General features: G+C 41.4%; 2 protein-coding genes across 4 annotated transcripts; one reads left to right on the top strand and one right to left on the bottom strand.

The window, feature by feature from the left end:
* The first annotated feature begins 47025 nt into the window (after positions 1-47025).
* RBM33 (RNA binding motif protein 33) lies at positions 47026-192498 on the top strand. Of its 3 annotated transcripts, none has more exons than XM_048837598.2 (19): positions 47027-47280; positions 57035-57113; positions 64831-64879; positions 70375-70451; positions 73829-74141; positions 75579-75692; positions 88199-88370; positions 95387-95595; positions 98336-98585; positions 106556-106614; positions 126517-126685; positions 127497-127828; positions 128846-129112; positions 130076-130363; positions 137988-138632; positions 156187-156390; positions 161501-161689; positions 185128-185216; positions 185435-192498. In XM_048837598.2, exons 1-19 carry the CDS (start codon positions 47256-47258, stop codon positions 185481-185483), a joined length of 3579 nt encoding a protein of 1192 aa, XP_048693555.2. In that variant the 5' UTR covers positions 47027-47255; the 3' UTR covers positions 185484-192498. The 3 variants fall into 3 exon arrangements, with proteins under 3 accessions (XP_048693556.2, XP_048693555.2, XP_048693554.2); XM_048837597.2 differs by having other exon boundaries at positions 156184-156390; XM_048837599.2 differs by lacking the exons at positions 185128-185216; positions 185435-192498 and adding an exon at positions 175987-177207 and having other exon boundaries at positions 47026-47280; positions 156184-156390.
* A 30617-nt stretch (positions 192499-223115) lies between these two features.
* Positions 223116-238281, bottom strand: SHH (sonic hedgehog signaling molecule). Its single transcript, XM_048837602.2, has 3 exons — positions 237447-238281; positions 232222-232483; positions 223116-224962 (listed from the first exon to the last, which is right to left on the bottom strand). Exons 1-3 carry the CDS (start codon positions 237753-237755, stop codon positions 224238-224240), a joined length of 1296 nt encoding a protein of 431 aa, XP_048693559.1. The 5' UTR covers positions 237756-238281; the 3' UTR covers positions 223116-224237.
* Positions 238282-288358: the final 50077 nt, after the last annotated feature.

Genomic DNA, 288358 nt, shown 5'->3' with positions numbered 1-288358 from the left:
TGAGCACATCTGCTAGGCAGCCTAAGGCAGGGCTACCTGGCTTGATTGTAAGGCTGCCTTCCTTAACAGAATGCCTGGGAGAGAGAGGCAGCTGTATTTCTCCTTGACCTTTTCTAAGATGAATCCTCCCTTTGTCACAACTGCTCCTATGGACACAGTAGAGGTGCAGTGTGTAGCCACTGCAGAGAATCTAGCCCACTGTATAGATAAAAGCTTTCATGTGTTAGATGCAGCATTGTTGTAGCCGTGTCAGCCCCAGGATATTAGAGAGAGAAAGTGGGTGAGGTCATCTCTTTTATTGAACCAACTTCTGTTGGTGAAAGAGACAAGCTTTCGAGCTTACACAGAGCTCTCCTGCAAGTCACCTGTGTAACCAGAGGACCAAGGCTGGAGAGGGCCGAATGTTGAAAGCAGCAGAGGATGATGCCTGCTGGCTCTCAAAGCCAGAGAAATAAAGTCAAAGGGCAAGAGAGGGCTGAAAGCTGGAGCATGGCAAGAGACACCAGGGGTCCTTTTGATGTACTGTTGGGGCTATGGTTGTGTAACCCACACATCTCCTGGGCGTGGCGTCTTGTCCCCTCCAGTGGTACTGAGACCACTTAGTGATTAATGAATGGGCTACAGCCTTAGCTAAGGGTCATGTGGCTTTTAGCTCATGCAGTAGAGGCTCATGTATTTAGCTCCCAGGTTCGATCCCACCCACCGACGACTGGGCTCTGTCAGCCTTACAAGTGGGGGCTCATCCAGGATCTCAGCTGGGAAGTCTCTGAAGCTCAGGACACATTTCCTCAGCTAGGGGAAGTCTGTAACCCACACACCTCCTGGGTGTGGTGTTCTGTCCCCTCTAGTGGAAAGGAGACCACTTAGAGATTAATGAGTCTGCCACAGCCTTAGCTAAGGCATGTGGCTTTTAGCTCATGCAGTAGATGGTCATGCATTTAGCTCCAGAAGTCCCAGGTTCTATCCCACCTGCCGGTGATGGGAGTCTGCTGGCGTTACAGTTATAGGAAGGACTTGGTGTTTGGACTTGTTCTCTTATGGTTTATGTGCATGGAAGTGTTGTAGTAAATTAACCCCCCAAGGACCATAGTACTCAGAAAGATTGTTTGAACTATTTCTGGGGTCTCTGAAGGAGGCAAACTGAGGCGGGTCCACTTGAGATGCGGCCTGCCACAGGAGGAGGCTCCAGTCAGGGCCTCCCTTTGACACCAACCTCCCCCCCTTTTTCCATCTCCCTCACGTTCTGGCCTTTCCCCTTATTTTTCCATTTTGAAAAAGGAGGCAGGGGAGGGAGAAGAAGAGGAGGGGCAAGTAATGACTGAAAAATAAAAAAAAACTTTCCTTATTTTCAATACAAGAAAGGAAAAGTTTGAAAAAAATGAACATTTTCCACACGTTTGGATTAACGACAAAACATTTCTTTTTTCATGGGAGAACAAAGTCCTGGCTGTAAATTTGCAATCTGCTCTATGTACCACGCTAAGGAGCAGCAATAAGGCAACTTCTGTACAGCAGCCCTCAGGAAGCAGCACTCTCCCTGAATTCACCACAGGACAGTGGGTGTGAATCAGAGCACGTGCCCAGGCTCCTGCGCAGGTAAACACTGCTGCTAACAGATGCCTTACAGTGTATGACTAAGGTTTGGAAAGCATCGCATGCAACCAAAGCCATAAGCTGGATACTGTAATGAAGATGTACAGTAGAGATACAATGCTATGAGGCCTCGTGATCACTAAGGCCCGAATCCTGCAAATTGAACTCGGTGGAGTTGCTCATATGCATAAGTATTTGCAGCATCAGCGTTTTTTCTTCCACAGCCAAGCTAAATTCAAAAAGGCTTGGTTAAAATTACATGAAGATACTAGCATCATCAGTTCTTACTTTATCAGAACTAGTTTATCCATCCCCAGTATACGGTGTGGAATAACATGCCTAGCATGGTCACTGATGCATAAACTTGATGGGAGGGGGTGGGGGGAGAGATTCCCTTTGCATTCTATTCACAGCCAAGTTTCAAAACAACTCAGGCTGCTGCCTCAGAAACCAAATAGGCAATTTTCCAAACCTAAAAGTCAGCAACAAACCAAAGTGTAAATGGAGATTTAAAAACAACAACAAAATATTACCTATGGTTAGAACACTCCTTAGAATCCAAAAGTACAGATCTCTTTCCCTGACATTTCCTTGACCTGAAAAATAAAATTTGTGATACTGTAATTACAACGGATCAGTGCAGAAATAAGAAGAAAAACCTCATGACAATTCCAGGACCACCAGCAAGTAGTTTAGTTTACTTTAAATCTTTCAGGCAGAACCAATGCAAATTTGTAATGAAATAAAGAGATGCAAATGAGGGAACAGATGAAAACCCATGATGTGATATTGCCTGTTTTTTCCATATACATATATATATACATATACATATAAACATATCTATGGCAGCATGCAAATATTTAATAATCATTACACAATACAGTTTGCAGGTGCATTATTGAAAGGACATTCTAGGTATATTAATGTATTATATGGTGGGATGTTCCTAAGGCTTACATAAACTTGATGCAGAATTAAATACAATTCTTCATCAGTTCAAAGAAGCAATTCACCCTCATACTCAAAGACCATGCAGAAATTATCTCATCAGTACAATGCCTTGTTCAATGACAAAGAAAAGCTTCAAAAGATAAAAAAGGGGATAAGACTGCAGAATTCTCACATCATGAGCAGGAGGCAGTGATGATATATATTGGTCAGTTCTCAGAAGTCCATGAGACATGACTATCCTTTCAGCACATTGATCATTGTGTGACAGGGTGTACCAACCCCGCACTGGACCAATCACTGTGGGCCCAGGAGGCCACACCCCCTTTCCCCTGCTGCGCATGCTCCAGTTGGTAAAGCCAGATAAAATGGGCAGCCCAGCTCAGTCGGCGATGGCTGCAGAGGAGGAAGGATGTGGACTGCAGATTCCTGTAGCAGTGCAGGCGACGCTCCAGGTGGCAGAGCCCGTGGACCCAGACTTCGCTGCAGACGAGTCGCTGACCGTGGAGACTGAAGGGGAAGCTAAGTCGCACCAGCTGAGGAAGTGTCCAGGACACAACTTGTGGCAGGAATTGGCTCAGGGAAGGTAGCAGAAGCCGATGCCTGAACCCCTAACGGGGAGTTCCCTGGCTTCATAGGGCCCTGGATTGGAACCCGGTGGAGAGGGTGGGGCTGGGTTTCCCTCCCATGGGCTAACAGGTGTGGCTGCTGTCTGCTTTATGTCCCAGCCCAGAACCTTATAGATAGGCCCAATGGCCTGTGATGGGATGTTAGATGGGGTGGGATCTGAGTTACTACAGAGAATTCTTTCCTGGGTGTCTGGCTGGTGAGTCTTGCCCACATGCTCAGGGTTTAGCTGATTGCCATATTTGGGGTCGGGAAGGAATTTTCCTCCAGGGCAGATTGGCAGAAGCCCTGGGATTTTTTTGCCTTCCTCTGCAGCAATGGGCACGGGTCATTTGCTGGAGGATTCTCTGCTCCTTGAAGTCTTTAAACCACCATTTGAGGACTTCAATAGCTCAGACATAAGTTAGGGGTTTGTCCCAAGGTACAAACTATTTTACCTTTTGCCCTTGGACTTTATCGCTGCCACCACCAAATGTCTAACCGGTATATTACTGGGAAAGAGTCCATTTGGAAACATCTTTCCCCCCAAAAAATCCTCCCAACCCTTACACCCCCTTTCCTGTGGAAGGCTTGATAAAAATCCTCACCAATTTGCATAGGTGAACACAGACCCAAACACTTGGATCTTGAGATTCTGTGGCCTGCGTTGTGCCGGAGGTCAGACTAGATGATCATAATGGTCCCTTCTGACCTTAAAATCTATGATTCTATGACATGGGCTGTTTGTTTGTTTTGCCCCACCCAGGGGCCATAGACTGATTGCTGTATTGCTCTGCCCAGGTGGCCGATTCCCCAGTTGCTCCTGCCTGCCCCAGCCAGGAGGCTTAGGGGCCATAGACTGCTTGTTTGTTTTGCCCCGCCCAGGGGCTGCAGACTGATAGTTGTTCTGCCCCATCCAGGGGGCCAGAACTCCATTTGTGGTTGTTGGTCCCAGCCTGGAGGCTGAGGGGCTACAGATTGTTTGTTTACGTGGCCCTGCCAGGGGACCAGAGCCCACCTTGGTGCAACTCCCTGAACTAGCAAGAAATCCTGACAATTGCGTGACAGGGTGTTTCAACCCTGAACTGGGCCAACGGGGTGGCCCGGTTCAGCACTTGGAGCCCTCATCACAAGCTGAATAATAATATTTTTGCACATTGATCAGCTCAATGATACGTTTGCACGTGTAGCACATTTCCTCAGAAGATAACAGTACTTTATGAACCATAACTAACGCAGTGGTCTACACTGGGAACGTACATCAGCCTAGCTACGTTGCTCAAGAGTGTGAAAAATTCACACCCCTGAGCAATGTAGTTAGGCCAACCTAACCCCCAGTATAGACAGTGCCAGCTACCCCCCCTCAGGCGGGTGGATTGCCTGTGCCGGTGGGAGAACCTCTCCCATTGGCGTAAGGTAGTGTTTACACAGGAGTGCGAAGTGGCGCAGCTGCAGCTGTGCTGTTGTAGCATTTCAAGTGTTGACCAGTCCTAAGCCACACAGCAACCTTGTGAGGTAAGAGTTAGGTCAGGATCACTCCTCCAGCCAGTGAAGTGCAACCACCTATGGGACGGAATGTTAAAAATATTTCAAGACTACAGCAGTGATGCGGGATAAAAAAAAACGAACAAAGGTATCATATGAAAGTTATTTAGAAAGAATGTTATTACCTGAGTTGGGATGTGATCAGGACACCAGAACAATTTTACTTTTACAAAAAACATAGGAACGATGGAATTTCCAGATTGGATCAGACTCCTAGTCCATCTAGTACAAAACCCCCGCTCTGACAGTTCAGAGAAAAGTGCAAAATATTTTCACTTTTGATAAGCATTTTCATGTTCAATGATAATATTCAAAAATAAAATATTTCAAATTCTAGGCAAAAAGGGGAGGAGTAAAAAAGGTGGATTTTTACCCATCAAAACTATTCTCTTTAATTTTTAAAAAAATCAAAGAATTTTGTGCACTTTTTTGAACAAAGTGAAATTGTTTTCATTTATTTCTAGTTCTTTTGAGACATATGCTTTTCTTTTTTGACAGCCTTTATTTCTGTCCCATTCACTGGCTTGATTTCTGACCCACATTACAGCCATGCATCTTGGCTGCTTTTCCGACCACTGCTGTGTAATGATCTTGGATTCATTAAACAACAAACCAGTGAATGCGAAAGGAACAAACTTTTATTTTAAAAAACCCCTAGAGAATGTCCATGGTAAACTGCTGTAGCCAACTATGCTTTGTTTTCAGCCTCCTGCTTCCAGGGCATGTCTCAAAATTCCTATACTCAAATACTGTCCCTTATGAGAGAAGCTCTCTAAATGATCATCTTTTGCAAATCTAGCTCTACGTCTTCCCCCCTTGAAAAAGAGTCAGCTTTTATATAAACAACTATCTAATAACACATACATTAAATTCTCTACCCATCTAGCACATTGCCGTAAACTACACTCCATATATCCAACGTGTCAACTACCTAGATATGAGATGTTACCACCGCATCACTCTGGAGTGAGCCTTTACCACTCACTTCTCCAGGCAGTTTAGCACATCTGAGGCCATGTCTACACTAGTGAGCTTACAGCGGCACAGCTGTACGGATGCAGCTTTGCCACGGAATGATTGCTCCTGTAGCTGCTCCATGCCGATGAGAAGGCTCTCCCACTGACAAAATTAAACCACCTCCAATGAGCGGCGCGAGCTATGTAGGTGGAGGAGCGTTTCTCACTGACATAAGTGCTGTCCGCACTGGTGCTTCTCTCAGAGTAACTTATGTCACTCAGAGGGGGTTGTTTTTTTCCCCCACACCCCTGAGAGACCTAACTTTTACTGACAAAAGTGCTAGTGTAGACATAGCCTGAGCCTTTCAGGACATTTGATCTTCCTCTTTGATTTTCACAGTATCAGCTTTTCATTAGAGTCTGCGTTATTGCTTGCCAGTTTCTCCTTTGTCTCTCGATGATAAACGATCCGTCCGTTGGTAAATGCCAGAGTTCACATTTATTGTGTCAGCATTTTGGGACTTTCTGGAATTATTCTTAGATCCCTTCAATTACACTGAAATGTGTCCCCTTGTCCTGGACTACATAAGATTTTGAATGCAGCTGTTCTTTATTGGTACCTCTTTGTTCCCAAGCATCAGCAATGTGATTCCTCAGGCACACTCTGTCACCTGGTAAAGAGAAGGGAGGTCATGGGCCCTTTTGGCAAAATAATTTCTGCTTCCACTTCTGATTTTCTTTCATCTTCCATACGGTTTCATAGTCATGAGATTTCAGCAAGTTATCAGTGATTGATAAATTAGATCTGATCCTTCTTCCCATCAACAGCTGAGCTGTAACACCATTCTCCAGAGGTGTACTGCAGTAAACTAATAAAAATTTATGAAAATCACCCCCACTGTCAAAAGTCTTTTTCATAAGGTTCTTTACTGTCTGTATAGACCTGTCCACAAGTCTATTCGAGGAGGTAATTTGGACTTGATGTTTTACATCAAAAATCCCAATCTTAATTGCCTAAAATCTGTGCTGGAAAATTGTGGCTCACTATCACTAAAGACTTCATCTGGAATTCCATGTCTGGAAAATATTCCCTTCATGATGGTTGTCACTGACTCACTACTAGCACTGTGCAATGTACACATTTCTGAACACAGAGAATACTCGTCTGTGTCTATTAAATAATCCTTTGATTGCCAGATGAATAACTCAGTACCTACCACCTCATAAGGCCTTTGTGGAACTGGATGAGGTCTCAGCAGCTCTGCCTGTTGACATGACTTGTATTTCAAGCATGAAAAGTAGTTTTCTATAGTATAATTAATGTTGTGATTGATCCATGGCCAATACATCACCTCTCGTGCTCGTTGTTTGCATTTCTCAATTCCTAAATGACCATTGTGTATCTTCTATAGCATTTCTTTCTGAAGGCTGCTTGGAATTACAACATTTCTGCCCTTGAAAATCACCCCATCTATCACAGCAAGTTCAGGTCTTCAGTTCCAATAGTTTCTTATACTTGGATAGTAACTGCTTATTTTTTCATGACACCCTTTAACTATCACTTTTTTAAGGATCGCCAATGATTTGTCTTTCTCTATGTCCCTTCCTATTTGTTGCAGTTTTTTGTTCTCCACAGGAATTGACTTTACAATCAAAGCTACATCAGCTTACATCTCTATCTCTGAGGTCTTCTCTGGTTTCATAGTGGGAGTCACCACTCTGGAACATGCATCTGCAGTAAATATGAATTTACTGGGCATGTAGGTCACAACCAAATAATATTTTTTCAGCTTTAATCATCATTCTTTGAATCCTTAAGATACAGCCATTCAGAGGTTGGCCAGATAATGCTATCAAACATTTGTGGTCCGTTTCAACATCTACTATCTGGCTGTAAATATTATTCATTGAATTATTCACAGGCAAGCAATATTCCTAAAAGCTACTTCTCATTCTGTGTGTATCCAGTTTCCTCAAGAGTCAGTGATTTGGATGCGTACACTACTGGTTGCCAATGATTATTGTGTTTCTGTAAAATCACTGCACCTAACCCAGACTGTGAAGCATCTGCTGAAATTTTAATAGGCCTGGCTGGTGTGTAAAACTTCAACACTGGCTCTTGCATTTGTTGTTTCAAACCCTGATTCCTCCTGTTCTGCACCCCAGTACTTTCCCTTTTTTATTTTCCAGGAGTTTCCTCAAAGCTGCTGCTTTTGTAGATAGATTAGGTATGAATTTTCCAAGATAATTAACCATTCCCAGGAATTGTTGGACATCTTTCTTTAACTGGGGACGTGGCATCATTTCAATGGCTGAAACCTTCCTCTTATCAGGTTTGATGCATTCATTGGAAGTAAAATCTCCAGCAAAAGTCAGTTCGGTAACCTCTGAAACACATTTCTCTCCCTGTTTAGTTTCAGGTTTGCAGCTCTCATTGCATCCAAGACATCTTGAAGTCTACAATCATGTTCCTGTTTAGTTGAGCCCCAGATGATGATGTCATACATTGAGGTGTCAACACCATTAATATGTTCATAGATCACATGTGTGGGTTTGTGTTACACTTCTGGTCTGGAAGCTATGCTAAATGGTAGGCATAAGAATATGTATCTTCCAAATTGGGTATTAAATGTACATGGGTTTGTGCTTTCTTCAATTAATTTTAGCTGCCAAAATCCTGAGGAGGCATCCAATTTTCTGAAATACTGTGCATTCCCAAATGGAGCCATAATCTCTTCTCTGGTTGGCAGTTTGAAATGGTCTGTTTATAGCTTTGTTGAGGTCTCTTGGATCTAAGCATATGTGTAGCTAGCCATTATTTTTCTCCACAATGACTAGGGAGCTCGCCCATTCTGTTGGCTCCTCAATTTTTCATATTAGTTGCACTGTTTCCATCCTCGCAAGCTCAGCCGTGAAGTCATCACTGAGTGCAAATGGCACCTTTCTACATGGTTGGTAACTGGTCAGACCTGCTTGTTTATCTGGATTGTATGTTCACCCCAACAGCAACCCAAGCCTTGAAACAGGTCATGATATTCCCAAAGAAATGCCTCATAGCCAGGTTCAGTATGATCTGGGAATGAGAGCACCCATTTTACCAGACTGAGTTTTTCATGGGTGGGTAGGCCTAAAATGGGTGCCACCTGCTTTGGTACTATAACGAACTGGAGTCTGCACATGGTGTTTTTATATTTGATGCTAGCAATGCATCCCCCCTTCAATGGTATAGTTGTGCATCCGATGAAGTGAGCTGTAGCTCATGAAAGCTTATGCTCAAATAAATTTGTTAGTCTCTAAGGTGCCACAAGTACTCCTTTTCTTTTTCCAGAATAACCAGTTACTTTTATTTTTGTTGGCCACAGTTTTGGACTTAGTTTCAGTCTCTCATAATCTTGTTCAGATGTTGGATCATATTAAAGAAGTTCTGTATTAAAATCACAAATGAGTTTGATTCCCCATAGTTTAAATTCCAGGGTATTACTAATTAAGAGGTCTCTTGGGTTTTGGTACTGTTTCTCTCCTTCTCTGTGTGAAACTTGCAAGCTGCTAATTGTGTTAGTACATCCTAAGACAGAGTCTGTTCTCAAAGCAATTCTTTGTAACAACAGAAACAGCACATAGACTCCTCGGCCTTTTGTTGTATTTATCTCGCTTTGTTAACAATTGTGATTAAAATAGAGATAGAGGATATATGTGGATGGATGCTTGGTGTGGATAATAACTGAATGATCAGGGAGGTGCCAGCCTAAGAATCCAGTGTTCATCGGCTGAAGAAGGCGTCAATTGGAAACAACCAGAGGACCCCCAGAGGGCAGACTGGAATCCACCCAACAGTCTCAAGGATGGGAGAATCGAAGAACAAGATGACATCTGGCAGCACGGAGCCATCAGGAATGTGCCATCTGCTGATTGATTCAGCAACAGCATGATGAAGCAATTCCCATAGACTGGCATAGGAAGAAATTCCTATAAAAATGAACTCTAGAAACTGAGAACTTTGGCGTCTGATTCTGCAAACCAACTTCCAGGAGCATCAGATGAGCATCTGAAAAGGCCCTGTTCCCTCCTCGTGTCCAGGCCACCTGGCCAGTGGCTTGGCACGAGCAACTCTAAGGCTGGTAACTATGATAACAACCTAGCAGAACCTGTGCGTGTGTATGTGTGAATGAATGTGTGAATAAATATGAAATTGAATGGAATGTCATAGCTATAACTAACTGCTTACTATGATTCTTTCTGTATTCACAATAAATGTGGCATTGTGCCTTTTCCCCTTTAATAAGATCCTGCTAGTTTTTATTTTATTGGTGTAACATTTTGGTGGAGAATGCGGGTAAGGGGGAATATTGGTAAAAAACCTCAGTTTTTGTAAATACTGGTGTGCACACCGCCAGTTCTATTGAGCTCGGCATTTCTATTTGGTTAACCAGCCTTCTGGCCTCTAGGAGGCAGAGGTAAAATATACAGAGCTCATATTACTAAGCTACGATTACAGAATCCAAGTCCTATTGTCCACTGAAGTATCAGGGGCAACAAGAAGGCCTAAGGGCCAGGCAGTGCTGCTCGCTGGAAGAAGGAGTAGCAGGATCAGAGAATCTAGGCTGTGTCACTCGCTGACCTGTGCCAGGTGTGATGAGCCTTTCGACTAGCAGTTGCTTTCATAGCAAGTGGTTCCACTTTTTGATTTGATCTTTTCTGGCTATGTTCTTTTGTACTTAGTACATGGATAACCGCTTCCGGTGAATTCAGCTCTCTGACTTGTGCGTTGATAGCTTTTTCCAAAGTTAAATCTCCTTCATGGAGAAGTCTCTCTCGTAACACCTTGTCTTTAATGCAGATGATTCTATCTCTGACCAGAGACTGTTAACTCACCACAGTCACAAGTCCTACTGAGTCCCCTTAATTTTGTGACACATTGCCCTATAGTGTCATCAGCTTTTTGCATGCATGTAAAAATATTGTGTCTCTCACAGGCCTCATTTCTTTTTGGCATGCAATGTTCCTCTGATGTGGTCAGTATTTTACTTAACTTCATGTTTTCACCTTCTTCAAACTTAAAATTGTTATAAATATCCAATGCGTTCTCCCCAAGAACAGGCAAATAGATTGATGATTTCACTTGCTTCCCTTTCCTCTGTTTTCAGTTTCAAACACAGGAGTTACCCTCACAATTACTGCAGCCTCTTTCTCATTCGGTACCTCTGACACCATGTAATGACCTGGGGGTTTATTAAACAACAAACCAGTGAATGAGGACGGAATAAGTTTTTATTAAAAACAACAAAACCTAGAAAGCATCCATGATAAACTGTAATGCCCTCTGTTCTCCACACACACCTGCTGCTTCCAGGAAGCGTTTCGAACTTCTTATATTCATAATACTGTCCCATATGAGGGAGCCTCTCTAAATTGTAATCTTTCACAAACTACACACTGCACATTAAGCAGAGATTTCCATTAAGCTGTCCACAGTGATGCCTAGGTCTTTTTCCTGAGTTGTTTCAGGTGATTTAGAATCCAGCAATATATATGAGTAGTTCAGATTATGTCTTCCAATGTACATGACCTTGTGTTTGTCAATGGTGAATGTTATAGGAATACCAAGTGATCTTTAATGGCCACCTGTGGCCAGAACATCAGTTTGGCACCTTACCCAAACAACAAGACATCCAACATAACCGTGCCTTCTAACATCATGGTGGAACATTGGCTCAGTATTAACCCAGAAGGACAGTTGTGATTACAAGATTCAAATAATCAGTTAACTTAAACGGGGTAACTCTTTATATGAAGCCATTTTCTATGAACAAGAGCTTATGAAATGCACAATGGCAGAGTAAGGGCACCTTTGAATCTAGATCTATGAATCTGAGGTCCAGAGATGGCAGTGGATCCACTGGCAAAACTTCTCTTCTCTCATTACTACAGGTTACAGAAGGGGGCTGACACATTTCAAAGGTGGAAGGCAAGGGCTCCCTTGAAATCAAAGAGCTGTCCTTTACCTGACACTGGACCAGGATCCAAGATGGTCCAATCCAGATCTGAACTTCCTTCAAGTCTGGGGTGGGAGGTTGTTTGGATTGGGTTCTGCTTTGATACTATCAGCTGGTGGAATAATTCAGTAGGAAAACAAAACAATTCAACATTTTCATTAATGACTTAGATAATGGCATAGAGGGTATGCCTATACAATTTGTAGAACACAAGCTGAGAGGGGTTGCAAGCACTTGGGAAGATAGGCTTAGAATTCAAACGGACCTTGACAAATTGAAAAACTGGTCTGAAATGAACACAATGAAATTTAATAAAGACAAGTATACTTACCTTTCTGAGTGGCTTGGTTACAGGCAGAGGATGACTGTATATTTACATATAAGGTAAACAAAGCCATCAGGCTAACCAAGCAGGGGAGAAGACCATTCAACAACCAGTGACAAAACCTATACCCCAGGAAGCCCTCCTGGCTCTTGAGGCACAGACAATTTACTTTGAGAAATATAAGGGGAGCAAAAAGACTGTTTAGTTATCCATTAGTGATAGAGTACAGCACCCTTTGAACCTATGAAAGTTGGATCCCCTAGTCTGGAGGGGCTAGGGATGCTGGTAACTTCATGTGAATAAGAAAACAGCTTAGGCAAAGATTGTAACTTGCTAAAATTAAGTTTTCGTAACTAGAAAGCATGTTTTGTTTTGTTTGTAACCATACTTATCTCTTTTATTCTTGCTTAGGATCACTTACGTCTCTATTCTTTGTTAATACACTTATTCTTACTTTATTACAAAACCATCTCAGTTTGGTGTATTAAAGTGAAGTGTAAATCTTCAGCCAACCTAACAAGCTGATATGTGCTCTGTCTCTTTGGAGGCAGCTATCTTAATAATTTCTATGAGTGCTCAGAGAGAAAAACTGGACTGTGCAGGGAGATGTCTCTGGTGAACTTAGGAACATAGTTCACTGATTGTTACCTGCAAGGCCAGGGTTAGACTGGCAGAATCTTGAAGAGTTGCTGGCCAGGCAGGCAGGCTGGTATGTCAATTTTCTGAGACACAGCTTAGCAGCTGCAGAGCTCTCACTCTTGCTAAGGCAGAGGGGTAACACAGTTCTGGGTGTCCTGAGCTCAACGTCACAGGCAGTTAACATCTTCTCCTCAATGCATAATACTTTTATAACTCTTGTTTGCTGGGGACCAAATACAGTCCCACCTCTAGAAGAACCCCCACGGTTGTCATGACAGCCTTTGCTGTAGCTTCTCCCAGGTTGCTCTGCATGAGCTGAGAACATGGAATACTGGGGCCCCAATTCCAAACTCCGAGGGAAGCAGAGCTGGTCACAACTTTTTGACCAAAAAGTTTTCTTGAAAACTGAGGTTTTGTAGAAACCAATATCTTTTCATAGGGAAATATTTTTAATTCTATTTGAAATAAAAATGTTCATATAACTGGGAAAGAGCCCGCTTGGAAACATCTTCCCCCCAAAAATCCCCCCAAACCCTACACCACCTTTCCTGGGGAAGGCTTGATAAAAATCCTCACCAATTTGCATAGGTGAGCACAGACCCAAACCCTTGGATCTTAAGAACAATGAAAAAGCAATCAGGTTCTTAACAGAAGAATTTTAATTGAAGAAAAAAAGTAAAAGAATCACCTCTGTAAAATCAGGATGGTAAATAACTTACAGGATAATCAGATTCAAAACATAGAGAATCCCTCTAGGCAAAACCTTAAGTTACAAAAAGACACAAAAACAGGAATATACATTCCATTCAGCACAGCTTATTTTCTCAGCCATTTAAACAAAACAGAATCTAACGCATATCTAGCTAGATTACTTACTAAGTTCTAAGACTCCATTCCTGCTCTGGTCCCGGCAAAAGACAACACAGACAGACAGACCCTTTGTTCTCCCCCGCCCACCTCCAGATTTGAAAGTATCTTGTCTCCTCATTGGTCATTTTGGTCAGGTGCCAGCGAGGTTGTCTTAGCTACTTAACCCTTTACAGGTGAAAGGGTTTTTCCTCTGTCCAGGAGGGATTTAAAGGTGCTTACCCTTCCCTTTATATTTATGACAACCTGCTTAACTTTACTCTCATGAGCTGATTTCTCCCAGTAGTAAAGTTAAGCATGTGCCTACATGTTTGCAGAGTTGGGACTTAAACTTTCCAAATCGTCTCCTATTTTGGAAGAAGAAGAGGCAAAAGAAAAAAAATGCAGTGCTGCAATTTTTGAAAACTTCCCCAACGTTTGAAAAGTTGCCGAGGGACAAAGGTCCAGCCTTTCATTTTCCCCCCTTTTGCCACTTTTCCCAAAGCTGGAAGCACTTTGAACCATTACGGAACAGGGAAAAAATGATGAGCCGATAAACATTCATTTTGTTGCAATTCAGTTGCAAAAAGAGGGAAGGGGGGATTAACGTACATATTGCAAATAAATAAAGAAGAGATGAGAAAATATGGTTCCATTTCAAACCCCGCAAAACAGAAACAATTTCAAAATTTTCAACCAGCACTAAAGACAACCCATATATGCCGGCTTAACCACCTGCACTGTATAGGACTGGAGTCGGGGACGGTGGGGTGGGAGAGGAAGTGTGCTGAAGTGATTTGGTGCTCAGGCTGTTCTGAGCCGCACAGTAGCTCCTGGATAGCTGTGTGCAGCAGCCATTAGCTACTCTTGGGGGATGATCTGTTTTGTGTTGGAGGCTGCACCAACCCTTGGACCAGCCCAGCATCCCAGAAATGCAAAGGTGGCATAAAGCCATCTTTGCCCCCTCCTCCTATGCTGAGCCTCCTGTGAGATGCAACACAGAATCTGGCCCTGGAGCTCTGTTCTCCCTCTGTACCACACAAGTAACTGACTTCAAAACCAAGTTTACAGAATTCTACATCACGCATACAGTTTGAATCTCGCATGTAACATACCCATGCACTTCAGAGACCACGCTTTTCTTAGAGTCAGAAACTTAACATCAGCCTCATAGCCAGTAGCTTTTCATAACAGCTGGAACAAGTTTTGATTTAAAACATTACAACTTGATATTTTATTTCAACAAAACCCAGCTTGCAAACCCAGAAAGGCTTTATAACAGAGCCATGTTAGCTTGCTAAGGAAGATCCTTCATTAGTAAATTAAACTGATTGAATCAGTTTCTTTTACAAAATCTGTTACAGTTACTGAAACAGGGTGGATTACCATAGGTATCATGTGACATATCCAGCAGGGTCAGATCAAAGGAAATGAACTGAGCTAGCTGCAGCACTGTGATGTAACCACTTTCCGAAAGGGTCTGTTTAACACAACTTCACAGCCCACGGAGGACTATGAAGGCATTTGGAAATGGTGGGGCAGATGCTCAGCTGGTGTAAATACCAGTTTACACCAGATGAAGCTCTGCTCCTGCAGGTTTAGTTTATTAGACATTTACAGTGTGAAAAGCCCTGCGGTATCTATGCTTTATTGGGTTCCCACAAAAGACAATGAAACCAAAGTCAGTGCAGAAGAGATGCAAGAACATGTATTTCAGTATAGATCTTAACCATGCATAGGAGGGTGGAGTGGCAGCAGCTGTGTTCTGTAGTGAATATGATTGAATACAAAGATACTTGCTCAGCAAGAAAACAAAGTTAAGCTAATCAGTGTAAGTGGCTGCTAAACCCAAACAGAGACAAAAAACATCAGCCAAGGAAGAGATGTCAACACAAATCTCCAGTTTAGACAGCATTCAGTTATTGCTCTCCCCCAGATTAAGAGAAGGCCAGTAACATCCTATTCCCCCCCCCCAAAAAATATTTTTTTCCATAGAGAGAACTCAACACCTGCCAGCTTCATCACCTGGGATTTTAAACCTTACCTAATGTGTAAAGTCTCAGACTGAGCAGGCAACCCAAATTGTGTTATGTATGGCTGGGTGGGCTTCCAGGTTGGACTGAGTCAAAAACGGATGCTGACGAAGAGAGGATCCTTCTTCCTCCTGCTCTTGTCAGTCTGGCTGCAGTGCCAGGGAGAAACACGCCCTGCTGCAAGTGTCACTGCCTGTTTGGATGGGCTCTCCCAGCCCTGTTACAGTCAGCAGGTGAAGCAGCCAGTCAGCTGATTGTCAGGGACCTTCACCAACGAGGGAGCCGCAGGTGGAGAAACAGAAAGCCGAACAGCCAGCAGCAACAAGCAGGTAGATCTTCTTGCCTTGCCCGTGAGAAAGCTCCAACGAGGGGCCAGAAGCAAGAGGCTGGATCCCAAGGCACCATGGGGAATAACTGCAGGAGACACCCTCCTGGGACATTTGCTTCTTCTCGGGTTTCTGGAGAACCAAGCAAGGCTCATCTTAATGCGAATTGTCCGACGGGGCTGCAGCATCCGGAGACCAGCTCATTGCATGCCCTTCCCGCCCCCAGTGCCCGTTTCGCCTGACTGAGAATCCGGATTGAAGTCACGAGTGGAAATGGCGTTTCACTAGTCCCCATCTGGTTGCATCACAAAACCATTACACATCCAGAAGTCCCTGCTCCAGCGAGATCCAGGGTGCAGGGGCGGGGAGGAGTGAGGGGGCGCTCAGGGCTGAAGTTTGTTGGCAGTACTCTGTGGACACCTGGCACTGTACCAGTGCTGGCTCAAGCAACTACTTGCATGTTGGTTTTTACTGGTGCTAAAGACAGTTACTTGTAAACCTACCTTACAAAGAGACCCAAATGGTTTCTACTTGGCAGATCTGATTAAATAGTGTTGGAGGGAAGGTTGGGGGAAAATCTCTAACAAATCCAAAATACAGGAAGGATCCGCCTTCCTTTTAAACTTCAGCAGGGACTTCAGAATCTCTGAGGGTCTGGAACTCATGGGAATACCATAATGCTTGCTGTTACAAACACAATGGTTTGGAGTTAGGGTACAAGACTGACTGAAATATAGATCAGGAGGACTTGTGGCACCTTAAAGACTAACAATTTTATTTGAACGTAAGCTTTCGTGGGCTGCTCAAATAAATTTGTTAGTCTCTAAGGTGCCACAAGTCCTTCTGTTCTTTTTGCGGATACAGACTAACACGGCTGCTACTCTAAAACCTGAAATATAGATGCGGGGGGTGGGGGAGAGCTGAAATCCCACCAGAATAGCAAGACTGAACTAAAGACCTGGAGGGACTGTGTGGTTAGAGTACTGGACAAGGGCTCTGGTTACATGGGTACTAGTCTTGCTGCTATTTACCTGCTGTGTGAATTTAGGCAAACCCCTTCACCCTGTTGCTACCCTCCCATCAGCGCTGGCCTCAGGGAAAATCACACCCTGGGCAAACTTGTATTTTGACACCCCTGGCCCCTGCTGTCACTCCATCCATCCTCCCATCGCCCCTGGCCCCTGCAGCTTCCCTGGGGTCCCCACCTCCCCCAGCACCTCTGGGCCCCGTTGCCTCTCCTCCCATTGCCCTGAGCTCCCTTCCGTGGCCTCGCACCCCAGGCCTGCCCCCCTCCTTGCTTCTTGACCATGGCAGCTGGAGAGCGCCAGCTGCTGGCCAGGTGCCCAGCTGTGAAGGCAGCACCAGCAGCAGCCCGGAAGGAAGGGTGGCCTGATATGGTATTGCCACTTTCACTTCTGCGCTGCTGCTGGCAGCGGCGCTGCCTTCAGAGCTGAATGCCCAGTCAGCAGCAGCTGCTATCCAGCTGCCCAGGCCAGGTTGCACAGGGAGGAGTTTCTGATCCCCAGGGCTCCCCTGGCCATACACCCCCTTATCACCAGGCGTGCAGGAAGTGCAGGCTCAGGGACTGGCCTGCTGGTTCTTCAGGGGTGAGCCCTACTGCCTGCACCTGGCTGGCCAGGGGCTCCAGCCCTGGGCTCACCTGTACTCAACCCCACTCCAGCAGCCCTGGCCTGCCAGCTTGCAGCCCTAGGATGGTACCTCCCTGACCATGTTGCCCTGGTCAATTGCCCATGTTGCCCACCCCTAAGTGCGGCCTTGCCTCCCATTGTTTGTCTGTATTAGATTGTAAGCTCTTCAGGGTACGTAGTGACTGTCTCTCACTATGTGTTTGTACAGTGCATGGCCCAAAGGGCCAGGTCTCAGTTGGGGCCTTTAGGCACTGCCATAATACAGATGGGGGTTGGGTTGACGCTCTTATTACATAGGGGAGGGGTCAGAATATCACTAAGGGGACAGAGGTTGCATTTAGAATACTTGTGATTGAATGGTGTCCAATTCATGACCTTTCCTCACTTCATTCCTGATCACCTACCCCTGGTCTGACGTCCAGTGTCCTCCATGCTGCTTTAAAATATGATCTTGAGGCCCAGCTACATCTCCACGTTGAACTTGACTGCTTCATATCCTGGTCTCATGTAATCTGTCAGGCTCCTCCAGAAGACATGACCATTCACTAGAGAAGCACCACCCTACCACAGAATCTTTGGAAAGTTGTGGTGTATGGAAATGTGCAGTCAGAGATGAAGCATCTGTTCCCTGCATTTGCAGATGATTTCCAGATGCTTACACATCCATGAAATGTGTTTCTATTCTAACACATCAAAATATGATGTTTTTCTGAAATAGTCAGTGCTCCACCTCGGAGCATTCATTGGTTCCAAGTTCCCTATAGCAATATATCTTGGTTCCCAGGATAGCATACATCTTACTTTGGCTTTGCCCCAACTCTACTCTTCATGGATTCATAGATTTTTAAAGCCAAAAGGAACCATTATGATCATCTAGTCTGACCTTCTGGATAACACAGTCTCATGGATACACAGGATCGGTACTTTGCCCCCAGCTTTGGAGTAGTCTCTGGAGGAACCCCTTTCAATGTGCCAGCCCCCAAAGGATCTCATTCTTCCTTCAGGATAGGCCAGGCAGCCTCACCACTTCCTGAGACTGAACCTTTGGGCTCCAGCACCTGCTTCACACCATGAGCTCTACTCAGCAAGTCCAACTGAGATGGACTCCTGGTAGAGTGGTACACTCTTCCAGGATTAATGCACCTCCCCAAGCATTTACAGTGATAGGCAGCATTTTCAAAAGGGAATTTATTAATCAACTGGATCACAACATAGCAAGTCCTTAGGTTAGCGCAGAGAAATGAAGGTTAAAGCATAATCCATTCTGGTCAACCCAGAGTCCTGCCAAGCTGTAGTGAACTCCATTTTCAGCCTCTGTCTCTGTCTGACCTCTTTATTCAGTTTCCAGGTGAGCAAGCACCCAGCTTCCTCCAGAAGAGAACACTTAATCTCAGACCTCTCCATCTTTTGTTCTTGAGCTGGAGTCTTTGCTCAGTTTACCTGCTCAGAGGTGGAGAATTCCATCAATCATTGGAGCCTACATTGTTTCCCTGGCCCCCTTGTTGATTTGGGTTGGTTTCAACTGGTTCCTTAACAACTCTTCATTCCATCCAGACAGGGAGGTGACACTCACCTAGGTATCTTAGTCTGCCCTGACAGAAAACTTAATCCCTTTTCCCCCACACTGGGTAACAATCCAGCATATAGGGGAAACTGAGGCATGGGTAGGGGTCATAAAAATATTACAGAAAATTCCCATTTCATCACACACACACCCTGTAGATTTTCCTCCAAGTGATTCTTGCCTCAAGCCCATAATTTCTGGGTGAGTTAAGGGATATCTTTTAGAAAGACACCCAATCTTGATGTAAAGATTTCCACTGATGAGGAATTCATCATATCCCTAAAAATAGTCAGACACACACACTTCTGTGCATCCACCCCCCGCACACACACATCCTTTTTTAGTTTGCAAATTTGAAGATCATCTAAATGGACTTATTTGTGAATTGTACCCTGGATGAGTAACCAAACAAAGAGGAGTATTTTAGCTTGGGGACAGAATTTGAAGGCAGGTTTTGTTGCCAGCTGATACATTTTTGAAAGCACATGTCATTCTATGCCCACTCCTGCTCCTATTCAGCTCAATGGTAAAACACCCACTGATTTCAACAGGAGCAGGACTGGGCCTAAAATCTGCTAGTGATTTAAATAGGTGGTTTGGTTTCTAGAGCTGGACAGGAATTTTCAATGAAATGTTTTTCTTGGAAAACACCAATTAATTAAAACCTGTTGTTTTTTTTTTTCATGAAAATGTGTCAGCTGAGGAAGGTTGGGAAGGTTTCTCTAGTCCAGAAAGGAACCTCTGATCAAAGTGAGACCCCAGGACAGCCAACTGTTTAGGGTAATCATCTGGCCTGCAGGGCTGAAGAAACAGCTTCAAATCCCTCCCTCAAATGAGGCAAGAAGTAATTTGAAGCTGAGTCTCCCACAGCCAAGGTGAGTGACCTAATCACAGGCTGTAGACTCAATCTCTACTTCTATCTATGGCCCAATTAATTTTAATTAGTTATACAAAGCAGAACAGCTCCTAAAGGAAAGATTGGCTCTACAGCCCAGTGGTTAGGGCACTCATCTAGGATATAGAGGATAGATGTGCAAGTCCCTCTTGAATCAGGCAAAGTAAGGATTTAAATCTAGGGCACTGACATTCCAGGTGGGGGCTCTAACCATGAAGCTACTGGTTATTCTAGGATAGGGTCTCATTTTTCACAAAAATCAGAAAAAAGTCTTGGCTGCATTCCAATACAGAAAGAAAACAAATTCTGAAATCTTGAAAAACAGAATTCTTGTTTTCCAGCCAATCTTAATCAGCAACACGCATGGCACCAACACTCTCCTTTACATTCTGATACAGTGCAATTGCTCCCTGTCAAGAAAAGTGGGGCATAAATCAGCAATACAGTTTAGATCACTTGCTCTTCCCTGTACAGTGGATGCCCAAAACAATTTTTAGAGCTGCAAGGGAAACTGGAGAGCTTTCATCTATCTAATCTACTAGGCCTAAGTGTTTCTACAGCACCAATCACAATGGTATCTAAGAGCTATGCATAGGAGTCAAAGCTAATTTTTTACTCCAAATTGACTAAAGAAGAGGAAGTCATATACATTTATGGAGACTAAATGACAACTCAGAGATGTGGCTATGTTCTGTTTTTTTCCAGTGGTGCTTAGGATCAGGTATAAAGCCAGATCTACAGTTTGTTTTCTTTTTCAGGGTGCCAGTTGTTTCCTGAAGCACAGATGATTAGGGAGACTGAAGATTCTTCTGAAGGGATCTGAATAGTTCAACTTGTTTGTTCTAGGTTCTAAGAGAGCTAAATTAAGGTATTTCTGCTTCTGATACTGTTGGCTACAGACTTTATAATGCCTACGGCCAAGTCTACATTAAAAACTTTTGCCAGCAAATATTGTTGTTTAGATGTGTGTGGGTTTTTTTTTGTTTGTTTGTTTTTGCAACATTGCTATCCTGAGAAAAGCCCTGGTGTAGATGCAGTTATACTGGCATAAAGTACTTTTGCCAGTATCATTTATTTAGCTCACTTTTTTGCTGGTATAAACTGCATCTATACTATGAGGATTTTGCCAGTATAAAACTTTTAAGTGTAGACTAGGCAACTTTTAAGCGTAAGCTGAGTATTTAAATTACCAGTATTTTCCATTCTGACTTTTCCCAAATTCTTGTGGCTGTTTCATTGGATGTGGGATCTTTCCTCATCCCCATACAGTACATAAAATGTAGGGTTAGTATGGTCTGATTTTTTGGCTTACAGAGGAGTGGCTTCTTGGGCAAGTGCTGGCCATGCAATGTGGCCAATGACTGCTAACATTGTTACTTGGATTCATGTTAAATCCATGATCATGTTTATATGTGGATATGTTTATTTTGCAGTGTTTTTCAGGACTGATACATAGCAGTGGGGACCTTGTATTAGAGTATTTGCTAAGTTCCTGCTGCCACCCTTACCTCATAATCATCTTCTGAAGCCAATTCCCATGGTGGGGCTCAGATGCCTGAAATTTGTTTTTGTGTCACTATTGTGTATTGTCAGGTGAAAACTGGCAATTATTTCCTCTGGTGTTCAAGGAGATTTAACAAACACGTGGGTGTGCTACTCTTACTACGCTTGGGTCTGTAACTACTAACCCTCTCCATGGCTTATTAACTGAAAACCAACAAACTGTAAATTAAAGCAAAAAGAATTTAAAATTAAGACAATGCATCATAATGCAACTCAGGAGTAGAGCTGGTTCTTTAATGTATTTCTCCATAGAATATTTCAGAACAAAACAATTTTTTTAAACCAAAAATGAAAATTTGTGATTAAAGACATGCCTCAAAGGAGTTGTAGTTAAATTGCCTGACTCCCTAGGTTCCTCTGTGGGCCTAGCTGGACTACATTTCCCATGGTGCACCATAGTAGCCCACTCTTGCTGAGCCACTACAGTACATCACTGCAGTTTTGTGGCTACACTGTACCCCAACAATGTCATATGGCTGCGTAGCCCTCCCCACGGAAAAGAATGAGAGCATGAGGCATCCCTACTACAACTCCCAGGAAGCAATTCAGCAGCATTTCCGAGTTGGCAAGCTTTCATTTTTTGGACAAAAATACTTTTTGGGGTATTTGACTTTTTGACAAAAAGATGAACGTTTCCATGGCAAGCAGACAGTTCATAAACAATTTAGATAATGGCACAGAGAGTACATTTATAAAGTTTGTGGATGTTACCAAGCTGGGAAGGGTTGCAAGTGCTTTGGAGGATAGGATTAAAATTCAAAATGATATGGACAAACTGGAGAAACGGTCTGAAATAAATAGGATGAAATTCCAAAAGGACAAATGAAAAATACGCCACTTAGGAAAGAACAAACAGTTGCACACATACAAAATGGGAAATGACTGCCTAGGAAGGAGTACCGCAGAAAGGGATCTGGGAGTCATAGTGAATCACAAGCTGAACATCAGTCTACACACACACACACCACCCCCAAACATCATTCTGGGATGTATTAGCAGAAGTGTTGTAAGCAAGACGCAACAAGTAATTCTTCTGCTCTACTCCATGCTGTTAAGACCTCAGCCAGAGTATTGTGTCCAGTTCTGGAGGGCCACATTTCAGGAAAGATGTGGACAAATTGGAGAAAGTCCAGAGAAGAGTAACAAAAATGTTTAAATGTCTAGAAAATGTGACCTATGAGAAAAGATTGAAAAAATTGGATTTTTTTTAGTCTGAAGAAGAGAAGACTGAGAGGGGACATGATAACAGTTTTCAAGTACGTAAAGGGTTGTTACAAGGAAGAGGCTGAAAAATTGTTCTCCTTAACCTCTGAGAATAGGACAAGAAGCAAGGGGTTTAAATTGAAGCAAAGGAGGTTTAAGTTGGACATTAGGAAAAACTCCCTGTCAGGGTAGTTAAGCATTGGACCAAATTGCCTAGGGAGGTTGTAGAATCTCTGTCATTGGAGGTTTTTAAGAAAAGGTTAGAAAAGCACCTGTCAGGAATGGTCTAGTTCATTGTTTCTCAGCGACCAGTCCATGGACATCTCCCTGACACAGTTTAAGAAGGCAGCAAGCCAGTCCCTGGTATCGAAAAGGTTGAGAAACACTGGTCTATTTATTACTTAGTCCTGCCTTGAGCATAGGTGCTGGAACTAAGGTTGCTTCTGCACTCCTGGCTTGAAGTGTTTTCCATCGTATACGGGGTTTACAGTTTGGTTCAATGGCTCTCAGCACCCCCACTATACAAATTGTTCCAGCACCCTGCCTTTGAGTGCAGGGGACTGGACTAGGTGACCTGTTAAGCTTGCTTCCAGACAGTCCTACACTTCTATGAGTCTACGATTCTCGTGAAAAGGAAAATGGTTGTATTGAGAACCCAAGTTCCTGTTTAAAAAAAACAAAAACAAAAACCGGTTTGGATGGAAAATTTTCAACCAGCCCTACTAGGGCCCCTTCTTTTGAAAACAAAATCTCCTCTCAGCTCATGGCAACTGCAGCCTTCAGTTCTTAAGTGTAGAGTGAATTTCAATACAGGGGCCCTATCAGACCCCAGCATCAAAGGCCCAGATGGCAGAAAATCTGCAGGTGGAAGAGGCTGTGGTGTTAGAATGCAACTGTAATGGCAACAAGGTGCCTTAGGCAGTTTGCGTAGCCCATAAATGGTATGTCACGGGGTGGGAAGGGGTTTGGCTAAGACAAGCATGGAATGCATTGATTCAGCACATTCCCTGAGCAGCCTCTGCTGGTGGGGCTACTGTAGCTTCCATTGCAAATGAAAGCTGTCATTCAATGCTGGCAGAAACCCATTCTAAACCCATGGTGGAAGACAGGCAATGGTAACCCAGCTTGCCCTTTCTTGGGGTGAATTGCCTCCAGAGAGCAGCCTATCTGATGCAGGAAGATGTGCTGGTAATGGTGAATCTGGCATGCATTTTGTTAGTCGGCTAGATATGGCAATTGCTATGATCTTGTCTTCCAAATACTTCACCACTAAATTTCTTGGAGTCTGCTGTCTACAAAACAGCTGCCACTTTGTGAGGCAGAATGGATGCAACATCTCAAAGAGGAGACACTGTGCTCTCTCTCATTCATGACCTTGGGGAAGTTATTTTCCCTCCTCTTGCTTCTTTTCCCCCTCCTACTCTCTGTCTGTCTTATTTGATTAGGTTGTAAGCTCTTTGGAGCAAGATCTGTCTCTTACCATGAGTTTATACAGCTCCTAGGACAATGGGACCCCAATCTCAGCTGGATTGTTCAAGAGCTACTATAATGCAATAAATAAATAATAATAATGGAGAAATTACTTTAGTTCTTTTTTGCTTTGCTGTTTCCCCTCAATATAGAGTAAGGCTGTGATCCCGCACAGTGAATCATAGAAATGTGAAGGGACCTTAAGGGTTTATCTCTAGTCCATACCTCTGTGCTGAGGCAGGACCAAGTAAACCCAGACCACCCTGACAGGTGTTTGTCCAACCTGTTCTTAAAAACCTCCAATGATGGGGATTCCACAACCTCCCTTGGTAGCCAATTCCAGTGCTTGACTTATTAAAAACTTTCTAACTATGAGTATCCCACTGAATTGAAGTCAAGTCATCCCATGTCACTAGGGCCTTGATCCTGCAATCAGATCCATGAGGGCAGGCCCCCACACCTGTGTAGAGTCCCACTGAAGTCAGTGGGGCTCCACACATGTGCAAGGGTCCAGCCTTGCAGATCCACCAGCTGGAAGCATGGTTGCTCTCTGTGTATGGAAAACCATGAAGTCAGCACTATGGAGGGTTTGTTTTCATGGACAATGAGATGCCAAAACCTCTTGATGAGATTACAGCCTTATTAGGCATATTTGAAGTTGCAGGGGTATCAGGGGTTTAAAGTGACAATTGCTTTTATTTTTACATTTAGCCTAATTGTAGGGACCATTACCAAGCACAAGAGCAGCAATGCTCCCACCCCTTTTAATTTTTGCATCTTAGTCATTTCCCCACTCATTTCTGCTCTCATTCTGAGATATGACATTTATAACCCTCCATTTCCTCTTATGAAACACGATAATTTTTTCTCACTTAAACCTACAAGAAAAAGCTCACTTTGTCTCCCTCAAGTGTAAAAAAAAATCAAGCTAGTTTAATTATGTCAATGAATGTTTTAGCTGTCTCAAAACTATTTAGTAGGACTTTCAAGATGCTTTACTATTTGAGGCTGAAAAGTATGCTTGTCTGGGTAAATTTTGTCTATGCTTTGTTCCTTTGTCTAACCAAATAAATAACCTGGTGTGTGACCCAAGGATAATGACTGTATTTCATATCAGTGAGATCTTCAAAGACAACATGTAAATTGTAGACTACAAAACTATTCTAAAATATTCACAGACATATTCTACTTCAGGAAACATATACATATTCATTGACAGTCTTTATTTGTCTTCAAAACACTGAAATAATTTGATTCTGAAAGAATAAATCACATGGAATTCTAAAAATAAATCCATTTGTTTCCAGCCAAGACTCCAGTATAGTTTCTCATTAAGTGATTAACATTTCTGCAATCATATTGAGCAGGCAAGAGTACTAATTAAGACATATTGGTTTGCTATGGTGCTTTCTATCCTCAACAGGAGATTTTCAAATTATTGTAGTTTACATGGAAGTTTCCCATGAATACCAATTCTCCTATTTCTAAAATTAAAGGTTGCTTAAGATTTATAGCAATTTTTTTTACTCTGATGCTTGGCTCTTGAAGTGAATGTGTCATACCTTTCTTTGTATTTTGAATCTTTGTATCATTGAAATCAATTGCAAAATCCCCAATGACTAGAATGTGAGCAGCATCAGGCCCAAAGTGTGTTTTCTATGGGGCTCAATGTAATTTATTGTGCTTTTTCAATGTGTAGCTGCATAATTTATGCATAGGGGTTTCCGGTCTGCATACACTTATCTACAATACCAAGTTCCAGTGATTACAGGAAAAGGAGACCCATGTTCTAGTCCAGGCTGTGTTACAGCCTTGCTGTTTAATTGTGGCCCTGCCATATAGCGCAAGGAAAGATGGGCAAGTGTTTAGGATGCTAGTCTGGGATTCGGGACATCTGTGTTCAATTCCATACAGCCTTCCCATGGGACCTTGGGAAAGTCACTAAATCTCTTTGTGCCTTGGTCTCCCATCTGTAAAATGGGGATAATAGCACTCCTGGGATGTTGTGAGGATAATTACAGTAAAGAGTGTGAGGTGCTCAGAAACTATGGTAATGAGGCCATAGTATTGTAGAGAGATTAGACCCCCCAAATGCTCTCTTTCATGCCCACATTAGAAGGCTAGGGTCTCATTTACAATGACATTGTGGGTGCTAAACACCCATTGAAGGCACCCAAAAATTGAGGCATGTAAAATTAGAAGCTACTTTTGACAAACTGGCCTTCTATCTCCCATGTGACTCAATTTCACTCTCTGTAAATACAGAATAACACTTGCCCTTGTAAAGTGCTTTGAGATCTTTGAATGAAGAGAGTTTATTTTACTTCCCAAGCCAGAATGAGCTACACTGGTATGAGCACCTATATATTGGTATAACTGCCACACTAGTTTTCCCCCCACAAACACACTTTAACTATACCAGTATGGTTAAAGGAGCAAAACTTTCTAGTGCAGACAAGCCCTAAGCCACTCAAAACAGCTCTCACTCTGCCCTCTGTAAAACTGCACCAGAGGTGAGGGGGAAATTCGAACAGTGAGCACGCTGGGAAGCCAAGAGAGATTCCCTTAGGCAACCACTTTAAAGGTTGATGCCTCTGGTCCATAAAAAAGGAGTGTAATGTAGGTTCTGTCAGCGCTTAGCAAGTGTGCTGTTACTACATAATGCATATAGATCTTGGTAGCAAAATCCTGCCTCTAGCAGGCTGGGAGGGCCCTCAAAGAAGAAGTAAAACCACTGCATGGTGGGGGACAAGCTGGGAAAAAGCCATGCAGGGCATCTGTGTCCCTACCATAGTGCAGAGCAGTGCCCCCTCTTCAATAGCAGGCAGGGGGCATTGGATGGTGGGGAGGTGATAGGCTGAGGGAAAGCAGAGAAGTGGCTGCCACCCACCCATCTTGCGTGCAGGTAAGGAAAGATCTCAGTGTGGGAATCCTGGGGCTACAATCTGCCCACACATGGTGCACAGCATTGTTTTAATGATTTATTATTAAAGTACAAGACTAAACCTTGTGCATAGTCTGCACTTATGAACATGAACAGTGACCTTATGTAAATGGTATGAGATGGGACAAATGGCACCTAAGAGTGAGGTGACGGGGAAAGGCTGGGTTTGGCAGGCTCCCCTTCAAGCTGCTCAGGATCTGCACCTTTAGGCACATTTTTATTTTTTCAAAAGTACCCACTAATTCAGGGGAAAACCTCTGGCTTCTGCTTTGGAGCTAGCTGACAGTGAGGTTATGAGGTTTCATCACTTAAATTACACAAAATCCTGAGGTTGGCAGGAAGTGGGGTTGCTAGCCTTAATGGTGATATTTTGGGAACACACTTAATTATGAAAAATCTCTTTGGTAAGATCAAAGTTTGTAAAGCAAACAAAACCACCCCAGTGCTATACGCCATTAGCCCTGTGCTCTCCTAGCATATCACCTTGGCTGAAACAGAGGGATGAATACTCAGTTATAATTAAACAGCAAAAGCTCAGTGAAAGGCTGGCTTTGTTTTCCTTTTGAGAGAGGGGGCACGTTGATTAGGATGCTGAGGTTGCTTTCCTACTCATTTGGAAGAGTCCCTTGATAGCTTTAACTTCCACTTGGACAGTCAATAGACATGAGCAGAACTCCCTGCTCTCTCAGTGGCACTTCCCTTGGTAGGAGGCTATCCTTCCATTTCTGCCATGGTACATTGGAAAGGCAGAGCAATGGAACATTTTACTTACCAGCCAACTGCACTATAACCAGTGCAATCACCTACCATGCTGATGAACACAGTATAAATTACTCAACAGACAGGTTTTTCTATTTCCACATTACAATGCACTGAAACAAGCTAAGTCGTTTTCTTTATGACTGAAGCAAATTTAATCCAGACTGCAAAGAGACAACAGCTATGAAACCTTTCCCTCCCCAGTACCAGTTTACTGAGTCACAGCTCAGAGTAGAACTACATTTCAAGCTGACTCATATTCTTCATCTAGTTCTCGTCCCAGCATGTGAAGCATGTAGCAATTGTTGTTGTTTAATAATCGTATTGCAGCAGCACCTAGTGGCCTTAATCAAAGATTGAGACCCATGGTGCTAGGCACTGTACAATGTTCGGCAAAAAAGACAGTCCTTTCCCTCAATTGCTTACAGTCTGAAACACAAGAGATAGATGCAACAGTCACTGGGAGCACATGGTTACAGTGAGTCAGTTAGCATAAGTGTAATAAGTAGTGGTCACAGCTGCATGAAAACCAAGTCTATTTCTTTCCTAAAAAGGAGTCTAGCCATTTAAACATTATCACAAGATACTGTGTACGTTAACCTCAAGAGGTTGGATTCACGGAGGGTGGTGTGAATTACACCCCCATCTTCCCAAAGGGGCAGCCTTACCTGAGATGGGATGTATTCAGGGGAGGCCAGGTAGCAGTTCCAATGTCCTCCTCCCCTAAGGGAGCAGCTTTAAGTTCTGGTCAGGTGCCACAGGAGCCCGAGAGAGGTGGCGTGCCAAATTCTATCATCAGGTGTCACCACTAGAGGTGTAAGGTAGAACAACAACATGGAGAGGAGCTGGATCAATATGTATTAAACAATAACAGGTGCTTCCATATTTGAAATCTTTGAAGGGGGGGAGGCCAACAGTTGCCCTGCAGCCCGTCAGTCAGTTGTATCATTAACTCACCAACTGTACTTCACAAGCACTAGTGGCCAGATTGTGGCTTTTAAACCATAGCCTGGAGAGAGTGCAGAGCAGCCACGCTGAAGGATGGAAGCCCCAGGAGAAACTGTCAGACTCAGAAAGGCTCCCAAGGAGCACATGACAAAAATGGCATCTCTTTCACCCTTACATGTGCGCCTCTCCACACCCAGGCAGCACTGTTGACCACAGAGTAAAGAGGCCATGGTCTCACCTTTACTTTATTCCTTCCTGTTCTGGTTCCAGTACCTGTACGTGGGTTGTCCAGAAAACCATCAAAGAGTGGGGACTTCACTCCCCAACAGGATTGTACTCTGTGGGGAATGCTGCCTGCTGCCACTCCTCCTTACTCCCTTGCACACCTGCCCAGGACAGGGTACAATTGGTCCTAACCATTTGTACATGTCAGAGGGAGCCCTGTCCCTTTGTAATGTCATCACCCGCTTGGGAGTTGTACCTTTTTTATAGGGATGTAAATGAAAAATGAGGAGAGGAAGTGAACTGATTCAGAATTCATTGCCTACACAGGTAAGCCATGCTTTGCACTTGGGAACTTTTTTCCTTCCAAACGTCAAGTAAAATAACATAACATTTGATCTACTCATTTCCCTCTCTCCCCGCAGCATAAATGCAGTGCCAGTCCAACAACACTGGAGATTACAATTCACTCCATCTAGAGCAAGTAATTTATAGCACAGCCTTTCCTGTACCATGCCAGTCTCTACACCAGGCAACTGTCCATCCTTGGTCTCTCTGAAGAGACTGTGAACAAGGGCAACAGTTGTGATGTAGACATCTGTCTACTAGAAATGTGTCTGAGACTTTACACTAATTTCCTACAGGCCATCAAACAACTGTCATTGGCAGCTTGCGCCAGAATTTAACCAGTGACCTAGAGATAAAGGGTCCTTTGGTCAATTCTTTTTATAGCTGTGTTGGTGACTCACAAGTGGAAGGAACCTCACACCACCAGAGGCAGAACAGGGGTGTCTCAGAACTGCCATGGTTTGTTTCTTCAAGAAGTCTGAGAGCTGCTGTTTCAACCTCCGCGAGACATCCCAAATAGAGTAGGATTGACAGTGTCCTTTAGATACTCCCTCATAAGGGAAAGAACTTGATATCGGGATGAGAAGGGGCAGGGGGAGGAAAGGGACAGCTGTAGCCTCCCCAGTTGCAGCCTTAGCTATATATGAACTGCAGAGTCTCATTCTTTGCCACATACATGCTCTCGCTCCCCTGACCTGCCATCCAGCCACAGTCCTGCCGGATTCTGGCACCAGAGGCAGGAATCCCTAACCACTCTCCTCTGCTCTGAGGGTTGCTTTTCAGCTTCATTTCTGATCCATGTACTAGGAGGCCAGTGGGAGACTGAACCTCACACATGGTTGAGGAGGTTGCCAGAGACTGAGGTTGTGGCAGGGATGGAGATAGGGGGAGAAGAGAGGGCTTTACTATAGGTGGCAGTGGGGAGCTGGATTAAGCCTCAGAAAATCAAGGCCCCGCTTTGAGAGGGTGGTACAGGGAAGTCCACAGACAAGTTGCTTAATTACAGTTGAGTATGAGTGACTGCATGTGTGTGTTATTTAACGATCACACCATCTAAAACAAAGCAATGAACCAGGCTTGTTCTTTGTTAACCTGACAGTTACCCTCTCCTAAAGCGGATCATTAGGAGCCTGATCCTGCACCCACTGAACCAATGGCAACATTCCCTTTGGCACCAGTCAATGCAGGATTGAGCTCTAGAAAAAAAAAATGTCCTCACCATCCTAGGGCTCAGTCCTAGCAATGACTTGGCACCCACTTCTCACAAGCATCCCTTCTCATCAGGTGTGCCTGTGGTTGTTAAATAATCCCAGTCCTGGTATCAGACGATACCCCCAAGGCTTCCTGCTTGGGTGCAATGGTTTCACCCTCTTGGTCTATCCTGGCCCCAGCTGGGCTACTGAGTAGTTCAGATCCCCTTCTGAAGGTTTATTATTGTCCAGTTGTAGGCCAGTTCCCCACTGGCCTATGGGAAGACCCAGGCCCACCCACTACTCCTGGTCCCAGCCCAGGGACCCTAAGAATAGCAGCCACATGCCACTATGTCCCTTTAACTACACTGCTTTCAGTTCCCTGGGCCACTTCCCCACAGCCCCAGCCTTTGCCAAAGCTTCACCCTTACCTTAGAGCCCATCTAAACTCAGGCCCAGCAGCCAGCCAAAGCGCTTCCTCATTGCCTCAGTCCCTACCAGCACTGAGCTGTCCATGGTGCTACAGTTCCCTTTAGCCAGCCAGGAGCACCATTTACACTCCTCTAGCTCCAGGAAGGAACTGACCAGCTCTACAGCTCCTTTTATACAGCCCTCCTGGGCCTGGATTGGCTGCTTCCCCTGCAGTCACTCTAGGCTGCTTGATGGACTCCTCTGCTGCTCCTTTCCTGGGACAGGTGTTGCAGGATACTGAGGCCTCCAGCAAGGGACCTCTGGGCCTAGTCCACCCCGTCATAGTCCTACAAATACAAACAGGCACAGAGTGTACTGTTGTGAGTAGTCCCATTGGCTTCCACAGGACTATGTTTAGTAATATGCTGTCTGGCAATACGTATTTGCAGGAGCAGGCCCCAGAGCTTGTTAAAATGGAAAGAATTAAACAAAAAAAAATAGTGTTATAATCCCTATCGCTGCTCAACCAGTTAGTGGAATGACAACAGACTAGTTAATTCCACTTCTATTATTATTTACAGTATGATGGCACCTAGAGGTCCCAACTGAGATCTGGACTTCATTGCATTAGGCACTGGCCAGAGGCAGAGAACAAGACAGTCTCTGCTCTGAAGAGTTTACAGTCTAGATTGACAAAGGTGGGAAGAGAAACAGAGACACCAGAAGTTGTCTTGCCTAAGATCTCAGAACAGGTCAGTGGCAACCCACATCTCCTGTCTTCCAAGCCAGTGCCCAGTGAACACACTGCCTCTCTTCTAACCACTCTCCCTTCTCTTGCACTCTGTTAATAATACTGCAGTGCTCTGGTTGCAGGGAGATGTTTAAATCCAAACAATAGGCAGTTTTCATTATTTGGTATTTATTAAATTCCTAAAAAACCCTTTGCATTAATATTCATTTTTGTAAAATATTCTTCTTCCCAGAAAACTGCACCCAAATTTGGCAATAAAATATGCATATTTATGGTACTGTATTAATAATACCTGACAGTGTCCTTTGAAAATCTGTGGCCTTTGATGAATGGCTGTAATACATTGCACATTTGGATGCACAAAACTTTTAAAACTGCAATAACAAAATTTAACCACAGTGTAATAGAACATAATAGGATTGTTATTTCCTGCAAAATTATTACACTTGCAGCAGCTGTCTTCCTTGAATTTTTGCTTTAAGACTAAACAACTTATTCCTCATTATTTTCTCATATTATACAAAGTATTCTAACAGGGCCTGGAAGCTGAATACCATGTTAACAATACATATTTTAGTAAATGTATGTCCATATTGATGCTGAAGGCATACCTGAGATTGCATAACCATACTGTATATTTCTATTATGCTGTAAGTACAGTCTCAGACATAATAGAATTTATTCATAGTATATTTACTCCACGGATGCAAGCATAAATATGGAAATGTCTGAAGCTTAGACTGGGAATTGCCTACTGCTGCTTTCAAGTCATGCAGCATTCTCTGCACTCTAAATGAAGGTTGACAGCAGAAAAGGCAGAGCCGTACTTCCAAGGAAAAGCATTACAGAAGGATCAAGCTTGCATATCATTAGGTTGCCATTGAATTATAATACAGAATGACAGTGGACACACAGTTGGAGCTTCCACCACTATTTTCTTGAATTGAGCAACTGTGTACTGTGAGAGTGAACATTTTAGATTTGGGAAGGTCCCGTCACAGAGTGGTCTGACTGAAGAAAGCCCACTTTTTATATCAAATTCATGTACCAAGTAACTCTGTGTTGAAACTAATCTAATTAAAGGGTTCTCATCTGGTTTACAAGTCGTTAAGAATGAACAGATCAGCAGAATGCACTACAGACTACAGAAGCAGTTAGACAATATGTTTTTCCTGGAATAAAAATTGGAACTCCAGACACCTGTTGGGTCAGATCGTCATCTAGAGTAAATCGACATAGCTCAATTGACTTTCGTGGAACTGTGCCAGTTTTCACCAGCAGAGATCTGTCCCATTGTCTCCTCATCAGCAGGAGTTACAGAATGGGATGTAATAAGAAAAGGTGAGTTTGTGATTAGAACTTCCTCTGAAGCAACAAACTCAAGTCACACAATCATTTTTCGAAGTGGCAAAAAAAACACAAAACAATAAAAATTGCTCACAAGGCGGTTGCTGAAGGGTAGCTGGACCAAGAGAGAATAATCCAAGCTCAGCTCCTGCAGCTCCAGGTCTAAACAGATATGTGAGTCATCGTCTTTAGCTGTATATACATTTTAATTCACACCTTTCCAGCCACTCATTGCGTCTGTGTGCATATTTTTTTAAAAAACGAATCAATTGCCCAGAAAAGGTGTCAACACTGGAAATAAGATCCTTTGGTTACTGAGCAGACACCAAACAGCATGGGCAAGCTTACCAGACAATTTGACCCTAGTGTAACCTGGAGGTGCATACCTCATGGAGAGAAGGTGTCAGGAATAATTCCTCCGGCGGCTTCCATTGCAGTGTGACCCCTCCACGCCCCGTGACTTCAACCACAAACTAGCCCTTAGTCTCTTTTCTTTGCTTATGGCTTTGTGGCATTTGTCATGCTGCCCCCTATGCTGTCTGGATTGTCATTTACCAAGTGTCCTCTCCTTCAGGTTCCTCCTTAAAACCTCACTCCTCCCTCAGCATTAATATGCCTTCAACCTCCATCTGAAGTGTGATCTTGTGTTTTTCTCATTTAGACTGTGAGCTCGTCAGGGCAGGGATAACGTCTTTGCATTTGTGAAGTGAAGGGTAAATTCAGGATACTACAGAAATGTTGTGTAATACTAACATTAATGGGCCAGATGCTCAACTAGCATAAATTGTCTTACCTTCATTGACTTCAGTGAAATTCAGCTCACACAAACTGAGGATCATACCCAATAATTTTACACAATTGCCTTCAAAGTAAAGGGCTCTGCAAGAACTATCTAATACTACTTCTTCTGAACTTCCTGACACAGTGGGACAAATTCATTCCAGGAATAACCACTACACCCCAAGATAAGCAATGAATTTGGCTCACTTAAGGGCCTAGCCCAGGGGTGGGCAAACTATGGCCCTTGGGCCGGGTCCAGCCCATCAGGCCTTTTAATCTGGCCCTCGAGCTCCCGCTGGGGACTGGGATCAGGGGCTTGTCCCACTCCAGCGCTCCAGCTAGGGAGCGGGCCGAGGGCTTGCTGCATGGCTCCTGGAAGCAGCAGCATGTCCCCGCTCCAGCTCCTATGCTTAGGGGCAGCCAGGGGGCTCTCTGCACACTGCCCCCACCCCAAGCGCCACCTCCCACAGCTCCCATTGGCCAGGAACTGTGGCCAATGGAAGCAGCAGGGGTGGCTCTTGCAGATGGGGCAGTGCGCAGAGCCACATGGCTAGCACCGCGCCTCTGCATAGGAGCCATAGCTGGGTATGCTGCTGCTTCTGGGAGCTGCGGGGATGGCGCCTGTGGACGGGGCAGTGCGCAGAGCCACCTGGCCATGCCTCCACGTAGGAGCCAGAGGGGGGACATGCTGCTGCTTCCTGGAGCTGCTTGAGGTAAGCACTGCCCAGAGCCTGCACCCCTGAGCCACCCCCCACACCCCAACTCCCTGCCCCAGTCCTGATCCCTATCCTGCCCTCTGAACCCCTCGGTCCCAGCCCGGAGCACCCTCCTGCACTCTAAACCCCTCATCCCCAACTCCACCACAGAGCCCACACCTCCAGCCAGAGCCCTCACCCCCCCCCTGCACCCCACTCCCCTGCCCCATCCCGGAGCCCCCTCCCACACCCTGAACTCCTCATTTCTGAGCCCACCCCAGAGCCTGCACCCCCAGCCCAGAGCACCCTCCTGCACCCCAACCTCCAATTTTGTGAGCATTCATGGCCCACTGTACAATTTTTACACCCAGATGTGGCCCTCAGTCCAAAAAGTTTGCCCACCCCTGCCCTAACCCCTTGAAGATAATGGGAAGATTCTTTTTGAACTCAAACTTCAGACCAGGTCCTCAATCTCCACCTGAATGGATGTCTTGATACATTGGAAATAAAATCTACAGGCCCTGTCACTTTCACTTAATGAAGGACAATGGCAACATTCCTTCTCATTATAATCTTCCGATAAAAACCCATCACAATCTTTACTGAACACTAAACTATCAAGTGTTGCAAGAAAAGGCAACAACATAGAACTTAAAAATATAAAGGTCCTTTTAATTAAAGATTTAAAGCAGCAAGAAGGCACCAACGCCTTTGTCTTATCTCTCAGATAAAGACCTCTTGGGCTAAGCTTGGCAAATCCTTATCTGACAGATAAAGGACCACTATGATGGGCCTTATCGCTTAATTGAATCGTAATACTATGAACAATGAAGTCAATAATTTGTTATACAAGAGAGCACTTCAGATTGTGTCTGTATTGGACAAAGCATGTCCATTGGCTCTCTGTATTGTGGATGGTGTAATGGGTCATGTTTTGTAACCTGTTCCTGGGCAGGAAGGAACTGATTATAAACAAAGCTTAATGTGGATAGCCTGTGATAAATAAATCTGCTGGATTGACCAGATAAATTAAAGACCGCCAGGAAGAAACTGATTTGACATATTAAGGGCCTGATCCTGCCAGCCCTTCATGTGTGGACGGATGTCAAAGGGGGCTCTGCATATAGAACATTTGTAGGATCTGGCCCAGCCAAAATGCAGAGCCAGCTCACCAGCACAATGTAAAAGTGAATATATCCCTAAATAATTTTTAAAACATTGTGAAATCAATTAAACAAACATAGTCAATGAGAACAGACACCCAGGGGTGAGTCCTGATAGTAAGTAATAGGAGTACAGTTCACATCAGTGTAATATTGATGTCTACGTACACCAGTGTGAGAGGAGAATTAAGCCAATAACATACATCAGTAGTGTTTACACAATAACAAATACCATACTACAGTGGTTTTCAACCTGTGGTCTGCAGATGCCGGGCAGTCCACAGACTATGTCTAAGTATTCCATAGGGGTCCGCATCTCCGTTTGATATTTTCTAGGGGTCAGCAAACAAAAAAGGGTTGAAAACTACTGCCCTAGTATCAAGATTCCTTTTTTAAAAATCAACCTTCCATGAACATCAAAGCCAACCCAAAGTTATCTTGTTTGCTACACAGACAAGTGTATTTTCAGAAAACTGTTTAATACTTGCAGTTCTTTACAAATAAACCCATTATTAAAATAAAGCACTGGCAAGATCTTTTCATTTATTTTTCATAGTATCAAATGCTCCTGTCAGCAGTGGAACCTCTAAGTGCATGTGCAAAATATCAAATAACATCCATTGTAAGGGACCAGGGCTTACACAGTCTGGCCCAGTGGTCACAGGTGTGCTTGTGTCCAAATGCTGACGACGGCCATAAGGCAGTAGTCCGTGAGCAAGGGTCGGAAGAATCACTAGAGCCGGGTTCAATAAGCAAGAGTCAGGGTTAGAGTCAGGCCTGGAACAGAAACCAGAAGTAGTACCAGGTTGGAATCAGAAGGCAAGAGTCAGAGATCAGAAGACAAGATGTGCTCAGGAGTCACAACAGGCCAGAAGGCCGTGTGGATGCCAACACAACCTCCTGGGGCACCCTCCAGGGTTAAATAGTGTACTTGACCAATCAGAGGGCTACAGGCTGTAGTAGAAAGACCCTGAGACATGAGGCCTGGCATAAGGGGCCTGGTATGAACCTGAGGCCTGAACTAAAGTAGTAGTCAGGCCCTGCTAATAAAACCAAAGTTAGCAAAAATTAGGCTGAGAGTAGAAGTCAGACCCTGCTATAAAACGTGCTTGCTTGCAAGTTCACAGAAATGTGCAAGACAGGCCTGGCATTGCAAAAACACACACATTCCTAAGAAGTGCTAGGCACAGGACACTCGTGCAAACACATTCCATAAGGGCATGGGCGGGGGGCATAATAGGCCAGGGGAGACTAAGCTTCCGCTAACCCAGGCCACCCATGCAGAAGAGTGGTACCAGAACACCCTGCTACAGGGTTATGGTGTAAACACATTCCTCGAAGATGATACAAGGACACACTGACCCTCTCGTAAAGATAAGGTTAAGATGACAGGGTGATGAATAGAGATGTTTTGATCGAACCAACATGTACAAGGTAAAGGGTTGTAACTAGCTATGTTAGAGGGGCAATATGTAACTTGCTTGTATCAGTGTATAAAAGGGAGGCTCAGAGGGTGTCTCTTTGGCCAGCCGAGAGCGGAATGGAAGTCCTGCCATTCACTGAGCTGAGTCCATTGTCACTGGCATACATCCCTTAGTATCCCTTGAGAGTCTGTCGGGTGCTATTAACGTGCTTCATTGACAATAAATCTGGCCAGGGTGCCTTCGCTTCTAAACCACGTCTTGTGGTCTTATTGGGCAGTTCAGTTGGAGCCTGCTGTATGGGCTCTCTGGCCAGAGCCAGTGCAGCACAGAGAGAAAACACAGGCTACTGTCTAAGTACACAGGCTACTGTCATTCTGGACCCTTTGGGCAGTACTTCCTGCAGCACCCAACTTCTACAGTGTTGCCTGGATATGGGTCTGCCTGCTGTCCTAGTAGGAATGTCAGCTGTCCCAGGCTCTACAGACCTGGGTTCTAGTCACACAGATCCTTACATTACCCTTCTTCAGGGGTGCCCCACTGGTGGGCCTGGTTTGTCCAGGTGGTCTTGATGAAAACTTTTGACCAGGTCAGAGACATGGACATGGACAGCAGGTTCCCAGGTGTGCTCTTCAGGACCTTAGCCCTCCCAATCAACTAGGTAGTACAGCTTCCCCCTCTGCAGTTTAGAGTTGAGCTAGCATGGACTATATATTGCTCATGCCTTTGGACTTCGACTGGTGGGGGTGGCTGTTGGGACCGGTCAGGAGAGAGGCTCTCTGTGTAAGGCTTCAGGAGAGATACATGGAAAACAGGGTGCATTTTAAAGGATCAAGGGACCTGCAATTTGAAAGGGATGGGGTTGATTTGCTGACAAAGCTGGAACAGTCCAGAGTCTGGCTTGTGGGATGTCCTGTTTGTACGGAGATATTTTGCTGCAAGCCAGACCTTCTGACCCATGGTGAGAGCTGGGCCTTCCTGGTGTTGATGGTCTGTATAATGCTTGTAGTCCCTTTTCGTATCTTTGAGGTGGTCCTTGAGCTCCTCCTGGATTTGATGAATTCACTGGATCCAGCCGGCAGTTGCTGGATTCAGGAACGCTGTTGGAAAGGCCGGATGGAAGTGAGGATGGAACCGTAATTTGCAAAAAAGGTGATCTACCCCATGGAGGCATAATTGGTAGCTTTGTGTGAGAACTCGGCATGAGGATGGAGGGAGAACCAGTTATCTTGATGGTAGTTGAGAAAGCACCTTAGGTATTGTGTTAATTCTTGGTTCACCCCCTCTGTCTGCCCATCTGGCTGGGGATGTGATGCAGAAGACGTAAAAGGCTGAATGTCCATTAACCAGAACATTTCATGCCAAAAGCATGCGACAAACTGTGGGCCCCAGTCTGAGTTGATATGGTCCAGAAGCCCATGAAGATGGATCACATGCACCACTAGGAGCTGAGACATTGTTTCAGCAGAGGCAGGCGGTCACAGGGATGAAGTGTGCCATTTTGGTCAGTTGGTCTATAACAGTCAAGACTACTGTGTAGCTGAACAAAAGTGGGATGGGGCATAGGTGGTCTGGCCTAGTGGTCACAGCTGGCTAGTGCCCACACATCAAGGACAGCCATAAGACAGTAGTCCATGAGCAGTGGTCATAAGAATGGCTAGAGTCAGGTTCAGTAAACAAGAGACAGGGTCACAGTCAGGCCGAAATTGGAGACCACAGATCAGAGGTAGTACCAGGCTGGAATCAGAAGGCAAGAGTCAGGGTCAGAGCCAGGCTGGAGTCAGAGACCAGAGATTGGAAAACAGGATGTGGTTGGGAGTTGCAGGAGGTCTGAAGTCTATGTGGATTGCCCAGGGTTAAATAGTGCGCTTGACCAATCAGAGGGCTGCTGGGTTCAGTGTCACAGTCTGGAGCAGCACGCAACTGTGAGTGCCTTCTTCAGGGCAGACTGTCAAAAACAGAGCAGTCACCCCAAACTGGTGGCATGTTCTATAATTAGATTTCACCAAGCCAGGAACAAATGTCAACTCTGGATCACTATACCAGTCTTACCATAGAGTCACAGACAGTCAGTCCCCTTAGACTCTCCAGTCTATCTTGCCACGTTGGCAAGCTGGACTTAGTGATAAATGGTCAGTCACACCAAAAATCACAAAACATTCAGGTTGCTTCCAGTCCCAAGAGACCAGTCACTTACCCCAAATCAACTGGTACTCGAGATCTTACAAAGACAATCCCTGTAGCCAATCTTGTAATAAACTATCTAAAGGTTCATTAACTAGGAAAAAGAAATAGAAGAATTATTTACAGGTTAAAGCCAGCAAACATGTACACACAAATGAGTTACCATCTAGGATTCCTAAAGATGACAGAGATGTGGTAATCTGTCATTTCAGAATGTCTTTCAAGGTGCACCCAGGGGGCGCCCGTAGTGAGCTCTGCCTTTGTTTAATGTCTCTGGCCCTGTGACAGTTCAAATAGCAATGAGATGATCAATTTTCTGGTGACTCTGTTTTATCTTTTACTTTTGGCCTTCCAGCCCATGAGACGAGTTCCCTTGCACATAGCATTTCCAAGGTGTGACAGGGCCATTCACCAATCCTTTGTATTGTGACAAAGTGGAAAAGAAAAGGCACAAACAAGAAAGGTCACAACAGTCCAGCCAACAACTATGTCTCCTCCAAGATTACATCAGTCACTTCTGTGAGAAAATCTGCAGGGCACAAAATGGGCTCCCCAGCCACTTAAAAATGAGCCAATGAACCCCCTTACCAGACATCATCCTCGCATCGAGAGATAGCGGAAGATTTTTAACAAGTCCGGTCTCCTCACTACCGTATACAAGCCCTGATTGATTTCAGTTGGCATTGGATCAGACCAATAGTCACGTGTAAATTGATTTCAGTAGGCATTGGATCAGACCAATAGACACCTGTAAAAAGAACAACCTTGCACCCCTTATCAGGTGTGTATTGAATCCAGAATTTCTCATCAGGTACACATCGGTACAGTGTGAATATTGTGGGCTTATCTGCAGCAGGTGCAACAGAATGTTTACTTGGTCACGTGGCATTGTCATGACAGCCAGGGATGCACATACAGAATGCATCTTGTGGTTTACTTTCTGCATTGGAAGAATTGCAGGCTGGGGCTGGAATTAACCTTGTTTAGAAGAAGGTTGCCAAGAGCTCAGACGCCATTTTGAAAGGAAATGACATGTCCAGGCTTATGATTTAAGGGCTGACAAGCTGGGTCTAAGGATGGGGCATTCATCTATCTCAGCCTGGAGAGATAAGAGACCAAAAGCCATATGTATTTGTTCTGGTAGACAAATGGGTACTTGAATACAAGTTCCTAAGGAGGGAAGCTGTGGTAAGAATATATCTTAGCATAATATATTAGTTAGAGAATTGGCATTCATTTACTGTTGATAAGATTGAAATTAAACTAAGAAAAATAAAACAACAAAGTGTTGTTTTATGGTAATTATTTTTGAAAGCCTGATTCATCTGCACTTTTTTTATGGATGTAGGTGCTTACTGCACAAACACTGTCAGACTTGAAAACAAATGTGTATATATCTTCCCCTTCTTTCCCTCTTTACCTTGTGCTTATTGTTGTTAACCTCCACAAAGTAATTTGAACAAAAAGGGAAGGAAAAAATAATGTGACTGCTCCAAAACAGTCTACTAATCACCTTAGACAGATCTCTTAGAGAAAACCCTTAACCCCAAAACTATGCCACCAGAAAAACAATAAAGGTTATTGTTGGGGTAGTGACTTTATTACCTCCCTAGCTCTTATATAGCACTCTTCATCACTAGGTCTAAATTTCTTTACAAAAAGAGGTCAGTATGATTATCCCCATTTTACAAAATGGGAAACTGAGGCACAGAGAGGCAAAGTAACTTGCCAAAGGTCACCCAGCAGGCCAGTGGGAGAGCCAAGAGTAGAACCCAGATTCCCAGTCCAGTGCTCTGTCCACTAGGCCACATAATTTTCCATAGCTATGATTAATCCACCTAAAAGATGATCTGCCATATTCCCAGGTCACGGTCAGCTAAAAACTCTAGAAGCCATGGCAACAACACATGATTTTCATTAAACTCTCAGTGATATTTAAGAATTCGCTCTTCTATACTGGTTTTCATCTATAGATCTCAAACTGTGTTGAGAAGTATCTTTAACCCCATTTTACAAATGGGGAAACTGAAGCTCAGGGTCTTCATACAATGTAAGTACCATACACAGTTAAGTACTACAACTACAATCCTAAATAACAGCAGAGGTAGAGAGAAAAACTGAGAGATGTACAGTAGGAAAGAGAAAAAAGATAGAGACTGTCAAGGTTCCTCCCCCACTCTGAACTCTAGGGTACAGATGTGGGGACCTGCATGAAAAACCTCCTAAGCTTATCTTTACCAGCTTAGGTCAAAACTTCCCCAAGGTACAAAATATTACACCCATTATCCTTGGACTGGCCACTACCAAACTAATACTGGTTACTGGGGAAGAGCTGTTTGGACGCGTCTTTCCCCCCAAAATACTTCCCAAAACCTTGCACCCCACTTCCTGGACAAGGTTTGGTAAAAAGCCTCACCAATTTGCCTAGGTGACTACAGACCCAGACCCTTGGATCTTAAGAACAATGAACAATCCTCCCAACACTTGCACCCCCCCTTTTCTGGGAAATGTTGGATAAAAAGCCTCACCAATTTGCATAGGTGACCACAGACCCAAACCCTTGGATCTGAGAACAATGAAAAAGCATTCAGTTTTTTACAAGAAGACTTTTAATAAAAAATAGAAGTAAATAGAAATAAAGAAATCCCCCCTGTAAAATCAGGATGGTAGATATCTTACAGGGTAATTAGATTCAAAAACATAGAGAACCCCTCTAGGCAAAACCTTAAGTTACAAAAAAGATACACAGACAGAAATAGTTATTCTATTCAGCACAATTCTTTTCTCAGCCATTTAAAGAAATCATAATCTAACACATACCTAGCTAGATTACTTACTAAAAGTTCTAAGACTCCATTCCTGTTCTGTCCCTGGCAAGAACCAGCATACAGACAGACACAGACCCTTTGTTTCTCTCCCTCCTCCCAGCTTTTGAAAGTATCTTGTCTCCTCATTGGTCATTTTGGTCAGGTGCCAGCGAGGTTACCTTTAGCTTCTTAACCCTTTACAGGTGAGAGGAGCTTTCCCCTGGCCAGGAGGGATTTCAAAGGGGTTTACCCTTCCCTTTATATTTATGACAGAGACGAAATGTGCTGGAGAGTCAGTGAGTTCTATAGATACAGGGAAGCTGTGTTGGATAATGACAGACATGGAGGAAAAAACTCCTTCCACCAGCAGTGATAAGGAGGGATGGAGAGGGGATTGGATATTTTTCTTAAAAAAATATGCTCTGATTCAAACAGGAATTAATTAATTCAGGGAAGTTCTCTGGCCTATGTTATACAGGAGGTAAAACTAGATTACCACAGTGGTCCCTTCTTGGCCTTTATAATCTATGAGATCAGCACTAGATAAGCATAAAGCAAAGGAAACGGGGCAGAGGCAGTCAAGGTTCAGGCAATTCAGGAGATGCGTCTGAAAGAATCATGGTAATTCAGAAGAAAGTCTTAAGGACTTTGAGCCTGGAGAGTCCTGATGAAAAATAAAGAGCATTTACAGTAGCTTGATATCAAAGATGAAGGACCACAACCTCACTTAAGGGAAAGTCTCAAGGAAAGAGAATGGTACTAGTAGAGCAGCGCCTGCAGCCACAGTTTTATTAAATGCAAATTCTATGCTAAGGCACAGTAAAAATCATAAGTCAGGAGGAGATACAGGCACCTGTCTGGACAAGGCTCAAGACAAAGATCTGAGAGATCATCATGGCCTGAATCATCAAAAGCTTTAAAAATCAACAGCACAAACTTGAGGTCAATGTAAAGAGCACAGGGTGAATATCGTAGGATAATGGCTGTTCAAAACAATCAGCAAACATGTTGCTGCATTCTGACCAAGTTGTGAATGATACAAGTGTGCCGCCAAAAGCCAGAGGCAGTGGGAATGATGGTAATTAAACCTTGCAGTATGAGGGCATGCATTACTTTTGCAAAGTTGTCACAAGGTAAATAGGGGAGGAGCCTGCACAAAATATGCAACTGGAAAACACCATTGTAGAATAGCTGACACATGGCTTTCCACGAAAAAGGTCATGCTTAATAGTGTTACCAGGATTCTTAATCTTCCTTTGCATATCATCAGCAAAAAGATGATGCTCTACCTTATGTTCTGAAATGATCTCAAGAACCAATGATACAAATCTCTCATTGATGAGCCATAGTGCCCCATTGCCACAGATTGTCTTTTGTTTTTGTTGCCTATGCACTGTCCCACTTGCGGGATGCATGCACTAGTGCAACTGGGGTTCAGAAACCTTCAAGAGATGGCCTCTTTGTGCCATCAGTGTCAAGTGCCCAAAGCAGGATGAAAAACTTAGACCCAAGTGTGATATCAGTTTAATATAAATGTTTGTTTAGCCCTCTATATGTCTGGTGTAGTATAACTCAATGAAAACATTTAATATACAGTGCTGTTCATTAAAAGCAATCAAACTGGTAGAAAAAGACTGAAAACAATCATGAAAATACTATAAATGCCAATTTATACATTGATGCTATGTCCTCACTTTGAATACTGTTTTCACTGAACACAATTTTCCATCTCAGAAATAGAAGAGGTTCAGAGAAAGCCTGCAAAAATTATTAGAAGCATGAGCAGACTTGCATCTTGTAATAGCTTTTCATTGGATTTAACTTGGAGAGTGGTCAGTTTAGATGAGCTATTACCAGCAGGAGAGTGAGTTTGTGTGTGTATGGGGGTGGGGGGGGATGTGAGAAAACCTGGATCTATGCAGGAAATAGCCCGACTTGATTATGTAAAGAGTTGTCACTTTGGATGGGCTAGCACCAGCAGGAGAGTGAATTTGTGGGGGGTGGGGGGGGTGGAGGGTGAGAAAACCTGGATTTGTGCTGGAAATGGCCCACCTGTTGATCACTTTAGATAAGCTATTACCAGCAGGACAGTGGGGTGGGAGGAGGTATTGTTTCATATTCTCTGTGTGTATATAAAGTCTGCTGCAGTTTCCACGGTATGCATCTGATGAAGTGAGCTGTAGCTCACGAAAGCTCATGCTCAAATAAATTGGTTAGTCTCTAAGGTGCCACAAGTACTCCTTTTCTTTTTTCATTAGGGGTCACTGATGCAATCATAAAACCTTTCCTTAAGGAGAGTAGGCAGGTTTAATTCACTTTCTTGTTTGGAGGGAAACTTCAATGAGTTTCCTTTTGTGTTGCAAAGCATCTACACAAAAAGAAGGTTGACACCAAGATGTACTGACCCCATTGAAGTCAATAGGAGTTTTGCCATTGATTTCAGTGGGGCCAGGATTTTACCTTCTGACTCCATACAATTCAATCTGAAGGACTGCGTTAAAGTACCAGCAAGCAGTTCCTGCAGAAGGACTGTGTGTTAAAATGCAGTGAATTTTTGGCTGCAAGTCTGGGTGTGTCCCTGGAAAGAGACAAAAAGTCAGTCTCTAATCATTATGATTGAGACAAAAATCTCAAAAACGAGATTGAATTTACAAATTTACATTGGCATAACTACATTGCTCAGGGGTGTGAAAAATCCACACTCCTGATTCATCCTAAATAAGAGTTGCACCGACCTAATCCCCAGTGTAGACAACACAGTCTATGTTGATGGGAGAGCTTCTCTCGTTGACACAGCTACTGCCTCTTGCAGAAGTGGATTAATTAAACTGCCAGGAGAAGCTTTCCCATTGGCATTGCAGTGTCTTTACTAAGGTGCTACAGCCTTTTAGTGTAGACTTGCCCTCAGTGTAACTGATGCAGAGATGAGACTTGCACAGTAGCTCTCAGAGGTGTGAACTGTCCATTCATCTCAGTGGCAGCTTAGTCAGAAACCCTGTAGTGACCAACATAAGTGACCCCTCTTTGGTGTCACCAGTGGGTGGCATTTGGGAAATACAACTTTTTTCCCCCTCCAGCTAGGGAGCTGAGCCCAAGAATTCTGGCTGGGCCCATAGGCATATTCAAGCCCCAGAGTGAAGGAGCTAAACTCCAGAAGCCCATCTGCACAATCTACTGTGTAAATAGCATCTCATTTTGGTGACTTAATGGGTGGGATTTATTTTGTGGGTGGAGCTTACAGGAGTACTGCCACCTTTTTTTCACCCAATCTGAGCCCTAGGCAGGGGGGATGCATGATCTAGTTCAGGGGTTCTCAGACTTTTGTACTGGTGACCCCTTTCACATAGCAAGCCTCTGAGTGCAACCCCCCTTATACATTAAAAACACTTTTTAATATATTTAACATCATTATAAATGCTGGAGGCAGACAGCTCGCGACACCCCATGTAATAACCTCACGACCCCCTGAGGGGTCCTGACCCCCATTTTGAGAACCCCTGACCTAGTTGGTCTTTTCCATTTCTAAGTACTAGCACAGCTGCTAGAAAAGATTTGTGGAAGCATTATAAAATTATCAGCTCAGACACAAAATCTGTTTTCAAATCTCAGTGCAGGCACTCTACTTGGCACCGGTCAGGCCTCAGTTTGGAGTACCGTGTCCAATACTGGGTTACACACTTTAGAAAAGATATGGATAAACTGGAGCAAGTCCAAAAAACAACAAAAATGATAAAAGGTTTAGAAAATCTGACTTATGAGGAAAGCCAAAACAACTGAGCAAGTTTAGTCTTGAGAAAACAAGACTGAAGGGGAACTAATAATAGTCTTTAAATGACAAGGGCTGTTATAAAGAGGATGGTGATCAATTGTTCTCCATGTCCACTGAAGGTAGGACAAGAAGTAATCTGCAGCAAGTGACATTTAGGCAGGTTAGCTATTAGGAAAAACTTTCTAATTATAAGGATAGTTAAGCACTGGAACAAGCTTCCAAGGGAGCTTGTGTAATCTCCACCACTGAAGACTTTTAAGACCAGGCTGGACAAACATCTGTCAGGGATGATCTTGATTTAGTCCTGCCTCAGCACAGGGGGTGAGAGCTGATCTCTCGAGGTCCCTTGCAGCCACTGTTCCCTCTAAGCTGTGCGCGTGCACACAGATCCTAAACCCCGTGCACACGGTGAAACACTGCGCACACAAAAATTTGCACAGAAGCACAATTTGCAGAGAAGCAATTTTTTGCACACACGGCCTGTCAAAAATGAGAGGGCACATTGCTTGCAGCCCTACATTGCTATGATTCCCTGGTCGGATTTCTGCACAGGATCCCTGACGTGCCACCAGGGCCCATCGGCTGCCTGGGCAGGTGGGTGCAGCATCTTGCCACCAGCTTGCAGCACTCCCTGCTCTCTATCAGGCAGCGCAGGTGTGCCTGTCCTAGGCCCTGCACCTGCTAGGGTCTAGGTTTGCCTCCACTCTGAGCAGCGCCGCGCACCGCCGCGCCGCGCCGCGCCACTCCACTCCAGCGAAGCCAGTGCGCACGCCCCAAGGAAGGATGCCTTTGGCCCACCACGCACCCTAAGGCAGCTCTCCTCCAGCCCACAGCGAGCAGCCCTTTGCGCATGCGCACTGAAGCCCGCAGCTTTGCCTCCAGCATCCCCAGCCGCAGATACACGCCTGTCCAGTAGACTGCGGCGTACGTCACCAAGATCGGTACCGTCACTTTTGGCGCATGCGCTTTGCGTCTCAGTCAGTCTGTTTTTGTATTTCCGGCCGAGGCAAGTGCGGCGCATGCGCCCATCGTGACAGCCTCGGCGCGGTCTTCCTCAGCCAGCCAACCAGTGGCCTTTCTTCGCCTTCCACTCTCAGAGGGAAGGGTTGGCCCTCCACTATCCCATGATGCGCTGCGGCCGCGACCCCCAGCCGTCAGTGGCGGCCGCCATGTTGTGTTAGTTTGTTGTTCTCTTGCGGCTGGTGGTACAGAGCAGGCGGCGGGAGGGCGGAGTACCCTCGCCCCCTGCAGCCGGGCGCCGAGCGGGGCTTGCGTCCGAGGCCTTTCCCCCACTCCGAGCCCTCATTGCAGCTGCGGGAGGCACCGCCAGGAGCGGCCGCCGCCCGGGCAGGAGGAGGCGCCATGGCTGCTGCCTTGGGAGGAGCAGGTAGCTGAGACCTGCGGTGCGACTGCCTGGCGAGAGGGCGTGGGCAGCAGGGGCGCTAGGAGTTATGGTGGAGGCCAGCGGCCTAGGGGGACTGCAGGGGAGCTGACGAGAGCTCTGGCCGCGGGGGCTGGGGGGCTTACGGCGCTGAAGGGGGCCTGCAGGTGGCGTCGATGGGGGCTTATCTATCCCTTCCCTGTGGGGTGTCTCCTGTCGTTTCCCCAATCAGAAGCGCTGGGGAGTGAAATTGACTCGGTTCTGGTCAGTTTCGCGGCTGCTCCTCAGGCTTCGAATAACTGACCAGGCCCCTCAGTGGCTCTTCTGATGCCTGGGAAAATTGTGGGCAGCAGCCAAGGGGCTGGTGTGGGAAGCCTCCTGAAGGCCTCACTGCTTCACGTTTAGAAAGATCTTTTTCCATTCGTAAGGGCTGCACACTTTTACAAAATGAAAGTTTCTATAGTTTGTGTTTTTAGCACTCTCTTGCCAGGAAAGAGCAGTAAATCTCATTGGCACAGCAGATTTACCAAACTCTGGACTAGATGGGACCTAATGGGTCATAGAATCATAGAATACCAGGGTTGGAAGGGACTTCAGGAGATCATCTAGTCCAACCCCTGCTCAAAGCAGGACCAATCCCCAATTTTTGCCCCAGATCCCAAATGGCCCCCACAAGGATTGAACTCACAACCCTGGGTTTAGCAGGCCAATGCTCAAACCACTGAGCTATCCCTGCCCCCATTTTCATCCATTTTCATCTCATATTTTTATTCAGAGGCTTTTATTCCAGTGGCATTCGTATGTGACCACTTCCCCAGTAATAACTTATCCTAAAAACCACCTTGTGAGGTAGTTATCCCTATTATACAAATGGAGAACTGAAGCACAGGCAGATTAATTAACTTGCTCATAGTCACATCGAAAATGTGTGACACAGCCAAGATTTCAACTCCAGAACTCTTACCACTTGGCCATTCTTCCTTGAGTTGTATGAATCTATAAAATTAAAATAGCGTATTGGTTTGTCTTGTCCTATTCTAAATGTCTCAAGCAATATTTTGCATATCTACAAAATGCAATTTTTTAAGAGTTAAAGATGGAAAAGATATGCTGGGTCACATCTAATCAGTTCTTCAGAAAAGTATAATGTAAAAAACGTATTCAACTTTTCCCTGCTCTGTAGCTCTTGGGAATCAGTTTCATTAAGAAATGTACTTGTATTTAAATACTTTTTTTTACAGTTGGGTTAGCTGATAGGATGCTGCCTCTTTGGCAGAAACAATGGCAAGTTATGATTATCATTAGCACTAATTATGAGCAAACCCAGTTGGGAGCAAGATTTACTCACAAGTAACTGTCATAGTGCTGAACATGACTTATCCTTGTTTACACAGATAAGTCAGGTAACATCATGTTGACCAATTGTTAAAAAGGATGTAAACATAATTAAAGTTCCTAGTGAAGATAAGCCCTTAAAAGAAAATGATTGTCAATGTTTAATTGTTAAAAATTGAAAAAGTGGGGAGGATTTAGGGGTAGGATCAGAATGCGAGCAACACTGGTACAAGTATACATGATTGTAAATACCTTTGAGGGCGTCAAGTTTTAATGGTGTCAAATATTGTTTTGGATGTTTTTTTTTTTTAAATCTACTTGAGGTGACTAGATGAAAGAAACTAGTGCATTTGTTATGTGAAAGTGAACTCTGAAAACTTGGGTTCTGTTACTGAGGTTTTTAAAATTCACACTGTAAAAACACTTGATATTTTGTGGAAAGGAAAAATATGTCGTCTTTAGGTGTATTTAAAAACTCTCACAAGCTTCATGGGCATCCTTTTGTGTGAAAACGTGTCCATGACAGTCAAGATCAGGGAGCTGGAGTTGATCGAAATGTTGTTTGAAGCTACAGGTATATTATTATTTGTCTTACTGTAGTGCCTAGGAGCCCTAGTCATGGACCGGGACCCCATTGTGCTAAGTGTGGTTCAAAAAAATGTTTGTTCAGCGTCAGCATTGTGTTCAGCAATGAACAGAGGTTGGGAAGATGTGGTCCTTGTTCCTGTGAGCTTACAATATAGACTATGTATTACTTTAAAAAAAAAAAAAAAGTGTTGCTCGTTGAAATAGTTCTCCTGATGTAATATTCTAGTGTAGACAAAAGTGCACATAAAGACTATCTCAATGTAGCTAGTAGAGGTGAACCCCTGGTTAGGGGGGTTGTTAAATATATTATTCAATATTCCAAACTGCTAGATGCTTTAATGTACAAATAAAAACACGTAGTCCCTTTCTGAAGAGTTTACGATGTAATTTTAAACATATTTCACAGTAGTAAACTGTAGGCCAGAGGATGTGGTGAGGAAAAACAAGGAACTCAACAATGATATATGGTTACTCAACTTAGGTATGTGCACATCTTAGTTGGTCAGTTTTAAAAAAAATATGCATTAATGTTGTAGATTCAATTCTTGTTCCCATCGCAGAATTGAGTTTAAGGAATGAGGAGAGGTGATCTAGAATAGGGTGGCCACTTCCTGTGTTGGGGGTGATACAATAATTAGACAGAGATGGTTGTGGGAGAAATGAATAGGTTGTGGCATCAAGGATGGTGATATTAGCTGGGTAGACAATAAAGGACAATGTTGGTTGCTGTGACTTTGAAAGTAAAGATAAAAGTTGAAACTTGATGTGGGGAAGAAATGGGGAGCCAGTGAAGGGGTGCAAAGAGGGAGTATCAAATGGTCAGAACTGGTGAGGCAGATAACTTTAGCCAAGTGTATTTTATGTGGACTGTAAGGGAGGTGATGTCTCAAGGAAACTCTGGAGGAAGAGGTTATAGTAGACAGGTTGGGTTTGGATGAGAGTCGGAGCTCTTTGGATAGAGAAGGGTTGGACCTATGAGAGAGAGAACATAATTTCTTCCACTAGCACTCTAGCATCCTTCCCTTCATCTTTGTATGTTGTTAGCCATTGCACAATTCAGAGGTGTACTACAAATTCTCCTGAACCCTGCACAGGTCCAGTTAAAATTGTTTGTCTCACTTCACTGTAACTTAATTTCTCTTGACAATAAAAGGCAAAACCTAGAGAGAGATTTGTTTTTTGTGCAGTCAAATGGGCTGAGTCCTGGATATTGTTGTGTACATAAGATGCATGCTACTTTGTCATGCTGTCTGACAGTTTGCCACTACTGTGTGTGTTCCATTTTGGCTATATTGAAACTATATTGACAAGGCCCTACAGAAGTTAGGGTTTTGAAAATTACACTGACCTGAGGCCAGGACGAATAAGGCATTACCACTTTGAGGGGCTAGTGGCAGATAGTTTTCAAATTTTCATGGCTAAAACCAACTCTTTTCATACCTTTAGAAAGCTGTCCTTTGAAAGTCATACCATTCTGATTAGTATTCATAAAGTGCCAATGACTTCAGAGGGAGTATCTCAATGAGTAAGTGCTCACACAAGCATAAGGATTGCACAATTTGCCCCTGAATGAGTGTACTGCAGATATTTTTGTCTCTTTAGTTCATACAAACCATAATTTTATGTAATAGTCATTTGACAAAATAAAGCTATGTTAAATTATGCACAGTTCTGCATGTGATATTTATTGACATTCTTTTCTGTTTTTTTGTTTTGTTTTTTAAAGTCTTAGAGATCTGTTATCAATCGACTTAATGATTTGCTACAGAAGACATTGTTTATGGCAAATAACTAGCAAAGAATATTAATAATGGTACATTGTCAGGGATTATGCACTGCTCTCTTGCTGATCATTGATCTAGGACCAGTGTTTGGAAAAACTGCTAATTCACAACAATTTTTCTAAGCCCTGCCAGGTAAAAGAGAATGGAACTTAAAGAAAAATATATTCATGTAATTCTGATAAGCTGAGATGGGAGAAGAAACAGCTAAACAGTTTTAACAGCCCTTGTCTCACAAAGACTAGACACTAAAGTTCTACATGATCTGAAAACAGGTTCCAGATTTTGAAAAAGTAGCAGCACTGGTTAGACTCTAGCAGTTGTCAAAATAGCTGATGCAAGGTCATATTGAATTAGCCTGGAAAGATCGTACAATAATTGAGTTTTTCAGCTTTCTCTCCACGTTAACAAAAACTTCCTGCCAGAAACAGTGCCAGCTTGGTTAGTTTGTTAAAATACCCGTTGAGGAAGCAGTTAACTAAACATAGAAGCAATTAAGAAAATACTTCTTGCCTACTGAACATTGGATCATATTGTAGGATATAATTTTTCTCCTGACTTTTACTTACGATTTTTGGACAAGGGGGAAATTTACAAGGTTTTTTGATTTAATGAAATAATGGGATGTTATATGGTATCAAATTCTTGTACTTTGACCAGCAGTAATGAGAAGCATTGAAATGAAATGAAACATACAGGGTGGATTGATTTAAATGAAAATGATTTAAATCATGGTTTTAAATTTAGTTTAGCATTTGTACTTTTTAGTTATTTTCCTAACGAAGGGTTGATTCTAATTGGTTGGTAAGGATTAAAACGTTCAATTGCAATTGAATGTAGCATCTGCATTAAATTTGGTGCTTTTTTCTGCTAACCAAGAAGATCTTTTATAGCTACACACATTTATTTAAGCAGTTGTATAGCTTAACTTACATTTTATTCAGATGATTAATTTTTACATTTTTATTATGTTAGAAAATGTTTCTTATTTACTAGGTGATTTTTTTTTTACTTATGATTTGTCAAGGTCTATTTGGATGGAAATTTAAAATTTAATTAAAATACACAAAAGCAGCATTTTAAAATTGTTTATTAGTTAAATAAAACTAGCTGAAATGTGCTGGGTATGTAAGAAAAAAAGATTTATCAAATTTATTAAAACATGTTTAAAACTAACTGATATATTAAACAAAGTATTATCTTGTAGTTAGTGAATTGAACTGCTTGTTTCTAGGTCAACATTTTCTTCAAGATTTTAGAACTAGTAAAACTCATCCTTTCGCACCTAATTTTTATTCATAGGTTGGAGAGGAAAACAAGGTTTCCTGCTTTTTCACCTCCCAGTTGGTTTCTTAACTCTAATTGAAATGAACAGTTGATTCAACCTAAATGAAAACATAGTGTCTGCATCTGCAGAAGAGCTACTATTGTCAAAAACTGGTTTAGCACTTCAACCAGTGTTGGTTCCAGGTGCTTAGTGACTTCCACCAGTTTAGTGGTCTGACTTTCTTTAAACTGGGCAGCAAACATGTACGGTTACTATTTTTTAAATTAATTTAAATGATTTTAGTAAATTTAGACCTTAAGGTAGATTGTCGTAGTTTCAAATTTAATTTTAATTAGGTTTATTTGAAACAATGTATTTCATTTAAATTTAAGAAGTCCAGTTGAAATAAAAAATGATTGATTTTTATCCCATATTGAAAACATACAACTTTCTTACTGTTGGAGGCTTGCAGTCTTTTTCTGTCTGGTATTGTGTGTGAGAGTGAGGGAGAATGGTGTGGTCAAATGTTTTGCTTGGATGAGAGGTTTTAGCCAAAGCTGATTGATCTACCATTCAATCCAAGCTGATTCATCTACCACCCTAATGGGGTCTTTAAAGAGCAATTTTTAATTTTAGCCTAGTACACAAGGCCTTATGTATTTTACTGAAGTTTTTTTAAAAAGGAGCTAGTAGATATGGAAAGAAAAATGAGATCTCCTTGCTCTGTGGAAGCTTGTCCTCAGAAAATCCTTATGATTTTGTGTCCCTTTTAAGCAGGATAATACGTGTAAACATTACCTGCCATACAACACTCAGAATCAGAAAATAATCAATCTACCAAATTATGGAAATATGACTGTCAAACACATGCGACAGTGCTCCCATGTAATAGGAAAATATAATGCAAGAAAAAATATTGCCAGCAAAGTGAGCCTACTTTGTTAAAAAGAAAAGGAGTACTTGTGGCACCTTAGAGACTAACCAATTTATTTGAGCATAAGCTTTCGTGAGCTACAGCTCACTTCATCGGAGCTGTAGCTCACGAAAGCTTATGCTCAAATAAATTGGTTAGTCTCTAAGGTGCCACAAGTACTCCTTTTCTTTTTGCGAATACAGACTAACACGGCTGTTACTCTGAAACCTGTCAGCTACTATGTTAAGAAACCTTAGTGCGTGTTAAGGAATTGATGTTGGCCAATTCCAGAGGGAGGCCAAACTTGTCTAACAAAATGCTGACTTTCAGCCAGTGTGTGTGCAATTTTGCACTGACTTCTTTCTTTGATAGCAGGGTTTCTTTTGTTGTAGCAATACAGAGTCAAACAATGGACCACTTTTTTCGCTGATGTCCTTTTAAGTCTACCCTTCAATTGGGAAATCCTGGTATGTTTTAGCCCACAAATGTTCTTGTTTTCTTCCTGTGCCACCTGTGAAAATTAATGTAGAGTGTCGATGCCCTCAGTGAGTATCTTTCAGCCTTGCATCAAGTACCTGATATTATCCAGGGTGGTGAGGTGGGAAGAAGGAGAGAGTCATTTTGTTGACTCACTACCTACTGTAGGAGAGCTTCAGGCATGCATGTGGGCTGGTAGGAGCCACTTTTGCAGCAAGTCTTGTGGTTTCCTGTCAGACTGGGGTTTATTTTTTGTGCCTGATTTCTTCCTGCTGCTGTCTGAGAGTTGTGGAAAATGTTTGGCTGTCAGTCTTACACTACCTTGAATGATCTCTTACAGTATGTACTAATTAGTTATGCTAAACAAAAAAGTTTACTTTTGGTTGTATTGTGAGTTCCTGATATTCTAGTATTTTTTTCCTTTTTAGGCCTTTATATTTGTAGCTTCAGAAATGAAAAATTTATACTTGATTGTGACTTGCTGTTCTCCAAATAACACTGGTCATGCAATGAATCAAAAACCACTTTAATGTTTAATATCTTGCAAACCATAAATGTTAGAAATGAATGCTGTTCACAAGGGGTTCCTAAATTCTTTCTATCATGACTCCGTTCTTGAGTACAGAAATACTTGTAACCCTCTTATTGGGCTCTTGTAACAATACATTTCAAAGAATTGAGTCAAATTTTGATAGTACCATGGTAATTTGTAACTCTCACTTTTGGTCTGTAGATTAATTTGTATTATGCTAGGCAAAGTACAAAAATGAAAGAATGGTCCCTTTTCCCCGAAGTGCTTATGGTCTAAATACATGAGACAACGAGAGACTATGACAGACAGACATGGGAGGCTCAAGATAAAAGTATGACAGTCATGATTCTTGTATTAAGCAGTGTCTAGCCATTGTTGAGTCTTTGGTAAGAATCATAGCAGAGGCAACTTTAATGAGAGATTTGAAAGAGGATAATGTAGCTTTGTGGCTCTTTACAAGGAGTTCCTCTCATGGATAAGGGATGGCATGGGAGAAAGTGCAAAGATATTTAGAGGACACTGATGAGTGATAAAGGGACTAATGGATAATAAAGGCTGGTAGTGTTGGTAGAATGGAGGGAAAGGTCTTCAGTAGAAACTCTTGCTGGAATAGTAATATTAATTATGGATGTGATTTTTTTTTTTGGTTTTTTTTTTGGGGCGGGGGGGGGGGGGCACTTCTATGCCGGGAAAAGCCCTGGTATAGATTGTTATACCACAAAAGCACTTTTAAAATGGTATAATTTATTTTGCTCAGTATAAACTATACTGTCAAAAGCACCTTTTTTTGCTTATTAGAGCTGCATCTATAGTAGGAGAGGATTTGTCAGTGTAGTTGCCCCTTTTCTAGTGTAGACCAGGCTGAAGTAAAGGTTGATGGCAGAATACATACCATTATAAGAAATAAGTAGGATGAAGTTAAGCCCCAAAGAGCCATAGGGCTTATCTACACACAAAAGTTGGTTTTATTGCTTTAACTATACCGATATAGTTAAAGTGGTATAACTCCCCCATGATGGGCATGGTTATAGCAGTATAACCTATTCCCCTTTTTGTACGGAATAAGCTGTACTGGTATAAGGTACCTTTTTACTAGTATAACGTGCCCATGCTACGGGCTGTACCTGTAGAACTATTGGTAAAAAATCACACCAAACTGACATGTTATATTAGTATAAAAACTGTGTAGAGTAGACCATGCCTATGAGTGGGAAAATGGAGAGAGTGGTACGTAATCGGAGGTATAATTCAGGAAAATGGTCTCTGTAGCAATATTTGATTATATGGGGATCAAGATAGTATTTGTAAAGCTGGAAAGGAGGAGGTTTTAATGGTCAAGAAGCAAGATGATGTGAAGTCCTGGACAAGCAGAGGGCAGAGAAAAAGCTGGATCTTGGATGCTATGGAGGAAAAAATATTAAAATGTAGATACTGCTTGGATGTGGAGTGCTGCACTAATATGCTAAGTAGTTGAGTTTGCTTGGTTAGGACCTTAAAAAGGGGTGTTTTGTTCCTTTGCCAGAAGAAATCTAGAAAAATTCCTCTTGCCTTTTATACCTCATCAACAATTTTAATGGCATGGGGAAGTATAGTGACTACCATTTTAGTTTGAAAACTGTTGTATTAGTGATGACTGCCCTAGCTGAGTTTTCATTATTTTTTATGCTCACCTTGGGTTTTCCGTGAGTACCATCAATGAAACCTGCATTTAAATTAGACAAAAGGAAGATAACTAAGGTTGGCCACTGGGTGAGGGAATTGTCACAGCAGGATGCCCAGTTGAACTGGAGGTCCTGAACACACAAAAAATCCTAAGTGGAAATTGAAAAGGTGTGGGTTTTTAAAGGCTTATTTCAAACCAAACCATCAAAAAATCATTCTGAGATTGGCCCTAATTTGGTACCCGTTGGTCGTAAGAGATAAATAATTGTACTTATTCTATTCAGGAAAGTGATTATGTAAAAATGGCACCTGTCTTATAGAAGCCATTAAAACAAAAAAAAAATGTTAATCCAAAATTCTAGTGATAACCTTTTTTCATACTGACAGGTTTCAGAGTAACAGCCGTGTTAGTCTGTATTCGCAAAAAGAAAAAGAGTACTTGTGGCACCTTAGAGACTAACCAATTTATTTGAGCATGAGCTTTGAGTTGTAGCTCATGAAAGCTCATGCTCAAATAAATTGGTTAGTCTCTAAGGTGCCACAAGTACTCTTTTTCTTTTTTCATACTATTGCCATATTCCAGTTGGGGGTGGGGAATGGATTATTCTGTCCTCACAAGAGATGATCCCTCTGGGTTACAGGTCAGACGTATTAGCTGGGCAATATGGGGAAGATTGTTTGAACGCTGCATGCTGCACCTATTTTGTGGATAAATTTAGGACTTCAGTTTCTGAGGCTGCCAAATTGTCGCCACTTACAAACAAATTCACTTAAAAAACAAAGTATTTCCAGATGATCAGTCAGCCACAACTTGGCTTTTTTAGATAGTGTTTAAATACTTTTTACCATCTGAAATTTGGTTTCACTGCAGACGTAGCTTATTTTCTGCTTGTGGGCTGACCCTTTGATTGTAAACTTTTCAACAATATGCTGACATCCTTTCCTACATTCGATTTACCCCATTGCAGCGTCACCTCCATTAGCAATAAGACCTCTACATCTTACTGTTACTACTTGCTTACTAAATAAGACCAAACTACATCTTAACTTTTTGAATTAAACAAATACTAGAGAAAAATTGTAAAACCACAAAGGGTAGGACAGTAATTCCTAAAGAGAACAAGTCGTTGCTTCAGGATTAGAAAACTTCTGTGTTTCCTTTATATTCCAGTAAGAACTATCTAATGTAGTCTTCTACTTTACAGATGATGACTTTGATCAGTTTGATAAGCCTGGTGCGGAAAGGTCTTGGAGAAGAAGAACTGGAGACGATGACTGGGACAGGTAGTTAACATTTTTTCATGTTCAGACATTGAATTACATTGCTTTAGTTTAGTGGAGTGGCATTTTGTATTCTAATCCTTAAAACAGTGCAAATTCAGATACTAATGAAGCTGTTGGCAGCTGTGTGTCAGCGGATGCTAAATGTTGCCAAACATATACCTGCCTTGACAAGTCTGAAGGCATGAACAGATACAATACAGCATAGAATAGATTTTTAAATGTTGGATGTATGTAACTGTTTTTACAGTCAGCTTTCTGACTACACTCACCTTCTGAACCACTGAATATTTAAAGCTATTTTAGCCAGTCTTTGGAGGAACATGCCGTAAACAGCTGATAACTCCTGTTAAAACTTGTGATCTTTGGCTACTGCTTTTAAAAAAAATAAATTCATGTCTTTAGTCTGATTCATTCTTTTTTTTGGCAATGGGGGTCAGGATGGGTGGATTTCTTTTAGATTTTCTGTTGAAAAATATAAAGCTATTGAAAAGATCTGAAAGTGTAACGAAACTTAGGGCTTGTCTATACTGGCAAGTTTCTGCGCAGTAAAGCAGCTTTTTGCACTTAAACTGCAGATGTATACACACTGCCAAGCCACTTTGTGCGCAGAAACTCCTCAATTGCAGTGCTGCAAAAAAGCCACCTCAAGAGTTGTAAGGCTATTTGCACAGAGGCTCCAGCATTCTATTGCCAGTGTAGATACTTGATTGCTTTCTGCGCTGTAATTGGCCTCCGGAGCTGTCCCATAATGTCTCAAGTGACCGCTCTGCTCATTGTTTTGAACTCGGCTGCCCTGGAGATGTGCGCTCCTCGCTTTTCAAAGCACTATTTCTGACAGCAGTTGTGAGCAGTTGCATGCTGTGCTGATCTGCTCCAGGACACAAAGCAAACCATTAATGTGGAATGCTGGTGCTGTTGAACACAGAGGTGGGTGTGTGTGTGTGTGTGTGTGTAAGAGATTGCTGTGCAGAGCGCCCCGGGAGAGAGGCGGGGGCTGATGTCTGGGTTCCCCCTGCCTCAGGACTGGTTGTTTCCTGCCACTGTCTGAACTTCCAAGACAGCATGCTGACACACTCTGTCCCCCAAAACACAGTCTCTCTCTCTTCCTCCCTCCATATGTGCACACACTCCCTGTCTCACGCTTCCCCTGCCCCCACTTCAGTTGAAAAGCAGCTGGCAATGTAGTAGGATGCCCATGGAACAATGGGATTGGGAAACTGAATCATGTGATGCTGTTCCTGCCCCATGAAGGATTGCAAACCCTTCCCAAAGCACCCTGCGGCCAGTTACACAGTTGGATAGCTACCACAGTGCACTGCTGTCTTTGCCTTTGCAAGAGCTGCTAATGTGGATGCACTCCAGTGTCACAAGGCACACAATGTGGACATGCAACAGAGATTTAATTCCAGCCTTTTAATAAAAGTGGTATAACTTGCAGTGCTGAAACTTTCCAGTGTAGATATACCCGTAGTTGGAAGGCAAAGGTATGTTCTTTTGTATTGAGTCCTACAATCCAACGACACTTGTCAAGCTATTTGCCAAAAAGGTTAACACTTTCTTTTGCAGACATTTAGTATAGTGAAACCGATGTAGAGTCTAATCAAAGTCCCTAATTGATTTAATGCTTTTGTCTGATCTTTCACTCAGTTTACAGTACAATTTTTATCAACTCTAAGGGTATGTCTAGGCTACAAACTTCAACAGAGCCACAGTAATGGGTTGTGGTGTACTGTGCTCTATCTGGCCCTGCAGTTTGGGGGCCTGTTACAAATTATGTGGTGCTTACTGCACATCTATCAGTATAACACTGACAATGCACCTATTAATTTTATGGTGCTTTCTGTACATTTATGATTTAGGCTGTTTGTGACAACTCATAGGATCAGTGACAGTGTACAATACCAGCTGTGGGGTTGCTTTCACTACTTTAGGCATTCTGCAGCATGTGTTGGGAACTAATAAAGATGAATTATTTTCCAAACAATTCAGTTTTATTTACTAATGAAAATACCTAAAAATAACTCTGTGTAAGTTAAAAGCAGATACATTAAAACCTTAATACATTTATGGAACAGAGCTTAAAGAATAGAAAGGAACATTCATTTCCATTTTAGCTACACATGCATCAAGCGTGACACTCACAGGTCACTGTATGTATATTGTCCTTAATGTCTGCCAGTGTGGAGCGGTAGGGGAAGGGGAGACGGCCCTGGTGCCATGTGGAATGTTGTGGGAGGGGGGTGCAGGGAGGTGCTATATTGGAGTTCTCTATGGACTGAACAGGCAGGTGAACCTGGGATTGTTGAATCTGTAGGTCTGCAAGGGTCTGCAGTATCCGTGTTTTCTCCTGGAGAAGTCCCATTACTTCCTGGTGCATCTCCCTCTCCTTTTCCTGCTGGGACTCTTGAGCTTTTCTTCTGTCCACTCTTTCCCTCTCTGTACAATCTGCAGTATTCATCTTCCAGGCCCTCTGTTCACTGTCTGATGCAGCATTGGCTCGCAGAACATGTCATCCCAAGTCCTTTTCTTTTTCCTCCTTATCTGGCTCAGGTGTTCTTTGGGTGTGGAAGGGGAATCACCCAACAGCAGCAGCCACAGATAAAACGCACAGAGGTACTTTATCATTATAGTCACAAATGGAAAGCAAAAGATAAGATTTGGAACCACCTTCCCTAAAATTTTAAACAAGACATGTTTATTGGACAGTTCTGCTTCAGAGTACTTGTGCTCAGCAGCTGTAGTGAGTATGGCCTTTCAGGGATGAGAGAAATGAGGAGGGAGTTGCTCCGTGGCATGAATTTGAGTACAGGGCAATGGCATTGAATAGTGGCAGCATTTTCCATAGGTGGTGGTAATTTTAGCTGATATCTCACTCATGAGGGTAACAAAGGCACAGAGAGCACAGTTGCTGCAGGCATCCCGAAGCCACCCAGGCTCGTATGCTGTTAGTCTGTTTACTGCATTGGTGCGATCTATAGATATTGTTGATTGGCGTGGGAAAGTGTCCTACTGCAGAGGAAGAAATAAGGCAGCTCTCCCTAGAAACCTCTGGGAGAGGATTGCTGTGTACCTCCATGGAAGCTTCATCGAGATCTCTCAGAAGGATTCAAAGGACATTCTCCTGAAAGATAAACAAAGTGTTTCTCATGCCCTCCACCACTGGCCTAACTTTACAGGGACATAAAAAGCAGATAAATGTCTAGCTCTTCGTTGTACCACTACCTTGTCTCGTACAACTAGATTAAAGAAAAGTCGATAGCTGTGTCTTTCTAAGTTGGGGGTGCCATCACTGTGATGGGAAACAAATTTACACATTTAACCAAGGTTTCTTCCTCTGCATCAGGCTTGCCTATGCTTGACTGGACTGCAGTGGAGTCTCAAACAGGTCCTGGCCTGTGGTTGCATGTCCCCCTCCTCTTCCTCCTCCACTTTCTCCCTATTCATGTCGGGGGCCTGTGACTTGGGCTCTTCAGAGGTATCCACGGTGGTGGTGGGGTCTCCCCCCAGGTATTGCATGCATCTCTTTGTAAAAGTGGCAGTTCATGACTCGGCACTGAACCAACTCTTTGCCTCCCTGTCCTTCTCATGTGCCTGCCGCAGTTCCTTCACTTCCATACGGGACTGCTGCTGCTCTCTGTCAGACCCTTTCTCCTGCACTTCCTGTGCAATCTGCTCATAGATGTCCATGTTTCTACTGCTAATCCATAGCTGTGCTTTCACAGCCTCGTCTCCCCACAGACCCAGGAGATCCAGTATCTCCTGTGTACTCCAGTCTGGAACGTGGAGCCAGCTGGGCAGTTTCACACAATGATGGAAAGTTGCTCGGTGTGCTTGCCAAGATGGACAATCGGGGAAAAGGCATTTCAAAATTTGCGGGGTTTTAAAGGGATGGGGTGTGTGGCTTCCGGCCACCGTAACCAGTGGGCAGTGGAATTAGCAATTGTGACCAGTGCGGTTAGTGTTGAGCATTGTGAGAGAGCTCCTGGAGAACTGTTAGGTTGACATAGGTAATTCAGTGTCTACACTTGTGCTACATTGACCCCAGTACATTGACCATGGCTCAGCGCTGCTCAGGCAGATGGTGTTACTATGTCAGTGTAATGGAAAGTTTACATTGGTGGTAGACATTTAAGTGTAGACACATGCACAACTAGGTTGACGCAAGACAGCTTATGTTGACCTAACTTTGTAGTGTAGACCAGGCTAAGCAGTTTCATCGGATCTATTGCCCTGTAAGTGCAGCAGTTATCACCTACTAACTTTTTACTTGCCTTCCAAAGTAATTGTTTCCCCTTCTGCTGTTGCTCAAGAGAGGAAGGAGGGGAGTTGTACTCCCTTGTGAGAGAAAAGGCAAGTAGGAATCCAAGGTTTCCCATTTTGCTGCCTTTGCTTTTAATAGATAGTGAAAAGGAAAGGAGTACTTGTGACACCTTAGAGACTAACAAATTTAGTAGAGCATAAGCTTTCGTGAGCTACAGCTCACTTCATCGGATGTAGTTCACGAAAGCTTATGCTCCAATAAATTTGTTAGTCTCTAAGGTGCCACGAGTACTCCTTTCCTTTTTACGGATACAGACTAACATGGCTGCTACTCTGAAACCAGTAGATAGTGAGATCTGATTTTTCACTACAGTTTACTTCCATTGAGAGTGATTAGGTGACCTTCTAGAGGTTGGCCAGTACTCCTTCCTGTCCCACCCCACAACTGCCACTGTAACTGCAGGGTTTTAAGAAGCACTGTGCTGCTATTGTGATGAAATGAGGGCATTGTTTGCCATGAGCTTCTTGTTACGGTAAAACTCCACTTATAATGAAGCTTTTTTTTTTTTTTGGTTAGAAATGCGGAAACACTAATTTTTTTAGTAAGGAGTTAAGGCATATGAAAATTCAGGTTTTGAGGCGAGCTAGTCCATTTCTTTAAATGTAAATAGCTTCTTCATTGTGCTTCATGAATTTATTTTACTTCACTTTATAATTTAATTTCTGAAGCAGTAACTTACCAGTATTAATTGAACAATACAGTTGTGATCGGCTTTGTTCGTACAAATTGGACATTTTTAAAATTGTAGTTACTACCAGGTGTTTATAATTTTAAGATTAACGATACTATTTAGTCATGAAGGCAGTCACAGATTCTTCCCTGACTTCTTTGGCTTCAGCTCTCAGAGGCTGAAGTTTGGGCTGGGGCCATATGCTCCTGCCCTCCACCCATCCCGCAGTGGTGGTGGGTCTTGTGCTGTCAGTCCCCACCACCACCACTCCAGAGCCTGCACCCCCAGCCGGAACCCTCACTCCCCTTCTGTACCCCAACCCCCTGCCCCAGCCTGGTGCAAGTGAGGGAGGGAGGGGAGATGGAGTGAACGGGGGTGGGGCCTCAGAGAAGGGGCAGGGTGGGAGCAGGGCCTCGGGGTGTGGGTTTTTCGTTTTGTGCGATTAGAAAGTTGGCAACCCTAACCCCCCTACGCGTCGTCATCTGGTAGTTTTGATCATCTCCCATGGCTTCTACCTTTTTGGGTCGCTACTTGGCTGAACCCCATCCCCCCACCGTGAAACCCTTTTAAATTCTTAGATCACCTTATCCTTCCTTGGATATTGGAGCATGGTAGCCAGGAGCTGGAGCACCTCTGTTACTTTGGAAGAGATCTAGGGAGCAATCCAGAATGCAAAACAAGACCAGGTTCTGGAAAATTGTTTCCCATTAGAATTTTAACAATGCTTTTTTTTTTTTTTTTTTTAAACACTTGCCTCCTTGATGCGGTTTGGCTTTAAATTCTACTGGATCCATTTCCTTTACAGAGGTCTGTGCCTCTGTACAGAAAGGGGCCTAATTTCTGGTCACTTTACTAGGGGTGCACAAGACAGGTGCCTCCTAAACCCACTCTTGTTTGATATTGCTACTGAACCTTTAGCAATCAGTTTGTTAATATACGGGTATTCATGGGATGAAGTTTGAGAACAGCAAGCATAAATGAATGTTGTATGCTGATAATCCCTTCTTATTTATTGCTGAACTGAAATCTCTTCCTCATCTTTTGACATTCTAAGAATATTTTTTGAACATTGTCAGGCAGTAAAACTACCTTATCCTTTTCTAAGGGCTGCTTTTGGTACCAGCTTTAGTCCTGGAATTTTCATTGGGTTTCAGCTGTGTTGAAATACCTATTCCATATTCCCAATCAACTCTCAGATCTAGCAAGTGTAAATTGGATCTGCAGCTAGACTTACTGGCAAATAATTTGGAAAAATGTCAAGTGCTTAACCATTTCACTATGGGCTTGATTAAATATTAAGATGAATGTTCTACTTTGGTTGTTACCTCCCTGTTTATATATCCCAAACTTACTTTACTGTAATTTATGGGCTGTTACTGATTTCCGTTGAGGGAGAAGGTAAGAAAGCCAAGTTTTCTTTTCAAGCTCTGCCTGCCAGACATCTAAGGGTAGATTCTTATTTCTTAACACTAAGGCATATTCTGAATCCTTTATGCAAACTTTCAGAATCAGGGCTTGGAGAGCCTAATGTTGACGCTTACGGAATGGGAACTTCATTTCCTTCCTATTGTTGTGTTTTGGGATCTACATGCTACTGTCTCTTCCCCTTGTTCTTTATGCCACTGGAAAGATCTGGGCAGATCTAGCAAGGCCCTAAAGTTTCTCACCACATGCAAAAGTGGTTCTTTGGGGCAACCCAGAACTTAGTTATGGGAGAGAGGTTATGGGCAAGTCTACGCAACAAAATTAAGTCAACTTAAGTTACCTCAACTTACAGCCACTGCAGTATTTAAGTCTGTTTTTCATGTCCACACTATAATCTCTCTGTCGGCGGTGTGCATCCTCACCAGGAGTGTGTCCGCTGATTTAACTGTCAGCATGGGGCATTGTGGGGTGCTGAAAGCCGGAGTCCTGCTGCCTGGAGCGCTGACAGCTGTCAGGCAGCAACAGGCAACGTAAGCAACACAATGTCTACACGGACACTGTGTCAAGCTAACTACATCGACCTAAGCACTACTCCTCTCGCAAAGGTGGAGTAAAGTCAGTGTAGTGGGCGACTTACATTGGTGGGAGCTACATTTTAGTGTAGACGCTTAAAGAGAGGTTGATGTAAGCTGCCTTATGTCGACCTAACTCTGTAGCGTAGGCAAGGCTTATAATGAGAAAGGAGTGGCATGAACAAAAGCATTCAAACTCTCCCAGCTATGAACACATCTCTTCAAAGGGGAGGAGTCTTTTTTTCCCCCAGGATTTCTCTTACCCTCCAAATGCAAGTTCTCACTCTTCAGCTGTTCGTACTGGGTCTAATGGACTACCAGGAATGTTAGCTTCTTTGTGCCTCCTTAGTTGCTTAATCAAGAAGAATTACAGAGGTGAAAGGCATGAAGATCTCCACATGTAGGGAATTGGATTTGAGTATTTCGATTTGACTGTCTTTGGAAGAATGGCTTATAAAAGACTCCAACATCTTGAAAACATCCACCCTTCCTTAATATAGAAGTTTAGTGCTTGTCCCTTGCATAATGTAAACCTCTTTCCTGAGTAGTCATATTAATGTGCTGTATATTTTAAATAAATAAAATAAAATAAAAAGCGTTGTGGATTCAGTAACAATTCTGCTCTGACCATTATTGAAATTACTGTATACAATAATTATTCCAGAAAAAAATATATTTTTCTTCATGTGTGTGATATGGGTACTCTTAATATTCACTTATATTTTCCAGTGAACTTGAAGATGATTTGCTTGGAGAGGATTTGCTTACTGGTAAAAAGGTAAGAAATAAGCATGTTTAATGTATGCCTAATAATTCATTACAATTTTAAATGTGAACCTATATTTTACTCACAACTCATGCTGTCATGTTATATAACCATTTATAAATCATCAAGGATCTCCTATTTATTTGGGTAAAATCAACTTAAATACAGAAATCTGAAACAAGCTCAAAACAATTCTTGCAGTCCACTATGAAAGACAGCACAAACAATAGCAGACCTTTTAAACATATACGTATATCACAATCACCTAGATCATCTAAACAGTAAACGTGGTTGGAGAAATTCCAACAGCAACTTTCAGTGAAAAAAAAACCTCATTTGTCAAAATTGAAACGTTTCGCAGAGATGATTCAATTTCAACTAAGTTTCTCTGGACCCCAGGGCTTTCAGTGTCTGTGACTCTGGGGCACCCTGCCTTGCAGATTGCTTCATTCCCTTTTGCAGAGAATTTCTAAATGTTTTGGTTTTGTTCCACATCAGAACCAATCCTTTGTGAAATGGAATTACTGTTCTCCACCGAGTTCTACTCACCAGTCCAGAGAGAACGAGGAGTACTTGTGGCACCTTAGAGACTAACACATTTATTTTGCCCACAAAAGCTTATGCCAAAATAAATCTGTTAGTCTCTAAGGTGCCACAAGTACTCCTTGTTCTTTTTGCTGATACAGACTAACAGGGCTACCGCTCTGAGTCCAGAGAGGTGGTTCTTAACACCAGTTTCTGCTTGGCTTATTCTGTCACTTAAGCAGTGCAAAAACAACACTTCCCTGATGCTACCCAACATTCCTCTCTTCCCTTCCTGTGGGCTGGCCTACGCTAAAGCTGTAAGTCGACCAAAGTTACGTCAACTTCAGTTACGTAAGTTACATAACTGAATGGGACAGAACTCCCACACCGCGCTGTATCCACAGGAGACGCTGTCCCTCTGACCTACCTTCTTCCTCTCAGAGAGGTGGAGTACACATGTCGACGGGAGAGCGCTCTGCCATTGCAGTAGTGCTGATTTAGCTGTAAGTATAGACAAGCCCTGAGACCCATTCCAACAGTTCTTTCTTTCTTGATTCCTCCCAATCTGAGATACCAGTGCAGCTTCTACAACCAATGAACTGCAGCTCTTCTCTATCAAGCATGCACGCACAGGGTAGGGGGAAGGTAGGCAGCAGCCAGGGCTAATAGCCACTCCCACTTCTTTCTGTGCATGGGGTAACTACTAGGCAATGGCTTTGTCCTTCTCCCAGTAGGAAAATCCCTAATGTCAGTTACTGGGGGATAGATGGTACTGAAAGGTCAGATCCAGATGGAGGACTGCAAGAAGAACTGGACATCTAGGGATCCCTGCATCACAGACTTCTGACTCCTGGAGAGAGAGAGAGGGAGACCCATTCCCAAAACCAAACTTCCTGTGATGGGCCAAAAACAGATTTTACTTGCTTCAGCAGGCTTACTCTGTCTGCTGGAGAGAGTGGGGCTTCTCTTCATTAACGATCTGGAGGATGGCATGGATTGCACCCTCAGCAAGTTTGCAGAGGACACTAAACTGGGAGGAGTGGTAGATAGCTGGAGGGTAGGGATAGGGTTCAGAGTGACCTAGACAAATTGGAGGTTTGGTCCAAAAGAAATCTGATGAGGTTTAACAAGGACAAGTGCAGAGTCCTGAACTTAGGACGAAAGAATCCCATGCACTGCTACAGACTAGGGACCAAGCGGCTAGGCAGCAGTTCTACAGAAAAGGACCTAGTGGTTACAGTGGACGAGAAGCTGGATATGAGTCAACTGTGTGCCCTTGTTGCCAAGAAGGCTAATGGCATTTTGGGCTGTATAAGTAGGAGCATTGCCAGCAGAACGAGGGACGTGATCGTTCTCCTCTATTCGACATTGGTGAGGCCTCATCTGGAATACTTTGTCCAGTTTTGGGCCCCACACCACAAGAAAGATGTGGAAAAATTGGAAAGAGTCTAGCAGAGGGCAACAAAAATGATTAGGGGGCTGGAGCACATGATTTATGAGGAGAGGCTGAGGGAACTGGGATTATTAAGTCTGCAGAAGAGAAGAATGAGGGGGGATTTGATAGCTGCTTTCAACTACCTAAAAGGGGGTTCCAAAGAGGATGGATCTAGACTGTTCTCTGTGGTAGCAGATGACAGAACAAGGAGTAATGGTCTCACGTTGCAGTGGGGGAGGTTAGGTTGGATATTAGGAAAAACTTTTTCACTGGGAGGGTGGTGAAGTACTGAAATGGGTTACCTAGGGAGGTGGTGGAATCACCTTCCTTAGAGGTTTTCAGGGTCAGGCTTGACAAAGCCCTGGCTGGGATGATTTAGTTGAGGATTGGTCCTGCTTTTGAGCAGGGGGTTGGACTCCTGAGGTCCCTTCCAACCCTGATATCCTATGGTTCTATGAATAGGAAGAGAAAATAGAAAAAGAGGAGGCTACTCTGTTAAATACTAAGAAAACAAAATTAAAAAGAGAAATTGTTTTCTGAACATTTTCCTCACAGCTGGAGAATAGATTTTATGATATAACTTCATGTTAAACAGACCTCAAGTACCACAGGCAAATCTGGCTCTCTTTGGGTGCATTTTTAGTGGTTTTCACCATAAATATTAGTTTAATTCCATTCATGATGGCATTTGTGGTTAGTTCTTTTAAGACTGTAGGAATAATACCTAGATAGGAAATCCTTCCTATAATAAATTGGTGAAAAAACATCTCTCAGAATGGTCAGAGTTAGACAAATATGTTAATCCAAATATGAATAAATTCTAATCCATCATACAGGCAATGCAGGATTTCTTTTCAAAGTTACCTACTTACTCCTGGGGGAATTCTGCACCACTGCGCAGTGCAGAATTTTGCAGAAATTAAGTGCGTGCAGAATTTCCTTTTCCCCACAGAAATGGGCTGCAGTGCGGTTAACTGCCACTAGGGGCTGCTGGACCCTGCAGACCCCATCTCGCACATAGAAGAGACTGCCAAGGGGAGGGGGAGGGAGCTAGAGAGTTCTTGGTAGCTGCAGTTCTCAGCATGCCCTGAGGAAAGGAGAAGGCAGAGTGCAAGAAACTCCATGCAAGCCTGGGACTGAGCATCAGGTTTCTCTCCCTCTGGATCCCTGGACTCGCGGTGTGTGTCTGGGCTGGGGGCAGGAGCCCCACAGCTGGGCTGTGGGGGAGGGAAGGGGACAAAGAAACAGGAACTGGGTTGTCATAGGGGTTTCTTTAACTCTCTACTCCTGGGGGAGTTTTTGTGTGTGTCTGTATTGTTACAGACATACTTGCTGACAGGTATTTTGAAAAAAGAATTACCAAAAAAATTGAAACTGGTGTGATTGTGCAGTGTTGTTTCGACAAATAACATTTGCAGAGGTTTAAAATATTGTGCGCAGAATTTTTAATTTTTTGGCACAGAATGCCCCCAGGAGTACCTATTGTTGTGCTTTGTGCAGTCTTATTTTAAATTTTTCAAGTGGCAGGACTCCCACCACTCTGTGAGATACTGTTCAAGAGCCTAATAACAAATCTTTTGGGAAGTTATTTCACTGATATTAAACCTAAATTGGTTTCTTCTTAATCTCAACCCATTACTTATAGCTAAACCCACCTTTGTATAATTTTTAATGCTTTTACTACTTTGAGAGGATGGGAATACTGTCACTTAGCCAAGCTATGTGTAGTTAGCTCTTTTTAGTTACAGAGTAACAGCCGTGTTAGTCTGTATTCGCAAAAAGAAAAGGAGTACTTGTGGCACCTTAGAGACTAACCAATTTATTTGAGCATGAGCTTTCGTGAGCTACAGCTCACTTTGTTCTGGTTTTACTTGGATTTAAACTTTGAGAGTGGTCAGTTTGGATGAGCTATTGCCAGCAGGAAAGTGAGTTTGTGTGTGTATGGAGGTGGGGGGGGGGGTGAGAAGGCCTGGATTTGTGCTGGGGGTGGCCCACCTTGATTATCATGTGCATTGTGGGGAGAGTGGTCGCTTTGGATGAGCTATTGCCAGCGGGATAGTGAGTTTGTGTGTGTGGTTTTTGGGAGGGGGGTGGGGGGGTGAGAGAACCTGGATTTGTGCAGGAAATGGCCCAACTTGATTGTCATGCACATTGTGTGGAGAGTTGTCACTTTGGATGGGCTATCACCAGCAGGAGAGTGAATTTGTGTGGGGGGGTGGAGGGTGAGAAAACCTGGATTTGTGCTGGAAATGGCCCAACTTGATGATCACTTTAGATAAGCTATTACCAGCAGGACAGTGGGGTGGGAGGAGATATTGTTTCATATTCTCTGTATGTATATAAAGTCTGCTGCAGTTTCCACGGTATACATCCGATGAAGTGAGCTGTAGCTCACGAAAGCTCATGCTCAGATAAATTGGTTAGTCTCTAAGGTGCCACAAGTACTCCTTTTCTTTTTAGTTAGTCACTCATTGTTACAGATAAATAGAACAGTTGATAGCACGGCTAGCAAACTGGAAGCAGTTCAGAGAACGGCAGCAAAAATTACAGGTTTCAGAGTAGCAGCCGTGTTAGTCTGTATTCGCAAAAAGAAAAGGAGTACTTGTGGCACCTTAGAGACTAACCAATTTATTTGAGCATACGCTGTAGCTCACGAAAGCTTATGCTCAAATAAATTGGTTAGTCTCTAAGGTGCCACAAGTACTCCTTTTCTTTTAGCAAAAATTACATAATTCTGAGTAACTTTTTTATCTTCTTTGAACTCCTTCCTATTTGTCCATATTTCTAACCTCTCTAGATCCTTTCCAATTATTTGTCTCTCCCTAGTTAGTATCCTCGAGAAATGGCAGTAACATGATGTTCACTCCCACCTTGGGGCATGCTACTAGATTATTTAAGTTGTTTATAAGAAGGCACTTAATACCAACTCTTCTGATACTCCTCTAAACACCTCCCCCACCTCATTACATTGCTGGTTGATCATTACCTTTAGTTTGTCCTTCAGCCAGTTTTCAGTCCCGGTGGCAGTGTTGAAATCTAAGCCAATTGGAATGAATTTTCCAATTTTCATGAGAGACTATATCGAATGCTTCACTGAAATTTAGGTTTCAGAGTAGCAGCCGCGTGAGTCTGTGTTCGCAAAAAGAAAAGGAGTATTTGTGGCACCTTGGAGACTAAAAAATTTATTTGAGCATAAGCTTTTGTGAGCTACAGCTCACTTCATCAATGCATCCGATGAAGTGAGCTGTAGCTCACGAAAGCTTATGCTCAGATAAATTTGTTAGTCTCTAAGGTGCCACAAGTACTCCTTTTCTTTTTACTGAAATTTAGATATGTTGTCTTCTACATCATTCCTTTCATCAGCTGATTATAGAATTCTTTCAAAAAGCAATCAAATTTGACCAGGCTTTTTCATTGTCAACATGTTGCTTATTGCCAGTATTCTTTTATTGTAGTGTTTAGAGAACCTTTTGCTTTGCTTTTGTTTCAGAAATACTGTGTTTTAAAAAAAGTCATGAACATTTGTTCTTGTTTTATTATAATATAGAATCAGTCAGACTTGTCAGATGAAGAGCTGAATGATGATCTTCTACAGAGTGACAATGAAGATGAACAAAATTTCAGGTATGTGTTCTTTGTTTTCTAAATGTTATGGATTAATTAATGTTTCACTAAGTTGCTGCTAAATGACATAGGTAAGTTATTAGGGAGACAAGGTGGGTGAGGTAATATCTTTTGTTGGACCAACTTCTGTTGGTGAATGTGTAAGCTTGAAAGCTTGTCTCTGAGCTCTCCTTCAGGTCAGGGAAGTTACTCGGGCCATGTCTACGCTACAAAATTTTGTTGACGTAACTTATGTCAGCATGGAGCCATCATAATTATTAAATCGCTTGTGTGTGTGCACACTTGGCTCCTTATGTTGGTGGTGCATGTCCTTACCAGGAGCACTTGTATCGTTTGTATTGTCAATGTGGAGCATTATGGGATGGCTCCTGAAGGCTAGTAACAGTCAACATGAGCAGTGCTGTTTCTACACTGACACTGCATCAATCTAATCACGTTGACCCTGACTCTACGCCGCTCAGGGAGGTGGTGTTACTAAATGGGCATAGAGAGACGCTTCCATTGCCAGGAGCCAAATTTAAGTGAAGAAGCTTCCACAGCTAGGTTGATGCAAGGCTAGGTTGACCTAACCTTGTAGTGTAGACCAGGCTCTGAGGTGTCATAGCTAAATACAAGATGAAACAAATTGTTAGGCATAAAGAGTTAGCACATGCTGCAAGAGACAATTGAAGGTGAAGTGGGCAGTTAATACCTTTGCATTCCTAGGACAAATAGGAGTCCATGATTTCTAATGTCTAGAAAAGTTATAGATTTAAGCTCCCAGGCTCACTTTTTGGTGGTGTTATGTAGGTTTCCTGTAACCTACTAGCCCTCCTTTGTCCCATGACTGCAAAAGTGTTAACTGTCCGCTTCACCTTGAATGGTCTCTTGCAACATGTATTAACTCATATGCTAAACAATCTGTTCAACCTTGTATTTAGCTGTTGACCCTCTGAGTACCTTTCTTGGACTGGAAGAAGAGTTCTGCAAACTCAGGCTGTCTCTACACTGCCACTTTCAGCGCTAAAACTTTAGTCGTTCAGGGGTGTGAAAAAACACCCCCCTAGCAACAAAAGTTTGAGTGCTGAAAAGCGCCAGTATAGACAGCGCTTTATCGCTGGGAGCAGTGCTGCTGGCAATAAAGCTACAACCCTCTTTCGGGGTGGTGATTTTTTTATCGCCGGGAGAGCTCTGACCCGGCAATAAAGCGTGACTACACTGCTCACATCACAGCGCGGCCAGTATAGACATACCCTCCGAAGCTTGTCTCTTTCCCAACAGAAGTTGGTCTAATAAAAGATGTTCTCTCACCCACCTTGTCTCTCCAATATCCGGGGAGCAGCACAGCTACAATTACACTGCAACCAGTAGGTATTCTCACTGACTTTTAATGGAGTGCTAGGAATCAGGAATGCCAGATATTCAGGTAATCATTGCACGAGTAATTCTATATAGTAAAACCTGTTCATCAAAATCAATCCTTGCAAAAATTTCCATGTGCCAGAATAAGATAGTATCTGAATTATTTGCTTTGAAATGCTTTCCCTTGTATATGGATATATCCATGGCATTTTTTTTGTATAAATCAAACATGTTTCTACTGTATTTATGGCTGAGAAAGCAATTATAATCTTATAATTGCAGTGGTTTGTAAAACTATCCCTAAAATTATTGCTTGACCTAAAATTGCTTATTATTTGTTTTCAGCCCATCATTTAAGCATATAATTTATGAGCTATAAGACATTTCAGCTATTGAATCTTAACTTTCAGTTAACGGGTTTTTGTTTTTAAATCATTGATATCAGCACAAGTCCTGTTTCTCCATCCCCCCTCCATCACCATTGTAAGCCATGTCTCCTGCAGAACCCCAGGAATGCCCCCTTAACTTCAAGAAGTTATCTGACATCCTCTGAGTCTGTGGAGGGTGGCTCCAAATGCATGAAATTTGAATTGAGGACTGTGTTGTTGCATCCCTTCTTGCACCATGCAGTACTGAAACTTGTACAAAGGCTTTAGAGCTGAACAGTCACTCCCTGCCATATGAATGTTCTGTGGTGGTGTGTGTCCCTAACTCACTATAGCTGTTTGAGGGTACAGGCTAAAGGGGTCATATAGTCCAATACAATATATCTGACAGCTTGGAAAGCTCAGTCTAGAAGACAAAATGGTGTCTGTCCTAAGATTGAGTAAAATCAGATCCAACCGCTGGTGTAGGCAGTGTATGAGTACCTGCACCAATGGGAGAACCCTTCCTGTCTGTATACGTGGTGTCTTCACTGAAGCGCGCCACGGTAGCATTTTAGCTGTGCATAAGCCTTGATTTATATGAACTCTTACTTTTCTATCTCTGGCAGCTGTATTACTGTTACCCATGGGGTGAATGCTTTTGCTGCTTTTCCCTCCAACTTCCACTCAAAAGACCTCCAGTCTGGGGCCAATTTGGTGTGCAAACAACTTACAAATCTGTTTAGATCGTGTGGGCCCAAATTTTGAGGAAGTAGGTCCCTTTTAAGGTAACTTGTAGAATTGTAACATGAGAAAGGAAAACGTTTTTAAAAGTACAACACCCTTCCAAAAACATTTTTCAATCAAAATGTTCAGCAGATCAGTAATGGTGCATTTCAAGTAAATGCAATTTAAAACATCATACTTGTGAATCAACTTGTTTTCCTACTTTCTCACCAAATCTCGAGTTGGAGATTGATTGTTTTTTAGGTGGTTTTGTTATCAATCGTTGCAAATTAAACATCAAAACTTAAATTCTAACCTTAGCTCATAAGAAGGATCGGAGTTTTCAAATAATTTCTTTAATACTGTTTTTAGGTTCACACAAATTCTGTTATTGACATAAGAGAATTTTTTTTAAACCTCCACAGGTCACCTTTAAAAGACAGTTCTTGACTGTATAAATTGTATTTTTTTTTCTCCGAATAAAAACTTAAATCTAGCACAATAAATACAACAATCTAAATTCAAATTGATTGTTTCCTGTCTATATTAATGTAGTATTAAAAAATGATTTAGTAGCTTACTTGGAGGCATTAGAAAGCAGATGCAGTTGAAATCATTTTGTTTGTTTTTGTTAGTCTGGGAATTAAAATTGAATCCAGTCTGCTTGGTTACCGTGCAGGACTTCTGCCAGCCTGACCTGTTAGACCATCTGGTTGGTTTGATTCCCCATGTCAAATAATCTGCAGCTGGTGATAAGCTGTGGTACAGTATGCATTATGAGTTTATGGCATGCAGTCAAGTTGATGTGCAAGCTATATTTTTGCTCAATAAGTTAGAATACAAGTATTTGTCTGCTCCATTGTACTAAATCCTCACAAATGTACTCAATTGGTATATTTTCAACTTTGGTCTGAATCTTATCTTTTTCCCCCCCTTCCACTGCAGTTCTCAAGGTGTCACAGTTAGTCTTAATGCTACATCTGGCATGGTTACATCATATGACTTCTCTGAGAATGCTAATGATCATTCAATAGAACATGAGTCGGAATATGACCAAGGGGAGGACGAAATAGCTTATGACAAATCGGATGAACCTGAAGTATACTCTCAAGAGTACACAGGGGAAGGACAGTATGAAGGCAATGATGCTGAGCTGACAGAAGACCAAATAGAATATGCGGAAGAACAGGGAGAGGAAGAAATTTACAATGATGAAGTGCTAGACCTTGAAATCAATGAACCTCTAGATGAATTTCCAGTGAGTTTCTTTCTATTGTATCTCCAAAGATCACATTGCTTCACGTGCATCGTTTTTTAGACTGATTTGAAATCTGTTTACTTCCCTAGGGAGGGGGAGAAATTAGACCTATTATCACTGTCTGCCAGTTTCTTTATCTAGGCTGTGACAAAGTTTGTGTTGACAGCTTGTTTGGCGGTAGGTAATGCTCCTTTGTCATGCTGGAAGGCAGTTGAGAACCATGACCTTGAGGGTTGTATCCTTAAGGAAGAAAACAGCTTTGTGTGGTGGAGATACACTGCCAATTGTTAGAAGTACTTAATGCAAAAGCTTTTATCCAGGCTTTAGACAAGATCTGATAAAGTCCTTCCAAGGTGAAAAGATTATTGACCTGCTAAAGACATCTTTAAGGTGCTAATATTCCAAAGTGATTGATGTCCTGCTCATTCATCCTTTTTGTAACTGAGAACTGTCTAAATCTGAATAAAGAGATTGGAGGTTAGTTCAGAAAATGTCACAAGCATAATTTGATATCTTTTAAGCAGCATACAGAAAAGCATGTACTGATTTTAATTGCAAGTGAGTATATTACATAATCACAGTTTAAACTTCATTCATTTAGTAAGGAAAAAATCTGCTTAAAATATCGGCTGACATATTCTGAAAGTCCTTTGCTCTCTTTTTTTATTCATGTTTGTACAGCATCTAGCATAATAGGTGCTTGATCCTTGTTTGGGCCTTTTAGACAACACTTACATACAAATGAATAATAGCTATATACAATTAGTAGAACAACTTTTTAAAGAATAATGTAATATTTTATTTTTTCATTTTTAAAATAAAGATGGATATTGTCAATATAGTGCCATGGGGCAGATGGCACTTCAGACAAGCAAATATTCCAGATTTCCCTCCAAAGAATTTTTAAAATCTAAGGGCGTGATCCTCATCCCACTGAAATTAATGGGTTATTTGTTGTGGCAACAGCGGGATCACACCATATTAGTTATCTGTGTTGCTGTACAATGTTGTTAATATAATATTGTCAGTAGCATTAAAGGCCCTACAACTCTCCTAACAACGAGGAGTCCTTGTGGCACCTTAGAGACTAACAAATTTATTTGGGCATAAGCTTTCGTGGGCTAGAACCCACTCCATGCATCTGATGAAGTGGGTTCTAGTCCACAAAAGCTTATGCCCAAATAAATGTGTTAGTCTCTAAGGTGCCACAAGGACTCCTTGTTGTTTTTGCTGATACAGACTAACACGGCTACCACTCTGAAACCTACAACTGTCCTAAAAACCCTGCTAGATTAACTGCCATGTGTAATAGAAAATCACAGTAATAGCCTGGATTTTGATGAAGCCTGTTTTCAATTGCTATAATCTGTATATGTGTAGTTCTGAACTTTTACACATGTGGCTCTTCCTTGTAACTTGCTTTTATAATTGTTTTAGGATGAAGATTATATACAGTCATATAATGAACAACAAGAACAGGAAGAATATGTAGCTGAAGAGGAATTGGGGGAGGTCGCTGATTCCCAAACACCTACAAATGAATCGGAAGAGGTATGTAGTGCATCTTACAGAAATCTTGAAACAGCTGCTTATTGCAGAATTTATAATAATTTAGAATTGTTCAAATTGCTGGCTAAGAATTAATGCCAATTGGCTGCAAGCTGGCTAAATGCCAACAATTAATTCGTGATATCATCACTTTGTTTTTAGGATGGATGGTATGTTGCAGAAATGTTTTACTGTCCTTTGCTAGTTTTGCTAGCATCTGTGTTCACTTTTTTCTAATGACACTATTGGATTTAATTTTTTTTTTCTGAAAACCCGAAGGCAACAGATAAGTGTGAAGGCCGTATTTTCTTTAATGTTTACACAATTGGAGTTTTTAGGTGGGAGAATGATGATAATTCAACACGGTATCAGTGATCTTATACATACAGTAGAATCTCAGAGTTACGAACATCAGAGTTATGAACTGAGCAGTCAACCCCACACCTCATTTGGAACCTGAAGTATACAATCAGGCAGCAGAGATTTAAAAAAGCCAGTACTGTTAGATGTAAACTAGCTTAAAAAAAATTTTAAAAAAGGGGGCGGGGGTTAAAAAATGATTTGACAAAGTAAGGAAACTTTCTGTGCTCGTTTCGTTTAAATTAAGATGGTTAAAAGCAGCATTTTTCTTCTGCATAGTAAAGTTTCAAAGCTGTATTAAATCAATGTTCAGTTGTAACCTTTTGAAAGAACAACCATAATGTTTTTTCAGAGTTACGAACCACCTCCATTCCTGAGGTGTTTGTAACGCTGAGGTTCTACTGTATATCCCTAGTAACTATAATGTGACACCTCCCTGCCCACGTAAATATATTGGGGTCAAGATGGTAAAATTTTCAAAAGTCCCTAAGTCCCATATTCAAAGGAAATTTAAGCATTTAGAAGCCTGTGTGTCATTGAAAGTCAAAGACAAAGACCCATCTGGTGCCTTATGTGGGAGCATCTTGTGCATAGGTATGAAAACTCTATAAGCTTCTCCTTGCAGTTTTTTCTTAATTCTTCCATCAGGAAAGAAGGTGTTCCCCTCTTGCAGAATTAGACAGAGGCTTGATGCCAAAAATCCACAGGTATTTGCTCACTAGCTAAAGTAGGAAGGGATTGTACAGACTCTACAACATTAACTTGCAACAGATTCCTGGTGGGGGTAGTAAGGAGATTTGTCTTCTGCCACCTCCCCAGGAATCTGCTGCAGTATTACTGTTATCCCAAAGTTTAATTTATAGGATCTATTGGAATACTCATTGAGGTGAAATCTCTGAATTTTGGGTCTAGTGTATGCTAAAATGCTTGATTGACCCAGCCATGTTGCTTAGGAGTGTGGAAAATCCACACCTCTGAGGGATATAGTTAAGCCAGCCTGACCTGGTGCAGATGGTGCTAATTCGGAAGAATTCTTTGGTCGATCTAGCCTCTTGGGAAAGTGGAATACCTACGCTGACGGGAGAACCTCTCCCGTTGGTGTCGGTAGTGTCTACATTGAAGTGCTACAATGGCGCAGCTGTGCCTCTGGAGCAATTTGTGTAGATGAGCCCTTGGTTCCCTCTTCAGAGTACTAATCCATCAGCAAGTTCAACCCCAAGAGGCTCAAAAAGTGGCATTTTTGTTTGTATTCTCACTCAATTTTAGAACTTTTCAGTCTCTAGTTGTATCAAATAAACAAACTACATTCGAATAATCATCTTTGGTAGATTAATATTTAATAAACATTAAGTCTTAGTAATGTTTTATAGATCCATTTAGTAATACTTCATTTTGTGCATTTGTTGGCCTATAAACACCCTCCTTCTGGTACTCTGCTGTACTTTGACTATCCAGAGCCAAGGTCTGTGTATTAACTGATGAAAGCACAGTCCATCATGTTATTACTTAAATCAGACCATTGTGTGTAATTAACACCTTGACAAGTATTAAAAAAAAAAAAAATTGTTGTGGAGCAGAAACCCAAAATGTATTGCGTAATTTGACCTCAGCAGGACAATGAAAATGCCAGTCTCCAAACTCGCATAACATCCAGTCGTCATACAGTTTGAAACTAGATCTTTCAGCACGTGAAACTCTTGAATTCTTCAGCTTTCTTTCTTACTGTTAAATATTCTGGAGGTCAGAACAGAAATTGTCCTTTGCACCCTGGTGAAGCACAACCTTTCTCTTTAGGACCACCAGGGTGTAGCTGTGGGTAAATACTTTGATGCTAACAGATTCCATCTTATGTGCAATATGAGCCTACTTCAACATTTGTTGCAAAGTTATAAATTCATAGAGGGGAAATGATCTCAGTAGTAATTCTTTCAGAGATTCTTCTGGACAGCTAAAGAAGAATCAGAGGCTAAGCAAAAATCAGATCAGTCATCATGAGTGTACAGTTTGAGACCTTAGAGGAGTTGGTTTGCTGTTAGGCATAATATGTCGTAGACTCCTTTCCAGGAACAGCAGAAAAATTTAACCAGCTTGAATCCACTGGGAAAATTAGACAAATTGTATAACTAGAAAAGACATAATTAGTGAGCTTGCATATATGCACCCTGTATATACTTTATTATCTACTTTTTCCATCAGCTCAAATCCTTGGAGATTCTTTTTAGTCATTGATTTAAAGCAGATGTCAACCTGTGTACGCCCAAATTTTGACCTACCTTAAAACTGACTAAAAATGTACTTGCTCTGTAGCCTATATTTTGAAAGAGAAACTTCAGACTGCTTCCGATTTATAATTTGAGGACTTGCCTGCCTGCAGTTTTTCAGTAAAAGCAATTTACTAATGAGCTCTGTTCCTTTATTCAAAAGAGAATCAATACATTCATGGTGTGTGGTGTTATATGGCTGTGATCTTAGCTGTTTATGTTCTCGCTATTGACAAAAATGTCAACAGTATTTGATCTTCATTATCAGTTTGAAAATGCAATGTGACCAAAAGTGTTGGTAACTGAGATCCACCTCTTAGGTAAAGAAAACATTGTTTTATTTGTCCTGCCCATTACTATCCTTCCTCTCCCTGGGAATGGAGATCCTCCCCATTCCTGAACAAAGCTGGAGTATTCATTTCTGCTACATTTCCCCTGCCTTTCCTCTCCCACAATCATTGCCCCACTTTCTGGTTGTAATCTGCTGAGTAGAACTTGCTTGTGCTCATCAGTGTGGCTCCTATAGCATCTGGAGATTCTGCTGTTTAGCAGAATGCCAATATCCGAGTGACAAAGCAGAAGTTAAATTTGGCTCTCCAGCATGGCATGGAGTATTAATGCTAAGCCTTCCACATTTTTAGTGGTTTAATGTATGTGCTTGAATAATAGATGTATTGTGTTTTGACCTCTGTTGGTCTGATACCTGAACCCCCAGCTTCAAGCTCTCATTCACTGAAGCAACTGAATGCTTCATGTTGATGAAGACATCTCCATTATGTTGATGGAGAATAAGTTTTGGATTATAGTTATTTATTTTTCTCTGCATAATCCTTCCACCTCCATTTGGGGATGCATATAATTCTGTCCATGGTAATTAGTTAGTGATTTGGGACAGAAATACTGTTGAGTCATGAAGTGTAGCCCACCCCAGACAAAATGTTACTCTCATTGTGCTTGTGGCCAGTCCTCACAAAACTAGAGGTTTCTTTGCTTTTTGAATTGGAGTTTTGTTATCTTTTGGAAACACTTAGGGGTCAGCAACCTTTCAGAAGTGGTCATTTATTCACTCTAATTTAAGGTTTCGTGTGCCAGTAATACATTTGAACATTTTTAGAAGGTCTCTTCCTATAAGTCTATAATATATAACTAAACTATTGTTGTATGTAAAGTAAATAAGGTTTTTAAAGTGTTTAAGAAGCTTCATTTAAAATTAAATTAAAATGCAGAGCAGCCAGGACCCGGGGACTGTGAGTGCCACTGAAAATCAGCTCGCATGCCACCTTTGGCACCTGTGCCATAGGTTGGCTATCCCTGACTTAGATTATCACTATATTGTAATATGCTTTTGTTATTGTGTGCCTAACGGCACTATTCATAGACTAGGACCCCCACAGTGCTAGGTGCTGTACAAACACAGAACAAAAAGATGATCCCTGCCCCAAGGACGATATAAAATACCCCTGCCAGTAAGATAGAATCCGTTTACATGAAGTTCCTTATCACAAAATAAATTTGAATGAAATCTAATGCTCTCTTGTAAGAATAAAATCAGAATATATATATTAACTTTTATCTTGAAATACATATTACCCGTAAACTCTGTATGTAAATACTCTATGAACATTCATTTTGTTTTAAAAAATAATTTCACTGCACATGCCATTATATATTTGGTATAAAAGATAAGAGAGACTGCTAAAAACAAACTGCAACTGTATTTCTCTGGAAGTAATCCCTACAGATTCCCACTCCTGGGTTTCTAGCCACAGATGTGAGATTCAACACATGACTAGAATTCAAAAAGTTAGAACTTTTGGAGGAGTCACTATCATAAGACCCTAGTGTACACCCAGAATATTATGTCTCTTGTCAGTTACTTTTCAGACTTAAAAAAGCTAATACAATTCCAGCTCTCACAGGGAGTTTTTTTGTTTTTTGGTGTCTCAAAGTTCTGCATTTACTGAGTTTTAATTACAGGGAAGTATATTTCCTTTTGCTAAAGTGGGTTTTCCTTTTTGTCCTAGCATTCTTTCCTAATTTAAAATGGGAGGAGGGTTGGCACAAGGAACTTAATTTGGGAATAAGAGGTCATATTTTGGAAATGTATTTTAAACATGCCTAGGGATATCCTATTTATATTTGCTTGTGGGGTTATGTTTGCTGCTCTAAGCAAATGAGGAATCACTGAATATATGACATCAAATATACAAAACTGGACTCCGGCTTTTACAAGTTGTCCATGAATAGTGAATCTCATTAATTTTCACTGGATAGATGCCACTCAGAGAGACTGCTCTGTGGTGAAGGATTTATAGATCCAACTCTTCTATATTATAGAGCTAGAAGTACATTCACATTTTTAATGGGCTAGCAAATTCCCCGCCCCAAACCTAGACCTTTCCTGGGCAAACTTTGTGCCCCTTGCTTACACGGAGTAAATATTGCTATAGTTTATTTGTACTGTAGTGCCCAGGGGCCAGCCAAGAACCATTTTATTAGGCAATATGTAAATATAGAGTAAGAAGTCCCTACACCGAAGAGCTTGCAATCTAAATAGACAAGATTGACTCAGGAAAGGTTGAGGAAAGGTTGTAACATACAGAGGGAACACAGTGATTGCTTGCAAATCTCATGCAATTTCCTTAATTTTAAAAAAAAAATTCTGTGGGGTTTTGTTAAGAGTTAGCTAAATGGAGAGCAAGGAAGGGAGAGGGGAAGTAGAAGGAAGGGGAGTAAGCCAGATAAGATGAGAGAAGAGGGAAGGAAGGGAAGAGGGGAAGCATGGAGGACAGCTACAGAGAAGATTGTGAGAGTGTTGTGAGGGGGTTTGAAGCCAATAGCTAACTGACACAGGAGAGAGAGTACAGTAGAACCTCAGAGTTACAAACTGACCAATCAACCACACACCTCATTTGAATCCGGAAGTATGCAATCAGCCAGCAGCAGAGAGACAGACGTACAAAAAAGCAAATACAGTACAGTACTGTGTTAAACGTAAACTACTAAAAAAAAAAAAAAAAAAAAGGAAAGCAGCATTTTCCTTCTGCATAGTCAAGTTTCAAAGCTGTATTAAGTCAATGTTCAGTTGTAAACTTTTAGAAGAACCATAATGTTTTGTTCAGAGTTACGAACGTTTCAGAGTTATGAACAACCTCCATTTCCAGGGTGTTCGTAACGCTGAAGTTCTACTTTATCCGGAGTGATATGCTGGTATAATTTGGCTTGTAATTTTTAAACTTCCTTTACGGTCTAACAAAAAACAATTTCTTCCGAGCGTTCCACTGAGACAAGCTACAAATATTGCTTCAGAGAATGTTTGTTTTCCATTAAAGCAGTCATATTCAGATCTCAGTGATTCGGGAGCCTGATTAGCCATCAGCGTTACCCAAAAAAGCCACAGTATTGTGAATTCAATGTTTCGTTTATTATAGTACTATATTTTTGAATTTAAACCATATGACAGGAAATATTTAGTTTCTCTCTCTAATAACTTAGACTGGCTGATAATTAAATCAGTGTTTTAATATCACATCACGTGCTGCAAGGAGCCAGAGGAGGCACATTAAAGAGCCACTTGCGGCTCACAAGCCTTAGTCTGCGTATCATTGTCTTAAAGTATGCACAGTCCAATATCCGGATGTCATGACATCAAGCAGCCAAATAATGTTGACAGTTACTTTGAGTGTAATCTCTTACATGTTAACTGTATTTCTGTAGAAGTAATATTATTGACTGCTTTTACCATATTATTCAGAATGTGACCTTCCTTCCCAAATTAGAACTCATAAGTCACCTTTTACTTAATTTTTCCAATCATGTTGGTGATTAGTATTTATATGTCTAAATTCTGCTTCAAATTGATATGAGTTTCTTTTCTTGATACACAGGCATGTAACTTTAAAAACAATGATAGTCTGTGACTCCTTTGAAAAACACACAAAAACAAACTCTCAGGTTGGGCATCAGTAAGCCAGTTTCTCAAGGGTGTCTGCACCCTGCCACTAGTGCTAAATATGACTAATCAGCAGTGGAAATAAGAGTGATGGTATGATGTAAAATAAATAAATAAATTGGGGTCAGAAACATGGGTTACTTGAGCACACAAAGGTTTTTATTCCTTTTCCTGAGGAGCTGAAAGATTTCTTCACTATGTGTGGATGAATCCATATCAGTCAAACTGGAAGAATTCCTCATGTTGAATTTGACAATGAGGTTGACAAAAGGTTTTTTTTGGTGCATACATGAATTTCCTTGAATATTAGACTTTTTGGCCTGTTCTGTATTCATCCGTCCAAAACTGGAGGATATTTGTACTGGCAATGATTAAATTGCAATTCTTCACCAACCCTTTCCTGGAGAGCTCCCAGAATTGTTTGTGAGGAGTTGCAAGTTTGAAGTCCAGGCTGCAATAATCAAAGATGTCAGCCTGCTGCCAAGTGTGGATTGCTGATCTAAGCTGGACTTTCTCTGTTCTGGAATACTTAGGCCAGAACCTAAGAGTGGTTTGGCAGGGGTCACATATCCAAACCCAAAAAACCCAGATTACTCATCAATTCCACATTTTGAAAAGTAGTTTTACAGTAATCTGTTTCTGTAAAAAAAAAAAAAAAAAAAAAAATATCTGATTACGTGTAAAATAATGGAACACAATAATAAGTTAACAACCCTATAGCCAACATTATAAATGGAACCCCTCATGAATCTCATGGGCACATGCTAAAGGGTATAGAAGGCTTCTCTTTGTATAACTTAACTTGCTGGACCCTTTAAACCATATATTAGGTGATGTGATTAAAATATGAACAATACAAACATTAAGCAAGAGAATTTTTCATGCAGAAGTGCTGCATAACTGCTAAGTTCCAAAGTCTCACCTTCTGGCACAAGAAATTGCTTTACTCTCAGATGATCTCATTGTGTAGAGTAAAGTTTACAAACTTGATCTCCTCTCAGGACTTATGCTCAAGTTTGTAGATGCTTTGCCCCAAAGACTAAAATCTGTCTCTTATACACTAGAAGGGAATCTTAAAAAAAATCCATGAAGAGTTGATGAAGCTCTGCACCAGAATGATCCAGTTCCAAAATCTTACATTTATATATGCCACCATCAAGAATTTATAAAATAAGTATTTGAAACACATTTGAAACACATATTTGCAAATTGACAGGGGTAGGTGTAGTCTTTCTGCCTTCATTCCCTTACCTAGAAAATGGGGATAGCATTCTCTTTGACTCGTGTATATAGACTGTAAGCTCTTTGTGGCAGGGACTGTCTCTTACAATGCAGTCATGAGCCCAGCTCCATGGTTCCACAGGGGAGTAAGGGAGTGACAGGAGCTTCCTTATGCCCTTGGAGCAAAGGGGAAGCAGGACTGAATTGTGACTCTTAAGTCCCAGTTTAGTCCCTGCCCTGTTTCTGGGGAACAAGGCTATGGTACTGCTCCTTATTCAAGCTGGATTGCAAGGTGCCAATCCAGTTCAGTTTGTATAGTACCTAGCAAATGGGGCCCTGATCTTGGTTGGGGCCTCTAGATATTAATGTAATATAGAATAATTATATCTATTATTTGTTATGTGTACCCCACATAATGCTAGGAAAGGGTTCGCAGACCTCAAAAGGAAAAGCTGGCACTATCTTGGAGACATAATTAGAGCTGCTGATTGAGGAGGGGAGAGTCCTTCATCTGGGGCTCACTGAGAGGGAAGCATAAAGAAGTTGGGATTTCTCACCCCTGCTTCCACCCCTGCTGTCTTGTGAAGACTAGATATAGGAAAGGTGTTGCTGAGTTCTATGACCTAACTATATGTTCTGGGGAAGAGCTGCTGAATGAATTGCCTTGCTTCCTGGGGAGAAGAGAGCTGAGCTGGACTGAATGGAGGCCATGGGTCACCGTTCCATTTTAACTTTTTGGAGAGGGATTTGGATGTAGAAAGTTGTCTTTTATGGACTTGGAACTTGGTTGAAAAAAAGTTGCTGTTTGTACAGTTTGGAGGTTTGGCTGAGGAAATGGCCACCTTCAAGCTTTGGACTCTCCTGAAGTATTCGAGAGCTGTATACAGTTTGAGCATGGGCTGAGGAAAGCCCTTTCACATTGTGTGGGCCTTTACAGGAGAGAATCATTGATGTTGTCTGGATGCTGCTTTCTTTCATGTAGGTTGGGAACTGTTAAGCAACCCTGAGTTGACCAGACTAGTCAACTGGCCTCACACACAAGAATTAAATGACTATTTAAGGACACATAGAGGTGTACATGGTTAGAGCGTGCTCAATAAAATCTTTTGGTATAAAGTCCTAGAATCTATTAATTTCACTCCAAAATTCTGCTGTAACTCCACACATCTTCACTTGTGTTCTGGGTTATACTTCATGTATTCATGTAGTCTGAAAAACATTTTTGTGTTTGTTCATCTTCTTGTGAAACAGCTCAACCTGTTTTGAAAAGCTAAAGAAATTCCAGTTATAGTTGGTTAAACATAAATTATTCCCTACTACAAAAACTGTAGCAAAATTGAAAAAAGTCTTTTGAGAAGAACAAATGGGATGTAGATTCATTATTAATTTCAGTAACCCTTCTTAGAGCTATACATGGGGAATGTGTGGCTGATTATCAACATATTTGTGTTACTATCACAACTAATGTATCTCCTCCAACAATACCTATAATAAGGTTTGGATATGGGTCAGCTGGTTAAATCTCACACGCTGGCTTCCCTTATTTCTTCCCTTCTCCTCCATTAGCTTTTTGTATTCTTCTTGTGTTTGATTCTTAACATTTGTGTGCATGGTTTTTCATATAGTGCTATAGGTGGGTTTGGCATTGTACAAACAAAAAGTGAATAAGACCAAAAAAACTACAAAAAAGTACAGAGCATGGAAAGTAAGCAAAGATTAGATAATGCATCTATAAAATACAATTGAGACGCATTCATTTTTCACAGAAAATATGTATAATTGTCTCGTGTGTTTCTCATGGTATGATTTTTGTTAATAATTTGTATTTTTTACTAATGGACAATTTTGTAAACTTGGAAGTTTTTCAACAGATACGTCTTTGTTTAGTTTATTAAAATTCTACAAACCTTCATATTTCATTCCAAAATATTTAAATACAGCTGTGGCAATATGATTCATGAGCATGCCCACGTGGAGTCTCAGGGGTACGCGTTCCTGTAAATGGATCAGATTGCATGATTGAGGCCTATTTCTGTAAAAACAGTGGCAGGGAAAACATGTCAGGTAGGAAAAGACATGAGGGAGGGAAAATTGACGTCAATGAGACTTGTGCTGCCAAGTCACTTAGGTGCTTTTGAAAATCCCTCCCGTAGGTGCCTAAGTATAGACTTGGGGAGCCTAGCTTTAAGTTTCTATTGTTGAAAATTTAGGCCACAATCATTAGTAGAAATGCCTAAGTTTAATAGGTAACAGGAGTTTTACAGTGCTTGGGTGAGCCCAGACATTGCGTTATATTACCTCTTACCAGAAAGTAGAGAGAGGAAATTCAAAGTGACTTTTATCCCCATAAGAGAGACAATAACAGTTGAGCAATCAGGTCATTGCTGTTAAACAGAGCAAAGATCCGGTTTCTTTTCATTTCCTGTTTCTTTATAAGACTATCTTGACAGTTTTAGCATTCATTGCTACCTTTTGAGGTAAGAATCACCCTGTGAGCTTATCCATCCAGATTCTAGGTACTCTATTTTTTTTTAAAAACACAAGCATTTGGGCCTGGGCTACAGAGTTTTACAGAGATCCCCTGTGCCTTCCCTACTTAAATCACAAGAAAATGACTCATCAAGGCAATGTAAAAAGAAAAACAAGATGCAACAGATGTGGTTTAATTTGGCTACAACTTTACTAAATTAACATACCTGGAAATACCCAACAATAAATTCCGTAGTGCAGGTCATCATTAATTCTTCTCTTAATCATATCCATCTCTTTGGAAGGGCTGCCATCAGCCGAACAACCCTCCCCATGTATGAAGACTAAGGGACCTGGAAAAATGGAGGGGTTGTTTCCCGACTATACCAGATGTTATCAGCCCCACAGCACCTTTTTCTGGCTTTCTTAGGGGATGCCTCCTCCTAAATCCACTTCCAACTCCTGTTTATTGGGGAATCATATCCCCTCTGTAATGAATACTTGTACTGGACACCTACCGCACTTGCTACCTACTTAGCTGCAATATCTTGACCTGATCTCTGTATCTATCTCACTGTATCCCTGATCTTTTTGGGGAAGGCAAACCCCCCCCCCCCACCTCAGCCAGTCTAGTGGTGAGAAAAAAATTCCTTCCCAGCCCTAAAAGAAAAAAGGGGAGTAGGGAAAGTCCAAAGCAGATCATAAAACGTGGTCCTGCTCTGACCCCATGGGTCGGAGGAGGGTGCTGATGATTGGTGATTGATGGGTAAGAGTTTTGTCCGGCATGCATGGTGTGTAAATATATTCTCCTCCTCCTGGTGCATGTGATGGGACAGAGGCCATTTCCTAGTCCCTACTTGGCTCCACTCAGAGAAGTCTGTCCCCCCATCTTCTATTTCCTTGTAATCCAGATGTAGTAGGGACCCTTAAAGGAGCTCCATCCTGATCTTCCTGTTGCCTAGACAGTCATCGCATTCAGTTGCGGTGAGGACATTAGGCTTGATGTGTGTTGCCTGTGGAGCTAACTGGCTCCTATGCATTCCTGCCTTGCCTCCTTTCTATTAATTACTACTTTAAGCGCCCAAATTTAGAAGAGACAATCATGTTTTGCTTTAGTATGTTCTTTCTGTATTCACCAAACAGAAAAAAATGTCATAGTTCATGTGTTGACTCTAAAAAGAACTAAAAACTGTATGTGTGAGACCCAATAAATCAGGAATCGAACTGCTAGTATGTAAAAAACCCCCAATCCCAATCTTTCATGGCAAATAATGCTATATTATAATATTTTAAATTTCAAACTATAAATCAAATTTAAGCTGAATGTAACATTCTTAACTTTCTGTCCACCATCCCAGGTCAGGAAAAAAATTTTTGGGGTGGGGGTGGGAGGACTGGGTGGAGGTTAGACAGGCTGGAGAGACACACTGACACTTGGGACATGGTTTTCTGTGAATAATAAAGGTTTGCTCCCACAAGAAGATCTCAAATTTGACTTGAGAACAAGGGCATAACGTTCCAGTGTGCAGATTTAGTATATTAAAATTGGGTACTGCATAACAGTACATTCTTTTGATGAGATGAGAAACTGCTCAATTTAAACTTCATTTCCACTAGAATATTTTCTCAAGACAAGTAAAACTGTACCTAATCAAAGAAATATAATTTAGAAATTGTGAATTACCTAGTCTTTATTCTTTCATGTTATTGACAATTGCTCTGAGTCATAAACACTAAGAATAATTAATTTATTCTTTTAATGTTTTTTGAATAATCCAAACAGATGGTATACAAATCCTGAAACTATGGAATAGTCATTCTTCTACATGTCATCACAGGATATTTGATGCGGTTTTAAAGCTGTGGACTAATCAGATTTGGTTCTGATAGGATATTCAAAATACCATCCTAAGCATTGTAATAACAATACAAGATATGTTCCAAGAGTTTGGCTAGAAAAGATTTACAGAAATCAATTATACCTGAGATATGTAGCTACTGTATATTGTAGCCAAACAAACCTATAAGATATGGTGAATCACCTGCTGTCCCCAAATGGTGCACAAGAATTCTTTATAATACCAGAAAGGTACAGGCAATGGAGCCCTTATACAAGACATGGATTTGTTTTTGTTTTGTTTCCTACCTTGACAAAGATTCTTTCCAAAATGGTCATATTTTTAGCATGTTGAAAATCTCTCTCAGACAGCGTAAGTTTGTACCTGTCTTTTTCTCTTGTGATGCAGGCAGCTATTGAAACTTTGGAACTTCAGGAGGAAACAAAAGAAGAATCTGATGAAGAGGAGGAGGAGGATGAAGAATCTGGACGACTACGTTTCAAAACTGAACGAAAAGAAGGAACAATCATTAGGCTCTCAGACATAACGAGAGAGAGAAGAAACATTCCAGAAACTTTGGGTAAGATTCTGTGGCAATGGATTAGAATAAAAGACTATAATAAAAGAAAGGAAAAGATTGGATTACTTTAAACCCTATTAACCAATAAATGTCATTCTTAAGGTAAAAGAATGTAGTCAGCCATAGACTCTGCTTGTCTATATCCAAGCTGTCTAGTCTTCTGCAGCTTGTTTTCCTAGTAGCTTTAGTTCTCCATCTCCTTCAGAATATCAGAAAAAATATATGCTTTTTCAAAAGCCAATGCAATGTATATTAATGGAAGCTTTTCAGATTCCTTAAACCTGGCTGTTCTTTAAACAGGGGTGCTGGAACAATTTTTATAGTGGGAGTGCTGTGAGCCATTGAACCAAACTGAAAATCCTGTATATAACGTAAACCACTTCAAATCACGGGGTGCTGCAGCACCCTTTTTTCCAGCACCTATGCCTTTAAACAACAATTGGCTATACAGTGGAAAAATTCCACTACTGTTTTAGTATTTCCACCTTTTAAATGACCCCCTCAGATTTTCATGCTTGGTGTAAGGCTTACAGTTATAGTAAACATCACACTAGTTGAAAGCAACTTGGTATGGTACGCTGGCACACAGCGTATATCCAGCTGCACTGAATGTATATTTGGCACGTGTTTCAGCACTGAAGTGGGAAAACCATTATGTGCTTAATCCTAATAAGACTTTTTAATCAATTAGCTAATAAACTGTTGTGACGTTATGTGCGATTTCAGTGAAAAAATTATAAATTGATTTTCAGCTTCCCCTTATTTTCCCAGTTTTAGTCCATCTGTCCAAATAAAGTCACAGTGAGGTATCTTGGAGAGGGGTTCATTTCACCAAATCTTTTTATGCTCTGGATGCTGAAATATTTGATATTGTGATATAAAAAAATCCCTTGTCAGTTGGGGATCACTGAAGCCTCTGCTTATGTTGCATTTCGGATAATGGCAACACTTTTAGTATATATTGATGCCACAATCAATACCAGCATCTGATGCCAGAAGTGCATAGTACTACTGGGGTTAAATGCTAACACACAATGATCTAGAATCAAGACTGCCCAGATTCAAAATATGGCAGTCCATGATGATGATGATACAGATGCTGGAACACCTTTGGAAGAAGTATTTGCCGTTGCACAGTGCTCAGAGTTCTACTGCAGAAACTAAGTATCAATTCAAACTGTGGAAAAAGGTTTGGATGTCTTCCTGAAGAGAGTCAAGGTATGAAGCAGCTAACCCGAGAGGGAATGGAGGTAGCTTATCAGATACCGTTGGTCTTTAAGGCATTGAGAGCAGATGGTGGTGACACTGATGCTTGCAGATATGTATGGCTGCACTCATCAGATCTTCATAAAGACTTTCCATAGGATGGCTGGTCCCTCTTCAGACAAAGAGGGTGTCAAGGGAACGGCCTCAGCCTGGAAGTTAGCCTACATAGCTAGGGCTGAATTCAATAATCAGGCTGCTTTTGCTTTCCTTCCAAAGAAAGCCAGTGTCCTAAACCTCCAGGTTTTTTGAAAGGTCTCATAACAAGTAGCTAGATGGCCAGTGCTTTCTTCAGAGAGCATTTTTATGGTGGGAGATTAAGAGCCTTTTAACCTTCAATAAACACCAGTTACCTAAGATCCAGCAAGGCAACAGATCTTGCTTCAAATTGCCCTTCTTGAGATTCCTCTACAGTTCAACAGTAAGAGGAATAATGCTGCAAGAAATTTGATTCTTGGCAAAAAGTAATTGAGTTCATGCTATTGAAGAAAGAAGGAAAGTTTTTATTCCAGAAGTTTATTCACTACGACAAATCCTGTCAGCAAGGACTGGGCTACTGATGTTGGCCTGATTGGTACAACAAAATTCATGGCATGTGATCCATGTCATACCTCAGTGGACCCTGAGATTTCGATAGTTTCAAGTCAGGGGAAGACTCTTATTGAATCTTATTGACTCTTATTGAATCATGCTTGTTTTGGTATTTCAGGCAAAATCTTTAATTAGGGAAAGACTTCCAATCCACATTATTATAGAATGATGAATGCATCCTGACTAGGATGGGACGAGCTTTCCAGAGGGGCTTCACACCAAGGCACTCAAATAATAATGCATAAAGGGTATAGAGATGAGTGAGATGTGATACGTATGCACAAAGTACCCTCAGATGTGTATGCCTTCTCTACACACAAGTGTGTCACTGGCTCAATTAAAGTGATTTTTTTTAATGAAATTTGTTAAACTGATGTAAACCCTGGCACAGAATTGGTATATAGCTGCCTAGTATTAAGGTAAATGGCAGCTGTAAACAGATTTAAGTGTATCCAGGTGGTTTTGTAACAACTGTGAATGCTTAAGGCAAAAGCTTAAAGGGAAACAGTGCTTTTATATTACAGTTTTTGTCAAGTTGTTGAGTTACTTGATATATGGCTCAGATACAAGCAAAACAAGGTAAAATGACTATCCAAATATGAACTAAAATAAATGACATTTGGTTAATTCTATTTTTGTATTTTTTGCCAGTTGCTTTTGTTAGAACAGTTTCTGTAAATGTGATTTGTTTAATTTTTGTTTTTGTTAATGAAAGGACATACAGTAACTGATACTCTAGCCGTTACACTAACAGCAATGCAAAATTTGTCATTTGCATATAAATATCAGCCCTGCTCTTGGGATTACTGTTAATAGATATTACTGATTTAAAAATGAAACTTAGTTGCATAGCTACATCTCTTTACTTTAAAATCTGGACATAGTTGAGAAAACACTTAAAGAGAAATTAACATTTCAGTTGAAGTTACAAACGTAATTTCCATCCTGTCACATTTTGGTGACCTTTTGTGACAGCTTGTCTCTATTGGAGGGAAGCATTCTTACTTGCTGATTAAAGATGTCATTTGAAACCATTTTATTACCAGGGGTAGTGAAATTAATCTTGACACTTAGAGCCACTAGAAAAATAATTGCTGATTCACTACATTAACTGTGTATGTGTATGAGAGAGAGAACCGTGTAGTCAAGATTAGAATGTGTGCTGGGAAAATAAATATATAAAAGATAAAAATTATTCTCTCATGAATGGTGTTGAAACTTTTCCTAAATATGTGAGTGTGTGTGGTTTTTTTTAACAAAGAAAATGTAATAGGTGGTTTTGAAAAGATTTTAGGGAGACATGTTAAGGAAAAGATATAAAATAAGTTTCTGAGAATACTGAATTCATCCTTTTAAATAAAGCTTTTTATTTATTATTACCATGTAGAATTATTGACTGGCTGTATAGAATTTACATTATGGATGGATGTATACAACAGACTTATTTATCTTTAAGGAAAGAGGGGGGGAGATAGTTACCTTATTTGGCCTGGTACAATCAAAACCCAACAGCATACTTCAAAGCAGCTCTGCTCCGGTCTCCTACTCTTCCCAGGAACTCCTCCCTCAAGGCCTGATTTAAAAAAAAACCAAACAGTATGGCTTCCACACTTATGGAAAGTCATACACAAAGCAGGTGGAACTATTAGTGATGCTATACTGATGCTGATGTCAGCAATAATATGTACAATGTAGTCTATTTACTCTTGGTATAACATCTCACTTTGAATATACTGAGTTTTTGGTCTGAAATATCAATGTTTAATTAAATTTGTTGCCCTTTCTCTCACACCCATGCAGAAACATGTAATGTAATAAGGTTACACGTCTAAGTGCTCAAATCACAAAATACGCAAAATGTCACAATTTAACCTTGTCCCATCACCAACGCATACATAGCACCCAGTTTCTCCCTTTGATACATCCATGGCACTCCTGCTGAAGACAGTTCATGTTGTGCATATGTGTATAAAACAGAATTATTCCCATGGTAATTTACAGTATGTTTATCGGCATTGTTCCAAAATATCCTGTGCATGCATACAGGATGAATGAAGGATACTGTGAGAACCTTAACTTTTACATTATATGACTTTTGAGTGTTTAGGGCTCTGAACCGCCACATAAATGTACAAATAGTGTACTCTTCCATTGTGTGGAGTCTTAGGCCAGGCCAACACTACAGACTTCTATCAGTATAACTGTCGCTCCAGGGTGTGAATAATCCACACCCCTGAGCAACATAATTATACTGACCTAACCCTTCTGTAGATATCACTATATCAGTGGAAGAGCTTCTCCCGCTGCCATAGCTACCACCTCTCGGGGAGATGGATTAACTATGATGACAGCAGAAGCTCTCCCGTAAGCATAGTAGCATCTTCACTAAAGTGCAACGGTGGCAAGCTGCAGCACTGCACATGAAAAGAGGCCCTTATTGACTGCAGTGCGATACCATGCAGATGCACGTTTGCGGGGCTGGGGCATAAAGTTTGAACCTCAGGTTGATTTCTTTGTTCTTATAGGAAAGAGAGAATTAAAACACTTAATATCTCTGCTGAGCTCATAAAGTGCTTCCATAGTCCCACAATCAAAAATTTGTTAAATGTTTCTAAAACTGCAATGAAGTAAACAAAATCGTATCCAGATACTCACCATCCTCACAGTACGTGTGTCGCAGTACCTGCTGCAGTTTGTTGCAGAACTGTACCCATTGTAACCCTGTTTTTACACTCATCATTCTATGGAACTGTGTTTGTTGGCTGAAAAATGGAGCAAGTTGTCTGTGCTTGTGTGACCTAAAATACATTTGTCAGCTATTATGGTTTTTTAGTTCCTTGAGTGGAAATAATAGCTTCCTCTACAGTTTAGACACTTCTCCTTTTCCTCAGTTTGACCACTTTTTTGGAGACCAACACAACTGAAATTTGAACCTTGAAACATAGCATGGGCATTATCCTGGACACACAGGAAGAAAGATGAGAGACAAGGGATGTGATTTTAACTCGATCAGAACTTCATTAATTCATCTGGAAACTACCTGGCAATAACGTGTCCAATGCAGTTTGTCCTTCCTTCCATAATCTATTCCATCTGGTGAAGGGCTGCTGTCAGCTTCCCAAACCTTTGCAACTGCTCCCAGCAACCCTCTTCTTGTATGAGGGTTAAGTGGCTGGGGAAAGGTTTCGAGAAGCACTTTTTAAAATCATTGGTGAGCATCTTTAGTAGCATATTAAGATTTTAGCAAGGTTGAAGTCCTGCCCCCTTTTTAAAATCACCTTGCACATTCTCCTTGATTGTGACAGGGCTGCTGTTCTCCCAAAGCCAGGTGCTGGGTAAGAAGAGGAACCGCTGCTGCTTAGGGTATTGCTGGAACTTTTAACATGGTTGTAGCTGACTAGTAGAAGCATACACCATCAAGTCATCCAACTTTTCCTTCATGTCCACTGGGCTCCATCTTCTCATCAGCAACTGGCAACAACTCTGTGCAAATGTATAATGAATGTTAGGGTGTCTGCAGTTTTTGCCACTTTTTGTAATCCTCGTCAAGTTCTAAACCCTTTTTTAAGGGCCTCCTAAAATATTAGGCCACTAGTTATCTTTTCTGTTGCAAATATACAGCCTTCACAATCCAAACACGCAAAATATCTCCACCCAAATAAGAATAGCAGCAGGTTCCTTCTGTTCCTCCCACACATACACACATGCATGCCTCAATCAGCTGTGAACTTGAAAGCTTAATGAGATCACTCATAAGTAAGTTTAAAACAGTGATTTAAGTAGCTTTGGCTATTACATCACCTGCCATTTTTGTCACATTCTTACTTTTAGATTTTTCTCCCCATGGTTATGTGAAAGACCCATACAACATGGAAAAATGACTCAGTAGGAGCAGTAAAACTGACTTATACCCAGCATGCTTTGACATGCAAACTAAACATTTTTCTCTCTAAACTTTCAATTTTAGGTATTATTTGTAATACCAGTTGAGAAAAATGTTTCATACAGAAATGTGACTATCTTGATGCTGTCCCTTTAAATTGTAACATTAAACATGGATTATTTCTTTTTATTAAAAAAAAAGGGGGATTCGTAAGTTCATTTCAGGGTCCAGCAAATACATAGTCTAATGGTGTTAAGTTTGCACAGTTAACAAGATAAAGGGAAGAGTCCATTTCAAAAGCAGCACCGTATTATTATTAGTGATATTTTAGTTAAGCGTTTAGCTTATTATATTGCTTGTCACTAACTGGACCCCATTAAAATGTACAACATATAAAGTATTGCCTGGTGCATGCTGCTGGTGAAACCTTCGCTCTATGTCCTAATATTTAGTACAGACTTTGTATGTTAGTCCACACTTCCACTGTAATTTAGTCCCCTGACTCATAGTTATCCCGGTTAAGGGCATTGCCTTGGGTTTTAACTTAGTTCCAGGTCCTAGTAGAGTATCATCTACTCTGCAACATTTAGCCACATTATAAACAAACTGGGGGCAACTGTTGTAACCAGGTTCTCAGTTGTAGATGGGCCCAAAATCTATAGTATGTGTTTAGTCTTTGTTTGTCCCCTGTAAAGTTCATCCCTTTTTTTGAGCCACATATGCAGGAAAATAAATGGCATAAGAATGTGTGTATTATTTAGTTTTCATATTTCTCAAAAATGGCATTAGCTGAATATGTTCAAAAAAGGTCTTTGACATAAGACAAATGCACAGAACAGAAGGTGAAGCATTTGAAAACTATGCTTATGCATAACCTTTGCTGTAGTGTTTCCTGATGCTTTCTTTTCTGTATGCCTTTTCTGTGGATAAACAGAGAATTAAGTTACCAGTGCTGGCAGTTTAGTTCCTTTCACATAACAAACTTCTTCAACAACAAGCAACAAATGTAAGGCAGACTTCAATAGTAAAATAACATTTTCCTCCGTGTTAGTTTCATTAACCTGCCACTACATGTTTACCTTTGCAGCAGATACAAATACACAAAAAGAAAAACATTGATTTTGCTTTAATGAAATGTTAACATGCCATTGCCACCTTAAGGTGATCAAAGAGCCTGCAAATTTTATCTTGGTTGTAGTGACACTTTTCTCTACTTATAATGGTGTCCTTTCTATCCTCACCGCAAATACCTAACATATGCATTTTTCCCATATGACAGAACTCTCAGCAGAAGCCAAAGCAGCGTTATTTGAATTTGAAGAAAGGGAAAGACAGCTTAAACAGGGACGCTACGGCTCAAGGAGAGGAGGGAGGAGAGGAGGTTCCATAATGTGTCATGGAATGGGAGAACAAAGAAGAGACAACAATGAAAGGGGAAGAATGAAGGATCACAGGCCTGCGCTGCTGCCAACGCAGCCACCGACAGCGGTAACTCAAATACACAGTATTTTCTTTATGAAATTGGTACTTTTAAGAAAGTAATTCTGGCAGTTATTACTCTGATTTGTAGATCTTTGTCACTCCTTGTCTTTCAAAACTGGGGTGAATTTTAGAAGAATCTGTACTATTCTTAATCATTCACAAAGATTTAAAAAACCCAAACCTTAATTTACTGCTTCCCCAGTGGACCTTAATGTAACATGGGCTTCTCACAGTCTTTTGATTAGAACTTGATGCACATTTTTGACCAAAACATTTTTAAGTGAAAAATACAGATTTGGCAATGCTGAAATAGTCCCCAAATTCATAGATTTCCGTGTATTGTTTGTTTTGGTCAGTGAAAAATTAAAAAAACAAACAAACAATTTAATTTAGACATTTTTTGCAATTGAACTGTTTTGAATTTTTTCATTCAAAATGACTTCTTGTTTTGAAATTTCCTTTAATTTAATTTTTAAAAAATTAAAAATGTTAAATACTCAAAATCAAAATGAAACATTTTGTTTGATGCAAAACAGTTTTTTCAACTTCTCGATTTGCTGAAAATATTTAATTAAAAAAAATTGTTTGACCCAAAACTCATCTTTTTTTCCCCTTTTTGGTCTTGCCAGCAAACTTAAAAGTAATCCATTATTCTCCCAACTATAGCTGTGATTGTGGAAGTATGAGAAGGGTCACATTTCCACTTCAGAGTTTGAGACCTTGGTATATCAAAGTATCAAAATGTCAAGCATTTTTCAAATGACGCTACCAGATAATCAGGATCTCTGTTTTTTGCATCAACAGAGAGGAACAGGTTAACTCCAGTTGTATAGGGAAGCCATCTCTGCATTTGAGATTGTTCAGTCTAACATTACTGATTGCTACTTACCCTGGCATGGAAAAAATGTGACCAGATAATTCCTTTTCTGTTGAATTCATTCTGGTGACTTTCAAGACTCTGTTAAAATAGTGATGTGACTTTATTTCTTAAAACTGAGTCTTTTTATATTTCTAATATTGTACATTATGCTGAGGGGAAAATAAAAACCTAGAGCTTGTCTATACTACCATTTTTGTTGGTATAACTTACGTCGTTTAGGGGTGTGGAAGAAACACACCTCTGAGCAACTTAAGTTACACTGACAGAAGCGCTGCTGTGGACAGCACTATGTCGGCGGGAGACCTGCTGCTCCTGACATAGCTACCGCTGCTCGTGGAGGTGGTTTTATTATGTCTCCCGTCGACATATAACGGCTACATGAGCGATCTTAGAGCCACGCAGTTGCATCAGGACAGCTGTGCTGCTGTAAGCTCGCTAGTGTAGACAAGGTCTTAGAGAGGAGTCTTCACTCACCATGGAAATGTAGGCACCTGTGGGTTAGCACACAGCAGTTTTACTTCAGCAATGCTACGCAACCGTTTTCTAAGATTGCAGGTGAAGTATAACTTCCGCAATTGAAATTACAGGGGAATTTCGGTAGGCAGATTAGTTACCCACATTGGAATTTGGCCAAGTTATTGGGGTTAATGCCTCTGTTATGAAAAATGCCATGGGAACAACAATGACAACAAATGATAAAATCTTAATTTAATGTCTTATCCAAAAGAGAACACTTGAGTGGTGAAAAAATATCATTAATTTTTGTTTGTTTTTTGTGAAGTACTGTTATCTGGGATCCCTGTTCCTAGATTAGTCTGTGTATGGGTATGATAGAAGTGATGCATTAAAGGGAGGGAGCAAGGTTTTACATGGAAAGATTAATTAAACCATAACAGATTGTTAGTAGATATTGCTGTAATACTTGATGGTTCAAAACATACATGTCAATATTTCATGCTTGTAGAACAGATTGAGGGTGTGTGTGGGAAATAAATCACCTTTGTTTTTTCACCTATTATATTGCTGCAGTCTTCAATTAATTTAATGTATTTTAAATTAAAATCTAATAATTTTATTATAAGACTTTCTGTGCTCTATCATCAAGGTATCAAGACACATTTGTTTATGTACATCTGTGACTCTTCATGTGGAGAAGCCCTATCCTACGCTTCACATCCCTCCCACCCAATACTTTGAAGCTACTTGTTCAAGTCTGAAGGTTATGTTTAGTTAAATGTGACTTGTCCATGCAGCTACATCCTTTAGTGAATCCAAGTACTTACATTGGAACAAAGTACAACAAAAAGATGCCAGTTTTCTTAGCGAGGCTCTACTGCTGTACAATGATCAGATGCTAGTGGATTTATTATGGTATCTAAACTGTGCTTCCCAGTGACACATACAAACAGAGCTAATTGTTTGGTACTACACTGCAGTTGATCATCACTAGTAACACAAGCCATTCTTCACCATATGTGTTTTTTTCTCTACTTCTGTTCATTTTCTGATACCTACACCCGTACTTGACGGTGACATTTTATTCTCATCTGTCTTTTAAATTTTGTTTGGATACTGGTAACATTCCATGTGCTAGGCTCTGGCCCTTTACTACTTGTTTCCTGCCTATTTTCCTTTCGTGTTGACATTTTTTTGCTTTCAAATGATTCCTTCCATACTTGTAGTTCCAGTAGTTTCAGCTGGTTTAATGATAGGAATAGGAGGTGTCTTTCTGTGAAAATTTGGCCTCGAACATTCTCAAAGAATCCAAGTTGTGTTTTTTGTTACTGATTTTTTTTTTTTTTTTTTTTTACATCCGTGTACTTGGATTTTAACCGAATGGATTTTTTTCTTTTTGGTTATTTGCAGAGTCATTCACAGAGGTTAATTCCTCCTCACCAGCAGCAGCCTATTAGGAGTCTGTTCCAGCAGCAACAGCTACAGACGCTGCTTCCTATGCAGCATCAGCACCATTCATCTCCTCCTCCAGGACTACATATGCCACCCCAGATGGAAACACCTGGAATAATGATGACTCCACCCCCAGTGACACCCCAACAACCGAAGAACATACATATAAACCCACATTTCAAAGGGACAGTAGTGACGCCTGTGCAAGGTGAGTGTTCTGAATATTGTAAGTTTTGTGTTAGTGTCTCCCTCTTCCCTGAATTGGCAATGCTATCTAAAGGATTGGTTTTCTGTGGTCATTCAGTCCTAACTTACACAAAAACTTATTTCAGGCTAAAATTCTCCTTGCTTAATCATAGAGCAAATATTTTGCCAAAGTTAGTAGTTTGTTGAAAAAACAAAGCCTCTTCCACTTCTAGCTCTTCTTTAAAATGACGCTTAAGGTAAAATTTGCATTATCCTATAATAAGGAGTGATTGAATTGCCAACTGTAAAGAAGATATATTTAAATAGTGGACATCAGTTTTCAAGAACTGGCTAAGCATTGCAGTTTAAAATTTCACAAGTGATATTCTAGCTTCAGCCAGGCACTCTCAGAACATCCATCCAACTATTTGTGTGTGAATATACTGTGACACCTCTCAAACTGCAATTATCATGTGAAAGGTACAAGCGGCATCCATTTTATTTATGATGAATTTGAAAAGATATGCTCTGCTTGTTCTTTTCTCAGCTCCACTGCTTTTAATGGATTATTTGATTCAAAGCCTGAGAATCAAACACTTTTTCCATAACTTATTTAATTCCAGCACTCATTGCTGGACAACTTTTAGTTGCAACTTCTTTGGCTGTGTTGAATATGAGGCCATGTCTACACTTAATGGAGATTGATACTGCTGCGATCGATGCACCGGGGGTTGATTTAGCGGGTCTAGTGAAGACCCACTAAATCGATGACCGAGCTCTCTCAGATTGATTCGGTACCCCACCAGAATGAGAGGAGTAAGGAAAGTCGACAGGGAAGTGTCTCCCCTCGACACACCGCAGTATACACACCGCAGTAAGTTAACCTAAGCTATGTCAACTCCAGCTACATTATTCATGTAACTGGAGTAGCATAATTTAGGTCTCGTTACCCCGGTAGGGTAGACAAGGCCTGAGACTAAAGAAAAGCAATAGTTGTATAATTTGAAGTCTTTGTGACTGTAGTCATCACTAGAAAAAGCAAATATTTTTTTACATTCTGATCTGATAGATATTTTGTCCTCAAATGAGCAGAGGTCCTGGCCTGAAGCTAACTTTCTGCTTATCATTCTGTCAGATAAAGGAAAGTTGACAGGACTAGGCTTTGCCAATTGGGAGAAATCTCAAGTATGTTAGTCCTGTACCAGATCTGCTTCTCACAGATAGATTTCAGAATGGCTGTTCCCTGGAGATTATTTTAGTTTTCCATATCTAATAAAAGCCATACTTCCCACCTATTCAGTCAGTATGTTGGAATAACTGCAATAGTTCAGAAGCTCCTTAGTCTTGGATGAATCTCTTTTGTTCATCCTTCTAAGATTTCCAAAGCAACTGTTGAAGGTATTTGTTTTATGAAAAGCAAAGAATCACATTCAGCCTGTCCCACACCTCTTCAACTAGTCAATGAAAGTTTTAAATCCAGATGGACAGCCTCCCTCTTCTAATTCTAGCATACAGCATTTGGGGATTTTTGCTCTGTCTGACTTCAAAAAGCATACCAGCACATCCTCCATCCACCCTTTTATGGCTTCCTTCTTTATATCAGTAGTTACAGGTACTGTCAGTATGCTGCTCACGTTGGGCCTTGCCACAGCACCCATAGTATTTTCTAAATCTTGGTCATGCCAGTGATACCTCTTTATCTCAAATATGGCTTTTGTTGTCTTGATTTGTTGATCAAAATATCTCCTTTCAACATCTTTCAATATCTCCTTCTTGTATGCTCTGAATATTCAAAGTTCAAAATTGATTTGTAATTTCTTTTCAAAAATTCATCTCTGTTCAAGATCTCTTGTGTGGGAGCTCATTTTTTTTTAGCCAGTGAAGGTCTAGCTCTATTCGCAAGAGGTAGGCACCTGAAGAATGAGTCTTGTAACCTTTATATATTAGAATTTCAACATGACAAAGTCTTTGCCTTCTGGGTCTTATGATGATTTGTGTTGACACAGTTCATTGATCTCCTCTTCTTCGTCTTAAACTCCAGCAAATCTTCCTTTTTTTCTGAACTGACCACCAATAAGACAATTTAGCACTTGTGTTAGTGGACAAGCAGAAAACTGCTAAATACAGTCCTCTATGTAGACCAAAATAATAGATTCTAGCCTGTTTGGTTGAAAATCCTGGTCTGTTGAAATGGCTTTAACTCAAATCCAGCTATCCATCATTCTCTCAGATTTTAGGAGTAGATTACTGTCACTTGAATGCCTACAAAGTGTATACTTATGGAAGATGATGACAGGACGTCAGTAGTGTAAATTTTGAAGGGGGTGGGGGTCAAAGAATGATACTCTTCAATGAAGAAAAATACAGTTTTAGTAACACACATCCAGCACAATTAGTTGTTCAAGCAGACTGACTGAGTCACCATTCCTTTAACTCAGGTAAATGGGAGACAGAGACCCAAATGTTAAAGGAAATTTAGACCTATTTTCCCAAAATAGGTGTTTGTATTGGGCATCAACAAAACAAAATATTTTTTATGCTCAGTTCCTGATATCTCTGTATGGTACCACAAAAGCAAAAAAGTGGTCAGTTGACAACTTCAGCATGCGGTGAATGGGTCTTTGACTGTATGACTTACAACTTAACTTATTGTCAGAGTGACCTGCAAGGAAGAGCGGGACCAAGCCAGATTGATACTGAATAGTTCGGCTCCCTTGTTGTTCAGTATACTTTCGTTTTCTTGGTGAATCAAGATGGTACCCTGCCCTCCTTAGTTCATTCTGGCATTCCCAGACATGCAAAAGGTGCTTATGTACTGCAGTGATGTGGGGTATCATACAAATTTAGGTAGATGTTTCACTAAGTTCATTTGAATCCATTCAGTCTGAAATGTGCTTCCTGGAAGCTGAAGTACCAAGATTTGAAGCTTTGGGTACTCAGACGAGCATATTCTGTAAAATTTAGTGATACCAAGTCACTAAAATTTTCTTGCAGGACAGTCTGGAATTTCTGTCAAGTGATTTTATTGCAGGGCTGAGCCCAAGTATGATTAGGTCTCTTTACTAAGGACATTTCTTCTAAACAGAAATAAGGGAAACTTACTTTCTTACATTCCTATTTTCTGTTTCTCTAAATCTGTTTTCATGCGTGAAATCTTGGGAGGAAATCGTCAGAGAGAAGCCAGCCAGAGATACCAGCTGGTAGGACCAGAAACAGCCAAAGGAGAGAGAGCTGCACTTTGGGGGAGGGGGTAAAATGGGACCAAGCCAGGGTCATCCTTTGCCCCCAGGGTCCTGTGGACCTGGAACTGTGAGGGAAGACCCCCTTCTCTGAAGGCACTAGGCCCCAGGCAGTACCTACGGAGATGGGTTCCCCTCGGGGTGTCACTTGTAACAGGGGTACCACTGAGCCCCCCTGACCCTCCAGCCTTGGCTCCCTCTCACAGTGCTGCTGTGAAAAGTTGCCAGGCTCTCCAAGTTTGCTCTTTCACCAGCGTACACACAGGTAGGGACCCACCCAGCTGAAGTATTTACAGGCTGCTGTGATCTGCTCTGCATGGGGAGGCTACAGCTAAGGAACTGCCCAGCTGATCAAGAGCACCCCTCCCCCTCCCTGGAGTGTAAACCCAAAATTATACCGTCTTGCGCTGCACACAGATCTGTACAGAATAAGATCATGAAATTTTCCCCCTCCCTCACTGTGAAGACGGAATATACAACACACATTTGCCCCAAGATACAACTCCCACACACTGGTTTGTGATAAAGCAAAACAAATTTATTAACTACAATAGATAGATTTTTAAGTGATTAGAAGGGATAGCAAACGGATCAAAAAGCAGGTTACCTAGCAAATAAACAAAAACACAATCTAATCTTAATTTACGAAAGTGATTGGATATAAGTAGCAAATTCTCATCCTAAATGATGATTTAAGCCAGCTGCAGAGATTCTTAAGGGGCCAGCTGCCCTTGCTTGCAGCTTGAAAACCCCAGTTCCTTTCACAGGCTAGAAATCCCTCTCGCCTGGTCCAACACTTCCCCCTAGTTCAATGCTTGTTCCTTCAGGTGTTTCCAAGAGTCTTCTTTGGGCAGGGAGTCAGTGAAGAGCCACAATGATGTCACTCCCCTGACTTACCTTTTGCATATGGCAGGAATCCTTTGTCTCCAAGCTTGGGTCCCATGCCTTTCAGCGGAAAAACACTGGTATTCCAAGGTGGAGTCCAGTACCAAGTGATCTGGTCACATGCCCCTGTAATGTCATAGCAGCCATGACTCAGAGGCTGTTTGTAGCATCCTCAGGAAGGCTCCCAGGTGGGACATTAGCTTTTTCTAAGACCTAGTGTTCTTCCTTATGGTCCACTGACTTGAATGGGCCCTTCCCAGCCAGCCACCTAGACTGACTGTCTTGTGCCTAGTTGGCGTTCCCCAGGTGTAAACACATTTTTAATAGATACATAGACAATATTCCTAACTTCAGTTACCAAAATGATACATGCATGCAAGTAGGATTATCATATTCAAATCATAGCCTTAAACATGATTAATAATAGTTTTAAACATCTTCTGAAACAGTCTCCACAGCTATAGTGTCGATTGTCATGAAGCTGCCATTTGAACTTTTCCATCAGGACTGTGGAAGTAGTCTCCCTAATGGCCATCACTTTGGCCTGAAGAGTGAGTCTGAAACTTTCCCATTGAAGAGTCCTACCTGTAGGTAACATCTGTTTTCATTCCCAAGATAAAGTCTTCTTTTTATATCAGAGAAGAACTTTCCATTACCAGTCCTGTTCTCTAAGGCAAAGTATTCCCACAAAACGGTTTCATACCCCTTGTATCTTGGCTATAAAATTTTCTTGTCTGAGCTGCTTTTTTCTGAAAATTTAGATTTTTTTTTTCCTGCTTTCTAAGATAGATGTTCAAATCAAGATTGTACCTGAGGAATACAACCATACTCCATGCTTTCCTCAGCCTCAGGAAGAATGAAAGAGAAACTCGCACATGAAAATCTGCAAGCTGCCGTTCACACCTTCAGCAGACATGACGTTGAAATACAGCTAGGGTGACCAGATGTCCCGTTTTTTAAGGGACAGTCCTGTTTTTTGGGACTTTTTCTTATATAGGCGCCTATTATCCCCCACTCCCTGTCCCTTTTTTTCTCAGTTGCTACCTGGTAACCCTACATACAGATAACAGTCACTTGCAGCATTTGGATACTAGGTCCTTCACATTGTTGTATCTTAAACTTTTCTTTCCTTCCTACCCTCCTGCAAACGTACTGCCTCTTCCACCCCAGGATTGTGAGCACTGGATAGGTCAATACATTCCAATAAGAATAATTAACAAATACGATAGTACAGCATGATCCCAATCTGAGCAGTAATCACAAATCAGTTAATCTCTTTTTTTGAGTTTGGGGATTCAGGTTTTTTCCTTTAATATTGGTATCACAAATAACTATCCCACCAAGGATTTTGGGGAGCTACAAAAGTTCAGAAGTGAGCTACCAAACTGTCCCTTAGTAACTTACTAAATTGCTATGCAGTGACTCAATTTTATCCTTCAAAAATATTCTTTAAATTAAAGCAATTTTCTGGTTTGTATGAAAAAATATTATTAAAAAATCCCTTAAAACATGAGACAGGGATGGTTTCCGCTGTCTCTTTTAACTATTTCTTGGTCATTTACCATCAGATGATATTTACTTCCATTCTTATTTAAAATCCTGTCCAACACTGTGCTGCTTTAAAATGTTATACCACCGGTTCTTCCACTTCTATTATTAAAAATTTGTGGATTAATTTGATGTTCCGAAAAGAGTGCTGGTTTGAGCCATCTTTGCTGCCTCAGCAGCAAGGCCAAGGTTTGAAAGGATTTGAACTATTATCTTTCACAAGTATTAAATTCATTCGTGTTTTAAAAAAAGGCGGGGGGGGGGGGCGGCGCATTGCCAGAGGCACTATACCGAAACAGATGATGACAGTTGAACAGAATGCTGGCCTATTTCTTGTGTGTGTTCTTTCCTATACAGCATTTTTACTGCATATAGGACCTGACCTGTAACACTTAAGCTATTTTAGTCATGGTTCTGTCAAACTCCCCATCTTTCGAAAGTGGGTGATGATTGTATGATACTGACAGATGTTCAGTGAGAACTAAGACGAGAACATCAAACTGATTTTAACCTGTAACCTAATATAGAGTTTGAACACACTATTCCAAAGGTGAAAAGTTAGTATATTTAGCCCATATGTCAATATATAAAATAGTAAAACTGAAATATTCAACAGAAGTATTTGGAAGTTAGACATAGTAACTGTTCTTAGGTCACACCTAATACATTAGTTCTTGTATCTTACTCACTTTTTAAGAAGCGAAGTTTGAGAAATCTTTGATAGGATTTGGATTCCCCAATACGAAATTTGCTAATTCAGTGGTGAAGTGTCAAGTGCTAATAGTTGCTGTGAATACCACTAAGAATTTATGTGTGAAGTGTAGTTGTAGTCCAGTTGGTCCCAGGGTATTAGATACAAGGCGGGTGAGGTAATAAGTTTTATTGGATGTCTTTTCTTCTAATGTTAAATTCTCCTGCTCCGAAACGTAGCACAGTGGCCTCCATCTAAAGTCATATTTGATAACTGACCATTAGAGATGTATGGGAAATGATTTTTCCATCCTGGGAGAATTATGGAAAGGTCATCCTAAATTAGGATGAAATTTCTCATTTCACAGACTTGCAATCTGAAAGAAAAAATTGATTTGGGTCAGTCAAAATGTTTTTTGTTTTGACATTTTCAAAATGCTTCATTTTAATTTCGACCTATATTTTATTGTTTTTACTAAAACTAGCTCAAATTTTGATGTGGAAAAAATGTAATTTTTCATGTAGAAAATGTCCAAATGATGGAATGTTCCAACAATTTCAAAATATTTTCCAAAACTTTTTTTGAAGCAGCAAATTTGTTCAAACCAACCCTGTTCCAGAAACAGTATGTTGAAATAAATCTGCATTTTCCAATGGAAAAAAAAATATTTTCTGGAAAGTTTCCCAACAGCTCTGTTACCACATCAGTTGAGATATGACCGTGTTCTCCTGTGCACCATAAAGGGGAAGAACTTTAGTAATTGTGTGTATTGTGGTTTTGTTAATAACAACCCCAAGAAGTTCAGTAATATAGAGGAGTGCTGATCCACTACTGAAGTTTTGAAATTCAGTTTAATAGCTTTATGTTTTTGAGGCGGGGGATCCTTTGCCTGCTGCAGTCTTTTATAGAAAGGTTATTTTTCATATGAGATATTACACTGATTCTGTGAATATCACAAATTGAGTGTGACCCTTCTCAACCTGCCAGGTGTTTAAGGAAGGAGCCTTGTGTGTGGAATGTCCTGTTCAGTAATGTTAATAGGAGACATCTGTGCATAATTCTGAACTTCTTACCCTCTCCCTCCCATTTTAGGTTCTCTGTAGTCATTCCAGTTCTTGATCTGCTGTGATGCCTTAGCATGTATAGTGTTAAGATACTATAAAGAGCCGCTGGAGCATGGGAGTCTGTCGGGAGTCACAATGACTATCTAAAAGGATCTGAGAGAGAAGAATTTAGGATGAATATGTTGGATTACTTCTTTTGCATTTCAAGCATTGTTTAAATGCTGTGTGGTTAGGTCATTTAGATCCACCTTTACAGGTCTAAAAGAGTGTACTTCTTTCAGTTTGGCCATATGTAGTTTTTTTCCCCTATGTCAACAGGCTGTTTAATTCTGGAAAATTCAGGATTGCATTATCTAAATTACGCCATGAGAATACTAATTGCCTGTTGCATGTTGGAAACAAAACTTCTCCTCTTAGCTAATTTTAGGGACTGTGGAGCACATGCTTAGTTCTTAAAGTAATCATAACCAGCAGTGATTAAGATCTGCTACGTGACTGCTTTTGGAGATAAAGTCAACAACTGTTAGCTAAAATAAATTGTATTAAAAGGTGTTTCTTGTTTCAGTGCCCTTGTTGCCAGTCCCAACCCAGCCAAGACCAGCTGTAGGACCTCAGAGATTTCCTGTGAGTAGCAGCTGCTGCTTCTTCTGTGATATGGATAAGCATACATTTGCAAAGAAATATTAATATAGCAAATAAAAGCTGTTCCAATGAAATATAATTTTAAGGATTTGTAAATATTGACAGTAATCTCTGCAGTTGAAAATGTTTGTTAAAAGCTTAAGGTCAATGAATTTTTGAGAGCAGAATTAATTCTATTTAACTGTAAAATTGTTGAACTAGTCTCTCCAAAGGGAGAAGTACAAATGCATCTTGTCTTAGAGAACTTTTTTTCATTTTACTACTGGCATCCTTTAGAAAGGCTGTTGGGGAAAAAAAACATATCTCAGGCTAAAAAGCTCCATATTTTTATTATAAAATCAGTGCCTTATTTTCTGCTTGCTTTAAGCATTTAAAAGGTTTCATTATTTTTATATCAAAAATGGATTTGGCATTGAATGCTCCTTCGCTTCTTGCTTATCTTTGGCTTCCAAAACATACTAGCCATCTTTGAGCTCTTTCTCTAAACTAATCTGACCGCCTGATTTATTCTGAGTGGACGAAGTGTGCAAAATCACTTGTTCATAGTTTTCCAGTTTGTGGTATTTTTCATCTTAATTTATTGTTTTGTCATTTTAGTTACTTACAACTGTTCACATAGAGTATCAAATCATGTAAATGAGTAATTTTTGTGTAACGTTGCCTTCGTTTGCCAAAACTTAGAGGCCCACATGTGCTTTTCTTGTACATGGGAAAGCTAAACCTTGGTAATATATGGAATGTGGAAGGGGGAAGTAAATGTGTATCATATACAGAGTTCATCGGTAGAGAAATCAGTTGTAACTAGAAAAGGCAGATTACAAAAAACTGTGCTGGTTTTGTGATTTCCATATGCATATAGTATGAGGATTATTTCTGTGCAGAATATTTCCTCTCAAAGATCTTTATCCAATCAGTTACTTATGCTTGTTCATTTTGTACAGAGTAACTGATAGATTCTATAGTTATGACTATTTTATGAAGTATAAAAAATGTTACATATCCTAAAACAAACTGTAGCTTTACAAAGCCTAGTTATCATTTTACCCAATTTTGTCATACTTCTGTGAAATTTCTATACTCCAGGCTACCACAATTTGACTGTGGTGTAACTAGAGGAAATACTTTTATCTGAGCAAATCTGAGTGCAAAACAGAGAAGTCTTCCTAGCATTTAAAAATGTTACTTTAAATTGTTGTTTGTGAAAATTGGAACTATGTTGTATCTCAGAATCTTACACTTTGTTTTCATGTGATATATTTTAGTCTGCTAGTGAGCAAATTTTGAAATGAAAAGAAATCGGAGGAAGAAAGAATGTATAAATCTGTTGTAATTGACATCCTTGAAAAAGTGAAAACATATTAAAATTAGAACTTGATTCTTTAAATAGGTTGTACAATTAGAATTTTTAAAATATTTTTTCCTATTTGCAGTAGACAAATACTAACATACATACATATAGCAAAAATAATTCATATACAGCACAACTTTTAAATGGAATAAAATAACAAAGATTCAGCTTACTTTTGATATAGAATTGTATTCCTCTTCTGGATAGGAATATTTTTCTTTTCTCCCCTAAAAGTTTCCCTAAAGAAAATGGGGCATCTTTCTTATGTGAGAATGTCACTGGTACTTACTGTTTATTAAGTAGCTGATATTCAGAGCTAAGAAAATTCTTTTGGTTAGCGTCTGTTCCTATTAAGTGGAGAGGCAGTGCATCCTAGTAGAAAGAGCACTGGACTGAGATTCAAGAGACCTGGATTCTATTCCTGGCTCTGCCACTGGCTTGCTGGGTAAGACCTTGGGTAAGTGACTTCCATTCTCAAATCTGTAAAATAGTTACCCGAATCTGTAAAATAGGGCTAATGATACTGACCTCCTTTGTAAAGTGCTTTACAACTGTTTATTACATAGAGTACCAAAGCTGCTAGGTAAGAGCTAGGTCTGAGTAGCATTGTACATATTTCACTTTTGTTTTATCAATTGTAGTATATAGCTGTTGAACTCAAGTCAAATTTACCTTCAGATTTGAAAGTTCTATGTGTTCCATTTATTTGTTCATCCTGTTTTCCATGAAAATAAAATATGGTGTGAAATTTGCATCATTATCAGAGGTATTACATATTTTAACGATTTCTGTGTGGAGGAAATGCTTTTGTTATGGAACATTTTTTTTTGCTCTGATGTATGTTAAAATCTGTGTTGCAGATATTTCTGTTTTAGTATTTCTAGTCTAATCCAGGAACATACACAATCGACTGTATAAATCGCTTTCTAAAGATCGACTTCTATAAAATCAACCTAATTTCATAGTGTAGACGTACCCTTAGTTGATATATATTATAACAGGTAGACCAGCAGTTCGAAAATGTTGCAAATATGATTTAAAAAACCTGTATGGTTGAATAAAATATTGTTAGAATTCCTGTAAGTCTTTCTGAGTGAGAGAAAGAAGTCTTTGAACTTAATTTTACTGCTACTTTTTAAGGACCACCTAAACAAAGCACATGTGTAGTCCACAAAACAAATCTGAATTTTTTTTTGTTTTCATTTTCAAGCTGCTTAAGTGTTTGTAAAAAATTTTTGGGACAGTATTTGAATTTTTTTTAGTATATGAGAACAGATAATCGTTCATTTTAAAAACCTTTAGTGTTAAATTCAACGCTTCTGCAAGAGGACACAATTGTATTGGCTTCAGCAAAGTTGTACCATGACTGTGTTTGGCACATAGAGCTTCATGTTATAAGAAATTGGTAGAAAGCATAATGCAGTGCTTACAATATTTGGAGTTAAGCAGTGATTGGAATTGAGACAATTGTTAAACAAATCAATTGCCACTAAATACAGGTTATGATACTGCATTTTCATATTCAGTTGCTAATAGTAATAAGTAAAACTTTAACATTTTCATCCCTACTTATTTATTTAAAGCTTTGTTCCTTGGGTGTTTTGTGAGTAAGTGGGGAGAAGACAAAAATGGAATTACTTTTTTGGCCTTCTACACATTTCTTCTGGTTATTTCCTGACATCTGGGGTAATACAGAATCAGAGTAAAATCTTAGAATACTCAAGGAGTATATCAAATACCTCATTGTCTAGCATTTTTCTTTTCAGTAAACAATGACTACTTTGTTTAGTGTGCAAACAAGTCTTTATCAATAACCATATTAAACTCATTGGAAATTGAGGAGATAATGGTTCTGAGATGGGGCTGTCAGCCAAAGGCTGTGGCACACTTGTACACAGGGTAAGAATTAAAATGGTCAGTTCTGAAGAGTGCCTGTCATTCTATAAAAATTGCAGAAGACTCCATATGTTTCCATTGTATTCCAGTTCTTTCTTAAAGTGTATTAGTTTGTGGCAATAAATTTATGAAGAGATTTTAATCAACATGCAGTTGACACTATTTAATTCTTCCAGTTATTTTTAAATAGTGTATTTAAAAAACCAGCACATTAAGCTAACACATTCCACTGAGCCTTCCACTAGGTCTTATGTTATCTATGTATTTTGGGCTTTAAGCAAATCAGAGCACGGGATTGACTTTAGCTTTTGTCTCAAAGTGCCAATCACACAGTTATCATTTAACAAATAACTAGTAGCTAAAAACCCATGCTCTCACAGCAGTGTGGCAGCTGGGCCGAATATTCCACCGTGTCCTCATATAGCCAGTGAAATTGCTGTAGAATAAAGGTGGAAATTTGTTGTCTCCTCTGATATCAGTGGTCTAGGACCCTTGGCATGGCATTCAGCTGTACTTTAGCTGTACACTGCATGGATATAATTAGTAATGTCAAAATGGTTGAGAACTTAAAAATTGGATGGTAACAGACAGCGAATCCCAGTGATGATTGAACATAGTGATATTCTATACAAAAAGCTCTCCGGCTCATGCTTGTACCTATTCCCATCACTTCATGTTGACTCATGTTTATAAACCAGTCGGAGAACACTTCAATCTCTCTGGTCACGCAATCACAGACATGAAGGTCGCTATCTTAAAACAAAAAAAACTTCAAATCCAGACTCCAGCGAGAAACTGCTGAATTGGAATTCATTTGCAAATTGGATACTATTAATTTAGGCTTAAATAGAGACTGGGAGTGGCTAAGTCATTATGCAAGGTAGCCTATTTCCCCTTGTTTTTTCCTACTCTCTCCCCCCCCCCCCCCCCAGATGTTCTGGTTTAACTTGGATTTAAACTTTGAGAGTGGTCAGTTTGGATGAGCTATTACCAGCAGGAGAGTGAGTTTGTGTGTGTATGGGGGTGTGGGGGGTGTGAGAAAACCTGGATTTGTGCAGGAAATGGCCCAACTTGATTATCATGCACATTGTGTAAAGAGTTGTCACTTTGGATGGGCTATCACCAGCAGGAGAGTGAATTTGTGTGGGGGGGTGGAGGGTGAGAAAACCTGGATTTGTGCTGGAAATGGCCCAACCTGATGATCATTTTAGATAAGCTATTACCAGCAGGACAGTGGGGTGGGAGGAGGTATTGTTTCATATTCTCTGTGTGTATATAAAGTCTGCTGCAGTTTCCACGGTATGCATCCGATGAAGTGAGCTGTAGCTCACGAAAGCTCATGCTCAAATAAATTGGTTAGTCTCTAAGGTGCCACAAGTACTCCTTTTCTTTTAATAATTAATAAAACAGTTGCTCTGAGAAGAAGATCCAGCAGAGCCCTGCCTTTTAATGGCTGGAGGTGGAACAGAGTGTTTGGCATCTACATATGTGAGGGCACACCCCTCCTGTCATTACTGGCAAGCCTGGTTCTGGCTCTGAGCAAGCTGCAAACAGGATGCAGACCTTCCCACTGGAAGAATGGAAATTTTCAGGGAAGTCAAGATAAATTTTCCTACAGTTGAATTTTGCAGCTGGGAAAACAGGCACAAAGAGGCCAAGATTTTCCAAAATACTTGCTTAGTTAGGCCCCTAAATATATATTTAGGCACCTAAATAAGAGGCCTGATTTTGAAAAGTGTAGTGCAGCCAGGAGTACCCATAGGCATTTTTGAAAAGTCTACCCTAACTGCGTTAGGTACCTAACTTAGATGTTTTTGAAAATCCTACCCATTGACATAGAGTTGCAAAGTCAATAGTAGGTTCTGGCTGCTCAAACTTTTGAAGATCAGACCTATGAATTGTAGTTTGAATTTGTAATATGACTTTATTAGCTTAACAGTAAGGAATGAATTTGAAAAATTTCATGTTTAAGTAACTGCCTTTATCACAGTCATGCAGCAAGTGAGTCACAATAACACTATAGAAATACAGTACTAAATGTGTTCTGAATTTAAGCAAATGAGTTTGACACAATTGGCTAAAAAGTATTTGTTCTTTAGCAAGAACTTTAGCTTTGTGCTGAAGTAACAGCCTATGGAGCAGACTGTTTCCCCCCTCACGCTGCTTGGTCACATCAAGCTGCTAATGGCAGCTGGTATGCTCCACCTGAGAATAGGGGACAATGGCCAGTGGTACCTATAGTTACAGATGCACTGACTGACCCTTTCTCTTTTGCTGTACTGGTCCAGATTATTTAACTCTGAAGCACAAGGTGTGTGGGGACCTCCTTAGTTGGATCTTGGAGTCATGCCCTCTCTCCACAGGCAGACCTGCACTAATTTCTTTATATTTAGGGCCTTTTGTTTGCATGGGGTTTTAAAGTAAGGAGGCAGAGTTTGGGCCTTAGACACTTGGTGGAGAGGGTCCTCTAGAATGGAGAGGAAATGATTGTGGGTCAGAGAAGTAGTAACTGAGGCATCTCTTTACACCACCCCTTTGGTGAATCTTTGCTTTTTTGATCCCCTTTAGATATACCCTTTGGGGGAGGGGTGCAACCATGGGCCACTGTCCTTTTATTTTGAGATCCAAAAACTTTATTCTTTGATAAAACACTTTTGTGTACAGAGCAGAATTCAAATCTACTAAATTAAATCATTCTTATAAATTCTCTGTTTTATTCAGTATAAAAAGAAGATTTTTAATAGAAGAAAAAGCCCTCAGGCATTCATGAACAACTTTCCACGCTTCATAGTTATTTCTTGTTTCTGGTATCTATCCATTTGTATCCCTTTCTATTTAAATATCCTTGCTTTCTACTTCTCTGATTGTATTTTTCTTACAAAAATCACCACCATCATTACTAAATATTCTTTCTATTTTCTGATTGCAGTATGCTTCCACATATCTCCACTATATCAGCTCTTTCAGATTAGTTTTGGTTCTGGCATTGAACCCTTCGTTGTAAATTTCTTGCTAAAAAGAAGTCTTAAATTTCTTAAACACTACTATGATACAAACAATATATGTTGCTACTAATGTTAATTCTAAGTAGCATTATAAAGTGGAGTACAGGCTGAACTTGTGGTCCAAAACTGAAACCAAAGCTTTAGCAAACTTAGTAGCTGAACTGATATTGTGGTATTATACTAAAGCATTTTTTGTTATGTAAAAATCTCTTTGCTTTAGTGGATCCTAAACACTGCAACATTTTAGGGGAATGAGGCAAAATGAAATTGTTTTAATTGTACTGGAAAGTGCAAAAAGCAAATTGAATTACATGTCATTTTCAAAATTATTTCAGATTTAATAATGAGGTGGTATAAAAGTAAGGAACTCAGGGGTTTTAAAAACCTAGTATCTAAAGTTTTTGGCTCATTGTAGCTCACGAAAGCTCATGCTCAAATAAATTGGTTAGTCTCTAAGGTGCCACAAGTACTCCTTTTCTATTAACAAGTGTGTTACTCTTAATTCATGTCTTGCAATTTACATCTCCAGAACAGTCTGTCATTTCTGAATGATATTCAATGATGGGTGGTGATTAACTATTACATGTTTTATAATAGCATTTGTTTAGGAGGTAAATTACTAATGGAAATGAAAGAAAACTTGTGAAAACAAGTCTAGTGTACTACTTCCTCAAAATTATTCTGCTTTAGTTATGGCTGTACTATAATAACAGTAACAGTAAATGAAATTTTCACTGGATTACTGTGTGGCAACAGCAGATCACAGGTAGTGTAGAAAGCATTTTGTTTCCATTTAACAGGATACATGGTATCAGGTGGTGTTGATTGACATTTCTTGGATAGTGCTTTATATGGCATTTCATGCAAATCATGTTTGAATGAGACTGCTGCATCAAATTACATTTCTTTCAGATTATGACCCTTGCAGATGTGAGACTGAGCTTTGTTCAACATCTAGCAAAAAGCTTTCGTTTTGAACATTTACTGTTTTCACAACTTGTCTGCAAAGCCCTGTAATTACAGCACTTAAGATAGTGAAGGAATGATGGGCATTTTCTCTTATCAGATCTATAAGTAGTAGCAAGCAGATGCAGCATGAGATCCCTCCAGCTGTCAAATATTGTCAGGCTGGCATAGAGGGAATGCAGTTTAAAATGCAGGTGACATAATACCCAACATCCTCCATTTGCTAGTAGGCTTCTGATTAATCACGATTACCATACATTATCATACCATCAAATTTAATCATATCAGTGAATTCCCATCTGCAAGAGGAGCAGCAGCAGCAGCTAAACATGATGGTAACAGCTATTAAATAAGAGAGGAATACATGGTTTCTAAAATGCAGTAACCCTTTAACTTGTCATACTATGTCCACGGTGCACATGCTCCATAGTTGTTAAAATCAAACCAAGAACTCATACATTTATATTTCATGGTACTTACCATGTTTGGTTTGTTTGCTAACTGCTATTTCAGACTTGTGAGCATCCTGAGTTGTGGAATTAAAGATACGTAGAATATTTTTAAAATTTTTTTTCCTGCATTAATGAAATCTTAGATTTTTCAATAGTTTCATTTTTTATTATCTAACTACTTAAAAGTTGCTAAAAAAAATAATTTGAATGAATGCAAATTTAACTTTTCTCCCCTAGGTCTTGTGAGTAAGACACACATTCTCTAGAGGGGCAACCAGCACAAATTATTAAACATAACTATATAGCAATTAATTAGAGGCCAATAAGGAGACTCTGATGGCAAAAGTCAAGACCCGCCCCCCGCCCCAAAAAAAAATAAGGAAATCCAGTGAACATGTTTCACACCATTGTATACAGGAAACAGCTGTATGAATGAATTTATCTGTCCTACAACAAACTGGATCTGCATCTGAGAGATAATGCACTGGATTAATAGAGTCTGAGTGCAGCAAGGCAGATGGGTCCCAAACCTGGAAAGGCATGAGTGCATAACATTATGCACGCAAATAGTACCAGTGAGTTCAGTGGGAGAGCTCTTACATATAAAATTATTCAGATTACTCCTGGGGGGATTCTGTGTGACTGCACACGCAGAGAAAACGCCCCCTTTCCCCCCCTGCAGAATTCCTGTGCTTCCCAACATAAACCGGCAAGGAAGCTGCGGGGGGAGGAGAGACATGACTATGGGTGCAGTTTTGTTGGGGGGGGGGCACACGGGGTTACATGTTACTAACCTCCTCCCCCCATTTCTGCAAGTGTAGAGCTGCCCCGTTGAAGGAGGCTGCATCTTTGCTCTGCTGACTCTGCAGTTGAATGCTGCCTCTTGCTGCCAGTCGAGCTTCCCATCTGTGTGCTGGGAGCCTTCCTGTTTTCTGTGCAACAATGAGTGCTGGCAGTGGGGCTGGGTAAGGGGATGTGGGGGAAATGAGGGAAGGGGGTGGATACCTGGTGCACAGGGACAGGGCCCGGGTGTGTTTCTGGGGTAGGCCCAGCCCTTGCACTGTGTCAGGGTCAGGTGTAGCCTCGCTGCCAAGTCCCTGTCCTGGGGGAGATGGGAGCTTCAGGGTGATCTCCATTGCCATGCTGGAACCACATTTATTTATTGACAAATAAAAATTTGCGGAATTCTGCCAAATTTTAAAAATATTGTGTGCAAAATTTTTGATTTTTTGGCACAGAAGTCCCTCAGGGGTATCAGATAGGGTATTGATAGGGTCAAGGCTATGTAAATCACTTTCAAAATCGAGTTTCTCTGCAGAAACATAAACCAGGAATCATGTAATTTAACAACTGTATAGCAAAGTCTTAACTGTTGTTTACTGGCATATATCCTAGTCTAAGGGTACATCTTCACTACTCGCCGACTCGGGGGGGCCCCCCCGAGTAGTTCAGGCCTCAGTCAGCTGCATCAGAAATATTAGTAGTTTTATAAAGCTGCTTTTTGTTTGGGTTTTGTTTTTTGGTGGAAATAAAACGTTTGTTTTCATTTTTTAAAAGACATGATCACTCCAATGTTTTTTTTTGCTTTGAGGTTCCCAAATTGCTTTTATATTAGTTACAAGAATATCCCTTTGTACCACCCAGGCTGGATTAAAATGTAGAGATCCTGAATTTCTTGTATTCATGATCTGATTTAGTTCTAGTCTTTTTCAGAATTCTCACTGGTAACTTGCGGGATCACCAAGACATACCAGGTCATAAACATTGTTAATAGTCTTCCCAATTAATAGCCTCTAATCTAAGGAAGAAGAAATGCTCTTAATGAAGCTTAATCTCAATAGTCCTGAAACTGAGGAATTTCTAAAATGTGCTTTTCTTATTCACGTGTTTGGGGACGCTGATCAGTCTGAGATTTCTAATACATTGTAAATTTCCCAGCACATCAATCTTCAAAAAGATTTTTATTGTCTTTAAGCAAAGTGGTTGCTGGAGTCTCTATTGCCAATGGGAAATTTTCTAGTCTGCCACCCTAAATTTAACTGCTGTTTTGCACCAGTCCTCCAGATTCTGTTCTGTGTGCTATTCCTATGTTATATTGAATCTTCAATTAAACATTTCAGTGTTAGTGGTAATGGCCATCTTTTACTTTCTTATGCAAGTCCCTAGAGAAGAGACTTGTAAACCAAAGATGAAACTGAAGTTGAAGCTGCAGAAGGCTCACTAGTTTAAAAACTAAACAGCTATACTTTTAAAAAAAACATTTTGTTATGTTAAGGTTTCTAATCTCAGCTGAAACATTTAGGGTTGCACCTCTCTTCCTGCAGATACCAGAGGCTGTTCAGGTTTGTCCATGAGGTTTCATCACTTTGCTATGCCCTTTCCCTGCTCACTGTAAATACTCTTTTTTTTTTTTTTTTCAGCCAGGCATACAGAGCAGTGAGAGCTCAGCTTTCAAGAATCATTGTTATGATCATGGCTTTAAAGCTGGAGTTTGGGACAAGAGTGAACATTATTTCTTGCCTTATTTACCTAAATATCCTAACATGAAATTCCTCTGTCACTCTCCTTGACTTGCACAGGTCTTCCACCCTCTCAGCCTACGTAAGAGCGTGGATGGAATTTTTATTTGTGTAAAGATAAAGAAACCAGGTGTTATTGCTCTTCTGGATTTTCCAACAGGATGGCTCAGTCCCAATGTGACTTCTCATGTCATAGCATTATAAAGTGTCAAACATATATTCCACATCCACACCTAATATTATTTAAAGTTTCTTTAGTTTTGACTTAATTTGGACAGACATGCCCAACCTATTTTCCCATCCTGGAGCTGCCTATAGTCCTACAGCTCCCACAGCCCTTCTGTTTGAACCAGTTTTCCATTTCCTGAGACGGTTTGAATCGAGCTAACTACTGTGTTATGATTTTTTTTAACTGACTCCTGAGTGAGCTGATTCTATTGAAAGTAGCTACATATTTCATTTAAGGTAGACATTCAATATCAACATGAATCTGTCTATTACTATAAACTATTATTATTGTCCTGCTCTTGATAAAGGCCTATAAGGGCTTAAATGAAAGACCTAGTTTAAGTCTTAATTTAATTAGAGAAAATAATTATGCCAGTCAGCGGGTTCTGTTTTTTCCTCAATGCAAATGCATCACTGCAATAAGCATTAAATGGAAGCTATTGAGCAGATTAGGTCCCAAATTTAGGTGTTTAAAATAGTATTAGAATGCGTATATTATTTTTCAATTTCAGTGAATGAATCATCATTCCTCATCCTAAAAACATTGTGCCTAGTAAATGAGAACCAAGAGAAATTGATTAGAAGTATACCTCTTAAAAGCATACAGTGGTGTGTATAAATTCTACATTAAAATTTTGTAAAATGCACTCCAGGTATATAAAACATGTCCAGTTATCCACGACAATAAGTGCTTTCTCCTAAAAGGTAGGCATTTTAGGAAAGCTTTTTGAAAAGTCTGATGACTGCTGAAATAAGAGGATTAACGTCTTGTGACAGATGGCTATAGTTTTAATTGTGTCATAGGTTATAGCGGTCATTATTCTTTGCATTAAACCATATAATAAGAATTAACTGAGTGGCCCTGCTTAACTGTCAATGAGGTTCTCATAGCTCTTTGCATTTTAAGTGAGATTAATAAATGAAAACATGTTATAGAGGCAGGGTATAATTTATTGAAAGATTCATGAAGTTTCAATGACATTGTTAAGGTATTTAATTAGTCTCTTGAAAAAAGTATAGAGTGACCCTTTTTGGGAAGCTGATAAGTCATATAATAGCTGTTAGATCCTCTTTATTCCTTGCTTTATAAGATTAACTTTGTGCTAAGCAATTTATGCTAAGTTTTCTCTTTTATTGGTAACCAAAGTTATTGGTGCTTCTTGAATAGATTATTCCAGATAACATCATGTAATTAACAAGAGGTGCAGAAAAGTAAAAGTACAATTTGTGTAAGAATTGTATGAGAGAATGTTAATTTCTTAACTAGGAAGGATATTTAAGGGGATAAAAAGGAAAGCAAAATAGTGCAATTCTTTGAAAGGATTAAAGTAACCTTATCTCATATTCTTTCAGAAGGAGGATTGCCTGAGTGTGTGAAAGTCATGTTCAATGAGCTATTCACAACTCTAATGAATTGTAGACACAACTTAGCATTGCAATTTTTGCAGAAGTGATTGATAGCATGTAAGTTGTGCCTTAGATGTATTGAATAATGGAAGTCAGTATAAAGGGAAATTGCATAACCAGCATAGCATGTAAGACTGTAGAAAGCAATATTTGTCTGTGGAGCCATAATTTGTTGTCTGAGGGGATGAGTGCTGGAGTGGATGGGGACTTCTTTTTTGTGGGGAGGAGGGTGTCAGGTAAACTTAACACACAATATTTTTGAGATTTCTAAAATTCAGACATAAACAGTTAAATACAAAGTTAATTTTAAACAAAGTTTATTTAAGGTTTTTGCCTGTCATCATGGAAGCAGAGCAAATTTTACATGTTATTCTTTAGGTATTTATGCGCTGCAACTTTCCTTACTTTTTAGAGTAGAATTGCACTTTCAAGAAGCCTCTCTGAGATTTTTCACCCTGCTACCTTCCCCTCCCTTCAAGTGAGTGGTGCTGGTGACTAGTTGGTGTTAGTCCTGGATTTTGGACTAGTTCAGGAAACTTTACTTTCTAGTTTAGTTTATCATCTTCCATCTAGTGGAATATTTGTCTTGTGTAAAGTTTCACTGAAATCTATAGTACAGATGGATGCAGTGTGGTTGTAGTAAAAATGACCAATCACATGGCAAATCATTGCCAAAACTGCTTGTGCCTATTACGACATGACATACACCATAAACATGTTGCTTTGATTCGAGAGTTTTTCTGTTCAATACTGTACATTTTTATTACATTATCAAATCAATGATGAAACTAGTATTCCCTGTTGTTGATGGAAAGGACTCCTCCAAGTACCATCTAGCCATCTTTCTTCCCACATCATGCTGTAGGTCCTGCATTGCAGCTGCCTTCTTTCTGGGATGGAAGTCTGGAAGTTGGTTTTGTATAGCCATTTGTTTCTGCTGCTGTGGTCTGCCCCAGGTGGGTTGCTGGAGGGTGACAGTGAGGCACTTCCTCCTTTTCTTTCCCCAATTTAAGCACAAATCTCAGCCTTGAGATTAAGGGATTTGATCTCTATTACCTTGCATGATGACATTAGCTCGTATGAGCCTCTTTCATTTAGTTGAGAACCAGTTACCCCCCTCCCGCCCCTCCCCCCCTTTTTTTACAGTGTTCAAGGTTGTAAGATTAGTTGAGGTGCTACGGAATCAAAGTACTGATTACTCAAGCAAAGTAATGGGTTAAAATAGATTTTGGTTTTTGCGAAAAGACATCTGAGTTAACATGTATACTCACTATTTTGCTGTAATTTGAAACTGGCCAGATATAAAACCATGAAAAATGGAAATAACTACTGTGCATATCAAGATTTATTATGCATCTGTGTTACAGTATGCTGATTTTATCAAAAATATGCCATTATGAAAACTGGCTGCTGCACCTGCTCTGTTAATTTTTAAAGTTAAATAACTGGTACATGTTCTGCTTTTATTTTTGTTTGCAAAATATCAATGGCAGTTGGAGGTATAAAAGAGTTAACTTGATGACTTTAGAGGTTAGTATTGTGATGAGTCATTAAAGTAATAATTCAGCACTGGCATTCTAGTAAATTTAAGATTAACTGCAGTTTTTCTAGATATATTTAAGTGCAGGTTTGACCTTTATCTTTCAGAAATGTATGTAATGTACATCTATCAGTAAAATAGTAAGTGTAATATTACTGTACCTTAGTTCTCCATTAAAGCAACGGCAATGAAGTTTCATTCAAAGGTGCAGTTGTGATTTTGGTGCTTTGCAGTTTATGATGTTTATGTGAATGAAAAATATAATAATCTCACAGGTAAATAAATCCGTATCTCAACTGATTTGACTCAACTCATCAGTGCCTCAAACGCAGTGCAAAAACAGACAAACAGAAAAAAATTCAACCTACATGTATGCACATTGTCTGAGAATTTAAATTAATGGAAGTCAGAAAATAAATGATCGCACTGGATAAAATTTTGTAAAATTAAAAACTTGGAAAGTTGTACATCACATATTTAAAGAATTGTATTGAAACTGCTGAATCTGTACAAATCTATAAAATTACACATGATTACTATTTAATTTAGGCACAGTAATAAATTCTTCCTCCAGTTTTTAGTAAAAGTCAAATCAAACCCTGCTTAAAAATCATAGGGGCCCAATCCTGCTTCCATTGACATCTGGGAGAGCAGAATCATGCCCATAGTTTGTCCAAATGTTACTATCCTTGAAAAATGTTCATCCTTCACATTTCTTTTCTTTGAATAACAAATCTATTTATAATTGACTTTGCATGACTCGTCCTTCATATTATCAGCCTAACAGTAAGTGGTAGTTCATGTAGTTTTTCACTGGCTACTCAAAATAACCTGTAAAAACCTTAGAAACGTGTAAGCGGCAAACTGTACTCACTGCAGCTGTTTGTAGTGGGTCTTTGTCCAGTTGGGGAGGAAGGGAAAGTTTACCCCGCGTAGGAGTGGGAAGTGGCTAGACTACGTATCTGGGAGGAGAGAGCATTTCCCTTCCAGCTGCTCAGAAAGGAGATACCCTGTGCAGTCCCGGAGGAACCCTCTTTTACCTGGACTGAGCTGGCAGCATCCAGCCTTCCAGCCACGATAACTGAGAGAGGACAGGGCTCCTTCATGATCTGTTCTGAGCATTATGCTAGTTGACTCTTTTTTCCTTGGGGACTAGGAAGGAATTTTTCCCTTACCACCAGATTGGCCGAGGTGAGGTGGATTTTTTCATCTTTCCCACAATGGGTGTGGGACCCCGTGGGGTAGAGCAGGGGAGTAAAATTATAACGTTGCAACTTAGTATGTAAAACTTGCGGCAGATGTCCAATGCAGGTACTTATTATGGAAGGGATATGGTTATCGGATCAAATGGATTGGAAAACGATTTAAAGGGAAAGCATCCCTATGGGAACTGAGGAAGGAGGGTTTGGGGCTCCTACATGTGATACAGTGGGAAGCCAAACTGCTTTGTTTTATAGCCCCCTTAGTTGTCTTAAGACGGGAGGGTGACAGTTCTTGGCAATGGGATGGCAGGGGCCATGTTGGGGGTTATGAGGAAATGATGAAGGAAATGAAGATAACCTTCATTGTGCAATTTATTGCTAGGTACTCCCAAATAGTTTAAGTGAGTAATGTTGCAGCCTAATTAAACCACATCCATTGCCTCCCTGTTGTTATACTTGACTGGACTGGACTGCAGTTAGATATTTCCAGTTGTCAGCTGGGATGGATTAGCAAGGACTAATGCTTAAATAATACATCTTAATAGCTGAATAGACAGTATCAAGTGTTAGTTTACTGATGTATATTCTACATCAATGATTTAGATAATATCATACAGAGTACACTTATAAAGTTTGCAGACGCTACAAAGCAGGGAGGGGTTGCAAGTGCTTTGGAGGATACGATTAAAATTCAAAATGATTTGGACAAACTGGAGAATGGTCTGAAGTACATAGGATGAAATTCAATAAGGACAAGTGCAAAGTACTCCACTTAGGAAGGACTAATCAATTGCAAACATACAAAATGGGAAAGACTGTCTAGGAAGGAGTACTGCAGAAAGGGATCTGGAGGTCATAGTGAATCACAAGCTAAATATGAGTCAACAGTGTAACACGGTTGCAAAAAAATCAAACATTCTGGTATGTATTAGCAGGAGTGTTGTAAGCAAGATATGAGAAGTAATTCTTTCACTCATACTGTGCGCTGATTAGGCCGCAACTGGAGTATTGTGTCCAGTTCTGGGCGCCACATTTCAGGAAAGATGTGGACAAATTGGAGAAAGTCCAGAGAAGAGCAACAAAAATGCTTAAAGGTCCAGAAAACATGACCTGTGAGGGAAGATTTAAAAAACTGGGTTTGTTCAGTATGGAAAAAGAGAAGACTGAGAGGGGATATAACAGTTTTCAAGTACATAAAAGGTTGTTACCAGGAGGAGGGAGAAAAATTGTTCTCTTTAACCTCTGAGAATAGGACAAGAAGTAATGGGCTTAAATTGTAGCAAGGGCGATTTAGGTTGGACATCTGGAAAAACTTTGTCAGGGTGGTTAAGCACTGGAATAAATTGCCTCGGGAGGTTGTGGAATCTCCATCATTGGAGATTTTTAAGAGCAGGTTAGGTGAACACCTGTCAGGGATGATCTAGATAATACATTGTCCTGCCATGAGTGCAGGGGACTGGACTAATTGACCTCTCAAGGTCCCTTCCAGTCCTGTGTTTCTATGCCTGCTTCATTTATTGTAGAAGTGGCAAGGTGTGTGGTGAATGAGACAAGGCATTGTAGTAAGAAAAAGGACTGTCTCATAACAAAGGTAGTTGACTGATGCATTGGGGAGTTGGATGCTATCCCTGCTTCTACGACAGAGCTCCTGTGTGGTGCTGAACAGATCTGTTAAGCTTTTTTTGGCAGTGAGGGTGGGTGGTATCACTAATTGTGTTGTTTATTTTCTGGTACCTGGGTTGAGACCTGGGGACTGATTTGCAGAAATGCTGAGCGCGCTCAGTTGCAACTGAAGTCTATGGAAGCAGTACTTTGAACATATTAAGTAGCAATGTGAGGTTGAATGCTCTGAAAAATCAGGGCCTCGGTGTTTAGAATTAGGCACCCAAAATTAGGTGGATAGTTTTCATCTTAGTCTTTTTGTGCATCAGTTCTCCATCTGTAAAATGGGGATCATAATGCTCCCTCTCCTTATAGGGGAATTGTGAAAATAAATTAATATTTGTGACGCTCTGATATGCTAGAAAATGTCACGAGGAAATTAATAATTCTGCCTTCAGAACAGAGCTTGAAGAGTGTGCAATAAATACAGACTTGGGCTACACATTGAACAATGAGAAGACAAAATAGTGAATCCTGTGCACTGAATGAGGCTTGGGTCCTGTGGAATAAATAGTATGTTATGTTCTTAAAGACAAGCATAGTTCATGCATACATGTGGGTAGAATTAAGGTTGCCTTGACAACTGTAAATCTGGAATTTTCTACCTTTGAAGTACTTGACTTTGCAACCTAAATAACTTTTCTTTTAACAGTGATGGTTTTTTATATGCAATTTGCTAGGTTTTTAAAAAGGTAAAACAATTTCTCTTATGTGCAGCTGTAATAATCTCCCCATCATGCATTATCATGAGGGTTCGGACCCTGAATCTTTGGCTCTGCAACACACACTGCTACCAGTTGAGCGACAGGCATTAATTATGTTGGCTGGCAGCAGCAGAAGTGTTTTTTTGTGGGAGTGAGGTGGGCTACTGGCACCATGTGCTGGGTAAAGTAGGTGGTCGGGGGAGCCCTGCCTGGGTCTGTGTTCCCATCTTCTTTCCAGGAAGTGTGGGGCTCCTGTCCTATGTGGAGCCCCCAGAAGAGAAGGAGATGAGAAACTGAAGGCTAACTGCATTTTGGGCTGTATAAGTAGGAGCATTGGCAGCAGATCAAGGGATGTGATCATTCCCCTCTATTTGGCATTGGTGAGGCCTCATCTGGAGTATTGTGTCCAATTTTGGGCCCCACACTACAAGAAGGATGTGGAAAAATTGGGAAGAGTCCAGCAGAGGGCAACAAAAATGATTAGGGGGCTGGAGCACATGACTTATGAGGAGATGCTGAGGGAACTGGGATTGTTTAGTCTGCAGAAGAGAAGAATGAGGGGGATTTGATAGCTGCTTTCAACTACCCGAAAGTGGGTTCCAAAGAGGATGGATCTAGACTGTTCTCAGTGGTAGTAGATGACAAAACAAGGAGTAATGGTTTCAAGTTGCATTGGGGGAGGTTTATGTTGGATATTAGGAAAAACTTTTTCACTAGAAGGGTGGTGAAGCACTGGAATGCGTTACCTAGGGAGGAGGTAGAATCTCCTTCCTTAGAGGTTTTCAAGGTCAGGTTTGACAAACCCTTGGCTGGGATGATTTAGTTGGGGATTGGTCCTGCTTTTGAGCAGGGGGTTGGACTAGATGACCTCCTGAGGTCCCTTTCAACCCTGATATTCTATGATTCTAACTGGTACCATGTGCCAGGTCTAGAAAAGGGGTTTGATCAGATGGGGTAGCCTGGTTTGGCTTGCTCTCTTCCTCCCCCACTCTACTACAGGTGTTTTGGCAGCTCCTGGGTGTTCCCAGAACAGTGTGTGGTGATGGTGCTATTGTTTAGGTGGTGGGGCAGGCCTAGCTCTTCAGGATGTTTGTACTCAGTTGTCATATTGGCAGGCTGCCAGAATTTTCCTGCACAACACGAGAGAAGGGCAATATTTAATAGTAACATTCAGCTAAACCTGAACGGAATTTCCTGGGACAAGAAAAGTCACTTCTCTAGCCTGAGGCTTTTTCCTTACTGAATTTCAAAGGCTGGCTGTTTACAATGGAGGGGTTAAGATGTTTTTAAAAAAAGGTCCCAAGAATATTTTATAATGGAAGATGTTAGGCAGTCTAAATAGAGAAGCCACTACCAGCTCTCCCTCTAAATTTTACATGCATCAAGAAGACTGTCATGCTTGAGTTTAAAATAATGCCTCTCCTCTAAATGAAGTAGCCACTGGAGACTGGATGGTTCAGGAGACTGATAATGGGATATAGAACCTTTAATCTGTAGGTTTGCTCGGTCCAGTCTAGTCCAGGGTAGGAGTGACCAAAAGTCGTTATGTCTAACAGCTGTTTAGTGATGTCAAATGAGTGATTGAGCCCTGCTTTTAGTGGAAAGGTGTTACTTGCTCAAAAACCTCAATCTTAGCGCTCTCAGCAGAGAGGCCAGAAGTTTTATGGGCATGGAGACTCAACTGTTCTTAAAATTGATGACTAGCATGGTAAAAATTGCCCAACTCGCTGAAGTGATATTCTTGAATTATGGTTAGCCCTGTGACACCTACCTTTTCCCATGCCTGTGTGCACATTAGGATGAGTGGTAGGGTGGCGGCTGTGGCACTTCTCCTCTGGAAGTACGGCAGATTTGAGTTAAACTTCCAAGCACCGTTTTAAGATCTGTGTTGTGTTCTTTCAGACTTTTAACATTCTCTTACTTAACTTTAAAAGGGAGTGTCTCTTCGTGAATCTGTTTACTTTGAAGGACTTGTTTTTGGTTAATGTGGTTCTAATTGTTGGTGAATACCAGGTGCACATGTAATACACATCACTAATTTCTAAATGCATATTTGTTTGAAAACAGGGATGTACTGAGACGACATTGATTACCTTTCTGGCTTTTTCATGCATAATAGGATGGTGCATGCTTATCATGAATATGGTATCTGGTTCCTTGTGAATGTACTGATAGATGGGAGACTGCCTCACATTTTTAGTGAATGGTATCAATTTTTTAAATTGTCAAACCTTTCCATATAAAAGCAAAAAATGATAGTGGTAGTATGAATTACTGAATTAAATCTGAATTATTCTGCGTGCTCCTGATTGTGAAATAACAGTACATTAAGACAATGTTTAAAGGCTTATTTAAAACTTTTTTTAAAAAAATCAAGAAAAGACACATTTGGTGTAAATTTTTCATATGCCTTTTGAAATGCTTCAGATGCTTAATTATTTAAGTTTTATGTGAATTGGTAGAAATGTTAATTCCTGTTATTTATTGTAAGATGATTGCACTAATTTTCTGGATGCCGCAAATTGATTTTTTTTTCCTTTTGAAGTAAAGCTGCTTCATTTCTGTAGCTTTAGGTTGTACTAAATAGATGGCAAAGAATAGCATGGTTTAAGAAGATAAATGTCAGGAACGTTTTTCTAAAGTAGACATTCAGACTTTTGGATTAATGGGAAAGAAGGTCAATAATTGCATGGATTTCAATAAGCTTGAAAAGAAATGGCATTCCTGTGGTGCTACAATGACTATTAAAACGCTGTGAAATGATTTCAAAATCCTGTTCTCAGCTTCAGTGTCTGATCCATTGTGCAAGAATGACTCAGTAGGGCTGCCAACCTTGTACATATTACAGGAGATAATTGATAAATCAACTGATTTTTTTAAGAGTATTTTTAATAGACTATGGATGAATTTCTCAAAGATAGACTTAGTTTGGCTGATTTTTGTCTTATTAAACAGGGCCCTCCAGATTTTCAGCAGCACGCTCCTGGACCTGTTCCTACCAACTTCACCCAAGCCCCAAGAATCCCTCTCCAGGACCAGTGGAGAGGCCCACCTCCACCACCTATGCCTCCACCTCCTCCGCCTCCTCCTCCTCCCCAGGAAAGAGATCCTTTCTTCATGGGAGGTAGATCATTTTAATTTTACATTCGTATACAGGGTGACCTTTTTCATCGCAAATATACCATTTGAATATTCTTCCTTTTCACATAGTATCCCCTTTTCATATGTGTGGATAGATTCATTCATAGATCTGAATGTCAGAAGGGACCATTATGATTTAGTGTGATCCTGTATTTTGTCATCTCTCAAAAAGCAGCCAAAATACATAGTCTTCAGTTTGTTACAGTTCAGATATTAAATATCAGTACCATTCCTCCATTCATCTGTGGTCATTCCCCCATTAACAGTTGTATCTATCTAGAATATTGGTGCCCTACAAATTTAACTTTCTATGAATTTTGTCCAATCTTTCAATTAATGTTAAAGTTACAACACAACAAACATGGTGTTAAGTAAATTATAAAAATTGAATAAAGTGGCTTGACTAGTTCTTTGCGTGGATTGAAAGGGTATTAGTTTTGTTTAGATTGTCAGGGCTTGCATTTCTCTGGTCCTAATTCCTGCTTGGAGTTGTTAGGTGCTTCGGCAGTAGAAATAATAAAAATAACTATTAATGCCAGCCAGTTATCAAATTGTTCTCTTTCTCCCAAGGGTCTGCACCTTCCATGCTAAGGTGGTTCTTGGCACAAGCAGGAGGAGTATCTCTCATATAACCTTGCGGAGCTGCTCTTCCAACTAAAATATTTTGTAGTTATCCCTCCCTCAAATTATCAAGTTAGTCTCCTGAAACTGAAAATGTGGCAAGACTGTATTTAAAACAAACATTTGTATTCATGAGGAGGTTGTCACTTAATTAAATGTTTTGATTTCAACAGATCCAAGATTCCCAAGTCATCATTTGTTCGAGCAACGGAGTCCCCCACCTCCACCCCACCCCCCACTCCTTAATAATACCCATCCTGTCCCTACCCAGAATCCTCTGCCTTTCAATCAACCTGGACCAGGATATAATCAACCAGGGCAGCAACCAGTATTTCCCAGAGACAGACCAGTAAGGCCAAACATTCAGCCTCAGAATCCTGCTGGAATTCTTCATTTCAGCCAACCAGGTTCAGCAAATCCACGGCCTTTCATGCAGCCCAGACAACAGTTCTTACAAAGCCCAGGACAGCCATTTCTAGGAACACATACACAGCCCAATATGCAGGTATGAATCAATGGTAAAAGGGGGCTGATAAGCACTATTTAGAACTTTTGCATTTAGAAAGCTATATTGGGATCATTGCGTTCAGCTGATGGCAACGAACTAACCAAAATGGCTATGTCTTGTTTGATGTTACAAATATGAAGTAGATTTAAGTGTAGTGCCTGTTACCATGTTACAGTGTTAGACAGTGAAGTGGATTTTCATCGCCATATCAACAACTTAGTTGTGAAACATACACCAATATAGTAAAATTATTAAAATGGCTGTGATTTCTGCTCAACTGCTTACAGCTAATGAGATTAGAAAAGTTCTTAATGACATATTTTGTTCAACAGTTCCTTACATTAATTTACTCCAGCAGAAATATGAAAGTGTCGTATTGTTCAAAAACGTCAGTTTACAGAGAGATGTGTATGTATACAAAATATAGACATTGCTGGGTTATTTCACCTCTTGTCACAGGTCTTGGGTGCCCTCTGCTGATAAAAATGAGTTGTGTGTTTTAGGGGACTAGCAGTGACAGAAATCAGCATGGCTTCTTAAAAATTAGTTTTTCTTTTAAACCATTTGTTGAAGTAGACAAACGGTTGGTATGAGGATGAAAAATACTATGCAGAGGGCCTTGAACTTTAGGGAATCTTTGTTATAGATTCACGATGTATACACTGAATTTCTTCTTAACAGTAAATATTGTACTGTAGTAATTCTTAGAAGCAAGTAGGACAATTAGATTTATTTATTGTAGTCTCATTAGTAACGTTATTTTAGATTTTTTTTCACGTTAAGAATTTGAGCCAAAATGTAAGTACAAATGTTCAGTGATCAAGTGATCTCATTACCCTGCACAGCAATCAACAATCCGCAAATACTGTCGCCCCAGGAAAGCCTAGAGCTCCTTACGTACCAGCCAAAATAACGTTGCCATACGAGAACAAATCTGATGGCTTAAGGAGCTTGTTTTCTTTAGGATTGAAAACCAAATGTGTAGAATGTCTTCTTTCTTTTTCAAATGTAAAGGGTCCCTTGCACCCTCCTCTACCGCCTCAGCCTCACCAGCAGCAACAACACCACCAGCATCACCAGCAGCAGCTCCAGCAGCAGCAGCACCAGCACCAACAGCAGCATCATCAGCATCAACATCACCATCATCTTGCCGGTCCACCACAGCCTTTGATTCCCATTACCCAGCCACAGTTCAGACCTCATTTGCAGACTTCACAGCAACAGTCAAATAACAATAGAATGCAGTGCCAACAGCGGCAGGGTCCAATGAATCCAAGACATGTAAGTATCAGTAAATACTGGCATACATCAGTGTTTCCTCGTTTTTGTGTGTGTGTGTAAAGATTGTGTATCTGAGCTCAAGTTTAAAACCTTTGAGCATAGTTTTTCACTCCTATTCCTTCTCCTCTTACTCTGTCCCCTTCATTCACTCATTCTCTCCTCTGTCCTTCCTCATTTATTCAATATCCTATATTTATAACCACTTCCCCTCCACCTCTGTCTCCCCCTTGAGTTATTGTCTTTCCCTCTTCCCCTCCTCTTCTCACTCACTGTGTGAAAGAAAGAGGTAGACAGACACACTGCCCTCTCATGCGAAGAAGCTAGAGATCAAGGGTGGAATAGTGGGGAGGGTTGTATGGTCAAGTGTAAAGCTGTGATTGGGGTTGGGGAGCTCAGTGCTTCAGCAATGGGGCATCTGTGCTTGAAGGCCTCTCCATAGCACTGCTGACTAGGCTTCCTGGTGCCCCATGAAGCAGTGCCATGGGGGATCCCTTGTTACTCTGACTGCTCCAATTCAGAGAAGCTTTGCCCCGTTTCCTTCTGTCCCTCCTCCCCTCCACCATTCACTTGGTTGGTGGGGGATCCAAGGCATCGTACCTTGACTAATCTGGACATAGTTCAGAGCAGTTATTCTGATCAGACAGTCACTCTCTGGGTTTATTTTAGAAGTGGTGTATATGCGAGAGAAGTCTTAAGTTTTGCTGTTTAAAGAAACCTAAAGATATGTGATAGAACTGAGAACATTTCAGAAGGAGGGCACTTTTAAACACTTACTCCTCAAAAGTTAGTAGCCATCTACTAAAAAGCTATATTGAAAATGCAATTGTCCTCTGAAGAGTCAGTGCCAATTTTTGAGACTAAATGTTAGTCCTGCTTGAAGTGGAAATCTAAACATAACCTGAACTCTGAAATGGCTACCAAGACCTCCATATTATATATATGTTGTCTTTTTGCCTCTGTCAGAGTACACCAACACAGAACATTGTCAAGCGTCCGAATCAGCAGCTACAGTCAACTGCTTCAAGAAATAGCAACCTGCGCGAATTACCAATAGCACCTTCGCATGCTATTGAGATTAGTAACAACCAGCGAACCGCTGCACCTGCTGCGCAGGTGAAACCCATTACCAGCACAACACCTGCTACAAGATCTGTAGTTGGTGTTGGGAACCCCCATGGAAGGACTGAAATGAAAGCTAGAGCAGTCGTGCCAGTGGTCCAAACTAAAGCAGAAGTAAAATCTGAACCAGAGGTAAGGGAGATTTTCCATTAATTTTAAATGGCTGTTTGTACTACATGCATTTCTATTTCTTAATGTAACCAGTTGCCTTATAGGTACAGATGAGGAATAGCTGCAAAACATACCAGTATGGCACTGCCTGGTAGTAACAGTTAAAGCATTGGATAATCTATTTATCTTTTTTTAAAGAATAACTTTATACATTTGCTAGTCTGATTTGTGGAGTATAAACTCACCTATAGGCACCTCTGTGCTACACTTCGTTGCCACTAGGCGTCCCACTTCCAGATTGCAGACTCTCCTCATAGTGTTTTCAGAAGGGGAGAAGGGGATTAGCTGCAAGCTCCTCCCAGGAGAGGGGTCCAGGTCTTGAAGGTTGGAAGGGATGGGTGAGTCAATTTTGGAAGGTAAGGGAGCTACTCGTACAAAAGTTGGGGACAGGTAACCTACTTGATTAGGGGCACCCTGCTTTGGTATATGATGTTGTTAAAGTAGGAACAGCTACTTAATAGGAAAGGAAGAGAAGAGTGGGGAGGACACTGAGCAGGAATGAATTGGACATAGAGTTGCTTCAGAGGTGGTATGGGCAGGACATTGCTGACCTGCAATCCGTTGGTGGAGTTAAGTGTCTTAGAACCACAGCGAGTGACGTGGAACTAAAGGAGGCTGGAGTAGGGCTAGCAGCAGCAGGGCTTCTCTTCCCTTGCCTCAGGTCCTGCAGCTTCCCATATCCGACTAAGAGGCTTCTGGGTCCAACCAGCTCCCTGCTGCTTAGTATGAGAACTGCTATACTAGGTCAGACCAGTCGTCCATCCAGCCCAGTATCCTGTCTCTGACAGTGGCCAGTACCAGAGCTTAAGGGGAGTGAACAGAACAGAGCATTATTGGAGAGCTCCATTCCTGTCTTCCCCTCCTGGCTTCTGGCATTTAGAGGTTTAGGGTCACCCAGAGCATGGGGTTGCATCCCTGGCCATCTTAGCTAATAGCCCTTGATGGACCTGTCCTCCGTGAACTTGTCTAGTTCTTTTTTGGCTATTACAATATCCCATAGCACCAGATACCACTCTCTCAGCAATACCTATCCCAATCTAATACATTCTCTTCCAAACTGGTTCCCTACTGCTCAGCACTTCCTCCCCATTCTTGTGAATAAGACAGCCACCAGATCCCTTCCTTCCTCTTCTTTTCCACTTTCTGGTCTCTGAAATGAGACCCAAATGACTTCCAAACACAGCTTCCCCAGCCCAGCCAATCTCCTCCAGGTCCTGGAGTCCTCATGATAAGCTGCAGCTGAGCCATCCCCTCAGGCAGCTCTTCTGCTGATGGAGTGGATACTTGCCCTACATCTCATCTGGAGGAAATATAAAATATTTTGTTTTTATTATTCTCCATTTTGAAAAAAGTTGCTATTTAATTTGCCAGGACCCCCCAAGAGTGTGAGGTATAGCTGTACTCTGAACCTCACTCAGGTCTTGATCCTGAATGCTGCTGTGTGTGGATCCTTACCCCTGTATGGAACCCCATGGAAACCTGTGGGACTCCCCATGGCCACGGGGAGTCCTCTTTTGTGTGGAGCAGTTTGCAGGATTGGGCCCTTAATGTTGAACGCTGTGAGACGCTGTATCTACATGTATCTACAAATCCAGACTCCAGCGAGAAACTGCTGAATTGGAATTCATTTGCAAATTGGATACTATTAATTTAGGCTTAAATAGAGACTGGGAGTGTGGCTAAGTCATTATGCAAGGTAGCCTATTTCCCCTTGTTTTTTCCTCCCCCCCCCACCCCCCGACGTTCTGGTTAAACATGGATTTATGCTGGAAATGGCCCACCTTGATTACCATACACATTGTAAGGAGAGTGGTCAGTTTGGATGAGCTATTACCAGCAGGAGAGTGAGTGTGTGTGTGGGGGGTGGGGGGGGTGAGAGAACCTGGATTTGTGCTGGAAATGGCCCACCTTGATTTTCATACACATTGTAAGGAGAGTGGTCACTTTGGATGGGCTATTACCAGCAGGAGAGTGAGTTTGTGTGTGGGGGGGGGGCGGAGGGTGAGAAAACCTGGATTTGTGCTGGAAATGGCCCAACTTGATTATCATACACATTGTAAGGAGAGTGATCACTTTAGATAAGCTATTACCAGCAGGAGAGTGGGGTGGGAGGAGGTATTTTTTCATGGTCTCTGTGTATATAATGTCTTCTGCAGTTTCCACAGTATGCATCCGATGAAGTGAGCTGTAGCTCACGAAAGCTTATGCTCAAATAAATTGGTTAGTCTCTAAGGTGCCACAAGTACTCCTTTTCTTTTTGCAAATACAGACTAACACGGCTGTTAACGCTGAAACCTGTATCTACATGATGGTTAAATGACTATTGCAATTTTCAAATGTCAAGTAATCCCAAGCAGAATCCTTCATGTTAAGTTAGCTATGAACCCCTCTGTCTCAAACACCAGGTTTCTTTCAAGAACTTCTTCTTTTAAGTTGCTGGTGATTAGCTCCTCCTCTTTTTCTTGAATTAGTTATGACCATCTCTCATTTCCACAAATGAAACATGAAGGAAACATGCAGTTATCAGTATTTAACTTCCTGTGCACTCATTCATCATCAGGAATAAAACCCCTTGGTTCAACTTTTCAAGAGGTCACTTGTTTAACTTTGCTCTTTAGTTTCAGCAGATGCTAAAGGATTTTTTCCCTCCCCCCCTTTGTTATCAGTTCCTCATAAAAGAATCTAAAAGTATCAGAAAATAAACAGAAATTGAAAAATTTTGAAAAATGTTTGTTTTAAGCTATTTAGGACAATTGGAATGTTAGAACTCAGACCTGGGGAGATGAATTAATAATCGGAGGGTAGGTGAAGCCATCAAAGCTGCATTTTAAATGTATCATATTCTAAAACTTATAATCGGGATATTACTGCCAACTGTATATATAAGCATCTTGCAAAACTTCAGTCTTCTGCGCCAAGTAATTACTTCTAAAGAACTCTAAACTCTATTATAATCAGTCATCACTATAAAGAGCAGAGAAATGAATTTTGTGGATGGGCTGGCAGTATATGAAATAAAGGAGCCTCATTAATTTGTGAAGTGCCCAAAGAAAAGTTTTCTTTGCCTCTGTGAAAATAAAGCATTAACTTCTCTCCATAAACCTTTCCCTTAAGATGGGAAAACAAGCTGATAACTTCCTGTTCTATGTGGTCATTTTTGGTCTCTTTCCGATTTGTATAGGCTTTGGTTTCCAGATTTAGGAGTGTTTTCCTCCTATTTTGTTTGAAGGTTATTTGATTAGAGGACTTTTGTCATCATTTCTTTTTCCCAGTTCATCCTGTTAATTTCCTGTTAAAGAGAGAAAAAGACTGGAGGAGGACAGTACACTTCTTCAAAAGCAACATCATATCTCATTCTTTTTCATTCTCTGTTTTTTGGTACAAGTAAGGTGTTTCAGGACCTGCATCCTGTGGGATGCACCCACCTCTTCAGAGGCTCAGAGCCTGTCATCAAGGCTGTCATCAGGAACCTGAAGTTCATTTCAGATCTTTGGGTTATAGCTCATCAAGCGTCAGACTGTCAGCATTTTGATTTGGGGTAAATTTGAATTTAAAACATAGGCATGAAAGTCAAATCATCTGGGTTCTGTTCCCATCTCTGACACATACTTGCCTTTTTTCTTTGGACAAATTACCTAACCTCTCTGTGCCTCATCCTCCATCAGTATAAAGGGAATAATAGTACTTTGAGTGATTGTACACATGATTTCACTCATGGTGTTCATTCACGTGAAATTGTATTTTTCTGGCTATCAGTGTCCATTGGGGCTGCTCCTGTGCCCTCTTCAACCCACCCAAGGTCATAAAAGGCAGAGCAGGCCCCACCATCATTCAGTTCCTTCTTATTGCTGGTGTGCAGTGTTCTCCTGCTTCTCTGCGATGCTGTTACAGTTAGTGTTAATGACTAGTTAGTATAGTTGTTAGGTAGTTAATTACTTTTCGTTTGCCCATTGGTATTAAAAAGAGCATTTTTACTAATTCTTTATAGACAGTAGGCTCTGAGTGCCCTCCTCGGTACTCTGACTTGAGGTGGTATGGCAGAAATTGAATCTCTGGTTTGACATGCCCCTCTTGTGTTGGGCATTCTTAAGTGCCTTCTTTATTTAGACAGGGGGCATATCCCTAACTGTTGATTCTTCTGCCACTCTCTTTCCAAGTGGACTCAGAAGCTAAGGGATGCCTACCTAAAGTTATCCTAGAGCACTCCATGAAAGCCTATTCAGAGAAGGAGTATGTAGTGAAGGTTCACCCCTCTCTCCGTTCCTGCTCAACAAGTGCCCCAACAAGCTGTTGTTCCTTCCCAAACTCCATGACTAAGATGTCTAAGAGTCAGCGGTTGTTGACTTCAAAAAAGGATAGAAAGGAACCATGCTCCAGAGACAAGACATCGGTCTCCCTCCGTGGGACCCTTGGAACAGAGATGCAAGAATCAACATATTACACTGTGTCAAGCTCTGCATTCAAAGGGCAGCAAATGGCCTAAGATGGGTGCCTCTGGAGCTTCATTACCAGGTATGAAAAAAGTGCCTGCAGTACTAGCTAAATCTGCTGCCCTCCTTCAGCACCAATTCTTGTACTCTTGGTATGCAGCTCCCACATTACTAGCCTTTTTGGTGCCGTGGCCTATTCATCACCAAGTGACACATCTGTGAGCCAGTGCCAGAGTCTTCCTTGTTGGAGCGTACAATCTCAAAATTCTAACTAAGCCTTCAGTCACTGAAATCATGGTACCGCATAGAGCTGCTGAGCATTGGGTGTCACCTACTTTTCCTGCTCAGAGTGGGTCTCTTCCATCTCACAGGATCCTAGAGCTTGAGAGCCAGCCTGAGCCCTAACTTCGACGCTGCAATTAAACAGCCCTTTAGCTCGAGCCCCGCAAACCCAAATCAGCTGGCATGAGCTAGCCACAGGTTTTTAATTGCAGTGCAGGCATAACCCAGGAGATTTGATCTGTTCAGCAGAAAAGTCTGCTCCTCTGCCAGTCTCCAGATGTACAGAGTCATTTTGCTGGAAGAATCTAGTAATTGGCAATCTACACTGGGACACATTGTCTTAGTTTATAGAAAGACTCATGCAGGGCCATGGAAGAATTAAGGTCCATTGTGCTAGAGGGGAATCTGATAGCTGGCATTTCCCAGCTGGCTGCTTTTGAATGTATCTGGTGTACCTACATACATGATCACATTTGTGGTGATGCAAAGAGCCTCCTGTGATCAGGAATACCCAGGTAGGTCCAAACTATGGTAGAGGATCTTCCATTTGAGGACTGCAACCTCTTAAATTCCAAGACAGCCGACTCCTCTGCTGGTACACTCCAGCCCCAATGAGAAGGCAAGCCAGAGTTCAAACCTTGTCCAGATAGTGTCCTCCTGCTAAATACAATTATAACCGATGCAGGCATTGGAGCCACTAGCAGAGAAGCAGAGGCCCAATGTAGACATCCCACCACTTCTTCAGATACAGTGCACTTGACATCTTCCTCTTGACAGGAGGCTTCATGCCACAGTTGAAAGTCTGGCAGAACCTTTGGAGAATCTCTGCCCTCAGCCTCCTGCTGGCAACTGCCTTTTCTTCAAGAAGCTTGGAGTAGGATCACCACAGCTGAGAGATTGTCAGCACTGGGTATTATGTACAATTCCAGTTCCTTCCTACCTTCTCTCCCATCTTCCCCATTCACACCTCTCATGAGATACTGTTGAAGAAAGAGATGGACCTGTCCTGCATCTTTGAGGAGCAGAAAAGGTACCCTTAGAGTTCAGGGCAGGGGGCTTCGTTCCTGTTATTTTCTCGTCCCAAAGAAGGGGGCTTGAGGGCCTATTCTGAACCTTGATATCTCAAGAGCATACATCCAGCTCACAGGAAATTCATCACGTTCTTAGTAGGAACATCTCACTAACAGTACAGGATCCTGCCCATTGGACTTCCCACAGTACCAAGGTGTTGACCAAATACTTGACAGTTGTAGCAGCTCTTTTAAGGAGGCAAGGGATACAGGTTTATGCATATCCTATTAATGTGTTGATCTGAGGAAGATCATTACATCAGGTCATCAACTCAGTTCAAGTAACCTTAAATCTCTCACCTACTTGTTAGTCATCAGGAGTGGCATCCATGTGGACAATCACTCAAAGAAGTAAGAACAGTTACTTATCTTTTGGTAACAGTTGTTTTTTTGAAATGTGTTGTCCACATGGAGTCCCTGATTCCCCACTGCTCCAGAGTCTTACTCCTCTGTATTGGCGAAGGAACTGTGGGGTATTTGGACCCATTCTGCCTCTTATGCCCTTGACCGGGGTGCGGGCGGGGTGCTCAAAGACATTTAGGACGCAGGCACGGCCCTAATGAACACTGCTTGCTACAATAATCCAATCTCATGTGCATACCCATATTTGAATCTGCATGGACAGTACATCTCAAAGAACCAGTATGGTAAGTAACCGTTCTTTTCTGGACACACAGGTTGTTTGTGAAATATTTAGTACCCTTGTATGAAAGACATAACTAAAATGCAATGTATTATTATTTGATGAAAACCTAATCTTATTATATTTGACAAATATATCTGGTAACTATAGCCTAAAATCAGAATGATCTGTTCATTAAAATTATAAATTCATTATATAGCGTGTTTTATAGGCAGATTGCTTTAAAAACAATCTTAAAGCTATTTAAAATGGAATCTAATTTCATCAGGTATATTTTGTAATAATATGTACATCCTGTTGAAGCAGCCAGCTCAAAAGCAAGGTGGATCTTTTCTTATGAAGATGGGCATATGCATTTCCTTAACTGTTCTCTATTTCTTATAGCTTCCTATAAGGACACTTTCTGCCAAAGTTGCAGAATCTTTAGAAAGGTTATTTGACAGAGTATAATACTTTCAGAAAGGCTTAAGGATGGAATATTAAAGGCATTCTCTATATACCATTAATATTCCAACACTGCATTTGGCAACATTTTGATTCTGAAGAGAGTGCATGAGTTCAAGGTCAGAGAGATTGACTTGTGCTGTTCATTATAACCAATTATTGTGTGACAAATGAGTTTGAGATCAGGCTGAAAATTCTGTAAGAAAAATCAATAGTTCTAATCAGGGCCTTTCAGGTCATTTACCACCCTACCTTTTGTTAGTTTGTCAGAAAAGAGAAAGATAAAACCTGTGTGACAGTGGATTGCCTCTGTATTGTTACTTTCCATTTGAAACATATTTTGATATCTTTAATTATTATATTAATAGTTTAATTGGTTTCAGAAACTTCTACAAGAGTTCCAATTTATAAGACTTCATTTTTAGTATTTTGATAAGATTTCCAAACTAGCAATATAGTTGGGGGGTGGGGGGGGGGGAACAGGATGTAGCATATCTAGTTCCTAAAACAGATTTGAGCTGCCTGTCTCTAGTGAATAGCAAATCTTCCTGGAAGATATGTCACTAATAGTTTTAGCACTATGTCAGGGTAATTTCAAAATCTCTTTTCAGAGTTCTGCCATTATGACATCTTATAAAATAATAACTTATTGTTAGCTTTGACTAAACTAACATATTTCCCTATTTCAGTAAATGCCTTTCCTTTCCTTTTTATAGTTTCCCGATGAAGATGAAGAGACCAGATTGTACCGTTTGAAGATAGAAGAACAGAAACGCCTAAGAGAAGAAATTCTGAAACAAAAGGAGCTGAGACGGCAACAGCAGGCAGGTGCTAGAAAGAGAGAGTTACTTGAAAGGCTTGCGCAGCAGCAGCAGCAGCAGCCTCCTACGCAACAATCTTTCACACAGCAGGAAGAGGAATTATCAGAGTTTCCCACCAATGGAAACCCGTTTATACTCCATCCTGGTGCACAGGCCAGGCAAAATGTGAAAAATAGACTTCTTGTTAAAAAGCAAGACATGGTAGTTCCAAATATTCAGCCCAAACCCACCGATTTCATGCAGGATGGGGCTTATATGCATTTTCAAGGACAGCAAGTGAAAACAGTGAAGCCTTTGAGACAGACTAGAACAGTACCTCAAAGTCCGCTTCAGCCATCGCCGAAAGTATTACAAACAAAACCTGCTGCACCTACAGCATCGCTCACCCCAGGACAGCCTGCTAGGGTGGCATCAGTACAAGGAAGGCCTCAGGAACTGAAACCTGGTGTGAAAAGGACTGTCATGCAACGGGCAAACAGTGGTAGTGGAGATGGGCCCCATGTCGGCACCAAAGTGAGGGTGATTAAGTTGTCAGGAGGGGTAAGTTTCCAAGGCTCATCTGTTTTTGTGTTGTTTTGTCATGGTCTGTTTTTGTGTGTTCTACTCAGTGCAATCCTAAAATAGGAAAAGAACCTATTTTGAAAAGAAAACAGCAAATTCAACAGAACTAATAATCGGTATTTCAGAAGATGATTTTCAGAGCTATAAACGAGTTATTTTAAAAAAAACTTGTAGGAACAGAGGTTTGCTGTAATATATTGCAATGGAGTGGGGTTACCATTAAGTTTGCATCACTGTTTCCTGAATAATATCTACTCATTTTGGTGCTTATAACTTGAGCCTAAAAATTCTTCACCTGTGAATCTTCGCATAGAACAGTAGTTCTCAAACTTTAGCAACCCAATGACCCCCATTTTGATTTAAAATTTTTTGCGGACCCCCAAGCCCCCTCCTTAGTCCCAGCCCTTCCCCCAAGGCCCCACCCCCACCCCACTTCTTCCTGCCCCTGCTCTACCCTTACCCCTCCTCTTCCCCGCCTCTTTCCATCCCATCCCCCAAGTGCGTCCTGTCCCCGCTCCTCCTTGTCCTTCCCAGTGCCTCCTGCCCTCCACTGAACAGCTGTTCCGCGGTGTGTAGGAGGCACTGGGAGGGACCGGGAGGAGTTGATCAATGGGGCTGGTGACCCCAGACATGATTTGCAGACCCCTTGGAGTACCCTAGCGGACCCCAGTTTAGGAAACCCTGGCATAGAGCATTTTGGTCCAGAAATGTTTTGATGTATGGGAGAAAAGAATTTGTGTGGCTATTTTTAAGTTTGAGGGGTTAAAAAAAAAAAAATGTATGCCCTGTCCATATTGCAGTTGAAACCATACTAGCAGCTAGACGTGTTTAAGCATGGTTAAGCATGTTTTCCTGAACAGTGTGGGCAACCTTTTTTTGTTTGAGAACCGCATTGCAAAACTGTGATATAAACAGAATTTGGGAGAGTGGGAGAGTAAATTTTCTTCTAGGGACTAGATAATGCCACCATTTCATTTTTGTGTCTAAATCAGATTTACTTATCTTCTGACAGGGGTCCATTGTCTACATTGGCTCCTGAGCACTGGTGGTAGTCCTGGTAGATTTGTATATTTGCAATGTTTTTCTATATTCATCCAGCAAATAACTATATTGGTGGTTTTCAACCTTTTTTCATTTGCGGACACCTAAAAATTTTGAATGGAGGTACGGTGGACCCCTTTGGAAATATTAGACATAGTCTGCAGACCCTCAGGTGTCCACGGATCACAGATTGAAAACCACTGATCTATATTAAATTTGATTTTCTATTATTGAAAAAAATTGGAGTGCCGAATAAGCTGAGAATTCAGAGGGTCTAACTACAAGATTTTCCCAGAGAGATCTGGTCCCTGCTTTGCCTTGGGCAAAAATATTTTAATATAAAAATCTTTTGATACCTTTTAGGAGAGGGGCAATCCGAAAGAAATCTATACACTAATTGAGGAAACAACTAGAACTGCAGTAGGCAACAAGCAGGTGGACATTTCGAGTGTGTTAGCAGAGGTTGAACAGGACCTCAGTTACAGAAGTTGCTTCTCACTCTTCTCTCAAAATCTGATTTTTTTAAATAATAGAATTTAGCAAATAAGTAGCCCAAAATATAGTCTTAGGTGCTCAGATACCTTGGTAATGAGCACAGTATACATATGCAAAGGGCGACAGATATCGCTGATGGTGTTTTTAAAAGGGAAGAGGCAATTAAAATGCTGGAGAGACTTAAGTATTAAAGGTGACTACTTTTCATAAGGTTTTTATTGCATTACAGATAATTCCAAAATGTTTCAAATTGTATAGTTACACGGTGACTGTAAAGGTCCTCTTAACAATTTTTAAAGAAATATATTTGCATAATGGAAAGAATATAACTAATGAGGATCTGGTTAGAGTGGAGGATGACTCTTTCTTCAGACATTGGTAGTAACTTTAGTCCAGTAGAAGGAGGAAATACCAGAAGTTGTAAGTAATCCCTTCTGTTGGACTAAATAAAAATATAATCATACTTTCAGGAATCCCATTGGCCTGCAATTAGTGTGACTGGCTTATTTTATTCTTGGTAATTCAACAAAAGCAGTCGGCCCCAACTTTTCTTCTGATCTGGTAAAATAAAACAACATCAAGCTACAACCCCAGCCACCAGTGCATTAGAGGTCTCTAGGGTAAATGATTCAGTGTCCAATGTAGCAAGTGTCATGAAAGAGTTTTTTTCCTCAGTGTTCTCTTTTTCCAGCAAACCATAAGTGACTTATTTTTTTACCGATTATACACTAATGTTGCTTGCCATCAGATTTAGCCACATTAAGTACGTGTCGTTCCTGCTGCATTGTATTCTATGTAGACTTGCTCTTGTCCCTTGAAAATTCATTTAATATCTTCAGGATCATCAGCATAGAACCGGCTGTCTGTGCATGGTATGTAGTTGCTTTTCCTTGCCACCATGGAATATTTTTTTTTTCAAACTATAGAAAAATGAAAGCGAGCGTTACAATTAGCTTTTTAACTCTGATCAAGATGGTTAATGAATTTTATAATAGTTTGTCAGAAAGCTGAATCTATATTACTTTGTTCCATGTGCCACACAGTGAAAAAGGAAAATCTCAGTAGCAGGGGGGCAATCTGGCCTATTTCGATGCTCAGTATATTAAAAAAGATTAACAAGTTTATCAGAGCCCTGCAAACTGTAAGGATTATAATGTTTATAATTCTATTTTTTAGTACTGCAGCATACACCACTTATTGCCAGACCTTTGAGATGCCCGGGTACTATTTTTTTTTTTTAAACGAACCCTTACTCCTTAATTGTCCTTCCTCAGTCTAAATTAGCAAAAAAGAAAAGGAGTACTAGTGGCACCGTAGAGACTAACTGAAGTGAGCTGTAGCTCACGAAAGCTCATGCTCAAATAAATTGGTTAGTCTCTAGGGTGCCACTAGTACTCCTTTTCTTTTTGCGAATACAGACTAACACGGCTGCTTCTCTGAAACCAGTTTAAATTAGGTTTGCCTCACTTCCCTGCTGTCAGCCACCAGAATATGCTTTGGCTTCTTTTATCTGTAAACAGTGACTTGATTCTGCAGTATAGCAGCCTCTCTGCTGCTGTCAAAACTACAGATCGTTTATACCCATTTCCCTTTCTCTTAATTTTTTGTGCAGATGAAGTCTTTAATGGCCATGAAATGGTGAGATTCATACTGGTTAGGCACTGTGTAGGCTACTCTACCCAGCTGTGCCGATGTATGTCAGTACACACTTGAAAAGTCCTTTCTTTCAGCAGACTAGCAGTAGTACTGAATAATGTAAAGTAAACAGTTATCTAACAGGGAATGGACTGAGATCATGCTCATACCACCTTTGATCTAAACCGGTTTCGCTTTGCACTGGAGCTGTTGGCAAAAACTATCTGCTCATTAGACTGCTCACTGATACCGTGGTGGGTAGAACAGTTATCGAAGTGGCATTATATGCTAATGATGGGTTTTATTTACTCTCAAAGCAGCTCCAAATTTAACTTACCTTGTTAAGAAGTTGTCCGTTTTCTTCATTCAAAATTACTTTCAGAGAACAGTGACTCCTGCTGTTGAGCAAGAACATACCCCAGTGTGAGTCTTTATTTTGTGTGCAGCAAGCCCTTTACGTTACTAGGTGTTAGGGTATCTGACTCCAGGTATGCAATGTCCCCTCATCTCTGAATAAAATAAGATGGCCTGTCAAAGTGGCTATGACTACAGTTCACACTCATGGGACAAATAATCTTTTTCAAGAAGATTTCATGAAATTGCAATATTTTCCAATTAAGTATCTTTTTTTAAAAAAAATAAAAAGATACTTGCTGTCCAGTGTCTCTGACACAGTAGATATGTGGTGGGCAAACTTTTTGGCCCGACGGCCACATCTGGGTGGGGAAATTGTATGCAGGGCCATGAATGTAGGGCTGGGGCAGGGGGTTGGGGTGCGGGAGGGAGGTTGTGGGAGGGGGTGTGTTGTGCAGGAAGGGGCTCAGGGCAAGGGGTTGGGGTGCAGGAGAGGTGTGGGGTGCAGCAGGGGGCTCAGCACAGGGTTGGGGGCTCAGGGCAGGAGGTTGGTGTGCAGGAGGGGGTGCGGAGTGCAGGAGGGGGTTCAGGGCAGGGGGTTGGGATTCAGGAGGGGTGCAGCGGGGGCTCAAGGCAGGGGATTGGGGTGCAGGAGAGGTACGGGGTGTGGCAGGAGCTCAGGGTGGGGGGTTGGGGTTCAGGAGGAGTGCAGCAGGGGGCACAGGGCGGGGGTTAGGGGTGCGGGGGGCTCAGGGCAGGGGTTGGGGTGCAGGAGGGGTGCGGCCGGGGGCTCAAGGCAGGGGACTAGGGGGCTTAGGGCAGGGGGTTGGGGTGTGGGAGGGGTTTGGTGTGCAGGCTCCAGCCCGGCGCCGCTTACCTTGAGCTGCTCAGGGGTGGCAGTGGGGCTGAGTCAGGCTCCCTGCCTGCCCTGGCCCTGCGCTGCTCCCGGAAGTGGCCAGCATGTCCAGCAGTGGCTCCTCTCACCTGTGGGTACCACCCCTGAAGCTCCCATTGGCCACGGTTCCCCGTTCCCAGCCAGTGGAAGCTGTGGAGGGCGGTGCCTGCAGGTGAAAGCAGCACACAGAGCCCTCTCCCAGGGACATGGTGCTGGCCGCTTCCGGGAGCGGTGCGGGGCTAGGGCAGACAGGAAGCCTGCCTTAGCTCTACTGTGCCACAGGGCTGGCAATCCCACTGGCCGGCTCGAAAGCCCTGAGGGGCCGGATCTGGCCCTCAGGCCGCAGTTTGCCCTCTCCTGCAGTAGATGCTCCAATATGTGCCTGGCAAGCCTCAAAAAAAAGAAAGCAGAAGATGATTAACACTTCCTGTATGTCAGACACTGCAAAGTATTGCATGCCATATCAGGGACTAGTGGTGTGATGCAAGGGGTTAATGATAGGATTTATCCTTATTGATTCCATGTCACAGCTGTCATTTTTACCAGAATCCTAGTTCCTCAAACACTTTAAGGCAGGCTAACCCTTCCTTTTGTGCCTCTAGATGAGCAACGAGGAATGCCTATGTGAGTGGTTTTCTATTTTGATTATTCCCTTTTAGTCCTGGTAGTCCAAATATGCTTGCCAAATTTAGTCAGTCTGATCTTTAGGACTTGAAGAGAAAGTGGGACTAAGTGTTCAGCGGATATATTTGATATCAAGGCTTTGCTTTTTTGCAGAGCTACAACACCTCTGTCGGCATAGCTTATCTAGCTTCAGTCTTACTTTGCTGCATATCTTCAGGACATCACTTCACTGGGTCTTGGATACACAAGATCAGCATATTATTATCGTGCTGTCCATGAGAAAAAGGTCTTAGATTTGTCTGGCTCAATCAGAGGCCTGATCTCAATACTAGATAAAGAACACGAGAGGATTCAGACAGGATAAGATCTTGAAATGGTACTTGTTGGGAGGAAATACAGTAATAAATGGATATTTGTAGGCAGGCATAGTAGATACTTCAAAAAAATATCTAGTGCAGTTGAAATCTGTAAAACCAATGTCATAGAGCAGGAATGATCCTGGCCATGAGGGAGCAGGTTTGTACCCAGTGTTAGCTCTATATGTCTTATGTGTTAAAAGGTTATACAAACTGTGCATGTTAGACATGTCCATTGATTGGTCTGAAGTTCTCTTAGCATTGCATGATGTTTTAAAATCATTATTGTACCACTCAGTCATCTTATATTATTATTATTGGGTGATCTCTCCCTAGCCAAAGACTGGTCTTCCTTGCTCAAAGTGATATGTCTCAGCCTCTGTGGCCCGAAAATGCTGACTCTTATGCTGGACCAAGAATACACACTCTTTGTCTGTGTGGAGATCTGCACTAGTGGGCCTTTTGTATAAGTACCTATGTTCTGTTTGGATTAAAAGTTAAGTCTTAGATTTTCGTGAGTTACGGCAACTACTGCCTGACAATTCATCTTAAAAGCTTGACTGAAATAGCTGACAAACTATTTTGGTTGGAAATTCAGTCTGGAAGGATATAGTCTTGGGTTGTATAAAAAATATTGAAGAGGGAAATAAAGGACAGATAGCTTTGCTTTATTTAGGATAGCAGTCAAGGAGGGAGGTAGTTGAACACTGAATTCTAAAAAATGGGGGGGAAAGTTCTTGATTTAGACAATCCTGTTGGATGATGTAAATTTATCTACTAAGATTTGCTTGATGATTGTATTTGTTGTTTTGCTTGTTATGTGTATTGTTCATTATAGCCAATAAAAATTGTTTAAATAATTTAAATTTCTATAGCGCCTTTCGTCCAAAGACATCAGAAGTGCTTTTACAAATGTTAATTAAAGTCTCCAACAATTATGTGGCAAGAAGTATATAGGGAGCTTTCAACCCATATCTGAAATGCAGCTCTGAGGTGTGGAATGTCAGAACATTAGCAGCGTACAGTAAAATTATTTTCAAAGAGTGGGAGGATGGCATCAGCATCAGTACTCATCCCCCATCTGAAAGAATGGTCTTGGGCACAGGTAAGGGCAGTATCCATGTCTTATTAGGTGCGCAGGCAAAAACTTAATGTAGGCCAGCATTTTATATTGGATTTTAATGTCTTTTTTTCATACTTACAACTTAAAGACAATGCAAAAAGACTGACACCTGAAAAGCTGCACTAATCTAAACATCAAGGAGATTAAAACTCAGTCAGATTAAACTCAGATTAAAATTGACTTCCAGTATCTGTAAAATTTCAGTCTAGCAATATTTGTCAAATTAGAATGTTCCCTACTGAAAAACCCACTGGAATTCTTGCTCTGAAAAGGTAAAGTCTAAAGGCACAGGTTGGTGCAAAACTTTAATTTAAAAACTATATAGGTGCCATTGGGGCATAGATTGATGTTAACTAAGGTGGAATATGTCATGATTTTCAGAAATTTTTAGAGATGAGGGTAAGGATATTGCATGTTAGTTGGGAGATACACCTTTTATTGGGGTTGTATGAAAGGAGACATAAAGCCACACATGAGCAAAGGAGGATTTAATGGAAAGGCAGTGCAGGAGGAGACCAGGGCATAAAGGTAGGTGAGGTCAAGAGCAAGAGAAGAACTAGACAGCACTTTAAGAAAGGCTAGCCATCAAATCCTGACTAAAAGGAATCCATGTTTAACAGGTTAAATTAGAAATTAATTTCACTTCAAATAACTTAGAGTATATGCAAAATAAAATGCTTCTTCTTATCAACCTGAGTACAATCTGAGGCTCCCTGTAGTTTTCACCTTTTCCTCCCCAGGAAGGAAAGACTAGGCTTTTCATTGAGTACCGTAAATGCAGATTCCATCATTCCCTTAAAATTGTAATAGCAAGTCTTTTGCAGTTTAATTTTGGAATTTTATACTGTAAAACAATCTCTTGTGGTGGGCTTGATGTACATTATTGCAACATCAAGTGGTAGTTGGATTTCATAAGAGGAAATGATAGAGGGACAACCATGACAGTGTAAGTAAAAATATGTTGCTAATAGAAGGAATCTTACTTTAAAGTGAAAATTGGTCAACATGGGATTATTGGAGTGGGAAAGGATACAGATTTGTCCCATTTAAATTTAGTGACTCCAAGAGCAGTGAAATGCTTTAATATAAAATGCTCAAAGTTTAAGAAATTGGCGTTAGCCACTAATACAGGTATGCCTTGAGTCTAGAAGACACTCAAACACAAATAGAAAAGGAGTACTTGTGGCACCTTAGAGACTAACCAATTTATTTGAGCATGAGCTTTCGTGAGCTGTGGCTCACGAAAGCTCATGCTCAAATAAATTGGTTAGTCTCTAAGGTGCCACAAGTACTCCCTTTCTTTTTGCGAATACAGACTAACACGGCTGTTCCTCTGAAACCTGTCAAACACAAATGGAACTAATTAACCAAATACCATCAGTGCCATGGAAACATAATGCTAGAAGCTTGGGGCAGAACATTGCAAGAGTTTAGTGAACAGATTTTTGTAGCCATAGCAGAGTGGTACGCACTGGGTTCCTGTTTTGGATTGGTTAAGAAATTGTCAGTCTGCACAGATTTGTTCATCTAAGCAACTCTAAGGCTGCAAGACCCATTTGGCTGAAGAGGACTACATTAATGCAAACTAGGAAACTTTTAGTTCAAGCCCACAGCATCCCCATGGGGGAATTACAGTGCAGCACTTCAGTGCACATTGCTATTCATACCGTTCATTGTCCAAACTATGGAGCAATGTAGACAAAGCTCAGAATGACTTTACCTTGAGGTGAGACATTTTCTGAGTTTCCTTCAGAGAGACTACTCTTAAATTTACAAGCATTGACTTTTCTTCCAAGGTTCTAGGTAGTCCTACTTATGGATCAATACCTCAATCTATTGAAGAACCTACCCGGGTTATTGCTTGTGGGTATAAAGTGGGGGGCACTTTCCTCCAGGAAAGTGGGGGCACAGTCAACAGTTTCTAGAAATGAGCATCCTGTAACTTTTACTGTTCTTTATTTAAAAGGAAAAACAGTTCAGAACATAGCTTATTTCCTCAGCGGCACAGTCCAACAAAAGCACATCATCCCAGTAATCTCTCTTCACTGGCTTTCTGTTGAATGCTGGCTCAAGTTCAAGATTTTGGTTTTCATGTTGAAAGTCCTATGTTACGATAGCCTCCATTATCAGTGGGACTATTTCATTCTGTAAAGTAATGACCACAGTGACATTTTCACTAGTGTAGTGTCAAGATTGCAAGGAGGAGGCAGAGTTGTTTTTCCTAACAGAAGAGATCAGAATGATGCATCTGGGTATGTTCAGAACCTATTTTGACCTATCCACTCATGATGAGCACACCAAAATCATGTTTTGAAACAAAACAAGCATCTTACAGAATGGGGGAAAGTGAAAGGTTAATCTTGTGCTCACTTCAGTGGCCTAAGAACATAACAGCCATACTGGGCCAGACCAGTGGTCCATCTAGCCCAGTATTCTGTCTTCTGACAGTGGCCAGCACCTGGTGCTTCAGAGGGAATGAACAGAACCAGACAGTTATGATTGATCCCTCCCCTGTTGTCTAGTCCCAGCTTCTGGCAGTTGGAGGTTTAGGGATATTCAGAGCATAGGGTTGTGTCTTTGGCCATCTTGCGTTCATAGGGTTGTGTCCTTGATCCATTCTCCATGAATGTATCTATTTTTTTTTTTGAACCCAGTTATAATTTTGGCCTTCACAGCAGCCCTTGGCAATGAGTTCCACAGGTTGCCTGCACTGTGGGAAGAAGTACTTGCTTTTGTTTTGTTTTAAACCTGCTGAATATTAATTTGGGTGCTCAGATATCTCAATGATGTGTGCTTTAAGAATCAAGATAAAAAAGCTGACTGACTTAGAGGGAGAGAGAACTACTTATAGAGGTTTTCCAGTAGAAATGCCTGACATGGAGATTTTCTTGGAAAGACTTACTGCACAACTGGAGAAACAAAATAGTGACCAACTTCTGTGGTCTGGTAGCCCCTAGCATTTTGAATGGATGTTCTACCCTCAAAACAAGAATTTTTCTTGACAAACCCCTTGTCTCCAACCAAAATCATGTCCCAATAGCAGATATGCATACTACACACCATGTATTCTATGAAATATGTATTACGGGGCTTTCTTTACCTCTACTAAAATAATAATATGCCCAGTGTACTTGCTCTGAAGTGACCTTTTTCTATTGCTTAAAACAGTGCATTGTTTTTGGTGGAAGGAGGTAGGTTTTAAAATAGAGGCACTGTAACTCAGTGAAGGTTATGTACAAAGCAGGTTTCAAACTTCGTTGATTTTACTGGATCTTTGCAGTTATATTTACATTTTATTGGGGAATTTCCCATACAACGTTCAGTAACTCGGAGGTTGATTCTACCTTAATAAAGTGAGTAGCGATAAGTCACCATTTGTGCAGTTACTGCAGTCATAGTAATGGCTAAAGCTGCAGCGTAGATAAGGCTCGTACCCTTTTACCGCTGTTGTCTAACCCTGTCTATGCTACAGCCTCTGCAGTTATGAACAACAACATACACTTTCAGGCAGAGGCCAAGCAAGGAAATTTTCAGCCCACTTTTGAAGGAGGCATCCAGGGTATTCAATACATCATTGCTCACTGAATGCCCTTCGGTAGTTTGACTGCAACGTGCCTCCTTTTGTACTGAGCTGGAAAGGGAATACAGTTACGCTGGGAATAGAAATAGTCAATTTTTTTCTGGTATTATCTCTTTGTGTATATTTGTTCTGAGTAAGCTTGCTTCATGATCAAAATTTTAGGAATCATAAAGGAGAAAATATACATTTCCTCAAACACTTTAACGCTCTGATAAGAGTTAGAAAAGGTCAGTTCCTTCAGTATAAATGGAGACTGCTTGACTGGTCACCCAGTTGTTTGATTTGAGTCATACTTAATCTAACCTTGTGTCCGCCAGGCATATACTTTTCTTTTTGTGTATGAGAGTAAATAGTTGGAATTTAGATAGTTAATTTCTGTCTTAGATTGCTCATCAGACCTGAATTTCTCTCTTAAATAGAGATGGCTATGATCCAATATGGGTGGAGGGAGCAAAGTGGGAATTGTATTCAATAAATGTATTGTTGCTGTTCTTTCATTTAAAAAGTAATGACCAGCATCAGGCACGTCCCAGTCAGGGAGAACACTGAATTTAAGTCTGAAGACCTGTGGTTTTCTGCCACTGACTTGTGTGATATTTGGTAATTATGCCTTGTGCCTTAGTTTAGCAATCTTTAGAATGGGAAAAATATTTACCATCTTCGTGAAGTATTTTCAGTATCTGTATATAAAAAGTGGTATATAAGAGATTCTTTTTGTCTGACACCTATTGTTCTGCTAATACGGTTGATAAATGTCCTGGACTATTGATTAGCTGTTTTTCTTACATTTTAGAGTAGATATCAGTGGTTTTGCTTTATTTTTACAATGTCTATTTTTGTGTATCACACTGCTGTGTTAGTATCACAGTCTGCTGTTTGGACTTTAGTCTTTTTGACGATAACCAATTGTTGTATCAGTTTAAAATCTATTTACACACAGAGACCAATATACTGTAGATATATGATAAAATATAGTGACTATCTTCTGTCATTGAAGGAGGATGACTTTTAGTGATCTGACAGGTATTTTCTCTCTCAACTGCTGTGATCTATAAAGTAACTATTTTCTGGAAATACTGACTTTTAAAATGCATATAGAGTATTTCTTTTTTTCTCCCAAGGAAAATCAATTACAAAGGCCATTTGGGGCTCTGAGGTTTTCGGGGTAAGATTTAAAACTTCATCTTTTGCCACATGCTCTGTTTGAATTATCGTGTATGTTAAACAAATAGGCCCACAGAATGAGGTGAGCATATTAGAACCTCTTTTTGTTCTTGTTGCCTCTGTGTTTTGATGCATGTGATACTTAAAGTAAATAAACTTAGGTTGATTTGTGAAGTGCTTTTGCAGCATGCACATTCATTTACTGTTGGGTGATTTTTGAATTAGCTTTTTAAAGATTACATGGATAGACACAGCATTGTAGTAGTTAATAGAAACCTGTGCAGTGAGGTCTATGGGCTGCAAGATCAGTAACAGTGACAGTGAAGTATGGCCTTATCGAAAGGAGAATGCATAAGAGGCTGCCCTGGGACACTACACCACTGTCCTTCTGTGTATCCTGACAATGTTATCTGTCCTCTCAGTACGGAGTATCAAGTGTCTGTCATGAGTATAGAAATTAATTTAATGTCACCTGAAGACATGCAATTAATCTTTTAGAGGTTTTCATAATACCTTTACAGAAAGAGTTGCCAGTTTGGCGGATTTGGATTTTGGGGTTTAGCAGAAGATAAGGAAAATTAATTTTTCATCAGGGTTAATACAAGCTAGCAGGGCCACAAAGGCTGAGAAAAATGGCTAGGGAATTTGTCAAGTGTTGTCACTCTAGAATAATGCTGCTTAACGTCTGATAGGTGTAATCAAGAGTTGAGATTTCTATAGAGAGGGATTAATCAATTTGCTCACTACAGAATGCAAGTTGGTGATATCACTCCTTCATGGGGTTTAAGAATGAAAATAAGATTTGATCTGTCAAATTGCAAGAAGCGCTGACAGTATCAATGGGCATTTTTATCAGTACATTTTTAAAGCATTTGTTATAAATAAATTTGTCCTGCTAATGTTGGTGGCAAACAAACTTCATCTGTATTGTAAAACTGTCTAAAATCCCTGATAGAGTACAATGCCTTAGCTTACTAAATTCAGGCACCCTTCTTTAAAAAAAACAACACAAACTCCCTTTATATATATTTTTATATTCAATTGGATGACTTCTAAACTTCTGAAGATGCAAAGAATTGATTAAATAAGCAACTGAAATATCATATAGCGACCACTTTGAAATATGGTCCCTATCTATATCTGACACATCTGTTTTAAAATCACTGTCATGCATGACTGAAATGATTCCTGTTCATTGCACTGTTTTAGAATACTTTACAAATATGTTCTTTAGCATTAGAAGTTTGAAAAAATACTCATAATATAGACCAAATCCACTTGCTCGTTCCTTTAGAATTTTCATTTTTAAATTATATTCAGCATTTAGAACTATTGAGTTTTTTATGTCAGGTGACTTTTAAGAGCAGATTTTATTTGGCAAATAACCAGTTTCACTTATGTTCCAAAGACTTGCAGGTGAACAGGTAGAACACTTGCTACACATAGCAGCTTTTGTCATGACTGCCGTTTAAACCCAGTTTTTCAGGGTTTTGACCAGAAATGTTCACGCCTGACTGTAAGTTAGCAATTGGGGAACAAGCCTTGGATAAAACTTGATAATTCAAATTGTGAAGGGGAAACATGGTTTGTGCTTTAGAGTTTACGGGGCAGGCAGTATCTCAAGAAAATATTTTTTAATCATTGGTATTTAGACGAAGGATGAAATTCTCCCCTGGGCAGAAGCCGTTCACCACTTAAATCATCCGAATTAGGTCCTCAGTAGAGGTTTTAAGAGGAGTTGTAGTGTAGGATTTAAGTGGATTTGTGGTCCACTGCCATGTGTTCACTGTGTGAATAGTGGTAAATTTCACCTGAAGTGTCAAAACTTTGTGCATCAAATTGTCTATGATAGAGTAAATGAACGATCGACATCTCTTTGCAAGATCTGGTATTAAAATACATATCCCAAAAGTCAAGTGTTTTTCTGAACTTTTTAAAATCAAAATAGATTTTGAGCACAAAAGTTAAAATGATGGGTGGGCCTGCTAGCCCCTTTCTTTTACCCTGGGTGTTACAAGGTTTTAATAAATCAAAAATAGGCTGGTGAAAAGGGTTAAAAAAATGGAAAATTTGTAAGAAGTTGTCAAATTTTTATTTTTGTTTACAAGAAAAATCAGCAAGAATTAAGAAACTTAACAGTTATACTAGGACACACTAGAGACACTACCATCTCAGCCTTACCCTTCTACAGGCTGTGGGCCTGATTCTTCAGCAGCTCAACCACCTGCTCTGGCCCAGACATTACAGAATCTAGCATCAAGTAGGATTCAACACCACCACCGTCTTCTACCTACCATGAACCAGAGAACCTTTCCCAATGTTAATATGCCGATTAGAAGCTCCACTTCTGTATGTATTGTTTGCCCTTGGGATCCCACCTTCATGTTTCCCTGGTAGGAGAATTGGGAGCCAGCACATGTATTATGTTTTACATTTTCCTTTGTAGGTGGTATGCAAAAATTTTTGAAGTTGATGCCATATCCCTATCAGGGATAAGTGATCTGCTAGTTATTTTTGTAGCATGAAGTCCAAATGTTCTGACTCTGAAGTATGTGTAGTTGATGCATTGACATTACTGGCTTAGTTTTTCAGACTTAGAACTTCTAGAAGCTGACATTGATTGTGTCCAGTGTAAGGAATTGGACTTAGAGCATGATGTGGATAATGATTCTAATATTTGAACTGTGAAATAAACATATTAATATGTACACTTTGTTCATTTTCACCTTGAGGTACCTTTTTTGGCTTGGCTAATGTCTCTTTGATCAGCTATGTCTGTAACAAACTGAAATGAATAGTACTAAGACGCATTCATTTTACAAGCCTTTCCTTGCTTACTCCTGGGCAAGTGCTGACCTGAGAGCAATATTTGCTCTTGAACTCCCCAAAGAAAGACATTGATACCATGTTAAGTTAAAATCTTGAATAGTTATGCAAAGAAAAAAGAAAGAACTCGTTGCTTGCTTGCAATGAACTGGGTGTGGCACTGTTGGCCCTGTAGCTTCCAAATAGTTTCAATGCACAAACAAGTCTCTTTCAAGAGCTGCTGCTGTAGATCCCCCTCATCACATGCATGGTACTCCTGCACTGTGAGTTCCAAGCCATCTAGAAAAGCAATAACTATTTGGCTGCATAAGGGACCTGTGGAAATCCTAAATGTTTAGAACAAGGCTATAAAAACAGATTTTGGATCCAGCTGCCCTTCTTTCTCCTTTGCCAGGGTCAGTTGTGGTATCACTTCTCTTCCTTTTGCTTTCACGTGTATTTGAGTTAGTGCACCTTCTTCATTTCTTTTTATAACTTTTCATTTTTCTCTAAATAGTTTTAAGCTTAGTAAAATTTTTAGATAATTCCCCATTGTTTGGTCTTTAGCAATTAGAATTCTGCAAGATTGTGAAGCCATGTTGCTGCATTAGGTTGACTCCATGCCATTAAAGGTTTTGTATTGCTTGGATTCATCTTTCAGTCTGGTCAGTTTCATTGTGTGATATGTGGGCCCAGTAGTTAAGTATTGGTCTTTCAAACAGGCCTAGTTGAAGAGGTGTATGTTGTCTGATTCTAAAATATCCATGATGCATCAGCATGCCAGATACTGCCTCTTGTATCCCTGGATTCCTCACACTCTGGCGTAGTGTTTTCTATATATAGGGTTCATCTCGTGGACTTGTAAGAAAAGAGAGGATTGTTCAAGTCTTTCTCCCTCTTCTTTCCACCCTTCCCCCTTCCCTCCCACCCTTCCCCCCCCAGCAGGCGCTTAACCATCAGGTCAGGCTTTATCAGTCCTGATTCTTGCATCTGAAGCCACCTTAGGATCCTAGTTCCTCACTCCTGCGTTGTTGCAGACATCATAATTTTCTAGCTGCCATAATGTTTAATTCAAAATCTTCAAGATATCCAAAATAGTTTGGTTTTTTTGCTTAAAAAAATTTTCACCTTTGATAATCTGAAGTATTTGCTTCAATTTTTTGCCCGTATCAGAGTGTATTTGTCAGGCATTTCAGCAAACGTACAAGAGGAGTTTGAAAAGAGAACCTGCCTCATCTTGAATGTTTCCTTCTGGTATAAAACCCGTAAGAAGAGTGAGCAAGTTGTCGGTTTCAGTTAATTATTTTCCTTTTAGAGTATCCCTTGAGATAAAATCCTCAATCATGATTTTATCAAAAAGTTACTGACTTTCAGACTATATAGATCTGTTGTTCTTCCCAAAACCTTGTATGTTGTCTGTCCTGATCAGTAAGAAGCTGGCACGTTAGGATGAAACTCTTCTGTTAATTCCCCAAGTTATTCATAGATTTTGGTGACAAGTCAAAAGGAGGAACAAAGGGAACTGTGAGAACAAATGTTTTCAAAATGGATTAGATTTTGTATTTATGCGCATTCTAATTTAAAGACTCAGTTCATTCTACTAAATTGGACAATTTAGGGCAATTAACATGATGGGTTTTTTTCACAGAAATTTGTGAAGCCAGTTTGTGTATGTGTATACATTTGTGCATCATGATATCCTGGTTGGTACTTCATTGCAGTGATTGTTTTGGGTGAGTTAGGCTGTTCTCCTTTTATCATCTGACTTCCTCCAGGGGTTGGGCACTAATCTCCCAGATTGGGAATCTACAAGGGTAATTCCGAACAGAGAGAGACTGTTTTCCAGTAACTGCTGTTCAAGTCTTAATACCTCTGCTCATCCCACCCTCTCCACCCTCTTTCCCCTTTTCTTTGAGACCTTCTGTAGATTCTTCAAATTAGTGAAAGAAACTGAGTAGTTGATGCTGCGAGGCCCTTGGTTTTCTAGAATATTCTGATCCGTGGAGGGGTGCTTATGCAGCCATGACAGGCGCTGCATTTCTCAGTGGTTCTGAGTTAACAGTTCTGTGGGAATGGGTATTCTAAGTGTGGGTCTGCAGAGGTAATATATACTCAAGCATAGTTACTGGTGAGTAGCCGTTTCTCTACTATTCTGTAACAAGAAAAGGAGTACTTGTGGCACCTTAGAGACTAACCAATTTATTTGAGCATAAGCTTTCGTGAGCTACAGCTCACTTCATCAGATGCATCCGATGAAGTGAGCTGTAGCTCACGAAAGCTTAAGCTCAGATAAATTGGTTAGTCTCTAAGGTGCCACAAGTACTCCTTTTCTTTTTGCGAATACAGACTAACACGGCTGTTACTCTGTATTCTGTAACAGTAACAGATACTGAGTGTTTTGACGGGAGTCCCTTTAAGCTGTTAATGTGCTGCATAGCATTGCAAGCTAGATCCTCCATTTGAAACACTTTATAATTGTGAGGCTGCCTAGTTAGTGCCTTCTCATTTGCCATAGTAGACCAATTATGTTGCCTCTTGCTGAATGTAATCTTCAGAAAACTGTGTATGGTGACTGTAAACTTGGCCGTATTTGATCTGGGAAAGGTGGACACGTATCCATGTGAGAGAACTACCAGTCCCTTGGGTGGAAGTAGCTGAGCCGCTGCACACTTCTACTCTTTTCTTCAAGGCTCCTCTCTTCTACCCCTCCTCTCATCCCAAGCTTGAATTACAGAGACAGCTCGTTTTGGGAAGACTGTAGTACTTCCACATATGACTTCAGAAGTTGGGACGGGGACATGGTTTGTCACCTCTGTTTTAATTCTTTTTTTAAGGAGAAAAAATAAAAACACTTGGAGGAGAAAACTACTCTAATATTGGTCATTGTTAGAGGGAGGAGACTACTTAGAAGCTTATTTTAGCTATAAATAGGCAGCATAAAGATGCACTTAATAAAAATCACCAGCCTTTAGTCTTGCAAGGTTTGCTTGGTTTGAAAGATGCGTAAAGATTCAGACTGGTTCCTGCTTCGTTCAGGCTGTTTTGCCCTTCTCTAGTCTAGAATATACGTCTCTTAAAAAAATGTAGTTTAGCGGAACGTAAATATAACGTAATTCCTGAAAAGCTGGAATTGTGAAGAATGAATAGGTGGGTCCTTGTATAAATAATAGGACATTTTCACAGTCTACTGAAAGGAAACAATTAAAAACACAGTGAATTTAATGTAGTATTTTGTACTTCTTTGCATTATGGATTTTTTAACTAAGTATAGTTCCTAGCTGAGGTGTGTACCATACACCCTTCTCTTGCAGACGCTAGTTTGATTTTAATATGCAAGTCTGTGTTCTTCTAATCCTCTGCGCGCTAACAAAGTTCTTCTCCACAGCAAGTCTCAGAGGAAGTGAATGTTTGCATTGAGTAGATAGGTACTGAACAGCATGTTCTGGTTTTGATTTCAGCAGGAGGGGGAGAATGTTGGCTTTGTGCACCCAGAAGGCCAGCCCCAACGCCTCCAACAACCTCCAGAAATGAGACAGCAGCCAGTGCGGAAGGTCACGTTGACAAAGGGACCACTCCAGCAGCAGCAGCAGCAGCAGCAGGCTCAGATACATTCAACAGTTCCACAAGGAGTCAAAAATATCCAGGGGATTTATCCAGCTAAAAAGGTGATTTTTAGATGCATTGTTGCTGCTAGGAGCTGTATTATCTGCTGAATGTGTTGCCATATTAATGTTAGCATTGTTTAAAAAATAACCAGAATCCTTACCAGCATTAAAGAAATTTAAACTGTAACTGCCCAGGTAAAATTATTAATGGAGGGCTGGATGACTCAGGAAATTGAGAAGGGGATATAAAGCTTTTAACCTACAGGATACTTGTTTCAATCCAGCCCAGGTTGGTAATGCCTGAAAGTTGTTCCCGTCTCATTGTGGTTCTGTGGCCTGCGTAAATTCTGTTAGGTGATGACAGTCCAGTATTCCAGTGGAGGAATGTCCACTACTCGAAAATCATTATCACAGCTGACTGTCTAGCATGCTTTTTGGCATTATGAGTAGAGATGTCAAAGATTGAATGAATATGGAGACTGAACTACTCTCTCCTACCAGAAAGAAAAGGAGTACTTGTAGCACCTTAGAGACTAACCAATTTATTTGAGCATGAGCTTTCGTGAGCTACAGCTCACTTCATCAGATGTATACCGTGGAAACTGCAGCAGACTTTATATATACACAGAGAATATGAAACAATACCTCCTCCCACCCCACTGTCCTGCTGGTAATAGCTTATCTAAAGTGATCATCAGGTGGGCCATTTCCAGCACAAATCCAGGTTTTCTCACCCTCCACCCCCCACACAAATTCACTCTCCTGCTGGTGTGGGGGGGTGGAGGGTGAGAAAACCTGGATTTGTGCTGGAAATGGCCCACCTGATGATCACTTTAGATAAGCTATTACCAGCAGGACAGTGGGGTGGGAGGAGGTATTGTTTCATATTCTCTGTGTATATATAAAGTCTGCTGCAGTTTCCACGGTATACATCTGATGAAGTGAGCTGTAGCTCACGAAAGCTCATGCTCAAATAAATTGGTTAGTCTCTAAGGTGCTACAAGTACTCCTTTTCTTTTTGCGAATACAGACTAACACGGCTGTTACTCTGAAACCTCTCCTACCAGAAGTGGTCCCAAGTTATGCTACGTATTCTGTGTATATGTCTGGTAGAGAAAGGATTAGCACTGTCACGGTGGTAGTTTCCACTAGAATTATAGATATAAATTAAGTTTTTATAACTGTTTTCTCTATTAAAAATTATTAAGCATGTTATGTTGCTTACTGTCCGGGTAAAACTAAGTAGAGTAAACCTCTACTTGTAAAAGTCCTACGTAAATCCTGGAACGCTAGTAAAGTATGAGATAGTAGCTGTAATTTTTCCAAAGTACCTCTGGCATCTTATTGCTTTCTGTTCATGTGTTACGTTATATTAGATGGTACTGATATACCGTATAACCCTTTGTCACAACATTCTCCCTTAAGTACAGAATAAGTATTTGGACCTCCTCTAATGTAAACATTTTGTAAATGGAGAATATTGGGACAAGGAACCTCTATGGGGAGGTCAGTAAAATAGTACTTTTGTGAGGTATAGATTCTTGGTGGACCCTGCAGCCTCCTTATTTTTCTTCCATGCTATGGCTTTTCTATTTTGGAGTCAAAGAAGTAACATCCCTCTAGTTCTGAATATTCTATAGTTGGTTCGTGTTTGTGTAAGTTTTAAGCAAAAAAACAAAACAAAAAAAAGTCAGCTATTGGTACACTTTTGAAAGGAGCTCAGCACCTCTTGTATAACAATGGCACTATGGAGTAGGCCATTAAAATTGACCTCCAAAGCAAACACAGAAATTCAGTTCAGAACTCATTTGCTTAATTTCCCACTAACAAGGCTCTCAGAGGCACTCAGCACATAATTTAAAAACTATCAAAACTTATTTAATCCCTATTTGTGTGATCTCCTTGGTACTGTCATCTTCACTGAAGAGATCCCATAATTCAACGGTTCTCAACTTGAGTCGGGATCCCAAAGTGGGTCGCGATCCTGTTTTAATGGGGTCGCCAGGGCTGGCATTAGACTTGCTGGAGCCCGGGCCTGAAGCCAAAGTCTGAGCCCCACTGCCCAGGGCTGAAGCCAACGCCCAAGGGCTTCAGCCATGGGCAATGGGGCTCAGGCTTCGGCTTCAGCTCTGAGCAGCTGGGCTCAGGATACAGCTCCCCACCCGGGGCTGAAGCCCTCAAGCTTCAGCTTTGGCCCCCACCCCACAATTGTGGGGCAGTGAGGCTCAGGTTTCTGTCCCTCTTCCTGAGGTCATGTATTAATTTTTATTGTCGGGGGGTGGTCACAGTGCAATGAAGTTTGAGAAACCCTGACATAATACATGAGTCTATGATATCGCAGGTACCAGAAATTTCCTTGCAGTCTGTGGTATTTGTAAGATCACTGAGTGATGCATTCTGTTGTGAATCTGAAAGTGCCAAGAGAATTTTAGAGGGAATATATATTTAATTTTTTTAATTAGTTGAATAACGTCTGTGCTTGTCCCCTACCTTCTGGGGAATGATGGCATTCACCACATGAAACTAAGTTAAAGCAAAACAAATGTGTACTTGCCGTTCACCTAAGTGGAGCCAAACATTGCACTGCCTACTGTTCTGGAGTCTTCTGCCTTTGCTGCAGGTCATTTCCTGTTCTTTGGGGTGAATTATATTGAGTGTCCTTGAGTTCCTGTAAATTTCAGAAGGAGCAGCACTTGGAAGACATTTCTCCTGAGAAAATAGGAGTTATTTCATAGAATCATAGAACTGGAAGGGACCTCGAGAGGTCATCTAGTCCAGTCCCCTGCACTCAAGGCAGGACTAAGTAGTATCTAGACCAGTGGTTCTTACACACACCCACTGGGGGTGCGAGATGCCCTTTCTGGGGGTGCGAGACATGCCAAATTTTTTTAGAAGGTAAATCATCGAAAACACAAATTAAGCACAGGCACATAAGTACAACTACTTTGTTTCATCAAACCTATGTTTTAACAATTACTGTAGTATACGAACAAAAAATATATCTAGGTTTAAAGAACTGGCCTACTTCAACGATTTTTGATAAGGGATGCGAGAACATATTTTGAGAATCAAAGGGGTGCAGGCTGCAGTAAAGGTTAAGAACCACTGATCTAGAACATCCCTGACAGGTGTTTTTCCAACTTGTACTTAATCTTCCCTCATAGCTCATGTTTTCTAGACCTTTAATCATTTTTGTTGCTCTTCTTTGGACTTTCTCCAATTTGTCCACATCTTTCCTGAAATGTGGCTCCCAGACTGGACCCAATACTCCAGTTGAGGCCTAATCAGCATGGAGTAAAACAGAAGAATTACTTCTTATGTCTTACAATACTCCTGCTAATACATTCCAGAATGATTGCTTTTTTTGAAACAGCTTTACACTGTTGACTCATAGTTAGCTTCCTCAAAAGCTTTTAGTCTTCAGATGTTAATTATATTTCGCAGAGACAACTGAAGAATCAAGCTCAAGAACTGGTGTAATGCTGCTAGACGGTACCTTCTCTGCTGTTTCATTTTGTCCTGCCAGCCAGGGTTAATATTAGGATATTTAATTTTTTTATAAGTATGTTTCTGACGGTGACTCAAGACCACATGCACTGTGCATCAAATTAGATATGAATTCTACAGCAAGAACCCCAGAATAATGCACCCTTCCCTGTTCCCTGTAGCTTTCACCCCTTCATCCGGTCCAGTGCAATCAGTAGTGTTTTTATTCCTTTGATATTCAGTTTTTGTGCTGTCCCCAATTTAAACAGTGATTGATAATATCTACCCCAATCTGACAATAATACCACTGGATCCCATCACAACATTCACACTACATCCAACAATAATGCGAAAAACATTGTCTTGAAGTTTCTCCTAAAATAATCAGCATTCAAATAGTTAACATGTTTACATTTTAGGGAGGTTTCTCATTAATTTTCTACGTTATCTCCCCAGTGAGATGACCTGAACCAGTTCACATGTCTCATAGCTAATATTTCAAACTGTCTGCAAAATCAGGGAGATGTTAAGGCTTTGATTACATCTGGCTTACATTTTGAAAATTGTCTTTGCAATGATAAGAGTCTAGAGACCTATTTTTTATTTTATTCTGTTTATTATAATGGAAGCTTAGATTCTGAAACAGAATTCTGCAGCAAATATTAAGAAGACATCTATGCAGCTGCAAAAGTGCATTATGCATGAGGTACTGCATTAAATCGTAGTCAATATTGCTATCAATACTATAAGATACCTATGAGAGCCAGCTTTCAGGGCCAGGGGCTCTCCAATAATGTGTTGGTTTTATAAATGTGTGAAAGCTAGTATCCTCTTTTCTCTAAAAATTGCTTGCTGTTTTCATTATGGAGGTGACATTGATAAACCAGTTACTGGGGTTAAAAGCTTGATGGTGACTTTCCCTAAGAATCATAGGTTGTCTTCCCACCTCATTTGCTTCCAAAAAGCTGCTCAGGGCTAACCTATGAGGCCAGTGAATTCTGGGTACCTGGAAACTCTTGTTTGGGAAGGGGAGTTAATCAATTTGTGGCTGAGATTGGCACCAGCTTGAGTGACTCAAGCCCTACAAATCAGACTGGGGCTTTTCCTCAAGTTCTTTCCAGTTCCTGGCTATAGATTAGCCATACTGATCAGCCAGTGTGGACTCTCCTCAAAAAAAGAGGGACAGTTCAGGGTAATAGGTAGCATGGTCTGTTGAGAAACATTCTGTAGCAGTGGAGACCGGGGAGGGCCTGCATCCCCTTCCCATATGTATATGTATATAGTGAATTTAGTTTGAGATCTGAGGAGGGAAGGGGGCAAAAAGTTGTTTGCTGACCCATCCCAAAATGTTAGACCTGATCACATGCATGTGTGCAATCATTGTGAAGAGGAATAGACTATATAGTCTTTGGAATTAAGGTGCTCAATTGCTTTGTAAACCCACCTCAAAATGCAAAGGCAGGCTTTGTACCTATTATAACTTCTTGTAATTTGGGGAGATATTTGGATAAGAAGCGGATAAATATGTTAACATATGACCTTTTAAATTAGCAAACAGTGACATGCTGCTTTTTATCGACATGTACTTTAATCAAGTCTTTAAATAAATTGCTAACTTCATATTATCTGTCAAAAATCTTAACAGAAGCACGAACTAAGGAAATCAAAATACTGTTGTTGGCAGGTTATTATGCATGGGAGAGGCAGAGGAGTAGGAGGCCAGATGGGCCGAGGACGCTTGATGCCAAATAAACAGAACCTGCGAGTGGTGGAGTGCAAACCTCAGCCCTGTGTTGTGTCAGTTGAAGGGCTTTCTTCATCAACTACTGATGTCCAACTGAAAAACCTGCTGATGTCAGTAGGACCCATTCAGGTAGGTCAGGCTTGGTTTATAATTTTTGTGCCAGAAGTCTTTCATTCTAGAAAGCTCAATTAATTCTCTGACACTAAATACGGTATTTTCATTGGCAATTACTTATATTTGAAGGCACCTTTTCCCACTCTTTGAATAAAATGCCACAAACATAAGCATATAATGAAGTGTTGTCATCATGTCCAAGAAAGCGTGTTTAGTTATTCATTATCCTTGTTTTTTATTGTTGGTTTACACATTCACAACATTCAATAACTATTGTTAGTATAAATTAGTGAGGCTTTTCTGTGACATTTAGCTCTGATTCTTTAGAATCACTAATTAAAAAGATACTGTCAAGTGATGTTTTTTTAAACTGGATGATTTTTAAACCATCAATTTTCAGTAGTATATTCTGATATCATAGCCAGACTTTAAAAAAATCTTTTTTTGAAGGATTTATTGAGATTTTTTACTGTGTGTTATTTAGAAGTCCTTTTCAGAAGTGGTTTGTGAACAAGCCCAAGAACCATACCAAATATGACCTAGCCTAACTCTTGTGCCTATTTCTGTGCATGCACTGACTGATAGTGCATGCGACTTACCAGCTAAATAGTGACGATGACTTTAAACGAAAGGGGAGATTTTCAAAATGCCTAATGAATTTAAAAGCAGAAGTCCAATTGACTTTCACTGAGGAATAACTTTGAAAATATCCACCAAAGTGCTGTGAAATACACAAAGCAAACAAACAAAAAAAAGATTCTTTCCCCCTTCTAATCTTTCAGTTTTAGTAATTTCATGTGTTCCTTTTAACTCTAGGAACAGAATTTTCAGACAGAAATACAGTTGTCGTATTGATGCTATTTCTTGGCTTTGAAACCTTTTGAGTTAGGTTATACTATATCGTTGTGTATCCTGGAAAACAGATGTCATAAGGAGGTATGCCTCCATCTCCGTTTCCTTCTTTATTAAATGGGACCCTACTGATTTACCTATGTAGTTCTGAGAGTCTTAACTTCCGTTTGTAAAAAGCTTTGATAAATGCTATTGTATATGATTTATTGTACTGTTTAAGGAAAACATTGTTAGATTTTTCTATATTTGCATACTCAGAACATTCACACACACTACTTTCTCTTCAACCCCTACAGTACTTTGTACAGAAATTATTTTCTAGAGTTTTTTTTAAGCCATTCGTTGTGCCTAAAATCCTGCACTACAAGGGAGTAAAAGCAAGGTGTCATTTGCACGATGAAATTGATCTGCTTCATTCATTTACTAAATGTAGGTGTGAGTCCAGCAATTTGTGTTCTAGGGTGTGATGAAAAATCAGAAAAATTTGTGCTGCATTATCTGATTCTTTGTGCAAGCAGAGTTTTCCTGTAAAGGATCAGTTTTGAAGCACATTTACTCAGTTTTTACTTGCTAACTCCTGTTTGAGAATATTAGTAGGAAATTAGCACTAACCTTGCTGTGGGAGTATTCAAGGTACAGAAAACTTACTGTGAACGTTCTGGAAAACTTGTTCACCGCTTCCTATTTCATATCAAATACCACAATTGCTTGATTCCTAATGCAGTGTCACAGTACAGTCTTGCCAAGAAGGGCTCATCTATGGTATGGAATTTCTTACCATTTTTCAGAGACTCAGATAATGTGGTACAAGTTTGTTTGCCCAGGCAAATCAAGAGTTTGCACCATTGGTAGAATGGATGCAGCTGCACCATTGCTGAAAAAAGAATATTTTTTAGTATAGATACACCTTCTAGTAAAGATTGAGCACTGCTCTTACATCTGGAATCTAAAGGTTATAGTAGTTAATAAGAAACAGCCAGGTTAGCAATTAGTAGCAAAAGCACCCCTACATTTGAGTTTACACCAGGAGTCCCCAAAATGGTGCCTGCTGGGGCATTTTTGTGCGCCCGCAGGACACCCCGCCACCGAAATGCCGCTGAGAAGCGTTGCCGTTTCTCGGCGGCATTTCAGCGGCAACGCTTATTGCCGCTGCCGCTTCTCATCATCAGCATTTCGGTGGCGGGGTGTCTGCGCCCGCCACAGTCTTCTGGAAATAGCAATATGCTATTCCCACAAGAAAGCTTGGGGACCACTGGTTTACACCATTGCTGGAAAAAAGAGATCAGAAATTTCCGGGTGTAGATATGGTTGAGAGTGGTTAAAGGGCGGGGGGAAGGGAGTGGGAAGGTTGAAAGGATGGGTATTGTACAGAAGCCTGTTGTACAGAACACCTGGTGCTTTTCCTCTTCAAAGTGCTGTTGTGATATTAACTAATCCCCACAACAACCAAGTGAAGTAAACAAGCAAGCATCATCTCTGTTTACTGGTGGGGAAACTGAGGCCGGTAAGTTCCTAGGCTGCAAAGAAGGTTTGTGAGAGAGCTGGAATTGAAAAATGTGAGAGTTTAAATTGACCTTTTTCATAGTAATGACCCATGTTCATAGGTATGCTCCCTTGATTTTGAAAGCGAGGCTAGAAACCCCAGAGAGAATGAGTCTTTGCTAAGTTTTCTTGTGATCTTGACTTAATATTTTTATTAGCATCATTGTTATTAGCATCTGTGCTCAGCGCTGTGCAAGACAGAGTTCTTGCACAGAGGAGTTTGGAATTTAAATAACATAGAAGGCAGGATGAGCTTGGGAGCACCAGAAGAGGGGATGTGTGTTTAAATATTTTCTTTCTTCTGTTTCCTTGCTTTCTTACTCCTACTCTCCCTTCCTTAAAAATGTGAACGAAAAGGCACTTGATGCATGTTAATGGCTGTGGGTAACACAGACTTGGGCCATTAGGAGGGATCTGAATGAACAGAGGAAGGGGGCTCATCACACAGAGATTGGAGGTTTAAAAGACCTGAAGGACAGTGATGCTGGAGAGGAGCAACAGGAAGGTGATGCAGTACAAAACAAGGTCCTGGTGGATCAGGATTGTGCAAAGCTCTGAAGGCCAAGCTGAGAGGTTTAAACCTGATATGTTGTGCAAGAGAGATTCAGACAGGGGACTGACATGATCTGAATTAGCAGGTGTGTTTTGGACAGACTTTGGGAAGGTGGTCTGGGTTTCAGGGAGGAGGACGTTCCCGTAGTCCAGGCAGGGGATGGCCAGGTCATGGACAAGTATTTTAGCTGTCAGAGATAGCAAATATCCAATTATTATTTTTTTTTAACATTGTGGAGGCTTGGTAACCGCATGGGTGTGTCAAAGGGGAAAGTGGTGCCAGGGTAACCCAGAGGGGTGAGACCCATAGTGACAGGGAGGCTGGAGTTGTCCTCAGCAACAGAGAAAGGTGGAAGTGGAGAGGATTTGGGGTGGAAAAGAAACTCAGCTCATTTTGGCTATGCCAAGATTTTACTGGCAACAGACTGTACCAGACAATAGGCCAGAAAAACATTTGGTTACATGGGAGACTGGTCAAGTGTGGTAAGCTAGATTTGTGAGCCCTCATCATAGGGATGATAGTTGGAACCATGTGAACAGATGAGATCACCCAGGGATAAAGTGAAGAGGAAGAAGAGCAGGAACCAAAGACAGAGCCCTGAGGGACTCCAATAGAAAGAGGGGAAAAGGAGAAGAAACTCCTAAAAGAACTGTTAGGTAGGAAGCAGACCAAGAGGGAGGGAGGGTGAAGAAGGTCAAGAGAGCACAGGTGGTGAAGAGAAGAAAATCACCTGTACTGAAGGCTGCAGAAAAATCAGGGGTGAGATTAATGGAGTACTGGTCCCACAGCTCAGCCAAGAAAAGGTTGTTAGAAACCTTGGTAAGGGTGTTTTCAGTATAGTGAAGAGGGCTGAAGCTGGAGGACATACAGGGGAAACTGAGGGGAAGGAAAAGTCAAGGCAGAGGCTGTAACAACAACCTATTTAGATTGCTTAGTTGTGGAGAATAGAGAGGATAGTTAGGGTTTAGGTATTTCTGAAGGCAGTGGGATATGCAAAAGCTTTGACATAGACTTGCCTGTCTCAAAGTAGACACTTTCCCTAGTAAGTGAGGGACTTTTACCCATCAGTTTCTATAGAGCCTGTGGTGTAAGTTTGTTGGGGGAAAAAATAAAATCTTTGGCCCTTATAGGGGGGCAACAAAACCTACCAAATATATGTCAGATGTAAGCCAGTGTTACCTTCCTCTGTCAGCAGGCAGCCCTGATAAGGGCTGTGGACTGCCTGAAGTCCAGGTTCTTTGCCCTAGAGCAGGGGTGGGCAAACTACAACCCAGGGGCCGCATCCGGCCTTCAGACATTTTAATCCAGCCCGAGAGCAGGATCCAGGGCTTGCCCCGCTCCACGCGGCTCCTGGAAGCAGCATCATGTCCCCTCTCCGACTGCTACACATAGGGGTAGCCAAGGGGCTCCACACATTGCCCCCACCCCAATCACTGCCCCCACAGCTCCCATTGGCCAGGAACCTTGGCCAATGGGAGCTGCAGGGGTGGCAGCTGCAGACGGGGCAGCATGCAGAGCTGCCTGGCTGCACCTCCGTATAGACGCCGGAGGGGGGACATGACACTGCTTCTGGGAGCTGCTTGAGGTAAGAGTCGCCCGGAGCCTGATACCCTCCCACACCCCAACCCCCTACCATAGCCCTGATCTCCCTCCTGCCCTCCGTACCCCTTGGTCCCAGCCCAGAGCTCTCTTCTGCACCCCAAACCCTCATCCTCATCCCCACCCCAGAGCCCGCTCCCCTAGCCTGGAGCCCCTTCCCACACAGTGAACTCCTCTTTTCTGCACCCACCACAGAGCCTGGACCCCCTACCGCTCTCCAACCCCCGATTTCGTGAGCATTCATGGCCCACCATACAATTTCCATACCCAGATGTGGCCCTCGGGCCAAAAAGTTTGCCCACCCCTGTCCTAGAGCAGAACTTGAACAGTCTTCCATTGACTCTACAGGAGCAGAGCCACTCCATGACCACTAGTCCATCCTCAGTTCAGTGCTGGAATAGTCTCATGCTACTTGCACTTCCCACTACGTGTGGGAATTGACTCATGTATCCACATAAGAGTTGATCCACCTCCCCTCATTCTCAGCTGCGTTATTGCCCTGCAGCTGGGCTCCTGGCTTCACAGGGGCGCCCATGCCTTGCCTAAACTCCCAAAATCTTGCCTAACCCCCATATGACAAAACTACACTGGATTCACTACAGGAAAACCCTCTGCGTCTATGGAAGGAGGGGGCCGGATTTGCCACTGAGAGAGGTATGCAGTTAGAACACTGGTGGCAAATAGAATCAGTCTGGCTGGTACCTACTGGATAATTTGTTGCAGTCGGAATACTGTAGTGTGCTTTTACATTCAAGCAAAGTATTGTCAGATTTGGTTGTTCTCAGACTTCGGAGGAAGCAGAGCAAGTCCACTGCCTTATCTCAGAGACCTGCTAGGTGTAAAAGGTTTGACTTTCTTTTACCCTGGGACTGCACATGAATTTTAGTATCAGAATACACCAACAGGCAGCTGGAAAATGAAATTGAAAAATGAATCCAGTTTCTGCTCCCTCTCAACATTGCTATCTTAGATTTTACATCAGGATGGTGATACTGTGAATAAGGGCAATAGGTCAGATCTGATAAGCTGGGAACAGTTGAACTCTGAGGTAGGAGGAGGTCAGGAAGGTGTATGCAGTTAGTGGAAAGGGAGATGCACCATCATTTTTCATCCAGACCTGGGAAGCGAGGGGAATTGTTTTCTTCCTTCACATGAATGTTTGAAATGCTTCCTCCATCCTGTCTCATCACTGGACTCGTCACTTTCCCTGTTCTTCTATAAAGCTGCTCTGTTCTTGGTCAGGGGTTTTCCACCTGTTCTATGATTCCAAGGATATTGAAAAATGTAATAAAATGCTTTAGGCTCCAGCATAATTATTGAATCAAATGCCCTGTTTTAAAAACAAAAAAAATCATAATTAAAATACAAAAACATGCTTTCGTTTTGAATATTGTCCATTGTCATCTTCATAAACGCCGTCAAGAGTGGAAAGAATCAATAAATGAGCTGTTTGGCTGTTTTTAAATAACATGACATTAAACCAGTTCATAATCTGAGTGAGGGACTACAAGATGTGCATTGTTTTATATAATCACACTTTTTAAGTGTTTGAAGGTACAAAAGGCTCTCAAGAACTATGGTGTGTTTAAAGTACAGCCTACGAGGCCTGGCGCCAAAGTATGTAATGACATTCAACACTGTTATCTCTATGTAGTATTGCTTACTGAAGTAGACTGTTAACATGTTGAATTTAAGCAGACGTCTGAATTGGATTTATTTTTGGATTGCCAAGAGCATGAGTGGGTCCCATTTTTCCAGTGCTAGCCTCAAGGTTCCATGTACTGCTACCATCACCTCTCTAAGGAGGCTTGATTGCTGCTAGTCATTGTTACTCTTTTGTATCTGTTAGGACTGTATGGGAGACAGGGAATCACGTGAGAGTAAGCAAGTTGTTCCAGTTGCCAAATAACTTGAGTAACGATTGGCCATTTTAGGCAGCAATTCTGTAATTTCCTTTAATCAAATATTTCCTTGCACCAAGTGTTTCCCAAAATAGACCATTAGTGTAGACTCCTAGCACTGCTTAGGATTAGAAAGTCTTTCTCCTGCCATAAAAATAGCTTTTCATGATTGTATGTAAATACAGCTCAGGCTGGTGTAACTCTAGCCATACTCTGGATAAGTTTAAGAATTGTATCCTGATCTCTCTCTTACTATTCCTTTTCCAGTTTTAGAAGGGGAAATGATTGTGCTTTGTTAATGCATCCCACTTAGCTTTCTTAGAGTGATGGCACTACCTAGTGCTCAGTCACAGTAATGGCAAGTTTCTCAGTAATTTTATTCAAAAGTGCTGATTCTATTTTCTGAGCTGAGGCTTAAGTGAAAATGACACACGGAGTAATAGATGAATAATCCCAGCCCATGGGGTTCTTCTAGTATCAACAAGGTTCATTTTAGCATGTGACATTGCATACAAGTCTGGTGACCCATTTGTTCCTCCTGGCTGTGACAGCCTTGTATGCTGTCACAACTGAGAATCTTTACTGTCTCCATTAGCTCTCTCTGGGAGCAGAGATGGTCACCCCTGCCATTGCCTCCCCAGCCTCTTCCCTGGAGCTGGAGGAGAAGGCTGATCCACCAGGGACATCCTCTGGGTTCTGAAGTTTTTGAACCAAGCTTTCCTGAGTCAGGAATTCCCTGTGTGTGTCTGAGAGGGAGACACTACTTCAGTGGCTCTCAAACTTTTTTACTGGTGACCCCTTTCACATAGCAAGTCTCCCCTTATAAATTAAAAACACTTTTTTGTATATTTAACACCATTATAAATGCTGGAGGCAAAGTGGGGTTTGGGACGGAGGTTGACAGCTCGCGACCCCCCCTGTAATAACCTCGGGACCCCCTGTCTGAGCACCCCTGCACTAGTTGGTTAGCGGGAGCCATGCTCTTTTTCCATCCCAACTTTTTATTTAAGCAGTTGCAGTTTTGCTTCTAGAGTCTGTTGCTAGCGATAGACTGGAAATCCTATGTAGTACACAGAGATATTGAAGCAGTGAGAGTGTCGAGGGGGTAGCAGGAAAGGAAAGAGAGCGGCAAAGAGAAAGGAAAGAGGTCAGACACAATAGGAGAAGAAAAGGCAAATATATCCTGGACTCTGAAACATATCCTGGACCAGAATTTGTGCCGCTTGTCATTCTCAGACATGAAGTGCAGGCGTCAGGAAGTGGTGGAACAATAAAAGGAGGCTGAATGATGTGACCTAAGCTGAGGGAGAAACAAAAATAGAATCTGATCCTTTTAAAATGTTCCTGCTGTGCCATTGCTTCACTTATTGGAGAACAGGTTAAATCAACACCGGTGTGGAAGCTCATGCTTTATTCTCATGTGGACCACTTCCTGCAAGCTTTTATCTCTTGGGCTGCCCCCTCTCCTAATCTGCCCCATTCACAAATCCACACCAACTCAATAAGATCTTCAGTCACTGGTGAACTGGTACATGTACAGTTAATATTAAAATCCATTTACTTTTTACCAGAATTTCTCCTTTTCACTTCACTTTCATGGTCTCCCATCAGTGAATTAGCTGAACGCCTCCTATCTGTGCTTCCGTCTCCTTCTCTATCTGACTAGTCTCCTGTTCCCACTCTCCACTGTCTCTTCTTTTCTCTCTCGTTGTTCAAGTACCTCATATAGGAAGCTCTGGTCTGACTAGTGACTCTTAGCTGTCTCCCCATAGACAGATCTTTTGCATCCAGTCACCAGGCTTCCCCGTTCTGGTTGCAATAGCTCCGAATGGGGACTGCTAGTTTTGCAGCTCCCTCTTTATTAGCTGCCTTTTACAGGTGTCTTGGATCTCCTTTGAGCCTGGACACTTGTAAATGTAATTTTAAGGCAGGAGAAGCCAGTGTAACCAGCAATCACTCTGTAGACCAATAGTGCAACAACGGCCACTGGTAGAGAAATGTTGACGTGGTGAATAGTCCCTTTAAAATGCCAGGGATCAGATTGGATGGCCCATGTTGTCTTTTCCAGCCCTACTGTTTGAGTTGACACTAAACATGAGCATTCCTTAGGCCCTGGCTATATTTCTTGGTGATTTTCTTGGAAAATGATATTTTCTCTACAATTTGCTCACTAAAATAATACATTGTAAAATAAAGGTGATGATAAATGAGCTTTTAGGTGTACTAAAAGCACCAGTGATTTTAAAGTACTGGTTATTTGTACTTTTCTTTTGCACGAGAATTCTGTACACCCAGCTCTGCCCATCAGTACACTAGGTATGTTTACTCTGCTAACAAAAAAACACCACCACCCACCTGTGGCAGCAAGTCTGAGAGCCTGGATTATCTGACTCAGGCTCATGCTAGGGGGCTAAAAATATCAGTGAACATGTTTGGACTTGGGCTGGAGCCTGGGCTCTTTGACCCAACTCCTACAATGCTATTTTTAGCCCTGTAGTGTGAGCCCCTTGAGTCCAAGTCCGTTGATCCAGGCTCGGAGACTCATTGCCATGGGTCTTTCTTTGCAGTGTAGACATAACCAAGGAAGCAAAAGAATGGACAGTCAAGATTGGTATTAACCTCTGTCCTATAGCCACCTAAGTCCCTTTGCTTCTTCTGCATAGCAAACATGGAGTCCGTGCCTGAGCTTTTTGTTTGGTTCTTAGCTACGAAATGGAAAAGTATGAGAGGAAAAGAAGTAAAAATGGGAAGGTTTGTGGGAGCAGAGGCTGGAAGGGAAAGATGGGTGGAAGAGTATCATTCTTTGGTGCCAGCTAGCCACTGAGCTGCTTTCAGGACAGGGCAGTCATGCTGCCTCCTCCCCAGTCATACTCTAGTACAAGGGGCTCACTAAATTGTTTTTGTTAACCTGTGAGCGCTTCTGCAGATCTCGCATAGTATGCTGGCAATCTCATCTGCACAGGACTTCCAGCTTCTATTCACCCTCTAGCCACTTTCGTTCCTGGAGAGGTTACAGACAGAAGACTTCTGCTGGATTTTCTACAGTGGTAAAACACCTTCTGAAATGTATGGCCTCTCTTCCCTGGGATTAATGGAACTGTGTTTGTTTTTTTTCCGAAGCGTGCATGTTCTCCACTTTTCGTTTCACCCTGGTTTATTGACAGATTTCAAGTGGAGCCATTCCTGTCACCTCTGACTCCCCTCCCTGTCCCCCAGCTTCCAAACCAGTTCAGTTGGAAACGGGTTTTTTTACTGCAGAGTGTTCCCAGGGTCTCTCTTATCCCATGGTAACTCTGGGACAGACAGGGAAAAGAACAATCTGCTGAAAAATATCAACGTACGTAGTTCAGGCTTTCAGGTGAATAACTTTGAATCCCTGTTAGCCTGAATTCACTTTTCTTCAACAGAGTATCGGTCACATAGGCTTAACTGCTGAAGCAATTCAGATTGTCAAGCAGTGCTAATCTATAGCAAACAATGGTGATCTATTAACTTGATACATATCTCAATCTTAACTATAAGAGTGCTACCACCCCATTATAATACCTGTAGTACATCTCTGACTGTCATCTTCCACTTCCAGCTGTTTTTGTAATACAGCTTTGGAAAAAGGACAGCCTTTTCTGAATTTTTCCAGGGCTCAGAGCTTTTGTCTCTTGCACCCGTCAGGAGAAAGGATGGATAAGGGTTTATAGAGCTGCAGAGCCTCCATCAATTGAACTGAATTGGCTGCCAGCTCTCCTCAGTCAGATGTATCAAGCTTAATCTCCTTCTCTTCCATCTCTCTAGATCTAGTTTTAAAGGCATTTGATCTGTAGGCCAGGAATGTGGCTTCACTTTCAAGAGCGGAGGTGGGTGGGAGGTAAATGATCAGGGTTTGAAAGTGCTTCAGAATCCCACTGGGTGGGATTTTGTGTGTGTTTCCAGGAGTAGTTCCATTGTAGGTCCTTCTTAACTTTTTCTGAATGATCCTGCTCCATTTCCTCTGGATCTGTTGTAGTGGAAAATCCTTTGTGCCTGAGATGGATCCAAGAGGAGGGCCTTCATCCTGTGCTGCTCCATCCAGTTAGGCCAAGTCATCCAAATGAAGAGTATGTTCCTTGAAATTTGAATCGGTTTCTTTTGAACTCCTAAAGTCAGAAGAAATCTACTGCTTGAGACTAGAGGTTGCTGAAGAGTGACTGGACTTCTTGTGTAGCTCAGTGCAGCAGTACCTAAGCCACACAGGAGGCGGAGCTGCAGAACCAAGCTGCCATGGGGGGAATCCAGCTAGCTGTCTTGAATTAAAGGAGCTGAGAAATGTGAAGAGACTTTGGCATCAAGCACAAGGTTTAGCAGCTTTAACGTACTGTATCTCCATCTACCTTTGTTTTATTTGGAAACATGCATGTAATACATTTGCTGTCCTTACACTTGTTCTTTTCATGCAGGCAGGTGCTAGTAAAGCAAAAGCCTCATGAATTATCTTCTCTGTGAATACCCAACAGAATTTTTGTTAATTTCAGTTTACTTCTTGGGGCAAACAGGCAGAGTGGAGAAAATGTTTCATATGTGTACAAATACTAGAGCATGAGGTTAGGTAAATAGCTCATTTTTGTAGGATCACACAGACATGCTCTTGTTTTATGAAACTATTATAGTACTTATTATGAAAAATTACTTTCTAGGATTGGTAGGCTAGTATGAAAAGAAACCAAGTTTTTAAATTGTACTTAATAGCTATATGGTATTGGTTGTGCGGAGATGGTAGATTATAAATAGATGTATAATAGTGAAACATAAATAGGCGTTGAGACTTCACATTATGGGTAACTACTGTCTTTATATGTGCAAGATATATCACTATATATGGATAGTACTGGGTAGCACTGATACATTTTCAAGTGCTCACTTTGCTTCTTTTGTGTAAGGGATTTTTTTTAACATGAAAGAAAGTACATGGGTGAGGGAATGGGACTAACAATTCTGAAATGCTTCTTAGGGAATTTTGTACAAGTCAGCTAGATAATTGTTAAAAGGAGGAGATTTTTTTTAAATAGTGATCTGGACAGAAGTCTAGATAAATTTGTACAGAGAATGCTGAAAATAACTTTCATGTGAGGTTATTAGAATGGGTGTGTTTATATACACACAAACTATTATGGGAAGGAGTTATATATACTAGTAATGGTTTGCTTTGGTGTAAAGCTGTCTTTAACAGGGAGACAAAACTGAGGCTATTACACTGAATATTATAGCAACGTAACTATGATATACAGATTAATTAATTGTATGTGTATTTTCCTAGCACCTGCATTTGGAATCCAAAAAGCAGAAGCTGGTAAAGTAAGTTTTAGGATAACAGTCTTTTACAAAATTATGGGATTCTAAGCTTCATAGTATAATTGTTTTTTTAATACCAGAAGGCCTGAGCCTGCATTTTTCTTGTGCAAAAGTTCCATTTTATTCAGAGTATTACTGTTAGCTTCAATAGGAGCATGACGAACCTAAGTTTGTGTATCACCCAACATTAAATGTATGGAAGATAATGTAGTAGATTAATATGATAACATGTCATCTATGAAGACTTCAACTGAAATGCAGTTCAAGTCACAACTGTAGGAGTTCAGTGGAACCTTTTCCCTAGTTGACATTACTTTGTTTCATACAACTCATCAGTGATTGAGAAGATTTTCTAACTCAGGGCTAGAATAACAGGTCAACACTAAAGTGCACTGTCAAAATTGCATGCAGACAACATGTACCTGCACTGTGTGTGGCTATAGCCCAGTGGAACATTCGGAAGGGCATGGCCAGGCCCCGACCAGCCTCAACAGGGGGCAGGGCGGGAGCACCACCCAGCCCTGCTCTGCCCCCAACTCCATTCCAGCCCCAGCCAGAGCTGCAGCCCCGGCTTCTGGCCACAATCTCTGCTGCAGCTCCAGGTCCCAGCCATATCCCCCACTGCAGCTCTGGGTCCTGACCGCAGCTCCCAACCGCTGCTCCGGCCCTGGCTCCCAACCAGAGCTCTGGCTCTGCTCCTGGCCCCACTCCCAGCCATGGCTCCCAGGGAGATACAACAGAAAAAGTTTGGGGACCACTGCTGTAGCCAGTGCCGTCAGTCCTTAATTTCCTAAGCAGAAAGTTCATAGTTTAGGAAGAAATAAAATGAAAAAATATTACTCCAGAACATAACTGATTTTTTAGCAAGTTTTCATTGGTGAATTGAACAATCCCCACAAATCTGTTGGGCTGTGACATAAGTACACATGATTTTTTTTTAAATAAAAGGCAAAAAACAAAATACGCTTGAAGCTAAGATGCTACACACTTTCTGTCTGTAAGGAGGTTTGGGGTAGCTATTTAAAACTATGGTCTTGTATATGCCAAGTAGTTTACAGTTTAAACTAGTGGCCTAGTTTATTTTTATCCTCACTAGAAAAAATATTTTTGATCCAAAGCAAGCCTAAACTGTATTGTATGAACCAGATATTGAGGGTAAGATTGAAAGTGTCAGCACTTCATATCATGCTAAACTATATGTTAGCATGTTAAGTGATATTCAGCTAATGTTGGAAAAAAAGCCTGAATAATGCCACTTTGAAACAATCATGCATCATTTTCACTACAGTGTTAGTTTAAGTGCAGCAAATGTTAGTTTTTATTCAGGCTGTTAGGCTTGAATTAAGATCCCTTTACTAACATGTTTTATTTAAGATCAAACACTCTTTACTAAAAGAAATTAGATCTCTTTCACTTTTGTTTTGCAGTCTTGAATTTTATGTTGCGAGTTCATCTTCAGTATGCCCCATTAGCTTTTACACAAGCTAGTGGTCCTGTACAGTATTGTGTATACAATGTAACAATAGAAAATGGAAGAAAACAATTTTAGCTTGAGAGGTTTTTGTTTATCCTTGTAATGTACTCTTGACCATAACCCTTCAAAAAGTACTCGGAAGGACAAATTGAGACCTGGTTGTAAATGAGCACAAATCAATCTTGATATAATGAAGTTAATTAGCCAATAAAACCTATCTAATGGAATTACATTTGTAAAGTCCTTAATTGTTTTCATTTACAATATTTAGTTGCCTTGAGAACAAGTAATATTTTGTAGCTAGAACTAACATGCAAAAGGTTCTAATTGCAATAATTGAAACTGTAATTGTGTGTGGAAATACAAATCAAAATATTTCCTAAGGAAACTGAACAAATCAAGCACTTGGAGGCAAATTTAGACCTGATGTAAATAGATGAAATTTCCACTGAAATTCATTGGAAATATTTTCATTTTCGTTGCCACAGTATTTCATATTTACAGCTGAAATGAGCATCGCTTTTCCATACTAGTCCTATCTGGAAAATGGCAATTTGACCTCCAGGCAACACCAATAAGTATTATAATTGAAAGTAATTTAGAAGTACTTCTTTGAAATGGTTGTGTTTCTCAGTGCAAATGCACGCCAGAACAGAAGAATCATGGAGAAGCTATGATATAATAGCCAAACCCTTTTGTCAACAAAATTTACAATCTCACATTAAGTACAGGTAAATCACATGCCATAAGATAATTTTTTAATGCTTTCTAATTCTGTTTGCTAATACTATATATAGATTTCCCTGGTGAATTAATGTACCCGCTATCAAGATGGCTCTCTTTACCCAGTCTCCTTTTATTACCCTATCGTTTTAATTATGGAGGCAACTTGCTCAGAATAATTTCACTGTTAAAGGGAGATGGGCTGTAAACTCACTGCTTTCCCAGTTTTTGGCGTTGTGCATCTCAGATAGGTTTGTGGAATGATACATCAATAGTTATTGTGAAAAATTGTTCAGTAGCTAAATACAGCTTCTTCTTTTTTCCTCCCTTCAATTGACTGTGACAGGAGGCTGGAGCCTAAAGCAGTGGGAGAAGGTCCTGAAGTAGTTGAAAGAGAAACACCTAACATTGTTGTGAGGATCAGTTATTAGCAAAAGGGCTGAAGATTGTTCAGGCAAGGGGAGAGAGCAGCAAATGACAGAGGAGGACTTGCGGAGTGCAGCTGATGGGACATATCCCTGTGTTTCTTTTTCACTTACATTGGCTGATTGTACTCTTAAGTATTTCATCTCTTCAGTGAGCTAAGCGGATTTTTCTTTTGTTAAACTGCCATATTCTGTGGCAAGTGACACAGGAACGGGGTTTGTGTCTCTTGATTTGATTATACTAATTACTTCATCAACCTCTGTTTTTCAAATGTTTGCTGCAGCTTGCTTTAGTACACCTAAGCACCCTCTGTTATTGAGTATGCAAGAACAAGTGACAAATTCAATAAGTATTTTGAAAGTGTTTCTCTTGTCTGGATAATAAGATGGTGTTGAGAAAGTAAATTTGTATTAGATACTGTTCTGTAAATCATAATAGTACAAACTCCACTAAGGATGAAGTCAGAAGCAGAAGCTTTTGCAGCTCCTCCTCACCTAGTCCAGTGGATACGGTATAGGAGAACTGAGCTCATTTGCAAACTCCTCAACAGATGTTGTGTGGCACTTGATTTCTGTGATTGTTTCCTCATGTGTAAAATGGGGTGACGGTACTTACCAATCTTGTAAAGAGTTCTACTAATGAAAAATGGTAACTATATAAGTACTAAGTGTTTAGGTTTTGAAAAGGTGCCCTCTGTACTGAAGAGCTTGCAAACTACTAAATTGAAATGACTTAGCGATGTATTTTTATTGTTGTGATAGACTTTAGCAAAACAATACAATACAAACTCACCAAAGCTGGTGCTGAGTAGTTTTGCTAAATCATATTTTTGGGAAAGGAACATGGGGGAGCTATTTGGGATATTGTTTTCAAATACACGCATGGAACTGCTCCAATGAAAATATTCTACTCCTAAATGTTTGAGACTGTTTGTGTTCCATTTTTTCTGTACTCCTTACAAAAGTCTCTTATCTTTCCTATTTGGGATATGAGCCAATTACAGCACCCCAGTATTTGTTTACTTTGCAAATATGAAGGTGCTAATTTCCTGTAATCTGTATTCCCCCTCCCCTCTCCCCCCCTCCAGTGGATTTCTGGAACAGGAAACTTAAATAAAAGGAAATTTATATTCTAAAATTTATATAAGATTTTTCTGGCAGGCACAGAATTGCTGTAGCATAAATATTTAGGTACTTTTATTATCATTTTCAGGTTCAGCTTTCCTTTACATGTTTAAAATTATTTTAAAGAATTACTTAGAAATATACACAAGTACATTTTTTAAATTATTATTTTTCAGTAAGGTAAACAACTCCTTGCAAGCACACAGACTAGAATAAGTGTCAATGTGTATATTGTGATTACTTTCAACAGCAAGTTAAAGATCAGAATTGTATTACATAGTTAAGCTGCTCAACTTTGACTTGGAGCAATGGAATAAATTATGTTCATTAATTAAACAGGACTAGAGAATGCAATTTTTGTTGCCTTATGTAAAATTTTTGCTAATGTAATTCAAACTCCCAAAGAAAATAGAAAGTCAGCATGAAATGTTGCATGTAATGTGATTTGTTTGTAAAGAACACTGTAGCTTTAACAGTAAAACATTAAGACTTGCTGTTTACAGTGGAAATATAATATTAAACTTACCCTGCCAATGTTTTTAAGCTTTAACACTGACCAGCCTCCAAAATTTGGACATATTGAAGATCCTGTTAGATGGCTGGAAATCCTTAAAGTAATGACTTCCCAACCTTTCTTAGTTGCAGCCCTCATATGGCATAGAGTATCTGCACCTGAACCCCTGGATTGCCCATGTCATACCCTGAGACAAAGTTGCTACCTGTTCTTTGCCTGTCTTCTCACACTCATGGGTTTTTGTTGTGTTTGTACCCTGTCTCATTTTCCTTCATATGTATTTTTCTGCCAGTTGCTTTCCATTTTTTCCTCATTTTCTCTCCAGCTTTTTCCATCCCTTCTGCCCATTTTCTTCAACTCTTGCTGTTGTCTCCTTTCTTTCTTTCCTTTCTCTCTCCTTAGTTCCCAACTCCTCATCTTTATCACTGTTATCTCCTCTTTTCTTTTATTCTCATCAGCACACACACACACCCCCACCCTGTAGAGCTGTCCTCCTTACTGTTTCCCATTCTCCCACTCAGGCTTCCCTGGAAATCCGTTCCTACAGTATGTTCCCTCTCACCCTTATCGTCCGTTTCTGCTACTACCTAGTGCTGCCCCCTACCACAGAGTGCAAGGAACAGTGCTGTATGCACCACTTAGTGTAGAGGAAGAGAAGAAACCTAAGGTCAGGGACACTTGGATTCCCTGCATGGAAGTACAGTATCTCTCTTTAAAATCCTTGGAGTGCACATCAACATGATGAATCTGCCATTCTTCCCCATTCTAGAGTAGTGCAGCATGCCTCCGTCAGCTCACAGAGGGATACGTAGCATATCAGACGTACCTATTCGTGTATATTATGTGCTGCAGCAATGGGGTGTATGTACTATATCTGTAGAAATTATACAGATTAGTGTGTGTAGTTGGACTCTCTCAACCTGGACATGTGAAATGCTCATCCTGCATAATGCAGACACCAGGCTGACAGGAAAGGAGGGGGGAAAGTAATGTGGGAATGCATTCTTTTCTTGTTTCCTTTTCCCACTTACGACTCCTTCATTCTCTGTTCCCCTTGCCTTGCAATTCTGATTGGTGCTTTGCTCCCCATGATGCCTTGGTATAAGCAACACTGCCAATGAAGTGCCAGTCAGGAGGAGAATGCTCTGAAGGGAATCAGAGGGTACCAAAGTACTGGGTGATAGGCCCAGTTAGGAGACTTTTCTTTGCCCTTCGCACTCAGTGCTGGTCACTTGGGAGTTATGTTTAAATAAAATGTTCGATAAGGTCATGTCAATTTTCAGCTCTATCAGTGTTGATAGTGTCCTTGTATAAGTAAAATGGGGTTTAGTTTGAAATAGTTGCAGCAGGTGTGTTTCTCCATAAACCACAACTATCACAACTAATGTGGATATTTGTCTGCCACTTAACAGACTCTGAATCCTGGGAATAAAATGGCAAATATTTGCCTTTGTTTTCTATAATAATAACTTCCTAATGCTTGGTAGATGTAGCATGAGATTACTACAGAAGCCTCATGGAACTGTGGATTTGTCTTATTTTTTTCATTCCTGTACTAGAATATAGATAGTGAATTTTGGCTGAATACTGACTGGATAATGTACTCCAAATACTCTAGACTACTGACTAACATAATTATTCACGTGTTACTCAAATGCTGTGATTGAAATTAGCAGGAGACAATTATGGAGGCAAAAAACACTACAGAACGTCTTTTGTCAGTGATAGCGTACCACGTGTCTAAGCAAATAAGTTTGTGCCAAATAGTTATAGCTAACACGTTTTCTCAGCATTTCTTTGAAGGGAATAAAGGTTCTTTGCCCCACCCCCCACATCCAGGGTGAAATTTTAGGGGTTCTTTGTCAATGGACCCCTTGTATATATTGCAGTATGTCCTTCACACTTAAATTTTAATATTTAAAGCCATGCAGTAAATTTCAGTAAAGCTCCAAGACATGTAGCATGACTCCCTCACAATGCTATACAAATAAGGACCTATTGACCCACATCTTGTGTCCAGGGGGGCAGGCTTTAATATTTGACTCCTCATTTCCAATAGATGGATCCCTTCCGGTAGTAATATCTCTGCTTGTACCATTCTATGCTCTTCCTCATTCCAGGAGGCACCAGCAGCAGTGAGAAACTATAAGAAATAGTGTCAGTTTTATAATATTGGTACCATTGTGAAATAGCTAGTGGTCAGGAATGTGGTTCTGACTGAATGGCCCCATTCTGTTGGAGAAGACTGAAAGGAAGAGAAAATGAGGGGAGACCACAGAGAAAATTGAGCAGGAAAACTACAATAAGGGACAAGAGAGTGGGAAGTTACAGGTTAAAGCGGGGAGGGAACAGGAAAATGAATGAAATCTCAAGTATTTCTCATTGGGTCTGATTCTCATTTATACTACAGCCCTTTTACATTGCTGTGGAAATTAAAGGGGCCCTAAAGTGAGCATAATTTACACTGCTAGCATGGTCTTAATGTAAATGAGAATCAGGCCCATCAAGATTTCTTAGTAACAGTTTTGGGAAGGAGGGGTTCTCAGTGCTGTCCACTAGCTTGAAGAATTTGTGCTGAAGCTCTATATTACAAATATACTGTAATCCTTCTAATAATTTAGGAAAAGTGTTTGTCTAATGTAGCAAATGTGATCCATTTGCAGATCTTTTCAAAAACCATTTAATTTACACCTCCACTCTTGTTACTGTGAATAGTTACTTTATACGCTGTATGGGCAGAAGAAACATGTTGAAATCATCGTGCCTGTTGCTGTTTTTTAAACAACTGTCCAACCTGAAGAGCCTGTCTAGCCCCTGCAGTCAAGTTATTTTTCCTATTTTTTGGTACAAAACTTTCATGCTTTCCCATAATCAAAGTGTCATTGTGACATTAATGTCATGCTTGCGATTTAATTTTAATATGTAACAACTGAAAAACTGAGGATTTTAACAAACTGGTGTTTTTAGTTAAAGATTGCGTATAATATACGATATGAATAGAAAATGCTGTAGTGTATGATGGGAACATCATATCCTTGTGAAGAAAGTTTCATGTTTGAAGTATATACATACGTTGTATGTAGAAACGTGAATACTTTCCTGTTAAATTGAATGTTTTTCTGTGTTCATGGAAATGTCTCACTGAAAGAAGATTACTATTATTTTCCTATTAATGTTCCATAAGTAGGTTACCTAAATCGTAAAAGAAAAAATTAAAGTAACAGCCTTACCTCACTGGTGCCAGTGTAGTTTTCTGTTGTAATCGAAATGCGTCTTTAAACATGCCCTAAACACTCAATGAACTTCAGACATTTATGCTTCATGCATATCCTATGAAGGAAAACCCCCAAAACCCTCAGTGGAAACATTCATGCAAGTTTACACTCAGATTCTGGGACACAGGTAGAATAAAAGGCATACTAGAAGCAGTGTCATGGTACCTCCTCTAGTTTAGGGCTGTTGCCACAATTATGCTCATGGTTGACAACATAAGGATTATCTTTAGCTGACTGATTTTTTTTTCTTTCCTTGGGATTGCCACCCAGTCATGGAATTTTTGGGTCAGGTGTCTTCAGTTATTATTTTTTCTTCCCTTATTCTTTATGGAACATCACAAATGGTGATGGATATGATATACTTGCCATTCTGAGGAAGTTGTCTGTTAAGCAGACCTACATGGATTCTCCTGGTATAACATGTAGTCCATTACACACCTGCCTTATTCCTGCCTTACAGTGAAATTAAGTTATTCGTGAAAATAGAAGTTTTTACCCTACTGTCAGGGAGAGTCAGTATGCAATGATTGTCACAGTCACCCCTCACTTTTGACCATTTCCCTTTTTGTGTGCTCCAGGAGTCATATTAACATATATGCCTATGCTCATCATTGTTTTGACTTTTAGCACAAACACACTTGACCACATTCCAAGGTACACTTCTTTCATGCTTAAGTTGCTCATTTTTTGTCCTTCCTTGTTTGCACACCTTACCTCTACAATTGGGCCATTGATGCTTTAATGCCATCTTCTTTGCCTTAGATGGTAAAATAGTAGTCTAGGATCCATTTTGCAGGGAGAGTTTCAGTATTTTGATAGAAAACAAAAAAGCTTGATGTATTTGGCAACCAGTTAAAGTGAGGAGACATCATTATACTGCCTTTCAGTTCTTCACTGAGAGAAATAGTGAAGACCACACTACGCTACCTAGCATAAAACTCTGATATCCCCTGCTAAGTTAAGAAATATGAAGAATTTAAAGAATGAATTTATTCAAGGCAGAATACACTGTCCCCACTTGCTGTAAAGGTATAGCTCTTTTTAGCTGGTAATGAACAGTAACAAGAAAAAGCAAATATTTTGTCTAGAAACTCCCAAGAATGATGCTGCTCGCTCCATGCTTTGAAATATTCTGGAAAAATCTGGGGTGTGGAAGGCTATTTAATTTTTTTTTAACTTCTATTTTGTAAAAGAGCAAAGAGTTACATCTTACATTCTCCAAATTGTCTGAAGCAGCAAATCTGGATAGTTTTCCTGAAACTTTGAAGATGCTCCTTTAATATAAAGCAAAGGAAAAAAGTGAACGTGCAAGTACCCATTACATGGCACTGACTACACTGCTGTCCTTGAGCAGCAGAGATAAATGGAGAGCCTCTTGCAGCTGCCACACAGGAGCATAGGCAGCATTTACTTGAGATCAAGTGAAGAACCAGCCGTTCAGAGCCATGCTGGCTACATGTGTTTGGTTTTCTCACCGCATTCTAAGGAGAGTAGTGGGTTGCCATGTGTCTAGCTGTAGGAGAGATCTAGACCCATTTTTAGAGATGCTCCATTCAGCAATGGGGATTGGAATTTGCAGTCAGGTACTAATCACAGAATTGTGAAGCACAACAGACTGAATAAAATGCACAGAAAAGGAGCCCTACGGTCTTTTCCTGGTTACTTCTCTGTAATACAAAAAAAGGTGATAAGTGCTTTACAGAAACCCAAAAAGGTAAAATCCCTGCTCCAGACAGCTTGCAATACAATCTACGGGTATGTCTATACTGCCTACACTCCAGAAAAAGTGTGTTCTTAACTCAGGTTACTAACCTGCATCAGCAAACTCAGCTTGAAATAGAAGTGAAGACATGGCAACTCAAGTGAGCAGCTCGAGTTAAAACCTATAGTTGAGTCTGGGGGAGAACTCGACCAGCTAACTGGAGTTAAAAGCTATGTTTCCATGTCTTCACTCCTGTTTTAACCATTCTAACTGCTGGTAACTGGACATGGCCCTGCCCTTGCCCCACCTCTTCCTTCCCCTGCCAAGGCCCCGCCCCCAACACTTGCTCCTCTTTCCTCTCCCCCTGTTGCTTGCTGGATCGTCTCAAGGAGTCTGCCTGCGGGTAGAAGGCAGCTCTGGCTGAGCAGGGACTGGTACAGGGTAATGACCCGGCACCTCCCCCTGGTAACCGGATTTTTAGTTTGGGTGCCATTTAGGGTTGCCAGTTCCCCTTTTCGACTGGACTTTCCGGTCAAAAACCGGGCACCTGGCAACCCTAAATGGCACCTGGACACAGAAGCCAAAAACCCAACTGTCTGGGTAAAGGCCAGACAGGTGGCAACCATAGTTTGAACCCAAGTTCACTAATGTGTGTTACTTAACCTGAGTTAAGAATACATTTTTTTGTGTGTGTATGTGCAGAGTAGACCTGCCCTTAGACATGATGTAGTGATACAGTGACAATCAGAGGAACAGAGTGAGGAAGAACAATTGTTACGGTAGTAAGATAACGTGTTGATTCTGTTTTAGATTGTGCATGTCTTGAAGTTTTGTTGTGTAAGATGATATTCCAGCCTTTATGGCTGGAATACTTAAGAGTCGGGATGTGTCTACACTGCAGTGTAAGGCCAAGGTTAGTAGAAATGAGTTAGCAAACCCTGGGTTTATTAACCTAGGGCTTGAGCATCTACATTTATTTGTAACCCCAGCATAGGAATTGTTAAACCCTGGCTCCCAGCCTGGCGCTCTTGTGTCTACACTGTATTATGAAGGCCTGAGTCCAGCTACGGATATCTGAGACTTTCTAGTGCACTCCCAAAATGTGACTGCTTTCGCACTTTGTTCCTGATGGATTGTGGGAAGACTTGACTGTCCATTAAACTTGACTGTCCAGAGGACAAAGAGAGTCTGTGTGTGGGGTTGTGGGATATTTTTGGTGGACTTTCAGCGCCAAAGTCCAGCGGGGCTGCATCTACACTGCAAAGCAATAAGACTTAAAACCTGGCTCCCAGCTTGACTCGGGCTCGGACCCTCCACCCCCATGCAGTCTTGGGACTCCGGGTCCGAGCCCTGGGTTTATATTGCAGTGTAGACTTACTCTTAGTTTGAAAAAAAATAATTCCCAGAAACATCTTTATTGGTGTGCTGCAAATTGGGATTAATATTTTTAAGTATAGTTTTATCAATCCCCATGAAAGTTGAAGGGTGCCTTACATAGTCTCTTCAATTAAATCTTCCCTCTCCCAACTTGAACATAACTCTGGACTTCATAGGTTGTATATTGGTCTTTGGAGAAAGGGAAGTGGGGCAGATCTTCTTTTAGGTGAGTCTCCGGTCATGTTGAACATATGTCACGTTCATATTTATGAATCAGTAGCTGCTTATTATGCACATCATGTGTAAATATATTTTTTTACATTTCTCAGGTTTCTTCCAGTTGCATTCTACGTGAAAAGTTTGCCATTATAATTATTAAAATGCTAGTTCGTAACTTTTGTTTCTCATCTGAACTGGCAATCAGGAGTTACCAAAGCACTGTAATTATTGTATTTCAGTTCATTCTATAAATTTCCCCTAATGCCTGTCAAAAGCCAGTTCTATACATTTTTATGAAAATAGAGGGAGTGTGGCCAAGTGGTTACAGCACATGGCTTGATGTCAGGAGATCTGGTTCCGTCACTCTTTCTTGTGTGTACCCCTGATCCTTCAATCTGATCCCCAAGGCTAGACCCCCTCACCTGGGCCTGTGTGGATACTCCCAATGAAGTTAGTGGGGCTCTTTACAGATGCTATGGTCCAACCACATGGATCAGATTGAAGGGTTAGGCTCTAAACTTCAACAAGATACTTAGGCATCTCTGCCTCAGTTTTCCCATCTGTACAATTGTAAGTTTGGACTCTAATCTCTTCTCTTGGAAAGCTCCAGTGCGTTTCCAACTTGATTTCTGACTGAAAGCTCTGCATATAGAACAGCAGGGAACTCCAGTTTCACATCTCAGCTATGTAAATAATATTAACAGTCTAATTCCCTTTTACAGGCCAATAAGCGTTTCTGGTAACAGAAAAATTACTAGTTTTGCAATGTCTCTGAAGCAAAGATAATGAGATTTTTTTTGTAGAAAGTGATCTTGTCTGAGAAAATAACTGTGCTTTTTGTCTTCCACAGAGTTTACAGATGCTTCCTCAGCAACGGAAAGCCATAGCGAAATTTAAGGAACCAGCACATGCGTTAGCATTTCAACAGAAATTCCACAGGTAAATATTTAGCCATTGCTTCATTCTTTAGTTTATCTGCCCTCTTTATAAGCTGAAATCATGGTCTCCTATGAGAGCTTCATATTCAAGTCCATATTCAAATGTATATTTTACTATTGACCTTCATAAAACCTTGTTTTCTACTCTCCATACATATAGTAGTAGAAGTTTGTATGCCGAATGAAGAATATGCTAACTGTTTCTTTAACATTTTACAGGCATATGATAGATCTGTCCCACATTAACGTGGCATTGATAGTTGAGTGAGCATAGCTGATAACGCTAATAGAAGCATGCTGTGGAGCTACACAGGGAGAAGATACAAAGGCAAAACCATCAGGATCTGAAGTCTTTTCAGTTTACAGTCTTTCTTTAACTGCTCTGTAGAACTACAGAAAGTAACAAGATTTCCTCAAGATAAGCTGAACTTAAGAGGATCTAGCAAAGTGGAGTTTGTGTTCGATTTCTTCACATTCGGTTGAAACCCTATGGAACTGCAAATTTTTTTTCAAAGTGCTTACAATGCATGTAGACATTGTTCTTCAAGATTGTACTGTGTGATCACAGTGACTTGAGTTGAGAAAAAGAACACTTACACTGAAAAATTTAAAAAGTTTCTTCATAGCAAAGAATATTTGATAATGGTTGCTCTTATCTTCAGTGAAGGGTATTTAAATGAAAACTCACTTCTCTAAACAAAACACACACACGTATGTTGTTCCTCTGAGAAGATAAAAGATGCATTCTTATATAGATTTAAGACGTGGTCTACTTGATTGATGATGATATTTTGAAAGGCTTTGGAGGTGACACAGGAAGGCTGTAGTTTCTGTGTTTGTAAATACGTTAGATCGGTTTTTGCATCTTCTAGTCTGACACACATTCCCTCTTTACTCCCTTCCCCCTCCCTTTGTGAAATGAAAACACTTTGTAGGAATAACATTGCTACATTTCCCCCCATAGTTTAAAATGAAGGATCTTGGTCTTCACCTTTCAATAGCATAATGGGGTAGTTTACTCCAAGTAGTAATTTATTACAGTTTAAATTGTTTTTTAAATGGGATTGCAAGATACAAAGAAAAAGTGAAACACTTACGCTCATTTTAAAAATAGGGTGACACAGAGAAAGTGGTACGTTCCCAATAGTGTTTCTTTGTGCCACTGTTGCAGAGTACGCTTCCTCTTAATCTTTGTCGATTAGTATTTTTCCTTGAGATTTATTTTGTGACTAATGCTAAACCATTAAAAAAAAAATTATAGCAAAGGCATAAGAATTGTGACATGGTGTTCCCCACAGAGATGGGATTATGAGGATGTTGTTACGCTGCTTGTGAAATTGGCAGTTCTAAAAATTATGTGCAAACATTAAAGGGGATTGCATTTTATAGTTGGTAAAATCCATTATACTTCCTTTGGGTTAGAACCATCCGGATGGTATTTCCAAAGGAACAAGTTTTCAGTTACTTTTGGACAAATTTAGCAAAATGCCATTGTTTATATCCAATTGCAGGTTTTATGAAACATTTTCTTAGTTTTTATTTGGTGGAGCTTTCCTTCATTCTTTATTTTTAGGATATACAGTACTTTTGAGTGCTGACCTACTTTTTGAAGTGGGCACCTCTGGAAACTTCATAATCTTTGAGGATACTCAAGTAACAAACAGAAAAAACACTAACATGATGCAGGAGCTTGTGAATGGGGTCTAAACAAGTGCCAGAATATGGAAGAATGACAGTTTGAAACAAATTAGTTGCAGCAAACCGTAGCTAATATGTAAAATTTAGTGGTGACGCAGTTCACATAGGCTTTCTAATTGGCTTTCTCACAGCAGAGTTTTTTATACTGATTTCCAATTAAGTAGAAGTTACTAAAAATTAATGATTGAGTAATAAATAGTGTCTAAAGTCTCCGCGGTAAAACTGCTTTCTTTTTCCACTGACATAATATGAGAATAATGTAGTGTATTGACATTATTACAATGGGAAAATGAAAATGTTTAAGGAATAATAGTTTCTAAAGCCATTTGCATCTTAGCACCGTGTATCTTAGCAGATCACAGTAAGATCATTAGAATACTCACATATGAAAGTGGATTTTCTCACATTTGCGTATCTCTAAATCATAACATTTGGCGCAGTGCAGCACAATTGATGATCTCTGCTCAGGACAGATCCAAGACTGGGAGTAGCAGATGTGTCACAGGTAGAAATGAGTTGGTGGGGCTGTATGTGAAGGCATGATACCTGATTTCCATGGTGCTTGGCTCTCACTAGTGCTCTTCCCTCCTCACATCCACCATTACTAAACCCCACAAATATTGTATTTTTTTATTGTTAAAAAGGAATGCTTACATCTCAGATGGGCCATTAAAGGTGGTGACGTACCCCACTGTTAAGGAACAGCTTCTCTGTGAGGGGAAGGTTGGAAAAACATCCAGAAAATAAATGGACCCGAGTGTCTGCCTATGGAAGTATGGGCCAGATGTGACCACAAATAGCTCAGTAGGCAAAGTCCAGCAGTGGGCAAGTCTGCAGCTGATCAGCTGTTCTTTTATAAGCAGATGTTGTTGATGGAATATGAGCTTTTTTGAGGCCTAAAGAATAGGGGCCCTATCCAAAGCCTAAAGAAGTCAATGGAAAGTCTCATACTGACTTCAGTGGGTTTTGAATCAGTTCCTAGGAGAACAACATTTGGCAACTAGAGGATTAAGAATTTTTAGTCAGGGTCTTTTAAACGTTTTCCCACATAACCATCCTGGGGCACTGAAAACAAAGACATGAACAATGTCTCCTTAAACTTACCAAATAGATTGGAGCGATGTAAGCATTGTTTAATAATTGTATATATCCCTCTTTATAGACAGTTCCTTTAGATGACTGTGTGTGCATAGATAGAATGCAGACATATTTGATAGTGACTGTAGCTGCTTATCACAGCAGCTGGGTATCATATGGGGACTGTGAGTATGTTCTGTATGTATGTATGTTCATATGGATACAATTATGCACATACATACATCCTGTATATTACAAATCTTTTTAACAGGATGATCTTCAAAAAAGTACAGTAGTAAGAACAACCATTAGGTTTAGGCATACATTAAAAATGTTTCAATAAAACATATCTTCAGTAATAAACTCATAACTTAAAACTGGATTTGCTGGCAATGACCAATTTGAACAATAGCATCACAGTTTGGTTCCATTTGTTGTGGCTCCTCCCACAAAAGCAAAGGAAGTAGAGGTAAAATTAGAAGACCATGTTATTTCCATGTTCTCTTACAGCATTTCGTTAAATCTGGCCACCTTAAGTTAATTTTCTTGGAAGATCTGTTGCAACCATTATCTTGTTCTTTCTTTATCATGCATTTAAAATAAGATGCAGAATGCAAAAATTGCATTTAATATACAATGTAAATATGGAACTTTTAAAATTAAAAGATGTTACTCAAAGTGCTTACAATTCAACCACATCTTAGCTACTTGTTAGTTTTTTTGTGTTGTCTTATCTAAGCTTAATGGACATGGTTCCATAAATGTTGATGTGTTTTTGTGTATCTCTTCAAATTTTTATAAAGATGCTAGTAAGTCAATACATATATCCTGATCTGTGTATTATTTGTTCACAAGTTTCAGAGAAACTTAAATTTAGTAATGCTATTTTAATAGGTAAATATACAGTAGGTGATTATGTGGAGCCAAATATATATATATATTTTCTTTTTCAGGTATCTTGTTTTGATCTTGTGGCACTTCTAAATTCATTTTACTCTATCATATCACATCTTGGCTACTAGATTGGTCTGGCCATATTATGTGTGAAATTATAGAAGAATGTTCTTAATTTCTTTAAGAAGCCTCTGTCCTTAAAGGTTAAACGGATTATACATTACACTAGGTCTTCACATTCTCATGTCAGACCAAGATTTGGGTTTGGGGGGGAGGGGGGGGGGAAAGAGAGGAGGCTCTTTTTTTGTTGTATAAGTACAAAGTGGTCGGTCTAAAGATATTGTTCTCAAAGATTGGGAGCTTGGGGTTATTTTAGTTTTTGTTGTTCAACACACAATTCAAGTTGGTGATGTTAACATTTTATTCTTTTCACAATCTCAGAGAGCAGGATGGCACACTTTGTATGATGAAAAGAAACCATTAAACATAATTGAGGAGCTTGGTAAAATCCTATGGATGGGGAGAGGCAGAAGTGCAGACCTATAGAATGTTCATAAATATAGGAATTGCTACAAAATGTTTTATAAACTATAGTGACAGATTTTTTTAATTTAGCAGGCTGATGTGGGCCAAGAATGACTGATTCATCTCCAATGTAATTGGACAAAAGATTATATTTATAAATATTGAAGTCAGATCTACAGAATATAGGACAAAAATAAATCTTCAACTAATAGGTTTAATTCCCATTTGGGGGTTGGTTCTGAAATTTTAAGGTTGGTTTAAGGTTGGTTTTAATTTTCACAGCTCTGCTTAAGGCCCCGTTAGTAACTAATTTACCAGATCTTCATTGGACATCTTAATTCCTTTCATAGTTGAATTCCATTGCAGAGATTTAGTCTGAAGAACTTTTACAAAACTGTAGGTATTCTCAGCATGCCTGTGTATTACTACATTACCACCTTAGGTACATTATAGCAACTAATTCTGACTACTTTGGGGAATAAATAAGAGCATTTTATTTCGTCCTGAATTTTTTTTTGAATGTTTACACAATATAGTATCTTCAGTCTGGCCAGTTTTAAAAGTTTTGCCCCTTCTAAGAAGATGCTGTGGCCACTTCCTAGAATTAGCAGAAGTAGCTGTGGGTGTTGCCTTTATCCATAGTTTGACTTTTCTGGATATGTCCTAGATTTGCGCTCCACCATACTCCTGTAGATGTTGTATTGTCCTCCCTGTTAGCACTGCAATATTCTATGTATGTTTCTACTCCAAGGATATGCTTCTGGCTTCACATACTTACTGTTAGACAGGATTTTTAGTATTGGTCCTCTAGGTGTAACTTTTTTCTTTTTAGCTATTTTTGGTACTTTGATTTTTCTAGCAGCAGTGTTGGATGAAAAATAAATGTGGGGGAAAGAGGCACTAGACAGATTGAAGAAAGTCCACTAGATTTTGAGAGGAATAAATCATTAGGGTAATTTAAGGCTCTTGTTTCAATGTTACCTTTAAACCGGTTTTGATTCTGAAATGTTACTTAGCACCATTCTTTAAATATGAATCAATTCAACAGTTTTAATACTGGAAGCATTTTATCTTAAGTTAGTATTAAATCCTAAGGATTTTATGTAAGGTTTTTTGTAACCTAGTTAATTTTATCATAAAAATTGCCTACGTTTTAACTTATTCTCCACATGAGCGTAAGGTCTTATTAACAAAAACACTGATTCATATTGGATCCTCACGTATACCATCTTCTGGTATAATATGGTTGGGAAGGATCATTTGTTTTAGTCTTTAGCACGACCTTTTGCAGGGTAAATTTTTTTTTATTTTTTTGTTTACTCTTCAGTTTCCATTTCTGTGCTTATTTTGGTGGGAACTACATTGTCTTTTGCACTATGTAAAACTTAACGGGAAGGCTAATTTCACTGGGTCTTCAAGCACTTGCATTACTTTCTCACTTCTCAAGTTGGACACTTTATTTTTCTAATTCTAAATGGAAAGGGGTCGTTGCACATATTTCATAATTTCTCAACAGGTTTACATCAAGGATTTTTAATTTAACAGCATCCTAGTTAATTGAGCTTACACTATTTTAAATTTTATTACAGATTAAATGTAGTTTTTTAAAAAAAAGAAAAAAAAACAGTCCTGTGTACAGTTGCATAAAATATATTATGGCTGAAATAGTATCTGATTATATGGAAAATCACTGTTAAAAGAAGCATTTTACTGCTATTTTTACCTTTTTTTAAAATGCATTTCATAGTTCAGGCTTTTCATTGTGCATAGTAATTTTTCTAGTGTCTGACAGGTTTACTTTGCATAAATAGAAATAAAACTACTTATTTTCACTAATGAAACAATTTTTTGCAGGACTACTTTGCAGGAGATGGGGGTTTTCCGTAATTTAACTTTCAAATTAATATACATTTTCATTTACAGATACAACAAAGACAAGACTAATGAATTATTTACAGTTGATCATCTGTCTTTAATGGACCATATAATTTGTACCCTTAAGAAGAGACACCATTAAAACAAGTCATAACACTTTATTTTTTTACCAAGTTATCCTTAGTCACCTTGGTTCCCCTCACGCTCTCTCTGTCCCCTTCCTATTTCCCCTCACTCCTAATTCACCTGCAGGAATGTTAATTCTTTACTGCTGTCTTCTCCTTGGCATTCTTCTCATCTCTGTCTACAACTTTCTCTTTTCGCCTGCCTGACAGTTGTAGTACCCGTCTCTCAGAATCCTTCTCTATTCTAGTTTCCTCATACAAGGCTTTGGTCGCCTGTATTGAAAGTAGATTGTACTGCTGCATCTTTCCTACAGATGGTAGTTGTAAATGTTTGAGCATAAACAGCTGCCACCCAAAGGAGGGGTCATTTTGAGAGGTTTCACGCTTTAGGACGTGTTGCACGTTCCAAAGGTGTAGAGAAAATAGTACTTAACCGTTTTGTTTCACAGCTCTTTTCCACGTAGGGGAGTGACAGCAATTTCCAGATATGCTCTAGCTTCTGTGGCATACCAGGAGATATGAGACTAATTACTAACTTTGTTTCTGTCCTTTACTTTTGCAGGAGTTCTGTTCTTGAATTCAGTGATAGTAATAGTACTGTATCATTGCCACTTAGCCGTAATGAGCACCTGTCCGAACAATTCTACCCCTATTACTGTTACTGAATGTGATCCTTCCTAACCTAGAAACTCTTAAGTGCTGGGTAGATTGGGGTATATTGAAACTATACTTTAAAATGTACTGCTCTAATCTGGATTATGAAGCTTGTGTTTATTAGGAGTTCAGAATATAAATTCAAGAGGCGACTGTATCATGATACTGACTCCACTGTGGGTTCATCTGCTTCATGTTTTCTACTGCGTCATCTACACACATTATTTTACTTATTTCTTAAGTGTTATACTAAGTCCTTCCATTTGCATTAGATATCCTTCGGTGGTATATGCTAGGTGTGAATGTAAAAATGAAAACACAGAAATAATGTACAAGTTCCTTATATGTGATTCCATACTTCAAATGTCAGTATGTATTTAAGTGTATTTATTGTAACTAAATTGTGTTAATAAAATATTTTTCCTTTTCTTTGTAGCATATTGCCTTTGTATCTTGTTCTTATGCACAACATGAACTTCACATTTGTCACAAATTGCAAATACCACGTATCGTTATTATTTCTTGGTAGCACCCACAGATGCCCAATCATACGGCAGGATCTCATTTTCTAGGCACTGCAAATGAGTAGAACAAAAAGCCAATCCATGACCCAGAGAGGCTGCAATTTAGTTTATTTTTTCAAAGACACCACAGGTGAATAAGCAGACAAAAGGGGATGGGGACAGGTGACAGTAAAAATACGGCTTTTTGCATAAATTAGTAATCTAAATGTCAAACAGTTATGAGTGGCCACTCGCCTAACCAGTGCCAGACAATATGTGCATAATTCAAGACCTGATACAAAGGTGTAAATGATCCCAGTATGATCACCATGGATCAGAGTCTGAACATAGTTATATCAATGTAAATAGAGAGTAATTCCACTCACTTAAATATTTCAGTGTAGCAGCAATCAGAACCAGATCCTATATTCACAGTGCACTTCTCGCATTTGTAGTGTGATTTTTTAAGGCACCATTATTTACATAAAAATGTGTGTTAGAGTATTGTGAAGAATGTATGTACTATAACTCACATAAGAAGGGCCCCAGTATTTTCATAATAGAAAATCAGTTTTGAGATTCAAACTGCTGCATGTGAAATAGCTTGTAAGCTTTCAATGTCATGTAGCAGCCTATAACTATTACTGAGCCTAGAACAAGAGAAAATATCCTCCAACTTCAGAACAGACTATCATGACATTCCCAAAGTCCTTAAATCACCGATACCCACAGTAGGCATTTAATGAACACTGATTCGTCGAGATCTCAGAAAGTTTAAGTAAGAAGTTCATGTAAATTAAATATCTCTGACGTACTGGATCTTATGCTTAAATCTACAGGAATAGCCTATTGTTGGTACAAAATATTGCTTAATTTTATCCAAAATAAAATCAATTTTAAGAAGCTTGAAAACAAATGTTTACGAAGACTAATTTCGAAATCATTTGTGTAGGATGCCTGCAGTAAGGATTTGTGAAATTAAAACCCATTTGAGGTTCTTCGTCTCATACATTTCCGTACATTCCTTTCAAGCTAAAAGCTAGTTTAGAATATTTTAATGAGTTTTTACCTACACCTTTTCACAAAGATTGTACAAAGCATTAATATAATAAGTTTAGCAAGAGTATTGTTTCCATTTGTATTGGTCTGCCCACAATGTAGCTTTAAAAGGCTGAAATAAAGGGCCCACCAATATCCCTGGGCTAGACAGTTAATTCTGCCATTCTTCTTCATGATCTATTCACTTGCATCAAGTTATTTGCATTTTGATTACCTGATTTTTAGAAGAGTTTCCCAATTTGTAGCATGATCAAAACTGGGAGTTGTCTGAGGGAGGGATAGGGGAAGATGGAAAAATGTTAATACATCGTTTCATTAACCTTTATCACCATTCCTTCAAGACTTTTATTCTGTTCTACAGGTTTGAAAGACTTTGGGTCCCCAATTCACTCTGAAGCAACCTTTCTATTTGAAACTATTTGCTTTAAACCAAGGGCCCAGGCAAGTATTCCTCATTAACCTGAATATAGTTCTATTGATTTTAGTAGAGCTATTCATGAGAATGAGGACGTACTCATACGAAGGTTGCATGATTGGGCCCTATTGCATCAAGGCCACCTGCCCAAAGTTAAGTGCTGGCCCTTTTAAGAAAGCTCACATCTAAATTTGTTCTTAGATCTTTTAAACTGTCTTGCTGCTAAGGGAATTCTGCATCTGTGTGGCTGAATATCTACCCTTCAAACTAAACAAGTGTCTTCAGACTGGTCACATGGTGCTGGTGCTCCTTATCTCCAAATGTTACATTACGTTAAAAGTCAGCTAAACATACATTTACATATCTTCTCTATCTTTCTATGTAAGCTCTTGTTGCAGTTACCACAGGAAAATTGTAGCTGCAAGTGGGAAGGGAGGTTGCCAGTGATAGAGAATGGGAGAAAGGCGGATCCATGAGAATCTTTCTGGTAGGATGTGATCCACACTATGAAAATTTTTGAGTCTCCTTAGGAGAGTGAATGTCAGGTCTTCCTGTTTCTTGTCCTACATTCCACCAACTGAGTAGTGTTCGAGTGACTTCTTTTCGTGCAATTCCCTGGCCAGGACGTACTACTTCCATGAATGTGTGTGGTGGGGGTATACAGGTGTTATCAGCATGCGTTTGGGGTGGTCGTATGACTCAATCATCTAAATCCCAAGTGAGCTATGCAATTGTTCCCAGATGAGTGTTGATGAAACGTTTACACGATTCCACACTGTCACATATTCTGTACAGAAACTGTTTTAACAAATAGTTTTAGGGAATTTTTAAAATGTTCTTGGGACTATTTCATGAACCTGTAAAACCAGGCATCTTTGTTACCATGAATCCAAATATGCAGGGCTTGGAGGGCATGAAATTAAAATTGTAAGAGCTAGAGAACCTGTTACTTCCCTGACTCTGAACCTTGCCTGTCCTCAGCCTCTGGCATATTGAAGTTTGAAAGGGTTTGCAATGCTAGAATAAGTCCCAGAGAGATGGCTTAAGCCTCATCTACCCTTAAAACCATTTCCTGTATAAAGAAAAGGAGTACTTGTGGCACCTTAGAGACCAACCAATTTATTTGAGCATGAGCTTTCGTGAGCTACAGCTCACTTCATCGGATGCATACCATGGAAATTGCAGTAGACATTATATACACACAGAGACCATGAAACAATACCCCCTCCCACCCCACTGTCCTGCTGGTAATAGCTTATCTAAAGTGATCATCAAGTTGGGCCATTTCCAGCACAAATCCAGGTTTTCTCACCCTCCGCCCCCCCCCCACACACACACACAAACTCACTCTCCTGCTGTATAGCTACACTAGCAAAACCGTCCTAGTATAGACAGTTTATGCCAGCAAATAAGTATTTCTGCCAGCATAGTTTATATTGGGTTGGCATGTGAAAAGTACTTTTTTATACCCTACTCCCCCATATACAACTGCAACTACATTAGGGCTTTTGCAGGCATAGCCATGTGTCCGTCAAACTAACCAAAAACTAACACCCACAACTGTCATAGCTATGCCAGCAGAATTTGTAAGTGCAGACCTGGCCTCGAGGGCAGGTGATGCAATCACAGGCAAGTGCTAAGTTTACAACATAAATAAGATATATTTTCCTTCTACTATTAAGGAGTGCTACATAGGAATTACCATACCACATAAGAATATAAGAACGGGCAGACGAGGTCAGACCAATGATCCATTTAGCCCAATATCCTGTCTCCCAACAGTGGCCAATGCTAGGTGCTTCAGAGGGAATGAACAGAACAGGCAGTCATTGAGCGATCCAGCCTCTGTCAATCACTCTCTGCTTCTGGCAGTTAGAGGCTAGGGACACCTAGAGCATGGGGTTGTATCCCTGCCCATCTTGGCTAATAGCCATTGATGGGGACCTAGCCTCCATTCACTTATCTAATTCTTTTTTGAACACTTATAATTTTGACCTTCACAACATCCTCTGGCAACGAGTTCCACAGCTCAACTATGCGTTGTGTGAAGAAATACTTTACGTCCTTATGTTTGTTTTAAACCTTCTGCCTATTGATTTCATTGGGTGACCCCTGATTCTTTTGTTATGTGAAGGAGTAAATAACACTTTCTCCACACCAGTCACAATTTTATAGCCCTCTAGCATATCCCCTTTTAGTCGCCTCTTTTCAAAGATGGGAAATCAGTCTTTTCAACCTCTCCTCATACAGAAGCTGTTCCATACCCCCAATCATTTTTGTTGCCCTTTTCCAATTTTAATTATCTTTTTGAGATGGCATGACTGGAACTGCACACAGTATTCAAGGTGCGGACATACCTTAGATCAGATCCAATGCCCATGTAGTCTCGTCTCCTGCTTCCAACAGTGCCCAGTTTCAGAGGAAGAACGCCACAATAGGCAGGTTTATGGTAACCTGCCTCTCACATTAGGTCTCATCCTGGTCTCTAATAGATTGGCTTAAACCCTGAAGCATGAGATATAATAGCCCTTGCAAAATGTGTTGTCATTAATTATGATTATTCTCTCTATTCTTGCTATCCACATAAATGTCCAATTCCCTTGATTTGCTAAGTTCTTGGCTTCAAATTATGGTGGCAATGGGTTTCACAGTCTAGTTACATATTGTTTAAAAATATTTCATTATCGGTTTTGAGCCTATATTTTGAAACACCAGAGCTTTGCATGACACTTTACAGGTAGATAAAAAAGATATGGTCCCTATGACAAATGTATTCCATTTGCTTGTGCAACTTTATGGATATCCCCTCCATATAAGATGTGCATCTATGTACACACACTATATTGTAGCCCACCTGGTAGGCAGTGGCATATATTGGGTCCTTGCAGGTCAGTTTCCCACTGGAGGAGAAATCACTGATGCGGTATCTGGGTATTTTCTAAGTGTAACATTCATTTCAGATCATCTACACCAGCCCTGAAACAGAGATGGTATTCCCCTCTTTCAGGAATCTGAGCCCATGCCAGTGCCCAGTTCCCAGGAAGCAACTCTGCCCCCAGAATTCACTGTAAAAATCCCTCGTTGTTTGCCACAGCTCCTCCAGAAGGAAACCACATCACAACTAAAAATATGAGCACTTTTCAACGTAGCTGCTTCGGTGCTGGCATGCTAAGAAAATGGTAAAACGATGTGCACCAGCTGGTCTCTCCTGCCATCACATGGTAGAAAGTGCACTGGTGGCACTAACCAGAAACACGAGTTCAGCACGAGTGGATTCGTGATACTTGTTTGGTGACATCCATGCCAACACCGAGGGCCTACATGCAATCTGCACTAAAGACTAGACTTGCTCAAAAGGTTGTTGCCATTTTTAAATGTTGCGTTTTGATAAAACAAAACATTGACAAACTTTCTATTTTTCTGTTTGTCTTTTGTTAAAAGCTGATGGAAAATTAAAGCAAAAAAATCAAAATGCAAAAAACACCATGCAGCTCTGCTTAGTGCCACTTCAGTCCTTTCCACACTATGCTGTAGTAGGTCTTCCATGGTACAGGGGGCCTCATGGACCACGTCTGTTCTGGAATGAATTTCAGCCCCTTTGTCCCAAATTCGTTATCTCCCTGGCCTAATCTGTTGTTTACTCTATGCCACTTCCCATCATGGGCTGTTGTCACTTCTGCTGGTCTCTACTCTAGAATAGTTGCTCCCTAGGGAAGGGATCATATTCTTGACTCCATATAAGTCAATGGGAATTTTGCTATTGACTTCAATGAAGCCAGGATTTCATCCTCTGTCTTGTTTTTAAATCTACCTAAAAAGTGTCATGCACAATTACTGTGCTGTGCAAATATATATATATTTGCCTTTAGGTGCTGGACATCTCAGCAGAATTCAGTAAAGGGCATCCTAGCACTTTCCTTAGACCTAGTGGCAGATTAGAATTTTGAGCCTAAAAAAAAGGCAATGAAAACCAAATCATAGCTCAGCTGAATGAGAGGATAAATCCTTTATATGAACTCTGATGCAGAGATTGCAAAGTGATACTTGATGGCTAGTTCCTAACATTGAACCTTCCTGGTTGCAAGAGGTTTGTTTTCATTCACTAAGGCCAGAAAAATGCAACTATCAAATTAAAATATGGGGATTTTTCTTGGGCCTTCCCCACATGACCCTTAATCAGTGATATCCAGAATGAGTGCACGCTTCCCCTTTTATGAGTGGGGGTGGGGAGGTAATCATTGCTCATCAGCTAGACCCTCAATCACTGAGCTTCAAACAGCTGGTGGTACGTAACCCTCATCTTCATTTAAAATGTGTAGTACCCTTTCTCTTAGCTGTCTCCACTTTCATGGTTTTTTCTCATACATTTTTATGAATTTTTAAAAAAAAAGAATTTATGGGGGGAAATGGTAGTGTGAGTATGTGAAAATTATAACAGCTAAAAGGCTATCACAGTTGTAAATGAGGCTGAATGGTTATATGCCAGCAGCTGTTTATAGTTCAGTGATTGAGTCTAATTGACAAGAAGTAATTACCTCCTCTCTAAAAGGTGAAATGGGTTCTCAGACTGTGAATACTACTGATGAAGGGGGTTGTGCCAGGAGAGGGTTAGAATGTAAGAAGGATCCATTCTAATATTTTATGCGTACAATCTTAGTGGCCTAAACAGACTAAAATAAATAAAATAAATTCTAGTTTTGCTTACATGTGATGTTCCTCTTCAAGGACTCAGCACAACTCACTGGGCTTTGAGTTTCCAGGGAGTTTCAAAACCCAGGACAAACAATTTACTAGGCAATTCCTCCTCTTTTGGGTATGGGCTTAGAGCCAAAACACTTCTCCTGTTGCTGATTGAAAATGGGGATAGGTCTCTTAGTTAGTTCTTCTTGTTTCAATAAGTGGAAATTTACATAATTTATTACAAGGAGTTCTATGTGCTTTTATGGGCCAAGAGCACCTTTTCTGTTCCATTGTAACAGACAAATGTACTCACTGTGTGAGTGTGCACAAATTGGATATTGTGGCTACCCAGGGCTAAGCCTGTGCGAGCACAGGGTCTCCAAACTCTCCACACGTGCAATACCTGTATGTGCAACAACATACGCACAAGCCACGAATCTTCTTTTTAAAAACTTCTAGAGATTCTAAAATGCAGTTTGCAAGAAATCTGAACCAGGGCATGTCTTTCTAGCTCAGTATGAAAATGCTCAGATGCCCCAAGTGCTCACATGGATTTCCAGCAGGACCCACCACTGAGAACAGCTTTCATTTCTGAGCAGTTACTTTGATAGGGCCTGAGTAGAACGGCTGTCTCTGAAATAACTGGCGCCCAAACCTAGAACTGGGGGTCATCACCATCAAGGCTCTTTGTATCCTAATCCCTGCCTACGTTCCTCCTCGTCTCTTTCCATTACCCTACCCCATTTTGTTCTGCCCCACCACAGGACTAAGTGCACACCAGTGTGTCCCTGTCTTGCTTCTGGGGCTTCATGCTGTCCCTCTCTGCAGCATACATGAACTGCACCTTCTTCCCTTCCTCACTCCCTGGCGTGTTTTCTTCATGTAATATTGAAGATGCAAGCATTTTGGAGCTAACAGAACATGTTTAACTTCATTATTATTTACATTCGGGTATTATTCAGGACTAGGGTCCCAGTATGCTACACACTGTGCAGAGAAAAACAAAACTTACAATCTAATTCAAGACCTTATAAGTTGGAGGGTGGGAGAGGGTTATCAAACAGGGCAACAGAACATAAGAATGGCCCTACTGGGTCAGACCAAGGGTCCATCTAGCCCGGTATCCTGTCTTCCAACTGGCCAGTGCCAGGTGCCCCCAGAGGGAATGAACAGACAGATAATCATCAAGTGATCCATCCCCTGTGGCCCATTCCCAGCTTCTGGCAAACAGAGGAACATGTGGTCACTCAGCTCTGTCCCTGGCTTGGTGGTTCTAGCCATTCTTTTTCTTTAATTATAGGATTTAACTAAACTAATGAATAAAATCCAAAGCAGCGCTTCTCACTGGTCATTGTGCTAGTCACTGTGGTGGGGCAGTTTCCCATAAGCTTCATGGCAGCAGCGGCACCATTCAATCAGGCTGTTCTCCATTGCTCCTCTTCTCCCATACATATATAGAATCTGTTTAGCTTGTAAGCTGTTTGAAACAGACCTTGCCTGTGAATCATCCAGCACAATGCTCACGCTATGCAAATTGTAATAGACTATTTAGGGGTTTATAGATAGTAGCCAGCACTTTGAAGTTCAGTCAAATGTAACTTGGTAGTCAGACACATGTAATAGGTGGTTTGTCTGACCTGGGCTGATGGATTTTTAAACATTTATTGTTTATACACTTGTCAAACTCTGCTTGGCTTTCAGAAGGCCTCCCATTAGTACATGTCACAGTCAGGCTAATATCAAATTGACAAAGGCATGGATAACTGTACTGAGATCTGTATCTGAGAGGGACAGAATATCTCGGCCAGCAAAAGCTGAAAGGTGGCATTTCTGATCATTACAGCTATAGAGTCCATGAACGATGCAGGGCTTAGTAAGAGTCCATATCATTTTGCCAATACGTGGACAAATGCCCTCCATAAAAGAAGGAATTTTAGGCTTTGCCAGTGCTCTCGGCTGCTTCTCCCTGCCAAGTAACAACATCTCCATCTTACATGTACTGTGCCTAAGATTATTTTTATCAAAGGCCCCATCTTCATGAAGCATTGAGAAAGCAGCAAAGCTGGCTGAAAAGAAATATATTTTGTTAAAAATAAAATGGAAATCGTTCATCCGATTCAAAATTTTCCATTTTTTTCAAACAAAATTCATTTTGTTTTGGTGGGAAAAAATGCACTTGTACTTTCCATTGGGAAACAAAATGGGAGGAAAAAAGTGAGTATGTGTGTGGAGGTTTTCCCCAGCCTGTAGGAACTTATTTCAAAATATTTTGAAAATTGTCAAAAAATCAGCCAAAATGATTTTTTTAAACAAAACTATTGTGCTCAACAGCATTTTCCATCAAAAACAAACTCGACATTTTTTTTTACTAGCTCTAAAAGTTAGGGCTTCTGCTGTTCCCTCCACCTCTAATATGGCAGAGAACAGAGTACTATATTTATGACATTTTCCCCAGTGCCTTCACATGTGGGTTAAACAGAAGGGTGACCAGGTTAAACCCAACTAGGATCTTCAGATGAGCATGCTCAGAAGGGAAGACGAGATTACTGCAATGATCTCTGAGAAAAATGAATGGAGCCAATTTAAGGTGACTCCATCCCCAGCTGATCAATAACACTCCTGGAGAATGAGGAGGAGCAACCCCTCAGACCTCTGAAGAAGCTCCTGGCCTTCCCAAAAAGAGCCATGGAGATGCCTATTAAAGACTGTTACAGCAAAAGGGCACAGTCAGAGGTGTGATGGGTTGTCACCCCTGGGGTGCAGTTTGGGAGCCCTGGGAACTGCTGCGCCCCTTTAACCTCCCAGCTGGCCTGGCCTTTCCTACACGGCTCTGTTGGTGACTCACAGCCTCTCCAGGCCCTGTGATCACCCAACATGACAGCAGGTGGCACCACACACCCAAACTGAGCTACCTGAGTGCCATGCTCAAAGACAGGCAGGAGACAACAGCCAATTTCCCAGCTCCTCCACCCTGCACCTTCCTGGAATAGAAACCCAAGATTCTACTGTCTTGCCCTGCACAGGAATTTTAAGATTATAAAGTTCGCCCCTCCCTCAACCTGAAGAGGAATATGCAACAAACTTGTGTTAACCAAGATGAGATTATTTTTCCCTCAGACACTTCACTTAAAGGCACAGTGGTTTAGATTGAAACATAAAACAAGTTTATTAACTACCAAAAGCTAGATTGTAAGTGATTAGAAGTGACAGCAAACAGATCAAAGCAGATTACCTGGTAAATAAACAGAACCACCAACTAAGTCTAATATACGAGACAGATAGGGTATGACTGAGCAGTTTCTCACCCTGGCTGACGATACAAGCAGGCTGGCAGATTCTTAAGGGACAAGCTGCATTTGCTTTGCAGCTTGCGATCCCCTCCCCCATTCCAAGTCTTTTTTGTTCGGAGCTTCTCTCAGGTGTTGAGTTGTGGGGGAGTGAAGAACAACCAATGATGTCACTCCCAGCCTGATATAGCTTTTCCATAGGGCGGGAACCCTTTTTTCAAACTTGGTTCCCAGACCAGTTTGAGAAAAAATACAGGTACCCAAGATGGAGTTCAGAGCCATGTGGTCTGGTCACATGCCCTTGGAGAGTCATAACAGCCATTACTCATAGTCTGGCCGAAATGGTTACAGGAAGGCTAAGCTATTCCACAGCCCATTGTCTTTGTTGGTGAGTCGTTAGCACTGTCGGTCTTCTTCATTGTTGTACCTGAAAGGCTGGCTTTGGGTGTTTTCCAGAGTAAGCCCATTTGAAATACAGATCCATAGTCAATATGTATAACTTCAGATACAAAAATGATATGTGCATACAAATAGGATAATCATATTCAGCAAATCATAATTTTTCCGACAACACCTTACATGAGCCATCATGTAAAAAAAGGAATCATAATTATGCCATAATCATATCATAATAACATTATTGTGATGAATATAGGGTGTAGAGTCACATGGGCGACTCCTGATTAAGGTACACAGAGCTTATATTAAACTCTTATATTAATTTTAATGAAACATTCTATAATGGAGTCCAACAGCAACCAGAGCGTGGTCTTGGCCGCAGTGCAGAGCCCCGCCTTCCAGAATGGTGGATGACCTTTGTGCTCTGCTGCCACCCTTATCCCACATTTTTAGACAAGACTGGCTGCCCTTCACAGGATGGGGGTACACTCTGGAGTGTACCTCTCCCCCTTCAAACCTGCTCTTGTACAAAACCAGCCATTGAAAGGTACGCCAAGAGACCAGAGACACTGTGGTTTGTTGGGCACCATGCACTAATGTACAGCGGTTTGGTTGTTTTGGGTTTTAAAATATAAGACACTCTCTCACTGCTATGAGAATAAAATAAACCAGCTTTGTCACCTGATATAGGTGAGGAGAAAAGGGGGGGCCCGGTTCAGATTGCTTGGGGCCTGAGTAAGGGGAGATATCATAGAAGTCTATAAAATCATTACTGGTGTGGAGAAAGTAAATAAGGAAGTGTTATTTACTCCTTCTCATAACACAGGAACTAGGGGTCACCAAATGAAATGAATAAGCAGCAGGTTTAAAACAAACAAAAGGAAGTATTTCTTCACACTATGAACAGTCAACCTGTGGAACTCTGCCAGCGGATATTGTGAAGGCCAAGACTATAACAGGGTTCAAAAAAGAACCAGATACATTCATGGAGGACAGGTCCATCAATGGCTATTAGCCAGGATGGGCAGGGATAGTGTCCCTAGCCTCTGTTTGCCAGAAGATGGGAGTGGGCATCAGGGGATGGATCACTTAATAATTACCTGTCTGTTCATTCCCTCTGGGGCAGCTGGCATTGGCCCCTGTCAGAAGACAGGATACTGGGATACAAAGGATACCTCTGGTCTGACCCAGTGTGGCTGTTCTTATGCTGGGTATAGTTTGCAGAGAGGTTCCTCACTTGAGCTACCCCTAAATGACCAGGGGCAAGGCGTCTTGGGAAAGTAGGAGCTGTCCCTGCCTAGACTGCCACCACTACAATTAACTGAGGCCTCAAATCTGCCTCCACACAACAATCACTTCAGGCTGCCTCCTCCAGCACACACACATGGTTAGAGCACCCTTGCTTCATAGCATGCAGCCTTCATTTGCAGTGCAGCAGGGCACAGAGCCAGAGCCAGAGCCAGCTGGCGTGTGGGATGTATGGCCCAATGTGGTACATTTCAGAGATCTCTGCTAGACGGTGGGGTGAGCTGTTGCCAACTCATAGAATCATAGAAGATTAGGGTTGGAAGAGACCTCAGGAGGTCATCTAGTCCAACCCCCTGCTCTAAGCAGGACCAATCCCCAACTAAATCATCCCAGCCAGGCCTTTGTCAAGCCGGGCCTTACAAACCTGTAAGGATGGAGATTCCAGCACCTCCCTAGGTAACTCATTCCAGTGCTTCACCACCCTCCTAGTGATATAGTTTTCCTTAATATCCAACCTAGACCTCCCCCACTGCAACTAGAGACCATTGTTCCTTGTTCTGTCATCTGCCATCACTGAGAACAGCCAAGCTCCATCCTCTTTGGAACCTCCCTTCAGGTAGTTGAAGGCTGCTATCAAATCCCCACTCTTCTCTTCTGCAGAAGCTGGGTTGGTGCCAGAAGCCAGGAGAGTTGTACAAACATGAATTGGGGCTTGCTGGAGAGTAGAGGGAGAAGAAGTCTTACTCGGGACTTTACTTGCTAGGGACTTTACATCTCTACTAGCTGGGTGGGCCCACAGAGATGATAAGGGCCTACTACTGCTTCCTGCTAGGAGAGAACTCCTCTAGCTCAAGTCCTAGAGGCCTATATGTTTCAGTGGACTATTCACTTGCTTACTGTCCTGAATAAGTCTTTGAAGGACTGGTTATGCTTAGATCTTTGCAGGTCTTATAGTCCAGTAGTAAATGCTGCACAACACCAGCTACCTTTTGGGTGCCCAAGGAAAGCCTGGTCAGACTAGTTTAGGATTTCCCCAATTATCATACGTTTGTCTTGTCCCTTTTCTTTCACTTCAGGAACTAGTCATTCGGATAGGACTATTCTCCAGACGGTTGCTCATGTGGTCCTTATTCACATGAGGTAGTGACTTCGGAGCAACTATTAATCTGAGGAAAGATTTGAAGTATTGGACCTTTAAATCTTTCTGAACCTCTTGCGTACTGCATCCATTTTTCTATGACAACTGGTGCCCACATTACATGGTTGTTACATTTGTTGACTTTGCATCACAAAGATTAATGAAGTGTTCCCTGTTGTTATTGAAGACTGCTACTGGTGTAGTTTTTAAATAGTCTGGCTCAAACTTTTACTGGACTTAACACAAAACTTCAGATCTACATTTCAGCAGTGGTCAAGGAACTACATTGCTGATCAATTTTAAGCATGAGTGCTGCTAAACTGAGATGTTTTTATAAAATATTCCAGCAGATGGTGCTCAGAATTTAGGAAGGCTTTGCAGACCTTAGCTTTGAGAGTGCATTACTTCGACAGCATATTGCAAAAAATTTATAGCATACCAGTGAGGCAAAACTCTTCCTAAGCTACATTTTTAAATATAGCCTGCTGGGAACAGCTATTTGGGTTTCAATGTGTAAAATACATGAAGTCTGTAATGTGGCCTCCATACTTATCTGTAATTTTTAAATTAATTTAAAGAAAACAAAAATAATGTATTCATGGACACACGTTAAATGTGAATGCAAGACTCAGGCACTGTTTGGTAGCATGATATTATCTGATTAAATAAGATGACGTGGGACACGGAATGTCATTCAGCTCAATACAGAATGGCAGTCTTTTTCTTCACAGACAGTGGTGTGAACTTTGATTGTATATATTAGGAGAAGATAATGGTATAAAGCTACGGAGGGAAAGTTTAGGCTAGATTAACAATAACTGTATTACATTAGATAAAACTGTATTATTAGCAAGCTTTGATAGCCTTATAAACATTAACCTTCAACCCCAGCTGGTCCTTGCATCAAGTCAAAAAATCACATACATTATTGCCAGTTCCAAACATTCAAAAAACGTGAGTCAGACCACACACACAAAAAAAGGGGTGGTGGAAAAGGAGGAATTGAACAAAACACCCCAAGCCTAATAATGTTATTTGGCTTGTGTTCTGATCTTTGTACACCCCCTGCATGCCTCAATGAGTATGCAACAGTCTTATGAAATACTTAGATGTCATCTCTTGATTCTAAAATAGAATAGATTTTTTTTAGGTTCCCCCCCCCCTTTAATTGGGTGCTTATGTGGTACCTATACATGTGACTACACCCACGGAATCAAAAGAAAAAAGTTCTCTCTCTCTCTCAGGTTTGATTCCTCACATTTTTTGGCTTTGGACAAATGTGTAAAAAAAAACCAACAAAAAACCCTCCAGCTCTTTATTTCAGGGATGCACTTTCCTTTCAAGTTCTCCAGGGGCAACAGACCCTTTCCAGAGTTCCAAAAAACTTGAACAGTTTCCCCTGCTCCCAAAGATACTAGTCCCCAGGCGCTCTGAGATCACAGATTCTCCTTAGAGATCTGGGTCTCTATCCCAAGCAAACAGAAAAGGAAATTAGCTTTCTCAGGGTCTGTCTACACTTACAGTGCTACAGCAGTAGACACTCTTCAGTGTAGACACTCACTAGAGCTGTAGTTAATGCATCTCTCCAAGAGGCGGTAGCTAGGTTGATGGACGTTTTCAGTGTAGACGAGCCATAAAACTGGTTTTGACCATTTTGACCACTCCACACAGGATCACAAATTCTACCCAGAATCTGTGTCAAGTTCACCAGATTTTCACCATTTCCCTGGTGAGACTGATTCTTTACTCTCCAAGAGTCTCTCTTTTATGAGGAAAAATGTTTCTCGTACTCTGCCCACTTCCCAGCATGCCTTGCTGCAGAGGCCTACAATTTCCAGTAGCCCTAGGACTAAGGATCACAGCACTGAGGGCAGAGGGGAGCTTTGACCCACCCTACCCTTTGTAGTTCTAGTTGCAGGCTCTCAACAGAGGCAACAGTTGAGGTTTTCTTCCCAAACTTCTAGGTACCTTCCCAAGACTTTTTCACTTCTTAGTTCCTTGTTCCAAAAGGCTGTCATTATTATAAACCCCTGGAATGGGGTGGTGCTGGCCCCAGAACCTTCCCCAGGCCAGTACACCCTGTTATCATGGTGAAATATGAAACAGAATTGCTTTCTTTTCATGGTATGTGGTGTTGGGCAGGCAAGAACATTTCTTTCGTGTTTGTGTTAGAAAGCTGTTGAGGGTTAAAGTGTATTAAGATTGAAGAGGGTGCGAAAAAGAGCCACAAAAATTATTCGAGATCTGGAAAAAATACCTTACAGTGAGAGATTTAAGGAGCTCACTCTGTTTAGTTTGTCAAAAAGATTGAGAAGTGACTTGATTAAGGAGAAACAATCCCAGGTATTAAAAGGCTCTTTAATATATTGGAGAATGATGGCATAAGAACCAATGGCTTGAAGTTAAAGCCAGATACATTCAAATTAGAAATGAGGCACAAATTTTCAACAATGGGAGTGATTAACCAATGGACCAAACTACCAAAGGAAGTGGTGGATTGTCCATCTCTTGAAGTTTTCAGATCAACACTGGTTGCCTTTGTGGAAGACATGCTCTAAGGAAATAATTATTGTACTCAATACAAAGGTAACTCTATGAAATTCTATGGCCAGCGTTATACCGGAGGCCAGACTAGATGACTTAATGGTGCCTTCTGGCCTTAAACTCTATGTTTATAGGGAGCGGATGGTTGGGCTGTTGTGATAACAGTAGACATAGTGGTGGGTAAATGAAGTTATCTCTGGGGCAGCAGAGGCTTTTATGGATATAGGGTAAAATTCGCCCCTTCACAGGGGACCATACATGGCCTATACACACCACTTAAATCTTATGTAAGCATTATTGTGATAATTTAAGTGGGACTTGAATAGTACATAGCCCTTATATTTAGGAGTGATTTTCACCCTGTTATAATCTCAGTGTCTGTTTCTACTTTTTGTAAAAGTACCCAATATATAGAATGATGAGTGCCTTAGGAAAACCTGTACATCAATTGTCAATACCTTACTGATGTCACAAGTTTGACTAAAAGAGAAGAAGCAAATCCCTGAAAGGAGAAAAAGGAAAGATACAGGAAGATACACTTTCCATGAGATCTAGAGATAAATTTGAAAATGATATTGGCGTATTTTGGTTTAGGACAGTGCACCTCATTCCATTTGCAAATAGCCAACTTTGTTTTCTGATAATCACAAGAACATCCATGAAAAATTAGGAAAGTCACATATTGGAATTACTCAACAGCTGTTCCTGGCATCTGTTGTCACAACTGTTGACAACTGATTTATTTTAAGAAATCAAAATAAATAAATAAAAAATAACTATGCAATAGCATGTTGAGGTGACGTTTTCTATCTGCCCAGAGAAGGGAAACCACTGAGTGTGAAGGAATGTAAGGTATCTGATGTTCCACCAAAAATGTGATCTACATATTTGATCGCCTTGTAAAATCTTTAGAGCCCAATCCTGCAATCACTTACTGCGTAGCAGAGTATTTGCTCCTGTGAGTAGTTCTGCTGAAGTCAGAGGCCAATGTAAAGGGTAAGACCGGTTCTGATGTAAAGACCCTTTGCAGTCAGTGGGAATACTTACAACAGTATTAAGCACTGTGTTTGGGGCAAGGGTTTGCAGTTTTAGGGTCTGTGTCAAGGAAATGGCAGTGGAGCTTAAACAGAGAAAACATGAGACCTGAGACATCTGATCTCCCCATACTTTCACAGTTTCAGTGTAAATCATCCATCATCAGATCTAAAACTTCTTGGATAGAGACGGTCATTCTTCATAGTCAGGCCAAGTTTATTAATTTACAATTTTTGCAAAGGGAGGTTAACTGGATCAGTCTGTCTCAGGTGAAAGTATCCTGTGGCCCTACTGAATCTTTCTGTTTTTTCCCCCTCCCAGAATTTCAATTGGATTGTACTGTTTCTTTAAATAAAACATTTAGAATGCGTTGCTATCAGCATGCCCAGTCATTGTACATCCTGGTACTTTGGTGGCCATTTTAAATAGCAGGCAATCAGGTGTTTTGGTCTTTAATGCACTACAAACAATATACTTCTATGAGGATGAGTATAGAAGATATACCTGCTCAAGTTTAAGGTAAATAGTTTTTATTATTAGTGTGTTTGTAGCAAGCATGTAAATTTTTAATCATGGGTGAGAATGAATACTTGACAATGGTTGTGAATCAAGGAGTAACTTTAACCGTGTGGATTGACTAGTAAGACTATGGGTTTATGACTTTGGATGTGATTAAGTTTTTGGGTGCATTTTTCCTATGAGTGACATTCAAACCATACAGAGAAACCCACAAGGCCGATGCCCTATCTAGATCCTACTTAAACCCTAATATGAGATCTTAAAAGGCATTAAAGTGGCAAATGCACCTTGTGCTGGCCCTCTGTGGAAAAGTGAATTATATCGTATATCAGTATATTACTATTTAGATTGGTGTTGTGTTAAGCAGTGATTTATAGCAAGGAACATGAATACTGTATGTTGAAAAAAACTGCTCTTGTTATGTTGGTATTTGACATTTAAGGGGTTATGGATTAACTTTCTTCCGCTTTGGGTTCAAAAGCACTTCCTGGCATAATACACAAAGCAGCCTTAGCAAGGGAGCTATACCTGTCGATCCTTTTGTTACTCTTTGCTTCCATTATTTGAGTTGGTCAGGTTTGCCCCTTATGGAAAAGTCCTATAGAAATTTATAAAAAATGAGAGAATTCCTATAGACTTTGAAAATCAACTGTATTCAATCTTCAAGTCTGTCGGCTTTTTGAGAAATTTCTGTAAAAAACCTGATTTCAGTATTCTGTATTCAGATCTGTAGGTTATTTGAATAGTTTTTATATAGAAGTCTGTTAAATTCCTGTAGAACCCTATTGGTTTCATTCCTACTAAATTCGATAGAGCCTTTTCTTAAGGAACATGTAGTCATATCTACTTCCCTTACAAAGAATTATTGTTTAGACAACTCTGAAAGTTTGATTAAATAGGTAAGGCCAGAATATCTACTTTCCTTCTAAGAAGTGTTAAGTCAAAGGGCATTAAGTTCTCTTGGACTGTGCTAGCCTGGTTTCCATCTGTCTGCTTTAGACATTTCTATGGCACCCAACGTCATAAAGTCTAAATGCTTCAAAGTGTTGGTTTTGGCTTGTACTGTATCGCCAACCCCAAGGATTCAGAAGTAATGAGCCAAGTCCCCCAAAATCATAAAGTTGTCTTAAAAATGATGTTTTTTTAGATGTTGGCTTCTTTTTATTTGCTTGTGGGGTTCACATTTTCAAGCTTTTCTCTGCAACAATGAGGAGCTGGAGCCTTATGAAAACCCCCAAATATTGGGAGACTCACAATAAAACATTGCCTATAAAGCCTTAAATGTGGTGGATTCTGGGTACCTTAGATCTCATGCTCCTACAACTACAGCACTATGACATAGAAAAGAGAAGTCTAGAGGGGGTTAATTGGGTTATTTTGTATTTATGCTAATGATTCTTTCTACTTTGGGGGCAAATCTATGTATTGATCTAAGCGCAGATTGGTGGGCAACAACAACTTGCTTTGCTATATTTTTATGTCTTTAAACCTTTAAAAGGGATGTAACAAATGAAAATCAGTTTGCTCCATAGTAGGGTCTGAACCCTAAAGTCAAGACGAAAACCCCGGTCTCATGACTTCTGATTCTTCACAGTACCTACACTGGACCTCAAAAGTGAAACTGACCCAGTGTACCCTCTTGCCTTAGCTGAAAAAAGCATGTACATGTAAAGTAAACTAGACTTTTAAAAAGCTTTCAGATGTATGACTCCAAGGTGCTATAAATAATGCAGATTGGTACACATTTGTTTTTAAAAAACTATATGACTTTAACTTTAAAGTATCCCTTTCAAAACAGATTGTTTTTCCAGCCATTGTCCTTCATTAAAACTGTTTCAGAGTAACAGCCGTGTTAGTCTGTATTCGCAAAAAGAAAAGGAGTACTTGTGGCACCTTAGAGACTAACCAATTTATTTGAGCCTCATGCTCAAATTTGAGCATGAGGCTCAAATAAATTGGTTAGTCTCTAAGGTGCCACAAGTACTCCTTTTCTTTTTTCATTAAAACTGTATAATTTTAGACAAGTGAACAGGGAATACTTGCAAATCTGTTGCATTTTTGAATGATTCTGAATAGACCAAAGCAACGTTTTTAATTTAACATTGCAGGAAAATGTACATATTTAATAGTGAAAGTCAGTCAGCTCCAGCTAGTTCTGGTAGTGGGCCCTGCTTCTTCTTACCTACCTGTTTTTATTTGGTTTGCTTTTAGTGTCATAATTGTCTTTCTTTTAGCCTGTAAACCTTAAGAGCAAACATAGGTCAAATGATATTTTATTTAACAGTGAAATGTGAACGTGACTTGTTGCCACTTCTCTCTCTACTCCTACACAAACCTTTCATGGTTGTAGGAGGAGAGAAGTTTAGCAGAGCATAGGAAAGAACATAATTATGCTGCAGATTTATTTTGTATTTATGCTAATGGTTCTTTCGATCATCTTATCTGCAGGCCAAGTGCATGTGATCTGGCTAAATACTAAGCTCGTTTAAGGAAATGAGGAAAAATAGCTGTAGCATATAGTTCTTTAAATCTAGAAGTTGGGGATTTTTGAGGCAGGGAGGAGGTTGAGGGATGAGAGAAGGTCAGTTTAGGAGTTTTATTATTTATTGAATGCTGTCACTGTCGTTCAACTGTAGACAAACTTAGGTCTGCAAATATACATGCTTAACTTTACTCATGTGAGTAGTCTCATTATATCCCAAGATGAATTAGGTTATACTCAGTAAATGCTCACATTTCTAAATGTCTTAATATCTCAGTATTATAAGATAAAACAACACATTAATATGGGGCAGAATCCTATAAACCTCAACTCACATGAGTATCCCTTATATAAGCAGTCCCATTCCTCACAAGGGAAGTTATATTAAAATTTGCCATAGTCATTTTTTAAATAATACACAATCTCAAGAGTAGGAGGTGCAGAGTGCTGACAAAAGCAACTAGGGGAAAAAGTACCAGATTGCAAAACTTGATGAAAGTACAACTGACTACAACAAGGGGGCAAGTGGCTTCCAAGCCTGGTCCACTGCAGTGCATAGACATTCTGAAAACCTTAACAATTATGGAGAATGTTAAGGAGCTCTGGAAAAGGTCCAAATAGCAATTTGAATTATCTATGAAAGTCAGAGGGACCAGTAAAAGGAAAGATGAGCAAAAGACATTGCTCTTTTTTTTTTTTTTTTTGCTGTTTGTTTGGATGGGAGATGTAGAACCTCTGGTTTCATAGTGAGGATGATGAGGAAGGGGGAGAAAAAGGTGAAAGACAGTTAGAAGTGCAGGTGCTCAAAAATTTTCTAAATTTGTAATTTTGATGAAATTTGTCTTCAAAATTCAACCCCCCCAAAAGAATGACATTTTCATGGATTTCCCCCTCGGTTTTCATCCAGCTCTAGTTTGAGGATCATTGTGTCCCCAAGACAAATATTCCCTATAAAGGATTAATTTTTAATCTGTAGTCTCTAAGTATTCGCACAGCTCAGCATCTTCTCGTATTCATCCCTAACTCCTGTTCCAAAGTGATCAATATCTTATTTATTGCCCACTCAAATGCTAAAATCTGCCATGGGGATGTTAGGCTAGAACTCGTAATCATCTAGCTGCTGGCCTTAATCCCTTCATATTGTTGTCTGGATGATTATATACTGTGAATGAACCTGAGTGATATCCTGTTTGGGCCTCCATATTCTACTGATTGTCATGGTAAACTGACATAATTTGGCTGATGTATTTTTAGTTTTCCACATTACTGATTAATTGTATCCTTTCTCTACACTGTTATTTTTACTTGATCGTTAGTTTGAAAAAGATCACTTTGTAATGGTAAAAATCACTTTCCTTTCATCCAGACTAACTAAATGTTGTGTAGCTGGAACCTTGCAAGTTATGCTGTATAAGAAATAGTAAAAGCTTGGTCATCAGGCTATGACCATTCCACCAGATAGCAAGAAATCAGCAGGGTCATATTTCTAATGCACATTCTGCCACCCATATTCACCGTGAACAGCGCCTTATACTGCAAGTAGCCCCAGAGGACACGTCAATGGTTAAGTTTCTGGTGCAGTTCTGAAGTGAGATTGTTTTGTTGCTTATTTTTAATTATCTAATAAGAACAATCAACCTCTTTTGGCCATATTAGTTATGTACAATATATTGGGCCAAACGAGCAGTACACTGAACTAAGAAAATAGTAAATTACATTAAAATGTTTTTACACTTGAATTTTAAAAATGATCTTCAGAGCTGCTAATCCCTACGATGAAGGTTTACTCAAGCATTGACCGCATTTACAATAGCTGAAGGTACAATACTATGCTATCATTGCCCAAATAGTGACTCTATTTTTGACTCTTAAGCTGCACAGTTAACAGAGAACCACTAGAGGTCACTTTGATTCCACTTTGAGAAGAAAATCCTTAAGATTTGTTTTGTTTTTTTAAGAAATCATTTTGAATGCAAACTTTTTTGCACATGGTTATGATGCTTGTTTATGTAAACTTCTTGGGCCAAATTCTTTGCTGGTGTAAACAGGTGAAACTCCACTGAAGTCAATGGAGCTGTGCCCATATAACCCAGCAGAGAATTTGGCCCTGAATTTCTCTTTTAATATGAAAGGTTCTCCATTTAATTTGCATATGTTATGATGAACATCAAAGTTATTTAACTCATGAAACAGCAGTCTTGATGGGATTGCACTATCAATAGGAAGGAATTTACACTGAGACTAGAACACTGCAAGAAAACTTTCTAATTTTAATACCCACTGGGTCACACTCAATTCAGGCACAAAATTTGTGTGTGTGTGTGTATATATATATATAATACACACACTTGCATGTTTTATTTGTCTTTGTCTCCGCTTCAGATGATGCATAATATACAAAAATATCTTTACCAAAAAAAACAAAAATGAACACATCATGACAATGTGAAAAGTTTCTTATATGGTACATGAATGTTGGGGAAGCAACTCCAATACCAAGGCCCAAATTGAGTCTCTTTATGAATGTCCAAAATGTACAATCCTTTGGCATAAAATCTTGCTTTCTTTTAGCAAACCTGGTTCTGTGACCATTTTGGGCTCCATCCTGCTAAGTTCTCAACACCTTCAGTTCCTGTTGATTTCAGTGTGTGTTGAAGTTATTTGAGTCCTCAATTAGTAGCATGGACCAGAAATCACTCTTATGCAGCACTGGGGGGTTCTAATCTGCTCCCAGTATCCTGGGCCCCTCTGACGGGCCCCAGGCCTAGGCATGGTAATGAGGTGGCACCTGTTGCTCTGGTGAATGACCTCTTCTTGCCCATTGACAAGGGAAGTATATCCATGCTCCTCATGCACCTGGATAAAGAACAGCTGGCTGATGCTGAAGTTAGGCAAATCTGAGGTGATAGGCAGAAGAAAGCACTTTGAAGAACTTGCCGGATGGGTACCATCAGCCCCACTACTGAGGACATCTCCCCTCAGATTGCTAAGTCAGTCATGAGGTCCTTTGGAAACTAACGCCCACAAGAGATAAAAATGACCCCAGACGTCGCAGCATGGAGAATTCAGCTCTGTGAATTTACTTTCCTCAGTAAGTGTTCTCTTGTCCACATTTGCCCCTGGATAACGAAGAACCAACCACCCTGATAGCTATCTACACTGCACACCAGAGGCAGCAGCATGTAGGGTACGTATAACTACAAGCTGCAGGGAAAAGCAAGCTGCATCCACACTGCGGTGTGTTGCTACATGTGTCCGTGAAAGGCTCTGGGAGGAGGAGGCAGCGGGGAAAGGCTCTGGCAAAGGACATTTTCCCTGGTGGCCACAGGCGCCGACTTTCTGAAGTGCTGGGGGGCGTTTGACCCCCGGCTCTGACCCAGGCCCTGCCCCAGCTCCACCCCGTCCCTGAGGCCCCACCCTCGCCCCGCCTCTTTTCATCCAGTTCTGCCCCCTCCCCCAAGCGCGCTGCGTCCTCGCTCCTCCCCGCTCCCTCCCAGCCTCTTGCACGCTGTGAAACAGCTGTTCGCGGTGGGCAGGAGACGCGAGGAGGGAGAGGGAAGCGCTGATCTACGGGGCCTGCCAGTGGACAGGACGCACAGGGGGAGCGGATGGGAGGCTGCCGATGGGTGCTCAGTACCCACCATTTTTCCCCCATGGGTGCTCCAGCCCCAGAGCACCCACGCAGTCAGCACCTATGCCACTGCCTCCCTCTGCCAGAGGCTTTCCCTGCTGCTGGAGCCTTTCCCTCTGGCAGGGAAAGGCTCCAGCAGCAGGGAGGCAGAGGGAATCTACACTGCTAAAAATAGCAGGGTCGACGCGGGAGGGGGATGCTGCTTGGGTGTGTAGAGAGCTGTGTAGATGACGTAGCCTGAGCATTCAAATGTTTCTTTGCTCGACTTGCCTAAACAATGCCTTGCCTGCTATTCATACCTGTGCAATCTTACTTTCAACATTGCTCTTTATACCCCTGCGGGGGGGGCGGGTGGAGTGCATGTACTCTACTCACTGCCATAAGGAGTGTGCAGTGTAGACATACCCTAGACCAGTAATTCAGTGCTACCTGCTCAGAAGGGGGAGAGAGAGCGCACAAGTCTGTTCTTGTTTTTGTTGTGAAGACTTGGAAGGCTCTTGGACACTAGGCTGTTTCAGAGCCAGGAAGCCGGAACCGTTTGTGGTTGAGCCATTGTCCATGTCACTCTTCTGTCCATCAGAGCAGAATGAGAATACCCAGCCATTTACTCAGTCTTGCCATCCAAATAACTGGCTGCTGTGGCCTCTCCTGGTCATGTCTCTGGCTCAGTGCCCCACATCTGATCCCCTGATCGGTGGATTTCCCAGAACCTGACCACATAAAGGAGGACCAATACCTATCCCAAGCAGGGAGCAAATATCACTTGTGTGGGGTTTGGCCAACCTATTATGCCCCTCTCACATGTATAAGGGAAGGACTTTCATTCTGTAGTGAGATTGCCACTCTTCTGGCTGCCACCCCTTCTCCTCCTTTAGAACATGAGATATTTTTTTCTGAAACATCTCCAGATGTGTGTTCTACTCTTCTATTCAAGTTCTGACACAGCTCTTCCCACCATAGACTTGAGTGCCTTCCAGGAGTGCATTAAGCAAAGTGACTAGCATCTCCCACATGTAGTTCTTTTCTTTTCCTCTACCTAGGGGACCTTTGTGTGGGAATTTCTTTAATTAACCAGTTATGTGTACGCTGTGCTGGGTGTCTGTACTAATGAAGGCAAGGTTGATGGAGTGTGCCTCGCACTTGGAGTGAAAAGTGGGTAGGTTTGTGGTGGGTCTGAAGTCCTGCGGGAGTTTGTTCCACCATCTAGGACTGACCCCTGAGAAAGCTCTGTTTAGATATTCATATGGCCCCATTATAGGAGTGTCCCAGCACCTCACCTTAATGAATTTATCCTCTTAACACCACGTGAATTATAAGTGATTTGCACAGGGTCACATAGAAAGTCTATGGAAGAGATAAGAACTGAAACTAGATCTGCTGAGTCAAGTCTAGTCCCATGTACACAAGACTTTTCTTCTTGAGTAGTTGTCATCGCTCTGAGCAGAATTCTTTTCGCATCATTCTACTTTGACTGGCATCCTCATAGGCTTTTTTTATAGTTTAATTTTATAAACAAGAGTTGATATTTTCAGAGTAGTTTTGGAGATCTGAACATGCAAACAGAAGATGTACATCTAAATCCCCTTAAGATAGCTGTGAAAATTTCAGCCAAGGTCCCCAATATCCATTTGCAAACAGCTCTCGCTTAAGAACTGTGCATGCTCTGCTGGCTTTTGAAGATTCTGTGGCTGAAAGCAAATGCCCTACAAAGTTGTGAATAAGAACCTTGTTTTGCTTTTTGAATGCAGTAGTACATGAAAAAAGAAAAGGAGGACTTGTGGCACCTTGGAGACTAACAAATTTATTTGAGCATAAACTTTTGTGAGCTACAGCTTACTTCATTGGATGCATTCAGTGGAAAATACAGCGGGGAGATTTATATACACAGAGAACATGAAACAATGGGTGTTATCATACACACTGTAAGGAGAGTGATCACTTAAGATGAGCTAATACCAGCAGGAGAGTGGGGTGGGGGTGAGAAAACCTTTTGGATTGATAATTGAGGTGGGCCATTTCCAGCAGTTGACAAGAGCATCTGAGGAACAGTAGAGGGAGGAAGAAACATGGGGAAATTTGTCACGCCCCCCCCATTATACTCTATTGCAAAGAGTAAATGTTCAGTGCCCTGTTCTGCACTTATTGAAGGTAATGGCAAAGCTCCCAATGGCTTAAGTGAGAAAGAGACCGGGACCTTGGGGGTAAACTTAATACCAGATGGCACATAAAGTGGGCTGAGAAATTCTGACCTCACTTGTCCATGTAACCCTACTGATGTTGATGGGGTTGCACACGTGCAAATGAGGGCACAATATGGCCCACTATGTTAGCCGGTATAAGAAATGTTTGCATTATAGATTGTATTACTTGATCATATGATATGAAAACAAACTATACCATGAGTACAGCTGGCCAAACAGAGCCTAACACAATGCCCATTTGAAGTCAGTGGAAAGGCTCCTGTTGACATTAATAGTTGTTGGATAACGCACACAGCGATTTACAAATATTTTCATCATTATCAGCAGCAAGTTTGGTTTTCTGTTATTTATGGGATCACATTATTCATTATTTGCAAATATTTGCTTGGCTGCCAAGTGTTTCTGAAGATAACTGTGAATCCTGAAACTTTCACCAATGTTAGCACAAATGATTATTCATACAAATATTTGTGCCAGAAGTGACCTGTTTGATATTTACTGATTGTTGTTTTCTTGTTTTAAATAGCTCCCCATCCAATCAGGCGGGGAGTAGAAACAATCCCGTGTGACTGAGTTGACCAACCACACACCGTAAATAATGATTGTTCAAAGAGTTCATGAGCAACCCACATGCTGAAATTTGTACACATTAGCTGTTTGGCAAATAGTTACGAATTCCAAATTCATTAACAGAAAACAGATTGGGTTTCATCAGTTATTTGCAGACAGGAAAAAAGGCTAAACTTGCAACTAACATTCACAGCAAAATGCTTCTACCATCTCTAATTTTACGGTGTGTGCAGAAAGGGGTGGAATTAAGGCTAAGCATTCCACCTTAGTTTTAGAATATCCTGATGGTTGAGTGCTTGATTTCTTTAACTTAATATTACATTATTATTGCTTCCATCCAAAGGCTAGTGTTAAAGTGAATCTGAAAGGGGAATTTAGAGAGGCAGAATGTAATAGTGGAGTAACTTTTGGGCCAGTGTTACTGGAGGTAACACTGCTATCCTTTGCAAAAAATGTCTTGGAATCCTTTAATGGTCAAAACTGGCCAGGACCTTGGCTTTACATCTCCTTCCTAAAGAGGAAGCCCATTGTGAATTCTGTGTGTGCATAACATACAAAAGGTGTCTTTAATTCTATACATACTTACAATTTATTACAATGAATTTCATGCCAGGACAAAAAAATAAGTTAGAATACCTTACAGTGTATGTCAACTGAGAGCAAGGTCACTTTTTAAGAAGACAAATCCTGATCCCAGTGCATATCCCAGGTACCTGAGCAAGTTTTTGGGCAAATGTGCAGCAGGTCTCGCCCCCAGCCTGGAGGGAGTAGGGGGAGATGGAAAGAGCCAGGTAGCAATTCAGGGGGCTTTGTGTGGCTTAAGAGGTGTGCCTCTCCTCTGTGATCCACCCCCATCATGGCTCCGCCCTCCCTTGAGCAGCAGAAACATACCATTTTGCAGCCAAGGGCCCCTCTGTGGGAGATGGGGCTGGATTTGCCCTTAAAAGTGACTGAGTGAAGAACAGCTGGCATTGTACAGACAGCTATATTTACCTTCTGGTCTCCTTGTTAATATGAATGGATATTTGTTTACAACACACTGTGTGAACCTAATGTGGGTTTTTTTCCAAGTTTAGGACACAATACATCAAAACAAATGTTTTTCCCAAAAAATCCATTTCCTGAGCTCACGGTTTTATTTCGGAATTGCACGCAAGTCCTGTCTGTGAGAGTTTTCTTACACTTCCTTTTTTAAATAAATGCAGTTACATAAGGATCCTGTACAGGACTGGATTGAAATAAGGCAGCAGTACAGCTACTCCTGCTATTTATTGGGCCTGCTCCTGCTCCCATCAAAATCTGGCAAAATTCAACTGCTTTTAACGATGCAGGACCAACTGGTTTGCACGCTATCCATTTTTCTTTGTTACGTTTGCACCAGATTAAGGCTGAAACTGTTAGAGAGAATTTCAGCATCTTAGGAACATCTACTGATCCCTTATAGCTTGCAATAATGAGTAAAATAAAATGTTCATTTGTATTTCTTTTCCATTGTAATTGAAATGGATGTCATGCTGGAGCTGCAAACTTGCTATCCGATTATCACCAAACTCCGTTGATTAAAATGTCTCATTCAACTTTAGTATGATGTGAAATGCTCAGGAAGACTGATGCAAACAGTTATAGCCCCTCTCTCTCTCTCTCTCTATGTGTGTGTGTATATATATATATATATATATATATGAGATGAGGGGGAGAGAGAGAGACAGAACTTTTGGATTTGGGACTGGATTGCAACCAGGAAATGAAATACTTGCTTTTACTATGATGTTTGGCTTGACTTATCTAATTAGTATGCACCGGACTTGTGATCCTGCATTCCTTGTGCACCCCAAATTCCCTTTGGCTTCATTTGCTGTTTCTGGCACACAAGGATTTCAGATTTGGATGTTTGTGTGAATTATCAGTTAAGATTAATGAAAATAAACATCCCTACACTGAGAATGATATCTCATTTTGAGTCTGAGGGGCAGGTTAGGAAGTGCATGCAGTTCTTCATGCACTAGTGTTCTGTTCTTCTCTTTCTTCCCAAAACACTTGACAAATTGGGGATTTTTGCATAGCCATACAGTATTTCACATGTAAATATTACGCCGTTTACATGGGTATTAAACAGGGGGAAAAGAAGGTTCCCATAGTTGCACCAAATGGCACACCTAGAATTCCTTTCTTGTTTGAAATGAGTCATAAGCGCCATTGCACCTCCAGTGAAAATCACACAGATGCATAATATTCATGCACTTAAAGGAGAGATTTGTAAAATGTGGTCTCTCCAAATTTGGTTTTAAATGTCATAGGGAGAAAACATCCAGCTAGTTGAAAGTATGTGATAGGAATGCTGTCACATAACAGACATTTCAGGAAGTCTCTGTAATTTCTTTAATTATTCAAACAACAGAGCACAAGGATAATAGCTTCAAGTACATTCTTATACATTATTTTAACAGTAATAGATATGTATTTAGTCATAAACTATTCTGTAGCCACCACTATTTGTACATTTTATACAAACTATTGCCATACTCAGACCCTGAAAATGGACTGTGACATTTCCTAAACTTTTTGCACAATGTTAAGACAGTAGATCCTTCATACGAGAGCTTTAGTTATAGATTCTCTATTGATCCAACAAAGCACTTCTAATGCAGAGGATGGAGGGGTGTTCAAGACATAAAGCTCTGAAGGTATCAATAGGAGATGTAATAAATGGATCGTGAAAGGGGAGCATCTAGTTATTAGAAATATGTGCAATGAAAACACAGCACAGTGTTTCTTTACATAACACAGCATCTTAGCTGCTCTCACACGGCAATGCTCTGAGCTCTTCTTGGCCTTTTGGCTAAGATCAAATGCAGCAACATCTGGGGACTATGTCTTACCCTTTCAGGGGAATGGGCTCTGATCTAATAGGTCTTTTTCAACTCTAACATTTCTGATTTCTAGTACAGCCCCAGACACAGCTGTGCCTTAAGTTCAATAGCCTGCATCCCTGAACACTGTAACAGTGTGAACTCTGAGAAAGTACAGTCTTTGACATGGTCACAGTCTAACTGTAGAGGCCCAGCTGCTGGTCAGAGATACTAATAAGAGAGCTTAGATGCCCAGACACTGCCACATTAAGGACAAAACTCCTAAAAATTCAGAGATTCGTTTGTTTTGAGATCGTATCTTACGTACCCAGAAATATCCATTTTCTGAGCTCAGGGCATTTATAACCCCAGATGTATTAGCATAACTAATGGCAGAGAGTTTACAACCCTAATGACATTGACACAGCACAGCCTGAACTGAGAATGACTTTACAAACCCAAGGCCATCACTTTGCAAGGCCAGGCAGTTTACAATCTCAAGCAATATCCCACTCTGGGGTGGCAGACAGTTTACAACTCTGACCGACCAAACTCTGTGGGCAGAGTGCACAGCTCCATGCACTGCCAGTGAGCTTAAAGAGATTACAGCCTCAGCCACACTCATTGTCTGGTCGTGAAGTAATTATGTGTCCAGACACTTCCACAAGCTGAGTCTGGAGTTATTACAATCCAAATACTACTACGTTTTGAGCTGAGATTGATTATAGCCCCAGACTTCGCCAAAGAAGGAAGACAGAATCTGCAGCCCCAGACACTGCTGTAGTCTGAGCTCAGAGCGAGTAGGCACTGCCGTGTTCTGAGGTAAGATAGTTTACAAACTGCAGATGTTGTCCTACTTTGAGCTCAAGGAGATTGTTGTCTAAGGGCCTGATCCAACGCCCATTAAATTCAGTGAAGAGGCTCCCATTGTCTTCAGTGGGAGCTGGATTGGGCCTCAAAACAGCACCACAAACGGCGGGCCAAGAGATTTAATCTCCTCCCAAAGAGACTACTGTATTCGGACACAGGTAGTTCACAACTCCAAAACACTGCAACACTCTGAGCATAAAGAGCTTACACCCCCAGGTTCTGCTTTCGATGTACACACAATCCCAGACACTTCTGAGGGAAAAGAGGTCACAAAACCAGAGACTGTCAGAGGACAGAGAGCACATCCAATTGTCAATGAATTGTACATGATGTACACATGATCAGAATTTGGCCATGACAGCCTACTACTGCTCCAGAAACAGACACACTTTGAGGATAAAAAATTATGAACCTCCTCCTCCCAAAACTGCCACCTTACAAGAGCCTCAAAGCCCAAGCAGTCCTCTTGGAAGACTGTCTGAGTGCAAGGTAGTTGCTTTCCAGCTCAGGGGAGGACTTTGCTAAACTTCTGGAGCAAAATGATAACTGAAGTGTAATCATCCTAACTGTAATCAAAACTGAAGAAAAAGTGAAAAGGCAAGGAAGTCTCCCTTATGTAGTGTTCTTATCTGAAATGCGCACACTGTTCTGCAAAATTTTTAAAAATAGAAAAATTTCCTTTGGGGTGTAGGGAGGTATCACAAAATACACCAGAACCTCGCTAACTGGCACCTTGCTAATCAGCACATGTGACAATTCTCACCAAAAGCCTGGTAGTCATACCCTGATCCTCACCAAAGATTTTATCTCTTGAGTACAGTAGTGAGATCACATATTACTCAGATTGCATCACTAATTTTATAGAATACACTCCAGTACATTTACTAATATATTGCGAAGTATCATAAATAGTTATAACTACATAATGCATCAGAATAAATGAAAAAGTATATTTGATGTAATATCCTTGATTTTTTTTTTATATTGTGTTTGTTTGTTTTTTTCCCTCTTCCTTGTTGATTTTAAAAAAGCTCCAATCCCTGCATCTTTACTCAGGCAAGACAGCCACTGAAATCTACTGGCCAGATTCTTCTTTCAGCTACAGCAGTATGAATCCAGAGTAATTCATTGAAGTTGGTGTGGCTGCACCAGATTTACATCCGTTTAGAACCCCATTTCTGCAAACTAATAGAAGTCACTGGGGCTCTTCATGGGCACCGTGGTTCTCTTGAGGATTAGTTTGCCTTAATCGTCCAATGTTCTCCTTTGAGAAGTCAATGGAAAGATTCCCATTGCCTTCAGTGGTCTTTGGATGAGTTCTTAAGTGAACACAGAATCTGGAACGGTGGAGCTTTGCCTGAGAAAGGGTGGCAAGATTTGGTCCAGACTGCAGTAATCCAAAATGTGCCTGCCAGTCATTAGCGAGAATAAGTGAGGTTCTACTGTTAGTACATCAAATCTGAGGTTTCCCAAGAGCTGATGTGATGTATTTGGTTACTTCCTTAAGTTTAGCAGAATTCAAAGTGTAAGCAATGCATCTAAAGAAAACAATGGGCATTTCTGTAGGTATCCCGTTTCCTAAACAAAAAAAGAAAAAAAGGGGATGCACCAGGAACTCTTAGTTATTATACACTAACCAGACTGTGCACGGCACACTTTTATTTCTATAAAACTATTACAAAATATTCAAAAATACATTTTAGTAAATTTACAGCAGTTATTTCTCAATTTATTAATGCAAAACATCCGTTTTCCCCCTCTGTACAAACTACCCTCTCCATCGTCACAGAATCACCGCCATGTGCGCTTTTTAAAAAATATTATTTTCTCATACATTTCTTCTTCTTCTTTTTTTTTTGACGTTCAAAATAACAAAGTTTCTTACGGTTTTGTAAATAAAAAGTTTGTAACAGTCTTGACTTCCAAGAATGTGGCCCAAATGGTGTTTTTACAAAGCAAAATATTTACGAAACATGAAAAATACAGGAAATGATGTTACAGTTGAAACTATTTAAATTAAAATAATATATTCTCATATTTTACACTATTTCAAAAACGAAATGTGATTCAAGTTAAGTATTGATCTCTCAAAAAAATCTAATTTACAATTCTGTGTACAAAAATATAATTTATGGACCCCATGAAGTTTGTCTTTTTTGTTTGTTTAGACTTGCTGAACAGAAGGAGCATTGCAATGGAGGGTTGGGAAAGGACAGAATTTTGCTTTCTGAAAGTCAGGACACGTGTGACATGTAGAAAAATAGACTCCGCGCAGTTTTGCTTGGCCTCACAAAATAATGTTTTCCCCTGTGAGTGCAGTTCAGGTGATAATAAATTATCAAAGAAACTTCTTAAGGCTCTTGAAGGTCCGGTTCATATCCATTTTAAAACATCTATTTAAAATACAAAACCAATAAATATCCAGGAGAGGAGAAAAAAACAAAACAACCAAGAGAACAGAACAAAATAACCAACCAAATAAAAATATATATATATAATATATTTATAAACTAAACAGAACAAAACTTCCCGGGGTCTTTGTTTTCCTTAAAGTCTACTTTGGACTGTCCTACTTTATTATTATTTTTATTATTATTATTATTATTATTATTATTTTGTCTCAAGCCGTGCTCTCCTTTAAAACATTTGTTTTCCTTTTCTTTTTCCTGTGAGTTGGTTTTTCTTCCCTCGCGCTCTCTCTCTCTTTCTCTCTCGGGGCTGCCTGGGCCTGGCGGCGGTGGCTCTCAGCTGGCCTGCACGGCCATGCCCAGCGGGTGCAGGGAGTCACTGTCCAGCACCCAGCTGCCGATGCGGTAGAGGAGGCGAGAGTACCAGTGGAGGCCCGGCGGGGCGGGCTCCGCCTCGGGCGGGGCGGGCAGGCTGGCGCTGGGGGAGAGCACGGCCAGCAGGGCGTGGGCCAGGCGGAAGGGGGCGAAGGCCCAGTGCGCCCAGCTGTGCTCCTCGATGACGGCGTAGCAGGAGGCCAGCACCCGGTTGATGAGGATGGTGCCCTGGGCCGTGAGCGGGGCGTAGGCCCCCGAGGCCTCCTCCCGCAGCGAGACGCTGTGCACCGCGGCCGGCAGCAGCCGCCGGCCGCCCTCGCCCAGCACGTAGACCCGCTGGCCCGGCCGCACGCGGCTGGCGAAGAGCGCGCGGCTGCGGGCCGCCCCGGGCTGGGGCTGGGGCTGGGAGTGGTTGTGCGGGGGCGCCACGAAGAGCAGGTGGGCGGCGGTGAGCAGCAGGCGCGCCCTCGGCTGCCGCGTCTCGATCACGTAGAAGAGCTTGGGGGCGCCGTGGTCGCGGTCCAGGAAGGCCAGGAAGTCGCTGTAGAGCAGCCGGCCCTGCGCGTCCGCCGCCAGCACGCGGTCCCCGGGGCTCAGGTCCCGCACCCGCTTGGTGCCGCCCTGCTCCAGGTGCACCGTGGCCGAGCCCGGGAAGCAGCCGCCCGACTTGGCGGCCACCGAGTTCTCTGTGCGGGCGAGAGAGGCGCGCGGGTTAGAGCCGGGGGCGGACGGAGGGGGCCCCGGGCCGAGCTCTCTGCACCCCCCCCCCCGCTCCCATGCTGCACCCCCCCTCCGGGCTCTCTGCACCTCCCCCCCCGCTCCCATGCTGCACCCCCTCCCCTCCGGGCTCTCTGCACCTCCCCCCCCGCTCCCATGCTGCACCCCCCCTCCGGGCTCTCTGCACCCCCCCCCGCTCCCATGCTGCACAACCCCCCTCCGGGCTCTCTGCACCTCTCCACTCCCCTGGACTCTCTGCACCCCTCCCCCCCCGCTCCCATGCTGCACCCCCCCTCCGGGCTCTCTGCACCTCTCCACTCCCCTGGACTCTCTGCACCCCTCCCCCCGCTCCCATTCTGCACCCCCTGCTCACGGGCTCTCTGCACCCCGCTCGAATTCTTCTGCACCTCTCCCCTCCCCTGGACTCTCTGCACCCTTCCACTCCCATTCTGCACCCCTCCCCTCCCCTGGATTCTCTGCTCCCCTCCCCCCACTCCATTCTGCACCCCCCTCTCCGTGCTCTCTGCACCCCCCGCTCCCGGGCTCTCTGCACCCTGCTCGCATTCTTCTGCACCTCTCCCCTCCCCTGGACTCTCTGCACCCCTCCCCCTGCTCCCATTCTGCACCCCTGCTCCTGGGCTCTCTGCACCCCTCCCCTCCCCTGGACTCTGCACCTCCCTGAGCTCTCTGCCTCCCCCCCACTGCTCCCATTCTGCCCCTCCCTCCCTGCGCACACACCCCCTGCTTCCATTCTGCCCCCCCCGCTCTCTGCACACACACACCCCTGGGGTTTCTGCACCCCCCTGCTCCCATTCTGCACCCCCTCTCCGGGCACTCTGCACCCTGCTCCCATTCTGCAACCACCCCCTCCAGGCTCTCTGCACATGCGCGCACACACACAACCAGGCTCTCTGCACCCTGCTTGCATTTTTCTGCACCCCTCCCCTCCCCTGGACTCTCTGCACCCCCCCCCCCCGGGCTCTCTGCACCCTGCTCGCATTCTTCTGCACCCCCTACCCCCGGACACTCTGCACCCTCTTCCCCTACCCCACTGTCTGCATCCTATACACAGGCATCAGGCCAGCTGCTCTGCATCCCACCCTTTCAGCCTAGGGGCTGGCTTCATTTCTTGCCCCAACACACAATCTAGCCAGGGGCTCTCTGCATTCCCCCCCCATCCCCATAGAGCCAAGGGCAGGGACTTTCTGCATCCCACAATCCCCCCCACCTCCTATCCCATAAGACGTACAATTCCCTCGCCAGGTCTGCTCAGCATCCTCCTCCCCACATCCCCAGGGTAGGAGTTGTCTGCATCCCATAGCTCGGGTTATGAGTTTCAGTGCACACATTTATAGCAGTGGCCTTTGCATGCCACCTTTCTGGCTCAGGTTAGTAGCTGTGAACCGCTTCCTCTCCTAGGAGTTTGCGCAACCTCCCCCCCGTCCACATCCTCCATTAATAGTAGCACAGTAGTGCCTAGAAACCCCAGGGGCTGCTTGTGCTGGGCACCAGATACACACATCACCAGAGACGGTCCCTGGCCCAAGGAGTTTACAGTCTAACTAGACAAGACAGTTAAAGCTTTGTCTAGAAGAGTGCTCTGCTTTCACTAAAGTAATAAAACTGATCTTGTGAAAGTGCTGCAGCCTCCCTTTGTAGGTGCCCTTACGTTACAAAGAACCTAAGAACGGCCGTACTGGGTCAGACCAATGGTCCAGGTAGCCCAATATCCTGTCTTCCGACAGTGGTCAATCCCATTGCTTCAGAGGAATGAACAGAACAGGCAATCATCCAGTTGAAGCTGAAGCTAACTCAATATAGGCTAACACTTAAACCAGGGTAAGTGGTTTACACTAGTTGGAGGTTCGGCCAGTTTAACTGGATCCCTTTGAAAATGAATGTTGCCTTGTCTACATGGGGGGAAACTGACCAGAATAGCTATTGCAAAATAACCTATTCTGCAGTCAGTATTCCAGAATAGCTCCCCATGTGGACACTACTCTGGGGGGGGGAGGGGGAGAATTTATTGCTGAATAATTAGTGAACTTCTGAAGTGAAGTTGTTCTGGAATAAAATCACTTTTATTCTGCAATATTATGTCCATATGGAATAGTTTATTCCAGTTAATTTCCCCAGTAGAAAAGTCCAGAGTTAAATTGTGCCCTTTTACAATTTAGGGTGACCTAGCTACTCTGCTCAGGGCTGTGGGGGAAAAAACTCACACCCCTGAGAGACGTAGTTCAACTGACCTAACCCCCTGGGATAGACGCCGCTAGGTTGGGTATGTCTACAGCACAGTGCTGCATTGGCGCAGCTGGTGAAGACGCGCTATGCTGGCCGGAGAGCGCTCTCCCAGCGGCATAATTACTCCATTTCGGTGAGAAGCAGAAGCTACGTCTCCCGCCGACATAGCACCTGTGTGGGCAGCGCAAAACTTGTCGCTCTGGGTGGATGGGGGGCTTTTCCACACCCAAGTGACGTAGGTTATATCGACTCCGGCTGTAGTGTAGACCTGCCTGTTGACGGAAGCATTCAGTGGAGCAAGCCACTGCCTCTCGGAGTGGTGGATTAACTACAGCGATGGGAGACACTCTTCCATCGCTTAGGAAGGGTCTACGCTCACCATAGCTGTGCTGCTGTAGCATAGACCGTGCAAGGGCAAGTTTACGGTTAAAACGCTGCTTTGGTGCAGCTGCTCTAGCGCTTCAATGAAGACACTACGCTGATAGGAGACAGCTTTCCCGTTGGCGCAGTTAATTCACCTCCCTGAGAGGCACTGGCTGCGTCAGGCTCTCCAACGAAGAGCACTGTCTACACAGGGGGTTAGGCCCAAATATGTCACGCAGGGGTGTGGATTTTTCACATCCCTGACTGACGTAGTTCTACCGATATAGGTCTGTCGTGTAGACCAGACCTAAAACAGCCAAGACCAAAGGGTGGAAGGGGAGTCAGAGGCACAGAGAAGTGTAGTGACTGGCTTAATGTCACATCGCAAGTCAATGGGAGAGCTAGACTTAGCTCGCCAGGCTCCTGACTCTTAGGCAATGTCTACACTGCGTACCTTACATGGCATGGCTGCGCCACTGTAAGGTATTCCCTGTAACGGCTCTTTGCTGGCAGGAGAGAGCTCTCCTGCTGGCAAAATAAAACCACCCACAAAGAGAAGCAGTAGCTTTGTCGGCCAACATCTTCTGCCAACAAATCGCTGTCCACACCGGCACTTTTCGTCAATAAAACTCTTGTTAGTCAGGGGGTATTTTTTTCACAGCCCTGGCTGACAAGTTTTACCAAAAAAAGTGCAGTGTAGACATAGCCTTAGGGCTGGTCTACACTGGGACCTTACTTAGACATAGCTATGTAAACAATCCCCACCCGAGTGATGTAGTTTTACCAGCCTAAAGCCTGGGGTAGACAGTGCTAGAGGGATGGAAGAATTCTTCTGTTGCCATAGCTACCGCCTCTTAAGGAGGTGTAGTACCTGCCCTGATAAGAGACCCCCCTCCCATGGGCATAGGTAGTATTTACACTGAGGTGCCACAGCAGTGCCACCCTTGCATTTTACCAGGGTTCAGAGTGGCAGCTGTGTTGGCCTGTATCCGCAATAAGAAAAGGAGTACTTGTGGCACCTTAGAGACTAACCCATTTATTTGAGCATAAGCTTTCGTGAGCTACATGCATCCGATGAAGTGAGGTGTAGCTCACGAAAGCTTATGCTCAAATAAATTGGTTACTCTCTAAGGTGCCACAAGCCCTCCTTTTCTTGTTGCAGTTTAGGTGTAGACAAGCCCTTAGTCCACTGCCCTATCCACTAGATCTTCCTGCCTCTTATTGCCTTAGGAGCCTGGGAGCACTCCCCTACAGCAGTCGCTGTGTCCACACGTCAGGTGAGGATTCTCTGCAGCTCCTTCCCTTCTCAGGTAAGAGTCTCTTCTCCCCCCCCGCCCTCTCCCCCCACCATGCAAGAGTCACCACCCAACACTTCACCCATTCTCCCAAAGCGGGAGTATTTGCCTCCCTCGCTAGATCAAAAGTCTCTGCTCAGCCCAGGTCAGGAGTGTATGCTCCCCCTGCCTAACCTTAAAACATCCTCTACTTTATGCACAAGGCCAGGCTAGTCATTGGGGTTACTTCGGGGGGATTAATCTGATCCTAAATTTTAGGGCCCTTGGTTATTCTTGTCACCACTGCCTCATTATTAGTCCTTCAGAGAAATCCTAGCCATTTTAAAAACAAGATCAACCCAAATTTATGGAGTTGAAGTCTCTGTCCTTGAAAATATTGCTGTAATATGTAGAAATTTAAAAGATTTTCAGGCCAGAAGAGACTGGTATGACTGTCTATTCTGCCCTCTTCCATAGCACAGGGTCTGGAACTTCACCTAGTGATTCCTGGGTGTTCGTAAACACTCTAGTTACATTTTTTTTTGTATTTTGTGCACTCACAGTATTCCACTGTAGCAAGGGCATTTGATAAAATTATTTCCATTCCTTAGGGTGGAATGGAAATAATATTTCCTCGGTTCCTTGACTTCACTGCAGTTTTCTCCCAGTTACTGAGTGTGCCAATTTCTAGTCCAAGTAATTTTCCTCCTAAAAGTAGTAAGACCACAGATACAGATTTTATTTTTGTGCCTCTGTAGCTGGTGCATAAGCTATTTTGATTTAAATAAACACTTGGGGAGTCTCCTAATGACTTTCTCAGGAAGGACAGGAAGGGCGAAAATTAGAATGTTATTGATTTGCTAACGACTTTATCACTTGTGCTTCAGAAATGAAACAGCAAGATCTCCAAGGCCTCTTCACTGAGAACATGGCAACAAACGAGCTATGTGCTTTATGTAGAGTCCTTTCCTAGCAAACTACACCTTAGTACAAGCCCCAAGTAAAGCTCTTGCCTGAGCTTTGTTTGCATATTCAGGGGCTTGATGAATAGATCTAGCAGTGTAGCAACTCTACAAACATGCCAGTGAATTGGCAGAGGTGTGAAAATCTGCTGCTTTGAGCAGTGCTGTTTGGGTTCTCTAATTAAAATCCAATAAAGGATCAGCATTGTCATTCTGATTCATGTAATAAATGCAGACACTCTTGGAAGAGAGGACACTTCCATTTTTTTCCCAGCTTCTTCCCTCCCACCCCCCTACCCCTATTTGTTCAGGTGCAGAAACCCTATGTGCCAATTCACACACATACTCTCCAAAAAACCAGGACCTTCCAAGCACTATTTGCACAGCAGAGCCACTTTTCCAAGACACTCAAGATGTGTATTTGAATTTTAAATGTAGGAGCTTGCTCTAAATACTTGCAGTAGCTCATTATCAATGTCCCTTTTACCACCCCAGCCTCTCTTCTCTGTCCTGATGACAATAATTCAGACCTTGGGGGAACTCTTCTTTGCATTCCAATCTCCGGGATCATACTTTTTGCAAATAGAGATCTAGATAAAGAATCTTCCTGCCTGGAATTATAGGGTTTAATCTTCTCATAAGATTCTCTGTCATGAAATGAGGTTTTGACAATTTGAAATCAGACTTAGCTGGCGGAATTCAAGCCTGCTCTCTTGAAGCCCGTGTTGTACAGTCACACGACCCTGCCTGACATGCACTAAATATTACCCCAAACCTCCAAGTGTGTGTGGAATTTTAATGAGTAGATTTGTTCTCTTGGAATTATTCGTCTCCTATGAAATATACATGGAGTTGGATTATGTTCATTTGGAATAAGGTTACTGTGCATCACAAACAGACACCTCGAGCTGAGCATATCTTTACTCTAGAAAAGGCCATTTAGAGATTTCTTTGGCTAAATAAGACCAGAAGATTAACCGAAGCAATATCACGGACTCAATGTAAAGCCTGCATTGGCCAGGAGAAGTGTTACTTTTCATCAGCCCCAGAATGTAAAGCTGGTGAAGGGGTCTGATCTGCTCCCAGGGGAGTCAATGGAAGTCTTGCCATTGCTGTGAATGGGAGCAGGATCAGGCCCCTCGTTACCTTATTTCTAAGCAAACAGATATATTTAGAGAGAGTAATTATTTTCTTTCACAACTAAGTATTTCTTGACACTTTAAAAGTGTTTCTTGGCTAAAAGAGGCTATTAAAATACAGTTTAGATGCTATGCAACAAACACTGAGAGGTGAAAAACCCAGCTCGTCGGCGATGCACTGTTAACAGTTTTGCTAAACGCGTCAATTTATGCGCAGAAATGAAGTTTCGAATTTCGCGATTTATTGTTACAAGTTATTCCTTTGCTGAAACAGCATGTGGCGTTGTAAGCACAGGGGAAAAAATCCTGGAGTTTCCTAGCGGCTGCAGATTAAGCCATGAATGGCATGAATTTTCTTTTCCCTGCGCACGCCAGCGGGTTGGCACTAGTAATCCTACTAGACTTCGGGGCGTGCAGCCAGCTAGATGTTCTTAAATGGTCACGGTATTTGTAATATACGGTGTGGATTTAGGGAAAAAAATAAATGCCGGGGGGGGCACTTATTTTGCAGAGCTGTGTGCTCAGTCGGGGTAAGGGGAATCAATAACAGAGTGGATGAGTTGGCTGCAAGTTTTTGCATCCTTATGATTAACATAGGGCTAGCGAGGGACCTGGCCCGTAAGGTGCGTGGCTTGCATTCGTCCCACCCGCAGGCGGAGTGAGAAAGCTAGAGAACCGTGTTAATATCCGTATCCGTTCTCTGCCCAGATTGTGATCAGAATGGGGGCTTTCCCCTGCCTTTGTAAGCTCCGCTCTAAATCTGCACTGTCCTCCGCATAGCCCCCTCCTACGTAGGCAGAGAAGCACAGGACGAGGCTGGCTCATCAGTGTGACCGAGTTTTATACTTAGGTATGGATCGAAATCCGTTCAATGGCAAGAGAAGAGCGAGAGCCTGCCGCAGAAGCGCCCCCCGCCCCCGCTCCCACTGCAGCCCAGCCGCGATGCAAAGCAATGGCCGGATACCCGCATCCTCCCCCAGGTCGGGTGCCCGGTTCTGATGCAACCTGCTCTTGGCACAAACAGCAGCAGACCCAGGGGAGTGCCCCTCTCCCCCCAGTGATGCTGTAAGTCCCTTCGGGGGCTGCCTTAGCGGGGGTTCACACGCCCTGTGGGGTCCGGCCTTGCTGGGATACTTTTATTCTCCCCTATGGGTCCAACCTGTCAGGCCTGGGTCCCACGGCCCTTAAGGGGGTGCTTTGGCTAGATGCCCCGGGGCAGGCCAGGGGGCTCAGCTGTCCTCCTTACCCGCTTTGACGGAGCAGTGGATGTGGGCCTTGGACTCGTAGTAGACCCAGTCGAAGCCAGCCTCTACCGCCAGCCGAGCCAGCATGCCGTACTTGCTGCGGTCCCTGTCCGACGTAGTGATGTCCACGGCCCGGCCCTCGTAGTGCAGCGACTCCTCGGAGTGGTGCCCATCTTCATCCCATCCCTCGGTCACCCTCAGCTTCACTCCGGGCCACTGGTTCATCACCGAGATCGCCAGGGCGTTCAGCTTGTCTTTGCATCTCTGCAGGGACAGGGGCACACAAGGGGCATTGCACAGGCCCTGCGGCATTGACACAGCCATTGACACCCCCCAACCCTAAAAATAACACACACCTGGCATTTCAAGAGTTAAAGACTATGGACAAGGCCTGAGCAATGCTCAGTCCGTAAACTGTGATCCTAGGCCCACTACCATTGACGACAATATCAAAGCTCCTGGTGACTTCGCCCTATATATCCGTTCAAGGGGGCAGCCTAGGGGAATTGAAAAGCTTCTCAGATACCTAATGGGAAAGCCTGTTAGTCTGCAGTAGGAAGTCAAGTGAGGCTGGGTGAGGAGAAGGTTGAAGCTCGGAGAGTACGGAGTGAGTGGGGTCGAAATGTAACCCCGATCGCCCACTTTCTTACAGCCTGCAACCTGTTTGAGTGTCAGAAGGAAACCTTTAGCCTGATATGATCTCTCCTCCGTCTTCCAGCTAATACGTGCATTTTCACATTTGCTGGGAGCAGAGTAAAGTTTTCCAAAAGACAAACACTTGCCATACATCTGGGAGTCAAATAGTTTCCCCTGGAATGTCTCTCCGGGTCTTTTCAACTTAAGTCGGTGATGAAAAGGTTCTCAATTCGCGTTAACAGCCTTTCTGTGCTAGAAGGAGTTTATCCTTCGCAGATCACTCACTTAGACCAGCCTGGGCTAGAAACATTCATCCTGCTTGAAATACACATACGTGTATATATAAGAGCAAACCCACACGATATCTCTTAGGGGAAAGAATGAAAAGCAGAGAGGGATCAAGCTGATAGCAATGTTAAAAACCAACAAACCCAGAGGTGAGCTAGCGTAGAATATGAAACCGGGAGTGACAACAAGCATTCTTCATATGGAGTGCCACATTCTTTTAACTCTGCAGACCACTACCACATGATCAGCTTTCTGTTTTCTTTAACCAGCTCCTTTCCTTTATGTTTTCTTGGTTTTACCAAATTTACCCTGCAGGACCTGGCAGTTCTGCGAGAAATTGTAAGAGGTTATGGACAAACGTGGGCGTGGGAAGAAGGGGCAGAGAGGGAGGCCTGAGCAAGGCTAGGGGAGATCATTCTAAATAAAGTAAGAAGAGTTTGGGTAGATTCGTGTCACATCCCAGAGTCTAAATAGAATACTGCCCTGCATGAACCGATCAGCTCGAGAAAAAGGTAATCTGCCATCCACACCCCTCGAGGATTGGAAAAGCAATATACATTTCAGGCACAGTGGCAAATGTGAGACAACAGCATGTTGCCAGCAGTTGAGCAAAGCTAAAGGCAAATGCATCAAGTGGGTAGGGATGTTTGGCTTCCTCCACGAGGACTCACCCCAACACGTTATCAATATGTAAAGTAACACACCACAAAGGTTCTTTTCACAGCTCCCAGAAAAGGGGGGGGGGGCAATCGCTTGCACGATTGCCGCTACACTACTTTTAGGTACGTGACCGGATTGCTCAACAAGAAAGTTCCAGCGCGTATGTTACAGCCATAAAGCAATACCGTAGCAATACTTCCGTGGCAGTTCAATGTAAAACGCCGGGGCGAGTCCACTTTGGACTCCCTGGCCGATTGTTCCATGTGATATAACATTTTTATGGAAAGAGCGGATTGGTCTCTAATGGGATGTGAGTCACATGTGATGTGAGGAAAAGCAGAAAACCGTAAGGAAGTTTAGCTTGTTAATTTCTCTCTCACAGATATACTGTGAGGAAAAAGGCGAAACATTCAGTGTTTTAGGCCACTGACAAGGAGAAAGCCCTTAGCTGCACAGCAGTCTAAAGCCGTGTTATTTTACAACTAAGAAAACAAATAGGGAGGAGAACAGAAGGGGCAGGTTTGCTATTCCAGCTCCTTCCCCTAAAAATATGAGCTAAAGTCTCTCTGGCAAAACAAAAGGGAAAGGAACGACCTACGAAAGGACTTTCCTTCCTTTTATATTGGCTGAGCTGGACTGTCAGAGTCAAAAGCCGTGAAGACCAGACTATTTATTAATTCATTGGGTCGTGTGCCACAAATCAAGCCCAATTCTGTTCAGCCACCGTGAAACTCAGCAGGGCTGCCTCGACTAACGCTTTGTGTGGAGGCAAAGTTGTTCAACAACCCCTCTCCTGCCAGCCCCTAATCTCTTCACAAATGAATTGCTTGAAGGAAACACTTAACAGGTACCTGTCAGTGTAAACAACCTGGTGGGCTTCCTAAATGCCAAGTTGATCTCCAAATCCCTCACATCGTGCACCGGTGGTGTTCCTGTATGGCACTAGATTTCTATTTTATTTCATCCAAATTCCAGCTTTATCATATTGACCTGGCCCCCTTATCTCTTTCACAGATCCAGCCAATGGTTGCTCTGTGTGTGTGCGTGTGTGTATGGGGCGGGGAGGGGGGCATTCAGCAAACTGCTGTTGTCACCTGCAAAGTTAAGAACCTGACTTACCTAGCTCTGTTTGCGTTTTTTCCCTTCTTAAGTTAATATTAACTAGCAGCTAATGCATTCAGCAACGATTCTGAAAGTTTAACAATTCCATTCAGGGAAGAGCTTTCCATGGTTGAAGGGCTTGTGAAGCAGGCATTTAAAGGCTTGAATTTAACAGAACAAGAGGTTGCTGATTGAGAGAGAAAAGAAAGAGATTGGCCCAGCTCGTTGTAGGATTGCAATATGAGGAAATTCTGATGTCGGCGGCAGCTTCCCACCACCTCCCTACAATATTGTTATTGGAAGACCACCGAGCAGTTCCCCCTCCAACCTACCCTCGAACATTGCTATAGAACCACTACTGTTCAATCACCCCATTACCTCTCCCCAGCTCCAGCCAGGGTTATGAGATCACTCCTGTCCCTTCCTCTCCCCTCCCCCAATATCATTATGCAATCACCGATGTCCTTTCTCCCTTCTCTTGCTCCCCAAAGGGGGTGCAGTAATGAAGCTGCAGTCAGACGTTGATCTCTTATTTTGGTGTGGTACCTAAGCTGTGCTATGAGACAGAGCGGTGTTATCTACCCCCCCCCCCCTTTTTTTGTGTGTGTGTGTGTAAGGAACGAGAATAGCCACTGAAGGAAAAAGTATTTGTTTTCGTTTCGTTCGTCTGAGGGAAGTTGACAGAAGGTCAGAAGTTCAAATGCTGCCAGCTATTGCAGCGAGAGTGGCAAGCCATGTAGAAGGCTCTGTATTCCCAGGGAGCTAGAGAGACAGGGCACATCCAAGGCTGCAGTAGAGGAGAAAGGAGACGCTACGACACAGACTGGGGTCTCCCTCTCTTCAGCCCACCCCCTCCTTTAAAAAAAAAAAACCACCATCACACATTTTCCCTTCCTCTGTGGGTCCCCATCTCTTTCCCTCTGTATTTCAATCTATGTCTGGCTCTCCCTCTCGCTTCCTTTCTACGCCTAAGCTTCATTTTCTCTTTCATGAGTATGGTGTGTGTGTAGGTAACACACACACACACACACAAGCACGTCTTCTTTTTTTCCTCGGGCTTCCTAGCAGCAGCAGCAGCAGCATTTGCCGTATTAAAAAGGATACAAACTGAAATCCTAGCCGTTGCGATCGATAAAAGAGGAGTAAGTGGAGCTGAAAATGCGAGATGTGTCTGACTTGGCGCACAGCTACCCTGTCTTGCATCTTTTCAGCAAGGGAGGATGACCGAGGGCTATAAGAGGGACTGGACTGGATCTTACAATGCATGCCACAATAGTCATCAGCCGACCCTCTCCCACTTGCCTTTCTTTTGCATTAGGAGGCGAGATTAAAGCTATCGAATTGGACTGGGAACTCTCTACACAACATGCTCTGCACCGTGGCCTGTGCATATTTAATTGAGGCTCGCGCTTCTATCTGGCAGAGGCGCGCGCGCCAACACTCATAGGTACAGTAAGATTTAAGGTGGTCGGGAGGAGATTGGACGAGACACGTCCCTCGTCCAAATAAATCTAGTAAATGTGCGGAAAATCAAGCCGAGGCAAAGGGGAGAGTTTAGGAAATTCTTCCCATCCCCAACGTAATTCTTGCAGCCGAGTTATAGCACTGAAGGTGGGACTTAAAATACATAATAGTGGGAAGGGGGGGAAAGGCTGTTGACCTATATTTGGATGAAACCCATTTCCAGTGCCTAGATGGCATCTAGATTCCACGTAGTTTCAAAAACTCCACTAATTGCGTTCACCTATCTCTCAGTGAGCAATAGCAACAATTATTGTAATAATGTGGCTGTTTGGGAGGGTTTATTTTTTGCATACGATGGTTCCGCATTCTGATTCCACTCCCGATTCAATATTTATCCAGCTGTAAACCTTGTGCCATCTGATTTTTAAAACAGAAGTGATGCAATGCTGATAAGTTGCAAGTCCCTCCCATTTGGAAGTACCAGAGCATTGGTGGCGAGCATCCTTAAAGAAATATCAATATATTTACGCTCTGATGGGCACAATTGCAAAGGATGGTTTTGCAATACAAGCTATATAATACAGAAACAGGAGAGTAATGGTCGATTGGACTTCAGATGCCTTTGTGATTTACAAGACTCCATAGGTACTAAATTTAGAATCCGCTTGCAAACAACAATAATGAAGGGTAATACAATAAAATAAAAATAAAGAAGTCGGCAGCTGTACCAACCGATGAAAGAGTGGCCTGACGGTCACTAGACACTTGGGGTCCTCTTAGCTGTATACAATTCGTTTGATCGAAGTGCAGCCTTGGGGACAAATGCAAACAGAAATCTCTAACCAAGTTACAGGGAACGTCATGGCAAGGTTATATTTGTAAGTATTACACAACCCCCCAAAATATATATCTATGGCTATATGCCCCTGCAAACTTAACTGGATATTTAAATATTAATCTAACCGATGAGGGGTTTTTGGGGTGAGGGGTGTCTTTAAAAATGCTAAGACAGATGTTTTAATTTATGATTGCTCAGATATGCTAACAAATAAAAATATATGTATCTATGTAGCTCTACCTGAGTCATCAGTCTGTCAGCTCCAGTGTTCTCTTCATCCTTAAAAATAATGTCAGGGTTGTAATTTGGGGTTAGTTCTTTAAATCTCTCCGAGTTTCTTGAGATCTTCCCTTCATATCTTCCACTGGCCCCTAGGGTCTTCTCTGCCACATTGGGAATAAACTGCTTATAGGCTAAAGGGGTCAGTTTTTTGGGGTGTCTCCTTTTTCCAATACCCCTGCCTGGTCCACACGTCAGCCCAGAGGAGACCAAGAGAACGCAGAGGAAGCCCACCAACAGAATTCTTGTCAACAGCAGCATTTCGTCCATTGAATCCAATTACTTCAAAGCTCTCTGTGTCTATCCCTGGCTGTCTCTCTAGATCTCTCTCTTCCTACGTCCTTGTCTGCGTTCTGAATCGTATACTATCCACCGATCCCTAGCAAGGCAGGTGTTGGAATGGCAGGCTTTAGGTCGCTGATAACGGAACACATCGGAGTTTGGTCGTGAGACAGCAATCGAGAGACAAAAAGGGTCTGATTTTAATGGTAGCAAGGCTAGAGACGCTTGTGAGAGGAGTCTGCCTTTAGTTCTATATTATAGCTGCCAGAGCCGAGTTCTGATTGGCCAAGGCGAGACAAGCTTGTCTTCTGATGTATTAACCCTCAAAAAGGCAACAAATTCTTGAAAGATATTTTTTTTCTTTTACCTGAAGGGCTTGGAGCTGAAAGGGGTGGAGATAGCGCTTTCTTGGGATAACATCAATTACATGCTGTTTTGTTTTTTTTTAAACTTTCTTGGCAGAGTGGTACATTTGTCAGCAGGAGTAACAGATGTCTCTGTGAAATAAAAATATTAGCAAGCTGCCTCACTGCATTTCAAGTTTTTCGAGGGCGGGTTTAAATAAAAATAAAATAAAATAAAACGTTGGCTATCAAACAACTTTGAAAAATAGCCTGTCAGGGGCAAAATGACTAGCCCTTTGAGAGTTAACCCCTCTAAGGGTATCTTTCTTTTTCATTGAAAAGAAACATTGCATGAAAGCACCGCAACTTTTCAAACACATTTACTTTTTCAGCAGGTAAGTGGCTGACTTAGGGGAGGAAAAAAAGTATTTTTTTAAAATATAAAATGGTAGTTTTATAAAGTTTGTGTGTGTAACTTTTTTACATGGTGCAATTGCAGTGTACATAGATGTTAAATGGTACTTTATTACAAAACAGCTTAAAATAACAAAATATTGTACCTTAAGAAGGAAACAAGCAGCGAACTGATTATATATTTTTAAAAGACCAGACTCTGATGTCCTGAGCATGTTGGGACTATATGCTTTGTTTCTTTGGTCTAACTCTAAGAAGTGCATTTAAAACCCTTATACCTTCTTGTGGGGTGTCATTAAGTTTTTAGAAAAGCATCGTATTGAAAGCATCCGCAAACACAATTACCAGAGATCGATCCAAGTAAAGTGAATGGAAAGGGGATAAGTTTAATGTTAAATTAATTGTTATCTTATGCAGCGTGGCAAGTGATGTCTTTATCCCGATCTCCAAAAGCTACTAATCAGACAAAGGTGTTGAGAGACGAGCAAAATCGCAGAGAGATGGTGCTGATAAAGCAGGTTAGACAGAAAAGCAGCGTTCCACTATGAACAAACACTTCTGTTTCTGTAAAGAGCTCATTTGCTTTTGCTCCAAAGAAAATATAATTTGTCCAAGAATTTAGAAACTTTAAGGACTTTTTAAAAAGAGTTCTTTAAAATCCTAAGCGACATGTTGAAGTAATCCAAAAGTTCCCCTATTCAGGAAAAAAAATCCACTTTATTTAAAAAGGCAAACTTTTTGGGACAAGCAGCACAGGGGAGTTTTCCTGTCTGCGACATAACTAAGTTCAATCAACTTAAACCGTGTAAAAATGGACTTTACAAAAAACAAAGTAGTTTTAAGTGCAAAAAAGTTTTCTGTCCTAAGCTGTAACAAACAGAACACCAGAGTTTCAGAGAACTGTATGTGATTTTCCTTTAGACAATTTTTTAAAGCCGAATGAACTCCTTTCAAAATTGACAGACCGATTTCAACCTGTGATCCTCCCTTCACCAAAAAAAAAAAACCCCAAGTACTTTTCTTTTTATAATTTTTACTACTACATTGATTTCCCCTTTCCATGATTAAACTTGGAATCTGGAAAGATTTACCTTTTAACTTCTCAGAGAGAAGTAACTTAGTTTAAGAAACAAGTTGTACAACAGCTAAATACCTGCTTGACACTATTTTTTTTTAAACTAACTTCTCCCTCTCTCTGTCTGTGTGTGTGCGTGTGCCAAGACAAGATACAGGGAATATATAATTTATACAAAAAAAGTATATTCTTTTGATGTGGTTACCTCAATCACCATGACTTGATGTAACAGTTGATTAGATAGTGCCAGGTTATAAGTACTACTCCTAACGGTGGGGGATATTACAAATCCTTTATCCCCCTGCCTATTTCTTTCCCCCCGCCCCCCATGAAAGATGATCGATACACCAGTTAGTAAATGCGTGGACATTGCAATGATGAAGTATAGAATAAGGATAAACACCCTCATTATCAGATTGCCATATGTACAAAGCAGTCACCCAAAGATTAACAGGAAAGGAAACGCAAAGAAGGAATTAATTAAATGCAAGCAATAAATGCATGGGGGGGAGAAAAGGGAGAAATCAAGAAAAGTTGTAACGATGGGAAGCTTAAAATCAGCCTGCTATCAAATTAGATGTGAAAGAAAGCAGAGCTATGGTTTCTGGGTGGATCTGGTCAGTTTCACCTAAAGTCTATGGCTACCAGCTGTACTTTCTGATGACCTAGCAGAGAAATGAACGTGAATGCAAACGGAAGGTTATTTCTATGGGGTAGGAGGAGTGCAGACTCTTCACTTCAGCCTTTGTGCCTTGATGATACATTTTGCATGCATCAATAACACTAGTTTGTGCTGTTACTAAAATTACATCTTTTTAACCACAACTTCTAAAGAAATACTGGGGATAAAGAGACCAGAGCACATTTTTACCCGATGTGCCTGGATTTTTGAGATTGTAAATTCTGTGTATAATAGATGTGTATCTGTGTGCACTAAGAAAAACCAACCACCACCATTCGGGCACTGATGCCTTCTTTAGGAGGATTAATCGCTCAGTCTTGGATTTAAAAAATCAGTGTTGAGTCCAGTTGTCTCAAAATTCGGAAGCTCCTTTGGCTTTTTCTTTTGCTCTTTTGTGAAAGAATCTTCCCTTCTTCAACCAAATGGAGCTGGAAAAGCTGCCAAGCCTCAGAAGGGAAGGATGCAGAGCCCTGATCCCTCTGCCTGCAGGTCCCTAGCCATCAGACTGCTCCTGGCTTCGCCTCCCACATGCCTAAAAGGTCACAGAGGCTGCTCCCTCCGCTGCCTGCAGGTCCCCAGACACAAGTTGGCTCCCTCCTTTTGCGTGAGACCGTCCCACCGAGAAAAGATTGCTCCCTCTCCTCCTCTAGGTCCCCAGATGCAAGACAGCTCCCTTCCTCTGCTTCCGGTCCTGGACACAGGATTCCTTCCTTCCGCCTTGAGGCTCAACAGACATAAAAGTGCCCCATCTTGAGGTCCCATCCATTTCAAAGGCTGCCCCCCCCTCCCTCTGCCTTCAGGTGCCTGGTGTCTCTGTTTTCCATTCACAAGCCTGCTCCCACCTTCTCTTTGCCTTCAGATTCCAGTGCCTCCAGGTCCCAGAGACACCAGCCCGCTCCTGCACTCTCGCCCCTCACCAGGCAGCCCCAAACTCTTTGAGGGAAACAACAAAGCAGGGCTCTCTGCTGCCCTGTATCCAGGCTCTGTCTGCATCAGACTGCGAGGAGGGTTCTAACACCTCTTCCCCCCGGCCACCCGCTCTTTCTCCTGGCACTTTGTCTCCAACACTCATTGCCTCATCGCTCCGTCTTTAAAATGCGGAGCATCAATGCATGTCTGGCGCCCCCCCCCCACCCCGCCCCTCAGGCCTGTAACCCTACTGCTGAGCTCTCCGGGTCTCCCTCCATTAGCAGCATCTCTCCATCTACCTCCGCCAGTATCACTCTCTCTCTAGCCATCACTCCGGCCCTCTCCTTGCAGTGTCCCTCTATCTCAGCTGCCCGTCACTGCTTCCCTCCCCTGCCTATCCATACAGCGTACCTAGGCTCTCTCTGTCCCCATTCCTTCAGCCTTCCCCCTCCAACTTCTCCTCCTTCCTGTGCCCAGGGCAGGAGGCCAGCCATGCCCTGGCACATCTGGATAACCTCTGTGCTCAGTGCAAGCCTCTCCCCAACTCTGCTGTCCCCTCCCCACCCACGTGAGATGCTCCCTGCCCTCTGTGCCTTTCTCTCCCCATCACTTCCCGGGCCCGCTGCTGCCCACTGCTGGATGCCAGCCCTGCCCTGGCACAATCAGAGAATCCTTGTCATCGGCGCATTTCTTCCCCCGGCCCCCTCACGTCTCTTCTGGCACAGCGGTGCTGCCTTCCGCCCCCCGATTCCCTCTCGGGCACAGCACGGGGTGCTCCTTTCCGCTTCGGCCCAGCAGCGCACCCCGATCCCACCCGCGGCGCACAGCAGGGGCCCCGATCTCTCCCCGGCGCTCGGCAGAGGCCGCCCCCCCGACTCACGGCAGGGCGCCCCCGATCCCGCCCCCCAGCCGCTCGGCAGGCGCTAGCCCCCCGCAGTGCTTTTCTCCCGGTGTCTGAAAGTTGCCAGGGAAGCAGCGGCGGAGGGCGGCCGCTGGCTGCCGCAGCTGCGCCCACTGGGCCCGAGTCTCAGTCGGGCCTGTTTCCGCACCTAGGGCAGGGCTGCCTGGGACCCGCCCGAGCCCGGTACTCACAGCGCCGGCTGGCCCCCCGGACCCCGCCGCCCCGAGGGGCACGGCCGGACCCCCTCTGCCAAGCACCCGGTTGCAGCGCTTCTCCCGGAGGCTCCCACCCCAGCAGCGCCTCCGCGGGGCTCGGGCTGCGGCAGGGAGCAGGGTCCGGCTCCTCTCCCCGCTCCCCTACCCTTGCAGTGCTTCCAGCGCCCCCTTCCCCAGAGCTTGTCAGCGCGCCTGCGGGATGAGCCCGCCCCCCCCCCCGCGCACTGCAGCCAGATTCCAGTGGCTCCCCCCCCTCACTGCAGGGCTCTGCCGCCGCTGCTTCGCGCCCGGCGGGCAACCCTCTGGGGCCGGCTCCAGCGCACCCAGCGCATCCCACTTCCGCTGCACCGGCTTGGGGGTGGGGCTAAGGCCTCCCGCCTGCGCTGCAGGGTCCAGCGCCTCTCACCTCTCCTGTAAGGGCTCTGCCTCCAGCCCCCCTCACCCTGCCCTCTCTGTAGCCAGGGGCTCCGGCTCTTTCCTCTAATCGTAGTTCCAGGGAGGCCTGCTGCTCTCTCGGGCATTTCTCCCTACACCTGCAGCTCGCTCCAACCTACTGACTGGGCCAGCTCCATTTTGGGGGCCTCTCACCTCCTCTGCACGCTGTAGCTTAAGCGTGCTGTGACAAGGGCTCTAGCCCAGCGCCTCCCACTCTCACTGCTGCAGGGCCTGCTCCAGGCCTAGCTCGCTGCTCCAGTGTGTCAGCCGCTTTCATTTCCATGGAGCATCTCCTGCTCCAGGGAAGTGGCTAGTTCCTCTCCCTGCCAAGCCCACTGGAGCTGCTCTGTTATCAGGTGTGGGCTCCAGAACCGTCTGCCCTCATCTCCCCTGGAGAAGTCCCAGCTCCTGTACTTTCCACTCCTAGTGACATTCAGGCCCCACTGAAGTCCATGGCAATTCTCCCATGGACTTCAGTGGGGTCAAGATTTCTCCCCTGTTGCAGCAACTTCAGCTGTCACTCTCAGCCTCTGCACCAGCTTCATCCTCTCTTAAAACTATGGCTGCTGAGTTCAAGGGTTGCAGCAGGCCCAGCATCTTCCATTGCCCTTTGCAGAGGCTCTGGTTGTAGTGTCATTGTCTCTCAGTGGCAGCTATTGTAGATGACAGGTTTCAGAGTAGCAGCCGTGTTATTAGTCTGTATCCGCAAAAAGAAAAGGTGGACTTGTGGCACCTTAGGGACTAACAAATTTATTAGAGCATAAGCTCTTGTTGCTCATTGCATCCGATGAGGTGAGCTGTAGCTCACGAAAGCTTATCCTCAGATAAATTTGTGAGTCTCTAAGGTGCCACAAGTCCTCCTCTTTTTTTTTAATTGCAGATGAATAGTGCCATGACAGACACACAGAGAATCACCTTTTAGAGTGCCCTGACATTCAGTGGTGTTGGGCAACCATACTGTCGTTGAAAGCATTGGCAGCGGCGAGTACCATTGTATTGCTGTAAATCAGGCTCTGCATTAACTCCAGTGACTTTGGATCAGGCACAGCATGCCAATGTGTGTATATATATGTTGTGCACATGTAAATATATGAACCACATACCCCTCTATAAACACACACATTGGGTTTGTATGTTTATATATGTATCATAAATATCTATAAATTGACTTCATTATTCCACTTTGCAGTTCAGGAATATAAACTACTTGAGATCTTGACTATTATTTTTTTTTTAAAAGACTGGTAGTCTATTATTTTGCATTATGTAAGAGCATTGAGGCATTTCAACATCACAGCAAGTTTATTAGTGGCTTATTTTAAACGTTGCGAGGTTCATTGCTTTTACGTAATTATGAATGCAGCCGCAAATACTCAAGTTTCCTTCACAAATCAGCAGATGCAATGTTTGTGTAGATAACTGGATGTTAATTACTCTTCTAACAGTCACCCTTTATACTCACCTCTAATACATGACTTTTGAAATCAGTTTATCACTTTGCAGAGTGTTAAAACTTCATGTCTTGTAACCTCTTTGCATGTGTGATATTTATCAAGAAATATTGGGCCTGAGTCTTCATTTACAGAGAAGTAAATCATGAGTAACTCCAGCGAAGTCAAGGGAGTTATACTGCTCTAAAACTGGGATAAGTAAAAGGAGAATCAGGCAGGCCCATTGTCTTAAACCTTGGACGTTGACCCCCCCCCCCACCACACTCATTAAAATGTTAAACTATTTTCTCTTGCAGAAGAAAATGTTTAACCAATGGTAGCAAACTTCACCTCTCTTGATGATATTGGAAATGACATCTTCATGGTCAATTTAGAATTTTGAACAAATAGCAGATAATATCATTTATGTCACAATTATAGGGCCAAATTTGAGAAAGTAATGGGCACAGACCTTGTCAGAAAACCTGTATTCAGCAAGGCAAACTAGAGTCAGAATTTGTCCACCGCAGTTCTGCTCTGCAGCAACACCTAGGGAAGAGCCACTCCATGGACACTGCCTGGCTTTGCACTGCCATGGCAGGATACTCTGCAGTATGGACGACATGTTTATGGCTGTATGCCACTTGTCCTGGCAAAGGTCCATAGACACACCCTTCCCACATATTATTCATGCTTCAGGAAGAAATAATCTGCATGTTGGGGTGGGTGGGACCATGGACTTCCAGGATATGGGCACCTATTAATGTGGCTTTTGTAGTTTTCATGTGCACCTGTGTGGGTAACAGTGGTGATACCTCTTGCTTTTCACTGGTTCAAATGTGGCCCATAGTGTCTTCCATCACCATTACACACAGGTTATATATTTTTTGTTGTTGCTAGATGTACTTTAAAACAGAGTTTTCCACAGGATTCTCGATACCCATAGTACCTCAAAAATCAGAGCAAACAGGCAAATACAAAACAAAATACAATGCATGGGTCTAATTATACTTCTAATTATGGAGAAATTGTCAGATTTATTGTTCTAGTTTTTCCCCTTCTCTATGACATCCCCACCTCTATATTCCTCTCCCCGCCCCCCGCTCAGAATTATTCCCATTTTAGATTTCTCAAGTAGAGATTACTTTTATCCTCATGTTTTCCCTGCCCTGTGATCTGCATCCACACCTCTTTTCAGCTACTTTCCTCTGGGAATGCAAGGGGGAAAAGCAAGAAGCTATCTTTGCAGATGAAACAAGTGGAACTCCATGAAACAGCCACTAGGGGTGCTAGATATTAAAAAGATCAGAACTCTCTTAAAGCATCTCAAGTCTCAAAGCATCACCTCCACAGTTTACATAGTCTCCTGCCATCCCCATAAGTGGAAGCTTGAGAGTAGATTTGAGATCAGGTCTTCAGCTAAAAGCCAGATGGAAGAGTTTTGGGGCCACAGACATAACTTTGTAACAAAGCATTTTCTCTCTATATATATTTGCAAAAAAAATTATTTGTATGAATATATCAATACAGTGAGGTAAAATAGCCTGGTGGAACATATTCTTTAAGCTTCTAATTGTTGGAGTCAACTTGTGTAACTTGTTGCCAGAGGATGTTTTGAAGGCCAAAACTATAACGTGGTTCAAAAAAAAAGAATTAGCTAAGTTCATGGCGGATAGGTCCATCAATGGCTATTAGCCAGGATGGTCAAGGATGCAATCACATGCTTTGGATGGCCTTAGCCTCTGATTGCCAGAATCTGGGAATAGGTGACGGGGATGGATCACTCAATGATTGCCTGTTCTATTCATTCCCTCTGATGCACCTGGCATTGCCCACTGTCAGAAGACAGCACACTGGGCTAGATGGACCATTGGTCTGACCCAGTATGGCCATTCTTCTGTTCTTATGAATGATTCAGAAGGCTGAAGAGACAGTGTATTCCAGCTGGTCAAGCACAGGACTCCTGAGCCCTAGTCCTGATTCTGATGCTCACCTGCTCTGGGGGTAAGTCACTTAACATTAATGTTTGTATTTTCTAAACATTATTATGATGTGACCTTTAAAAGAAATTCTATCATTAGTACTAGATTGTGGCTAGATATAGATGTTGCAATAGATCTCCCCTCCCGACCCCAAATATTAGAATAAGAAAATTCTTACTTGAAAATCTTGGGGCCCCCTTTTGCAGAAGGCACTCCAGAATTTGTGGGAAGGCCTCTTCCTCTAATTGACTTCATCAAGAGCTAGGATCAAGTCCAATGTACGTGTTTAACAGCTCAGCTTTGAAAAAACTGTCGCCCACGTGTTAAATAGTAACACTTCCCAGATCAGTGACAGAGCTAGTTTACTAGTAGGATCTACATTTTAAGTTACTATTTTTCTCTTTGAAAAAAAAGAGGATCCATAAATAGCCATTGGCAATGAAAGTAACGTTATCACTGTGACTTTTACTGTTCCTCACTGCACTTTTTCAGGAAAAATAATGCAGAGTCATATTTTGGAATTTCAAATGAAATTCATCTCCATGTTTGTATGATATGACAGCCAGGCAGGAGAATGCTAAGAGAAACCGTGAAGGCATGAGATAAATTCTAACTGAAGTGATCTCCTTGGCTCTTGCAATGTGAAATTGGCTTGCCCAAAGTACACAAACCAACAGACTGGATCAAGACTCTCTGTTTGGGTAATGACCAGAAACAAAGCTTTCCCTCTAAAGTCCACCTCATAGCCAGATCCAGCCATGGTAACCACTGTATTCATTGGTCCATGGCAGCAGGAGAGGTATGCACATGATTGTCTCAGTTTTTCTTGTTTCCTTACACTTGCAGACTATTTTTGAACATAGTATACATGTTTTCTTTCTCTTCTGGCATATTTACATCTAGCTTTTCCAGATACTTTGTTTAATCCAGTCAGAGTGTGCCAATGTGCTTGTTAAAATTGTCCCTAATATATTGTATGTGCCTGAAAATGATTTAACTGTCCTATTGATCTGTGACCTTGATAAAAAAGTGCCTAATATTGCTTGACATACATGTATCACAGCAGTAGATTCTGAAGCAATTCTTAGATGCATCAAACTTGATCACTTCTATTTATTTATTTTGATTTCTAATAACAACAGTAAGTGCCCATCTGAATCACTCTGGGCACTTTACAATCATTAATACTGCAGCATCACTATAAAATAACACAAGGATCATGTACTAAACTATCTGTCTGCATCATCCATTGCCCACCCAAAATAACAGCACCCCGATGCCTCACACATTCCCCTCTTGACCTTCAATCTCTCAGCTATATCCTAGCCCACCAAAAATGCCTAAGGAAAAAAAGGGGGTGGCTTTGAAGGGTTTTGGGAGGTTTAACAAAAACTACATTCTTGCAGACCAAATGGGGAGGCAAATTCCAAAGCTTAGGGGCATTCATGTAGAATGCTGTGTTCAGCCCTTCCTCTTTAAATTGAGGCGGGCCCATTCCTCAGCAGGCATTGTCAATGGAGTTACACCCATTTACATCAGCTGAGGAATTGTCCCAGATATCTCCACAATGGGCTCTCCCAGTGATCATAAGTGCCGCAGTGTCACATGGGAACAGAGAATCTCTCTAGTGTCCTGATCCCAAGCCATATATAGCTTTACAGGTTAAAACCAATACCTCAGACTCCATTCGGAAGCTAATGATAGCCAGTGTAGGAAATGGACCTTTGGACTTTTTTGCTCCCAGTGAGACACCACTGGGAGCAAAAGTGGGCAGCTACATTCTGTTTCAGTTTCCAGGTAGTCTTAAATGCAGCCCCATGTAATGCACATTACAGTAGCCTAGTCTCAAGGTGGTGTATAATTGTGGCAATGTTTACATCCAAAAACAACTGTCATTTGTTAGGTGACGATGTAATAAATAAATAAATTTAAGTAAAATGTTTAGTGCAGCTCCTACATGGGCTTTTAGTAGCAGGCCTGACCATCTTCAGCCCAGACGGCTTTAAAAAGCAGTTTCCTCTCTTAAGGTGAATTCCTCTGGGTGTGGAGGAACTGGGGGCTCACAAGAAGGATGGCAACAAAAGGCCCCCTCATGCTATGTGCCACCATGGAAGTGGTCTCTGTTCAGGTGCTGAATTATTAAAAGTGGGCATGAGTCCATGTCCATGTCAGTGGCCCCAAATCCCTGCAATCTGACTATGGGTTGATAGGAGCTAACTTCGTTCCCTCCCAATTCCCACAGAGTTCCCCACAGAAAACCCATCAGGCTTCATACAAGGAAGGATGACCTTCATCTTAATGGGATAGGCCCTGATCCAAAGCCCATTGAAATAAGTAGGAGACTTTCCATTGTTTTCAATGGGCTTTGGCTCAGGCCCCTAATGAGCCCGTTACATTTAGAGCAGCCCTCCTCAAATTACTGAAAGTTTAGCATTTCCATTGAAGATACTAAAAAAACCCCCAAAACCAAAAAGCCATTTTTGTTGGCTTTTTATGGAAGCAAGAGAAAACTCATGTACTTCACAAAATACTGTGCAGCTCCCTATTCCTGCATGAGATCTATTTGGCTAACCCAAACAAGAAATGTTAGAGTATAACAAATTATATTAACTGCCTAATATTAGGCAGTTATGTCTCTTTAACAATTATGGCATAATTGCCCAAATCTGCTGTAATGTGTCTACTAAGCCATTGGTCAAATTTGTTTGTAGAATGAATCAATTTTAGTCAGTAATTGCCTTTGGGCAATAGTTCAATTATGCCCTCACCTTTTGGCTCTCAGTATCATAATAACGTCTGAGTAACTTGTGGGTAACAATATACTGCACTATCGTTATGTTCAAAATTGGACAATATTTATATTGATGCCTATTAAATTCATATATCTGTTGTTAGTACTGACAAATGTATGTAATGGTGGTCTGTAGCTATCTAGCTGATATTACATGGCATGATATGCACACACACACACATACATATATATATGACGGAATATTAATTATCACAGAAGGCCAACTTTTGAGGATGCTGAGCAGCTGTAGCTCCTGTAGACTCCAATGAGAGTTACAAGTGCTGAGCACCTCTTAATACAGGGCCCAAGGCTATTTTTTTCAGTTAATTTCAGCGTTGTATGTTGTGTAGTTTTTTTTATGTAGAAAGAACATTTAAATTTAGCTGATGTGCAATATTTTTTTTAGAAGAAAAAATCCTTTAAAAATATTCATAACGCACCCCCTCCCACACACAAATACTCTCTCAACCTTCCATTTGGAGAGCAAAATAAATGATAATATATGCATGGATGCTTGAAAATTTCAACAGTTGCGAAGTAATATAAGGGCAGCCTTACAAAGTAAGGCTCAGTGTGTGATGTAGAGAATGGTCCTGGCACGTAAACAACGTAAGACACAAAGACAACAGGGCACTGGGTGCCCTGTGATTTCTGAGCCGCTGGAGAATGTTCTCTGATATAACCTAAGGAAATTTTGAAATAAATTCAAAATGCACTAACCAGAAGACAGAGGCGATTGTTAGAATATATTCATTATATCTAAATATGCTGAGGAAAGAGCAGACTAACATTTCCCCAGATCAACTATAAAGTGAAAATTCATTCAATTTGATGCAGAATGATTCAGTTTTAATTAGTATTTTTGCCATTATAATGGCAGTGAGGAAGGGCCAAGCCAAGGTTGTTTCAAAAGCTGGTTTGTCTTCATATATGGTCATATTTATTATATTATTATTATTATGGTAGTGCCAAGTGAGAATGGGATCCTGTTGCGGCTGGCATTGTACTAACAAAGAATAAGAGTCAGTCCCTGTCGCAGTGTGCTTACACCCTTATTCACACTGAGCAGACTCTTTCTGCTGAGAAATCCTTTTGAGGACAATGGGACTATTCACAGAGTAAGACACTACCAAATGTGACTCAGGGTGTTGCAATCTAGCCCACAGAAAGGAACCACCCTGGAGGATCAGACACTGAATCACAGAAAGGTAGGACTGGAAGGGACCTTGAGAGGTCATCTAGTGCAGTCCCCGGCACTGAGGCAGGACTAAGTATTATCTTCTAGACCATCCCTGACAGGAGTTTGTCTGAATAGGTTGTAGCTCCAGCAAAGCTGAGTGTTTTTAAAGCTGTCAGGCCAAACTCATCCTTGGTGTATCTCTAACAAAGTCCGTGCTGTTACACCCGGGATGAATGTGACCTATTAGGCTTCCATCAAAATTTGCATCATTCTTTACTTTTCTTCCCGTACATTGCACACTCCTGGCCAGGTCTGAACCCCTGCAGGCCCTGCTTCACACAGGAAATGATCCCCGGGCAGAGAATGTGCCTAGGAGGTAGGTAATTCACCTGTAGAAATCACTGCTACTGGATGTTACTTCTAATTAATTAGAATCTCTGCACTAGCTAGGATATATGTTTATGAGAGGTGTTAGCCTCCAGGCTTCTGGACATAAGGCTACCACTACTGCCTACAGTTAGGAAGAAACTTCTAAGGTACATCTTCACTGCAGTTAGACACCTGTAGCTGGTCCCTGCCAGCTGTCTCAGGCCATGGGGCTTGGGCTAAGGGGCAGTTTCATTGTGGTGTAGACATTTGGGCTTGGGCGGGAGCCCAGGCTCTAGGACTCTGCAAGATGGCAAAATTCCCCTGTGCCAACCAATGCCCTTCCTCATCTGTGGGGATTCACCCCAAGACAGAGAAGGTCATGTTGTGGTGTGTAGTTGAAGGAGCAGCTCCAAGTGGTGACCAGGGCTCCTACAGAGCAGCTTCTCAGAGGATGGAATGAATTAAGCCCATGTCCACACTTCTTGTTTGGCCAACATTATCCTTGTTGGTGGCTGTGTTTGCCTTTGCATGTCCCCAGTAGAAAATAGGTTGTCGATGCTGTCCATCAAAGCAGCCTCTTTGTTGGTGGCCTTTCTGTTGCTGAGGCACTCCTCCAGGATCTATGGTGGCCATAGTCAGTCTATACCCTGGAATTATTTAGCCCTTGTTTCCAGTGCCTTCATTCCTAATAAGGGTGAGTAAATCCCCATTGGTGGTAATGATTCTTTGTCTATGTTCATAAAAAGTATGGTGTATGCTAGTCTTAGTTTGCATTGACAGCATGCACAATATTGATTCTAAAGGAGTCATTTTTAGCATATCACGTCAATAATTATTAAGAGTAATATCTCAAATATGGTACATTCACATCATATATCATTTCAGAGATCTGATTATGACAGCATTGGTCCAATGCATTGACAGGAAGTCACAAGGCAAAGCTCAGCCTGATAAGGTCTCCATGCTGTATATTTTCATGATATATCATCATGATGGCTTTGAACAGCAGGCCTCCTTAGAACAATGTATCATGTCAAAGACCTGTGCCACACTGCTTATGCCTAGTCTTGATGCACTGTGATAAGACTTGAAACATATTAAAAGCAACCTAGAAATGGAGGTTGAACAGGAGGTGGATGTAAGCAAAACAAACAGGACACTAATGGAATAATTGACCAATTTATTAGGTCAGATTTGATCTGATCTGAAACAGTTTGTACATGCTTGTATCTCAGGATAGTTTGTCATGATAGAGCAAAGAAGCTGGAAATACATTTCTCACTGCTCTCAGGTTACTGGACTGAGATTTAGGAAGAAAAGCAGCATCTTCCAATCAGGTAAGCACTCATTTCTTTTGACCAGAAGTCTAGGGCATAATGACTTGAGTCAAAGAGCAGAACCGTATGGAGAACAGGAAATGTAATGTTTCTTCTGCATGTCCCTTACTCCACATGGAACTCATGTTCTTGACTGAGAAAAGGACTGTACAAAGAAGTATATCTTGCACTGTGAGCTCTGAAGGAGGAATGAACTATTTCCCTTCATCCCCAACAATAAAAGGGATGAAAGAAATGGAGAGCTGCTACACTAGCCCTAAAACTCCTGATGGGAGAGGAGCCAACACAGTATCATGTCCCCTCCTCTAAGATTTTGGAAACCTCCTTACACAAACACTATTTGATCCAGGATCTATGGGTTTAGAGAGCAGGGGCATGGCCAGACATTCTATATGTCTACAAGCCACCTCACTATCCACCTTCAAATGGCTCTTCAAAGCTCCTCTTTTGTCATGATACCGACATAAAACTTGACAACAGTTAGGCTGCTACTGTGCAGAGATCATGTGCCTATCATGGTGCCCAGGATTACATCACTGTTTACTTGCACTCCCCCACCTGTCTGTTTCCATCTGTTGTCTCTTGTTTTATACTTAGTTTATAAATTCTTTGGGGTATGGACTGTTCTTTTTGTTCTGAGTTTGTACAGCGCCTAGCTGGGTCTTGGTCCATGACTAGTGGTTCTAGATGCTCTACTAATACAAATAATAAAGAATTAATCATAATAATTACAACAACATGTGGAAGTTAATGTTAAGCCTGTCATTATTAAGTAGTGTTGGTTGGAAAATTGTTTTTTCCCCGAGGAAAATTTCATGTAAAATAAACTTTTGGTTGTTGAAATTTTCTGTGAGAAACCCCCCCCCCCCAAACCTGAAAACTTTTGGCCTCAAACTGAAAAATGTTGTCTGAAAATTGCAGAAAAACTTTTTTTTGTGTGTGGCTGGGAAGAGGAGAGGTTTCTGATGAAATATCAAACTTTTTTGAGGACACATCCTGAGAAAACATTAGTGTAACAGAAAAGCCAATTTTCTGTCAAAAAGTTTTTTTTATAGAAAATTTCCAACCCCTCTATTCTTAACACTTGCAGAGTCCTGCTCTGGGCCAGTAACTCCCTTGGCAGGTGCATGGCCCAGACATAGGTCATGAGGCCATGGCAGCTCCTGAGTCCCCATGCTGCCAAGAGGGAGGGTGGCTTAGGAGCCGTTTGCAGGAACAGCTTGGTCTTTGCAGACACCATTACCCAGCTCCTCAAATGGTATTTAGGCTCCTAACGTCCACTGAAATTAATGGAAGTTAGGAACCAAACTACCTTTGAGAATCTGGGACTGTGGTCTTAGCAGAGATCTGTAGGATTTAACTGGAGATCTTGGTACATCAGCATAGCTAGAGGTCCAACATTCTTGCGCCCCTCCCACAGGCCCACAAATCCCCCCCCGTCCCTCAATGGGTAAAGCACAACTGGTCTATTTCATCTTCTACACCAGACAGAATCCCCTTGCCAACCTGTGAATACATGCACAGTACAGGCGTGGGAAGAGTTGTTCTTTTATTTTTAGGCATATGTTCTACTGCACATGCTCAGTCAAGTGTTTTTACATGTTGTCATATCACTCTGAGCCCTGTCTGATAAATGAAGACAATACAAGCACGTTGGGAGGCAGAATTAGTCAGGACATTTATTAACTAAACCAAAGCACCTTACAGCACTCCAGAAACCCATGGGCACAGGCCACCTCCCCAGGATCCCACCAGAAGTGGGTTGTAGCCAGGCTCAAGCCTTAAATAGATATCCCATGATCTTTGCTTCATAATAACTACTGATTGTCCACCTTTGAACTGTTCCGTTAATCTCATCTGGGCTTGCCTCTGCCTAATGGCCATGATTAGCAGCAGGTGGCTGTTTGCTTTACCCCCACAGACCCCCTCTGAAATGAAAGTTGCTGATGGCTTTACTTCAGACAAGCTAGCTCTGGGCTGACAGTGGGAATGCCAAAGCAAGCTAAATCAGGTGGGCTCTTCACTAGGAGATATTAGGAACTCTTTCCAGAGGGAGCGCTGAGTTGCTGATTAAGCCAATCTGCATCCTTTGTTATCTCTGGAACTCTTCTGCTAGGGGAAAGGATAGTATAAGTGGGAGAACAAACACAAGGAAATTGCACAAAGGGATGCTTTCCTTCTTATTCTGTGTAGACAACAAAATCCTAGGGGGCCTGAAGATAAGAAAAAAAACAACAAGGGGTAGATTTGATTCACACTTCATCTGTAACACATTCCTACCAGAAAAACTCCCAGAGAAGCAGATATTACAATTAGAAGAGACATCCTCAGGGTGATTGAGAAGGTGGAAGAATAGCAATCTCCCTTCAGGAACTCAAGGAGGGTCCCTAAATGCATTCAGATAGGGGATGGGAGGAACTTCTGTTCTAATCATCACCTATGAGCCCTCTTCCCCCACACTCCCAATGTGCCAGAGGTCTAGAAAATAAAAACAAGTAATACCACCTCACCCACAAGTAATTCCTGCTGAGGATGGCTTACATCCTCACACATTTTTCCCTCTTAACAAACCCCTCCTCACTGCCATTTTGTTACCCAGTCACCCAGTTTTGGGGGATCCCTTTGTAACTTTTTGTAGTCAGCTTTGGACTTAACTATCTTAAGTAATTTTGTATCCTCTGCAAACTGTCATCTCACTGTTTACCCCCCTTTTCCAGAGCATTTATGAATACGTTCAACAGCTCTGTTCCCAGGACAGATCCTTAGTGTACCCTGCTATTTACCTCTGTCCATTGTAAAAACTGACCATATATTCCTATCCTTTGTTTCCTTTCTTTTAACCAGTTACTGATCCATGAGAGGACTTTCCTTCTTATCCCATGAATGCTTAGTTTACTTAAGAGCATTTGCTATGGGACCTTGTCAAAGGCTTTTTGAATGTCCAAGTACACTATATCCACTGGATCATCCTTGTCCACATGTTTGTTGACCCCCTCAAAGAATTCTAATAGAATGGTGAGGCATGATTTCCCTTTTAAAAAAGCCATGTTGACTCTTCCCCAATATAGCATAAATAGCCTGGTCAAAAAAGCATTTTTAGTATTTCTTTTCTCAATGGGAAATGTATATATTTCCCCCCCACTCTCTCATAACTCAAAAGAGGAACAAGAGTCTTTTGCCTCATACTTTTCCAAAATAAGGCCCCAGTTGTGCAACTGGATCCATATGTGTGGATCTTTCCACTTGTTAGAGTCCGGTTGACTCCAGACGGACTCCCTGAATGCCAATGTGGCATCCCCTGGGAATTAGCGGGGAGTTTCCTGGGTGCGAAGGTCAATGTGCATGAATCTGACTGTGGGATTGGGTCCTTATTCACCTTATCACAAAAGCCAAGTGTAGAAAGTTTCAGCCTTTGCACTCAATTGTTGTGTGGAGCAGCTGTTGTGTAAGGATGTGGGTGTGGCTGGAAGGGCCAAAGGGATCCCTTTTGTGAGACAGAGAATGAGCTGCAGCAAATGACAAACCCTAATTTCTGGTTAAGTAAAAATAGCTCTGTTAATTGCAAGTGTAACACCAACCGACCCCGGTTGTTAGCGAGCGGGATTGAATTTGGGACCTCTGGAGCTAAATGCATCAGTTTAAAGCCATATGACTCTTAGCTAAGGCTGTAGAGCAGTGGTGGGCCGCATGCAGCCCATCAGGGTAATCCTCTGGTGGGCCGCAAGACAGTTTGTTTACATTGACAGTCCACAGGCACAGCTGCCCGCATCTCCCAAGCAGCAGCCAGCCCGTACTGCTTCCCGAAGCTCCCATTGGCCGGGAACGGTGAACTGCGGCCACTGAGAGCTGTGGGCGGCCATGCCTGCAGATGGTCAATGTAACAAAACTGTCTCGTGGCTGGCTAGCAGATTACCCTGACGGGCCGTGTGTGGCCCACGAGCTGCAGGTTGCCCATCACTGCTGTAGAGCAAACTCATTAATCCCTCTCTAAGTGGTCTTGGTGCCATTACATGTGACAGAGCACCACACCCAGGAGGTGTGTGGATTATACAAACTTTGGTTGTTGTAATGCAAAGAACAACACATGTCATTCTTAGGTGAATTTGCCAAGAGTTAGCTGTCCATGTGACTATACTATGTGGAATACCTACTGTGCTGCCCCTAGGGGGATGTGGGGTGGTTAGGTCAAATTTTGGAAAGCACGAAAGTCACTTAGCTGCCTAAGTCTCTCATTTTAGCTGTTGCCACTAGCCAATTTCAAGTCTACACTGCTCACACAGCATCAGGCTTAGGCCAGTCTGGACCAAAAGGGAGTCAGCTACAATAGGTTATAGTTAACCTTTTCTAGTATTCCCTCTTCAAAGCCTGTTTAATGCATTCCCTGAAGCTACGCCAGAATGGGACATCACAAATATGGAAAGCCTCATTGCCATTTGTGCAATCCATGATGTTTGATGTCACAGAATTATACATTCTGGGGTTTCTGGGACCAGTGAGTACTTTGAGGAATTCATAGTGGGAAAACAGAATCTAAAGAAGTTGGTGTTAACCTATTTTTGTAGTGAATGTCCCCCCATAGCCTGATTAGCGAAGGCAATCAGCCCACAGAGCTGTGCTTCACTCATGTATTTTTCATATTTGTTGGTCACCTTCACGTTTTGGATGGATTTAAAGACTAATTAAAGTGAAAGATGGTTGGCCCAGACTATAACCAGGCCCAGCACAGTGAGTCACTGTCAGAGCTTTCCTGGATATCTGTGTCATCAAACTGCAATTCTGACTTGCTACTGCTGTAATTCAAGCTAAGGCCTTCTCCTGATCAGCAGATGTCAATCATGTCAGATTATATTGTTTTTGTGATGTAGATAAATATCCAGAAAGGATTAAGCTGAGACCAGTGAACTCATTTCACTTGTAGCCTAAAGCAGATTTGAACAAGGCTTCCAGAAGTGAAATGTTAGGGCACTAACCAGTTGTTCTCACCAATCCCTTGATTTTTTTTTTTTTTTAAGACCATAGTGTCAGAGTCAACAATTGATGAGCCAGTGTTCTTCCAAGAATTGGTGGTTCAGTGCTTACTGTACCTTTCTCTCCATAAAACATATTAAATAAGTATGCTTAAATGAGTCAGAAATAATTGAAATTGAATTGGTCAGCAGTTTTGAGTCTGATGACAATTAGATCTAGGTTGTCTGTATCGCTTAAAAAAAATCTTTAACATTTCACATGCCAGAGAAACTGACTTTCATGTACATTAAATAAAGGAAAAGCAAAACACGTTAAAGTATAAAGCTGCAGCCATCACATTCACTCTTCAAGTATACTCTGTTACAATAGCATGATTGCTTTTATGATTGTATCCATCATGCTGTCAAAAAAGAAATCTTATCTTCACTCATTACTAAATATACAAAGGGCTGGGATTTCCACTTGGCAAATGTTCCTGTTTACCTGAAGGCTTGATTTTCCCTGCACTTTGATAAAGTTCATTTACAGCTATTTGCAGAGATAGACTAAACTTTTTAATCCTTAAACTACTTAGGTTTATAAACCAAGTTTTGCTCTGAAGTAAGGAATATGTGCATGAAGTTGCTGCTTTATGTTGGAAAATTAAAGATCCTATTATGATGGAAGGAAGCCAGAGAGCCCATCTGGATCCAGCCTTCCTGAGTTGCAAGTTGTACCTCACAATGTCTGTAACTGCTACATGTAAATAATACGAATTACTCTGTGTGAAGAAATTCTGCCTAAATCCCTTTTGGGCCCATCCTCAGCCTTTTCCTCTCAAGTTTGTCCCTGCTCATTCTTATATCCGACAATAATGCAGACAATCTTGTAAAGCTGTTATCTCTAGTATTGTTTGGACATTTGTACATGGTCTCTTAAGGCTCAATCCGGAAAAGACAGAAATCAATGGAAACTTTGCCAACTAAAGACCACAAAGTCAAGCCCTTAGTCAGGTGCCGTCTTCATATTTTCCTGTGCAAGGATGTGGATGTGCTGCCTTTTAAATTGGTTGTGTCACTAAAATCCTTGAATCCAGGTAGAATTCTGATTAGCTTCTATCACACCTTCTTTATTTCTATGGTATACTATGAAAACTAAAAAGCAGAACCAGAGCATCTTTTATTTATATTACAGTAGCACCTATGGGTCCCCACTGAGATCAGGGCCCCATTGTTCTAGGCATTGTACATACACATTGGAAGACAGTCCTTGCCCTGAAGAGCTTATTGTCTGAATAGACAAGACAGACAAAGAGTAGGAGGGAAACAGGGGCATAAAGAGGGGAAGCGACTTGCCTGCCGTCACTCAGCTGATCAATGGCACAGATGGGACTAGAAGCTGGATCTCTTGAGACCCAGTTTTGTGCCCGATCCATTGGGCCATGTTCCAGTGTTCCAGATCTGCAGACATTAGTCCCCTCTTCTGCAGAGCCATTTTCCTGAGTGATGCTCATCACCTCTCTTTTGGAATCCCAGAATCATTTGCATCTTTTATTGGTATGACACATTATTTCAGTGGTGTCTATTGCTAACTTGGCACTTTTCATAGCCTCTGAGGGTACGTGGTAGGATTTTCAAAAATGCTCAGTATTGACATAACTCTGCGTCCAATGAAGTCAGTTGGTAAAACTCTGAATGACTTGAATAGGAGGAGTTAGGCTAATGCTGAGCGCTTTAGAAAACCTCACTCAGAGTCCTAGCTCTTTTTGATACTGTTTGCCATTAGTCTTCCCTTCCACCATACAATAATATTTAATAGCATCCATCACTAGTTTCTTCGTGCTCTGAGTCCAAAAATGTCAGTCCAAAGTTTGTTGCCCTCTTTAGTGGCTGTCTTCCCAGACAACTACAGTCAGTACATTTCATCGTCTTGCACACTGATTTTTCCAGGTCACTGACGTGCAAGGTGAACAACACCGGTCTGAATACTAACCCTTTTGAGTGTTCTCCTTCTGTACTGCCTTGCCTTCACTTCGACCATATTTTCAAGCCAATTCTTTATCCATGAAGTGGCTCACCCTCAAACAATAGGTTTCTCTTTTGTGTGGTGCTGTATCCTGAAATCAAGAATTCTGATTTGCTTAGGCACGATTTCCTCTGAACCCATGTGGACTATCGTTAATTAAACAATAGCTTTCTAGGTGTTCCCCTACTGTGTTCTTGATCACTGTTTCCAGTAAGTTTGCTACTGATGAATCAAATTTACAAGCTATACCTTTTCTTAGTCTACCACTTAAAAATCCATATATGTTCACAGAACAGAACTCTGCGTTCTCTTGAATGTTCTATAGCATAGCAAATTAGCTGTTTAAAAACTGCCATGTGCTTTCAGGTGGTTTGATAATGCCCTTCCTTTTTTGAACTGTATCATTTAGGGAATGGGTGATATGACACTGAGCAAAACTGGGTTAATACTGCAATCAATCAATCAATTCACAAATATTCATGAAAATGTAAAAATGACTTTGCATCACCCATGCTTTGTGCCACTTTTGCATTTGTCTTTCGCAAACATTTGGGTGATGTAAGTTTTTCTCACATAAATACATGTTGAAAGCAAATTTTAATTTTAATATTTGAGTATCCGCATCATCCGTGGCATATTTGATGTGGATCGGGACTCTGCTTAACACAGCAGAGGGAAAATGTTTGCAATCCCTTTCACCAGAGCCCTGACACACTGGCATTTATACATGCCTGAGAAGGATCTGAGAGCACCCTTTGTAGCTCTCTCTCTCGCACACAATAACTATGTGAATATGATGAGAGAAAACTTAAATGGGAAATCTGCAACCAGCTAATACATTCTACAGTAAGTTATAATTTTAAGAATGATGCTTAAAAAGGCCTTAATTTTCTTCCAAAATGTCCTAATCCTGTTTATCTGCTGCCTCTCCCAGGAAGATTTAAAGCCTCAGTGTCTTTTTCAAGCCCTCTTCCTGATTCTGAGAGTTATGTTCTTTCAATCAGGAAAAAGAACAAATAGGAAATGATCTGATCATTCGTAATAGACAAACACAGCTCAGATTTGTCAACACTCATGTTTTAATTGTTTATCAAGATCAGCTTCTTCTCCTTTTGTTGCAGAGAGATATTTGTGGAGTATCCATCTCCCATTATTATTTTCCTTGGAAGACGGGGGGAGGGATAGCTCAGTGGTTTGAGCATTGGCCTGCTAAACCCAGGGTTGTGAGTTCAATCGTTGAGAGGGGCCATTAAGGGATCTGGGGCAAAAATTTGGAGATTGATCCTGCTTTGAGCAGGGGGTTGGACTAGATGACCTCCCAAGGACCAACCCTGATATTGTATGTATGATCTCACATTACTTATTCTACCAAATCAAACTTTCCCTGATTCTGGATTGAAGTTAAAGCAAGCCCTTTATTAAGCAAGACATGCTATGAGAAGAAGAGTATCTGAGTAGCATGTATCAGATTTCAACACGTCTTGTCAAATATGTAAATTCAGGATAATACAAATATGCTGATGGTGATATTTTGGGAATAGAGTCAAAGCCAAAAAGCCCAGTCACTTAATTTCCATATGCTTCCGCTTTCCCATCAGTAAAATGGGGATAAAAATGCATAGTTACCCTTGCAAAAAGCTGATAGATCTACTGATGAACATGCTATGTAAGTATCCTCACTAATTTTATTACAAATCCAAGTTTAGGCTGAGTATAATCCTATGGGGATGGAACTAACAGTATGTTGTGGTGATTCACAAGGGGGAGCTAGAAAGTAACCTGTTAGGCAGATTATGGTAAGAGTTCAGGTTGCATAATTAATTAAGGGAAGGTAATTGTGTGTGTGGGGGTGTGTGTGTGTGAAGTCCTTTGAAGAAAGATGTCATCCTGCTTGAGCTCATGGAGCTAGACTTTGTGCATAAATCTCTAACGGGGATAAAGCGGATTGCTTTTTTGATCTTAAGATACATTTTGGATTGACTTTATCTGGTGGATCCTGACTTCAATCCATAGGGAAAGCTAGAAGCATGAAGCAAGAACGCATTTGTTTTCTACCAAATCTTCATTAAAAAATATGCATCCCAACCTGCCATAGGATAACATTTTTGTCCTGAAAACACTTTGTCCCGTCCCTGTATATGTGAATGCACCTGGGTCTGTTTAATATATATTTCTGATCAAGACTGATATTTCAGGGTGAATTAAAAATCGCTGACCTGTCTGGTTTCTCCTTTTTACTATCATTGCCAACTCACCATTCCTTCGATCTGCTGTATTTTTCATTTCAATGGGGGTGCGGTGATACCAAAGGGTAGAGTTCCGCTACTGAGGTTATTGTAAAATGTTTCTAAACTCGGTGTCCTTGATTGCTGAACTAGAATGAGCATAAGCACTTTACATGAGCAATCCCATCTCTTCTGGATGTAATTGGTTCCTGTGTAAATGGATGTCTGGCTGCAAAACTGATATCCCAATTCTGTTCTATTTTTAAGCAGCTAGTTGCTGTGTTGAGATCCAAAATGTTCAGAATTATTTTTATTGGACAAACCTGAGTACTGAAATCCTTCGACTCTAGCAGGCTAAAAGCTTTGCTAGCTTAACACTTATTTGTGTCCAGCAGAACAAAACAGTTATTTTATTTTAACTTGTTTGCTATTAAGATATTTGGATAATTCTTATTACTTTAATTAGAGACACAAAGATAGAAAGGGTAAAAACCTTACATTGAAGGATGGGGGAATTTAGTTATTTAGGCTTATTCAGATGGATTTGTAAGCTTCAAACCTGTAAACTGATTTTGGTTAAAAAACTTACACTAATTTTTCCTCTTTCCCTCTGTGTTACAAGCTGCAGCTTGTTAGATTGGAAGCTGAATTACCCAGCTTTCTAAGGCTTTTGCGCTACACTTGAATGATTTTGATTTATTCCTAGTGCCAGTCAGGGAACCACATTCTGCTCTCTCTAAGTCCAGTGTAAAATCCCAAGTAAGTTTACTGAAGTTAATGGAGTCATCTGGAATTTACCCTGGTGCAACTGAGAACAGAATTTGACCTAACATCTTCAACCCTGTTCCATCATGACACACTACAGGCAAAGTAGGTTTTGCTACTGATAGTGGTTGCTTCACTTAAAAGAAAAATAAAAAGGGAAAAAAGCTGGATCATCTCCAGCAATAAAAGGGCTCCCTGGTAGATCATTGCCAGGCTCCTTTCTGTAGATAAGCTACACCCACTGAATCGTTGTGTGATCTTAGCCAAGCGTTAGCATGAAGGAACCCCATAGAAAAAGGGAGAAGAGAAGGAAAAAATCAAGAAGGTTGTTATTAATACAGGACCAAATCTCTGATTTCCCCCCCCCCTTTTTTTTTTACATGGGTGTAAGCTTGGAGTAACTCCACCAGCATTATTCTGAACTTACCCCGTGGTAAATGAGAGCAGTATCTGGACCATGTACTGTAATGACCCAGGTAAGTGGCTTTTAAAACACTATTCTTGTAAAATCATTTTTTTTCCTGGTAACATATTTATCTGCCTAACTATTACTATTTTTTTTTTGTCTGACACTGAGGGATAGATGCATAAAATGCAAACTGAAACTAAAGACATCAGTGAGGATTACACCAGCTTTGTGGCTGGCTCATAATGGCTCAGCCATCAGACAGAAGTATAGATGGCAATTTACAATAGACTCCAAGCTCTGAGTAGCAGATTCAATTTTTTAAGTGCCTTTCTAGTTCAGGTTAGGTAAGAGCCTCTAGAATAGACATCCTTTACATGCCCTATGAATAGTGAGTTGTTAAATGTGTCATTCAGCTCCTCAGTACATATAATTGATTGTGATGCAAAGTACATATTCCAGAGTAGCCCGCTTCATCCACCTCATCAGGTGTCGGGGAATTTGTTATTTATTGTAATTAAAGGAGAAGAAAATACTAAGTTCAATAAAGTAGGGAAGTAAAAAGTCTGAATGTTCTATTTCTGCAGATATCATATAGTTATTTTAGTATATGCTCATAAAGTATCAACAAAACTAGCACATTCTTATAACAAAAAGACGTATCTTCAAGGCAATGTATTTATATTTACTGAAAAAAGGATCTGAATAGCCAACATTCTTATCTGGAAACCTGTCTTAAGTCCAAGAACAAGTTCCACCCAGGTATTGGTTAATATCAGCAGAATTGATTTTATTACTCATACTTTATAAATGACATTGCTATTCTTAAAGACTGCAAACATTTGCTTTCTTGTGCTATTGTCTCAGTTAGAGTATAAACCTCTCACTTTTGATATATACATATTGATTATTGTTCTTGTCATTGTTTTATGACTCGAGGCATTTTAATGATGATTTACCAGGTTATATATTGTTGGACTGTAAACTTCTGTTTGCAATTAAAAAACTGTTAAATGAAAACTTCAACTTGAAAACAGTGTCTGTTTGTTCATCAGTGCAAGATACCAAGGATTCAAATACTGCATTTTGGAAGGAAAGAACTCAGGAAATAACTTTTGGGTGGTTCACTGTACTCTATGGAGCACTGGAAATTTCCTTAAATTCTGCCTCTTAATTTTTGTGGATGTCTTGGTGGGAGTTTTCTAAAGCTGACCACGCCTACCCTATACCTCTGAACAGCTATGGATTTCTTCTTACATTATTTATATGTGCCATTAGCTGTACATTCTGAAAGAATTTCTCTTCATTTTTCTATCAGCATAGGAACTTTGATATATCACAATCGCCCTTACTAATGAGGAAAGCACGAGGGGACTGGGAAGAGGAAGGATACTTTTTCCAAAGCTTTCAGAGCTGGGCAGCTGGAGAATGGCAGCTGCTGGCCAGGAGCCCAGGTCTGAAGGCAGAGCCACCGCCAGCAGCAGCCCAAAAGTCAGAATGGCCTGGTACGGTATTACCACCCTTACTTCTGCGCTGCTGCTGGCAGGGCGCTGCTTTCACAGCTGGGCACCCGGCCAATGGCTGCCACTCTCCGGCTGCCCAGCTCTGAAGGCAGCGCAGAAGTGAGGATGCCAATACCGTGACCCCCCCTAAAATAACCTTGTGACCCCCTGCAACTCCCTTTTGGGTCAGGAACCCCGATTTGAGAAATGTTGGTCTCCCTGTGAAATCTGTATAGTATAGGGTAAAAGCACACAAAAGACTTCACAGGGGGACACCAGATTTCATGGTCTGTGATATGTTTTTCATGGCCATGAATTTGGTAGGGTCCTAACCATGAATCCAAATTACAGGCCTAAGAGGAAATTTTTCACATCTGAAAGGGAAGGATAGAAATGACAAAAACTGTTTTGATAGACTGGGTCTGAGTTTTGCTATAAATTTTGTTACCTTGATGATACCTTGGTGATAGTTGCATTATAAATACCTAGATGTTTAGGGGCTGATTCTCTACTGCCTTCCACCTTATGTAATCATTTACGTCTGTGCAATGTGAATGCAAAACACTATCTCCACTGTGAATGGAGAATTCTGATTTGATAGTCTGTTACATCAACGTTACATTGGTATAAATGACTACATAAGGGACAAGGCAGTGGAGAATTGGTCCTGGAACTTTATACTCTTAAGAATTCTCCTATCCCTCCTTTTCCAATAGGATAAAGCATTTAGGCCAGATCTGCAGCAGGCGTAATCTAGAGCCCCTGTCATTGACTTACTCCCTATCACATTTCAATATTCTGTCCAAAACTGCTGATGCAGTACGCGGTCTTTAAAAAACCCCACTTTTTTTTAATAATGGCAAAAGTGTGCGTGAGTGTATATATATATATATATATATATATATAAAATTTACTTTTGTCATTTCAAAAAGACAGCTGACACATTTTTAATTCTCCAAACTTCTCCAGAAAATCATCGTTTGGCAAAGACCAGATGAAGCAAAAGGTGAAACTTAGGAGCAACTGGAAAAGGAGCTTCACATAATCTAAAATAGGCAATCTTAACTATAGTACAGACATTGAGACAAGTCCCACCTATAATACAGTTTATCCATTGTCAAAAGCCAATTTAATTCTGAGGGGAAAGGTCTGCAACTAGATAAAATGCTGTAAAGCTGCGGACTGTTTAGTTCCTCTGATGACCGGGTATCCTTTCCTTTCACAAGCTTGTAAACAACTAAATCCTGACAGCGTCTACTGCCTTCTACTCAGGTTCAGCACTCTGGAACACATCTGGGGCTGGACATATGTTGAAGGGAAGTGTCACATGATGATTTGGAGACCACTTTTCCATGACTTGGGTTGATTACAGTGATCACCAAGTACCTGAATGTAGTGAACCCCATCACAACTAACTATGGAAGTTTTAGGTGAAAATAATTGGTTTTTTTTAAGAATATTTGATCATCTAATGGCAAGGTTTTCAGAAGGAGGAATGTTCAGTTGCATAAATACACCTGCTTGGCCTCACTTATGCATGTAAAATACCTAATGTGTACTTGCAAATTTACTGTTTGCTCATGCATGTGGCCAGGTATAAGTGCCCTTGTGCATGTGCAAACATCTGATTTCCTTGAACACCTCATTAGTGTTGCACAAATTAGGCAGTGCAAATAGATGCACGCTAATGTGAGCACCTAACTTTAACAATTTAACCCATAACAATAGATTTATATTGAAAGAAAAAGTGGCATATCAGTATATAGCAATAGGAATAATGCCAAACTCTTAGAACATAAGTGCTGTTGAATTTACATAACTTTCCTAAATAGCACATATTTCAGAGCAGCTGAGGTCAGGTTTGCCACTTCACCAGTCAGTGTAGCCAGAGAGAGCTACCAAATAATTATAGCTTGATATCATGATGCTGTAGCACCATGCTTGTGTCCCCATGGTGTTGCTTCAGTAGGTTGTGGTGTTTCAGCCTAATGACTTAATGCTGTTACACCTGAATACTAAAGTCCAGAGCATGTTGCCAAGCCATTCTGCTATGATTATTTTATAGCTCTATGTCCCTTCCCTTCAGCTTTTCAGCACAGAAGTTGTTTCTCCCTTTTTCCTGGTTTTAGGGGTGGGCAGGCATTTCTCTTGTCTCTACCTCTTCCTCCCTGACTCCTGGCTACTGAATGAAGGGAGGATTTCTCATTGGTACTTTTCTATTTCCCCCCCTTATGAGGCTTGGGTTAGCTGCTCAAAGTGTCTTCCATGCTGTGGATCATATTGCTCGGCACTCCTGTGCTGCTCCTCATAGACATCGGAGAAGAAGATGAAAGTTCTTGGATAGCTCGTTGGATATATTGTCCTCATAGCGAATGACATGCTGGGACTTCTCGTCATCTGTTTCTCTGTCCTCTCCTCCATCTTTGTTTTTGTGTTGGCGCTTCCTCTTCTGTGCGTTCCTCTTCTTTTCATTGTCTCTTCTCGCCTTTCTTTCGTTTTATTAGTTTCTCTTCCTTTTGCCTTTTACTTTTTCTTGTCCCATTTTATGGCGGTAAGCAGGTGCATTTCCTAACCTGTTCTACACCACAATCCACACACTAAGTAGAGTGCAAGCAACCTCCCTTCCTAAGGTTTGGTTTTATTAATGCAGAAATTAACAATAACAAAGTTCCCCTCAAGCTTTCTCTCCAGGCTTGGCTGTTCCTAGGAGTCCTGCTTTGAACATGGGTCTCCCACATCCCAGGTGAGTTCCCTCATCATCAGTCTACTGAGGCATGTCGCTGTGCCCCCTCCTCAGTTTTGTCAATAGCAACCAAATCCCCTTGTGATCCTAGACCCCAAAATAAAAATGTTTCATTTTGGAAATGTCAAAATGATTCGTTTTGACATTTCCAATTTATTTTCTCTTTTTTGACTGAACCAATTCACCAAAATCAACACACAATCATGAAATGTTTTAGTCGACTAGCATCTGCATTTTTGACATAAAATTTCAGCTGAAAAATGTCGCCCAGCTCGAGTGACAAGGGCTTTGTGCCCAGGGGGGGTTCATTCCTGACCCTTTTTATGTGCTTGTTTTTTGGTCTCTACCAGATCAGCAGATCCTCACTGGAAGACTTATAACTGCCTGGATGTAGTCCGTTTCCTTTGCAGCAAGCTTCCTACTCAGGGACTGAAAGAATCCTGGTGGTCTCACTTTGCAGCAAGCTCTTCTGGGGTACCCACAGTGATGTGACATCCATGCTCCTTATGCCTGACACAAACCCAGGGAATGTTCCTGTGATCGATGCTCTTTTCAGTCAGCCTGAGAACTAGGGACAACGGGAAGCTCATTGATCAAATCCAAATTCTCTCATGTGGCTGAAGAGCTGCAGACTGAGCACCTTTGCTTTACAGCTGTGTTAAACTTTAGCTAAAATCTGATACTGGTACTAATGTTTTCTAAATGTGCCTGATACCAGGCCTAAGTGTGTGTCTGATGGACAGGATGTGAAGCTTTAGTGGATTATTATAAATAAAGTGTGTGTGTATGTGTGCGCACACTTTGAGGCCTGTTTCACTGCTTCATTACTCCAGTTTCACACTGGTGTAACTCCACTAAAATCAGTGAGGCTACTCTGAAGTGAATGTAGGGGAGCACAGTGGCGAATCAGACCCAGTCTTTGCTCTTTTTGACTGAATAACTGTCTAGGCCAGACTCTGAGCTGGGGTCAAGAGGCTCAGTGTTGCCCGCTCACATTATTTCGATTGCAGGTCTCCTGATATTCGAGGTGAAATCCTGACCCCATTGAAGCCAATGGCAAAATTCCTATTGACTACAATGGGGCCAGGATTTCACACTTGGTGTTTCTCTTTAAGCACCAGCTCCAGAAGTCAGCTGAATATGTGAAAATCTCAACGTTATTATAAAATCAAAAAGTCAGTTTCTAGCCTTCATAATTGCAGGGAGCATCTTGAAAACATGCCTGGAGTGTACCCTGAAAGTTCAAAAACCAGACCTCAGGTTAAAAGATCCCAAAATGAATTCTTAAAAATAAAAATTCTCATGAGCCAATCTTGTGATTTTGGAGGTCTGTCTCATGATTTTTGAACCCTTGGGCGTTGTCAGTACTGGGGCATAGCTCCATTGACATTATTAATGCGATGACAATTTATACCAGTAGAACATCTGGCCCAGCACTGGGATTACTGGGTATTTTATACACAATTTAAAGCCCTTTACCCTGTCAGAACAGTGTAGGCCGTAGTATAAATGAGAATCAGGCCCATAGCCTTTATGTTAATTGCAAATGCAAACCTAGGGCCATATACTGCCTTTGTTCCATGTATAGATCAATGATGGATTACGGTTTACATCTGTACTGTCTATACCACTGGAGTGTGGTGGAGGTTTGCATTGTTTTGCAGTACGCATTTGCAGCAATGCCTGAAAAACAGACTCCGTTTATTTGTGTTGTTTTGCTACAATTTAGATAATTTACAAAATGCAATTTGTCTGGTGCCCTTGTTTTTTTCCCAGAGTATATGTAATGGATCCTTTCGATTCCCTGACAGCAAATATCTCTGCTTTTGCTATTCTCCTTCAGAATTTGTTGAGTTAATGCAATGCCAATGTCATCTGAGTGTTCAGAAATAAATTCTAATAGAGTAAGCTGGCACATTCTAAATACAGAAGTCAATGATACTTGCTTACATTTCATCCATATGTGAAAAGTTGGAAATTCCTAAATTCTTTAATACATTTACTAAGTCACATCAACTTTTCTTCAATAATCACCCTACATTGATATTACTTTGTTACTGATGGTCTTTTTAGAAACCAACGCAAACAAAGTGACAGTAGCTAATGCATTCAGCAATAAATATGTACAAATGAAGACTCTTAATAAAAACACTAAAAGAGAAGAGTTCTCAAGAAAGTCTCTCTCTCTCCCTCAAATCAAACAGGAAATAATCTTGAAGAAATCTGAAAATGAGTACAAGCTCTACTGACTGTTACTCAGAGCAAAGAATTATTGATCCTTGGCTGCTTCTATTGATTTTATGTCACTTCTGTGATTTAATCATGTTTTCCTTGTTATCTCTTTGCAGTCTTTCTTCTATTGTCTGGTATGAAATCTCAGCCAAGGCCTTTCAGCCTGTGGTGATGATCAAAATAACTTTGCCTTCCATTTGCATTGTTTTAAAGAAATGATTAAACAATCAAGCCCAGGTAATCCTTGGACAATGTTATTTAGTACAAAAAGTATTTCTGAAAAATTAAAACGTTTCCTGTCTTACTAACAGTCAGAGATTAAGAGAGCCTGGTATATGCCTTTGTAGATAATACAGTACTATAAAAACATATGCAAAAGTCTTTTACTGCTTACTATGAAATGCTAGTTGCAGAAAAGCTTTCAACTTAATCCATCCGTTTGTTTCTTTTTAAAGATGCTTAAATTATGTTAGACTTTTTGGCCACTGAATCCAGTTAAAGTTAATTTAGAAGAGAAAAAACAAAACAAAAAACCACTAGCCACATTTTCTTAAAACTGTTAGATTGAGCACAGCTGCTACAATCCAGATTTCTGTGGAATGTAATGTATCTATTTTAATACATTGAGCCCAGATTTTGTTTTCTGTTACCCTGTTGTAACTAAGAGCAGAATTTGGCCCTATCCTTCAGTTACTTATAAAAAAATATGCATGTTTGTGTTGATGTTTTCATTATTATCCTTAGAGTAAATAATTTTCCAGGAAAGCCAAATACTTTTTAAAATAACGGAAACATGTATGTGTGGGACACGTTAATAGTCTTTTTTTTAAAGATCTATATGAACAAAATAGTTTAAATTTGGAATTCAGTAATATATATTTAAAATTTCTCATTTTCAGATTTTTTTTATCTGAAGCGGGCAGTGGTGATTTCAGAATTTTTTTATACATAACTGTATACAGTTTACAAACCAGCTCTTTCACATGTTTCTGCAATAGTAATATTGATTCATTTTAACTTTCTGTTTATATTTCCAGAATGAAATACCTCAGAAAGGATCTATTTGGTCACACTTTGTATTAAGGTTACGTTTATAAATACTTCATGAAGGGTTAATAAATGATTGATATTTTATATGCATATTACAGACATGAGTATTGTGTTAGAGATGGTTATAAGCACATCAGCAGAAGGTGGCATAGATGCTTATAAGCCATATTTACAAGAAACCTGTTGGACTGGTTTACCGAGACTGGTAACTGAGTTACCATTTATGTAACATCAACAAGTTATTAACCTTTTATAAACTATTTATAAATGGCTCCTCAAGATAAAGTGCAATTATATATTTCTATGACAGATTTGGGCTTCTTTAACGTAGTGAGGTCTGGCTAAGGTAAATGTATACGTGTGAGACCAGAACCCTAGCTGGTGTAAATTACTTCAGTGGTGCTGTGCTATCTAACACCAGCTGAGGATCTGGCCCATGATATTAATTTTCTTTAAAGTTCAAATCGCTAGTTAAAACTATGACTCATTGTTTTGGAGTGCAATATGAATGAAAGAACACTGGGCCAAATTCTTCCCTAGTGTTCTTCCTTATATGCAATGAAGTTACAGTAGAGATGGCTTTGTTCATTGGTCTGCTACAAAGTCAGAAATAGTGCAAGACAATAGCAATGTGACTGCATAATATGAATTAAAAAAAATTCTAAAGATTCTCTTACTTTTCCTAACCTGGTAACTGACCCATTTATGTATGATGGGCCATGTAAATCTGTTAGATCCCTGTTCTGCACCTGTCAAATTTAGTGGAAGAGACATGTCTGTGGGCACACCAAAAATCTTGTCATCAAAATGTTTGGGTCCTGATTTGATACCATCCGGCAACCCAGTGGACTTTCTGATGGGCAGGAGAAAGGTCAAAATAGGGGTGGAAATCAGAGTAGGGGTGTGTGTGTGGGGGGAAAGACATAAAAACAGCACTGTGTGACATGTTGCCATATGACAAATGCGGAGTGGGAGGACATATTCGTAATGCAAGTAGAAGCTGCCCTGTGCTGCCGTGACTTCTCCCGTTCAGCACCCCAGTGCAATGTGCCCTCGTAAATACCATGTGTCCTGCGTCAAACTGAAGTCAATTATAATTTGTGGCTCGTCCGAGGCCTGTGTAAATCATAATTCTCCAGCTATAACAGCGGGATGTGAGGATGGTCTTGTAGGTAAAGACCTAGGCCTGGGAGTCAGGAGGCACAAATTCTAATCCTGCCTTTGCCACGGGGTTATTGAATCTCTCTGGGACTCTTAGTTTTCTCATTTGTAAAAGGGGAACAATAAAAGTGTTATGAGGCTAAACTCATTCATCTTTTGAGCTCCTTGGATAGAAAGGCCCAGATACCTCAGAGGTGGTGTTGCAAACGCTTAGTGGTAATGGAAAGTTATCTGTGCCGGTGCAAACCAGGGGCAATACCTCCTATTTTCAAGCACTTTGTGCAGAGGAAGACTTTAAATCCAAACGGTACCTGCTACCTTTTTCTTCCTCGCTATACTACTGCCTTATTCCTAAAGCTAAACATCATCTTTGCAGACTACTGGGAAACAAACCTGTAGACATGTCTGTGTCATGTATGTGAATGGAGGTATGCCTTGTGGGTCATCATGTGGTATTTTATGAGACCACAGGGTTCGTAAAGGAGGACAGCATCCTAAAGCTGTGTTTGGGAGGAGCAGGGAATACATGGTGAACATCTGGGTTAAGTCACAGTAATAGCTCACCTTACCTGATCTCTCTCATTACAGTGTGTATGGTAACACCCATTGTTTCATGTTCTCTGTGTATAGAAAATCTCCCCACTGTATCTTCCACTGCATGCATCCGATGAAGTGAGCTGTAGCCCACGAAAGCTTATGCTCAAATTAATTTGTTAGTCTCTAAGGTGCCAAAAGTCCTCCTTTTTCTTTTTGCGGATACAGACTAACACGGCTGCTGCTCTGAAACCTATGTAGTTTCTTGTTTGTCATGGTGATTGTATGATTCTGATTGTGCTTTTGGGGGGTAGTTGTGCAATGACATTATTTGGGGTAACTATTACAAATGTTGGGTCAAATAGACCCCTCATTATTAAATAGCACTGTAACTTTGGAGTAGAGAAAAATGTTCCTTCTGTGATGGTTTAAGGTTGTTTATGATAAGCCATTATAACAGATTTATATGATTTATGGCCACCTGAAATTGCAGGACCCTTAAGAGTAAAATTTTCAAAAGCACTTCTGTTTCATTTTCAATAAAGAATTAGGTCATTTAGGCACTCGGGTCACGCTGATGTTTTTGAAAGTTTTGACCTTGGTCTTTATCTCAAACTGTTCCAAAGTCTGGATAACTTTAGCATACCTGAGCTAAAGAACTTATTCTGTGCAAGGTGAAGGTGAAAAATCCCACAGCATGAACTGAAATATAGAACATGAAAAAGAACTCTTGGCTGTCAGGCAAAATCACTAGCTGGATATTCATCTGTTTGGATATGGTGTATATGCGTGTGCGGGTGAGATATTAAATGCCCAATGTTCAGAGCTTAGAGGAATTGCAGGATTCAGGAAATGACTGCGTCTAGAATCTTCAAACTGAGGGTCAAATTCAGAGATGAGTCTGAGTTGATTAAACTTGCACGTTAGACCAGCCGGGACTCCCTTTGGACTTAGATTCACACTCATTTACTTACATGTAACTTATATCCCTTAAACATCAGCTCAGTCTGTAAGGTGCCACAGGACTCATTGCCGCTTTTACAGATCCAGACTAACACGGCGACCCCTCTGATACCTCTCACTTTGGCTCCCTGCTTCTGAGATGAAGGGAATCTAAATGAGTCTTAGCTGGTGTAACGCACATGCCAGAGGGCCAGGAGAGCTCAGAGTAACCAGAAAATCAGGAGGGCATGAGAAATGCTTAACGGAAGGTTTGCTTGTTTCTTCCACACTCTGAAAAAGTGCTTAACTTGTGTTTTTATGTCTGCTGCATGCTTGACATTGGAGCTCTCAATGGAGTATTTCAGTCACAGTGCACGACTTACTCCCATGTCAGTCCAATGTCCTAACAACTGAATGAGTTATCGACAATCGGATATTAGTGTAGAAGACAGAAGAGGGATTTTTTTTTCATGGTGTGCTAGTCACTGCAGCTCTATAGTGAAGCCAAAGCTCTTCTAATGCGGTTTGTGAGCAGGAGAAAGGCTAGCTATGTAGTGAGAGAGCCCCACAAGGCATATGTCTAACTGCCTCATCTCAGAGGCTCTAAACTTGATATGCACTATCTTAGTACTTGGTATTCATTGCAAGTTCACTTTCAAGCAGCTATGCACTATTTTTTGTTATACTACCTAACTAACCTTTAAATTAGTTCTTGTTGATAAATGTCCTGTTATATTGAGCTGCAGATTAGGTTATTGCAGGAAATATGAGTGAAGATGTAATATTTCACCTTCTTACCTTAAAAGGGAAGAATTGCTAATTTCATGAATAATTTCTCACAATAGAGATCCAAGCTGTCATCTCCAACTATAATATCTATTCTCCCAAGGGAACTCAGTTTTTCATCTGGAAGTGTATAGATCCAAAGGAAAATTTGGCAGTGTTATCTTGACAGTATTGGAGGGTTCTACTTTCTTACTCCAGAGTTCCGTTAAATACATCAATAGATACACAGTATTATGAATTTTTAAGCACCTCTCCAGAGACAGAACTTAATACAGAATTTTTGAGGACCCAACAACCACAGTGTTTGCTCAGTGCATCAAAAATGTTTCTGCTGGGTAGATTTCAATGGGAGTAGGGTTGGGCCCTTTATTTTAATCCTTCTTTCAAGATATATGTTTATTGTTCTTAGGGTATAGGGGACATTGGCAGACTCTGTCAGCACGTCCAGACATTGTGGTTAGAAGATGACATTAATTTGTTTTAAAAGCATTTTTTTTACATTAGTTGAGCCAAAATGAAATTTACTACTATTTTCCATGTTCTTTTTTAAAAAACAAGGTTATGTTGAAATTGGATTTCTCTTTTGAAGGGGAATTAGTACACTGTGCAGTCTTTAAAACAACACAAGTGTACAACAAGACCCTGGAACTCCATCAACCTGCTGAAATAGTGTCAGAGCAGAAAATGTAAGTATTTGAAAATATTTTTTGCTGTCAATATAGACCAGAAATCTCTCAAATTTCTTGCTGTTCTGAACAACATAGTTACATTTTGGCGGGTTTTACAGTTCACATAGCAGATAGGAGACACCCTTATACCACTACAAACAATGGGTGGTGATCCTGCAAATGCACAGGTTGGCCCTAATGACCACTTGAGGTCCCATTAAAGTCAATAGGGGGTCCACAAAGGTCTACTTATATGGATCAGATCACAGGATTGGGACCAATGGTGGGGGAAGTCTTTCAAGTAGATACAATAGGCACCATTAAAAATTCAACACTTGGCATCTTGACAGTGGCACTTCCCATGCTAAATATCAAAAAATACTGTGACTACTGCAGATGGTGAGGGCTTCAGCTTCTTTCTTTCTTTCTTTCTTTCTTTCTTTCTTTCTTTCTTTCTTTCTTTCTTTCTTTCTTAATGTATTGACTTTTATTCTTTATAGTTGACTGACTTGCTCAGTCAGAGGGCAGTTTAATACAATATAAATTATGTCAGAGTTCTTTAAAGCCAAAAGATTCTTACCACTGTTGCATTACTACAAGGAGAAGTACAATTTTAAGGCGGGGTATTTTATCTTTGCCCTGTGTATTGCACAGTCTACGTTCATTGGGACAGATTCTCAGCTGCTGTAAATTGGTGTAGCTCCGCTTTAATCAATAGTCATGCCAGTTTACATCAACTGAGGATCTGGCCTATTTATTTTTAAAAATGCACCCGTCATATTGTATCTTCAGTACTTGCACCTAAATTACTTAAAAACCACATACACACTTAGATAACTAACCTCAAACTAAATTTAAAGATATCGAGAATACATCTACACTACAGGGGACTATAGGAACATAGCACAGGTAAGTAGCTATGCCGGCATAGTCCCATAGTGTAGCTGCAGCCTACAGCAACAGAAGGGGTTTTTCTGTTGTTGTAGGAACATCACTTCCCTGAGCAATGGTAGCTAAACTGATGGAAGTATTCCTCCATTGAACTAGGTGAATCTACACTCGGGGTTAGGTTGGCATAGCTACAGTCCTCAGGGGTGTAGATTTTTCACACCCCTGAATGTTTTAGCTATGTCAACCTAAATTTTAAGTGCCTAAATCTTGCAAGTAGAAGCAAGCAGGGGTATATCCCTCCTGAAAAAGGTCTTTCACTGTGACTTGAAAGTCATTGGGCCTGGGCTCCAACAAATCAACAAGGGAAGTGAATTCTATTGTGAAATTTCCTTTGAGAACAGCCTGTCACCACCTTCAGACATTCAAAACTAAGGATTGTAAGCAAGAGCATATAAACTGAACTCACCTGCTATGCCAGTGCTCTGAAAGAGAGGCAATGACAAGGTATCTATGATTTCAACCATATAGGGCTAGAGGGTCTGAATTTTGTGTCTGAACGGACCTCAGTCCTGCTTCTCTTTTTGTCCTCTCAGTTTTGAGAGTACAAAGAACTGAATGAAATGGATGCCATTTCCTGTTACCCAACTGCTGCCACAGAAAAGGTACTTAGATGTCTGAGTGAGAGTAATTCAATCAACAAATAATGGCAAGTGCAGAACTGTGCCCACCATTTGCAGATGCAGAAAAGCAAGGCAGCTTTTAAAACTCTTTCTCTCAAAGAGCAATATCAACACCTAAAGCAAACAGGGAGACAACTCACTCTTTGGAGCACTAATGTAATGCGCTCACTGAAGGTAGTGCAGCAAAGCGAGGAGGCTCTGCATTCCGCAGTAGCTGTGCATCTGAGTGGCCTTCCAGGGTAGACTGATGTAGACAGGTAACAGTAAGGCAGTCTGGAGTTCACAAAGGCACAGGTCACCATAGCAATATCCATGTAAGAGCCAAACATTTGCAGTCATCATGCCAAATACAGGTGCAATCTGGCATCTAAAAGTGCCCTGAAATTTGTGACCCTCATTGACAAAGAGGGCAGGCTCACTTGGTCAGAGGGCAGGCACCATTTTGCTATACAGCTTCCCTCAGCCTGCAAACATTACCTAGACTGAGCCTCAACCAGTCTCAAATCTAAATTATTTCAAGAGCGGTCATCAGGTGGAGTGTCCAGTCACCAAACACAGACATTAGTACTTACAGAGTGTTGTCTATCATGGACTTTACTCTTTCTCCCCTAGCTCCTCAGCACATGTTACTGGGAGGTGGTTTGTTGTAGCTGCAATTTCTTGTGTTCAGTCGTTGCAGGAAGGCTTTTGTAATAATCCTTTGTGTTGTGCAAAGTGCTCTGCAAATGGCCGACAGGGCTGCATAATCTCTTCTCAGGTAGGTCATTCTATAGTCAAAGGCCTCCTAGGTATAATTAGCTGCATTGCCCCATTGGAGTGCAGTTTTCTCAGTGGGTTGTGAATGGCTAGTGGGTCTCTGAGGTAGCCTGGACCCCACTTGTTCAAGGCCTTGAGTTGGCATCAGAAATAAAGTGGGAGTTAGCAGAAAGTGCTGAGCACTCGTGGGCTGTGTCCAGGGTGTTTTTCCCCCGTAAGGAGACAGATTGCTGCATTCTGCACAATTTAGAATTCTTGTATTGCTACCTTCTCCTTCATCCCAAACTACATTGAGAGATAGGAATTCTCTCTGGAGCTGACGAGTACATGGATCTCTGTTATTAGCATCTCCTCTGGCAGTAAGGGGCTGAGTCTCCAGGCAAGTTGGAAGCAGAATAAGGCATTTTAAACCACATTTATTACCTGGGTATCCACCATCAGCTATGAGTGAGAACTTCACACCATGCTAATGAATAATGGGCAGATGCCCTTAATGGAGGAACAGGTCAGCATCTCGGCTAGCTCTGTGGTGTTTTCCCTTCCCTCTGGCATTGCGTCAGTCTCACTTGGGTTCAGTTTGAACCAGTGCTGATCTGTTGCAGGCGTTGTGCTATCTTTGACAAAGCTGATGGCGTCTTTTGAGCAGGAGATGCAAAGCTGGGTTTGGTCAGCCTGTTTTTGGGATAAGTTGTCCAGTGTGCCTCCCAGTCTCTCCACATGGTCTCATGTAGGGATTGGAGAGAAGGAGGGAACAATACTGATCCCTGTGGAATTCAACAAGGGAGGGCTTTCAGGCAGTGCTAGCTACTGAGGCCATCATGCCTAACTCCAAGTCCTATCTAAGAGGAATGCTTGAAGTCACGGTAATACTTTGCCATCCATTTCAGATAAGTCTTGTTAACAGTAATTGATCAACTCTGTTGAAGGCTGCTCTCACCCAAGTCCCTATCTCCTCCACATGCTGGAGATCAAAGATAGCATTCCACCCGGATTTGATGAAAGAGAGCAATACCTGAACAGCTTACTTACCTTAGAGCTGCCAAAGCTGAGCTGAAGGAATAGAATCCTGTGGAACCATATCTGCCCCTCGGGAAAAATGAGCAATTACTGCCTACCACTCTCTGGGCTCTTTCTGGAACAGAACAGAAACACGCAAAGGCAATCCTGTCCACTAATTGAGAGTCCACAGCCAATTCAACAAAATCTGGTAGTCAGTGGTATCAAAGCCTGTTTATAGATTTAAAGAAATCAGTATGGGCATCTGTCCTTCACGAAATAAACAAGGCTAAATTTCATTTTCACTCTTAGTGTATCTATCTAAATTAGCAGCATGAGTTAATATCCAAGTTACATAGTGATATATCACAGCTTATTCTGAGGACCAATCACACAGTAACACCACTGTAATTCGGTATGTTCAGACAATCCTTGGAGACAAGTCTGAGCCATAGAACACAGATCTCAACACCAATCCAGATTCAAACTTCTGTGAAGTTCCAGGATTTTTGGCGTGCTCTGTCTCTGTATGACGTGGTCGTGTTGCTTATGTAGTTAAGGTTCATACACTAGATAATTATATCCATTGGCTTTCACACTGATCTTTGTTTCAGAAGATTTATAACAGTTGTGATGCTTTTTGTCTCACGACATAAGGAGGCTGCTTATGTGTTAGAATAAGCAAGATGTTCTATGCAAATAGTAGTTCCCTTCTGTCAAGAACAGCCGTCATTTGTGACAGACAAAGCAAAGAAATGGAAAGTGCTGCACACAACCTTTATTCATAAAAACTTTGACGCTGCACTAACATGTAAGCCTCCAGTTCAGTATGTACTGAGCACAGGGATAGATGCTGAATTGTTGCCTCAGTGAGGGGCAAAAATGGTTTGTTTACATTCAGAGTATCTATGGCTTTCACTGTGGTTGAAGGCACTAACTCATTTTAACTGCTACTTTCCAGAATTATCTTCTGCTTCTTGAATATGATGAAGTTTCCAGAGGTCTGTGTTGGTTTTTTCAACAGTGGCTATATTTTGATTAAACAGGTACGTGTTTAGGGCTCTGCTTGTCAGGGAAAATGTTACACGTGGGGAGGGGCCCATAACAACCTATTCAATCAAAAAATATGCAAAATCCTAAACTTCTCCCATGGTTGAGAAAGGCCCTTAACGTGGCAGAACTGCTGTGGTACTGGAGAGTGTGCACAGAATTCTGTACCGAGTGTGCCAAATTGACTTTATAGAAATGTGGAGGGGGATTTGAGGTCTGAATTGAGCAAGGAAGTAGTGAAAACATGCTATTGTAACTGCAACCACATGGATCCACAGGCCCGTGCACCCACGCATGCACACAGCAAAAGGGGAATGCAGGGGATACAGATACCACTTCAGCCCCAAGGCTGAAGCAGCAGCCATGAAATGTCTCCCAAAAGTATCATGGCCCAGGGAAGGATTCGGTGCCCCCCCATTCCCAGGCTATGGATGAGCCTGCTTACTTATGTGTTGTATAAAGAAAAGGAGTACTTGTGGCACCTTAGAGACTAACCAATTTATTTGAGCATGAGCTTTCGTGAGCTACAGATATGTGTTGTATGGCATTTAAGGATTTGGCCCACAAAGAGAGAACAGGGCAGCCTTCCACATAGTTCTGCTGAACACCATTTAGCTTAAATCATTTTAGAGAAGGCTCAGTCCTTGGAGAAAAACAAAGCCTGAGGGGAAGGGCTGTGCTGGAACAAAACTATAACCTAATTCAGAAGAGATGGAGCATGCAATCCTGAATATGGCAGAAAGGTGAAGCCTGGCCTGCTGCTGGCTACTGCTGGAGTGGAAGTAGTGGACTCTGCCAACCCCGTGCTCTTCTGGCTTATGTAAACATGTGCTGTGAACAGACCCCTCCTGGCTATGTCACTATTTATGTGTGGCACATCCACTTCCTTCCTTCTGCATTCCTTTGTAGGAACCCACTTCAGAGGTCCCATCCATGGAGACATTGAGGGTGTAGTTCCCTGGCACAGGTTCTTTACCTGTGTCTAGATCCAAAGTTTAAAGGGTTCTGATTCAATATTTGATTCAGATCTGCTTGGAAAAGATGGTTCCAAGCTGCCCTGAAGTTTAGATAAAAACTCCTTGAGCATTCAGTGGGCATATGGAAATTGGATCCTGTCTTCCCAGTCAGGGCCTTCTGTCTCCACAATCTTATTTTATTAACGTACAAGTGTATTGTTAGTGCTTAATGAAAGATTTGTCTGGATACCATCAACAATCTAAAGAAGAATGAACAAACAAATAGTAGCAGTAGTAAAATGATCTACAGCTTTCATGCTGTAATAGCAATCACATGTTTTCAAATCATACAGTTCCTTAGCCACCGTTGACCTTTGATCACTTTCCCCAAAACGACACATTGGTATCAAATTCATTGAAACTAGGTCAGGATGAAGAGTTTATATTTTTTGTGCTGTCCTTCTTTCAGAAAGAATAAGAAAACAATGGTAACTCGTATATGTAAAAAAGTCTTTAACAATGGTTGTTTATTTTTTCTCATCACATGTTTTCTCCCAGGACGTTAATACAATAGCGAGGATATTTTTTAATGCTCCTCTGTTATTCACAAAAGAAACATTGTCACAAGCACAGAGGCTTTCTGGAGGAAGGTCTTACTTGTCTTTATCTGTACTTTCTATCAAGTAACTAAAAATGAAACAAAGATTTCAGACAGAGGTACATCTTTAAGAGAATTTGCTCACTCTTAACTTTGTTTGAATGAGTAAACCTTCTCACTGTTTGCCCAGAAAGCTATTCTAACAGAGAGCTGTTTTATCAACACTGGCTGCTTAGTAAAGGGAGGCATTTCCTCCACCTTCAGCATAGTTTTCTATGACACTGCTGGGGGGTGGGAAGTTGACCTTACGCGGACCCTTAAGACAAAACCAGAGTCCTTAGGCAGCGAAGAATAGGCAAACACTAACCAGCAGTTGCCATATACAGAGTACACTGTTCAAAAATCCTAAAAATTTCACTGATAGAACATTACATAGTAACTGGATAGAGGTCCTCCTCTTGTAACTTATACACATGTCAATAGTAGGTTACAGTTATAAGTACAGACTCTCAGCTAACTCACTCATAATGTTTATTGTGGAGAAAAGTAACATAAGTACTGTGGGTATAATCCTCCATGTCACTGTGTTCTGAATCGACCCTGAAGGAATTCAAACCAATTAAACTGCTTCTTTAGTAAAAAAAAACCAAAAAACCAAAACCCCATACGATTGGTCAAAAAACCTCTAGTGTTCTTAAAAATACCTTTTGACAGGATAGTTGTACTGAGAATATTAATATTATGAAAATTAGAGATATGCTTGCTACAGATCTGTACTTTGAAGCTCTTTTGTTTATCACTGGGTGGTTCAAAATCCCCACATCTGAATACCTTTGAATTTCACAGAAGATCAGATCCAGATCTGAACTTTTCAGCTCAGGTCCATGTCTCAGGGCTATTCCACGTGAGAAAGGTGCACCAGTACAACTGAAGATGTGAATTCAAACTGTAGACTTAAGCTGACACCAAAGACCACATGGGCACTCTTATTTAGGAACAGATTTCAGCTAACCTGAAATATACCACTCGTGAACTGAAATAAGAGAGTCCACACAGTTTTTTGCAATGGTTTAACGGCATCAGCTTAAAAAACAATTTAAGTTAACCTGGTGCAACTTCCCTGTACAGACAAGGTGTAATTAAAATATGGATGGTCTTTTGCCTAATGGGACTCAGAAGATCTGGCTTTGCCACAGACATTCTCTATGACCTTTGGTAGGTCACTTAACCACTCTGTGCCCTTGTTCCCCATCTGTAAAATGAGAATAATGCTCCCCTGCCTTATAGGAATGTTGCAAGGATAAAACTTTTCATATATGTGCAGTACTCAGATACCACAAGTGCCATGGAAAAGTCTGTAGAAACAGCCGACTGAAGTGTTTCTGAAGACTAGTTGATTTAATTCAGAAAGCACAAAGATACAGTCATTGCACTCTGTCCTGTTGGCAACTACAGAGCTTGGAATCAATTTTACCCTGCTAAAGGGAGGAACCTGCATAGAATATTCTCACCATCCAAATGTTATAGATGGTGACAGAGAGACCATGAAAGTCACAGTGTTTGGATTCTGTTCTGGGGGGCACAGATGTTTATCCCAAGTTGATATAAACTATCCAAACCTCCCTAGTTTTCAGAAATTGTCTGGAAATCTTGTGAACACATGATTTCTCCAGCAAATCCACATCCCAAACATCACAGCATAGCACTAGGGCATGAGAACTAGAAAGTGAAACTCACTTTAATCAGCCTGGACAATGTGAAGAGCTGATCAGCTTCACTGCTACATTACAACACATTATTAATGGTGAAAAGCAAATGTGTTATAAAGGAGTCACCCGGAATAACACACGGTGCTATCGGTAACAAAGACTGAACATTTTAAAATGATTTTTAAAAATATATGATCTTTAACCTGTTAGGAAAAATTGGGTTCTCAGTGGGTTCAGATGACAGTGGTTCTTATTTTATATGATCTGGTTCACTTGCTGCTGATTACAGCTTTGTAAGTGTGTTTCTAAAGGGAAAAGTAGGAAGAGCAGCATTTAAATGTGCAGTATCCTGAATCAGTCATGTTTCCTATGCATATAAATATTGTATTATTGAGGTACCTTGTAGAGAAATAATGAACAAAATACTTTAAAATCTGTTAAAAATTCCATACTATTAAGGATAGTCATACAACAGTCTCATAAACTAAGGGCCTGATCCAAGATGATTCAAAGTGAATAGAAGTCTTTTCATTGACTTTAATGGAGTTTGGATCACACCCTAAGCCAGTCATGGTTTGGCCTATACCTGCATGAAAGACTTCCAAGGAAAACCAAGATGTTGAAGGTGATACTTTGGGTAATTCAGGAGGCAGCCAAAGCAGGGACCTCTGGACACTTAGAGAATTTTTTCCAGTTTTGACTGGCCTTTCTGTGCCCTGTACTGATTGGCTGCTTGCACCAACCCTCTCCCTCCCCGTCCTTCACAATCTCTTCATCTCAGATTCATGCCATACCTGTCCTCCTACCCTCTTCTCCCCTGCCCTGTCCCCCTCACCCTCTTCCCATCCTTTTCTTTCCATTCAGCTGATCACCTCCTAAGTAAACCCACCCCCAACCAAATAAATAAATAAACAAATCTTGACACTAACATGCCATTTGCTGCCATCACATTGTTCACTCTGCTCGTGTGTTCTATCCTTTCCCACACGCTGTGTATGTCTTGTCTCTTTAGATTATAAGCTCTTTGGGGCAGAGGCCCTCTACAGTACCTAGCATGATGGGTCCCATTCGAGATTGATCTTTAGGCACTATTGTAATAAACATGGTTAATAATAAGAAGGAAGCAGCTTGTTATGAGTCAGTGGTGAACCAATATGTCATTGTTTTTGATGGTTCATACCACCAAGATGCTGATGAACTGTGCTCTGAAAGATCCCGTTCTGTAATAGCGTGTTGGAGGAATTCTCATCTGTAAAATTATATTCCACACATCTAAAATGCTCTTTGCATTTTCAGCTAGAGAACCTATTCTGCACGTCGCCTCTGTGGATGGGTGCTGGTTCAGATGGTTGCTGTGTGCTACCCAGAAGTGAGTGACGTGATCCCTGTAAACAGGGTCGAGGCCTGCTTCCACTGCAGTCATTGGGAGGTTCTGACACTGACTCCAGTGGGAACCGGTCCATAGTATGTAGAGTAATATGAATCCTTTTACATTTTTGTAGCCCCTTTCATTCTGAAAAATCCAAAAGTGTCTTACAAATAATATACATGAAAAGCCATTGAAGTGCAGCCAATGGCATGAAATACACACTATAACTTAGTTTGTGATGGGAATTTTTCTGCCTTGGTCACTGGGAAAAACTTCTGCTCTTACAAAAAGTGCCATGGGATCATCACTGACCATACAGAGCAAACAGGACCTCAGTTCTTAAGGAGTCATCAGAAAGACCCCACCACATACACACACAAACACAGAGTGAATTACATAATTTGACAAGAGCTTCTGGATTCTTCTCTACCAACGTAAAACCTTAGTAATGGGATGCCGTCAATTTAAAAAGCATATCTTGTAAACTTATTACTAGTGCCTCTCTTGATTATTAAACGTGAAATAATTCAAAATAGCTAATGTTCATGCCACTTCTTATGTGTGCTGTTTACTTTTCTCATTTTGTTCAGCCTGGGAAATGAAATCAGCTACTTTTTTGTTTACAGTCAATTTTGCTTTTGGGTTCCTAGAGTGACAGGAGTGGATTTCAAATCCTGCAAGGAAGTGCTTATTTAAACCAGCTGTTTCCATCAGGATATATATTTTAAATGCATATATATATATATATATATATATATATATGTGTATATAAAACCTGTCATGTCTATTGGTTTTATATAAATGTTGGGCCAAAATTAAGTTGACAGCGTCTTTAATATTGGACTACAGAAAATCCTGTTGGTTTTGAATGTAACTCCATTGAACAAAATGTCCTTTGAAGAACAAAGGGTGCTAATGATTACAATAGTGTATGTTTATAAATGGGTAATAACCTTTACATCAGCAGAGTCCTTCACAAATGACATCATGTAAATGGCAGCGATATTTACAATACTTCTTTTTGAAGAGCTGACACCTTAAGCGGGGTGGGACTCCTTTAGAATAGGCAATCTAAAATGGCAATTTGTGACCTTCTAATCTGGACAATGAAGGATTTTCATTTTCCAGTGATTTTTTTTTTTGGCCACCCGTCTGTCATCAGTTTTGCCATGTTGCTCGGTGACCTTCAGCCACTTGACAATTTTTAGAATGAAGGAAAATGTTAATCGAGAACAATATAAATTCTTAATGCCAGCTTTCCTCAATACCCTTCTTTTGTATCTGTACAATTCAAAACCTGTAGGAGTTTGATATATAATATTGCAACAAGTAGGCCTTTAAACCAGCCATTGAAAATTCAAATATTTTGATGAGATAGCACATAAAACAGTGAATGGCATGAGGCCACAATCGGATTGTGAGTGTTCATGTTTGTTGGCAAAAACTAGTCTTCTGTGACCCCCAAAAGTCACCTCTCCAGATTTCTCTCTCTGCCTCATCAGTAGCATTTTTGTTATAAAGTGTGCAAGCTCACAGCTATGAGCTTTTCTCTTTCCCCTCTGCTGGCTGAGTGCCTCTTCTGAGCAGCAAAGTTTCCGGAATTGCCACTGAATATTGCCTGTGACACTTGCCCTGCTTCTGCTTGCATTGCTTACAGAGAGATTGCAAGAGAGTGAGCAAAAACTCACCCACTTGCAACATTATAAAGTCAGCCAGTTGTTGGAATGTCATGCAGTCTACAAAAATGCTATGAATTCATGGCATATAAGGCCTACAAATTCAGCCCTGATAGAATTAGCTAAGCTAGTTGCCTTTAAATGACGAACAGAGAATTCTGATACCCAAAGCAGAGGGGTGCCATAATGCCTGGGTTTGTGGGAGATGGCTGTGAGCATCTATTCCCATGCTAATGGTATGGGACTTTTGCTTAAAAGATAGGCTGTGATTATGGGGCAAATTCAGCTCAGCACTTTAGCCTTAATAGCTGACTGGGCTTTGGGTGGATGGGTTGCTATGTAGCCGCTGCTGTTCCCTCTCCTTTCACCATAAAATGAGGATAGGAACATCCACACAGTGGAAATTACCCTGGCTCCTAACCTACACATGCCCAGCCTCTCATGTGTGATGCCCTGTTAGGGTCTCCCACAGAGCTGAGCTCTGCAATGCATAGGGTTTGTGCCGCAGGGAGTTCAGTCTCCACATTCATTCCATCCTTGGCCTCCCATAAAACTGTCCACAGAGGTGCCAGTTAGTGTCCACTGTAGTGGTTGTTTTCTGAAGTTAACAAAATGGCACAGAGATCACTTAATCCACCTACAGCACCTGGATCAGAACACCTCAGACTTTGAAGGAAGTTCACACTGCACCCAAACTCATCCATTCAGCTTTTTATAGAGGCATTTAGCAATGCGCTATTGGTGTTCCTGACCTGAACTTTGCTATCGGAGTCTATTTCTAATGGACCAAACCAAAATCTTGGATCTCCCCCTTCCCCTGGACACGGGAACATTTCAGTTCTGGCTGCTCTCTAATTTTACAGTTTTTTTAAAAAAGTGTTTTATATTCTAATTGCCTGTTTACCTGGGGTATGTTATTATATTTGACAGGCCAGTGAAATTTCCATCCTGGTAAAGGGACAGCATAGAGAACTAGTGCCTTGGATGGTAAATTTTCACAAGCATTTTGCAAGACTGGTGTAATTCCAGTCAGATTGTGAACTCCTTCCTCCCTACTACATCTCTAATAAGAATGACTCTTCCAGCAAAATGAACTAACCCTCCATCCCACAGGTCCCTTGGTGATAGCTTACACTCCTGTGCAGAGTTTCAGTTTAATGATTTGGAATGAGTAGCAGATATTAATGGTCTGCACATCTGTCACACTACAGCTGTAGGGTGTGAATGGTGGGCTGTGGACTAGTTTCATTCAGTGGGGGAAAGAAGGACAGAAATAGGTTAGAGGTTCATTATGTGTCCAACACCAGGGTAACCTTTTTATTTAGTTAGATTGCTATTATCCCTTCCAAAACCCCACCTTTATTAATGAGCAGAGCTCCCATCTCTACTGAGGGCTAGTCTGAACTGGTCTCCATTGACACTGGAGACCTGTGTCTTTGTTCCTTGGCTTTACCTCCATTCAGCTTCAATCAGTAACTCCAACCACTTTTAATGCTCTCTTCCACCTCCCCTTTTATTTTGTTTTAACCATTAAAAAATGCCACCTTGGCTTTTGCAGTCCAGGAGGCAGTAAGGGACCACCAAAATCAACCTTGAATGACAATGATGACAAACCAACAGACTACTGTAACTAATCACTTGCACTTTTCCCAGTCACCTCAATGGAAACCTGCCATGCTACATTTCTGCCACCTTAGGGTGCTGTTCCAGGTCCTAAACCAGCAGCACTTAGCTGGTCTAAGATAGTGTCCTCCAGCAAGTACTGCTGGTTTCTACTGCATCTAGAGGGAAACCAGAATGGTAAAAAAGTGCTCCCTTGAGAAAAAAGCCCCTGGGCTCTTTGTAGTATAAAGTCAGCGGGAACGAAGAAACCAGTTCTGCGGTATACATCCTGCGGCTGATTCTTCCTTCTCTATCCTTTTTAGGGCCTTAAGATTTCAGTGAAGAGTTTTGATATTTATAACATTTGGATGACCCTCTCTTATTAACTTTTTAATAGCTGTCTGCCTGGGAATGTGACCTCCTCAGTGGTAGATTGTTCCATAGCAGCTTCTGTCGTAACAGTATTGTCAAAATGTAGACAGAAGTTGAAAATGCAAAACTGGGATCTTGATTTCTAGCACTCCAAAGTCTAGGAGTGTTTGTGCCTGTTTCTATCAAGATGGGACTTCTAAAAGACTGGCATCATCCCCTGTATTTTGTATTTGTTTGTTTTTTTATAACCCTCGCAGTTCTTGAATGTTGTTCACTCTTTTTCTCATAGGGCATACTGACTTCAGAGTGGTTCCATTAAACATACAGCCTGTGGATGTCTTGCTAAAGGAATACATTAGAGGACAACATTCTGCCTAATTGCCCCTTCTGACCTGTCTCTTGCAGTGGTAAGATTACCCATTAGTTTGTGAATCAGATACAAAACCAAGCAATAAAGCATTAAAGTTATTGCTAACCTATCCAATTCACAGTTGTCCTTACTTTCTGTGTTTTTCTTAGAGATGGAAAGATCAGTCTGGATAAAATTATGAACCAACATGAGCCTCTGGCTAAAACTGTAACTAAGGTTTTGTTTCTTTTAGAGAATCAAAATGATTTTCTCTCTTTGCACATTTAACACTTTCTGGTTTTTAGCTGAGAGTGGAATTGCTGAACACCTGAACAGGATCATCTCTAAGAATTTTTGATTTGGATAGTGTTGTAATGTTGCATAAGCAAAGAGCAAACACATATATTAAATCAGAAAGGCTTTTATTTTAAATATTGAGAACAAGGAAAAACAAAAGTAAAATCTCCATGAGAGGGCGGGGTGTCTGCTCTATGACAATTTTCACTGAAATAGAAAAAAATTGCTCCCAAGGAAGTCAATGAATACCAATTAAGGTCAATGGGAGTCAAAGATTGACTAGAGGTGGGGTCTGAGCAGCTATCTGGGTCTGAACTGAACTCAAAGTTCCAGGGTGTTCTGTCCTAAGGTTCTGATGTGGACCCTTCCATGGGAGGGCAACAACATTTTCTTTCTTCTTTGTTAAAAATGGCACCTGTTGCTTTACTTTTCAGAAAGGACAAAAATAGGCTTTGTGCAAAATTCAGAAATTGGAAGAAAGGAACTTGCAAATGAAAGTATTTTGCTGGAGAAAAAATCATAATACTGATCTCCTTTGTTAAGAATTTTGAAATCTACTGATGAAAAGGGCTATATAAGAACTAGCTAGTATTAGTAGCAGTGTACATTAAATGGCTTTAAACTGAACACCCAACTTATGAATTGTTTCGCTACTGCCAATGGATTGACATAAATTGTTTCTTTAGAACATTTTGTCTTTCTCTATTTTGTCTGCTCTTTCCCTTAGTGCAAATTTGTAATAAACAGTGCTATGTTGAATTAGTTTGTAGAGACTGTTTGATAACGACAGGCCATGCTGAATTTTGTGTGTGGTTTTTTTCTTCTAGCTATGAGTCCTGAAATCTAATCAAGATGGGACAGAGATCACCCTTCTATATCAAACTAGGCATTTGACAGTCATTCACAATTTCAGAATTGAAAGGCTAGTGAATTAAGGCTGATCCTGCTACCACTCATGACAATAGGAGTTCTACCATTGATTTTTCAGTGGAAGCAGGATCAGACCATTATTTAGTAAGTTACTGACACAAGTATCACAGTTGATAATAGTGGCCAAACAGCAGATGGAGTGCTTCAATTATCTAGGGTCCATGATGAATGAGCTCTATTGACAGCTGTGGCAAAATCCACAGCAGACTGCATATTGCACAGACTATTATGATATCACTGGTAAACATATGGCAGGATTGGGTCTTATAAAAAAAAAAACAAGCTTAGGCTCTCTGTTGGTCTTAGGTTT

The sequence above is a fragment of the Caretta caretta genome, chromosome 2 (assembly GCF_965140235.1).
Source record: "Caretta caretta isolate rCarCar2 chromosome 2, rCarCar1.hap1, whole genome shotgun sequence".
Lineage (NCBI taxonomy): Eukaryota > Metazoa > Chordata > Testudines > Cheloniidae > Caretta > Caretta caretta.
The sequence above is the reverse complement of the archived record's forward strand: the minus strand, read 5'-3'. Positions and strand labels throughout refer to the sequence as shown.

What these genes read in the sequence shown, in the direction of transcription:
- SHH (XM_048837602.2), bottom strand. Translation starts at nt 237,755, where the DNA reads ATGGACGAAATGCTGCTGTTGACAAGAATTCTGTTGGTGGGCTTCCTC. An exon ending in CTGACAGACTGATGACTCAG is followed by an intron (nt 232,484 to 237,446) that starts GTAGAGCTACAT and finishes CTGTCCCTGCAG; the next exon opens with AGATGCAAAGACAAGCTGAA. An exon ending in CCACTGCTCCGTCAAAGCGG is followed by an intron (nt 224,963 to 232,221) that starts GTAAGGAGGACA and finishes TCGCCCGCACAG; the next exon opens with AGAACTCGGTGGCCGCCAAG.
- RBM33 (XM_048837597.2), top strand. Translation starts at nt 47,256, where the DNA reads ATGGCTGCTGCCTTGGGAGGAGCAG. An exon ending in AACCTCTAGATGAATTTCCA is followed by an intron (nt 74,142 to 75,578) that starts GTGAGTTTCTTT and finishes TAATTGTTTTAG; the next exon opens with GATGAAGATTATATACAGTC. An exon ending in ATACACAGCCCAATATGCAG is followed by an intron (nt 127,829 to 128,845) that starts GTATGAATCAAT and finishes TCAAATGTAAAG; the next exon opens with GGTCCCTTGCACCCTCCTCT.